Source organism: Petromyzon marinus, chromosome 12, assembly GCF_048934315.1.
Source record: "Petromyzon marinus isolate PM22_M1 ecotype Great Lakes invasive population chromosome 12, UKy_Petmar_22M1.pri1.0, whole genome shotgun sequence".
In the NCBI taxonomy this organism is placed as follows: Eukaryota; Metazoa; Chordata; class Hyperoartia; order Petromyzontiformes; family Petromyzontidae; genus Petromyzon; species Petromyzon marinus.
Genome location: NC_133678.1, coordinates 15,561,037 through 15,844,065, shown reverse-complemented (window position 1 = coordinate 15,844,065; position 283,029 = coordinate 15,561,037). Strand labels below are relative to the sequence as shown.

Sequence of the window (283,029 nt, the reverse complement as noted above, 5' to 3'; positions counted from 1 at the left end):
AACGAACGACGTCGGGGCACTTGAGGACAGCGTCAATGAAGGAGAACGAATGACGTCGAAGGGCGTTGAGGACAGCGTCAAGGAAGGAGAACGAATGACGTCGAAGGGCGTTGGGAACAGCGTCAAGGAAGGAGAACGAACAACATCCAGCAACAGTGGAAAAGTGCGCAGGGCGGCGTGGAGCGGTGCCCCCTTGGAATTCCGACCGCGACTGCTGAAACCGGGAAGGGTTTGGAGAACACGCCTGCTCCGTTTAGACATCGCACCGACCGTTAATAAACGTTACGTGGGCTTCGGCAGGACACGTGGCCGGAAGGGACGACGGCCAGCGGTCGAGACCAACAACGGTACGGCATCCAAAGGAGGAGAAACACGCACGCCGAGTTGGAGCGATGAATCGGTTTGCGTGCGGGCGCTAGACGGATTGTGACGTCGTGAGAGACGGCGGCGGCGGCTTGGGGAGGCCTTCATCCAGCAGTGGACCGAACATGTGTTTTTTGTTTTGCAAATATGACGCCTTTATGGGCACCCTACAGAATGTCCTCTAGATCTGAGAGATTGGCGGCCTCGTCACGAGGCACCTCCACCAGCACTCCGCCAAGCCCCTACATGTACCTTCAACGAGGTAGCCGTGCAGGTTTCCCAGCATACTCTCGGTGAGCGAATGCAGCTCGGTCCCAGTCAGAGTCTTCGCGAATATGTCGTGGATCTCCTCTATCGTGACGTTGTAGCGAGGGTCAAAGAAGTCGACGACGCCGAACACCTACTTGCCAAGGCCACGGCACAACGGAGGGCAAGGCTCACATCGACAAGTAAAAAAAAACGTACACAGGTGGTGTGTGGAGTTGTGTAGTACACAGGTGGTGTGTGGAGTTGTGTGTGGTACACAGGTGGTGTGTGGTGTTGTGTGTGGTACACAGGATGTGTGTGGAGTTGTGTGTGGTACACAGGTGGTGTGTGGAGTTGTGTGTGGTACACAGGATGTGTTTGCAGTTGTGTGTGGTACACAGGTGGTGTGTGGTGTTGTGTGTGGTACACAGGATGTGTGTGGAGTTGTGTGTGGTACACAGGAGGTGTGTGGAGTTATGTGTAGTATACAGGAGGTGTTTGGAGTTGTGTGTGGTACACAGGATGTGTGTGGAGTTGTGTGTGGTACACAGGTGGTGTGTGGAGTTGTGTGTGGTACACAGGTGGTGTGTGGAGTTGTGTGTAGTACACAGGATGTGTGTGGTGTTGTGTGTGGTACACAGGAGGTGTGTGGGGTTGTGTGTGGTACACAGGTGGTGTGTGGAGTTGTGTGTAGTACACAGGATGTGTGTGGAGTTGTGTGTGGTACACAGATGGTGTGTGGAGTTGTGTGTTGTACACAGGAGGTGTGTGGAGTTGTGTGTGGTACACAGGATGTGTGTGGAGTTGTGTGTGGTACACAGATGGTGTGTGGAGTTGTGTAGTACACAGGAGGTGTGTGGAGTTGTGTGTGGTACACAGGATGTGTGTGGAGTTGTGTGTGGTACACAGGTGGTGTGTGGTGTTGTGTGTGGTACACGGGTGGTGTGTGGAGTTGTGTGTGGTACACAGGATGTGTGTGGAGTTGTGTGTGGTACACAGGATGTGTGTGGAGTTGTGTGTGGTACACAGGATGTGTGTGGAGTTGTGTGTGGTACACAGGATGTGTGTGGAGTTGTGTGTGGTACACAGGATGTGTGTGGAGTTGTGTGTGGTACACAGGTGGTGTGTGGTGTTGTGTGTGGTACACAGGATGTGTGTGGAGTTGTGTGTGGTACACAGGAGGTGTGTGGAGTTATGTGTAGTACACAGGTGGTGTGTGGAGTTGTGTGTGGTACACCGGATGTGTGTGGAGTTGTGTGTGGTACACAGGATGTGTGTGGAGTTGTGTGTGGTACACAGGATGTGTGTGGAGTTGTGTGTGGTACACAGGATGTGTGTGGAGTTGTGTGTGGTACACAGGTGGTGTGTGGTGTTGTGTGTGGTATACAGGATGTGTGTGGAGTTGTGAGTGGTACACAGGAGGTGTGTGGAGTTATGTGTAGTACACAGGAGGTGTTTGGAGTTGTGTGTGGTACACAGGCGGTGTGTGGCGTTGTGTGTGGTACACAGGTGCTATGTGGAGTTGTGTGTGGTACACAGATGGTGTGTGGTGTTGTGTGTGGTACACAGGTGGTGTGTGGAGTTGTGTGTAGTACACAGGAGGTGTGTGGAGTTGTGTGTGGTACACAGGAGGTGTGTGGAGTTATGTGTAGTACACAGGAGGTGTTTGGAGTTGTGTGTGGTACACAGGCGGTGTGTGGCATTGTGTGTGGTACACAGGAGGTGTGTGGAGTTGTGTGTGGTACACAGATGGTGTGTGGTGTTGTGTGTGGTACACAGGCGGTGTGTAGAGTTGTGTGTGGTACATAGGAGGTGTGTGGAGTTGCGTGTGGTACACAGTGGCTAAACGGGGGCTCTGGACGGGTGCGAGGGGCTGGTAACCCCTCCACCTTCAACATTTTTACCACGAAACCACGAATAAAAAAATTAACTAATAAGCTTGTTCCGGAGGCCCTGGTGGGACAGGCGTCTATGACGTCTCCTGGCCAAACCCTAATTGGCTGAGCCAGAAGATTGAATTTCTACCCTCGGGGCTCCTCCAGAAACAACGAAAAGCCACTTCGTGTGGCCACGTGGAATGTTCGAACGCTCACTGCGGAGGAGAGGCTGCCACTCCTCTGTCGGGAGCTGGACCGGTACCGCCTGGATCTCTGTGACATTCAGGAGGCCCAGTAGACCGGTTCTGGCTCCTGCCACCATGAGGGGTGGACAGTCCTCTACTCGGGGCAGCAGACTGCCAAACAACAGGGTGTGGCTCTTCTTTTGAACAAAAGAATGAAGGGGGCGTGGGAGGGTGGCGGTGAGGTGTGGGAATCTGTAAGCCCCAGGCTACTTTGGGCTCATGTAGCCCGCATGCCCAGCCACCGCATGCCGAAACAGCTTTTGTTCGGCCGGATGGAGGGGGCTAAACGGGCGCGGCACGGGCTAAAGAAGAGATGGAGTGATGTGGTACAGGAGGACGTGGAGCTGAGTGGACCTGCCGATGACTGGTACCAGCGGTGTCAAGATCGGCCTCTGTGGAGGAGGCTCGTGAAGGACGCTACTGGACAGTTGGAGGTAGTCGCCCTCCAACAACAACGGAGAGCGGAGGAGCGACGCTCACAACAACGAGCGGAGCGCCGGGTGGCTAAAGCACAGCAGGTTGGCACAGTAGGGGGCACAGGTGGTGCACCAGCCAGTCATCTCAGTCAGTCGACCCGTGGCACTTGGGTCTGCCCCGTGACATCCTGCCAGCGGGCGTTCAACACTTCACGTGGCCTCAAGGTGCACATGGCCTGGCACAAGTGTCGTGGTGACGTCACCGCCACTTAGTGGCGAATGGAGGTTGTTGTTGTTGGTACACAGGTGGTGTGTGGAGTTGTGTGTTGTACACAGGAGGTGTGTGGTGTTGTGTGTGGTACACAGGCGGTGTGTGGTGTTGTGTGTGGTACACAAGAGGTGTGTGGAGTTGTGTGGTATGGAGGTGTTGGCCGTGAGCGGTAATCGAACTGGCGGAAGCCCGGTTCGTAATGCAACGTACTAACTGTTACACTACCCCTCCCCGCACACAACATACAGACACACGGACGTGCGGTGTAAAGTGCGCTCACAGTCCTGGCGATTTTTTGGCCAAACTTCTCGAAGTCCAAGGCGCGATCGTTGCGCAGGAGGGCGCCGTAGGAGAAGGGGTCGCAGATAAAGGTGGTGTAGGAGCCCGCGATGAGGCACGTGAACACCTCGCCGTACCGCGCCTGCTGCTCGCGCAGGAACGCCAGCGGCTGGGCTCCGTAGCGCAGAGCCGAGCCCAGGTACGGGACCCAGCTGCGCACGAGCGGGGCTTCATTCGCACGCCTGGGGACACAAACGCAAAAGCTCCATCCCGGGTAATATATTTGGTGGGGGAAGGGTGGGGGGCGGCTGTTTTGCGAGCACCCAAGGAGGAGGCCGGCACGGTGCACTCGGGTGACTTGGGGGTGAGTGGTGCGTTTAAACCCACTCCCGGCCGCCTTTGTCTCCACAGTGGAAATGTTTACACATCGCATTAAGTACTCTTTAAGGCCGAGTCGACCTCGGGGAGGCCCAGGGACCGCTTTGGATATTCGTCGCTGATGTTGGCCACGAGCGGGAATCAAATTCGGGATTCCTCTCCGGATTCGTAGGATCTTTGTGCACGTAGTGTCATCTCACTTATCTTTCCCTTGCCGTCTCTCTCTCTCGCGACCCATATGATTCCACGTTGATGTTTAAGTCAGATCGCGTGAGAAAAATGTCTCGTTAAAACCCTCCTCCACCTGGCACAGCCAATTCGCAAAGTTTTATGGAGGACATTTTCCGATTTCTGGCAGCTGCCTGATGAGGCTGGATGTTTTCCCCTTTTTTCTGGTAACAAAACAGCTGTGTTAAGATGTTAAAACACCAAACTGAAACCTTTTACAAGGAATCATATCTGCATTAACCACAATACTTGTGGGTCAGAATGCAAACCAAAAACATTCTGATAACATATGCATTGTCTTTGACACTGATTGGTCCACACCAGAGACAGCTTTTTTTTTAGCCTCGTCTCAAAACGGTGTTCGACCAGAGGACGCCAAAAGGGGTTTTGTTGCCAGAATAAAGGGGAAACCTATTCTCAAATTTTTGTTCTTTCTAATAAAAAAAAGAACGGAATCTTTAAATCACGTGGTTTACGATGGTTACGTTTTTAAATAGAAGATGTTGAATCAAGTCAACATTTTTTGTGTTTTTTGCGAAAAAATACAAATGTTTGGAGTCGTTGTCAGTGTCTGTAGATAAATATTGTAAAAAAAATCATCAATTTAATTATTATATTTATTTTAAACTTTTGCCTGGCGAAGACAGGCTTTATGAACTAATTTAAAAATAAACACATACACCAGTCAACTGCACTGTCAACAGAGAAAACACATCTCATTCATAACTGAGCCTTTACTAAATGCACGTCCTGGGAATTGTCAACCAGAAGTGAGTGAAGCTGAATGAACAAACCACACGTGAACCACACTTTGCAACCTCCGATTTTTTTTAAGTGAACCTTGCAAATGAAGGGGGCCTTTGTTGCAATGGCGAGTGCGTCCTCTCCCTACGTTCACACGGAGGAAATTATTTGCTGAATATGACGATTAGCACTTTCGTGCAGTAATTGGAAAATCGTGCATGACGCCTGGCGCTGATCTTGTCACGTAATGTCACTTCATCCTATGTAGGCGGGCATTTTCCTACTTTGTAAAATGTAAGCACATGCACCATGTTGCAATGGTGGCACAAAATAATGTCACTTGAGGCAATGCATGCATGTAGGCAGTTGCGTGGGTGTGTTTGTATGTATGTGCGTGTATTTTAGTAGTGGGGAGCGGTAGTGTAGTGGTTAGCGTGCTGAGCTATGAACCCGGCGGCACGGGTTCGATTCCCGCTCACGGCCAACATCGGTGACGATTATCTAAACCGGTCCCGGGCCTCCCCTAGGTCGACTCAGCCTAAAGTGAGTACCTGGTGCAGCAAATAAACATCGCCACTGGGAGAGACAAAGGCGGTCGGGCGTGGTGCTGGCCACCCACCCTCTCAGGTACCGTTCCGGCCTTCATAAGTGCTCGCTAACAGCACTTGCCCCTACATTCTGTTAAGGTTATATGGGGGATCTTTATCTTGTATTTTAGTAGCGCTGCGCTATGAACCTAGTGTCCCGAGTTCAATTCCCGCTCATGGCCAACACCAGTGACAATTATCTGAACCGGTATTGGGCCTCCCCTAGGTCGACTCAGCCTCAAATGAGTATCTGGTGCGATGTGTCAAAATCGCCACTGGGGAGGCAAAGGCGGCCGGTCATGTTTTTGGCCACCCACCCCCTCACGTGCCGTGCTGTACGGGGGATCTTTGTCTTTTCGTAGAAGTGACGTATGTAGAGACATAAATGATGTCACTACTGTGCTGAGACAGTAGCAGGTAATGACGGTTACTGCAGGTGGAGAGCGCCACGGCGTCACTGAGGTCGCGTCAGGCCGTGACACTCTCTGCATGAACCCGATATGGCACGTGACCGGACGAAGGGGGGCCGGGGAACCCAAATGGGGGCGCTGTGGTCACGTGGTAAGGGACCTGGACCTTCCCGAAGAAGGCGTGGCCGAGGGCGGAGCCGGCCACAGCCGTGATAAGCCTCATCGTGCGAGAGAGCGCGGGCTGTTTAACTCTGGGAGTGAAGATGCAATCTACGGTCATCAAGTCTCTGACCTCCGCTCGAGGAGCAGGCAGCCTGTTAACCTGTCCTGGTCCCTCCAAGTGTTAGTTAAATTAGGAACGGTGGTCACCACCTTATATAGTTGTTCGAGTTGTCTGTTGCGTTGTTTAATAAAGTGTTGCCTCCAAGTTTAAGTGTGCGCCTCAAGTGAATCCATTACACATACATTAGAGGTAATGGATGGGTGTGATGGTATGCATCTGCAGTGTACGGCACTCCCACCTTCATTGCCCGTTGTGCAATTTGCAGGAACGCAACCCCCGCGTTAAACCAGGACTTGCTGTATCTTAAAGAGAACTATACATACAGATGTACACGTATGTAAGTAAATATTCTAGATTTGAAGCTTTCGTGACTGCAAGGATCCATACTCTTTGGTTGTATTCGGTAAAGTCACGTAGGTAAAAAATAAAACAACAAAAATTACGACGTTTCGGCCACAACACAAGTGCTGTCCTCGTGACAGTACGGTCCCTTCACCTGATGAAGGCCACTTGTGTTGTGGCCGAAACGTCGTTATTTTTGTTTTATTTTTTACCTACGTGACTTTACCGAATAGAACCAAAGAGTAAGTAAATATGTTGAACTTATACAGGGTGCTTAAAAAACGTTAACACTGAAATTGGATTTTGATTTAAAGCTTTCGTGACTGCAGTAATTCATATTCTTAGTTCTTTCGGTAAAGTCACGTTGAAGGGAAAACAACAAAAGAATAAAATATATATAAAACAATAAAAATTCTCACGACGTTTCGACCATAACACAAACGGTCGTCTTCAGGTGTGTCGGTTTGCATAAATTTATATACAAGCACAGAGACAATTTCAACCGAGAAGATGGATTCTGGCTTAGCAATCATTGGAAAGATTTGATAAACCATTTCAGGTCTTAATTGATTGTTCACGCTTACAGTGGCTTTCAGACAGCATACATTAAAAAAAAATTCGTCTCCCCCCTCCTCTTTTCAGAACATAGATGGACTAGTCCGTCTAAATAAACTGCGAAATCGCTGCGCGTGGCGCTAACGTTTTTTTTATAAATAAATAAATACACCGTTTAAAAATAAATAAATTTATGCAAACCGACACACCTGAAGACGACCGTTTGTGTTATGGTCGAAACGTGAGAATTTTTATTGTTTTATATATTTTATTATTTTGTTGTTTTCCCTTCAACGTGACTTTACCGAAAGAACTAAGAATACTGAAATTGGACTATCGCTTTTAATGGAAAAATAACGGATAACACACTGTAACATGATTATAAATGTAATGTTAATAGCTTCAACAAGTCAAAAAGTCTCCACTTGTTCGCCATCATTGTCAACGCATCCTTGGAATCTTCTCACAAGTGGTCTCCAGAGCCCGGAGGCACATTTCTTCTGGTATTGTTGCAAATTCTCGGAAGTGTTTACCTCTTTTTAAGCACCCTGTACATATGCAGAGATCATGCACTGCCAGGAGGCCGTGAGGCTGATGGGATGTGTTGAGAGACAGGCGTATGAAGGAAGACAAACAGCTAGGCAATGGACGTTGCTCATCTGCTGCCCTCTGCTGCCCACCCCGTATGTTGAACTTCTTTCGCAACCGCACGTAGCCGACCCGAGTTAATGGAGGCGTGCGGCGTCCTAGCGCGGTTAGCCTCAGCCCTGGTGAGATTGCTCGCTGTGGCACAACAGAAGAATAAGTCCGCGAAATTTCGGGATTTGGGATGGCGTAAGCAAAAGAAAACCTGCGCTCCGAGACGTTTTTTTTACGGGCACAATTGTTACGCACTTCACTACGTTTTGATTCATACAATATTTATCATGTGGACACTGTCTTGAGATGGAACGTCCATGTTTCGCAAGGGTTGTGACCCCAGCCGGGGGGTTTGGTGACAGCCCGTCGAGAATGCCTTGTATACGATCACGAGATCAACCCAACAAGTTCCTGGTTCTGGCTTCAGATGAACGGGCAGGCAGTCGTCCTCCTTTGGGTTGTGGAAACTGTGCTCACGGCCTCTGGGTTTCCTCTGGCGCAGTGTGCATGGGGCCTGATAAGTCGCGCCGGCTGGCAGGAAGCACCACGACCACCACCCAACGTGCGGATAAAGATCTGCTGAGCTCTCAGGGCTACGGCGGTGGTTGCGTTTGCACTTTGAGGTCTGGGGCCACCGGGCACAGAGCCGTTTCAAGTATGAAAAATAAGAATCGGTGTTGTACCCTTTCTGGCAATAAAACAGGTGTTAAGATGCTCAAAACGCCAATCGATACCCATTGCAAGGATCAAGTCTGCATTGACCGCGCGTCCATGTGGCAAAAACATGCAGACAAAAATGCTCTGATATTATACATGGCATTGTCTTTGAAGATGATTCGCCTACACCAGAGACAGCAGCCTTATTTAAGGCCTAGATAAGTCTCACCACCAGTGTCAGAGCAGAGAACAACGTCAAAAGGTGAGCAGTAAAATGACTCATAGCTCGGGTTGAGCGGTTATATCTACGGGACCTTTTTTGGCAGTATCAAAGTATGAAAATAAGCTGTTTCAAGTTTGTTCTGTGTAACCGGGAGTAAAAAAAATCAAAGAGACCAGCACCGGCACAGAGTCTCATTGTGCAAGAATGAGTGAATGAGTGGGTGAGTGAGATTGTGGGGTGAGCGAATGAGATGTTGGGTGAGTGAGTGAATGAATGAGTGAGGTGGTGGGTGAGTGAATGATTGAGATGGTGGGTGAATGAGATGATGGGTGAGTGAATGAATGAATGAGATGGTGGGTGAGTGAATTAATAAGATGGTGGGTGAGTGAATACATGAGATGGTGGGTGAGTGAATTAATGAATGAGTCAGGTGACAACTTGCGTGAGTTAAAGTTTCGAGTGTTTTGTTTAACCGGGCGAGAGCTCGGGAGAGCAATGCTGAGGCGTTTTCAAGAGGAACCTGGGCAACCAACCTCACAAAAGCAAAAATAATATAATAATATAAACTACTGCAAGGCAATAAAGCAAAAATAGAATGTTTTATTTTACCAAGTAAGGCCCACTGAGCGAAATAGCAGTTATTTTTCATAAGCAACCTGGCCACAAACGATAGCTCAACGAAGTGGCTTATCACGTGGAAATGTATAGCAGCCAAATACTCTAAACGCGTGACGTTATTTCTGAATGTAGAGGGGGAAAACTGGAGGACCCAGAGAAAAATCCACGCGACCATGGGTGAGAGAGACACCGCAAACTCCAAATACACAGCAGCAGGCTTCAGGGTCGGGATCGAGCCCAACGACATCCTGCATACCAGGCGAGGTAGTTAACATATTATAGCCACCGCGGCAGGCTCATATACAGACTTGCTGTATCTTAAAGATAAACTATACATACAGATGTACACGTATGTAAGTATATATGCTGAACTTATACAGGGTGCTTAAAAAATGTTAACACTGAAATGGGACTTTCGTTTTTAATGTAAAAAGGGATAATACGCTGGAACATGATAACAAATGTAATGTTAATAGCTTCAAAAAGTCAAAGAGTCTCCACTTGTTCGCCATCGTTGTCAACACGTGGCCTGGAATCTTCTCCAGGTGGTCCCCAGAGCCCGGAGGCAGCAGCACATTGCTTGTGGTATTGTTGCAAATTCTCAGAAGTGTTATCATTTTTGTTGAAGCACCCTGTATTATATTATAGAGTACTGCTGAGCGATGGAGCAATTAGAAATGTGTTGGAAACAACCGCATTCCACGAGTAAATTGAAAACATTGCACGCAATCGTTAAGAATGTACGTCTCTTGGAATGAAAGTTCACGCGGACCAATTACTGTGAAAGCCGATGAGAGTAAAACACAAAAAGTGACGGCAAACTTGACATTGGGTTGAGTCAGTGCCGGATTATCCCAGTCGCTACACGGTGTAGTAGTAGCTACACGTGTAGTAGTAGCTACACGTGTAGCAGCTACTACTACACGTGTAGTAGTAACTACACGTGTAGTAGTAACTACACGTGTAGTAGTAACTACACGTGTAGTAGTAACTACACGTGTAGCAGCTACTACACGTGTAGTAGTAGCTACACGTGTAGGGGGCAGAGCTTTGTGACGTCATATTTGAGGAGGGGGGGGTTGACTTTTTGTGACGCCGTGTGACGAGGGGAGGGGGGTCAAAAATCGTCCAAAATCGCGTGACGTCATTTATGTACGGCTCCTTAAACTTTTATGAACGACTGGGTGTTTAAGGTTAGCGATTTGTCGTATTATCTGGCTGTATAGAAAATAAAGAAAATGAAATTATTTTACTGTGCAAGTAAAAAAAAATGTTTTAATATTTACGTGTTTTCTTTTTTTTATTTAGGGCCTCTTTATAACATCATTTGCTCCAGGCTCCGCACGAGCTTCAACTGGCACTGGGTTGACTGCGAGTGCTGCAGAAATGTAGAAGTGACAGAGAGTGTGGTGGCTAAAGGGGGTCCCGTGTGTTGTGACCATTGCCTCTCACGCTCAGTGTGAGGGTCTGGTGAGTGGGTCAGTGGTGAGTAGTGTCTGATGATTGGTGAGTAGTGAGTGATGTGTAGTGAGGGTCGGGTGAGGTGATGTCAGGTGAGTGGTGAGTGCCTGGTAAGTAGCATCTGATGAGTGGTGAGTGACTGGTGAGTATTGAGTGATGTGTAGTAAGGGTCTGGTGAGTGGGTGTCGGGTGAGTGGTGAGTAGTTTCTGATGATTGGTGAGTCGTGAGTGATGAGTAGTGAGGGTCTGGTGAGTGGGTGTCGGGTGAGTGGTGAGTGTCTGGTGAGTAGTGAGTGCCTGGTAAGTAGTATCTGTGAGTGGTGAGTGACTGGTGAGTATTGAGTGGTGAGTAATGAGGGTCTGGTGAGTGATGCCAGGTGAGTGGTGAATGTCTTGTGAGTGATCAGTGAGTGGTGAGTGCCTGGTGAGTAGTGAGTGGTGAGTAATGAGGGTCTGGTGAGTGATGCCAGGTGAGTGGTGAATGTCTTGTGAGTCATCAGTGAGTGGTGAGTGCCTGGTGAGTAGTGAGTGATGAATAGTAAAGTTCTGGTAAGTGGTGAGTAGTGAATTCCCGGTGAGTGGTGAGTGCCTAGTGAGCGGTAACTGGTAAGTGGTGACGAGTAAGTACCTGGTGAGTAGTGCTTGGTGAGTAGTAAGTGTCTGGTGAGTGTTATCAGGCGTGTGGTGAGTCGTGAGTTCCTGGTGTCTTGTAAGTGGTGAGTTTTTTGTTGAGCGGTATCTTGTGAATGGTGAATCTCTGGTGAGTGGTGTCTGGTGAGTGGTGTCTTGTGAGTGGTGAGTGTCTTCTGAATGGTGAATCTCTGGTGAGTGGTGTCTGGTGAGTGGTGTCTTGTGAGTGGTGAGTGTCTGGTGAGTGGTGTCTTGTGAGTGATGAGTGTCTGGTGAGTGGTGTCTGGTGAGTGTCTGGTGAGTGGTGAGTGGTGTCTTGTGAGTGGTGAGTGTCTGGTGAGTGGTGTCTGGTGAGTGGTGTCTGGTGAGTGTCTGGTGAGTGGTGTCTGGTGAGTGTCTGGTGAGTGTCTGGTGAGCGGTGTCCGGTGAGTGGTATCTTGTGAGTGGTGAGTGTCTGGTGAGTGGTGTCTGGTGAGTGGTGTCTGGTGAGTGTCTGGTGAGTGTCTGGTGAGTGGTGAGTGTCTGGTGAGTGCTGTCTGGTGAATGTCTGGTGAGTGGTGTCTTGTGAGTGGTGAGTGTCTGGTGAGTGTCTGGTGAGTGTCTGGTGAGTGGTGTCTGGTGAGTGTCTGGTGAGCGGTGTCCGGTGAATGGTGTCTTGTGAGTGGTGAGTGTCTGGTGAGTGGTGTCTGGTGAGTGTCTGGTGAGTGTCTGGTGAGCGGTGTCCGGTGAGTGGTGTCTTGTGAGTGGTGAGTGTCTGGTGAGTGGTGTCTTGTGAGTGGTGTCTTGTGAGTGGTGAGTGTCTGGTGAGTGGTGTCTGGTGAGTGTCTGGTGAGTGTCTGGTGAGCGGTGTCCGGTGAGTGGTGTCTTGTGAGTGGTGAGTGTCTGGTGAGTGGTGAGTGTCTGGTGAGTGGTGTCTGGTGAGTATGTGGTGAGTGGTGTCTTGTGAGTGGTGAGTGTCTGGTGAGTGGTGTCTTGTGAGTGGTGAGTGTCTGGTGAGTGGTGTCTTGTGAGTGGTGAGTGTCTGGTGAGTGGTGAGTGTCTGGTGAGTGGTGAGTGTCTGGTGAGTGGTGAGTGTCTGGTGAGTGGTGTCTGGTGAGTATGTGGTGAGTGGTGTCTGGTGAGTGGTGTCCGGTGAGTGGTCCCTGTCGCAATGGGGAAGCAGCGTTGACCCGTTGCGAAGTTAATGCCCGCCTGGTCACATCCTGCCACCGGAGCCCTCCCCGTGCCACAAACCGAGGCACGATCCCCCTCGGCAGCACGAACCCCCCTCCACACCCTCCCCTCTGGTTGGAGAACGAACCCGTAAAAGCGCACATCACAGAATTGCTGCTGAGAGCCATTGGAGAGGGACAGCTCCCCGCCCACACCCCTCCACGCCAGGTGGGCAGCACGGAGACGGTCAACCCGCTCGGATCAATTCGTCAGAGCTGGAAGCAAACGGTGATGTGGACGCGGGGGGGGGGGGCTTTAGCTAGTGGCGGTCACCAGCGGTGGACATCAACAACTCATCACTGCCAGTAGGGGGACCTCGAACCCAGGCTCCGGAATATTTCGTCAACGCCGCCGCCCGCCCGCAAAACCACAGCCCACAGCCAGTTCGCGCAGCGTGTTGCAAGTGGGCTCCGTGTATCTCGGGAACACTTCCCAAGATACGGTTTTATACGATTTAGATTAGAACCGCATTGTCACCTACATTTAGCGGATTTTAACACGCTCTTAATTCACTTTTTGTATTTAAAGCAAAGGTTGCCGAGGGGGGGGGGGTGCATCTGATAGTCCGGTAACCGTATGTGCGTCTCTGTGTCTGTGACCACCAGCCTCCTGTGGAAGGAGGCTCGTGAAGGACGCTGCTGCGACTGGGCAGTAGGAGGCAGCCGCCCTCCAACAACAACGGAGGGCAGAGGATCGACGCTCACAACAGCGAGCGGAGGGCTGGGTGCATAAAACAGAGAAAGTTGGCACAGTAGGGGGCACAGGTGGTGCATCGGCCACTTATCTCAGTCGACCCATGGCACCTGCTGGGTCTGCCCCGTGACCTCCTGCCAGTGGGTGTTCGACACTTCACGTGGCCTTAACGTGCACATAGCCTGGCACAAGCGCCGTGGGGACGTCACCGCCACTTAGTTGCGAATGGCGGTTGTTGCCCCATGTCACCTCATATAACATGGGGCACAAGGTGTATGTGTGAGTTGTATTTCTTAACACAGTTGCTCCTCAACACAAGAAACCGAAGATGCCCAAAAACGTGAAGCGGTCAGCAACAAACCAGCACTCTGTCACCGCCGTAGTGCATCGTAAAGAGCGCGACTTGAACCGAGTTGAAAGGGTTCACGCGAGAGGGCGGAGTGGGATTGGATTCGGCAGGGAGTGCCAAACAGAATGCCGTTGCATTCAAATACATTCTTATCATTTACGAGTTCATAAAATCTGTCTTCACCAGGCAAAAGTTAAAAAATATATAAACATGAACCTGATATGAATTTTTTTTCAATTTGTATCTTCAGACACTAGCAACTACTCCAAACATTTGCTATTTTTTCCGCAAAAACACAAATTGTTGAAACCGCTCAATTTAAAGATTCCGTTCTCTTTTTTTTATTAGAAATGAATGAACTTAATATTCTGAGGGGAATCTCTCGTTTGACATTCAAACTATTCACATTTGAACATCATAAAATGCGGATTTGCTTTCCTTAAAACCCGCTAGAATCCGAAATATCTCAAAAACAATTACAGATAGAACAATGGTTCTGGCTTTAATTTTACTTGCCGTTTAACGCTCTATCAAACGAAAAAACTCGCAATCTTATACTTTGAACGGTTTCTGAATTACTTCACGCACAAGCATGTTTATGGGGCACTTAAAATCGAGATTTGGGGACCTTATAATAAAATATCTCAGATTTTCTGATTTTCCCCGTTTGTTTTCTAAAAGCTACCCATGTACCAAATTTCAGCTTTCTACCTTGTCGAGAAGTACCCTAGAGGGTCTTTGAGACATACAGATTCAGGTCTTTACTAATCTAGATCATAATTATAATTAATTTTAAAATGTTGCCCTGGCCAGAGTGTTGGAGTGGGAACCGCTTCTTACCGGCGCCGACCTCCGAAAAGCCACGCGGTGAAGAGCAGAGTCAGAAAGAGGCTCCAGGCCACGAGCAGAGCCATGCTGGGGACAGCGACACGGCGAGCGCTGCAGTGAGGGCGAACGGCGAGAACGCCGTTGCCTTCACCGCTACTGACAACCCCGGGGGCCTCGCTCCGCCCCGGATGCACCCGGTCCCGCCTCCCGTTGGCGGGTGGCCGACTGCCACGCGCCGTGGAGCGCTTGGGTTTGGGTGATCGTTCTATGGACGGATCCGAGAGACGTTGGCAACCGACAAGAACTCGGCGGAGGGCGTTCATCAAGCAGCGGATTGATCACGTCCGGGATTGTTCATATCACCAGTAATACTCGTTGGTCAAATGTTCAAAAAGTTTCAATTTAATGCAGACGTAAAATGTCTCCCAGCAGTCCGCAATCACCCGCGCTTGTCTGTGGTTGGCGGAGACGCATTCCCTCGAGGGAGACGGAGCCGCTGCAGCCCCTCCTGACATCGCTGCGTGGCCGTGCCCCGGGCTAAATGGGGCCCTGTATGTACGTCCCGTATGTTGAACTTCTTGAGCACCGTACGTAAGGCAACCGTGCTCATCGGAGGTGTGGGGGGAAGGACAACAAAACAAAGAAAAGCAGCCCTGCTGAACGCGCATCTCACGGTCTCAGTTTAGAGCAGTGGTTCTTCACCTTTACCGCAACATTGCACCCCTTCGGTTCTCAAACGTAAAAAAGTGTAATCTTAATAAATACATAGGTTTAATGAAACAATTTAATTTGTGTTTTCGATTATTTACCTTCTAAAAAAATCTGGCCACGTCTCGCACCCCCACAAAGGGCATCTCGCACCCCTAGTGGGTGCGTGTACCCCAGGTTAAGGACCACTGCTTTAAGGTGTTATGTACCATTGGCGGACGGCTGCATGCATTCCTTGGACTGAGAGGCCTCGCGTGACGCTTCTTGTGTACAGGTTTGGAGTTGGGAGTTTGCGAGTCAAAGGGAAGCGTCCCTCGAAGAAGCCCGTGAAGGCTTCTTCAAGAAACGTGGGTCCATCACTGTGTGTGTGGCCAACACTCGGGTCCACCGGCGAACTTATCTTTAGAACAATGAAATGTGCATCCACCAATCTGAACGCAAGCTCTACGGTTGGGAAGTTGCCACACGTGGGAATAATATAGATCAGTGCTCGGCAAGCCGAATGCGGCTCTTTAAGGACTTCAGTGCAGCTCTTGAAATTCGAAAAAAATGTCTTTTCTTGTTATTTTGGTTTCCGACCCCTGACCAAGGAAGTCCAGTTCACTATGGTAAGTCCACTTTATAATAGAAGTCCAGTTCACTATGGAAGCCCAGTTTACCATGGAAGTCCAGTTCACAATGGAAGTCCAGTTTGCCATGGAAGTCCAGTTTACCATGGAAATCCAGTTAACTATGGAAGTCCAGTTTACCATGGAAGTCCAGTTTTCAATTGAAGTCCAGTTCACAATGGAAGTCCAGTTTGCCATGGAAGTCCAGTTTACCATGGAAATCCAGTTAACTATGGAAGTCCAGTTTACCATGGAAGTCCAGTTTTCAATTGAAGTCCAGTTAACTATGGAAGTCCAGTTTATCATGGAAGTCCAGCTCACAAGTCCAGTTCACATTGGAAGTCCAGTTCACAATGGAAGTCCAGTGTACCATGGAAGTCCAGTTAACTATGACAGCCCAGTTCACAATGGAAGTCCAGTTCACAATGGAAGTCCAGCTCACAATGGAAGTCCAGTTTACCATGGAAGTCCAGTTAACTATGGAAGTCCAGTTCACTATGGAAGTCCAGTTCACAATGGAAGTCCAGTTCACAATGGAAGTCCAGTTAACTATGGAAGTCCAGTTTACCATGGAAGTCCAGTTTACAATTGAAGTCCAGTTAACTATGGAAGTCCAGTTCACACCTCACTGTCATACTCCCATGCCCCTTCATTCTTTTGTTCAAAAGAAAAGCCACTCTCTGTTGTTTGCAGTTTCCTGCGCCGAGTAGAGGATTGTCCACCACTCATGGTGACTGAAGCCAGAACCAGTCCATGCCAGCTCCCGACAAAGGAGTGGCAGCCTCTCCTCCGCGGTGAGTATTTGGACATTCCACATGGCCACTCGCAGTGGTTTTTTGCCGTTTCTGGAGGAACCCCGAGGGTAAAGATTCAGTCTCATGGCATCGCCAAATGGGGTTTAGCCAGGAGACATCATAGACGCCTGTCCCCCAGGGCCTCCAGCACAAGCTTAATTTGATATCCAAAACATGGACTAGTGGTCATTTAGTTGAGGTTGGAGTGGTTACCAGCCCCTCGCACCCATCCAGAGCCCCCATTGGCCGCTGTAGTAGCTCCGAGCACCATGAGGGGAAAGCCGACTGGAATCAGCTGTTCCCGCCAGGGCATTGCTCATTCACCACAGTCGGGAATCGAACCCAAGAGACTTCTTGCCGTGAGGCTCTAGTGTTATCACTGCACCGCCCAATGACGACTGATAAGGGCAACCGATGTACGTTCAGCCCCCGTATGAGTTAACCTGACAGGCATTGTTCACTTGCCAGAACGTAAACAATGGGCGCCCGTGAGGAACGCGTCTCTGGGGTGCTCCGTCCCAAAAGCGGCAGTCGTTGTGTTCGGGGTCAAAGAACAGTCGGGGGAGCTGATAAATTGATCCCGGGTCGCTCTGAAAACATGACAGGGCGCTGGCGATATTGCTTGCGCGGCTTCATAAAGGAAGACGAATGCTCCTGGACGTTTTACCGCTCGCTCAAAACAATTATTGAATTTTGCAACCAGACTCGTGCCAATGAAGTGCGTGGCCACTTGCACGCATCAACGCAGGTCAGTCAATATTACCCATCTTTGAATGAAAACTGAAATCAACAAGAAATATATCTTTGTCGCATATGTATTCGATTTGCATAATAATGTGTAGTTTTCAGCTCCTTGTGAATCCACTGCTGGATGAGGGCCTACCCATGCCGTAAGGGTCGTGAGGCTTATTTGACCATATTTCACCGCGCTGGTCAGTGTGGGTTGAAGGGGCAGGATTAAGGTTCATGTAGGCCCCTATCCACTTATTTCGTAGGCCTTCAGTAACAACTTCAGTGATAACGCCTTGACTTCCCAAACACTACTCTCTATTGGTAATTAAATCGTGCGAAACATACCATTTGAAAGTGTTTTGGCTAATATTGCAATAAAAATATATCAAAAAGTTAATCTCCGGTGTTAATTTCTCTCATCATATGAAAAAACGATTGGCATGACTTTGCCTCTTTGCATATACACTGTGCTTATCTTTGCCACGTAAATGTACGTGTTTATTCATTACATTTTCTATCAAAATAAAACAATATGGTTAAACATTTGGTTTCGTAGGCCGCTTTAAGGTTTAGTAGGGGGCATCCAGGACCGGTTCAGATGTCACGCATCACTGATGTCAGCCGTGCCCGTCAATTAAACTTCGGTGGTCAGATTAACACATTGGGGGCTAAAGCACCCTTCCCGGTCGTTTTCCTGAAATAGCGTTTCTAGAATATTGTTTCGGGGCAGAAATCTGCGAAAGCGATTACGCCGCAACGATTATCCCGTGTAGCCCGAGAGCTTCAATCAACAGCCGCGAGCAGACGGCGCGATGCGAACGCCGAGCGGCAGCAAGGCAACACCGCCGCTCGTGTTTTCACTGCGCGGTGATGACAGCCGCACGTGACCGCGCGTGGCTTTGCTTAGCACGCGCGCGCTGTTTGCACTGCCCGGTGATTAACATTTTCCAGCCGCGGCCGAGTGAATTGCACCGATCGCTCTCTCTGTCATCTCTCGCTACGACGCTGCTCTTCCGGCACCGCGCGCGCTCAACGCTGCTCCACCAACGACGAGGATCGTCGCGCGCAAAAAGGCCGAGTAGCGGCCACGTGGCTCTGCCCACCAGCAGCCTCGCGTGCGCGCGTCGGTGAATGTCGAGTGGGGGGAGTGTGGGAGGGGAGAGTGGGGGGGGGGGACTCCACCCCGAACTGGGGGGTGCGGGGAGGGCAGGTGGGGGGGGGGGGTTCGAGAGGGGTGGCTCTGGGTACCATGCCCTCTATAAAGTAATCACAACCTCGCGGTGCGTAAGGCGGAAGCCGCGTGAAATGCTGCTTCTTCATCTTTCGCGTGGCGGATGTAGATTCGGAGCAACGGCTGCGATTTCACATTCAGGTGGTCAGCCAGAAAACCGCGTCAGGAGTAGCGGAGTCGTGTGTCATCATCGCTGTGATTTATCCCTTCGTATTTGTGGATCGGGGCATTGCGTCGTTACATGCTGTTGGGTCTGTTTTGGATGACCACAGTCACACACTGCTACTGGATAGATTTTAATTTCCCATCGACTGCTGCCATGGTTTGTGCAGCGGATGCGGTTTCGGGTGGACCACGAGCTTCGTGGAAGATCAAACCCCAGGGATCTTCTGCGTCGGGGTCTTTCACAAGGTGGTGTTTGTGAGTCCTTTAGAACTCCATTCAACTCTCCAGGCCTCATCTGGGGCTGAACTCGCATTGATTGAGCGTCAAAGCTCGTGGGGTCCAAAAGGAGCTTGCGCCGTGACTTCAAGCGATGCCGAGGGACGTGCAGTGCTGATCGAACGTCCCCCAAGAACGCTGCAAATCCAGAAACGTGTCCCAACTCCGCTGGCGACGTAGCGCCGTGAGTGTTTGTGTGGGAGGCGGCGCAGCAGAGATGATGGTGGTGGTGGTGGCCTCACAACTCGCCCGGCTCCCAGCGGCCCCGACCTCATCAGAGTCAAGTCCCTGCACTAGTAAACAGCCCCAGCTGCACCAGCTCACCGCGTGCCTCCCTCTCCGCTGTTCTCTCTCCTCTGTGCGTCTCTCTACACTCTGCGTATATCTCTGGTCTGTGTGTGTGTGTACATGTGGTGTATATGTGATGTACGTCAGTGCAGCGGTTAGCGCGCTGCGCTACGAACCCAGCGACCCGAGTTCAATTCCACTCACGGCAAATACCAGCGATGATTATAATCATCTGAACCTGGCCATGGGCCTCCCCTAAGTCGACTCAGCCTTTAAATGAGTACCTGGTATGGTGTGTAACCATCACCACTGGGGAGGCAAAGGCGGCCGGGGGTGGTGTTGGCCACCCACCCCCTCGTGTGCCGTGCCGGCCTTCATAGGGTGCTCGCGAACAGCACTTACTCCAATAGTATGTCCAGGCTATACGGGAGATTTTTGTCTTTGTGTTTGGAGTGTGAGTAGCGTGCATGTCTGTGGCTGACTCCGACTAATATTGGTCGGTGTCTCAGTGCCATTGCTGTGTGTCTCGCCTTTAGCTTGCTGTGTCTGCGTGTTTATCTATATCAATGTCTCTGAACACCTAGTGGTGTCTAACAATGGGTCTAAAAGTTGTTGTCTTCTGTATGTCAGCCTGCAAGTTGACCAGACAGTTAAATTATTCGTTGAACAAAAAAAGTTAACTTTTTATGCGTATGTCGCCACTTCATTCAACAATGTTCCAGGAAACTACAGCTGCTACTACCTCATTGTTTTAATTACCTGTGCAAACACCCATTGCGTGACTGAGGCCATCTTAACACATAGAGAGGACCGCAGAGCTTGGGAAATTGTCGGTAGCGCCGGCTCATCGGCTGGCCACTGCCTTTCCGCTTGTCTGTGGCTCCTCAGCGATTGCGAGATGCAGTTTTGCATGAACGCCGATGGCGATGCTCTTCATACAACCCAACATTATTACTTTCACTACATTTGCATGCCAACGACGAGTGTGATCAAAGACACCTTGCATAAATGACCAAGCCGTAACGATCGGGTGTGAACAGTGTCGTCTTCTCTTCTTCATCGCCAGATGCAGACGCTCGTGTCGGCACGTGGCCTCTCATGGCCGCCCTCAACATCTCCAACCTCGTTTCTCACGATGATTCGAACCTTATCACCATCACGGGACTTCTGAGAAACCCGCCGAGCACCAGGCCGCTGGTCTTCGCCGTCGTCCTCCTCATCTACATCGTGGTGCTGGGGGGCAACGTCCTCCTCTGTCTCGTCATTAGCCGCGAGAAGCGGCTCCACAGGCCCATGTACATCCTGCTCGCCGGCTTGGCCCTCAGCGACATCGCGGGCAGCACCGCCACGCTGCCCCGGATCATGACCGACCTCGCGGCGAGCAACCGCATCACGCTCGCCGAGTGCGTGGCGCAGATGCTGGCCGTCCACTTGTACCGCGCGCTCGACTGCTATATCTTGTCCGCCATGGCCCTCGATCGCTACGCCGCCATCTGCCACCCGCTGCGCTACCCGGCCCTGGTGACCAACGCCCGGACGGCCGCGGTCTTGGCGGCTGTGGCCACAGCATCGACCGCCATCGTGTCAGTCATTCTGGGCCTGATGCTCGCCCTCAAGTTCGACAGCTGCGCCAAGCCCAAGGTGCTGCCGGGGGCCTATTGCGACGTCATGTCGCTGGTGAACATCTCCTGCAGTGACGGCATCGCGAGCAACGCGTACGGCGTGGCCGTGGCGGTGGTCACCGTGGGCACGTCGTTGGCCGTCGTCGCGTTCTCGTATGCGCGCATCCTGTACGAGTGCGGCTTCAGGTCGGAGCGCCGGGACCTCCTGGCGAGCAGGGGGCACGTCAAGGCGAGGAGGACCTGCGTCTCGCACATCCTTGCGCTGGCCGTATTCTACGCACCGCTGCTCTTCGTCATCACGTACAACCGCATCGACAAGTATGTGGTGCTCCCAGACAACGTGCGCTCGGGGCTCAGCTGCCTCTTTTACGTGGCCCCCCCGGTTCTCAATCCCATCATTTATGGACTGCGCTCGGGCGAGATCAGAAGGACCGCCAAGCGCCTGTTTTCTCTGAAGCCCTTCTCCGCCTCCTCCGTGAGCCCCCTCCCCACCCTCCCGAACCCGCCTCCTCCTCCTCCTCGCTCTCTAACGCGCGAGCTATCGCGACCAATGTTGTGATTCCACGTTGATGTTTAGGTCATTGTGTGAGCGAAATGTGTGTCGTTAAACCCTCCTCCACCCGACACAGCCAATTCATTAAGTTTACTGGAAGACATTTTCCAATTTCGGGCAGCTGCCTGATGATGCTGGCTGTAGCTACCGGTGAGAGGTCCGCACTCAGTTGGTAAAAGTGCGCTGGGCGCTCTCCAACAACACGGGTGGTAGTGCTGCCGAAGCAGTAATCAATTGGCCATGTTTGTTCATCACGTGACAACTTTATTAATTGGCTGTGTCGGGTGCAGGAGGGCTTACGATGCAACATTTTACTTACACCACCTGACCCAAAAATCGCGTACGAATCGGAGATATTGATCGTCAAGACCCGGCACGAGTTGAATCGATTAACCTCTATGGGGGACTTTTCTCAAAACTGCAAATATTGGAGAGACTCTGCACTGAACATCTTTCCTTGGTGCTCCACAATAGATGCTGAGACTCAAAAGGTAATAACTAAACGGTTAACACATCGCATGATATCACATGGCGTGAAACAATACCACACGAAGCTCGTGAATTATTGTTAAAAGAGAGATGACAGCATCATAGTAGTGAATACAATAGAGTCAGTAGTATCTGTACATATGTAGTGGAGTAAACAATACGCATAGGAATTGGCCACATACAGTACATACAGACAGACAAGGAGAACGGGTCACATGAGGTCGAACAGGTGGTCGAGTCACAGGTGGCGTAAACAACCCGAAGTAATTAAGGGAGTCGTGGCACGAGGGCTGTGATTGGTCGAGAGGCTGTTAGTCTTAAGTGGTGGCGTCTCGATGTCTGATGGAGGGGACAGGTGCGAGCTGGCGGAAAACGGCCAGCGAGTCACGTGGCAATTAATTAAGGCTAATGCGAAAGGGGATAAAACGCGAGGTGATTTGAACGGAGAGAGAGTTGTTGCTGGGCAGTTGTTAGCGAGAGGTGGAGAGATACGAAGAGGACAGCTGGCAATGTTAGGGAAGAATAGATAGAGAGCCGAACCCCAAAGACAGTAAATAGCGATAGGGAGAGTTAGCGTTAGCGGAGATAGATAGAGTCACTGTGTGTGAATAGATAGATGGAGTCACTGTGTGTGAATAGATAGATGGAGTCACTGTGTGTGAATAGACAGACAGGATACTGTGTGTGAATAGATAGAAGAAGAACCACTCTGTGTGGAAGGGAAGTCACTGCGTGTGAAGAGATAGCGGCGATACTGTGTGTGAAGAGATAGAGGAAGAAACACTGTGTGTGGAAGGGGATGCACGGACGATGCTGAAGTAAATCGGAGTGTCCGAGTTGGCGGAGCGCGAAGAGAATTACTGTGTGTACGGAACGATGGAATAAAAGTGACGGCGGAAAAAGAGACGGTTGTCGTCTGAGTGAATTCACGGCACTACACCATACAATAGTCAGTAGTATCTGTTAGCATATATACCTACACACCCGAAATACAACATAATCTGAGGTATCTGTAGGCTTTGTAGGCATATATACCTACACACCCTCCATACAACATAATTTGTAGGCTTTGCAGGCATACAGTGAGGGAAAAAAGTATTTGATCCCCTGCTGATTTTGTACGTTTGCCCACTGACAAAGAAATGATCAGTCTATAATTTTAATGGTAGCTTTATTTGAACAGTGAGAGACAGAATAACAACAAAAAAATCCAGAAAAACGCATGTCAAAAATGTTATAAATTGATTTGCATTTTAATGAGGGAAATAAGTATTTGACCCCCTCTCAATCAGAAAGATTTCTGGCTCCCAGAGATTAGGAGCACACTCTTAAAGGGAGTGCTCCTAATCTCAGATTGTTACCTGTATAAAAGACACCTGTCCACAGAAGCAATCAATCAATCAGATTCCAAACTCTCCACCATGGCCAAGACCAAAGAGCTCTCCAAGGATGTCAGGGACAAGATTGTAGACCTACACCATGCTGGAATGGGCTACAAGAACATTGTCAAGCAGCTTGGTGAGAAGGTGACAACATATTCTAGCTCTTTCGGTAAAGTCACGTTGAAGGGAAACAATAAAATAATAAAATATATAAAACAATACAAATTCTCACGACGTTTCGACCATAACACAAACGGTCGTCATCAGGTGTGAAAAAAAAACAACGGCAAGAAACATTTCAAATAAGTGTCGGTTTGCATTAATTAATTTATTTTTAAACGGTGTATTTATTTATAAAAAACGTCAGCGCCACGCACAGCGATTTGGCAGTTTATTTGGAAGGACGAGTCCATCTATGTTCTGAAAAAAGGAGGGGGGAGACGAAAAATTAATGTATGCTGTCTGAAAGCCACCCTAAGCGTGAACAATCAATTAAGACCTGAAATGGTTTATCAAATCCTTCCAATGATTGCTAAGCCAGAATCCATCTTCTCGGTTGAAACTGTCTCTGTGCTTGTATATGTGGATAGCCTCATGAACGAATCTCTCATGGTAGCCAGATGGCTTACAAAGAACCTCTGTCTTAGAAAAGTCAATGTCATGTGAGCCTACTGAATTATAACAATGGTCTGCCACGGCCGAGGTGTTGGTCCTACCGTGTTTAAGGTCTGCTTTGTGTTCACGAATGCGGTCCGAGACATGGCGTTTGGTTTCTCCAATGTAACTACTACCACAGAGGCAACTTAGTCTGTAGACACCAGGGTACTGTATGTCCGGAATCACATCTTTTACAGACGGAACCAGATCACGGATTTTATGTAATGTGTTGAAACGGACCTGGATCTTGTGTTTATTCAAGATTTTGGAGATCTTTTTTGTGATCCCCGCAATGTAGGGTAAAGTGATGGTTTTGAAAGGCTCCTCAAGAGGGTCCTTCTTCATGGTCGAAACGTCGTGAGAATTTTTATTGTTTTATATATATTTTATTATTTTATTGTTTCCCTTCAACGTGACTTTACCGAACGAGCTAAGAATATGAATTACTGCAGTCATGAAAGCTTTAAATCAAAAGGTGACAACAGTTGGTGCGATTATTCGCAAATGGGAGAAACACAAAAGAACTGTCAATCTCCCTCGGCCTGGGGCTCCATGCAAGATCTTACCTCGTGGAGTTGCAATGATCATGAGAATGGTGAGGAATCAGCCCAGAACTACACGGGAGGATCTTGTCAATGATCTCAAGGCAGCTGGGACCATAGTCACCAAGAAAAGAATTGGTAACACACTAGGCCGTGAAGGACTGTAATCCTGCAGCGCCCGCAAGGTCCCCTTGCTCAAGAAAGCACATATACATGCCCGTCTGAAGTTTGCCAATGAACATCTGAATGATTCAGAGGACAACTGGGTGAAAGTGTTGTGGTCAGATGAGACCAAAATGGAGCTCTTTGGCATCAACTCAACTCGCCGTGTTTGGAGGAGGAGGATGAATGCTGCCTATGACCCCAAGAACACCATCCCCACCGTCAAACATGGAGGTGGAAACATTATGCGTTGGGGGTGTTTTTCTGCTAAGGGGACAGAACAACTTCACCGCATCAAAGGGGCGATGGACGGGACCATGTACCGTCAAATCTTGGGTGAAAACCTCCTTCCCTCAGCCAGGGCATTGAAAATGGGTCGTGGATGGGTATTCCAGCATGACAATGACCCAAAACACACGGCCAAGGCAACAAAGGAGTGGCTCAAGAAGAAGAAGCACATTAAGGTCCTGGAGTGGCCTAGCCAGTCTCCAGACCTTAATCCCATAGAAAATCTGTGGAGGGAGCTGAAGGTTCGAGTTGCCAAACGTCAGCCTCGAAACCTTAATGACTTGGAGAAGATCTGCGAAGAGGAGTAGGACAAAATCCCTCCTGAGATGTGTGCAAACCTGGTGGCCAACTACAAGAAACGTCTGACCTCTGTGATTGCCAACAAGGGTTTTGCCACCAAGTACTAAGTCATGTTTTGCAGAGGGGTCAAATACTTATTGCCCTTATTAAAATGCAAATCAATTTATAACATTTTTGACTTTCGTTTTTCTGGATTATGTTGTTGTTATTCTGTCTCTCACTGTTCAAATAAAGCTACCATTAAAATTATAGACTGATCATTTGAATGAGGGCACCTCCCTTGAATGTAAATGAGACCAGCCGACCCACCCAGTGGAACTCAAGACTACAGTGGCCGTTACCAAATCATCCATTCCCAAAGAACAGCTCGTGGCTCACCATCGAACAAAGATGGCCACCGCATCGCGCGGTGCTTTCAGATGTGTTCCTGCGGCCGTCTGGAATGCTCGTCATATATTAGAAAGCCCACTGGAGCTATGCACCTTTAAATCGCGCAGATTGGAAACTAGTTTCTTTCGAACTGCTTTTTGTTTAGTTTGTTGCCTTTCCCCCCACATCTTCAATTAGCGCGGCTGGCTACATACGGTGCAAAAGACACTCAACATTCACACGATATTTGACTGAAACCGAAGATACCAAAACCTCCAAGACGTTTGTAACGTCCGAGAAGCAGCATCGTCTCCCGGTGGCGAGTGATCTGCAGGTACGAAGCCCTGACCCCCCCCCCTCGCTTTGGCCACCACCGCGGGCACGAGCGCCTAGGTGGAGTAGCACGGACACTGCCCCCTGGTCCCCGAACGTCGCGAAGGCATTCTCCCCGGCTCCGTTGCAGCGACACCAAGCGCAGAACGTCGGCGGGCCGGTATTTTGTCCTCCGCCACAAAGAGATTGACGTGGAACGGCTCAAAACGATGTTGCCCTTGCTCCTCGAACAACCTCCGACTCCATTTGCGCGGCCCAATGGGATGCCTCCATGGCCGCTCACGCCTCCGTCGTGAGCGGGCGGAACCTGGGAGGTGCCTGGCGATTGATTCACCATCGCTGCCGCTGTCGCGATGGACAAGCGCTCCTGTCGAGAGTTTGGCTGCTGGAAGTGTCGCAGGCCCGAGATGGATCACGCGAAGCCAGTGGCGTCGTAGCGACATTACGAGCTCAGGGGATGCGGTGATCGGTCGAGTTGGGCCCCAACACTTGATTTGTCTCGCATGATCGCACCCAAGCTATTGTATATCGCAGGCTCCTCTTGGCTAATCGCATCGTCGTTACGCTCACGGTCTCTAACATTTAACGTTGTAGGGGCGCTCCTTCTTCGCAAAATGCAGCCACTACAGCCCAGCTTGTATGCCTTGTTACACTCTGACACAGAAACAAACACGCCATTTGCAGTTTGTGGAAGCCAACCATGACCGCTCTAATTTTATTTTAAACAAAACGTGTTCTTTTACGCTGTTGTTGAAAGCGAATTTCATGGTGGTTATCAAGGGGGGGGGGCCCAACTCGTAGCTTTGGCCACCAAAGGGAGGCCACGTCGCCTGTCCCACGCTCGTTACGCTGCTACTGCCCGAAGCTCTAGGGGGGCCCGCACGCCGCCACCCGCCCTGAAGCGCACCGCCGTGGAGGTGCGCGCTCCAGCCCCAGGCACCGGCGGCAGTCTGTAGGGCGAGGAACGGCGGCTCGTCTGATGTTAACTGCCTCGCCTGGTGTATAGGAGGGCATGGGTTCGATCCCGGCCCGAACGCCTGCTGTATATTCGGAGTTTGCGTGTCTCTCTCCCCATGGTCAAGTGCATTTTTCTCAGGGTCCTTCGGTTTTTACCTCCACTTTGGGAAACACGCGTTTTGAGTATTTGGTTCCGATACATTTCCACGTGATAAGCCACTTATTTGAGCTATAGTTTATAGACAGGTTGCTTCCGAAAAAGAGAGATACATATATAGCTCAGTGGTCCTTGCCTGGTAAAATAAAATAAAAAAAGCTTTAGTTTTTGTTTAATCAGGCATAACCCTCACGTGGGCTCCAACCTCTTCCAATCCCTGAGGAGGTCGTTCCAGTTCCCCATCTGGGCATTAAGGAGAGGACCTTCATCTAGTCTGCAGATCACCGAGTGCAATGTCCAACCGGGGAGGTCTTTGCTGCGCGGCGTTGTCCGCGTGCACAAGAGACGCGTTGCACTTTTAGTTTAGTTTATTTAGCAGCTTCCAGCAGAGAACTCGAGCGTTCTTTCTATGTAAAGTTAACACAGATATCCGTGTGTTTGTCTGTGACACCAATGCTTTGCAGCAGCAGCACACACAAATTAGTATTTGTGAAGCACAATTTTACACCACGCCAACACCGTCATCGCCGTACGCCATCCGTGCGCCATACTTAGCCAATACATTATCCACCTTTGTCAAACCATAGAAGTCTTAGACGTCCATCTAATTGCCTTTTAACTATCCCAAGGACGATACATGGAAGAAGTGAGACAATGCCTTTGCCTGAAAAAATAAGAATAGGTTAGGACCCTTTCTGGCAATAATACAGGAGCCGTTAAAATGTTCAAACACCAAATAGTATATTTTGAAAGTGTTGTATATGAGCCTTTTCCAAAATTGATATTAACAATAATATTTGCCGTTATATATATCATATTTTTTTACAAACGAAAAAAATAATTAATAAACCCCGTAAGCCAGGCACACGAAAAACCAGGTGTCGGTCATAAACAGGCCATTAATAAATAAAGAAATAATAAAACTCTCGAGGCGAGGATGTTAGCAGCTATCTGCGAAGATCTCCAGATGAACAAGAGTTTGATGTGCCCTAAGGGAGGTCACGCAGAGGGAAGCCCTCTGCAAGCCAGAAATGAGGACGCCCACGGGTTAAACTATTTTTTTTTAAAACAACGGTTCAAATTTAAAATGCAATAACAAGAATAAGCTAAAGTTAGCGGTCCTCGCGCTCACTCCAATTAAGAACAGGCCACCAGACACATCAGTGAATTATTATCCAATGATTAATTCGCTATCAAATGATTTTCACCTTTAATACTTTTACTGTTAAAACAAAGCTTGGAGCAGGAATACCGAGTCACATCAAAGGTTATCGAGAAGGAATGAGACAACGGGCAAACTTGCGAAAGAGTTTAAACAATATCCCAAGCAACCCCGACCACCTTTGTCTCTCTCACAGCGCGGAGAAGCAGGAATTACACCTTATCACAAGGGGCCATCTGGAAAAGCCAGCCGGATTTGATGAGGAGACACACCCCACCCCAAACACGGCAACCAGGCAAACAAGTTTTAAAGAAATTGCAATATAACATTAATAATAACATGTTAACCTTAACTGATATTCCATTATAGAACCTTACAGAACCAAGGGATATGGATTCCAACAATCAAGAAACGGACCTCTTAAACTCAGGATGATAATTATTTTTCTTTTTAATAATTCCATCATAACAATTCGAACCTCGGTAAAACCGAGAGGTGTCGGGAGGATGTAGTTACAAACACGAGTCTTGGCGAACATGGGACCAAATGGTATTTGAGAAATATAAGTCGAAAGTATAAAGAGGTGCTCCCGACCACCTTTGTCTCTCCCGAAGAGCGCGAGAGAGGAATTTCACGCCAGGGCAAACAGATCGTTATCGCGGGGACCATCTGCCACACACGGAACTTAGTAGTAGCCCCCACCCCACCCTGCACACGGGCAGCAAAAGAGCGAGCGAGCTTTAAGTTAAACTGTCACACATTTATAAACACACAAAGTGACGAAAATTAATAAACTAAGTAAGAGCCAAGGTAACGGGGTGGATTAGGCTGGTAGAATGTGGAGTCGAAATTATATTTGCAAAGTATAGAGAGATGGGAAGATCCCGGCCACCTTTGCCTTTCCCTGCAGCACGTGATAAAATGCATACGCTCGGAAGAGCATCTTCACTTGGAAATAAATCAAATACTATGAATCACAAGCAGGATTATAACTGTGTATGATAAGATACCAACTGTGATGTGAAATGTTAAACTTAAAAAAAATCTTAACCATTTCTTTGTGCGTCGGAACGCGTACGTAAAAGGGGGGGGGGGGAACCCGCCCCTCTCTCTGGGTGGATGGAGTAGACAACCAGACGCCACCAAGATGAATCGAGGTGTCTGTTGTCTTGATGTTTATGGCTTGAGGAAAGACCCGAACAGGACCGTGTCATAAATGACACACACACAAACATACACACTGACACACGAACCCCCCCCACCACCGACACACGAACTCCCCCCACCGACATACGATGAGATCAAAGATGGCTCCGCCTCGTGAGGGGGAGCCGAGAAGGAGAGAGATTTTTGGCATAAAAAGGAGCCGTTTCAACATTGAACTCAGCTCATCAGCCCTCGGGGCCAACTCATCAGCCCTCGGGGGCAGCTCAACAGAAGAAGACTCATCTCAACTCAGCTCAACAGAAGAAGACTCATCTCTACTCATCTCAGCAGAAGACCCGCTCAACTCATCTCAGCAGAAGAACAGTCATCACCGACGCCGGAGACGTCTCTACAACTCGCCGAATTGGCGAGTGTCGCCGATTGGCGACCCGCTGCCGCTGTTAGCGGCCAGCGCCACCACGAGCGAATCGTAAGCCTGCAATCTACAACCGCCGACGACGGAGCACCAGCGTGCCAGCTGCTCGCAGACGCACTGCGCGCATTACCTACCGAGTCCGCGTACAACCGCGCCGCTGTGGGCGTGCTTCTAACGCCGTCTACCAGACGGTCATCTCAGCTACAACAACGCATCTACTCGTTCACCAACGTCCGTCGAGTCCGAACCAACTACTGAAAGAAGAATCAACTGATACGTATGATACACTGCCCCCCACTACACGAAAAAAACAGACGTCTGCTTGACGCAAAGAATCGATTCCGAACATTGGCCTACTCTTTCACCACTCATACCATTCAACACACACACACACACGGGCCATTAACAAAGCCTAAAACCTCAAGCCATTGAACCATCCGTGATTGTGGAAACATCGCCACGACCGAGTGAATAATCCATCGTTTTTAAGAGTGTTCATAATTTTCCTCTGTAATATTGCGCTGGGGCTGTACTTCTAACCGCATAAATTACCAACTGACCCATTAACAAGGATTAATTCTTGACACCTCACCACGGAGCGCCGCTCGCGGGGATAGAGAGCGTGTTCAACCGGTTCCCTGTCAGGGGTCTGGCCACAATTAATTAAAAGATTGGCCCGAGATAAGGATCTCAAAAGGAAACATCGCCACCCATTGAGTCGCGTTAAGAAGTTGATTAGAAATACTTGAGTCGTTCGTTAATATTTGTCTTTCTGCATAATCTTGCCGGTATCCACGAATGAAATAACGAATTCAAACGCATATTTGTGCCTCCAAGAATAATACTGGTTGGAGTGCCCTGTCAACGAGTAGCGTTGCATAATAATCAGTCATCCTATTGTTAACAACGTGACAATAATTGCATTAAGGGCCGCGCATGATCAACGACCGAATGCTGTGTTGTGTGACAATTCAAGTAACGAAGCATTGTGGCCATCGAGTGGTGTTGATAAGGCAATTCGAAGTATTTCAGTCGAACGCTTTAAATTCATAATCGTTATGAATCAATGAACGAACATCAACGTGGTACTGTGCTGACGATTTCAAGCATAATAACTTCGCATATCAGAATGTATTAAGGATTGGATACGAATCAAAGACCAAGTGCCGTGTTGTGTAACAATTCAAGCATACGAGTTTGCATATTATAAAGTTAAGGTTTGATAGAATAGTTCGCATGTTTTTAATCTCTCTCTCAACAACCGATCGATTGCGTTACGCGTCGGGAATTAACCACAGGTGCCGCTATCGAGGTGAAACAACGCAATCGTGATGGTATCATGTTAACGCTGTGTTGAAATTCCAAAATCCCGAGATTGAGTTTTCATATTATCCAAAAATTAAAGTTAGCTAGAAATAAAATTGATTAAAGCAGAAGGTTTGTGTGTGATTCTTCCTGAAATTCTGCATAATATTGTTCTGCGTATGAGATCTGAATCCTGGGGACCTATCATAAGCACACTATCACCACACATAATCCATAACACGCATAATTCGTAATGTTCAATCGAGAGTAATCGTATCCTTATCGATAATACGGAATTAAAGAGCAGAGTCGAATCGACTCTCTCTCATTCACGATCACAACGCCTGCGTCACTGCATACGACTAATTGCGTCATTCCAATTCATAACACAATCCTAGTCACCGAGGCTCGACCTGATAATCCATAACGACCTGCATTATCCTAACCACGCCCACTCGCATAAATTAATACGATTATCTCTCGAATCAGCATAATTTATGCACATAATTACACTAATTAACATAATTTCGGATAAATTATGGAAATCTCAAATTTCATTTAATTTTCATTATTTTCATCAATTTTCATAACACCTATATATACAACAAAAGGCATCAAGTCTGCATTGCAAAAGGTTTCTGTTTGGTGTTTGAACATCTTAACACATTTTATTATCCAGAAAGGGTAAAACCGATTGCTATGTTTTCATACTTTGATACTTATAAAAAAAATATATCCCATTTTGTAGCTGCTCACCCCGAGCTATAAATCCTCTGAAAGTGGCGTTGCCTTTGCTCTGGCACTGGTGGCGAGACAAGGCCACACAGAAGGCTGCCTCTGGTTTCAAAGACAGTGCCACGTGTTTTTATCAGTGTTTTGTTTGCATGTTCACCACAAGTCGGGGACATCCATTGAGTAAGTACGCAAAAATCTTTCAAAACTTGACCCCTCCGCCCCTCCCTGTACGCACGCGGACTTCCCCCCCACCTACGTACGCTTGACGCCCCCCCCCCCCGAATCCTCTAGAACGGCTATTTAATCCACGCAGAAACGATCAATGATTAATAATATTAATGTGTTTAAGCAAACAGTACACCGCCGAATTATCTAACGAATTTGAAGGCCAATGTAGACAAATTATTATCGAGGCTTCACACCCCTCCCCCCCCCGTTCCCTATGCGAACATTGTCAGTAGACCCCCCCCCCCCATTTCCTATGCGAACATTGTCAGTAGACCCCCCCCCCCCATTTCCTATGCGAACATTGTCAGTAGACCCCCCCCCCCCGTTCCCTATGCGGACATTGTCAGTAGACCCCCCCCATTCCCTATGAGAACATTGTCAGTAGACCCCCCCCCCATTTCCTATGCGAACATTGTCAGTAGACCCCCCCCGTTCCCTATGCGTACATTGTCAGTAGACCCGCCCCCCGTTCCTTATGCGAACATTGTCAGTAGACCCCCCCCCCCATTTCCTATGCGAACATTGTCAGTAGACCCCCCCCCCTATTTCCTATGCGAACATTGTCAGTAGACCCCCCCCCCGTTCCCTATGCGTACATTGTCAGTAGACCCCCCCCCCCGTTCCCTATGAGAACATTGTCAGTAGACCCCCCCCCCCCATTTCCTATGCGAACATTGTCAGTAGACCCCCCCCCCGTTCCCTATGCGTACATTGTCAGTAGACCCGCCCCCCGTTCCTTATGCGAACATTGTCAGTAGACCCCCCCCCCCCCATTTCCTATGCGAACATTGTCAGTAGACCCCCCCCCATTTCCTATGCGAACATTGTCAGTAGACCCGCCCCCCCGTTCCTTATGCGAACATTGTCAGTAGACCCCCCTATACGCAAGCGTCCGCATTGGGGTTAGCCCCCCCTCCATGCGTACGTACTCAATGGATGGCCCCGTACCGTGTGTGGTCAATGCGAACTGGATTCCTTGCAAAAGCCGTTGCAGCACCAAAGCGTTGGATCAAACCTCGTTTCCTAGCTCAGCATAATAAACCTGGCTTCAAGTAAAATCCTCAAGCGGATGTTTAGTGCTGGATACAAGCGCATTTGCCAATTAGATTTGTAACGCTGATCCTTATCCGTGGATCGATATGGGAAGTCCTCGACTTACAAAGGGGTTCCGTTCCGGAGACCCCGTTAAACACAACAATGCATTGTATTTAAATGGCCATACGGTCACTGTTATACACGTGTTACGGTTAGAACAAAAATGGAAGTACAGTAACGTTAAACTCAAAATAAGAAATATTTTACATTTGTATGTAACACTGTATTAAATACTGTAGAGTGTAGTAAATAAAACACGACATAAGAGAAATACTACAAAAATCTGTTTTATTTTCGCCTTACTTCGAGCCCTCATGCTGGCTCGCCTGTCGGAAGGGGCGCAAAGAGTCGTCACAATTGCACGCGCACACGATGGGGGGCGGGGGAGCACACACGCAGTGGAACACGCACACGCTGGCACATACACACAGTGGGGCACACACACGCTGGCACACACACACAGTGGGGCACACACACACGCTGGCACACACACACACACGCTGGCACACACACACACGCTGGCACACACACACAGTGGGACACACACACACGCTGGCACACACACGCAGTGGGGCACACACACGCTGGCACACACACACAGTGGGGCACACCCACGCTGGCACACACACACGCAGTGGGGCACACACACACACGCTGGCACACACATAGTGGGGCACACAACAACAACCGCCATTCGCCACTAAGTGGCGGTGACGTCACCACGACGCTTGTGCCAGGACATGTGCACCTTGAGGCCACGTGGAGTGTCGAACGCCCGCTAGCAGGTCACGGGGCAGACCCAAGTGCCACGGGTCGACTGACTGAGATGACTGGCTGGTGCACCACATGTGCCCCCTACTGTGCCAACCTGCTGTGCTTTAGCCACCCGGCGCTTCGCTCGTTGTTGCGAGCGTCGCTCCTCTGCCCTCCGTTGTTGTTGGAGGGCGACTACCTCCAACTGCCCAGTAGCGTCCTTCACAAGCCTCCTCCACAGAGGCCGATCTTGACACCGCTGGTACCAGTCATCGGCAAGTCCACTCAGCTCCACGTCCTTCTGTACCACATCACTCCATCTCTTCTCGAGCCCATGCCGCGTCCGCTTAGCCCCCTCGATCCGGCCGAATAAAAGCTGTTTCGGCATGCGGTGGCTGGGCATGCGGGCTACATGACCCAGCCATCGCAGTCTTGCCCGCCGGAGGAGCTCACCGATGGGACCTTGCCCAGATCTTTCAAGGATTTGTGAGCTCCTCACACAATCCAGTCTGTTAAACCCAGGATGGATCGTAGGCAGGCCAGCCTAAATGTTTCTAACCGGCGAAGATGTTCCATTAGGGGGGTCCACGTTTCGCAAGCGTAGAGAAGGGAGGGAATGACCGTGGCCGAGAAGACCTGAAGCTTAGTGCGGAGCGACAGACCAGGTAGCTTCCACACAGCGTTACGCAACCGATGAAAAGATATTGCCTGAAAAGATATATGAGACCTCTATTGTTAAACTGGAGACGGTCATAAGCACACCTCCCAGGTATGGGAAACTCTCCACTCTCTCCACAAATGCCCCATCACCGATTGGGAGTTGTGGGGGTGGAGTGTCCGATGGTACAAAATACCCAGGGAGGTGCTTAGTTTTGGTGGAGCTGATGGTAAGGCCCCAGCAAAAACAACCCCCTACCTCCTCTCGGTGCCGGACGGGCAACTCTGTCGTGGACAGTGCAGTGGGGGGAGGGCCAATTCCGATTGGTTCCTCCCCTCATGGCGTCTGTGACCACCACAGGGGCTAAACGGGGGCTCTGGACGGGTGCGAGGGGCTGGTAACCCCTCCACCTTCAAAACATTACCACGAAACTACGACTTAAACATGTAACAAATAAGCTTGTGCCGGAGGCCCCGGGGGGACAGGCGTCTATGACGTCTCCTGGCCAAACCCCAATTGGCGGAGCCAGGAGATTGAATCTCAACCCTCGGGGCTCCTCCAGAAACAACGAAAAGCCATTACGGATGGCCACATGGAATGTTCGAACGCTCACTGCAGAGGAGAGGCTGCCACTCCTCTGTCGGGAAATGGACCGGTACCGCCTGGATCTCTGTGCCATTCAGGAGGTCCGGTGGACCAGTTCTGGCTCCTGCCACCATGAGGGGTGGACAGTCCTCTACTCGGGGCAGGAGACTGCCAAACAACAGGGTGTGGCTCTTCTTTTGAACAAAAGAATGAAGGGGACGTGGGAGCGTGGCGGTGAGGTGTGGGAAGCTGTAAGCTTCAGGATACTTTGGGCTCACCTTCCCATCAATCGGAGGCGAGAATTGGTGGTCGTGGTTACTTATGCCCCCACCGAAGACGAACATCCGTGGAGGGATGCAGGCAAAGCCGATGAGTCAGATGCCTTCTATGACCTCCTGTCACAGGTGCTGGCTAAAGTGTCCCCTCGGGATAGTCATCTTGTTGGGTGACTTCAATACCCGAGTTGGTCATGATGCTGGCGCCTGGCCTGGAGTGATTGGAGGGCATGGGCCGGATCAGCTTAATAACAACGGTAGGAGGCTGCTAGATTTTTGTGCAGCCCATGGACTTGTAATTACCAACACGCTGGTCTGGCATCGGCGCATCCACACAATATCATGGATGCATGCCGGGTCCAAGCAAGAACATCTGCCGGACTACACAGTGACGGACCAGCAAATGCGAGCCCATGTCCTTGACACCAGGACCTACCGTGGAGCTGATCTGCCCTCTGACCATCGACTTGTCATCTGTAAGATGCGCCGCCCATTCTTCCGCTCCGGTGGTGGGTGTACACCCAGGACCCCATTCCAACCAAAAGTGGCCTGGTCTCGGTTATCTGATGAAAGTTGCAAGTGAGAATTTAATCATCGCCTGCGGCTGGGGTTGGCATCGTCCCCCACTCCTCCTGATGTCGAGGGTAAATGGGCGAGGTTTAGAACTGTGACTCATGCGGCTGCAATGTCTGCTTTGGGTACGCGGTCAGGACCTCCCCAGAGACCCTGGCTGACAGAGGAGGTGTTCAGGATGGTTGAGAAAAAGCGACAGGCCCACTGTCATCAGCTACAGAATCCCACGTCAGAGAATGAGGAGGCTTACCGCAACCTTCGCTCGGAGGTTCGGAGAGCCGTGAGGCGCTGCAAGGATGGGTGTTGGTCGCGGGTTGCTGAGGAGATGGAGTCTGCCTCAGTGGCCCGCGATCACAAATCTCTATTTAACTCCATCAAAAAAGCAACCTGCAGCGCCACACCTATTACCATCATTAGGGGAACAGGTTTGCAGATTTGCTGAGCATTTCTGTGAGGTCCTGGGGGAGGGGAAATCCCTCAGCCAGGAAAACATTGTGGCACAAAGTGAGGATGACCCTGCTGAGGCTGCGGTGCCTCAAATATTGGAAGTCACCCCCTGTGAGTGGCTGGCTGAGGTGCCATCTGTTGAGGAAGTACTGAGGGCGATCCTGAGTCTGAGACCAGGAAAGGCAGCGGGCAGAGATGATCTCCCAAGCGAAATGCTGAGGGAGGGTGGAGTTTGTGCACAGACTGCCCTATATGATATCATAACAGTCTGGACCACTGGACAGGTTTCCGCAGGATTGGAAGGATTCCCTGGTCGTCCCCCTCTTTAAGAAGGGGGACCGCACAGACTGTAACAACTACAGGGGCATTTCACTCCTCAGTGTGCCGGGAAAGGTCCTGGCAAGGATTATTCAACATCGCCTTGCCAGGCACGCTGAGGAGAGGCTTGGCGAGCCCCAGTGCGGTTTCAGGAAAGGGCGGTCCTGCACAGGTGCCATATTTCTGTCCGTCTGCTACAGCAGAGGTGTAGGGAATTCCAGCAAGATCTACATCTCTGCTTTATTGACCTAGTCAAGGCCTATGATACCATCAATAGGCCTGGGGCTCTGAGTTGTTCTTCGTGCTTTTGGAGTACCTGACCCTCTGCTCACGATCATTAAGGACCTTCATGATGGTGAGCGGGCCCGGGTAAAACTACGTGGCCGGGAGTCCGAGCCTTTCCCTGTACACCTTTGGGGTGCGACAGGGATGTCCTCTGGCTCCCACATTATTTAACATCTATTTCGACCACGTAGTTCGTGAAGCCCTCAAGAGCTGTAACGGGGGAATCTCCATATGGTACAGATATACTGGGAGGCTGATCGATGCCCGGGTGCGGTCAAGGGATGGCTCCCTATTGCTCAACCACGTTATGTATGCTGATGATTTGGTAAGAGCTGCTCATTCCGTGGGGCACGCACACAGTGGGGCACACACACGCTGGCACACACAGTGGGGCACGCATACACACAATAGGGCACACACACATGCTGGCACACACACATGCTGGCACACACACATGCTGGCACACACACATGCTGGCACACACACATGCTGGCACACACACATGCTGGCACACACACACACAGTGGGGCACACACACATGCTGGCACACACACAGTGAAGCACACACACATGCTGGCACACACACACACACACGCTGGCACGCACACGCAGTGGGGCACACACACACAGTGGGGCACACACACACTGTGGGGCACACACACACACACAGTGAGGCACGCATACACGAGGGCACGCACACAGTGGGGCACACACACATGCTGGCACACACACACAGTGGGGCACACACACACAGTGGGGCACAAAAAGACAAAGATCCCCCGTATAGCCTTAACAGACTGTAGGGGCAAGTGCTGTTAGCGAGCACCTATGAAGGCCGGAACGGTACACGAGGGGGTGGGTGGCCAGCACCACGCCCGACCGCCTTTGTCTCCCTAGTGACGATGTTTATACACCGCACCAGGTACTCATTTGAGGCTGAGTCGACCTAGGGGAGGCCCGGGACCGGTTCAGAATAATCGTCACTGGTGTTGGCCGTGAGCGGGAATCGAACCCGGTCGCCAGGTTCATAGCGCAGCGCGCTAACCGCTACACTATCGCTCCCCACACACGCATGCTGACACACACACACAGTGGGGCACACACACATGCTGGCACACACACACACAGTGGGCACACACACACACAGTGGGGCACACACACACAGTGGGGCACACGCAGGCACGCGCACACACACACCAACAACAACGATCCCCGTGTAGCCTTTACGAACTTTCGGGGCAAGTGCTATAAGCGAGCAGCGCTTACGAAGGCCGGCACAGCACACGCCGGGGTGGGTGGCCAGCATCACACCCGACCGTCTTTGTCTCCCCAATGATGTTTACACACCGCACCAGGTACTCATTTGAGGCTGAGTCGACCTAGGGGAGTGCGCTAACCGTGGCACTACCGCTCCCCACACACATACACGCGGGGGCACTTGCGCACACACATCTTGCGGAAGTTGATTCGTAAGTGCGGTTGTTCGTAAGTCGGGTCGTCTTAAGTCTAGGACTGCCCGAAATTCAATTTTAATGTGCACTTTTATTGAGACTGTTGTGTTGTTGTTTTGCTGGGGCCTGAGACTGCTGTTTGCTGCCTTGCCCAAGCTGTTGGGGCCAGACTTGGTGAGCGCGCCGCGGCTTACGGTGACCCCCCCCCCCGCGCACACCGCCGTCGTGCGGCCTCGCGTAATCAACGCGCGGCAGCACCACGGGTGTAATATTGTTCGCGATTGTCGAATAAGTTTTCGTGTGTGTCGGCGTATATGTGTGTGTGTGTCGGCGTATATGTGTGTGTGTGTCGGCGTATGTGTGTGTGTATCGCCTACGCGATTGTTCAGCGGTTACATTTTAAAACGTGAATGGAAGTGAAGCCAGGCAACGGTGGTGAATGTTCGAGATGCGTGACCGCCAGCTGTGCACATCCACGGCCCCGTGGTAATGTGAAGTAGACGCGGTGGTGTTGCTCGAGTCTGCTGATTTCGTGACGTTGCACTTGGGGGACTTCCTGCAGGGCTTCCATCGCGTGTGTGTGAGCACGACCGCCCGGCTGAGCTGTTGTGCCGATTGCGGTAATTCTAATTCGCTCACCAGTGGTCAGTCACCTCCTTATTACTCTTATATCCCTACTACTACCTGGGTTACTGTTTCCGTGAACTCCACTCGGCGATTCCTCCAGCCATGTTAAGGGTTCATCCGCACTGCGTTCCAGCAGCACACTGCAGGTCTCAACATCTCAACCACCCACCCAACCACCCACCCAACCACCCACCAACACAACCACCCAACTCACTCACCGAACCACCCACCCACACAACCAACAACAAGCGCCATTCGCCACTAAGTGGCGGTGACGTCACCACGACGCTTGTGCCAGGCCATGTGCACCTTGAGGCCACGTGAAGTGTCGAACGCCCGCGGGCAAGAGGTCACGGGGCACACCCAAGTGCCACGGGTCGACTTACTAAGATGACTGAGATGACTGGCTGATGCACCACCTGTGCCCCCTACTGTGCCAACCTGCTGTGCTTTAGCCACCTGGCGCTCCGCTCGTTGTTGCGAGCGTCGCTCCTCCGCCCTCTGTTGTTGTTTGAGGGCGACTACCTCCAACTGCCCAGTAGCGTCCTTCACGAGCCTCCTCCACAGAGGCCGATCTTGACACCGCTGGTACCAGTCATCGGCAAGCACCACTCAGCTCCACGTCCTCCTGTACCACATCACTCCATCTCTTCTCTAGCCCGTGCCGCGCCCGTTTAGCCCTCTCGATCCGGCCGAACAAAAGCTGTTTCGGCATGCGGTGGCTGGGCATGCGGGCTACATGACCCAGCCAACGCAGCCTTGCCTGCCGGAGGAGCTCACCGATGGGACCTTGCCCAGATCTTTCAAAGATGTGAGCTCCTCACACAATCCAGCTCCTCACACAATCCCACACAACCACCCACCCACTCACCCACACAACCACCCAACCAACTCACTCACCCAACCACCCACACAACCACCCAACCACACAACCACCCACCCATACAACCCACCCACACAACCACCCACCCAGCTCACTCACCCACCCACCCACACAACCACCCACTCACTCACCCTACCACCCACCCACACAACCACCCACCCACTCGCCCAACTACCCCCTCACCACACTGCAGGTCAGTTCACTTATATTTATGCCTCTCTCATCGCACGGCTCTACTTTGTAATGCCCTCACCTCGTCTCCAACTTCCTACAACAAGGCGCCATGGTGGCGAGATGTTAACAACCTCGCTGGGTGTACAGGAGGTCGTGGGTTCGTTTACAACCCCCACACCTGTATATATTTGGAGTTTGCGTGTTCTCTCCGTGTTCGCGTGAATTTTACTTCAGGTTCTACGGTTTTTCCCTCCACATTCAGAATCAACATGCGTTTAAGAGTATTTGGCTGCTATAAATGTACACGTGATGAGCCACTTCTTTGAGCTATCATCTGTGTCCAGGTCACATCTGAAAAAGAGCTCGAAAGTTCAGTGGGCCTCACCTGGCCTTCATAAAAAGAGTTTATAATAACAACCTTACTCAAGAAATGTGTCGTCCACTACCGCTCACAACATCCGATAGTCATGCCGTTTCCTTGCTGGCCGCTCGACGAGCTGCGGTAAAAACAATGAACGTCGACCGCAGGCGAGGGCGACGGACGGACTCAACCGGTGACGCCGGGCTATCCCGGGGGTCGAGGGCACAGCCCTGGGCTCAACCACGCTGTGGAATCCTCCCCGCAGCAGCAACAGCAGGCGGAGCCCCCGGCCACAGAAGCTCACGTCGCCCGCCCGCAGCGGCACCCGCGGACCGAACGGGAGCCGCCCGGGCGGCGTGATGAGGAGCAGGAGGAGGAGGAGGAGGAGAACGGTGGTGGCGGTGGCGCGACTACCCCGTCGCGTTCTGGTGCGGGGCGGCGTCCGAGGCGCGCGGCTCCTCGGCGGGCGGCTTCGCAGCGCGGCCCTCGCGCACGAGCACCTCCTGCTCGTGCTGGAACGCGACGGGGACGAAGCCATCGCCATCGCAGCCCAGCACCAGCCACACCGTGTCTGCCGGCGACACGGGCGCAGAGGGATTAGTCGCGCGACTCTCAATAGCCCCTTGACTGTGGCCCTGCTGGGCCCCGAGCCATATTCAGATATCGTCTGGTGAGGCCAGCAGAGGACGATTTGATTCCTATGATGTTCATCATGGACGGAGATGAAACTCAGGTCTCCCTGGGTTAATAGAGTAGGGCACTAACCACCACCGCTCAATTCACACACACACAATGACAAATACAGATTCCACGCATTGCCTTATTTGGTCTGTTGGAGCAAGTGATGTTAGCGAGTGCCTACTAATGCTGGCCAAGAGCATGGTGTGGCCAGAACCATGCCCGGCTGCCTTTGTCTCTGCAGCGTTGATGTTTAATCACCATACTAGATATTCAAGCAATATCGAGTTGACCTGGGGGAGACCCAGGACCACCACTGATGCTTACCAAGAATCGAACAAAGGTCGCCGGGTTTTTAACAAAATGGGATAACCACGACCACCATCGCTCCCCCAGACCACACGCACACATCGTGTGTGCGTGTGGTGTGCGTAGGGAGCACTGGACAGGGGAGAGGTAGTGTAGTGGTTAGCGCGCTGCATTTCGAACCTGGCGACCCAAATTCGATTCTCTCCCATGGCCAACACCAGTGAGGATATCTGAACCGGTCCTGGGCCTCCCTGAGGTCGACTCAGCTTCAAATGAATACCTGGTGTGGCGTGTGTAAACATCGTCACTGGGGAGACAAAGGTGGCTGGGCATGGTGCTGGCCACCCACCCTCTTGTGTGCCGTGCCAACCTTCATAGGTGCAGCACTTGCCCCAACAAGTGAAAAGGCTGTTCCGTTATTTGCCTGTCGTAACCAAACAAAAGGACGTGAGAACTGCAGCCCGGCTATGGCTCTTACAACGGTACTGCCCCCTTGTGTGCTCCATGCCTCACCAATCTCCATGCCTCACCACTCTCCATGCCTCACCACTCTCCATGCCTCACCACTCTCCATGCCTCACCAATCTCCATGCCTCACCAATCTCCATGCCTCACCACTCTCCATGCCTCACCAATCTCCATGCCTCACCACTCTCCATACCTCACCACTCTCCATGCCTCACCAATCTCCATGCCTCACCACTCCCCATGCCTCACCACTCTCCATGCCTCACCAATCTCCATGCCTGACCAATCTCCATGCCTCACCACTCTCCATGCCTCACCACTCTCCATGCCTCACCACTCTTCATTCCTCACCACTCTCCATGCCTCACCACTCTCCATGCCTCACCACTCTCCATGCCTCACCACTCTCCATGCCTCACCACTCTCCATGCCTCACCAATCTCCATGCCTCACCACTCTCCATGCCTCACCACTCTCCATGCCTCACCACTCTCCATGCCTCACCAATCTCCATGCCTCACCACTCTCCATGCCTCACCAATCTCCATGCCTCACCAATCTCCATGCCTCACCAATCTCCATGCCTCACCACTCTCCATGCCTCACCAATCTCCATGCCTCACCACTCTCCATGCCTCACCAATCTCCATGCCTCACCAATCTCCATGCCTCACCACTCTCCATGCCTCACCAATCTCCATGCCTCACCACTCTCCATGCCTCACCACTCCCCATGCCTCACCACTCTCCATGCCTCACCAATCTCCATGCCTGACCAATCTCCATGCCTCACCACTCTCCATGCCTCACCACTCTCCATGCCTCACCATTCTTCATTCCTCACCACTCTCCATGCCTCACCACTCTCCATGCCTCACCACTCTCCATGCCTCACCACTCTCCATGCCTCACCACTCTCCATGCCTCACCACTCTCCATGCCTCACCACTCTCCATGCCTCACCATTTCTAAGTTTACTAGGTTTGTTTCTCTTTCATTTGTACCTGATCATGATTGCTTGCTTTGCAATCGAAACGTCGTATGATATTATGTAATTATTATTTTCTATTTCTACGTGACTTTACCTAAAGAACCAAAGAATAAACTAAAACTAAACAATTTTTATGTTACCAGGTAAGGCCCACTGAGCCGTACGAGGTGGCCTATCGCGTGGAAAAGTATAGCAGCCAAAAACTCTAAACGTGTGACGTCGATTCTAAATGTGGAGGGAAAAACCGGAGGAACCGGAGAAAAATCCACGCGACCACAGGGAGAGAGAGACACCGCAAACTCCAAATATACAGCAGGCGTCAGCGGTCGGGATCGATCCCTCGACCTCCTATGTACCCGGCGATGTAGTTAACATCTCACAACACGGCACCGGCCCGCGAGCGCCGCGTGGCGTCGCAACCGGGCAGGGGAGCGGCCGGCGATGAGGCCTGGCCGCCGACAGACGAGGAGGCCGGCGGAGGGCGGGGGCGGACGGCCTACCGAAGAGCATCTCGACGGCAGACAGCTGGAAGGCGCTCCGGAGGGCGTCGAGCCGCACGAGGCCCCCGCTGCTCAGCAGGAAGTTCCGCGTCTCCGCTTCCTGCACGGGTGCCGCGTTGCCGCCACCCTGCGGGGCGGAAACGCCACGGCGGCACAGTCAACGCGCCCACCTGGAACTCAACGATTTATTGTTGTTGTTGTTACTATCTTTGTCATTGCGCTTGTTTAACCGGGAATGCCGCAAGACTCTTGTTCAGGAGGGCGTCTGTGAAGTGGGGGGGGGGGGGGCGATGACGCAGGTGCTCCTGCTGTGCGATCCCAATCGATTGTGGCGCCACGGTGGCGAGATGTTAACTGCCTCGCCTGGTCTACGGGAGGACTTAGGTTCGATTCCCGACATCGTACATCTGCTGTATATTTGGAGTTTGTGTGTTTTCCCCGTGGTCGCGTGGATTTTTCCTGCGGGTCGTCCAGTTTTTCCCTCCACATTTAGAACCAACATCACGCGTTTAGAGTATTTGGCTGCGTGAAATTTCCATGCGATAAGCCACTTCGTTGACCCATCATTTGTGGCCAGGTTGCTTCTGAAGAAAAGCTGCATAGCTCAGTGGGCCCGACCCGGTAAAAAAATAAAATAGTTTCGTTTAGTTTAGACTGATTTTCAGGCAATTTCTCAGCATTGGGTAGGTTTTGGCCAAAAGCAGTTCCACTGTGCGTGTGGGTTTAGCTTTGGGAGAAAACCGGATAACACGCAGGGGAAGCCCGTGCCGAACACGGGGGGAGGAGAGCGAGAACATTCAGACTCCACACAGAGAGAGGCGCCCTTCGAGCCGCGGGCGTTACGACGACGTTGTTCATTATCCTGTGCAGGATATAGAACGTACTCACGAGCGTCACGGTGGAGAAGGCCAAGGAGCACATTAAATATAGACTCTGCTGATGAGAGACACTGGACGTCGGAACCGGTCCACAGCTTGGAAATTAAGCCCTCCCAGAAGGCCGTGGGGCCGAAGGGATGCGTAGACAATACTTTTTATTTTCATGTGGAGGGGCAGCTACGTGAAGGAGATGCACAGTAGATAATCGATTGATTATCCAACTTCCAACATTATCCGGCGCCGATCTGGTGAAACTGGCATGTAATCCGGCGATCGCTGGAAAACCGCTCCAAAGGCTGTACCAGTCCGGAGATCAGCTCTCCACATGCGTGTAAAAAAAAGCAGCTATGCTTTATTTCAGTGTCAAATAATATATACAGTACATTATACACGACATACAATTTAAACAATTAAAATGCTGCATATATACATATATACAGTGCTACCCCCCCTAATCACGATCACTCTGGTGTAGCGCCCCCCCCCCCAATCACGACCACTCTGGTGTAGTTCCCACACGCACTCCGTCCTAGCCCCACTCAGCACCGTCTGTGTTTGCTACGGAACCCATTATCCGTAGCCAAGAGAATGCAGAGCCCCCAGACGCGCAACTCAGGCCACCGATGCTGCCAGGGCTACCCCCAGCCATTCAGTGAAGAGAGTTTATAAATCAGCATGCACCAACACAAGCTGTGGTAGGTCTCCATCCAGCAGTGGATTGACCCATGTCCGACGATGATCGTGGCAATGACAAGTGGCTGCGTGAGACCGTGCGAGTGGAATGGGGCCCTTACCCGCGGCTGGCAGCGAACTCTCGCCCAGCGTGGAGGGCCCGATGCGGCCAGCACTCGCCGCTCCGGCCGCAACGCCAGCACGAGCTGCCGCACCTCGCCCACCTCGGCCTGCACGCGGTCCAGCCGCTCCCAAAGCCCCCGCAGCGCGCGGCTCGCGGCCGAGCCTTCGGCATCCCACGGGCCGGGGCTCGCCGCTCGGCCCACGGGCCCCCGCGCCGGGCCGTCCCGCTCGGCGTCGCGAGGGCTGGGTGCCCTCCGCGGCGCACCCCCGCCGGGCCGGCGAGGCTCCGGACTGCCCCGCGGCCTCGCGGCCCCGCCCGCCGGTTCGCGCTCGACGCTCTCGAGCGGCGGGGAGACGTCGCGAGCGAAGCGCCCTGCGGCCTCCCCGCTCGGGCGACGCGGCCGCCGGTCGTCCGCGGAGGCCCCCGAGGGCTCCTCCGTCAACCGGCGCGGCGAGGACGCCTGCCGGCGTGGCTCGTCGCCGGGCGGCCACAGCTCCCACAGCCCGCTCGCGGGGCCCGGGTTGGCGTCGCGGCCCTCGGGCGGCCGGGCGCCAGCCCGCGGGGACGAGCGGCCGGGCCCCTCCACCACCACGTCGCGCACGACCAGCCGCAGCGCGTAGCGGTCCGTGCTGGCGCAGGGCAGGAACGCCGGCTCCGACTGCTTCTGGCGGCCGACCAGCATCGCCAGGGAGTGCGACGGGGCCAGGAAGCACAGCCCCTTGGGCCGCTCGTCACGCCCCAGCGTGACGTGCTGCAGTGGCGAGATCCCGCGGCCGCTCAGGGAGTACACGAGCACCGAGGCGGACGTGTTGGAGGCGACGGCCACGGTGTCGGCGGTCGCGTCGTAGGCCAGCAGGTCCGGCACCAGCAGCCCCGGCAGGCGCACCTTCCTGGTGGTCGTCGCCTTCTGGTCCAGCGTGACCAGCAGGAGGTGCGAGCTGTCGTCGTCGCCGCCGCCGCCGCTCGATAGGTCCCTGCGCTTGAGCCGGATCAGCGGCCCGGGGTCGGACTTGCGGTGGTGGGCCAGCAGGTGCGTGAGGTCGACGACGGGCCCGCGGCCCGTGCCGTCGTCCGCCACGAACCCGCCGCGGGGCTCCGGCGAGCGCCCGCGGGGCCTCGTGGCGCCGTCCTCGGCGCCCTCGCGCGGGCGCAGCGTGTTCGGCGAGGAGCCCGGCGCGCCGTCGAACGCCACCCCGGGCAGCTCGAAGGGCGCGCCGGCCGCGTCGAGGCCGCAGACGCGGTCCAGGGGCAGCTCGGTGGCCACGAGCACGCGGGCGTCGCACGCGGCCTCCACGGCACAAACATAGCCGCCCACGTCGAGCACGTGGGAGAAGCCGCACGGCTGCAGCGAGCGGCTGGGCTCGTCCCACAGGTACGAGTGCAGCGCCGTGCCCACGGCCAGCACCAGGCGCGCGCCGTCCGTCGTCCATGCCGCGCAGCGCACCAGGCCGCTGCCGCGGATGTCGGCGCGGACGGAGCGGGCGTCGGAGCGCAGCGAGTAGAGCAGGCAGGCATCGCGCTTGGTCAGCAGTACCAGCGTCTCGGAGCGCGGGTGCCACACGCAGCCCTGCGGCAGGATGGCGAACGGCTCCTCGCGCTCGCAAAGCCGCGAGCACGCCGGACGAGCGTCGTTGCACCCGGCGGGCGTCACCTGGTGAGGGCGAGGGGAGGAGAGCGAGAAGGTCCCGCGCCACGGTGAGGCTTCCGCACGGACGCCGCAGGCCATACACCGTGCCCGCTGCCTGTACGGCCCCGTGTCACTCCACTGCTGGATGAAGGATGAGTGGGTTCATATTCTTAGCTCTTTCAGTAAAGTCACGTTGAAGGGAAACAATAAGAATATGAATTACTGCAGTCACGAAAGCTTTAAATCAAAATTTGATGAGTGGGTTGGTTTGAGTGGGTGGATGGGTGGGTGGATGGATGGGTTGAGTGGGGTGGGTTCGGTGGGTGAATGGACGAGTGAGTGAGTGGGTGTGTGGGTTACGCGAGTTTGGTGGGTGGGTTGTTCAGTTGGTGGATCTGGTGGGTGGTTCTGGTGGGTGGGTGGACCGGGTGCGTTGGTTTGATTGAGTGACTGGGTGGGTTGGTAGGTGAGTGGGTGGGTAAGAGGGTGGGTGGGTGAGTGGGTGGGTAAGAGGGTGGGTGGGCGAGTGGGTGCCACGAAAACGGGTTATTCATTCCACCGCTCCGCGTGCGCCCGCTGCCCTCGCCTGCCAGACGGTGACATGCTTCTTGTGCTGCACGGCGAGCAGCGCGGGCAGCGCGGGGTCGGCGGGGCCCCAGCTCACGCCGTAGACGTGCTCGAAGCTGCCCAGCGTCGCGGCGCCGCCCAGTCGCCCGACCACCGCCGCCTCCTCCGGCTCCTCCTCCTCCTCTCGGCCCGCGTGGAGGCCAGACAGCAGCAGCCGCTTGCCGTCGGTCCACGCGAGGCCCAGCGAGGGGTGCACGGCGCGTCGCAGGGCGTTGATGCCGCAGCGCGGCAGCTTCGCCTTGCCCAGCTCCATGCCGCCGCGTTGGCGGGCGCGGCGGTCCTGCGGGTGACGTCGAGGCCGCGGTGAGGTCGTCCCCCCACCCCCCCCGCCGTCCCCGCCGCCGAGACACGCGGCGGCCTCCAAGACCCGCCATGACGGTCGCCCGCCATCCGCCCTCGGGGCCTCCTCGGCCGCTGGGCCGGTGGAGACCGCCCCAGAGTTTGATTGCCGGCCACGGTTAGCATCAGCAACGGCCGAGATGAGAAACGGTCCCGGGCCCTCCCTTGAACAATCGGCGTGGTGAAGTATGGTCAATCAACTCCCATAACTGACAAGGAGAGGCCTAAATCCAGCAGTGGATTGACAAAGGGCTATTTTATTGTGATCTTATTACGATTAAGAGAGTATGGCGCTGCGTAATGGCTGACATACAAGCAGGCAGCAAAGGCCGCTCCTGATCAACTAGGATTCTAGGAGGAGGTCGACCCACCGTGACGGTCATGACGCACGCACAGCCACCATCGACCCCGCCCGCCGCTCGGGGCCGATCCTTCTGGCCGGGAAAACGCCCGCGACCAGCGCCGTTCGGCGACAGAAGGTGCCGACGCTGCGGCAGTGCAACGGGGCACGACGAATGAGTTGCTCGGCGTTGCACCGGCGCAGCGGCAGCAGCAGCAGTGCAGCAGAAGCAGCAGTGAAGCAGGAGCAGCAGCAGCACAGCAGCAGCACAGCAGCAGCACAGCAGCAGTGCAGCAGGAGCAGTAGCAGCACAGCAGCAGCACAGCAGCAGTGCAGCAGGAGCAGCAGCAGCGCAGCAGCATCGCAGCAGCAGTGCAGCAGGAGCAGCAGCAGCAGAAGTGCAGCAACAGTGCAGCAGCACAGCAGGAGCAGCAGCATGAGCAGCAGCAGCAGCAGTGCAGCAGTAGCAGCACAGCAGCAGTGCAGCAGTAGCAGCAGCAGTGCAGCATGAGCAGCAGCTCGCGCGCCTGCCGTGACCACGGGCGCAGCGGGCGACGCCCGGCACGATCTCACTTGGCAAGGAACGGGCGGCGATCCGTGGTCACGGGAGCCGGACGGTTGCTGCTGAGCGCGCCGCCCCATAGAAAGGGAATCAACGTTGGCTCATCGTGCATCGGGCACGCGGCACGGACATGGGGCGATTTGTAGCATGCTACACGGACACACGCACGCAGCTCACACACACGCAGCTCACACACACACACAGCTCACACACACACAGCTCACACACACACAGCTCACACACACACACAGCTCACACACACACACAGCTCACACACACACACAGCTCACACACACACAGCTCACACACACACAGCTCACACACACACAGCTCACACACACACAGCTCACACACACACCACACACACACAGCTCACACACACACACACCACACACACACAGCTAACACACACACACACCATACAGCTCACACGCACGCACGGGAGCAGCTGTCACTGGCCACGCCTCAGCCCGCCAACGGCAACCACCGCACACGCCGCCTTTACTGCTCACGAGCCTCACGCTCCGCCGGTTGCAGGCCGCTGTACACTCATTACCCCCACCGCCCCCACCGCCCTCACCGCCCTCACCGCCGGCACCGCCGCCGAGAGGTCAGGGTCAGGACTGGGCTCCCGTGCGCGGGGGGCGAGGTCGCGGTCACTGCCCCGTCCAGCGCCGGGCAGCGCTGCGGTCCCCGGGGACGCTGCCCAGGGGGCCAGACGGCCCCGCGGGCGGGCACCAGACAAGCGGCCGGCGGGCAGGGGCGGGCTCACGAGCGCGCGTGCGGAGATCAGGAGCCGATTAGCGATCGCTGCGTCGCCTAAGGAGGCACTGAGCGGCTCAAGCGGCGCCACTGCGCCGCGTGGCTGCGCTCCGATTGGTGGCCGCGCGCGGGGGAGGGGGGCCACGGTGGGCGGTCCCCCCCCGCCCCCCCAAACCACTTTTAGTTGATTGACCACGGCTGACACGACTGCGACGGTAGTTTATAGACGAGAGCGCCGATTGACCGATGGACAACTCGGATCTGTCCGTAATCCGACGAAAACTAGAAATACCGCAAACATTAATGTCAGCGAGTCTGCCCCGTCGCTCTCCGGAGAGACGCGACAACCCCAGTCAGAAACATCCCTTTGACAAAATGCCGGCTTCCTCGCCAGTGACAAAACGACTCTCTAGAAACAGACCGAGCTGTCAATGAAACTGAAAAGCGCCACTTTAAGTGGCATCGATCACATGATTTAGAAACCAATGGGGGGTGAGCTTTCACTGAAATGCATTTCACTCGATAGGAGCGCTGCTTTGTGGTCGTCAATCAGAGCGACATCGTCCCTCATCCTCCTCCATCTGGCGACACTCGCCTCTCTGGACTGCTCACAAACGCACCGCTCACAAACGCACCGCTCACAAACACACGCTCACAAACGCACCGCTCACAAACGCACCACTCACAAACACAACACTCACAAATACACTGCTCACAAACACACTGCTCACAAACACACTGCTCACAAACACACTGCTCACAAACACACTACTCACAAACACACCACTCACAAACACACCACTCACAAACACACGCTCACAAACACACCGCTCACAAACGCACTGCACTACTCACAAACGCACTGCTCACAAACACTGCTCACAAACACACCGCTCACAAACACTGCTCACAAACACACTACTCACAAACACACTACTCATAAACACGCTCACAAACACACTGCACTACTCACAAACGCACTGCTCACAAACACTGCTCACAAACACACCGCTCACAAACACACCACTCACAAACACACTACTCACAAACACACTACTCACAAACACATTGGTCACCGTTCATGGACGGATGGGTTCATGGACGGATGGGTTCATGGATGGATGGGTTCATGGACGGATGGGTGCATGGACGGATGGGTTCATGGACGGATGGGTTCATGGACGGATGGGTTCATGGATGGATGGGTTCATGGACGGATGGGTTCATGGACGGATGGGTTCATGGACAGATGGGTTTATGGACGGATGGGTTCATGGACGGATGGGTTCATGGACGGATGGGTTCATGGACGGATGGATTCATGGACGGATGGGTTCATGGACGGATGGGTCCATGGACGGATGGGTTCATGGACGGATGGGTTCATGGACGGATGGGTTCATGGACGGATGGGTTCATGGACGGATGGGTTCATGGATGGATGGGTTCATGGACGGATGGGTTCATGGACGGATGGGTTTTTGGACAGATGGGTTTATGAACAGATGGGTTTATGGACAGATGGGTTCATGGAAGGATGGGTTCATGAATGGATGAGTTCATGGACAGATGGGTTTATGGAAGGATGGGTTCCGGACAGATGGGTTTCTAATGGATGGGTTTATGTATGGATTTATGGACGGATGGGTTAATAGATAGATGGCTTTATGCAGATTCCCAAGGAGCATGGAGGCATATTGGGGGGCGCAGGGAAAAGCCTCCGTGCATTGTAAACAACCCATTAAACCCTGCGCAACGTAACACGGAGGCTCCAATAAATCCCCACAGCAAAGATAAATACCAATCAGCCTAAGCCGTATCACATGTATTGTGCCATGTACACAGCATACAGATGCACGCTGATCTCTGTGTACTTTTAAACAGAGTTGCTGAGGACAGGGCCCAATGGTCCATAACGTAATGTGGCCAGTAACAAACAGCACCATTAATGTTGTAATAGATCAGAGAGTGTAACACGTGTCTTGAATTCAGCGAGGCTGTTACGAGAGCTTGGAAAAAAACAACGACGGGGAGGGAATTCCAAAGTGGAGCAAAGAAAGAGAAACAGTTGTTGTGATGCCTGCAGTGTGGTGTGTGTTGTTGTGATGCCTCCAGAGTGGTGAGTGGGTGAGTGTGTTGTTGTGATGCCTGCAGTGTGGTTAGTGGGTGGGTGTGTTGTGACCTGCAGTGTGGTTAGTGGGTAAGTGACTGTTGTGACCTGCAGTGTGGTGAGTGGGTGAGTATGTTGTTGTGACACCTGCAGTGTGGTGAGTAGGTGAGTGTTTTGTTGTGATACCTGAAGTGTGGTGAGTGGGTGGGTGTGTTGTTGTGACCTGCAGTGTGATGAGTGAGTGTTGTTGTGATACCTGCAGTGTGGTGAGTGGGCGAGTGTTGTTGTGATGCCTGCAGAGTGGTGAGTGGGTGGGTGTGTTGTTGTGACCTGCAGTGTGGTGAGTGGGTGAGTGTGTTGTTGTGACCTGCAGTGTGGTGAGTGAGTGGGTGTGTTGTTGTGACCTGCAGTGTGGTGAGTGGGTGGGTGTGTTGTTGTGATACCTGCAGTATGGTGAGTGGGTGTGTTGTGATACCTGCAGTGTGGTGAGTGTGTGAGTGTGTTGTTGTGACCTGCAGTGTAGTGAGTGGGTGAGTGAGTGTTGTTGTGACCTGCAGTGTGGTGAGTGGGTGAGTGAGTGTTGTTGTGATGCCTGCAGTGTAGTTGGGAAGGTGGGGCAGTCTCCCCCCACCCCCCTCCCCGAGGCTGATACATGAGGTACCACTTTGTGTGACGTCAACAGCAGCCCTCCTACGGAGAGACCGACTCAAACCACGGCAACGTGGACTCTCCACTGCTGGCTCAAAGCTCCCACCAAGCAGGACTACAAACCCATGGGAACGCAATGAACGTCCTCCTTCAACCACGGAGACCCTGACGATGTTGACGACAGGCCCATCACGGACGTCCCCTCCTGTCAATCCGCTGCCGGATGGTGGCCTCCCCAAGATACCGCCGCTTCTCAAGGTCGTGAGATGCGACGATCCGCCCAGCACCTGAACCGCTTAATCGTGGGTGTGGTGGGTGTGGTGGATTGTAGGGAGGGTGTGGTGGGTTGTGGTGGGTTGGGGTGGGGTGGAGTGGGTGGAGTGGGTGGGTGGGTGGTGTGGGATGGGTGGGGTGGGTGGTGTGGGCTGGGTGTGGTGGGGTGGGTGTAGTGAATTGGGGTGGGGAGGAGTGGGTGGAGTGGGTGGGTTATTTGGGGTGGGTGGTGTGGGGGTGGGTGTGGTGGGGTGTAGTGGGTGGGTGGTGTGGGGTGGGTGGGGTGGTGGTGTGGGGGGGTCGTCGTGGATTGGGGTGGGGTGGGTGGAGTGGAGTGGGTGTGGAGGACTTGAGCGAGGGAGTGAGTGAGTGAGTGAAATTCAAGGGAACAGGAACCAATGTTATTAGCGACAGAAGAGTGAGCAGGGGGCGACTGACCACCGGCGAGAGGGCAGAGCGGTGGGTGCTGGATCAGCGGTCACTGTGCCTGCCGCTTCACGTCGAGGTCTGCCCGGCGCGGCAAGGTGGGAACCGGCTCGCGGTGGCCGCGGGATGGAGACGGGACGCGGCGACGTCCCACCTGCGGGCCGGCGCATTCATCCGGGGTATGAGAATTCAGGCGCTGCGGCTCATGGGTTGACGACGGGGGCGGGGGGCACGAGAGGACATCGGGCTCTCCTCCAAGAACGCGCCGCGTCACCCGGGGAGCTGCAACAACACAACACCACCGCCACATCAACACGACACCACAGCAACAACACATCGACAACAGCACACCACACCAACAACACCACAACATATGAACACCACAATAACAACACATCAACAACACAACACACCAACAACACCACAGCAACAACACAACACCACAACACATCAACAACACCACATCAATAACACCACAACAACAACAGAACAGATGGAGGAAATTCACCGCAGGGTATTTGTTGAAGGCATGCCGTACAGTCGTATGTCAAGTGCACTTGCTTAACCCGGCGAGGAGTCAAGAGGCCAGGATGATTGTCATTCGCCCAAGGAGGGACGTGAGTTAGCGTTATGCGGCAGATTTTGGTGAAATTCCAGGCGAAATAATCCAATCCAACCCTGGTTACTTACAGTAAAACCTTAGATTGCGAGCATAATTCGTTCCGGAAACATGTTTGTAATCCAAAGCACTCGTATATCAAAGCACTTGTATATCAGTTGTGATAACGTGACGCTCGGTAGACAGAGCGTATACGTACTGCTCATAATGCAACACCTCGCTCGTTTATCAAATTAATATTTATTTAAAATTTTTGCTCGTCTTGCAAAACACTCGCAGACCAAGTTACTCGCAATCCAAGGTTTTACTGTACTTATTAAGAGACAAAGATACCAGACAGAAGAAGTTACAGATGTTCATTAATGGAACCAAGCGACGAATACAACTACCACCATGAAAACTATCAGGGCACACAGTCAAAATCAGTTATCGTCATGGAGAAGCAGTCAGAAGACCGAATGCTCATTCGAGCGGGCTGAGCACGAAGCTTCACAGTCTGTTGCCGTATAGCCACACCCAGCCTGAAGACGATTGGTTGGCTCCAATGGCGGAGCCAGGATTTTCAGGTAGAGGGGCAACCCCTCCAGCAATGAAAAATGATAGGAGTTGTTTTATTCGACGCGTGTCCGGCGATAGCGCAGCCATCAATCGAGGGTCGAATTCGAACCGTGTTGTGTGATCGGCATCGCACTCACTGTAGGTGAATGCCTTCAGGGAAGTCGTGTCCTGTATACGCAACTGCGCAAAATTCTGAGTCACTTATAACTGCTTTGCCGTTACTTACTGCCAATTATGTACTCAGACTATTGTCCTATCATCTCATAGAGTCCCTGGAACGTAATCATATGCTACGCAGTGGCAGTGGGGGTTGGAAAATGCCGATTTATTAGGGATTTCGATCGGATCATTGGGGGGCACGTGCCACACCACCCCCCGTGATTTGACTCCTCGTGCCCGAGACTGGGCCGGGCGGTTCCTCGATTGAAAGGAACCCAATCAACAGTCAGAAGAAGAAACCTTCGACTCGCGTCAAACTTGGCGACGGGGTCAATTAAAGACCGATAAACAGACTTGCCGATTCAAATTTTGACTTCAATTATTTTTAGAATTTTATGAGAACCGGTGTGTTATGCTGCTCCGGTGTACCGCCAATACGTCCCAACGCTCACACTCCGGGAGTTGCACGTCGCGCGGGTCGTCGCGTCGCCGGCAGGACGGCCCGTCCCGGCCTTCACACCCCGCCCCCCCAACCAACTCGTCACCTCCCCTCCTTGTTCGCTCACCGCACCTCCCCAGTGTTTGGAGCCGCGGTGGGACGCGTGAAGCTCGTGTCGGAGCGGGAGTTTGATCGTCAAAACAAAAGTCTGGAAGCGGTTTCCTACTCGAATAGAGCGTAAAAGGCATTGCTCATCTGCTGCTTATAAGCCCTGAGCCAGTGGTGGAAATTCCACATTCCTATGGCAAGGATGAGGCTATCCTGCGTTACTCATATCCCCACAACGTGGTACTAGTTTGATCAAATACGGAGAGATGATGGGCTGAGAGGTGAGCACGTGTTTTTAGTGCTTGCACCGTAATTTGTGTGTGTGAGGTCTCTATGAGTGTCGATGAGTCTGTGTGTGTGAGGTCTCTATGAGTGTCTATGCGTCTGTGTGTGTGAGGTCACTATGAGTGTCTATGAGTCTGTGTGTGTGAAGTCTCTATGAGTGTCTATGAGTCTGTGTGTGTGTGAGGGCTCTATGAGTGTCTATGAGTCTGTGTGTGTGTGAGGTCTCTATGAGTGTCTATGAGTCTGTGTGTGAGGGCTCTATGAGTGTCGATGAGTCTGTGTGTGAGGTCTCTATGAGTGTCTATGAGTCTGTGTGTGTGTGAGGGCTCTATGAGTGTCTATGAGTCTGTGTGTGTGTGAGGTCTCTATGAGTGTCTATGAGTCTGTGTGTGTGTGAGGGCTCTATGAGTGTCTATGAGTCTGTGTGTGGGAGGGCTCTATGAGTGTCTATGCGTCTGTGTGTGTGAGGTCTCTATGAGTGTCTATGAGTCTGTGTGTGTGAGGTCTCTATGAGTGTCTATGAGTCTGTGTGTGTGAGGTCTCTATGAGCGTCTATGAGTCTGTGTGTGTGAGGTCTCTATGAGTGTCTATGAGTCTGTGTGTGAGGTCTCTATGAGTGTCTATGAGTCTGTGTGTGAGGTCTCTATGAGTGTCTATGAGTCTGTGTGTGTTTGAGGTCTCTATGAGTGTCTATGAGTCTGTGTGTGTATGAGGTCTCTATGAGTGTCGATGAGTCTGTGTGTGAGGTCTCTATGAGTGTCTATGAGTCTGTGTGTGTGTGAGGTCTCTATGAGTGTCTATGAGTCTGTGTGTGTGAGGTCTCTATGAGTGTCTATGAGTCTGTGTGTGTGTGTGTGTGAGGTCTCTATGAGTGTCTATGAGTCTGTGTGTGAGGTCTCTATGAGCGTATATGAGTCTGTGTGTGAGGTCTCTATGAGTGTCTATGAGTCTGTGTGTGTGTGTGAGGTCTCTATGAGTGTCTATGAGTCTGTGTGTGTGTGAGGTCTCTATGAGTGTCTATGAGTCTGTGTGTGTGAGGTCTCTATGAGTGTCTATGAGTCTGTGTGTGAGGTCTCTATGAGTGTCTATGAGTCTGTGTGTGAGGTCTCTATGAGTGTCTGTGAGTCTGTGTGTGTGTGAGGTCTCTATGAGTGTCTATGCGTCTGTGTGTGTGAGGTCTCTATGAGTGTCTATGAGTCTGTGTGTGTGAGGTCTCTATGAGTGTCTATGAGTCTGTGTGTGTGAGGTCTCTATGAGTGTCTGTGAGTCTGTGTGTGTGTGAGGTCTCTATGAGTGTCTATGCGTCTGTGTGTGTGAGGTCTCTATGAGTGTCTATGAGTCTGTGTGTGTGAGGTCTCTATGAGTGTCTATGAGTCTGTGTGTGTGTGAGGTCCGATGGTACAAAATACCCAGGCAGGTGCTTAGTTTTCGGTGATGGGGCAGTTGTGGAGAGAGTGGAGAGTTTCCCATACCTGGGCAGTGTGCTTATGACTGGCTCCAGTTTAACAGCAGAGGTCTCACTCCGAATCAGTCGAGCGGCAATATCTTTTCATCGGTTGCGTAACGCTGTGTGGAAGCTACCTGGTCTGTCGCTCCGCACTAAGCTTCAGGTCTTCTCGGCCACGGTCATTCCCTCCCTTCTCTATGCTTGCGAAACGTGGACCCCCCGAATGGAACATCTTCGCCGGTTAGAAACATTTAGGCTGGCCTGCCTACGATCCATCCTGGGTTTAACCAGACTGGATTGTGTGAGGAGCTCACAAATCCTTGAAAGATCTGGGCAGGGTCCCATCGGTGAGCTCCTCCGGCAGGCAAGGCTGCGATGGCTGGGTCATGTAGCCCGCATGCCCAGCCACCGCATGCCGAAACAGCTTTTGTTTGGCCGGATTGAGGGGGCTAAGCGGGCGCGGCACGGGCTAGAGAAGAGATGGAGTGATGTGGTACAGGAGGACGTGGAGCTGAGTGGACTTGCCGATGACTGGTACCAGCGGTGTCAAGATCGGCCTCTGTGGAGGAGGCTCGTGAAGGATGCTACTGGGCAGTTGGAGGCAGTCGCCCTCCAACAACAACGGAGGGCGGAGGAGCGACGCTCACAACAGCGAGCGGAGCGCCAGGTGGCTAAAGCACAGCAGGTTGGCACAGTAGGGGGCACAGGTGGTGCATCAGCCAGTCATCTCAGTCAGTCGACCCGTGGCACCTGGGTCTGCCCCGTGACCTCCTGCCAGCGGGCGTTCGACACTTCACGTGGCCTCAGGGTGCACATAGCCTGGCACAAGCGTCGTGGTGACGTCACCGCCACTTAGTGGCGAATGGCGGTTGTTGTTGTTGTTGTTGTGTGAGGTCTCTATGAGTGTCTATGAGTCTGTGTGTGTGAGGTCTCTATGAGTGTCTATGAGTCTGTGTGTGTGTGTGAGGTCTCTATGAGTGTCTATGAGTCTGTGTGTGTGAGGTCTCTATGAGTGTCTATGCGTCTCTGTGTGTGAGGTCTCTATGAGTGTCTATGAGTCTGTGTGTGTGAGGTCTCTATGAGTGTCTATGATTCTGTGTGTGTGAGGTCTCTATGAGCGTCTATGAGTCTGTGTGTGTGAGGTCTCTATGAGTGTCTATGAGTCTGTGTGTGAGGTCTCTATGAGTGTCTATGAGTCTGTGTGTGAGGTCTCTATGAGTGTCTATGAGTCTGTATGTGTTTGAGGTCTCTATGAGTGTCTATGCATCTGTGTGTGTGAGGTCTCTATGAGTGTCTATGAGTCTGTGTGTGTGTGAGGTCTCTATGAGTGTCTATGAGTCTGTGTGTGTGAGGTCTCTATGAGTGTATATGAGTCTGTGTGTGTGTGTGAGGTCTCTATGAGTGTCTATGAGTCTGTGTGTGAGGTCTCTATGAGCGTATATGAGTCTGTGTGTGTGAGGTCTCTATGAGTGTCTATGAGTCTGTGTGTGTGTGTGTGAGGTCTCTATGAGTGTCTATGAGTCTCTGTGTGTGTGAGGTCTCTATGAGTGTCTATGAGTCTGTGTGTGTGAGGTCTCTATGAGTGTCTATGAGTCTGTGTGTGTGTGAGGTCTCTATGAGTGTCTATGAGTCTGTGTGTGAGGTCTCTATGAGTGTCTATGCGTCTGTGTGTGTGTGAGGTCTCTATGAGTGTCTATGCGTCTGTGTGTGTGAGGTCTCTATGAGTGTCTATGAGTCTGTGTGTGTGAGGTCTCTGAGTGTCGATGAGTCTGTGTGTGAGGTCTCTATGAGTGTCTATGAGTCTGTGTGTGTGTGAGGTCTCTATGAGTGTCTATGAGTCTGTGTGTGTGTGAGGTCTCTATGAGTGTCTATGAGTCTGTGTGTGTGAGGTCTCTATGAGTGTCTATGAGTCTGTGTGTGTGTGTGAGGTCTCTATGAGTGTATATGAGTCTGTGTGTGTGTGAGGTCTCTATGAGTGTCTATGAGTCTGTGTGTGTGAGGTCTCTATGAGTGTCTATGAGTCTGTGTGTGTGAGGTCTCTATGAGTGTCTATGAGTCTGTGTGTGTGAGGTCTCTATGAGTGTCTATCAGTCTGTGTGTGTGAGGTCTCTATGAGTGTCTATGAGTCTGTGTGTGTGTGAGGTCTCTATGAGTGTCTATGAGTCTGTGTGTGTGGTCTCTATGAGTGTCTATGAGTCTGTGTATGTGAGGTCTCTATGAGTGTCTATGAGTCTGTGTGTGTGTGAGGTGTCTATGAGTGTCTATGAGTCTGTGTGTGTGAGGTCTCTATGAGTGTCTATGAGTCTGTGTATGTGAGGTCTCTATGAGTGTCTATGAGTCTGTGTGTGTGTGAGGTGTCTATGAGTGTCTATGAGTCTGTGTGTGTGTGGTCTCTATGAGTGTCTATGAGTCTGTATGTGTGTGTGAGGTCTCTATGAGTGTCTATGAGTCTGTGTGTGTGTGTGAGGTCTCTATGAGTGTCTATGAGTCTGTGTGTGTGTGAGGTCTCTATGAGCGTATATGAGTCTGTGTGTGTGTGAGGTCTCTATGAGTGTCTATGAGTCTGTGTGTGAGGTCTCTATGAGTGTCTATGAGTCTGTGTGTGAGGTCTCTATGAGTGTCTATGAGGCTGTGTGTGTGAGGTCTCTATGAGTGTCTATGAGTCTGTGTGTGGTCTCTATGAGTGTCTATGAGTCTGTGTGTGTATGAGGTCTCTATGAGTGTCGATGAGTCTGTGTGTGAGGTCTCTATGAGTGTCTATGAGTCTGTGTGTGTGAGGTCTCTATGAGTGTCTATGCGTCTGTGTGTGTGAGGTCTCTATGAGTGTCTATGCGTCTGTGTGTGTGAGGTCTCTATGAGTGTCTATGAGTCTGTGTGTGTGAGGTCTCTATGAGTGTCTATGAGTCTGTGTGTGTGTGTGCGGTCTCTATGAGTGTCTATGAGTCTGTGTGTGAGGTCTCTATGAGCGTATATGAGTCTGTGTGTGAGGTCTCTATGAGTGTCTATGAGTCTGTGTGTGTGTGTGAGGTCTCTATGAGTGTCTATGAGTCTCTGTGTGTGTGAGGTCTCTATGAGTGTCTATGAGTCTGTGTGTGAGGTCTCTATGAGTGTCTATGAGTCTGTGTGTAAGGTCTCTATGAGTGTCTATGAGTCTGTGTGTGTGTGAGGTCTCTATGAGGGTCTATGCGTCTGTGTGTGTGAGGTCTCTATGAGCGTCTATGAGTCGGTGTGTGTGAGGTCTCTATGAGTGTCGATGAGTCTGTGTGTGAGGTCTCTATGAGTGTCGATGAGTCTGTGTGTGAGGTCTCTATGAGTGTCTATGAGTCTGTGTGTGTGTGAGGTCTCTATGAGTGTCTATGAGTCTGTGTGTGTGTGAGGTCTCTATGAGTGTCTATGAGTCTGTGTGTGTGTGAGGTCTCTATGAGTGTCTATGAGTCTGTGTGTGTGAGGTCTCTATGAGTGTCTATGCGTCTGTGTGTGTGAGGTCTCTATGAGTGTCTATGCGTCTGTGTGTGTGAGGTCTCTATGAGTGTCTATGAGTCTGTGTGTGTGAGGTCTCTATGAGTGTCTATGAGTCTGTGTGTGTGAGGTCTCTATGAGCGTCTATGAGTCTGTGTGTGTGAGGTCTCTATGAGTGTCTATGAGTCTGTGTGTGAGGTCTCTATGAGTGTCTATGAGTCTGTGTGTGAGGTCTCTATGAGTGTCTATGAGTCTGTATGTGTTTGAGGTCTCTATGAGTGTCTATGAGTCTGTGTGTGTGTGAGGTCTCTATGAGTGTCTATGAGACTGTGTGTGTGGTCTCTATGAGTGTCTATGAGTCTGTGTATGTGAGGTCTCTATGAGTGTCTATGAGTCTGTGTGTGTGTGAGGTGTCTATGAGTGTCTATGAGTCTGTGTGTGTGAGGTCTCTATGAGTGTCTATGAGTCTGTGTATGTGAGGTCTCTATGAGTGTCTATGAGTCTGTGTGTGTGTGAGGTGTCTATGAGTGTCTATGAGTCTGTGTGTGTGTGGTCTCTATGAGTGTCTATGAGTCTGTATGTGTGTGTGAGGTCTCTATGAGTGTCTATGAGTCTGTGTGTGTGTGTGAGGTCTCTATGAGTGTCTATGAGTCTGTGTGTGTGTGAGGTCTCTATGAGCGTATATGAGTCTGTGTGTGTGTGAGGTCTCTATGAGTGTCTATGAGTCTGTGTGTGAGGTCTCTACGAGTGTCTATGAGTCTCTGTGTGCGTGAGGTCTCTATGAGTGTCTATGAGTCTGTGTGTGAGGTCTCTATGAGTGTCTATGAGGCTGTGTGTGTGAGGTCTCTATGAGTGTCTATGAGTCTGTGTGTGGTCTCTATGAGGGTCTATGAGTCTGTGTGTGTGTGAAGTCTCTATGAGTGTCTATGAGTCTGTGTGTGTATGAGGTCTCTATGAGTGTCGATGAGTCTGTGTGTGAGGTCTCTATGAGTGTCTATGAGTCTGTGTGTGTGTGAGGTCTCTATGAGTGTCTATGAGTCTGTGTGTGTGAGGTCTCTATGAGTGTCTATGAGTCTGTGTGTGTGTGTGCGGTCTCTATGAGTGTCTATGAGTCTGTGTGTGAGGTCTCTATGAGCATATATGAGTCTGTGTGTGAGGTCTCTATGAGTGTCTATGAGTCTGTGTGTGTGTGTGAGGTCTCTATGAGTGTCTATGAGTCTCTGTGTGTGTGAGGTCTCTATGAGTGTCTATGAGTCTGTGTGTGAGGTCTCTATGAGTGTCTATGAGTCTGTGTGTAAGGTCTCTATGAGTGTCTATGAGTCTGTGTGTGTGTGAGGTCTCTATGAGGGTCTATGCGTCTGTGTGTGTGAGGTCTCTATGAGCGTCTATGAGTCGGTGTGTGTGAGGTCTCTATGAGTGTCGATGAGTCTGTGTGTGAGGTCTCTATGAGTGTCGATGAGTCTGTGTGTGAGGTCTCTATGAGTGTCTATGAGTCTGTGTGTGTGTGAGGTCTCTATGAGTGTCTATGAGTCTGTGTGTGTGTGAGGTCTCTATGAGTGTCTATGAGTCTGTGTGTGTGTGAGGTCTCTATGAGTGTCTATGAGTCTGTGTGTGTGAGGTCTCTATGAGTGTCTATGCGTCTGTGTGTGTGAGGTCTCTATGAGTGTCTATGCGTCTGTGTGTGTGAGGTCTCTATGAGTGTCTATGAGTCTGTGTGTGTGAGGTCTCTATGAGTGTCTATGAGTCTGTGTGTGTGAGGTCTCTATGAGCGTCTATGAGTCTGTGTGTGTGAGGTCTCTATGAGTGTCTATGAGTCTGTGTGTGAGGTCTCTATGAGTGTCTATGAGTCTGTGTGTGAGGTCTCTATGAGTGTCTATGAGTCTGTATGTGTTTGAGGTCTCTATGAGTGCCTATGCGTCTGTGTGTGTGAGGTCTCTATGAGTGTCTATGAGTCTGTGTGTGTGTGAGGTCTCTATGAGTGTCTATGAGTCTGTGTGTGTGAGGTCTCTATGAGTGTATATGAGTCTGTGTGTGTGTGTGTGAGGTCTCTATGAGTGTCTATGAGTCTGTGTGTGTGAGGTCTCTATGAGTGTCTATGAGTCTGTGTGTGTGAGGTCTCTATGAGCGTCTATGAGTCTGTGTGTGTGAGGTCTCTATGAGTGTCTATGAGTCTGTGTGTGAGGTCTCTATGAGTGTCTATGAGTCTGTGTGTGAGGTCTCTATGAGTGTCTATGAGTCTGTATGTGTTTGAGGTCTCTATGAGTGTCTATGCGTCTGTGTGTGTGAGGTCTCTATGAGTGTCTATGAGTCTGTGTGTGTGAGGTCTCTATGAGTGTCTATGAGTCTGTGTGTGTGAGGTCTCTATGAGTGTATATGAGTCTGTGTGTGTGTGTGTGTGAGGTCTCTATGAGTGTCTATGAGTCTGTGTGTGAGGTCTCTATGAGCGTATATGAGTCTGTGTGTGTGAGGTCTCTATGAGTGTCTATGAGTCTGTGTGTGTGTGAGGTCTCTATGAGTGTCTATGAGTCTCTGTGTGTGTGAGGTCTCTATGAGTGTCTATGAGTCTGTGTGTGTGAGGTCTCTATGAGTGTCTATGAGTCTGTGTGTGTGTGAGGTCTCTATCAGTGTCTATGAGTCTGTGTGTGAGGTCTCTATGAGTGTCTATGAGTCTGTGTGTGTGTGAGGTCTCTATGAGTGTCTATGCGTCTGTGTGTGTGAGGTCTCTATGAGTGTCTATGAGTCTGTGTGTGTGAGGTCTCTATAAGTGTCGATGAGTCTGTGTGTGAGGTCTTTATGAGTGTCTATGAGTCTGTGTGTGTGTGAGGTCTCTATGAGTTTCTATGAGTCTGTGTGTGTGTGAGGTCTCTATGAGTGTCTATGAGTCTGTGTGTGTGAGGTCTCTATGAGTGTCTATGAGTCTGTGTGTGTGTGAGGTCTCTATGAGTGTCTATCAGTCTGTGTGTGTGAGGTCTCTATGAGTGTCTATGAGTCTGTGTGTGTGTGAGGTCTCTATGAGTGTCTATGCGTCTGTGTGTGTGAGGTCTCTATGAGTGTCTATGAGTCGGTGTGTGTGAGGTCTCTATGAGTGTCGATGAGTCTGTGTGTGAGGTCTCTATGAGTGTCTATGAGTCTGTGTGTGTGTGAGGTCTCTATGAGTGTCTATGAGTCTGTGTGTGTGTGAGGTCTCTATGAGTGTCTATGAGTCTGTGTGTGTGAGGTCTCTATGAGTGTCTATGCGTCTGTGTGTGTGAGGTCTCTATGAGTGTCTATGCGTCTGTGTGTGTGAGGTCTCTATGAGTGTCTATGAGTCTGTGTGTGTGAGGTCTCTATGAGTGTCTATGAGTCTGTGTGTGTGAGGTCTCTATGAGCGTCTATGAGTCTGTGTGTGTGAGGTCTCTATGAGTGTCTATGAGTCTGTGTGTGAGGTCTCTATGAGTGTCTATGAGTCTGTGTGTGAGGTCTCTATGAGTGTCTATGAGTCTGTATGTGTTTGAGGTCTCTATGAGTGCCTATGCGTCTGTGTGTGTGAGGTCTCTATGAGTGTCTATGAGTCTGTGTGTGTGTGAGGTCTCTATGAGTGTCTATGAGTCTGTGTGTGTGAGGTCTCTATGAGTGTATATGAGTCTGTGTGTGTGTGTGTGAGGTCTCTATGAGTGTCTATGAGTCTGTGTGTGTGAGGTCTCTATGAGTGTCTATGAGTCTGTGTGTGTGAGGTCTCTATGAGCGTCTATGAGTCTGTGTGTGTGAGGTCTCTATGAGTGTCTATGAGTCTGTGTGTGAGGTCTCTATGAGTGTCTATGAGTCTGTGTGTGAGGTCTCTATGAGTGTCTATGAGTCTGTATGTGTTTGAGGTCTCTATGAGTGTCTATGCGTCTGTGTGTGTGAGGTCTCTATGAGTGTCTATGAGTCTGTGTGTGTGAGGTCTCTATGAGTGTCTATGAGTCTGTGTGTGTGAGGTCTCTATGAGTGTATATGAGTCTGTGTGTGTGTGTGTGAGGTCTCTATGAGTGTCTATGAGTCTGTGTGTGAGGTCTCTATGAGCGTATATGAGTCTGTGTGTGTGAGGTCTCTATGAGTGTCTATGAGTCTGTGTGTGTGTGAGGTCTCTATGAGTGTCTATGAGTCTCTGTGTGTGTGAGGTCTCTATGAGTGTCTATGAGTCTGTGTGTGTGAGGTCTCTATGAGTGTCTATGAGTCTGTGTGTGTGTGAGGTCTCTATGAGTGTCTATGAGTCTGTGTGTGAGGTCTCTATGAGTGTCTATGAGTCTGTGTGTGTGTGAGGTCTCTATGAGTGTCTATGCGTCTGTGTGTGTGAGGTCTCTATGAGTGTCTATGAGTCTGTGTGTGTGAGGTCTCTATAAGTGTCGATGAGTCTGTGTGTGAGGTCTTTATGAGTGTCTATGAGTCTGTGTGTGTGTGAGGTCTCTATGAGTGTCTATGAGTCTGTGTGTGTGTGAGGTCTCTATGAGTGTCTATGAGTCTGTGTGTGTGAGGTCTCTATGAGTGTCTATGAGTCTGTGTGTGTGTGAGGTCTCTATGAGTGTCTATCAGTCTGTGTGTGTGAGGTCTCTATGAGTGTCTATGAGTCTGTGTGTGTGTGAGGTCTCTATGAGTGTCTATGCGTCTGTGTGTGTGAGGTCTCTATGAGTGTCTATGAGTCGGTGTGTGTGAGGTCTCTATGAGTGTCGATGAGTCTGTGTGTGAGGTCTCTATGAGTGTCTATGAGTCTGTGTGTGTGTGAGGTCTCTATGAGTGTCTATGAGTCTGTGTGTGTGTGAGGTCTCTATGAGTGTCTATGAGTCTGTGTGTGTGAGGTCTCTATGAGTGTCTATGAGTCTGTGTGTGTGTGAGGTCTCTATGAGTGTCTATGAGTCTGTGTGTGTGAGGTCTCTATGAGTGTCTATGCGTCTGTGTGTGTGAGGTCTCTATGAGTGTCTATGAGTCTGTGTGTGTGAGGTCTCTATGAGTGTCTATGAGTCTGTGTGTGTGAGGTCTCTATGAGCGTCTATGAGTCTGTGTGTGTGAGGTCTCTATGAGTGTCTATGAGTCTGTGTGTGAGGTCTCTATGAGTGTCTATGAGTCTGTGTGTGAGGTCTCTATGAGTGTCTATGAGTCTGTATGTGTTTGAGGTCTCTATGAGTGTCTATGCGTCTGTGTGTGTGAGGTCTCTATGAGTGTCTATGAGTCTGTGTGTGTGTGAGGTCTCTATGAGTGTCTATGAGTCTGTGTGTGTGAGGTCTCTATGAGTGTATATGAGTCTGTGTGTGTGTGTGTGTGAGGTCTCTATGAGTGTCTATGAGTCTGTGTGTGAGGTCTCTATGAGCGTATATGAGTCTGTGTGTGTGAGGTCTCTATGAGTGTCTATGAGTCTGTGTGTGTGTGAGGTCTCTATGAGTGTCTATGAGTCTCTGTGTGTGTGAGGTCTCTATGAGTGTCTATGAGTCTGTGTGTGTGAGGTCTCTATGAGTGTCTATGAGTCTGTGTGTGAGGTCTCTATGAGTGTCTATGAGTCTGTGTGTGTGTGAGGTCTCTATGAGTGTCTATGCGTCTGTGTGTGTGAGGTCTCTATGAGTGTCTATGAGTCTGTGTGTGTGAGGTCTCTATGAGTGTCGATGAGTCTGTGTGTGAGGTCTCTATGAGTGTCTATGAGTCTGTGTGTGTGTGAGGTCTCTATGAGTGTCTATGAGTCTGTGTGTGTGTGAGGTCTCTATGAGTGTCTATGAGTCTGTGTGTGTGAGGTCTCTATGAGCGTCTATGAGTCTGTGTGTGTGTGTGAGGTCTCTATGAGTGTCTATGAGTCTGTGTGTGTGTGAGGTCTCTATGAGTGTCTATGAGTCTGTGTGTGTGTGTGAGGTCTCTATGAGTGTCTATGAGTCTGTGTGTGTGAGGTCTCTGAGTGTCTATGAGTCTGTGTGTGTGTGAGGTCTCTATGAGTGTCTATCAGTCTGTGTGTGTGAGGTCTCTATGAGTGTCTATGAGTCTGTGTGTGTGTGAGGTCTCTATGAGTGTCTATGAGTCTGTGTGTGTGAGGTCTCTATGAGTGTCTATGAGTCTGTGTATGTGAGGTCTCTATGAGTGTCTATGAGTCTGTGTGTGTGTGAGGTGTCTATGAGTGTCTATGAGTCTGTGTGTGTGAGGTCTCTATGAGTGTCTATGAGTCTGTGTATGTGAGGTCTCTATGAGTGTCTATGAGTCTGTGTGTGTGTGAGGTGTCTATGAGTGTCTATGAGTCTGTGTGTGTGAGGTCTCTATGAGTGTCTATGAGTCTGTGTATGTGAGGTCTCTATGAGTGTCTATGAGTCTGTGTGTGTGTGAGGTGTCTATGAGTGTCTATGAGTCTGTGTGTGTGAGGTCTCTATGAGTGTCTATGAGTCTGTATGTGTGAGGTCTCTATGAGTGTCTATGAGTCTGTATGTGTGAGGTCTCTATGAGTGTCTATGAGTCTGTGTGTGTGTGTGAGGTCTCTATGAGTGTCTATGAGTCTGTGTGTGTGAGGTCTCTATGAGCGTATATGAGTCTGTGTGTGTGTGAGGTCTCTATGAGTGGCTATGAGTCTGTGTGTGAGGTCTCTATGAGTGTCTATGAGTCTCTGTGTGCGTGAGGTCTCTATGAGTGTCTATGAGTCTGTGTGTGAGGTCTCTATGAGTGTATATGAGGCTGTGTGTGTGTGAGGTCTCTATGAGTGTCTGAGTCTGTGTGTGGTCTCTATGAGTGTCTATGAGTCTGTGTGTGTGTGAAGTCTCTATGAGTGTCTATGAGTCTGTGTGTGTGAGGTCTCTATGAGTGTCTATGAGTCTGTGTGTGTGTGAGGTGTCTATTAGTGTCTATGTGTCTGTGTGTGTGAGGTCTCTATGAGTGTCTATGAGTCTGTGTGTGAAGTCTCTATGAGTGTCTATGAGTCTGTGTGTGTGTGAGGTCTCTATGAGTGTCTATGAGTCTGTGTGTGTGTGAGGTCTCTGAGTGTCTATGAGTCTGTGTGTGGTCTCTACGAGTGTCTATGAGTCTGTGTGTGTGTGAGGTCTCTATGAGTGTCTATGAGTCTGTGTGTGTGTGTGAGGTCTCTATGAGTGTCTATGAGTGTCTATGAGTCTGTGTGTGTGAGGTCTCTATGAGTGTCGATGAGGCTGTGTGAGGTCTCTATGGGTGTCGATGAGTCTGTGTGTGTGGTCTCTATGAGTGTCTATGAGTCTGTGTGTGCGTGAGGTCTCTGAGTGTCTATGAGTCTGTGTGTGAGGTCTCTATGGGTGTCGATGAGGCTCCACTCACCCGCACTCTGTCTGTGCTACCCCCGCCGCCCGCTCTCGAGCACCAAGAACCCTCAGGCCACGTGACTCAGCAACTGCAGCAGCGGCGGTGGCGGCAGCACAAGGACAAAGATCCCCCGAGTAGCCTTCACAAGCTGTCGGGGCAAGTGCTATTAGCGAGTCGCACCTACGAAGGCCGGCACTGGCACACGAAGGGGTGGGTGGCCAACACCACGCCCGGCCGCCTTTGTCTCCCGGGCGGCGATGTTTAGACACCCGCACCAGTTTTGAGGCTGAGTCGACCTAGGGAAGGACCCCAGCACCGGTCCAAGATAATCGCCACCGATGTTGGCCGTGAGCGGGAATTCGAATTCGTGCCTCCCAGATTCGTAGCGCAGCTCACTGCTCACCGCTCACCACTCACCGCTCCCAACGCTCACCGCTCACCGCCCACAGCTCACTGCTCACCGCTCACCACTCACCGAACCGCACCCACCGCTCCGCACCCACCACCCACCGCTCACCGCCCACCGCTCACCACTCCGCAACCACCGCTCACACCGCTCACCACCCACCGCTCCGCACCCACCACTCAGCACCCACCGCTCACCACCCACAGCTCCGCACCCACCACTCAGCACCCACCGCTCACCACCCACCGCTCCACACCCACCACTCAGCACCCACCGCTCACCACCCACCGCTCCGCACCCACCACTCCGCACCCACCGCTCACACCGCTCACCACCCACCGCTGCGCTCCCACCGCTCACCGCCCACCGCTCTGCACCCACCGCGCACCGCTCCACACCAACGCGCAGGCACAGACACGCGCGTGCGCGTGGGCAACGTGGAGCCGATTCCGGGTCGGAGGTTGAGGGGGGGGGGTCCCTGGGGGTCCCTCCCCCTCCCTTCCCCCTCCGGAGGCCGCGAGAGGCGCGCGCCACGAGGGGGCGCCCACGTGGACGGTGGCCGAGGAGCAGCGCGGAGGTGGTGGCGATGGCGGAAGCGTGGCTGATGGACCCCGCGGGCACGGAGCCGCGCTCCCCGTGCCGCCTGCGGCCGAACGTCCCCGTGCCGCCCGCCGCGCTGCTCCGCCTCGGCGTGAGGCACTGGAAGGTGGCCCCGCAGCGGCGATCGCCATCGCCCACTTGCTTGTTGTTGTTGATGGTTGCGTGCGAGCTGGTTGATGTTTACGGGTGCCTGGAGACAGTGCCGGATTAAGCTCGTGTGGGGCCTGGAGCGTGTAATGTTATAAAGGGGGCCCTCAATTAAAAAAAAACAAATGTTTCACTTGCATAGTAAAGTAATTGTATTTTTTTTACTTTTCTATACAGCCAGATAATACGACAAATCGCTAACCTTAAACACCCAGTCGTTCATAAAAGTTGAAGGCAGTATAGTACTATAGTAATAAAGCAAGTGCAGAATCACAGAACCGGAATTGATAGCTTGAAAGCATTTAGCGCCGGGCCCTTGAAAGTGCGGGGTCCGTAGCATTATGTAGCTACTACACGTGTGCAGCAGCTACCATCCGGCACTGGGTGGAGTTTGGTGGGTGGAGCGTTATGGGTGCCTGGATGTTGGTGGGTGGGCGTTATGGGTGCCTGGATGTTGGTGGGTGGGGCGTTATGGGTGCCTGGATGTTGGTGGGTGGAGCGTTGTGGGTGCCTGGATGTTGGTGGGTGGAGCGTTGTGGGTGCCTGGATGTTGGTGGGTGGGGCGTTGTGGGTGCCTGGATGTTGGTGGGTGGGGCGTTGTGGGTGCCTGGATGTTGGTGGGTGGAGCGTTGTGGGTGCCTGGATGTTGGTGGGTGGGGCGTTGTGGGTGCCTGGATGTTGGTGGGTGGGGCGTTGTGGGTGCCTGGATGTTGGTGGGTGGGGTGGTTCGCGCCCCGCCACGCTACTAACCTGGCGACCCCCGGGGTTCCATTCCCGCTCACGGCCACCCAAAAGCAGCGACGATTCTCTGAACCTGTAGCTGGAGCCTCGCCTGGGTCCACTCGGCCTCAAAATGGGTACCTGTTGCGGTGTGTAGGAAACGTCGCCGCCAGGGTGACAAAGGCGGTCGGGCGTGGGTGCTGGCCATCCATCCCCTCGTGTGGCGTGCCGGCCTTCATAGGTGCTCACGAACAGCACTTGCCCCAACAGTCTGTACGGGGAATCTTTGTCTTTGATGTCTGTTCCAAGTGGATTTGTTCTGTGGCCTTACGCTGGTGCTGACTTGGCCATGAAGAAGGCCCACTGTCTCTGGTATAGTCCAATGAGTTTCAAAGACAATGCGTATATTAACCGAACAGGTTCCTTTGCATGTTTTTCCACGTAATTGTGGTGGTCATGGGTGGGGGAGTGGTGGTGATGGGTGGGTGAAGTGGTGGTGATGGGTGTGAAAGTTGTCATGATGGGTAAAGGTGCAGATTTATTTCTCACGGAATATTTTTCGGATAGGATTGTCTTCTCACGTGTTTGTGTATTGTTTGTCGTTGTAATTTGCTGACCCCTGCGCCTACTGAACATCTGTGAAAAGAGCTTCATATCTCCTCGGATTCCTCCTGCAGGTGAAATGAACATTCTCATTCTGTGCTCTGGTGCTCAGCTGAAATTAAACTGAAATCAAGGGCTGGGTGGAAGGGGGAGGTGGTGGGTGGCATAGCGACGCGGAGACGGTGGAGGAAATGGGGGGAGATGATTCGCCCAAATTCAAATCCACATCTCCGGCGAATCGCGTTTAGCCATCCGGCAGAGGGGAGGATCAGTGGCGCGGCCGTGGAGTTTGGCGCGCGGTCCGACCGGTTGCGCCTCCTTTGCTCCTGCGCAGCTCAACGCCGACGATTACGAGAACGACCCGGAGCTCGGAGCGATCCGCAAGGAGCTCGGCTACTCCTACATGGACATCATCACCATCCGCAAGGACGCGATGCCCGACTACGAGCAGAAGGTGCGAGCCAGCGGAGGCGGTTTTTCGCGACGGCGGGCGGCGTTCACCGGGGACCGGGAGTGGCGGGCGCGCACGCACCCCGGTCGTCGTGAAGTGGCTTTGTGCGTGGACGTACGGCGGCGCCGATCCTCAACCCCACGGCGATTGCGAAAGTCGCGAATCTCTGCTTATCTCCAAAGGCATGCAAGAGAACTGCGCACAACGACAAAGATTCGCCCTCCCCCCCCCCCCCCCGTATAGCCTTAACAGACTGTTGGGGCGAGTGCTGTAAGCGAGTAGCACCTATGAAGGCCGGCACGGCACACGATAGGCGTCGGTGGCCAGCGCCACGCCTGGCCGCCTTTGTCTCCCTTCCGGCGATGTGTGCACATGACACCAGGTGCTTGTATGAGGCTGAACTGAGGAAAGACCCAGGACCAGTTCAGATAATCGTCACTGGTGTTGGCCTTGAATCGAACTCGGGACACTGAGTTTGTAGCGCAATGCGTCAACCGCCACGCCACCGCTCCTCGCACTCAGAAACGGAAGTCACTCGCACACACGCAGGCACCGCTGACACCCAGAGACATCAAAGACAAGGATCCCCCGTGTAGCCTGAACATATCATTGGGGCGAGGTGCCGTTAGCTCGCACATACATAGTCATACGTGACTCGGTGCGCATGGAGTGACCCCGTGACGACTCCATGACCTCTCCGTGACCCCCCCCCACCCACCTCCCCCAGCTCGCATCGTTCTACAAGGAGCACCTTCACCGCGACGACGAGATCCGCTACGTCCTCGACGGCGGCGGCTACTTCGACGTGCGCGACGAGGCCGAGCGCTGGGTGCGCGTGGCCGTGCGCCGCGGCGACATGATCACGTTGCCCGCCGGCATCTACCACCGCTTCACGCTGGACGACAACGTACGCACCGTCGCCACGCGCCCCCTCGGTCGTGCGGGGGGCCCCCCTCGTGCCCCCCACCCGTGCCGTCGGTCCGCGCCGACCCCCTCGCTCCGCTCTCGTCTCCTCCGCTCCCCCTCCGGCTGCGGTGTGGAGTCTGCAGACCGCGTGACGGGAAGCCCTCGTGGGTCGGTCTCGCGAACCCGATGACCCCGCCCATAGCAAACGGCGCCCTCTCCAATCCACGGACTCTTCTACTTACTCTCTATGGCGCCATTTTATTGCCTTGCGATCGGTGCCTATTTGGCGACTAAGCATTTTAACGCGTCCGGTATTATTGCCGGATAGGGTAAAGCATATTATTTTTTAATCTTCTACTTACTGTCGGTACATTGTCGCGCCTTAGTTTTCCTCTCACGGTAACGTTGGCTGTATGGTTCGTCTTCATCTCTCGTCTGTTTTCGCGCATAGTGATATGTTCAATCGCACGACTACCTCTATGTGCCTCTATGTGCCTCTATGTGCCTCTATGTGTCTCTATGGATGGCTATGGATGACTATGGATGGCTATGTATCTTTAGCTCTTCTTGCATATGGAAATAAGTTCAGGCGCTGAATGCCAATGTGGAGAATACGCTGCTGCTGCTGGCCACGACGAGAGGGCTTCAGGAGAGAGAGAGAGAGTTCGTGTCGTTTTGCCGCGCCTCCATTGAAGGAGCGCACACCGCAGCGGGTCACCGCCCGGTCCAGTCGTTCCGCTATCGCACCTTCGATCGTGCCATCTCTCCACGTGACTCGCACGACCCACCGTGACCCCGCTGGCCCTGTGAGGAGCGCTCTGCGCCAGCCGCAGCTCTCGCCCGGCTCGTAGACTCCGACTCTCCCCCACGCGGGCTCGCTCTGCGCCGGGCCGCATGCCGTCGCGCGGGGATCACTCCGCGTTCACTCCTCGCGCGCGTCCAAACCGTCGCCAACGTCGCCCGTCTCGAGTCGTCGCCAGCGGTGATCCTCGTGCTTCTCCGGCTCTTTCCTAACATCTCCCATTATTTTCTAACTTTTTTTTTTAGTCGCCGCTGTCCCAACTAAGGTTGAAAGAAAGCATTTAGGCGTTGGCTCCATCCATCCGTTCGTCCGTATCTGGAGGTCGCGATAACCCCCCTCCCGTTAAAGACGATCTGATACGAACACAACTTGAGGGTGAGGTTGCATCGCCGTTCGGAATTCTGCCCCTGAAGAAAACTGGCGGAAATTGTCAAAGGGCTTTTTCCTGAAAATGTGGCCAAAAAAAACCACTTAAAAGCATCAAACTTTAAACTATTTTTATTTTACCAGGTAAGGCCCACTGAGCTATAGAGCTCTTCTACAGAAGCGACCTGGCTACAAATGATAGCCCAACGAGATGGATTATCACGTGGTAATGTATAGCAGCCAAAATACTCCCATTTGACCACGGATAGAGAGAGACATGCAAACTCCAAATATACAGCAGGCGTTACTGTCGGGATCAAACCCACAACCTCTTGTGTACCAGGTAAGGTAGTTAACATCTCCACGGGGAGAGAGAGAGACACGCAAACTCCAAATATACAGCAGGCGTTGGGGCCGGAATCGAACCCATGACCTCCTGTATACTGGGCGAGGCAGTTAACAGCTCCATGGAGAGAGAGAGAGACACACAAACTCCAAATATACAGCAGGCGTCAGGGTCAGAATCGAATCCACGAACTCCTGTTTACCGGGTGAGGTAGTTAACATCTCACTACCGGAGACTTTTTGGTGGCCACGGTCATTGCCTCGCTGCGTCGCTTAGCCACGTGACATGAATATCGCCGATGAAAAACTTGCGAGGACACACGTGTGTTGGGCGGCATTGCAGAGTGCGAGCCCGTGATCGCTTTCTGGAGGTACGTCTCCGCTCTTGTTGAGAGACTCGGGTGCAAACGTGCATTTCACTTTCAACAAGTCCCTACGGTAATTGCGAAACAAATACGGGCAACTCCACGTTGAACTGAAAATCCAACAAATCTTAAGAATCCCCAACAACCTCGAGGAGGAAAAGTTGTTTGCCGAGGTAGCCCTCTACTTACGATGGAGATGCATTACGACGACCCCATCGTAAGTCAAAAATATCGTAAGTCAAAGATGGCCTAGCTTACCCAGGAGTCTTAAAGAATGGTCATAATTTAGCAAAACAGAGCAATTTACAGTACCGTACTGTATAAACTTTATACTGTCTGTATTTATTAATTACAATACTGTATTGCACAGTAAAATGTAAAGTTAAAAAAACAAGGTAAATTCTTAGCCTACCTATATGAACTGCAATTTAGTAGAAATTTTTTTCAGGAAACAAAAAAACAGAAAAAAATACACGCGCTAACACCGAGACAACTTAACTCCGTCGACCGCTGATGAGAGTGAGGCATCACACTAGGCGGGAGATGTGTACATCCCGGCAGCGTCCCAACGTACAGTATCGTACCTCGTACGCTGCTGTGTTTGCCTGCCGCGCGAAATTTAAAATATTTTACAATTTGTCGTATAGCTATCGCCATCGTAAGATTGAAATATCCTAAGTCGGACCATCGTAAGTCGGGGACTATTGTAAGTCGGGGACCATCTGTATCGCCAGTTGTGTTGCGTTCGCTGCTTGTGATAGCTGTGGAGTTTGGATCGGCAATGCTGCTGCTGCGGTAACAACGACGCCGTTTAGCTGTTGGCCATGGCCAGTGCCGGATTAAGCTAGTGCGGGGCATGTAGCATATGTTATAAAGAAACCCTAAATTTAAAAAACCCGCAAATATTAAAACACATAAATGTTTAACTTGCATAGCAAAGTAATTGTATTTTTTTATTTGCTGTACAGCCAAATAATACAACAAATCGTTAACCTTAAACACCCAGTCGTTCATAAAAGTTGAAGGCGGTATAGTACTATAGAAATAGAGCAAGTGCAGAATCACTGAACCGGAATTGATAGCTTGAAAGCATTTATCGCGAGGTCCTTGAAAGTGCGGGGCCCGTAGCTTTATGTAGCTACTTTTGTAACTGGGATAATCCGGCACTGGTCGTGGCGCGGCCGTCCCAGTTGCCGCTCAAATCCTCGGGGGGCGGCGCGGGGGGGGGGCTCACGGTGGCCACCACCGCCGGACGGTTCTCATGCATGCGTCGTGTACGTCTTTCGTACAGCACGTAGCCAGCCGTGCTAATCGGAGATCGTGGTCGTGGTGGTGGTCGCCGCGGTTGTCGCTCTCTGGGTGCGTGTCGACAGAACTACGTGAAGGTCATGCGGCTGTTTGCGGGCGATCCCGTGTGGACGCCGTACAACCGCCCGTCGGACGACTTGGAGGAGCGCAAGGAGTACGAGCACAAGTTTCTCGGCCGCAGCGGCTGAGCAGCGGGGAGGGGGCCCCCCGCTCGGCGCGCGTCCCCGAGAACGCCGACCGTCCCGGCGCCAGCGGTAGCGGCAGCAGCAGCAGCCACCGCGGGACACCGTGCTCGGCTTCCATAGTCGACGGGATATCTGTTAACCGTAGCTTACCACAGCCAATATGAGGAGTCGTGGGTTTTCCCTTTTTTTTGGGTTAGGCCACGCGTTGATCCGGTAAAAATTTGTGTCGTTGACCCTCCACCATACGGCATTGCCGAGTGAACGCGACACGCCGCTAGATTTGTCAGAAATGTCTCAAGTCACCGGCGGGCTGAAACGAATGTGGCGGAGGGCCCGGATCATCGCTGGGCCCGACCTGCGAATCTACGTTCGGTCGGGACTTCTGCCAAGAGGCATTAGAATGACACTGGCCATGAATCGTAAGGCCGCCGGTCATTTCTAGCTAATTTAATTACTTAAATTGCCGCGCATGCTCTCGCGCAACCTCAGTGATTTGCTTCAGTGCTCGCCCGGATCCCCGAGTTATTACAATCGGTGCTCCTCTGATTGAATCGTAGGGCCACGTCGTTTCGAGGCTGCGGCGGCTCGAGGTTCTAATAAAGCGAGAAAGACGAGTGTTTCCCCTTTGCTGCCTGAATCGTATTTCGCACGAACTCTCAACTATTAAACTAAACTATGTTTTATTTTACCAGGTAAGGCCCGCTGAGCCACGTAGTTCTTTTTTTAGAAGCGTAGAAGCGGCCTGGCCACAAATGATAGCCCAACGAAGTGGCTTAACGGGTGGAAATTTATAGCAGCCAAATTCTTTAAATGCTTCATGTTGATTCTAAATGCAGAGCGAAAAACCGGAGGACCCCGAGAAAAATCCACGCGACCGCTGGAGAATACTAAAATTCCAAATATACAGCAGGTGTCAATGTCAGGATCGAACCCACAACCTCCTTTATACCAGGCGAGGTAGTTAACATCTCACCACTGCGGCGCCGAGTGGAGGGGCTGTTCCAAGCGTGTGCCACAGCTGCAAGCTTGCACGTCAAGTAGCCAGCAACACTCAGCACCGAGAGAGGGCTAATAGACTATATAACGTGTCTTAGTTTGAGCAAGGTTATTGGTAAGTGCGTGAGGGGGTGTGTGAGTGAGTGGGTGGGTGGGTTAGTGAGTGAGTGGGTATGTGAGTGGGTGAGTGGGTGGGTGGGTGAGTGGGTGCATGAGTAGGTAGGTGGGTGGGTATGTGAGTGGGTGAGTCAGTGGGTATGTGAGTGGGTGACTGGGTGGGTGGGTGAGTGGATAACTGGGTAGGTGAGTGGGTGGTTAAGCAGGTAGGTGAATGGGTGGGTGGGTGAATGGGTGGGTGTATGGGTGGGTATGTGAGTGGGTAGGTAAGTGGGTAGGTGAGTACATAGGTGGGCTAGTGGATTGGTGGTTGGGTATGTGAGTGGGTGGTTGGTTGAGTGGGTGGGTGAGTGGGTAGGTGAGAGGGTGGGTGGGTAGGTGAGTGGATGGGTGATTAGGTGGGTGAGTGGGTAGGTGAGTAGGCCGGTGAGCGCGCACAGTGCGTGCGAGAGGGCAACGTTGAACCTTGACCGGTTTAGTTCCACAGCCCTCCTTAGAAACGGGACTCGTGCGACCCCAACGCTCGTCGTTTTTTTTTATTGCAGCAGCCGCGTTGGTTCAAAACAAGCAAGCGTCCGTAAAGTTAACGGTGCTAGTATCGGTGAGCATAGGGGGGATAGCCGCCGCACAAGACAACAACCCCTGCATCGCACAATTGGCCGTTTCCTGACCACGCGACCGAATCAAAGAATATTTTTCGGATAGGATTGTCTTCTCACGTGTTTGTGTATTGTTTGTCGTTGTAATTTGCTGACCCCTGCGCCTACTGAACATCTGTGAAAAGAGCTTCATATCTCCTCGGATTCCTCCTGCAGGTGAAATGAACATTCTCATTCTGTGCTCTGGTGCTCAGCTGAAATTAAACTGAAATCAAGGGCTGGGTGGAAGGGGGAGGTGGTGGGTGGCATAGCGACGCGGAGACGGTGGAGGAAATGGGGGGAGATGATTCGCCCAAATTCAAATCCACATCTCCGGCGAATCGCGTTTAGCCATCCGGCAGAGGGGAGGATCAGTGGCGCGGCCGTGGAGTTTGGCGCGCGGTCCGACCGGTTGCGCCTCCTTTGCTCCTGCGCAGCTCAACGCCGACGATTACGAGAACGACCCGGAGCTCGGAGCGATCCGCAAGGAGCTCGGCTACTCCTACATGGACATCATCACCATCCGCAAGGACGCGATGCCCGACTACGAGCAGAAGGTGCGAGCCAGCGGAGGCGGTTTTTCGCGACGGCGGGCGGCGTTCACCGGGGACCGGGAGTGGCGGGCGCGCACGCACCCCGGTCGTCGTGAAGTGGCTTTGTGCGTGGACGTACGGCGGCGCCGATCCTCAACCCCACGGCGATTGCGAAAGTCGCGAATCTCTGCTTATCTCCAAAGGCATGCAAGAGAACTGCGCACAACGACAAAGATTCGCCCTCCCCCCCCCCCCCCCGTATAGCCTTAACAGACTGTTGGGGCGAGTGCTGTAAGCGAGTAGCACCTATGAAGGCCGGCACGGCACACGATAGGCGTCGGTGGCCAGCGCCACGCCTGGCCGCCTTTGTCTCCCTTCCGGCGATGTGTGCACATGACACCAGGTGCTTGTATGAGGCTGAACTGAGGAAAGACCCAGGACCAGTTCAGATAATCGTCACTGGTGTTGGCCTTGAATCGAACTCGGGACACTGAGTTTGTAGCGCAATGCGTCAACCGCCACGCCACCGCTCCTCGCACTCAGAAACGGAAGTCACTCGCACACACGCAGGCACCGCTGACACCCAGAGACATCAAAGACAAGGATCCCCCGTGTAGCCTGAACATATCATTGGGGCGAGGTGCCGTTAGCTCGCACATACATAGTCATACGTGACTCGGTGCGCATGGAGTGACCCCGTGACGACTCCATGACCTCTCCGTGACCCCCCCCCACCCACCTCCCCCAGCTCGCATCGTTCTACAAGGAGCACCTTCACCGCGACGACGAGATCCGCTACGTCCTCGACGGCGGCGGCTACTTCGACGTGCGCGACGAGGCCGAGCGCTGGGTGCGCGTGGCCGTGCGCCGCGGCGACATGATCACGTTGCCCGCCGGCATCTACCACCGCTTCACGCTGGACGACAACGTACGCACCGTCGCCACGCGCCCCCTCGGTCGTGCGGGGGGCCCCCCTCGTGCCCCCCACCCGTGCCGTCGGTCCGCGCCGACCCCCTCGCTCCGCTCTCGTCTCCTCCGCTCCCCCTCCGGCTGCGGTGTGGAGTCTGCAGACCGCGTGACGGGAAGCCCTCGTGGGTCGGTCTCGCGAACCCGATGACCCCGCCCATAGCAAACGGCGCCCTCTCCAATCCACGGACTCTTCTACTTACTCTCTATGGCGCCATTTTATTGCCTTGCGATCGGTGCCTATTTGGCGACTAAGCATTTTAACGCGTCCGGTATTATTGCCGGATAGGGTAAAGCATATTATTTTTTAATCTTCTACTTACTGTCGGTACATTGTCGCGCCTTAGTTTTCCTCTCACGGTAACGTTGGCTGTAGCGTTCGTCTTCATCTCTCGTCTGTTTTCGCGCATAGTGATATGTTCAATCGCACGACTACCTCTATGTGCCTCTATGTGCCTCTATGTGCCTCTATGTGTCTCTATGGATGGCTATGGATGACTATGGATGGCTATGTATCTTTAGCTCTTCTTGCATATGGAAATAAGTTCAGGCGCTGAATGCCAATGTGGAGAATACGCTGCTGCTGCTGGCCACGACGAGAGGGCTTCAGGAGAGAGAGAGAGAGTTCGTGTCGTTTTGCCGCGCCTCCATTGAAGGAGCGCAGACCGCAGCGGGTCACCGCCCGGTCCAGTCGTTCCGCTATCGCACCTTCGATCGTGCCATCTCTCCACGTGACTCGCACGACCCACCGTGACCCCGCTGGCCCTGTGAGGAGCGCTCTGCGCCAGCCGCAGCTCTCGCCCGGCTCGTAGACTCCGACTCTCCCCCACGCGGGCTCGCTCTGCGCCGGGCCGCATGCCGTCGCGCGGGGATCACTCCGCGTTCACTCCTCGCGCGCGTCCAAACCGTCGCCAACGTCGCCCGTCTCGAGTCGTCGCCAGCGGTGATCCTCGTGCTTCTCCGGCTCTTTCCTAACATCTCCCATTATTTTCTAACTTTTTTTTTTAGTCGCCGCTGTCCCAACTAAGGTTGAAAGAAAGCATTTAGGCGTTGGCTCCATCCATCCGTTCGTCCGTATCTGGAGGTCGCGATAACCCCCCTCCCGTTAAAGACGATCTGATACGAACACAACTTGAGGGTGAGGTTGCATCGCCGTTCGGAATTCTGCCCCTGAAGAAAACTGGCGGAAATTGTCAAAGGGCTTTTTCCTGAAAATGTGGCCAAAAAAAACCACTTAAAAGCATCAAACTTTAAACTATTTTTATTTTACCAGGTAAGGCCCACTGAGCTATAGAGCTCTTCTACAGAAGCGACCTGGCTACAAATGATAGCCCAACGAGATGGATTATCACGTGGTAATGTATAGCAGCCAAAATACTCCCATTTGACCACGGATAGAGAGAGACATGCAAACTCCAAATATACAGCAGGCGTTACTGTCGGGATCAAACCCACAACCTCTTGTGTACCAGGTAAGGTAGTTAACATCTCCACGGGGAGAGAGAGAGACACGCAAACTCCAAATATACAGCAGGCGTTGGGGCCGGAATCGAACCCATGACCTCCTGTATACTGGGCGAGGCAGTTAACAGCTCCATGGAGAGAGAGAGAGACACACAAACTCCAAATATACAGCAGGCGTCAGGGTCAGAATCGAATCCACGAACTCCTGTTTACCGGGTGAGGTAGTTAACATCTCACTACCGGAGACTTTTTGGTGGCCACGGTCATTGCCTCGCTGCGTCGCTTAGCCACGTGACATGAATATCGCCGATGAAAAACTTGCGAGGACACACGTGTGTTGGGCGGCATTGCAGAGTGCGAGCCCGTGATCGCTTTCTGGAGGTACGTCTCCGCTCTTGTTGAGAGACTCGGGTGCAAACGTGCATTTCACTTTCAACAAGTCCCTACGGTAATTGCGAAACAAATACGGGCAACTCCACGTTGAACTGAAAATCCAACAAATCTTAAGAATCCCCAACAACCTCGAGGAGGAAAAGTTGTTTGCCGAGGTAGCCCTCTACTTACGATGGAGATGCATTACGACGACCCCATCGTAAGTCAAAAATATCGTAAGTCAAAGATGGCCTAGCTTACCCAGGAGTCTTAAAGAATGGTCATAATTTAGCAAAACAGAGCAATTTACAGTACCGTACTGTATAAACTTTATACTGTCTGTATTTATTAATTACAATACTGTATTGCACAGTAAAATGTAAAGTTAAAAAAACAAGGTAAATTCTTAGCCTACCTATATGAACTGCAATTTAGTAGAAATTTTTTTCAGGAAACAAAAAAACAGAAAAAAATACACGCGCTAACACCGAGACAACTTAACTCCGTCGACCGCTGATGAGAGTGAGGCATCACACTAGGCGGGAGATGTGTACATCCCGGCAGCGTCCCAACGTACAGTATCGTACCTCGTACGCTGCTGTGTTTGCCTGCCGCGCGAAATTTAAAATATTTTACAATTTGTCGTATAGCTATCGCCATCGTAAGATTGAAATATCCTAAGTCGGACCATCGTAAGTCGGGGACTATTGTAAGTCGGGGACCATCTGTATCGCCAGTTGTGTTGCGTTCGCTGCTTGTGATAGCTGTGGAGTTTGGATCGGCAATGCTGCTGCTGCGGTAACAACGACGCCGTTTAGCTGTTGGCCATGGCCAGTGCCGGATTAAGCTAGTGCGGGGCATGTAGCATATGTTATAAAGAAACCCTAAATTTAAAAAACCCGCAAATATTAAAACACATAAATGTTTAACTTGCATAGCAAAGTAATTGTATTTTTTTATTTGCTGTACAGCCAAATAATACAACAAATCGTTAACCTTAAACACCCAGTCGTTCATAAAAGTTGAAGGCGGTATAGTACTATAGAAATAGAGCAAGTGCAGAATCACTGAACCGGAATTGATAGCTTGAAAGCATTTATCGCGAGGTCCTTGAAAGTGCGGGGCCCGTAGCTTTATGTAGCTACTTTTGTAACTGGGATAATCCGGCACTGGTCGTGGCGCGGCCGTCCCAGTTGCCGCTCAAATCCTCGGGGGGCGGCGCGGGGGGGGGGCTCACGGTGGCCACCACCGCCGGACGGTTCTCATGCATGCGTCGTGTACGTCTTTCGTACAGCACGTAGCCAGCCGTGCTAATCGGAGATCGTGGTCGTGGTGGTGGTCGCCGCGGTTGTCGCTCTCTGGGTGCGTGTCGACAGAACTACGTGAAGGTCATGCGGCTGTTTGCGGGCGATCCCGTGTGGACGCCGTACAACCGCCCGTCGGACGACTTGGAGGAGCGCAAGGAGTACGAGCACAAGTTTCTCGGCCGCAGCGGCTGAGCAGCGGGGAGGGGGCCCCCCGCTCGGCGCGCGTCCCCGAGAACGCCGACCGTCCCGGCGCCAGCGGTAGCGGCAGCAGCAGCAGCCACCGCGGGACACCGTGCTCGGCTTCCATAGTCGACGGGATATCTGTTAACCGTAGCTTACCACAGCCAATATGAGGAGTCGTGGGTTTTCCCTTTTTTTTGGGTTAGGCCACGCGTTGATCCGGTAAAAATTTGTGTCGTTGACCCTCCACCATACGGCATTGCCGAGTGAACGCGACACGCCGCTAGATTTGTCAGAAATGTCTCAAGTCACCGGCGGGCTGAAACGAATGTGGCGGAGGGCCCGGATCATCGCTGGGCCCGACCTGCGAATCTACGTTCGGTCGGGACTTCTGCCAAGAGGCATTAGAATGACACTGGCCATGAATCGTAAGGCCGCCGGTCATTTCTAGCTAATTTAATTACTTAAATTGCCGCGCATGCTCTCGCGCAACCTCAGTGATTTGCTTCAGTGCTCGCCCGGATCCCCGAGTTATTACAATCGGTGCTCCTCTGATTGAATCGTAGGGCCACGTCGTTTCGAGGCTGCGGCGGCTCGAGGTTCTAATAAAGCGAGAAAGACGAGTGTTTCCCCTTTGCTGCCTGAATCGTATTTCGCACGAACTCTCAACTATTAAACTAAACTATGTTTTATTTTACCAGGTAAGGCCCGCTGAGCCACGTAGTTCTTTTTTTAGAAGCGTAGAAGCGGCCTGGCCACAAATGATAGCCCAACGAAGTGGCTTAACGGGTGGAAATTTATAGCAGCCAAATTCTTTAAATGCTTCATGTTGATTCTAAATGCAGAGCGAAAAACCGGAGGACCCCGAGAAAAATCCACGCGACCGCTGGAGAATACTAAAATTCCAAATATACAGCAGGTGTCAATGTCAGGATCGAACCCACAACCTCCTTTATACCAGGCGAGGTAGTTAACATCTCACCACTGCGGCGCCGAGTGGAGGGGCTGTTCCAAGCGTGTGCCACAGCTGCAAGCTTGCACGTCAAGTAGCCAGCAACACTCAGCACCGAGAGAGGGCTAATAGACTATATAACGTGTCTTAGTTTGAGCAAGGTTATTGGTAAGTGCGTGAGGGGGTGTGTGAGTGAGTGGGTGGGTGGGTTAGTGAGTGAGTGGGTATGTGAGTGGGTGAGTGGGTGGGTGGGTGAGTGGGTGCATGAGTAGGTAGGTGGGTGGGTATGTGAGTGGGTGAGTCAGTGGGTATGTGAGTGGGTGACTGGGTGGGTGGGTGAGTGGATAACTGGGTAGGTGAGTGGGTGGTTAAGCAGGTAGGTGAATGGGTGGGTGGGTGAATGGGTGGGTGTATGGGTGGGTATGTGAGTGGGTAGGTAAGTGGGTAGGTGAGTACATAGGTGGGCTAGTGGATTGGTGGTTGGGTATGTGAGTGGGTGGTTGGTTGAGTGGGTGGGTGAGTGGGTAGGTGAGAGGGTGGGTGGGTAGGTGAGTGGATGGGTGATTAGGTGGGTGAGTGGGTAGGTGAGTAGGCCGGTGAGCGCGCACAGTGCGTGCGAGAGGGCAACGTTGAACCTTGACCGGTTTAGTTCCACAGCCCTCCTTAGAAACGGGACTCGTGCGACCCCAACGCTCGTCGTTTTTTTTTATTGCAGCAGCCGCGTTGGTTCAAAACAAGCAAGCGTCCGTAAAGTTAACGGTGCTAGTATCGGTGAGCATAGGGGGGATAGCCGCCGCACAAGACAACAACCCCTGCATCGCACAATTGGCCGTTTCCTGACCACGCGACCGAATCAAAGGGAAAGAACCCCAGCAGGCGTTTCAACCCACCTCGTGTGTCGCATCAATGTTTACTGGCAAGATGCCCAACACATCAGTCCCGATAATACATGGAACACCGAGTGTGGACGACACCAGCACCGGGAGCCACAACCATTTTTCCCAATTTAATTTCAATATTTCAAAGACTCCCCCCCCACCCCACCAACATGTTTCATGCACTCGCCTTAACGAACCCCCTTGTTTAGGCAAAATATCAAATAACCAAATTTTTCCTTTTTAATAATTGTCGCTGCTGCCCCCCGTGTCTATCAGCAACTTGACAGCAACATCATTTAACAACCCCGAAATTGAAGGACGATCCCACCAATCCGCAGCCCTCATCCTACGCTCCGAAGCGTTTCCACCAGGGTTTTTTTTTTGGACATTGAACAACGCTGGCAAGCCAGGGCGGAGGTTCACGGTTCGAATCCAGTGGCCGTCCTGGTTGGTGATGCGGGTGTAGTAACCGTGGCGATACTCCACGCCGCCCGCTTCACAGCGGACGCTAAAGGATCCCCCGGCGTCGATTGTGAGGGTAGCCCGTCGTGTGGCAGTGTCGGTGACCATACGTTGCCAGATTTGCCAAATCTTGGCAGCCTCATGTCCCAGGCTACACTGCAGATAACGCCGCCTTGGTCTCCTGAGGTCGCAAGAGACCAAACGTTTATAGAGACGAGGGCCTTCTCTGTTCAATGTGGGTCCGAGATGTTAACTACATCCCCTGGTATACAGGAGGTTGTGGATTCAAACCCGACCCTAACGCCTGCTGTATATTTAAGTTCGCGTGTCTCTCTCCCTGTGGTAGTGTGGATTTTCTCCAGGTCGTCCGGTTTTTCCCTCCGCAGTTAGAATCAACATCACGCGTTCAGAGTATTTGGCTGCTCTAAATTTCCACGTGATGATGAGCCTCTTCGTTGAGCTATCATTTGTGGCCAGATCGCTTCTAAAAAAAAGAGCCGTACAGCTCAGTGGGCCTTACCTCGTAAAATAAAAATATATAAAGGCGACGTCGCGCTGTGCCTCCTCAGCCACTGCACAAACAGGAGGACACCAGGAGTGGTTTTGTTGCGATAGCGAAGTTTTTATTTGTTCATTCAGACTCGGGCTGCATTTCCCGTGCTGCAACGCCAGGTGCAAGCGGCACGCTCGCACGACGAGGATACGACGTGGATTCGCTCGCTACGATTGCTACGCTCTCTACGATCGCGACGACGATCCCGACGCTCGCGACGACGATCCCGACGCACGCCGAAGCCACCACCCCGCACCGCCCGAGCAGCTGAGCAACCCCCAGGGGCTTGGCACCCGTCGTCGCGTCGACGAAACTCGGCACCGAGATCGCGCCAGAAGAGGCGTTGCACCGTACTTCAAAGTCGCGTCGTCTATATATCTCTCTCCCTCGGCGTCCGTGACGACGGCATCAAATCACAGCGAGAGCCGACGGTGCGGCCGAGCAGACCCAACCAACTGTGGGCCCCGTGCGACGGGCGGCGGCGCGATTTGCACCGGTGTCGTCGGTGGCAGTTCGTGGCGTTTACCCGGCCCGGCGCCTGTGGCAGAGAGATTCCCATCACCGATCGCGCGGCGCCCGGCTTTGCAAAAGCCTCGGTTTTGCCGATCTCGGTCCCTAGTTCCGTCGTGGAGACGCGTTCACAGCGCACCCTCATCCGGCCTGCCGCTGTCAACACGAGCGAGTGAGCGAGCAAGAGGGTGAGCGAGAGAGCGAGCGAGTTGGTGAGCGAGAGAGCGAGCGAGAGGGTGAGCGAGAGGGCGAGCGAGAGGGTGAGCGAGTTGGTGAGCGAGCGAGCGAGAGGGTGAGCGAGCGAGCGAGAGGGTGAGCGAGCGAGAGGGCGAGCGAGTTGGTGAGCGAGAGAGCGAGCGAGTTGGTGAGCGAGAGAGAGAGCGAGCGAGTTGGTGAGCGAGAGAGAGAGCGAGCGAGTTGGTGAGCGAGAGAGAGAGCGAGCAAGAGGGTGAACGAGAGCGAGTGAGAGGGTGAGCGAGTTGGTGAGTGAGAGAGCGAGCGAGAGGGTGAGCGAATTGGTGAGCGAGAGGGTGAGCGAGCGAGAGGGGGAGCGAATTGGTGAGCGAGAGGGTGAACGAGCGAGAGGGGGAGCGAGTTGGTGAGTGAGAGGGCGAGCGAGAGGGTGAGCGAGTTGGTGAGCGAGCGAGAGGGTGAGCGAGTTGGTGAGTGAGAGAGCGAGCGAGAGGGTGAGCGAGCGAGAGGGTGAGCGAGAGAGCGAGCGAGTTGGTGAGCGAGAGAGAGAGCGAGCGAGTTGGTGAGCGAGAGAGAGAGCGAGCGAGTTGGTGAGCGAGAGAGAGAGCGAGCAAGAGGGTGAACGAGAGCGAGTGAGAGGGTGAGCGAGTTGGTGAGTGAGAGAGCGAGCGAGAGGGTGAGCGAATTGGTGAGCGAGAGGGTGAGCGAGCGAGAGGGGGAGCGAATTGGTGAGCGAGAGGGTGAACGAGCGAGAGGGGGAGCGAGTTGGTGAGTGAGAGGGCGAGCGAGAGGGTGAGCGAGTTGGTGAGCGAGCGAGAGGGTGAGCGAGTTGGTGAGTGAGAGAGCGAGCGAGAGGGTGAGCGAGCGAGAGGGTGAGCGAGAGAGCGAGCGAGAGGGTGAGTGAGAGAGCGAGCGAGTTGGTGAGCTCTGCGGGGGGGCGTGGAGGGGGGAGCGTGGAGGAGCCCTCGCCCAGGCCCAGGGCACACGCCTTTGGCCAATTTTGATTCGGGACAGAGAGCCAGGTCAAGTCTTGTTTCACAATTGGAGTTCACATCGTTCTGCGCCCGACGCGCGATGTTCAGCAGGGGAATTTCCGTTCAAACGTTCAGTGCTGGGCAAACATCTCAAATACGTCTTCATTGTTACGATTACTTCCGTAGAATGCCAGTAATGAATCATTGTTATTATTCGTATTGAGTCATGCCATTGCTTATTTCCATCACTGTAATATACAGATGTCGTTGTACGTGTAGGCTGCACACGTACACCGAGTTTGCTCGCTTTTCGATCTTCCTCCTCCCCCCCACCGGTTTTACCAACAAACCAAATGGGGTGGCGGCTGATTATCCCCATGTGACAACTCCATTGGTTCTGTCGGGCGGTGGAGGGCATGGCTGAACACTGGCGTCGTGAACTGCATGATGCTCTAGCCCCACGAGTATTTCGTTACGCGAACCAGAAGTCGCCGGATCGTTCGCTCGCCAATTGACGAACGAAGATTCTCGTAAATTTTTGGGTGCCTCCCCTCTCTAATTTGGGGGTCCTGGCACGGTTGTGGGTGTGGACGGGTGGAGGGACGGACCACCGGGCAGCGTACGAGCACCGCGAGCGACGTTGGCATTGAGCATGGGGGGGGGGGGGGTGGGAGGTATTTCGGGGTTCGGCGCGGCGAGGTCTCGACACGACAAGATCCGGGACGGAGCCGGACCGGCACGGCCAGAAACGCCAAACGCAAGCCCCGCCCGGTGCGGAGGGGGGAGGGTCGTGGGTAACCGAGGGGCCGGTACTCCCACGGACGCCAACGGTGACGCCGGCGGCTAGTTGCCCTTGCGCTTGGAGAAGACGAAGGACTCGAAGCTGTCGCCGCCCTCGTCGCCACGGAGAGGGAAGCCTCCGTAGAAGTCGTAGAGGCCCAGGTACTTGGAGGGCATCTGCATGGAGGTGCGCGCCGGGCGGGACTGCTGAAGGAAGCCGCCGCCGCCGCCGCTCACGAGCATCGCCGGCAACTTGGCGGTGACCAACCGGGACTCCTCGCCCTCCAGCAGTTTCCTGTGGAGAGACGCATGCAGGAATTAGATGCCGACTTCATAAAGATTTCTTTTTTTAACTCTCCGCTGCGGTTTTTGGGTCGCATCGCGCGTTGCTCGGTACCGGTGTCCGACGTTTCGCTCCGCACGCCGGGAACCTCCGGCGCGCAGGGCGAACCGCCGTGCCGGACGACGTGCCGAACGACCCGCGGCACGACCACGGAAACCTGCACTGGAGAAACCTTGCTCTCTCCATTGTTGGACCGTGCTGTGTGTACATCGATTTGTACCGGAAGATTCTGCTGCCAAATGTCTCGCCACGCCCGTCTTGGAAGCTCACCTCATCCTATCCCCCCTATCCCCCCACTGGCTCCCAATCAAACTTCAAGATCGCACTCCTCACCGCCTGCAAGATCCTCCCTGGAATCCTCCTGCCTCCCTCCCCCTCTCATCTCACTCTACTCCTCTCCAGGCACTCTCCTACCTCTCCCCTCTCACCTCACTCTACTCCCCTCCACTCACTTTCCTACCTCTCCCCTCTCACCTCACTCTACTCCCCTTCACTCACTCTCTGCCTCAGCAACCCAGGCATTCTGTGAGAGCCCCCACTCAAACCTTGGCTCAGATGGGAGGTCGCCCATTCTCCTCTGCTGCTCCCACAGTCTGGAACCCCCTTCCCCCAGTCACCCGTGCTGTCGACTCCCTGCCCCTGTGCAAGTCCAGGCTCGAGGCCTTCCCCTCCCCCTCTGCCTAGGCCCATGCCCCCTGTCCCTCTGCAACTTTGACTCCTGAGCGGAGTCACGGCCCAGGATCATGGAATGGCGGTGGCCCCTGGATGGCGACGGCCATGAGCCTGCACCGATAGGCCGCGATCTCGATGTCGAGCGCCATCTTGACATTGAGGAGGTCCTGATAGTCCCTCAGGTAGCGCGACATCTCGTTCTTGGCGGACTGCAGCTCTGTCTCCAGCTCGGCGATGCCCTCCTGCAGGCGGTGTGGGGGGGGGGGGGCGGAGAGAGGACACGGTCAGACACCTCGCTTCGTGGGGCCCGCACGATGCACCGCGAGGCCCTGTGCGGTGGGCGGGGGTGAAGATTCGCGATCCTCACCGCGGCGGCAGTCAAATGAGCATTGAAACATCGATGCTCATCTCCTGTTTACAACCTTGCACAGCCAGTAGGGGAAATTGAACATTACTACGGCGGGGGCGAGTCTATGCATAGGACACAACCACTGAAAAATAAGAATAGGTTTTATCCTTTGGCAATAAAGCAGGAGGTTTTCCAGATGTTCAAACACCAAATAGATTAACCTTTTGCAAGTAATTAAGTCTGCATTAACCACACACAGTACTTGTGGTGAACATGCAAACAGACCATAGCTATGATATCTAGATTTGAACTTTTCGTGACTGCAGGGATCCATACTCTTTGGTTCTTTCGGTAAAGTCACGTAGTAGGTATAAAATAAAATAAATTAAATCACGACGTTTCGGGCGCAACACAAGCGTTCGTCATCAGGTGGGACAGCCACAGCAATAAACAATGCATCAAGAAACAATTGCTGAAGTGGGCCAATTGTTTCTTGCCTTGGTTGTCCCACCTGATGACGGACACTTGTGTTGTGCCCGAAACGTCGTGATTTAATTTATTTTATTTTAAACCTACGTGACTTTACCGAAAGAACCAAAGAGTATAGCTCTGATAATTATACATACATTGGTCTTCACCAGAGAGACAGCCTTCTGAAACCTATTCTTATTTTTCATACTTTGATACTGGCAAAAAGGTCCCATGATATGACACAGCCACCGTTGACTTCCCCACAGCAGGGGTACTCTCGCTTTATCGCCCCCAGAGGAAGGGATGATGGGCCGAGTCAACCCCCCTCCCCCAACCCCCCGACCAGGATTTGACCTCACGACCTTCGCACTGGGAGGCGCTCGCTCCACCGCCGAGTCACGCGGCCGCTCATTGCCATTGTATTCTGCTGCACCTCTCGCAAAAAAAGAGATTTTGTGGAGTCTCAAGATACGTACGCAAGGGAGGGTTCTGCAGGGTATATTTGGCCGATTGCCGACTCGGCGCCGGTTAGAGACCCACTTTTCTGTGCACTGAAATAGTAACGGTGCAGAACTCTACCATTTCGCTGCACATCCTTTTCTCATAAGCCTCACTCGTCTTCCTCGTGAGGGACACCCTTGCTGCCCCGGCCATTGTCCGAGTGTCCGGCACACCACATCCAGTAAGCCTCTCGCTATGGCCGTGGCTAATACGAGTCACACGCAAAACCTACCCCCAGTCAATCAGCGACCTGGAAAATAGTGAGAGATGGAAGCTACTGGCTCTGTGACATCATCATCATCCTCGTCAGCCACGATCAATCCACTGCTGGATGAAGGCCTCCCCAGAGCCGACGCAGTCTCACGTGACCCTGCGACGATGCAATGGGCAACCGGCACGCGAGTCGGTTTCGCCGCTCCATCTCCGTATTGAACGTCCCCTCGGAGCCGTTCACCGATCCACCCCCCCTCCCCCGCGGCGTTTCACGACCCCGCGCTCACCTGCAGGGCCTCGATCTCCCCCTGGTGCCGCGCGTCGTGCTCCTGGATCTGCTTCTCCAGCGACTCGATGATGTCCTTGAGTGCCTCGGCCTCCAGCGTGCGGTGCTGCACGTGGCGACGGAACTCGGAGAGCTCCTCGCGTGTCACGTGCATGGCCTCCGTGTTGCGGCTCGCCGTGTCCGACAGCGCCGTGAACTTGTTCTTGAACCATTCCTCAGCCACCTGCATGTTCTTGGCGGCGAGCACCTCGTACTGCGAGCGGATCTCCCGCAATGCCGACGTGAGGTCCGGCTGCGACGTGCCCATCTCCACGGTGATGTGGGCGCTCTGGATCTGTGCCTGCAGCTCGGAGATCTCCTCGCGCTGCACGCGCTTCAGGAAGCCGATCTCGTCGAGCAGGGAGCCCAGCTTCTGCTCGAGGGCCGCGCGCCGCGCCGCCTCCTCGTCCGCCGCCTTCCTCGCCTCGTCCAGCGCCGCCTCCGACTCCTCGCGCCGCCGGCGCTCCTCCTCGTGCTTGGCACGTATCGCCGCCAGCACCGCCTCCGCCTGCTCGCGGGCACCCCCGGCGCCGGCGCACTCGCCGCGGCACTCCTCGGCAAGGGCGCGCAGCTCGGCGATCTCCTGCTCGTACAGTCGCTTGACGTTGGACGGCTTCTCCTCCTTCTGGCGCAGGATCATCAGCTCGGCCTCCAGAACCTTGTTCTGCTGCTCCAGCTCGTGCACACGCTCGATGAAGCCGGCGAAGCGGTCGTTGAGGCCCTGGAGCTGCTCCTTCTCGTGCCGCCGCACCTGCCGCAGCTCGCTGCCGACGCTCTCGGCCTGCGACAGGTCCACTGTGTCTATGGACGAAGAGGCGCCCAGGGAGTAGCCGGCGGAGAAGCGCGTGTGGCCGGCGCGGCGCGGCGGCGCGCCGTAGGTGGACGCGGCGGAGGCAGAGCGCGCCCCCCCATAGGCCGAGCTCGCGCGGTAGCCCGGCATCTCGTAGCTCGGCCGGTACTTGAGGGCCTCGCCGAAATGGCGGCGGTAGATGGAGGTGACAGCCGAGTCGGATGTGTAGGAGCTCATGGTGTCTGGGAGAGGCAGGAGAGACAGGGAGAGGAGAGGGGAGAGAGACGGACAGAGAGAAGGGAGAGGAGAGAGGGGGCAAAGAGGAGATTTTCATTCAGAAGAGATGGATACCTTAAGAATTGAAAGGTAGAATATGTGGGCCATCGGTTTGGCAATGTTTGTATGTTGAACTTCTTTCACATTGTATGTAGCCAACCGTGCCAATTGGAGGGGCGGGGGAAAGACAGCAAACTAAACACAAAACACTTTTTAAAGAAATGAGTTTTAAAACTAGATTTAAAAGTGCATACAGTGAGGGAAAAAAGTATTTTAACCCCTGCTGCTTTTGTACGTTTGTCCACTGACAAATAAATGATCAGTCTATAATTTTAATGGTAGGTTTATTTGAACAGTGAGAGACAGAATAACAACAAAAATCCACAAAAAACGCATGTGAAAAATGTTATAAATTGATTTGCATTTTAATGAGGGAAATAAGTATTTGACCCCCTCTCAATCAGAAAGATTTCTGGCTCCCAGGTGTCTTTTATACAGGTAACGAGCTGATATTAGGAGCACACTCTTAAAGGGAGTGCTCCTAATCTTAGCTTGTTACCTGTATAAAAGACACCTGTCCACATAAGCAATCAATCAATCAGATTCCAAACTCTCCACCATGGCCAAGACCAAAGAGCTCTCCAAGGATGTCAGGGACAAGATTGTAGACCTACACAAGGCTGGAATGGGCTACAAGACCATTGCCAAGCAGCTTGGTGAGAAGGTGACAACAGTTGGTGCGATTATTCGCAAATGGAAGAAACACAAAAGAACTGTCAATCTCCCTCGGCCTGGGGCTCCATGCAAGATCTCACCTCGTGGAGTTGCAATGATCATGATAACTGTGAGGAATCAGCCCGGAAATACACGGGAGGATCTTGTCAATGATCTCAAGGCAGCAGGGACCATAGTCACCAAGAAAACAATTGGTAACACACTACGCCGTGAAGGACTGAAATCCTGCAGCGCCCGCAAGGTCCCCCTGCTCAAGACAGCACATATACATGCCCGTCTGAAGTTTGCCAATGAACATCTGAATGATTCAGAGGACAACTGGGTGAAAGTGTTGTGGTCAGATGAGACCAAAATGGAGCTCTTTGGCATCAACTCAACTCGCCGTGTTTGGAGGAGGAATGCTGCCTATGACCCCAAGAACACCATCCCCACCGTAAAACATGGAGGTGGAAACATTATGCTTTTGGGGTGTTTTTCTGCTAAGGGGACAGGACAACTTCACCGCATCAAAGGGACGATGGACGGGGCCATGTACCGTCAAATCTTGGGTGAGAACCTCCTTCCCTCAGCCAGGGCATTGAAAATAGGTCGTGGATGGGTATTCCAGCATGACAATGACCCAAAACACACGGCCAAGGCAACAAAGGAGTGGCTCAAGAAGAAGAAGCACATTAAGGTCCTGGAGTGGCCTAGCCAGTCTCCAGACCTTAATCCCATAGAAAATCTGTGGAGGGAGCTGAAGGTTCGAGTTGCCAAACGTCAGCCTCGAAACCTTAATGACTTGGAGCAGATCTGCAAAGAGGAGTGGGACAAAATCTCTCCTGAGATGTGTGCAAACCTGGTGGCCAACTACAAGAAACGTCTGACCTCTGTGATTGCCAACAAGGGTTTTGCCACCAAGTCATGTTTGCAGAGGGGTAAAATACTTATTTCCCTCATTAAAATGCAAATCAATTCATAACATTTTTGACATGCGTTTTTCTGGATTTTGTTGTTGTTATTCTGTCTCTCACTGTTCAAATAAACCTACCATTAAAATTATAGACTGTACATTTCTTTGTTAGTGGGCAATCGTACAAAATCAGCAGGGGATCAAATACTTTTTTTCCCTCACTGTAGCTCCAGTGGCTTCCTAATACTGTGTCAGAAGAAAGAGCATTCCAGACAGCCGCAGAAGCACATCTGAAAGGGCATGATGCAGTGACCATCTTTGACGAGAGAGAAGATGGTGAGGAGGTGGTGGCTGTAGAGAAGATGGCCAGGTGGTGGAGGTGGTGTCTGTAGAGAAGATGGCCAGGAGGTGGTGGCTGTAGAGAAGATGGCCAGGAGATGGAGGTGGTGGCTGGAACTGCACTGAAGGATGTAGAGGCGCTGGGAAGCAAAGTGTTTCCCCAGTGAGAGACTGCTGCAGCCTGAGGGACACCCGAGTCTCCACACCTGAATGTCTACACCTGAGTCTCTACACATGAATGTCTACACCTGAGTCTCTACACCTGAATGTCTACACCTGAATGTCTACACCTGAGTCTCTACACCTGAATGTCTACACCTGAGTCTCTACACCTGAATGTCTGCACCTGAATGTCTACACCTGAGTCTCCTACACCTGAGTCTCCTACACCTGAATGTCTACACCTGAGTCTCTACACTTGAATGTCTACACCTGAATGTCTACACCTGAATGTCTACACCTGAGTCTCTACACCTGAATGTCTACATCTGAATGTCTACACCTGAGTCTCTACACCTGAATGTCTACACCTGAATGTCTACACCTGAGTTTATACACCTGAATGTCTACACCTGAGTCTCTACACCTGAATGTCTGCACCTGAATGTCTACACCTGAGTCTCTACACCTGAATGTCTACACCTGAGTCTCTACACCTGAATGTCTACACCTGAGTCTCCTACACCTGAATGTCTACACCTGAGTCTCTACACCTGAATGTCTACACCTAAATGTCTACACCTGAATGTCTACACCTGAGTCTCTACACCTGAATGTCTACATCTGAATGTCTACACCTGAGTCTCTACACCTGAATGTCTACACCTGAATGTCTACACCTGAGTTTATACACCTGAATGTCTACACCTGAGTCTCTACACCTGAATGTCTGCACCTGAATGTCTACACCTGAGTCTCTACACCTGAATGTCTACACCTGAATGTCTACACCTGAATGTCTACACCTGAATGTCTACACCTGAGTTTATACACCTGAATGTCTACACCTGAGTCTCTACACCTGAATGTCTGCACCTGAATGTCTACACCTGAGTCTCTACACCTGAATGTCTACACCTGAGTCTCTTCACCTGAATGTCTACACCTGAATGTCTACACCTGAGTTTATACACCTGAATGTCTTCTCCTGAGTCTCTACACCTGAATATCTACAAAACACTGGGCGGACCGGTGATGCCCTTCGGGGGCAGGGGGTCAAGGGGCGGGGTCGTCCGCCACGTGCTGCGGCCTCAGTGGTGATCGTGATCTCCCTATTCCGGTCCTCTGCTAGGTTGACTCAGCCTCAAACAATTACGACGCATGTCAATGCATCAGCACTGCAGAGGGCGAAGGGTGGCCAGGCATAGTGGTGCTGTCCACAGCTTGCGCTCGCGTGCTCAGACAGACAAAATCCATCCCCCGTACAGCCTGAACGGGGGGTGGGTGGCGTAAACCACACCCGATTGCCTTTGTCTCCCCAATGGTGGTGTTTACGCATCGCATCAGGTACTCATATGAGGCTGAGTCGACCATGCGGAGGCCCGGGACCGGTTCAGATTATCGCCACTGGTGTTGGCCGTGAGTGGGAATCAAAACTCGCGTCGCCGGTTTTGTATCACAGCGCAGCGCTAACCGCTACACGACTGCGCCCCGTACACAACAACAACCGCCATTCGCCACTAAGTGGCGGTGACGTCACCACGACGCTTGTGCCAGGCCATGTGCACCTTGAGGCCACGTGAAGTGTCAAACACCCGCTGGCAGGAGGTCACGGGGCAGACCCAAGTGCCACGGGTCGACTGACTGAGATGACTGAGATGACTGGCTGATGCACCACCTGTGCCCGCTACTGTGCCAACGTGTTGTGCTTTAGCCACCCGGCGCTCCGCTCGTTGTTGTGAGTGTCGCTCCTCCACCCTCCATTGTTGTTGGAGGGCGACTGCCTCCAACTGCCCAGTAGCGTCCTTCACGAGACTCCTCCACAGAGGCCGATCTTGACACCACTGGTACCAGTCATCGGCAAGTCCACTCAGCTCCACGTCCTCCTGTACCACATCACTCCATCTCTTCTCTAGCCCGTGCCGCGCCCGTTCAGCCTCCTCGATCCGGCCAAACGAAAGCTGTTAGGCATGCAGTGGCTGGGCATGCGGGCTACATGGCCCAGCCAACGCAGCCTTGCCTACCAGAGGTGCTCACCGATGGGACTTTGCCCAGATCTTTCGAGGATTTGTGAGCTCCTCGCACAATCCAGCCTGCTTAAACCCAGGATGGATCGTAGGCAGGCCAGCCTAAATGTTTCTAACCAGCGAAGATGTTCCATTAGGGGGGTCCACGTTTCGCAAACGTAAATAAGGGAGGAAATGACCGTGGCCGAGAAAACCTGAAGCTTCGTGTGGAGCGACGGACTAGGTAGCTTCCACACAGCGTTACGCAACCGATGAAAAGATAATGTCGCTCAACTGATTCGGAGTGAGACCTCTGCTGTTAAACCGGAGCCGGTCATGAGCACACTGGCCAGGTATGGGAAACTCTCCACCCTGTACACACACACACACAGGTACACGTGAAACGGTATATAAGAAGCATTCCCCAAATGTTGCTTAACAATACAGTGAGGGAAAAAAGTATTTGATCCCCTGCTGATTTTGTACGTTTGCCCACTGACGAAGAAATGATCAGTCTATCATTTTAATAGTAGGTTTATTTGAACAGTGAGAGACAGAATAACAAAAAAATGCAGAAAAATGCATGTCAAAATTTTTATAAATTGATTGGCATTTTAACGAGGGAAATAAGTATTTGACCCCTCTGCAAAACATGACTTAGTACTTGGTGGCAAAACCCTTATTGGCAATCACAGAGGTCAGACGTTTCTTATAGTTGGCCACCAGGTTTGCACACATCTCAGGAGGGATTTTGTCCCACTCCTCTTTGCAGATCTTCTCCAAGTCATTTAGGTTTCGAGGCTGACGTTTGACAACTCGAACCTTCAGCTCCCTCCACATATTTTCTATGGGATTAAGGTCTGGAGACTGGCTAGGCCACTCCAGGACCTTAATATGCTTCTTCTTGAGCCACTCCTTTGTTGCCTTGGCCATGTGTTTTGGGTCATTGTCATGCTGGAATACCCATCCACGACCATTTTCAATGCCCTGGCTGAGGGAAGGAGGTTCTCACCCAAGATTTGACGGTACATGGCCCCCGTCCATCGTCCCTTTGATGCGGTGAAGTTGTCCTGTCCCCTTAGCAGAAAAACACCCCCAAAGCATAATGTTTCCACCTCCATATTTGATGGTGGGGATGGTGTTCTTGGGGTCATAGGCAGCATTCCTCCTCCAAACACGGCGAGTTGAGTTGATGCCAAAGAGCTCCATTTTGGTCTCATCTGACCACAATACTTTCACCCAGTTGTTCCCTGAATCATTCAGATGTTCATTGGCAAACTTCAGACGGGCATGTATATGTGCTTTCTTGAACAGGGGGACCTTGCGGGCGCTGCAGGATTTCAGTCCTTCACGGCGTAGTGTGTTACCAATTGTTTTCTTGGTGACTATGGTCCCAGCTGCCTTGAGATCATTGACAAGATCCTCCCATGTAGTTCTGGGCTGATTCCTCACCGTTCTCATGATCATTGCAACTCCACGAGGTGAGATCTTGCATGGAGCCCCAGGCCGAGGGAGATTGACAGTTCTTTTGTGTTTCTTCCATTTGCGAATAATCGCACCAACTATTGTCACCTTCTCACCAAGCTGCTTGGCAATGGTCTTGTAGCCCATTCCAGCCTTGTGTAGGTCTACAATCTTGTCCCTGACATCCTTGGAGAGCTCTTTGGTCTTGGCCATGGTGGAGAGTTTGGAATCTGATTGATTGATTGCTTCTGTGGACAGGTGTCTTTTATACAGGTAACAAGCTGAGATTAGGAGCACTCCCTTTAAGAGTGTGCTCCTAATCTCAGCTCGTTACCTGTATAAAAGACACCTGGGAGCCAGACATCTTTCTGATTGAAAGGGGGTCAAATACTTATTTCCCTCATTAAAATGCAAATCAATTTATAACATTTTTGACATGCGTTTTTCTGTATTTTGTTGTTGTTATTCTGTCTCTCACTGTTCAAATAAACCTACCATTAAAATTATAGACTGATCATTTCTTTGTCAGTGGGCAAACGTACAAAATCAGCAGGGGATCAAATACTTTTTTCCCTCACTGTACATGGGGGGAGCGTGCGTCTCCTAGCCCGGAGGATTCGCCTGGGGCTTGAGGCGATTGTTGAATCAATTAATTAATTATTAAGTTAAACACGTAGGCTTTCGTGACCAATATTATTCATAATTAACGTTTTTGGGTTAGATCGCGTTATTTATAAATGTGTGGTAACCCTCCACCACCCGACACGGCCAAACAGTAAAAAAGTGTCACGTTGACAAAGACAAATAGTTCACTACTTTAGCCCATCGGTGTGTTGAAGAGTGAATCCACAACATTTACAATTTTTGAGTGCGACGTTTTGCTGGTAATTACATCCAACATCATCGGGCAATTCGCTAGAATAGTGATGCCCTCACATGCTCCCGGTCTTAAATAGAGCAGCAGGGTGACGTCATCATTTAACTCACACTTTTTTACTGATTAGCCGTGTCGGGTGGTGGAGGGTTACAACACGTCTATAAATAACGCGATCTAACCCAACAACGTTTATTATAATTAATTAATGATTGATTAATTAATGAGGCGGCCTTCATTGGGTGCTCACTGCCCGTCCGAGCGCCTGTCCCGTCAGTGTGGCTCGGGCCACGCGCAGGGACACTTTGTGTCGGTGCGCACGAGGACTGTGCCGTGGCAAGATGCGCGTCGCTCTGTTTGACCCCGGGGCCGCACCGACTCTCAATTCCCCCCCCCGTCCTCCCCCTGCGGAGCGCCGCGCTGTGACCGGGAAAGAGCCCGCTCGGCTCTGGGAGTAACCGCGGCGTTTAACCGCGGGGGTGCGCCGAGCGGCCCTGGCCGGGATAGGGGTTCCGTCGCCCCTGAGCTGCAGGGCGAGGGTGTTCTCCCCGCGGGGTCTTCTCAACGCGTGGGGCAAAGCTGTGAAAGGAGGACCGTTTTTTTTGTATTTCCGGAGCTCAGCCCCGGGACAAGCTCCGGCTGAAATGATTCGTGGCAGTGGGCGCGCTGCGTGCCTTTAAACTGCAGCATCAGAGACGAGGCCGAGCCAGGGAACCGCCCGCACTGCGACTCACATCCGTCGCGTGTGACGCCTCCTGCACTGCGGACCTCCGCGGCATCACCACCCAGCCACTGCATCACCACCCACCCAGCCACTGCATCACCACCCAGCCACTGCATCACCACCCACCCAGCCACTGCATCACCACCCAGCCACTGCATCACCACCCACCCAGCCAGCCACTGCATCGCTCACCCACCCACCCACTGCATCACTCACCCACCCACCCAGCCACTGCATCACTCACCCACCCAGCCAGCCACTGCATCACTCACCCACCCAGCCACTGTATCACCACCCAGCCAGCCACTGCATCGCTCACCCAGCCAGGCAGCCACTGCATCACTCACCCACCCAGCCACTGCATCACTCACCCACCCAGCCACTGCATCACCACCCAGCCAGCCACTGCATCGCTCACCCAGCCAGGCAGCCACTGCATCACTCACCCAGCCAGCCACTGCATCACTCACCCATCCAGCCACTGCATCGCTCACCCACCCAGCCACTGCATCACTCACCCACCCAGCCAGCCACTGCATCACTCACCCAGCCAGCCACTGCATCACTCACCCACCCAGCCACTGCATCACTCACCCAGACAGCCACTGCACCACTCACCCACCCACTGCACCACTCACCCACCCGCTGCACCACTCACCCACCCGCTGCACCACTCACCCACCCGCTGCACCACTCACCCACCCGCTGCACCACTCACCCACCCGCTGCACCACTCACCCACCCGCTGCACCAATCGCTGCATTGTCACTGCCGCACTGCGTCGCTCCCTTCACAGCGGTCACAGCGCCATTCCTCTCGATGTCACGAACTTGAACGCGACGATCAGTGACCCGCCTGTGTTTGACAGCTTCGCCAAAGTAGACGGGGGCCGATGCCGTCACTACGTTCTGTCCCACTTCGAGCGCGTGGCGATGGCAACAGTAGCGGTAGCTGCCGCACTGCGACTCCGAGTCGCATAAAGTCAGCCGCCACACACACACACGTGTTACCACACGCACACACGTGTCACCACACACACACGTGTCACCACACACACACACACGTGTCACCACACACACACACACACGTGTCACCACACACACACACACGTGTTACCACACGCACACACGTGTCACCACACACACACGTGTCACCACACACACACACACGTGTCACCACACACACACACACACGTGTCACCACACACACACACACGTGTCACCACACACACACACGCGTGTCACCACACACACACGCGTGTGTGTGTGTGTGACCACACACACACACGCGTGTGTCAACAAAGACAAAGATGCCGCGTGTAGCCTTAACATACTTTCGTGCCAAGTGCTGTTAGAGAGCACACGATGGGGTGGGTGGCCAGCACCACGCCTGACTGCCCTTGTCATCCTCACTGCTGATGTTTAACCGCTGGGCATGCGCCCTCACTGAGGAGACCTGGGATCTCACATTGAGGAGACCTGGGGTCTCTCACTCACACAGGAGACCTGGGATCTCACACTCACACAGGAGACCTGGGATCTCACACAGGAGACCTGGGGACTCTCACACTCACACAGGAGACCTAGGATCTCGGAGACCTGGGATCTCACACTCACACAGGAGACCTGGGTTCTCACACAGGAGACCTGGGGACTCTCACACTCACACAGGAGACCTGGGATCTCACACTCACACAGGAGACCTGGGGTATCTCACTCACACAGGAGACCTGGGTTCTCACACTCACACAGGAGACCTGGGATCTCTCACTCACACAGGAGACTTGGGATCTCACACTCACACGGGAGACCTGGGGTCTCACACTCACACAGGAGACCTGGGGTCTCTCGCTCACACAGGAGACCTGGGATCTCTCACACAGGAGACCTGGGGTCGCTCACTCACACAGGGGACTTGGGATCTCACACTCACACAGGAGACCTGGGGTCTCTCACTCACACAGGAGACCTGGGATCTCTCACTCACACAGGATACCTGGGATCTCACACTCACACAGGAGACCTGGAGACTCTCACTCACACAGGAGACCTGGAGACTCACACAGGAGACCTGGGATCTCTCACTCGCACAGGAGACCTGGGATCTCTCACTCACACAGGAGACCTGGGATCTCACACTCACACAGGAGACCTGGGATCTCACACTCACACAGGAGACCTGGGATCTCTCACTCACACAGGAGACCTGGGTTCTCTCACTCACACAGGAGACCTGGGATCTCACACTCATACAGGAGACCTGGGATCTCACACTCATACAGGAGACCTGGAGACTCACACTCACACAGGAGACCTGGGATCTCACACTCACACAGGAGACCTGGGGTCTCACACTCACACAGGAGACCTGGAGACTCACACTCACACAGGAGATCTGGGGCCTCTCACACAGGAGACCTAGGAACTCTCACTCACACAGGAGACCTGGGATCTCTCACTCACACAGGAGACCTGGAGACTCACATTCACACATGAGACCTGGGATCTCTCACTCACACAGGAGACCTGGGATCTCTCACTCACACAGGAGACCTGGGATCTCTCACTCACACAGGAGACCTGGGATATTTCTCGCACTCACCGGACGCTGGCAGCTGAAGTCGTTGCGCCCTCGCGGTTCGGAGAGAAATGGGAGCTCCGTGCCGTCCCGCGGCTCTTGTACCGCGATGCCCCCCCCTTGCATCCCCTCCCTGCATCCCCTCCCTGCATCCCCCACTGCACCAGCAGAAGCGTCACGTTCACGACTGCTGCTGCAGGCTTGGCTGAGCACGCACAACCCGCATCGCCTAATTAATGACGATCAATTACGCCGCTCGTCAGAGATTGATCTCGGATGGAAATGACTCGGAAATGTTGGCACGACGCATCCAGCGAGCCTCTCGTCGTACTCGCGAGACTGCGGTTGGGGCATGTTTTAGTGTAGTGGTGTGTGTGTCTGTGTGTAGTAGTGTGTGTGTGTAGTGATGTGTGTGTCTGTGTGTAGTGGTGTGTGTGTGTGTAGTGGTGTGTGTGTCTGTGTGTAGTGGTGTGTGTGTGTAGTGGTGTGTGTGTAGTGGTGTGTGTGTTTGTGTGTAGTGGTGTGTGTGTGTGTAGTGATGTGTGTGTCTGTGTGTAGTGGTGTGTGTGTCTGTGTGTAGTGGTGTGTGTGTGTAGTGGTGTGTGTGTAGTGGTGTGTGTCTGTGTGTAGTGGTGTGTGTGTAGTGGTGTGTGTGTGTAGTGGTGTGTGTGTAGTGGTGTGTGTGTAGGGGTGTGTGTGTAGTGGTGTGTGTCTGTGTGTAGTGGTGTGTGTGTGTAGTGGTGTGTGTAGTGGTGTGTGTGTAGTGGTGTGTGTAGTGGTGTGTGTGTCTGTGTGTAGTGGTGTGTGTGTAGTGGTGTGTGTGTGTCTGTGTGTAGAGGTGTGTGTGTAGTGGTGTGTGTGTAGTGGTGTGTGTGTGACGGACCAGCGAATGCGAGCCCATGTTCTTGACACCAGGACCTACCGTGGAGCTGATCTGCCCTCTGACCATCGACTAGTCATCTGTAAGATGCGCCTGCCATTCTTCCACTCCGGTGGTGGGTGTACACCCAGGACCCCATTCCGACCTAAAGTGGCCTGGTCTCAGTTATCTGATGAAAGTTGCAAGCGAGAATTTCATCATCGCTTGCGGCTGGGATTGGCATCGTCCCCGACTCCTCCTGATGTCGAGGGTAAATGGGCGAGGTTTAGGACTGTGACTCATGCAGCTGCAATGGCTGCTTTAGGTACGCGGTCCAGACCTTCCCAGAGACCCTGGCTGACAGAGGAGGTGTTCAGGATGGTTGAGAAAAAGCGACAGGCCCACTGTCATCGGCTACAGAATCCCACGTCAGAGAATGAGGAGGCTTACCGCAGCCATCGCTTGGAGGTTCGGAGAGCCGTGAGGCGCTGCAAGGATGGGTGGTGGTCGCGGGTTGCTGAGGAGATGGAGTCTGCCTCAGTGGCCCGTGATCAGAAATCTCTATTTAACTCCATCAAAAAAGTAACCTGCAGCGCCACACCTATTACCATCATTAGGGGAAAAAACAGTGATCCAATCTCCGACCCCCAAGAACAGGTTTTCAGATTTGCTGAGCATTTCTGTGAGGTCCTGGGGGAGGGAAAATCCCTCAGCCAGGAAAACATCGTGGCACAAAGTGAGGATGACCCTGCTGAGGCTGCGGTGCCTCAAATATTGGAAGAAGTCACCCCCTGTGAGTGGCTGGCTGAGGTGCCATCTGCTGAGGAAGTACTGAAGGCGATCCGGAGTCTGAGACCAGGAAAGGCAGCGGGCAGAGATGATCTCCCAAGCGAAATGCTGAGGGAGGGTGGCGTTTGTGCACAGACTGCCCTATATGACATCATAACAACAGTCTGGACCACTGGACGGGTTCCGCAGGATTGGAAGGATGCCCTGGTGGTCCCCCTTTTTAAGAAGGGGGACCGCATAGACTGTAACAACTACAGGGGCATCTCACTCCTCAGTGTGCCGGGAAAGGTCCTGGCAAGGATTATTCAGCATCGCCTTGCCAGGCACGCTGAGGAGAGGCTTGCGGAGCCCCAATGCGGTTTCAGGAAAGGGCGGTCCTGCACAGATGCCATATTTTCTGTCCGTCTGCTACAGCAGAGGTGTAGGGAATTCCAACAAGACCTACATCTCTGCTTTATTGACCTGGTCAAGGCCTATGGTACCATCAGTAGGCCTGGGCTCTGGGTCGTTCTTCGTGCTTTTGGAGTACCTGACTCTCTGCTCACGATCATTAAGGACCTTCATGATGGTGAGCGGGCCCGGGTAAAACTACGTGGCCGGGAGTCAGAGCACTTTCCCTGTACACCTTGGGGTGCGACAGGGATGTCCTCTGGCTCCCACATTATTTAACATCTATTTTGACCACGTAGTTCGTGAAGCCTTCAATAGCTGTACCGGGGGAATCTCCATATGGTACAGATATAATGGGAGGCTGATCGATGCCCGGGTGCGGTCAAGGGATGGCTCCCTATTGCTCAACCACGTTATGTATGCTGATGATTTGGTAATAGCTGCTCAGTCAGAGGAGGAGTTGGAGACGCTGCTGCTGAGACTGGAGCGTGCCACTAAGAGGTGGGGCCTTACCATCAGCCCCACCAAAACTAAGCACCTGCCTGGGTATTTTGTACCATCGGACAATCCACCCCCACAACTCCCAATCGGTGATGGGGCAGTTGTGGAGAGAGTGGTGAGTTTCCCATACCTGGGCAGTGTGCTTATGACTGGCTCCAGTTTAACAACAGAGGTCTCACTCCGAATCAGTCGAGTGGCAATATCTTTTCATCGGTTGCGTAATGCTGTGTGGAAGCTACCTGGTCTGTCGCTCCGCACTAAGCTTCAGGTCTTCTCGGCCACGGTCATTCCCTCCCTTCTCTACGCTTGCGAAACGTGGACCCCCCTAATGGAACATCTTCGCCGGTTAGAAACATTTAGGCTGGCCTGCCTACGATCCATCCTGGGTTTAACCAGACTGGATTGTGTGAGGAGCTCACAAATCCTTGAAAGATCTGGGCAAGGTCCCATCGGTGAGCTCCTCCGGCGGGCAAGGCTGCGATGGCTGGGTCATGTAGCCCGCATGCCCAGCCACCACATGCCGAAACAGCTTTTGTTCGGCCGGATTGAGGGGGCTAAGCGGGCGCGGCACGGGCTAGAGAAGAGATGGAGTGATGTGGTACAGGAGGACGTGGAGCTGAGTGGACTTGCCGATGACTGGTACCAGCGGTGTCAAGATCGGCCTCTGTGGAGGAAGCTCGTGAAGGATGCTACTGGGCAGTTGGACGTAGTCGCCGTCCAACAACAACGGAGGGCGGAGGAGCGACGCTCAGAACAACGAGCGGAGCGCCGGGTGGCTAAAGCACAGCAGGCTGGCACAGTAGGGGGCTCAGGTGGTGCATCAGCCAGTCATCTCAGTCAGTCGACCCGTGGCACCTGGGTCTGCCCCGTGACCTCCTGCCAGCGGGCGTTCGACACTTCACGTGGCCTCAGGGTGCACATAGCCTGGCACAAGCGTCGTGGTGACGTCACCGCCACTTAGTGGCGAATGGCGGTTGTTGTTGTGTGTCTGTGTGTAGTGGTGTGTGTGTAGTGGTGTGTGTGTAGTGGTGTGTGTGTGTCTGTGTGTAGTGGTGTGTGTGTAGTGGTGTGTGTGTAGTGGTGTGTGTGTCTGTGTGTAGTGGTGTGTGTGTAGTGGTGTGTGTGTGTAGTGGTGTGTGAGTAGTGGTGTGTGTGTCTGTGTGTAGTGGTGTGTGTGGTGGTGTGTGTGTGTAGTGGTGTGTGTAGTGGTGAGGAGATGGAGTCTGCCTCAGTGGCCCGCGATCACAAATCTCTATTTAACGCCATCAAAAAAGTAACCTGCAGCGCCACATCTATTACCATCATTAGGGGAAAAAACGGTGATCCAATCTCCGACCCCCAAGAACAGGTTTGCAGATTTGCTGAGCATTTCTGTGAGGTCCTGGGGGAAGGGAAATCCCTCAGCCATGAAAACATCGTGGCACAAAGTGGGGATGACCATGCTGAGGCTGCAGTGCCTCAAATATTGGAAGAAGTTACCCCCTGTGAGTGGCTGGCTGAGGTGCCATCTGTTGAGGAAGTACTGAAGGCGATCCAAAGTCTGAGACCAGGAAAGGCACCGGGAAGAGATGATCTCCCAATCGAAATGCCGAGGGAGGGTGGCGTTTGTGCACAGACTGCCCTATATGACATCATAACAACAGTGTGGACCACTGGACGGGTTCCGCAAGATTGGAAGGATGCCCTGGTGGTCCCCCTCTTTAAGAAGGGGGACTCTTTAAGAAGGGGGACCGCACAGACTGTAACAACTAAAGGGGCATCTCACTCCCCAGTGTGCCGGGAAAGGTCCTGGCAAGGATTATCATCATCGCCTTACTAGGCACGCTGAGGAGAGGCTTGCGGAGCCCCAATGCGGTTTCAGGAAAGGGCGGTCCTGCACAGATGCCATATTTTCTGTCCGTCTGCTACAGCAGAGGGGTAGGGAATTCCAGCAAGACCTACATCTCTACTTAATTGACCAGGTCAAGGCCGATGATACCATCAGTAGGCCTGGGCTCTGGGTTGTTCTTCGTGCTTTCGGAGTCCCTGACCCGCTGCTCACGATCATTGAGGACCTTCATGATGGTGAGCGGGCCCGAGTAAAACTACGTGGCCGGGAGTCAGAGCCATTCCCTGTACACCTTGGGGTGCGACAGGGATGTCCTCTGGCTCCCACATTATTTAACATTTATTTTGACCACGTAGTTCATGAAACCTTCTATAGCTCTACCGGGAGAATCGCCATTTGGTACAGATATAATGGGAGGCTGATCGATGCCCGGGTGCGGTCAAGGGATGGCTCCCTATTGCTCAACCACGTTATGTTTGCGGATGATTTGGTAATAGCTGCTCATTCAGAGGAGGAGTTGGAGATGCTGCTGCTGAGACTGGAGCGTGCCACTAAGAGATGGGGCCTTACCATCAGCCCCACCAAAACTAAGCACCTGCCTGGGTATTTTGTACCATCGGACACTCCACCCCCACAACTCCCAATCGGTGATGGGGCAGTTGTGGAGAGAGTGGACAGTTTCCCATACCTGAGCAGTGTGCTTATGACCGGCTCCAGTTTAACAGCAGAGGTCTCACTCCGAATCAGTCGAGCGGCAATATCTTTTCATCGGTTGCGTAACGCTGTGTGGAAGCTACCTGGTCTGTCGCTCCGCACTAAGCTTCAGGTCTTCTCAGCCACAGTCATTCCCTCCCTTCTCTACGCTTGCGAAACATGGACCCCCTTAATAGAACACTTCGCCGGTTAGAAAAATTTAGGCTAGCCTGCCTATGATCCATCCTGGGTTTAACCAGGCTGGATTGTGTGAGTAGCTCACAAATCCTTGAAAGATCTGGGCAAGGTCCCATCGGTGAGCTCCTCAGGCAGGCAAGGCTGCACTGGCTAGGTCATGTAGCCCGCATGCTCCGCCACCGCATGCCGAAACAGCTTTTGTTCGGCCGGATCGAGGGGGCTAAACGGGTGCGGCACGGGCAAGAGAAGAGATGGAGTGATGTGGTACAGGAGGACGTGGAGCTGAGTGGACTTGCCGATGACTGGTACCAGCAGTGTCAAGATCGGCCTCTGTGGAGGAGGCTCGTGAAGGACGCTACTGGGCAGTTGGAGGCAGTCGCCCTCCAACAACGGAGGGCGGAGGAGCGACACTCACAACAACGAGCGGAGCGCCGTGTGGCTAAAGCACAGCAGGTTGGCACAGTAGGCGGCACAGGTGGTGCATCAGCCAGTCATCTCAGTTATCTCAGTCAGTCGACCCGTGGCACCTGGGTCTGCCCCGTGACCTCCTGCCAGTGGGCGTTCGACACTTCACGTGGCCTCAAGGTGCACATGGCCTGGCACAAGCGTCGTGGTGACGTCACTGCCACTTAGTGGCCAATGGCGGTTGTTGTTGTGTGTGTAGTGGTGTGTGTGTGGGGAGTGGTAGTGCAGTGGTTAGCGCTACGCTGCACTACAAACCTGGCGGCCCGGGTTCGATTCTCTCTCACGGCCAACACCAGTGGCGATTTTCTGAACCGATCCTGGGCCTCCCCTAGGTCGACTCAGCCTCAAATGAGTACCTCGTGCGATGTGTAAATATCACCACTAGGGAGACAAAGGCGGCCGTGCGTAGTTCTGGCTACTCACCCCTCGTGTGCCGTGCCTGCCTTTATAGGTGCTCACTAGCAGCACTTGCCCAACAGTCTGTTCAGGCTATAAGGGGGATCTTCGTCTTTTTTGGGTGTGTAGTGGCATGTGTGTTCAGGTGTGCGTGTATTTGTAGTGGTGTGTGTGTGTCGTGCAGTGTGTGTAGTGTGGTGTGTGTGTAGTGGTGTATGTGTAATTAAAAAGCTTGTGTGGGAGTCCCCGGGGGGGACAGGCGTCTATGACTTCTCCTGGCCAAACCCCATTTAGCGAAACCAGGAGATTGAATCTTTACCCTCGGGCCTCCTCCAGAAACAACAAAAAGCCACGACGGATGGCCACGTGGAATGTTCGAATGCTCACTACAGAGGAGAGGCTGCCACTCCTCTGTCTGGAGCTGGACCGGTGCCGCCTGGATCTCTGTGGTGTTCAGGAGGTCCGGTGGACCGGCTCTGGCTCCTGCCACCACAAGGGGTGGACAGTCCTCTACTCGAGGCAGATTACCAAACAACAAGGAGTGGCTCTTCTTCTGAACATAATAATTAAGGGGGCATGAGAGCGTGGCGGTGAGGGGTGGGAAGCAGTAAGCCCCAAATAACTTTGGGCTCGCCTTCCCATCAACCGGAGGCAAGGAGTGGTGGTCATGGTTACTTATGCCCCGAAAGAAGACGAACATCCGTGGAGGGATTCAGGCAAGGCCGATGAGTCAGATGGCTTCTATGACCTCCTGTCACAGGTGCTAGCTAAAGTAGCCCCTCGGGATCGAGTCATCCTATTGGGTGACTTCAATGCACGAGTTGGTCAAAATGCTGGCACCTAGTCTAGAGTGATTGGAAGGCATGGGCCAGATCAGCGCAATAACAAGGGTAGGAGGCTGCTAGATTTTTGTGCAGCCCTGGTGGTCCCCCTCCTTAAGAAGGGGGACCGCACAGGCTGTAACAACTACAGGGGCATCTCGCTCCGTAATGTGCCAGGAAAGGGCCCTATTCAGCAGAATCCTTATAGATTTAGCCCGAGGTAAAAAGAAAGTTTGAAATTGCCGGTAGAGGAAATGTTGGCGGCAGACATTATTTCCCCCTCCACCAGTCCTTGGGGTGCTCCCGTGGTGTTCGTGAAAAAGGCCGATGGCATGCTGCGGTTCTGTGTCGACTTACACAAGTTAAATAAAGTTTCAGTCATGGATGCGCACCCACTACCCCGATTGTATGGCTCCCTGGACGCGCTGTCGGGTGCTCGATTGTTCTCCACCTTGGACCTTTTGTTGGGATATTGGCAACTTCCCCTGGATGAGTCGTCCAAACCGAAGATGGCATTCAGAATGCCCAAAGAGTTCTATCATTTTAACTGCCTTCCCATGGGCTTACATTCTGCCCCAGCCACCTTTCAGAGATTGATGTAATTAGCCGTAGTGGGGTTGCAATGGAACTCTTGTCTTATTTACCTCGATGATATTATTGTTTGGCTGCACCTTTAAGGAGCACTTGCAATGGTTGAGTTCCATGTTGTCGAGGGTACGGTCGGCCAATCTTAAGTTGAAACCGGCGAAGTCCCACCTGTTGCAATCCTCTGTGCGGTATTTGGGCCACTTCGTGAGCGATTCCGGGATAGCGACGGACCCTGACAAAATGGGCTGTGTGTGCGACGGGCCAACTCCTCAGTCGGTGGGGGAGGTACGCAGTTTTGTCGGTTTCGCATCCTATTACCGAAGGTTTGTTCCCTAGTTTCCGACGATTGCTAAGCCTCTCCATGCTTTGACAGCTAAAGGCCAGAAGTTTAGGTGGGGAGAGGGGGAGGAGGCCGCCTTTGTTGCACTGTGCAGAGAGCCTTGCCAACGCGCCTCCCCTGGAGTATCCAGATTTTTCCCTACCGTTCATCTTAGACACAGATACCAGTGACACGGGCAAGGGGCTGTCCTGTCGCAGGTCAAGAACGGCATTAAAAGGGTGGTAGTGTACGGGAGTCGCGTCCTGTCAACCGCGGAACAGCAATACTGTGTAACCAGGAGAGAACTCTTGGCCATGGTGCACTTTGTGCAACACTACAGACCCTACCTGCATGGTAGGGACTTCATGGTCCGCATGGACCATGCGGCCTTCCAATACTCCTTGCGAGTGGATCACCCCTCAGGCCAACTTTCACGTTGGTTAGAAATATTGCAGGAATACTCGTTTCAGATGGTTTACCGGAAAGGGTTACGGCACAGTAATGCGGACGCACTTTCATGACTGCCGAGGGGGGAACGTTGCGCTTGTTCAACGGGCGCAGGGCAATGTAGGCCACAGGACGCGAAGCCACCCGAGGTGGTGGCATTGGTGGAGAGCACAGCACCGGTTGGTGACATCGTGCCAGAAGATTGAACGTTGGGCGTCACGCTTGCCGATTGGGGTAGGTTATAAATGGAGAACACGTCCTTGTTACGATTTCGGTGGCATGTGGAGCAAGAACGGACGAACCCTAGCCCGGCGAAGGTCTCGAAAATCATCCTGCGGGAAGGGCTGCTCATGAGATGGGACGAAGGGCTGCAATGTTATGGCATGGTGGTTCCCACAGTTTTGCGGGGTGCATTGACTCGGGTGGTGCATGAAACCAAATTGTTACACCTTAGGGTTCATAAAACGTTGCTAACGCTGCAAAGGGATTTTTTTTCTGGCCGGGTATGTCATAAGATGTGTACCACCTCGTTAAGGGCTGCACCGCTTGTGCGCACCGGAAACCACCAGCCAGAAAGTGTCAACCCTCCTTGCAGTCCATCACCATGTCCCGAGTTAATGAGCTGTTTGCGCTTGACATTTTGGGGCCCTTCCCCTGTACGCAGGGGAAGGGGTAGAGTACTTCTCCCGATGGCCGGTGGCTTGGCCCTTCCCCGACCAGACGGCGGCATCTATAGCCGACACCTTTTTGCACGGGTATGTGTTGGATAAGGGGGCTCCCGAGCAGCTCCTTACAGACCAGGGCAATAACTTTTCATCGAAGTTGTTACGCGAGGTGTGTGACGTACTAGGCACAAAGAAAGATTCGGACGTCGCCTTACTATCCTCAGATGGACGGCATGGTGGAATGCCTTCACAAAACACTAACGTGGATGATTTGCCAAGCAGTCGACGAGGCGCAGATGAATTGGGACCTACACATCCCTGGGGTCCCGGCAGAGTCGTCTAATTACCCAAGTGTATATAGTCACTCGTGTTTATTCGTTGAGTTGTCAGTGGACTTTATTCATAATAAATATACATAAAGACAAGACGGTGTCTCTGAGAGTTACATTACAGATATAATAGGAGGCTGATCGATGCCTTGGTGGCTCCCTATTGGCCAACGATATTACGTACGCGGACGATCTGGTGATTATTGCCCACTCTTAGAAGGAGTTGGAGGTGCTGCTAATCAACCTGGAGTATTCTACTAAGAGATGGGACCTTACCATCAGCCCCACAAAAATAAAGCACCTGTGTGGGTATTAAATGTCATCGAATGATCCCCTCACTCAACTCCCCGTGAGTGATGGGGCAGTTGTGGAGAGAGTGGAGAAGCCTTACTCTGAGTCAGTCGAGCGGCATGATCTTTTCATCAGCTGCGTAACGCTGTGTGGAAGCTAGCTGACCTTGTCGCCTCATACAAAGCTCCGGGTCTTCTCAGCCACAATTATGATCTCCCTTCTCTCTCTGCTGGCGAAACGTGGAGCCCTCTAAAGGAACATCTGCACCAGTTTAAACTATTCAGGCAAGCCTGCCGATGATCCTTCTTGGGTCTAACCAGACTGGATTGTGTGATCCTTGAAAGGTCTGGACTCAATCCCATCAGTGAGCTCCTCCGGCAAGTGAGGCTGCGTTGCCCAGCCGCCGCATCCCCAAGCACCTTCTGTTCGGCTGCAAAAATGGAGTTAAACGGGCACGACATGGGCTAGAGAAGATATGGAGTGATGTGATACAGAAGTATGTGGAGCTGGGTGGACTTGCCGATGACTCCGCCAGCAGTGTCAAGATCGACTCCTATGGAGGAGGTTCGTGAAGGATGCTGCTGGGGAGTTGAAGGCAGTCGCCTTCCAGCAACAGCGAAGGGCAGAGGAGCAACGCTCACAACAACGAGCGGAGCGCCGGGCGGCTAAAAACGCAGAGTTGGCATAGTGAGGAGCACAGGTGGTGCATCTACCGGTCATCCCAGTCAGTCAACCCATAGCACCTGGGTCTGTTCCGTGACCTCCTGTCAGTGAGCCTTCGACACTTCACGTGGCCTCAAGGTGCACCTAGCCTGGCACAAGCGCCATGGGGAACGTCACCGCCGCTTTAGTGGCGTATAACGGCCGCTGTGCCGGCGGTGGTGTGTACGTGTGTAACGGTGTTATTGGGCTAAGATGCGCCGTTCCCATGCAGTTGCCGGCAGTACCGGCCACATGCCGATAGGGGGCAACAGAGGGTCTGAGCCCTGTGCTGAGAGACTATGGGCCATCGGGCCCAACGGCTACCCTCTGGAACGGTATGTTAAAGGGACAGACCCCAGACCCCAGGAGGGGGGCTGGGGGATGACATCACCCCCAGATCCTTCTCGAAGGTTCGGGAAGGAAGGCGTGGCTGGGGCGGGGCGAGCCACGGCCCTGCATAAAAGTCGGACCCCTGAACGGTCCGAGTCAGTCATCGTCCAGCTGAACACTAGAAACCTCCTGAAGAAAAGAGCCCCGAGGGCAGAGCCGTACCCCTGGCAAAGGTCGGCTCTAAGCTATACCAGTGAAGATTGAAGAGCCCCAAGATAGAGCCGTACCCCTGGCTATGGTCGGCTCTAAGCTATACCAGTGAAGACTGAAGAGCCCCAAGGTAGAGCCGCACCCCTGGCTAGGGTCGGCTCCAGCTTGTATACCAGTGAAGACTGAAGAGCCCCGAGGGCAGAGCCGTACCCCTGGCAAGGGTCGGCTCCAGCTTGTATACCAGTGAAGACTGAAGAGCCCCGAGGGCAGAGCCGTACCCCTGGCAAGGGTCGGCTCTAAGCTATACCAGTGAAGACTGAAGAGCCCCAAGGTAGAGCCGCACCCCTGGCTAGGGTCGGCTCCAGCTTGTATACCAGTGAAGACTGAAGAGCCCCGAGGGCAGAGCCGTACCCCTGGCTATGGTCGGCTCTAAGCTATACCAGTGAAGACTGAAGAGCCCCAAGGTAGAGCCGCACCCCTGGCTAGGGTCGGCTCCAGCTTGTATACCAGTGAAGACTGAAGAGCCCCGAGGGCAGAGCCGCACCCCTGGCTAGGGTCGGCTCCAGCTTGTATACCAGTGCAGACTGAAGCTTCACTCAAGCAAGACTCGTAGATTAGCCAGTGAGAGGCCTATTAGTCTGGAGGGGCACCCTCCATAGAGTATCGGGTGTGAGGGGCCTTACCCCTCTGTGTTAAGTGTATCGTCTAGTTAATCAAACCACTACACGTGTGTAACGCACCACACACACACATTACAGTGATTCATACTTTCGAATAATTGCGGAGGCGACACTCTCGCCCAGGCGCCTGCGACCTGCTGGCTTCTAGAGCCGCACGCGCCTCGAAAAGGACTGCTTCGTGACGTCATTCACATGCGATTGCGGCTCGAGAAATATTGAGAGGGGCTTTTGTATATTTTACAGAATTCCCAAGAAAGTAACAACCTCTCTCTTCTTGTTATGTTTGGTTGCCGACCCCTAACCTAGAACCACCAGGGTTCAATTCCCAGCCACGGTTGACTTCAATGGGGAGCGTTACCGCAACTGAACGTGGTGAAGTATGGTCAAACAACCTGGACAGCGCGAGAGGCCTTCATCCAGCGGCGGAGCGACAGAGGGCCGTGTGTCGATCTTGTTATTATTAGAGAATGGAGGTCGGTGCCCTCCACGCGAAGGAAGCGCTGGGAGTGGCACACGTGTACAGTGTACGTGGTTGAAATTTCACGTTTTGTGGGCGGGAGCACGGACGTCCGTGGTACAGCCTCGATCGGCTTCCTCAACCAGCAACACCTCACCGGGGAGTACTCTCACTTTACCGACGACGGAGGGACCAAGATGATGATGCTGTATGGTGAGAGCCAGCTTCTAGCTCCGATCCAATCCCCAGTGAATCGAACCGTACATGTTGTGTATTTGGCTTCATGTGGCTCATCGTGCCCTAGTCGCTTTTAAAATGTGCAGTTACAAACCAACCTTGCTTCAATCGATGCCCGTGGTTTAACTGCCTCTGCTGATGAGACACAGAATGTCGAAACCGGCCCAGAGTTGTGCTTTTGTTGAACCAAATGCCGCTGTAATTACGCACTCCCAGAAAGGATGTGGAAAATCAAACCGCTGCTGCTGTTGTTGTTGACGTAGACTGCAGGGGCGGGAAACCTTTTTTCTGCCAAAGGCCATTTGGATATTTATGACATCATTCGCGGGCCATACAAAATTATCAACTTAAAAATGTGCCTGTTATATTTAGTCAAACATTTAATTAACTCACTCCTTAATGCGATGGCTGGAACTGCTTCTCTTTGGCGAGGCCTGTGATGATGTTAGCTGGTGTTGAAGATGTTGCTACTCGCAACTGCTTTTCCACGTTTGCTCCTAGATTTATTGAATTTCGAGTCCCGCCTGCGGTTGCCTTGGCAGGGCCAGAGACCAAATGATGTCGCGGGCCTTACACGGCGTTCCCCACCCCTGACTTAGAGGGACGACTCATCGATTGCGTTTGTTTCACCGGGGGAGTTCACCTGCGAGTGCCCAGTGCTTCGTGGCGTCAGACAAAGAACCACGGGCTCCCTCAACACGGGCTCCCCCTCCTCCACGTGGCACCCCCAGTAACCCCCTTCCCCCTCCCACCCTCCTTGTCCTCCACGTGGCTCCAGGCAGGAGCCGCAGTGACTTCACAGACTGCGCAAATTTTTTTGACGCAGAGGCCGGGACTGAGGGAGGAGGCCCCGTGGCCTGAATCCTCCCCCCGTCTCCCCTCTATCCTCCCACCCCCACGGCCCGCGAACGGAGGCGGTGATGCGTGCCGCGCATGAGTAATGAGCACCTGGATCCGCAGTGCTGAAGGAGGAGGGGACTCGGCGGGCGGGCGTGGTGCTGCCTCCCCCCCCACCCCCTCGTGTGCCGTGCCGCCCTTCAAAGGTGCTCGCTCGCTAACAGCACTTGTCCCCAGCAGTCAGTGAAGGCTACACGGTGGGGGGGGGGGCTTTGTCTTTGTGAGCTCCGTCCCCCGCTCTGCTCCCATCACCCCACCCACCCGCGTGTCTGCACAGCAGGGGCGCTGAACGCCCGCAACGCGGACAGCGCCCCCTGTCAATCCACTGCTGGATGATGCCACACCGCCACCAACCCACCACGTCGTGCGAGCCGTGAGGGTTACTGAACCATACTTCACCACGCCCGCTGCGGGGTGGTGAAGGCGAGCGAGCGTAGTTTATCACAACAATGGATTTCGATTTAAAGCTTTCGTGACTGCAGGGATTCATATTCTTGGTTCTTTCGGTAAAGTCACGTAGAAGGGAAATAATAAAATTCTAAAAATAAAACAATAAATTTATCACGACGTTTCGATTGCAACACAATCAATCATCATCAGGTGTGAAAACCACAGCAAGAAAATTATTTTGGTGTGAAAACCACAGCAATTATTTTCTTGCTGTGGTGATTGCTTGTGTTGCAATCGAAACGTCGTGAGAATTTAATAGTTTTATTTGTATTATTTTATTATTTCCCTTCTGCGTGACTTCACCGAAAGAACCAAGAATACAACAATGGATGTTGCTGCCCGTGGTGCTAACGTTTTTTTTAAAAATACAAACCGCCACTTCTTTCAAATGTTTCTTGCCGTTGGTTTTCACACCTGATGATGATTGATTGTGTTATGGTCGAAACGTCGTGAGAATTTTTATTGTTTTATATATTTGTATTATTTTATTGTTTCCCTTCCACGTGACTTCACCGAAAGAACCCAGAATACAACAATGGATGTTGCTGTCGCGCGGAGTCGCCCACAGCAGCAGGCGGCTGTGACGCTGGTGGCGGAGCGGTGGTGCAGCGGTTAGCGCCGCGCCGCGCAACAAACCTGGCGACCCGAGTTCTATTTTCGCTCACGGCCCAACAGCGGTGACGATTATCTGAACCGGTCCTGAGCCTCCCCTAGGTCGACTCAGCCTCAAATGAGTACCTGGTACGGTGCGTAAAAAACATCGCCAACGAGGGCGCCAGAGGCGGCCGGGGGTGGTTGCGAGCCGACCCACCCCCTTGCGTGCCGTGCCGGCCTTCATAGGTGGTGCTCGCTGACAGCACTTGCCCCGACAGTCTGTGAAGGCTTCCCCGGGGGGGAGGGGGATCTTTGTCGTTCGTCTTTGTGGCGTTCACCAAATCCCACGCGCAATCCGGGCTCTGACCATGCTTGACTTCCCCCACCCGGCGAGATGGGACGCAATGAATGAACGGCGGGGTAGAGACCATCGCTGGCGAGAGGGGCGCTGGACAGAGAGGAGGCGAGGCTCATTACGCTGCGCCCCTGGGGTTCGAATCCCGGGCAGCCGCTCGTGACGTGGACAGCGTCGCCGAGCGGTGCAGCCCAAGCGAGTCGACGCCCTCGGCGCCTTTTCGCTGAAGCGCTCGCGGTCGTCGACGCGACTACCGCCCAGTGCCGGATGATGCCAGTAGCACAAGTAGCTACACGTGTAGTAGCTACTACACACATGTAGTAGCTACTACATGTGGTAGCTACCACATGTAGTAATGCTACGGACCCCGCATTTTTAAGGGCCCTGCGCTAAACGCTGTCAAGCTATCAATTCCGGTTCAGTGATTCTGCACTTGCTCTATTACTATAGTACTATACCACCTTCAACTTTTATGAACGACTGGGTGTTTAAGGTTAGCGATTTGTCGTATTATCTGGCTGTATAGCAAATGAAAAAATACGATTACTTTACTATGCAAGTAAAACATGTATGTGTTTTAATGATTACGTTTTTTCTTATTTAGGGCCCCTTTATAACACCAAATGCTCCAGGCCCCGCACGAGCTTAATCCCGGCACTGTCTCCCGGTGGTCCGGGACACCCCACGTGACCTGGGGACGGTGGCTTTTTGCCAACCGAGTTGTGCCGAGTGGCATCGCTGTGGTGGAGAAAGGTCCCCAACGACGGGGCTCAGTCACAGTGGAAGCCAGTGGGAGGTGGCATTGTTGAAACGAGAACTTGGAGAAGCGTGTTCGGAAGAAGAAAACAACAACTCAACAATCCCCGTAGGTCGATGCTTCAAATGTCATTTAATTTTGGCGATAGAACCGACCCCCCCCCCCCCCCCCCGATCGGCTCAGGATCGTGTTCATACTTGACGTGCAATGAGGGTAGGCGGCAGCCAAATCTGCAGCGGGGCTCAGGGGGAAGGGAGCGGGAAGGGAGCGGGGACCCCCGTTGGGAAGGGAGCGGCGTGCGAGCGATCCCGGCTACGGCCGTCTGCGTCGGCTGCGCGTAAGGTGTTGTGTCGTGTTTGTGTGTGTTTTTACATCGTAGTTTAGTGGTAGTTACTTGAAGGTGGAGGGGTTACCAGACTCTCGCACCCGTCCAGAGCCCCCATTTGGCTGCTGTGGTGGTTACAAACGCCATGAAGGGAAAGGACAATCTGAATATTGGAAGAGGAAGTCACCCCCTGTGAGTGGCTGGCTGAGGTGCCATCTGTTGAGGAATTACTGAAGGCGATCCAGAGCCTGAGACCAGGAAATGCAGCGGACAGAGATTATCTCCCAAGCGAAAGGCTGAGGGAGGGTGGCGTTTGTGCACAGACTGCCCTACATGACATCATAACAACAGTCTGGACCACTGGACGGGTTCCGCAGGATTGGAAGGATGCCCCGGTGGTCCCCCTCTTTAAGAAGGGGGATCACACAGACTGTAACAACTACAGGGGCATCTCACTCCTCAGTGGGCCGGGAAAGGTCCTGGCAAGGATTATTCAACATCGCCTTGCCAGACACACTGAGGAGAGGCTTTGCGGAGCCCCAATGTAGTTTCAGGAAAGGGCGGTCCTGCACAGATGCCATATTTTCTGTCCATCTGCTACAGCAGAGGTGTAGGGAATTCCAACAAGACCTACATCTCTGCTTTATTGATCTGGTCAAGGCCTATGACACCATCAGTAAGCCTGGGCTCTGGGTTGTTCTTCGTGCTTTCGGAGTCCCTGACCCGCTGCTCACGATCATTAAGGACCTTCATGATGGTGAGCGGGCCTGGGTAAAACTACGTGGCCGGGAGTTAGAGCCATTCCCTGTTCACTTTGGGGTGACAGGGATGTCCTCTAGCTCCCACATTATTTAACATCTATATCGACCACGTAGTTCATGAAGCCTTCAATAGCTGTACCGGAGGAATTTCCATCTGGTACAGATACAATGGGAGGCTGATCGATGCCCGGGTGCGGTCAAGGGATGACTCCCTATTGCTCAACCATCTTATGTATGCCGGTGATCTGGTAATTGCTGCTCACTCAGAGGAGTTGGATGTGCTGCTGCTGAACCTGGAGCTTGCCACACAGAGGTGGGGACTTACCATCAGCCCCACCAAAACTAAGCACCTGCCTGGGTATTTTGTACCATCGGACACTCTACCCCCACAACTCCCAATTGGTGATAGGGCAGTTTTGGAGAGAGTGGAGAGCTTCCCATACCTGGGCCGTGTGCTCATGACCGGCTCCGGTTTGACAGCAGAGGTCTCACTCTGAATCAGTCGAGCGGCATTATCTTTTCATCGGTTGCGTAACGCTGTGTGGAAGTTACCTGGTCTGTCGCTCCGCACGAAGCTTCAGGTCTTCTCGGCCACAGTCATTCCCTCCCTTCTCTATGCTTGCGAAATGTGGACCCCCCTAATGAAACGTCTTCGTCGGTTAGAAACATTTAGGCTGGCCTGCTTACAATACATCTTGGGTTTAACCAGGCTGGATTGCGTGAGGAGCTCACATATCCTTGAAAGATCTGGACAAAGTCCCATCGGTGAGCTCCTCCGACAGGCAAGGCTGCGTTGGCTGGGTCATGTAGCCCGCATGCCCACCCACCGCATGCCTAAACAGCTTTTGTTCGGCCGGATCGAGGGGGCTAAACGGGCGCGGCACGGGCTAGAGAAGAGATGGAGTGATGTGGTACAGGAGGACGTGGAGCTGCGTGGACTTGCCAATGACTGGTACCAGCGGTGTCAAGATCGGCCTCTGTGGAGGAGGCTCATGAAGGATGCTACTGGGCAGTTGGAGGCAGTCGCCCTCCAACAACAATGAAGGGCGGAGGAGGGACACTCTCAACAATGAGCAGAGCGCCGGGTGGCTAAAGCACAGCAAGTTGGCACAGTAGGGGGCACAGGTGGTGCATCAGCCAGTCATCTTAGTCAGTCGACCCGTGGCACCGGAATTACACGTGGGGCAAGAGAAAATGACTTTGTTGAGTATTGTTCGTCATAACTTTGACCCTGTGCCCCTACTGCACATCTGTGTGAAAAAAAGAGCTTCATAGCTCATCGGATTTCTGCAAGATAAGTAAAAATTCTGCTTCTGAAAAATCCAATCCTTTAGTTTCTTTCCTCAACGGCGACGGCCGCGACCTGCTGTGCGTCCGCTGAACTTCGTCCGCACCGTTACGAAGCCAAGCGCGCGGATGGATGGACCTGGGGCAGAAGAGAGAATGGCAGGAATGCGAATGAACGACGCCACCACCGGGATCTCACGGACAGCAGAAGAGTTTATTGGGCAGGGTTGCATCACAGAACCACGAACACCGACTGCACGAACCGATGGCAGCGCCTGTGCCTCCACCACGCCGCCGCTGGCCACCAACCACCGACCCCGATGCCCCGGCACGCTCACCGCACGCCACCTTCAACCAACGCTTCTACGTTCTCTAGTCACAAAATATTCCACGCGACGAGTACAAACGCAACCACGAGAGCCCAATCCGCCGCTCATCCAGTGTTTTTCAACGTTACAAAAAAAAGCTCAACGATTCACCATTTTTGTTTTGTTTAAATCTATAGAAACCTCCGGTCAGTTTTCTGTTCTGTGGAATGTGCGGCTGCTGCTGCTGCTTTAACACCAGCAATTCAAGTACTGACATCGGAGCCTCGGCCTTTTTCTTCAAGTGAGCTGCAGCTCCGTCGAGTTGCTTCGCAGAGCGCGCGCTCGGCAACACGACGGACACGCTCAACGCGGCTCAACGTCGTCCGCATTGCGACCCAAGTGCGCCGTCCCCAGGTCGGGGTTGCGTGCCCAGCAGTGCCGGATGATCCTAGAAGCAGAAGTCGCTACATATGCTACGGGCCCCGCGCTAAATGCTTTTAAGCTATCAATTCCGGTTCAGTGATTCTGCACTTGCTCTATTACTATAGTACTATAACGACTGGGTGTTTAAGGTTAGCGATTTGTCGTATTATCTGGCTGTATAGCAAATGAAAAAATACAATTACTTTACTGTGCAAGTTAAACATTTGTTTTAATATTTACGTGTTTTAAAAAACAATTTTAGGGCCCCTTTATAACATATGCGACAGGCCCCGCACTAGCTTCATCCGGCACTGGTGCCGAGCCACGCTACCTCCCACTGGGGCTTGCGCCACGCGGCGAGTGACCGCGGGGGGCATATCCCCAGCACCCTCCAGGACGCCCGCAGTCGTCGTGCGTGGCGAATGCCTTGAGACGGGGAAGCGACGCAAACAGCCCGACCTGGGAAACCGCATTTCAGAGGACGCGCGACGAGCGCACACTCGCACAAAGACAAAGATCCCCCGTGCAGCATAGAGGTAGTGTGGGGGCAAGTGCTGTTCACAAGCACCTGTGAAGGCCAACATGGCACACGAGGGGGTGGTGTGGCCAGGACCACACCCGGCCGCCTTTGTCTCCCCAGTGGCGATGTTTACACACCGCAACATTCGAATCCTGCTCACGACCTATTACGGTCTCACGAATATCTGCACTGATCCTGGGCCTTCCCTCGGTCGACCCAACCTGAAAATGGTGCGGCGTGTATACATCAATATTGGGGAGACAAATGCGGCTGGGTGTGGTGCGGGTCAAACACCTCACGTGACGTTCTGGCCTTCATAGGTGCTTGCTATCAAAGCACTCGCCCCAACAATCCGTTAAGGCCATAAAGGGAATCTTTATCTCGAATTTACACACCAAAGCACAGGTGTGCGCGCATGCAAGATGCGCACATGCACACACACACGTTCACAAGCACACATACACACGCGCGCGTGCACACGCACACACGCGCGTGCACACGCACACACACACAGTGCACAAGCACACACACACGTTCACAAGCACACATACACACACACACCACTCTGAGAAGCACAGCGACGGGCAGCCGAGCAACAGGCAGCAGCGTGGGGCAGCCCGGCAGAGGGGATCCGCTGCCCTCGGCTCGTTCACGAGCAGCAGCAGCAGCCGAGGCATCACCACCACCGCCGTCTCCCCGACACTCATCGCGCTCGCCGCTTTGCTTCATCGCCGATGCTTTACAGAGGCTCACGTCACTCCTGGATGCACGCTAAAGTTTCCCCCTAAACCCGTTGGCAACGCGTACCCATGGGTAGCACACACATACAACACACACAACACCTCCCACGCGGCCGATGCAGACGACCTAGCCGGGATCGCCGGCATGCCGCGCCAGACCCCGGTGGGGGTAACGGGGATCCCCTCTCCCTTCCCAGCGACGCCCCCCCCCCGCCCCCGCTCCATATTTGGCTGCGCCTACCCTCATTGCACGTCAAGTATGAACACGATCGCGAGCTGATCAGGGGGGGTTGGTTTTATCGCCAAAATCAAATGACATTTAAAACATCGAACTATGGATTCTTCTTCTTCCGAACACGCTTCTCCAAGTTTTCGTTTAAACAATGCCACCTTCCACTGGCTTCCACTGAACCCCTCGCGTCATTGGCAAAAAGCCACCGCCCTGAGCCACGTGGGGGTCCCGACCACCGGTGTCGCGTCGAGGACCGCGGCGCTTGAGCGCTCGTCAGTCCGTGATGTGACAGGCGACGGCCGGGAAACAAAGACGACGACGACGACTTTACGACGTCTTAGATTGAAATCGGTGTTGTAATCATGCTGTTATGATTAACGTCACAGGCCGTCGTCCGAACGTAAAACCCCATTCGTCAAGAACACTGGCCCTAAACATGAATGGCCGTCCTCCGCAACAGAGACATGAGGGAGGAACCACCGGTGGGGCGCCCCTGCTGGGCCATTCCTCTGAAGAAAGAGCCACTGCCCAGAACGTCGCATGTTGTTTTTTTTACTTTTGCTTTCAGGCCAGCGTGTTATCGGTGCGCAGTGTCGAGTTTCTGTTATTTGTTCTTGCGCACCTGCCACCCAAGGCGGCAGCAGCAGCAGCAGCAACGACGACAAGTTACATTTTGAAAAGCACGCGTGCGTCTCTTAACCCGCGTGTGCGTCGCTCGGACGCGGGAGCCACCCCGCTCGCGCATCCCACCTCGGGGCCGCTCGCACCAGAAGATCGCCGGCCAGAGTAGACCCCCCCCCCCCCCGAGTCGGCCTGGCCTCGAGCTGATGAACGACTCGAACAAAAAAAAAGCTTTGGCGTTCCCACGATTTTCCAAGTCGTCGTGCGGATCTTTCCAAATGACACGAGTTCAGACTTCCCCCAGAGATGCTTTTGCGGGTGGAAGGTCAGGAGTATGGTGTCCAGCACGGGGCAGCGTCCAGCACGGGGCAGCCTCTGGCACCGGGCAGCGTCCGGCACGGCACGGTGCGGGGCTGGACCCACGGTGGCCCCACGGCATTTATCGGTAAAGGCGCCGCTCCGCGTCCTCCCATACGACGACCGCTCTTGCTACTCGGCCAATCCGGTGCAACACAACATGTGGATTCGTTCTTAAGACGGCCGTCCTGGTCGTCGCGTTGCTAACTGTGGCCGGGTTTTATCATCGATGCAGCGGTGGTGTACTTTGGGTTAAATAATAATGCACGGAACCTTGACTATTGTACACGAATGGCAGAGCCAGAAACACGAAGGGTCAACCGAATAAAGGTTAAGCAGCGTAGTAGTAGTGGTAATAATATTTGTTACTAAACTCACGGACGAGTTGAAAAATCGACGCTCACAACTAGCAGCCATGAGGTATGCGGCGTTTCGCTCGAGACGACGTCAATCATCATCAGGACAAGAACCGCAAAGTCAGAGTAACAATCACCATAATAATAACGACGATGCTGCGATGAAAACTGAACGAGACATCGCTGGGATCGTTAAAACTGCTGGGGTGGAAACACATTGCAGAGCAGTCCGGGTGCAGCCAACAACAAAGACAAATATCCCCCGCGTAGCCTAACAGACTGTTTGGGCAAGTGCTTTTAGCGAGCACCCTCTGAAGGCCGGAACGGTACACGGTGGGGGTGGGTGGCAAGCACCACGCCCAGCCGCCTTTGTCTCCCCAGTGGCGATGTATGCACACCGCACCAGTTACTCATTTTAGGCCGAGTCAACAGAGGGGAGGCCCAGGACCGGTTGCTCAAATGATCGTCACCGGTGTTTTGGCCACGAGCGGAAATCGAACTCGGATCGCCGGGTTCGTAGCGAAAAGCGCTAACCACTACACCGCCACTGACGCCACCGATTTCTTAGACACGGCGCAGGGAGGGGCGGACGCCTCCCTTCACCAACAAATAACACCGCGTGCACGCGACGAATAGAGCCCACAACACTGCACGGGTAAACAATTAAGTTTCCGTTCTATCCAGTTGAAGCCTGGTTGATTGAGAGCGGACTCGTTTGCTATGGAGGGCACCTGACAAGACGCCCCGGCGGGGCGCGTTCGTTGCCAGGCTCCACAATCCTGCGCTCGGCTTGGTTTCTGTATTCAACGACATCACCGGCGGAGTTGTTTTTTGGCGTGGCGTTATTCGCGATCTGCGGTCGTGACTTCTGTAATTATCACGAGATAATTGACGGAGCTTTGTCGATCCACTACTGAACGAAGGCATCCCCCCAGGGCCGTCGGTCACGGGAGGTTCTTTGACCATACTTCACCACGCTGGTCAGTGCGGGTTGGTGAAGCATTTTTGTCATAATGGAAAAGACAGCGTCTCTCCGTGCGCTCCCGCAGAGTTGTACGGAAGCCCAGGGAGCGGCGAGAACGGACGGTGTGGCCAGACGCCGCCACACACGCCGTGACCAGGCCCGACGCCCTGGCGCGAGCGAGCCGCGAGTAACGGGGCGCCACGGTCCCCTTCATGGCACTCGGCCACGGCATGCGGGCGCGGCCCCTCAACTCACGCCCGGGCCCGCCTAAGCGGGGACGCGCGGCCCATTCTCCCCTCTGCGTCACGACGCCACCACATACGCGCATGCGACGAGGCGGCGCGTGAGCGAGACGGGAAGGGGTGGCAACCCCCTCGGCGGAGAGGGGCCTTGCGGAAGCGCGCTCGTTCGATGGACGGACCGCTGACTGCGACGCGACGGCAACATTATAGGTTCTGTGTTTAAAACGTGCAGGCCTGGTGGCAGAGCCAAGAGGAAACGTAACGAGTGTGGTGCAATAGATGGCCGCGGGGGACGACGCTTGGAGGAAAAGACAGAGCGGGGGTTTGACGCCGAGCTCAGCGCCGAATAAGAACTGGGTTCAATATCGGCTGGGTGTGTGTGTCCGGGTCGGAAATATTTCTACACCCGGCACACCGCATCCAGCATACCTCTCGCTATGGCTGTGGATTTCTGTGACTACGGAAAATATATATATTTTTTAACTGGTATTGGCTAACCATCCCAATGCTGAAAGAAATTACCTGCAAATTACTCAAATGGGATTGCACACAGCTGCAACATCGCCCCCCCCTTACAGCAAAAACCTGACAGGACCCTCCTGAAAGAGTCATTAGGCTCCAATGAGGCTCACTTGGGCATATAAGCACGACAGTAATAATTATCTGCCACGCCAGCGACCCGCAAGATGTTTCCGCACGCGGCACACCACATCCAGTATATTCTGTGTGAGAGATCAAGCTCTGGATGAGGCAGCCATGAGACGGGACCCCAGGGGAGCACCAGGCCTCGTGCGTGCCGCTGTGGAAGCGCTCGTGTGGCGAGCGTCGCAATCGGGACGCCACGGGGTCCCCTCCACGGAACTACGGCACCGCGTTTACAAAAGTGCAAGAAGAGACTCACAGCGTCAAGTGCAAACAATGTATACACAAGCCCGATTAACAAGTGGCATTTACGTGCATTTGTCTCCGCGCGTATGGCGATTATGCCTTGTTCCTTTGTGATATTTTATAAGGATGGCAATGAATTAATATCTATGCACATGGCTTAATTTCAGCCGGGTTGGTGACACGGAAAATATATCTGCCCACCCCCGCCCCGGCACACCATGTCCAGAATACTTCTCGTTATGGCTGCAGGAATTGCTGGTTCTTTGCCACCTACTGCATTCTGCCGGCGACTCAGAAAATATCCCGTGGCAAATGAATCCAAGGCTCCGCACATTAACACAAGCTGACATCCAGCCCACATGGCCGCAACTTCCAACCATGCTCCGAATCGCTGGTCGCCCCCTAGGAGCAGCGGCGCGGTGGTGACTTCCTTTACCAGCCAGGGCTAACGTCAATGGCGAGCGACATCTGAAGCGGTCATTGTTACCCCCTCCCCCACTCCCCCTTCCTTCGCCAACCCGCACTGACCAGCGTGGTAAAGTACAAAAACTATAAACTATTTTTATTTTGCCAGGTAAGGCCCACTGAGCTATATAGTAGTTATTTTTCACAAGCCACAAATGATAGCTCAAATTAGTGGCTTATCACGTGGACATTTTAAGCAGCCAAATACTCGAAATACGTGATGTTGATTCTAAATGTGGAGGGAAAAACCGGAGGACTAGGAGAAAAATCCACATGACCACGGGGAGAACACGCAAACTCCAAATATACAGCAGGCATCGGGGTCGGGATTGAACCCACGACCTCCTGTATACCAGGCGAGGTAGTTAACATCTCGCCACCGACCTACCAGCCCCTCATCCAGAAGTGGATCGACAAAGGGCCGTACATTGCACGAAACAACCAGGCCACCTCTGTGGCAAAAATCCAGCAGCGTTGCTTTTGAATGCTGCGATGCGAGCAAGTGTGGTTGCGGGCACCCTGCCCTGTCACCTGCCACGCTGCAGAACCAATCCCTGGTACCTTCAGCTCAATCGCGAATCTCCTTGTGCACGTGTCCGTGCGTCACGGGCATTCACACGTAGGGGACTGTGAAAGAAGTTCAACATAAACACACGTACATACGAATGGGCGCGAACAGCACTGCGTTCGCTGAATTTGAGCTTTTCCTGGGTAGGACAGGATGGATATTATAAAATAAACGATGTCAGCGGACACTAAATATGTATGACAAGTTCATTAGTCGTTAAATAATTAGCTTGTCGTTAATTAAGAACGATTAAGCGCTGGGTGTGCACCAACGAACGGCTTCGTGGTTGTGCTGCTGCTGCTTCGTAGTTCTCTGCCCGCGTCGTACCGCATGTCCCTCCGGCCTCACGTTCGACGTTCTGCTCCACGCGGAATCGAAGCTCTCGGCAGCATGCGGAGCGGAACGTCGTACATCGTGCCGAGCAAAAAACGCGGCGCGACCCCGAAACCACCTCGGCGAGACGGGGCGTGGCCTCAGATCGTCGTGCCCTCGCACGCCCAACTCGGCCCTCGCACTCCAGTGCCACCAACGCCGCCAACGCCGCCAACGCCGGCATGGTTACCGGGGGTCGCGCAGCCCCTCCTCGTTCCCGCTTGGTTGGGCTCTGCTGCAGCATGCGCTGTTTAGTAACTTCAGTGCAGCGACGTGGCCGAGTGGGTAGCGGTTCGAGCCTCGCGGCCGCCCCGGTTAATACCGCGGGGGGGGGGGGGTGTTGACGGCGAATGTGACGCGGCTGTCTGCTCCACAGTGGACACGGAAAGATTCCACGATTCGATTTTAAAAAGCATTGTGGGCCACGTTGTGCCAGTGTCACAGTGACGCTCGTTTTCCAAATTGCGAATGGGATTACACGAGGCGACGACTGCCGCATCCTGCGAACCTACCTCAGGCTGCACCCGTCCGCGACACATAGTGCGTCTGCCTGCATGACAGCCTCGCGCTGTGAGAACGGCGCGCAAACACCAAATGTACCGACGCAATGGTAAATTTAAAAAAGTTTCATTAACAAGCCAACGTGGGTCCTCTTTGCTCCGGACATCTTCAGAGGGAAAGGGAGCAACGCGGATTCTCGTCGTGCGACCACACAGGTTCAGCAGCGCCACCGCGCGGTGCACGGCTACGGAGAGGGTACAGCGACCCCTCACGATCTACACGCACTGACTGGAGGCCCGGCCACCACACAAACAGCAGCGTCAACCCACCACACACACACAGCATCGCCGGGCACCACACACACCCACACTGCAGCTCCAGCCACCACACAGATAGCAGTGATAACTACCACACACACACAGCAGCGCCAGGTACCACACACACACAGCAGTCACGGAAACCACACACACACAGTTGCGCCAGCCACCTAAGACAAAGATACCCCGTATATACTTAACAGACTGTTGGAGCAAGTGCTGTTAGCGATTCGCACCTATGAAGGCTAGCATGGCACACGAGGGGGTGGGTGGCAAGCACCATGCTCGGCCGCCTTTGTCTCTTTTCATGCACACACAGCAGTACCAGCCACCACACAGCAGCGTTGGCCACCACAGAGACACGGCGCGGCCACCACAGAGACACGGCGCAGCCACCGCACAGCAATGCCAGCCACGGCACAAAGGACCAGTCTGGCGCAAAGGTGAACTGTGCGGGAAGCAGGGATCACCTTTGCCCCAGACTGGTCGGCGCAGTGGACGAGGCTTTATGGGGTTATGTCCAAAAGGTCAGGTCTCAGGAGCAGGGCGCGGGGACACACCACGCACTCTCTGCGACGCACATCACGTACAAAATCCTCTCGAGCACAACGTGAAATGTCTTCGCGACCGTCTCTTAACGACGCAAGCGTTCGCCACGAATCGCTAGAAAGACGACTCGGGGATAGTAAGGGGGATCACGTTGTGGGGGGGGGGGGGCTTTGCCAGGAGGGACCCCCTAGGGGTTGGCCTAGGAGGGTGGACATTGCAACTCACTCGGCTCGTCGTACACTCTGTGACTGCACACCTCAATTTATGAACAATGCGAGGCACGAGCAGCAGCGACTTCACGGGGTGTCAACGCCCATCAGGCAAGCGGTCGCTACCCCACGCTGCTTCGCCCCACGGGTCAAGAGGTCATAAAGTTCCCTCTCCAATCGAGCGGCTTTAACTGCAGCGCCACCGGGCGCACACCCGACCGCTTGGCGCGACGAGGCTGCGACACTGACCCAGGCCGCGCTCCCCATCTCTGGCTGCCGCCGCCGTGTCCCTCTGTGCGCAACTCAAAGTCGGCGAGCCAGCGAACACGCTCGCCACGGCCACGTTGCTCACACCGGGGCGAGCGCGGACGCGAGACTACGGGGGCTGCGGCGCTACCAGCTGTCGGGCTTGTGGAGTCGAAATCAGCAGTGGTGGCAGCCTGAGAGACGTCTCTGCACTTGGGGAACGTGTTGCTGCGATTCACAGGAAGTTATCACTATTACTTACTTCTTCATTACGAGAGCAGAAGGTGGCTTTCACATACTTCTCTTGCATCGAATTACTTTAAGGATAACCTTCATTGTGGAGGACACTGGCTGGTACATTAATTTAGATCATTCCTTTAGGCAACGTAATTTGTTGTTTCAACGAGATGCACTCCAAGCACGACCGATAAACAAGCCTACTGCACATGAGCGGATTCGTTTGGCAACAGATGGGCGCCGTGCCGGCATGTGGCACACGCAGTTCTTGCCGGTGCACGGGCGCTGTCTGCCATCGTGAAGCGCAGAGGAGGGTAGCGGCTCGGCGGTGGAGCGAGCGGCTCGCGGTCGCGAGGTCGCGAGAGTTCCAATCCCAGTTTTGGGTTGACTCGGCGCTTCGCCCCTCTGTCCGTCGACTCAAGTCGGTTCCCGAACCGTCGCGGTCGTACCTATGGCCTCGTTATTGCAATTTGATGTATCAATCGTAAATACCCCTTGTCGGTCGGTAACACAGCTGGCTGCGAGGCGGGCACGGAACAGAAATCCGTGGGCATCAAAGCGCAAAGTTTCAACGAGCGCTGGCGATTTCTCTTGTCTACGCCGAGGGGGCGACTTTCGCTCCGCACAGCGAATTCCGAATCGGCGCCGACTGCACCCACAGCTCGCCCTCTCCTCCCCACGCCACCTCAAGGGAGCACGGTGTGGTCACGACGGTTCGCGGCGATTCCCGCATCAGCTGCACACGACGACGGCGTGCGGCGTGCCCTGCACAGCCGTCGACTCTGAGGAGCGCGACCCTTGCCGCGAGTCACCGCTGCAAGCAGCGCGTCCTCGCGGTTCGGGTTGCCCCACTCACTACACCCGGTGCCTTCCATGGGGATTCAGATCAGCCCATTCACAGCTTCTGTTACTTCTATTGCTTTTTTTTATTAACATCAATATAAAACACGTTAAAAGCAATGTCAAACACAATAATTAAAATAACACCACTAACCGTGACCAATGAATATCGCAAACCAATTTTGGATCGCTCAAAGCAGTGCCGCCGTAGTTGCCGCCGTAGAGCGGGGGGGGAGGGTCTAATCGGGGCGGGCGCCGCGTGGAGATGCGGCTCACAGCAGCGTCACTCCGCACTTCGGGACAGCCCCACTTTCAATCGTTTTTCTCTCTGATGATTAGGAGTCGTCCACCACCCCCCCCCCCCGACTCCCGCGTTACGTGCGGTACAGGGTAAATGCGGCCACGTGGTCCGAGGATACACCATACACCGCGCCGGTGTCTCAAGTGATTCGCGGGGTCAGCATCAGCAGCAAACCCAAGTGCAGCAGCAGTGGCGGCGGCGTTGTATTGCTGCAACATGACGCAAGACCCGGCGGGCCCCGTGAATCTCTCCCCGACGGTTGCTCGCACCCTCTCCGCCGAGTCGCCCCACATGCCTCATGTTGCCAGCTACCGCAGCACACTGTCCGTCTCCTGCGCAGCCGGCGCCGGGCGATGAGCTACAGCTCCACACCCCAGGCCTCCAACTCGGAAGGACGCGGGCCGAGCTTTGTTTCGGCAGAATAAAAAGCTACCATTATTGTTGTTGTTGCAAAATATCGTCACAAATTATATTCTTCTCCTCGACAAAAATAAGTTAGAGGACACTACGCGGGTACGGTTTTTAGCTTTACAATTTAGATGCACGGTATCCCTGTAAAACATAAACTTTGCTCGTGTTGATATGTAAAGGCTATCCGTTTGTGTCGGTGGAGAACACGAGTCGTGAAAAAACACCGCCTCGTATCCACACAATGACAGCGCCCTCTCTCGGCAGCGCCGCTCTCGCCGCTGTTCGCCCACCCCCCCACCCCTCCTGCTCGCTCAACCGTGCCGGCAACTGCCAGGGCAGGAACGCCGGCACAGCATCCTTGGCTTGCGATCAGAAAGGGAGGCGTTGAGCACCACGGGGAAGTCCACGGCGAATTGTTTCTACGGAAGATACCGGTCACCACCGTAGCAATGTGGAATTCCCACCGGCGGCCCTTTAACCGCCAACAGGCACGAGCGTCATTCGAGCGGCGGACGTATCAAGCTCAGTCGCCTCCGCTCGACTCGCTCCACTTAAAATCAGTCGGTCAGGATCCGAGCGGCTGCGCAACGGCAAACGCTTCCTGGTGCGTGCCAGCAGCTGGGCCCAAGCGAGCGAGAAGCGCTGCACGGCAGGCACCCCCCCGACGCGCGACGCCGGCGACGAGGCCGGATCACGATGGACGAACCGGTGCGGCTCCTTGGCGCGCCCCTTCGCAGTCCACACGCACTCATCACACTCAGCCCAGTACTGGCAATGCGTGCGGGGCCGGCACACGCGCACGTGGGGGCAGGGAAGGGGGCGCCGTGACCACGGTGCTAGTGAAGAGCGGGATCTCAACATTCTCGAAACAAACCTCGACCTCCCCTGGGAGCGGAGATCCCCCTCTGACGGAATTTTTATCTAATTAAATAAACGCTGAGTTCGAATTTGTTTTGGGTTGTTGCTTAAATTCAGACCAGCCAGGAGGGCGAACGGTGCAGGGCTGAGTCCGTGAGCCGGCTCGTGGTGCCGGACCCAGCAGAGCCAGGCCCCCGGGCTGCACCGGACGAGACCAACGGCAAGAGCATCGCTCCGTAACGTCAACACGCTGAGAACATACCCTCAGTCGCCTTGGCCTCGTGAAATACTTTAAATCATTAAAACTCAACCCATGGTGTGCAGCAGCGGCATAGCATGGTCGGCATGGGCTATGCCGCAGGGAATTAAATTAGCCTCCACCCCCTGGGCGCCCCCCTCCGGCCAGCGGTCTCCGGGACAGTTGCGCCACCTGTACACACCCGAAAGCTGCTCCGGCGAGGAGCGCACCTCGTCATCTCACGCGGTGACGCGCCTCAGCCATAGTTGCACCCCCCACCCCCACAGGTCACAGGGAGAGCCATGCACCTGAGCTACAAGCAATGACAAACGCACGCGGCTGATATCCCCTGCACGTAGGCGCTTGTACCTGGGCATGGAGCCAACAACAACGACGACGACGACTCCCTTAGCTGTGCGGCGAGCCTGCCGAGTGGCGGCGCATTCGCACGGCTCTCTCGTCCCCTCCCTCGGCTCGCTCGCGAGATTTCTTTCCGCATGCTGGAGGCTTCCACGCGAGCAGGCGGGAGGGGGTGGCTGGACTGTCGGCGTCCACCGGGGGCCCGTCGGGGGACGGTCGGCGACCTACACGACACTGGCCTTCTGGTGCAGCACCGCCTGCCTGCAGCTGTAGAGCCATTTGATGACGCGGGCATTGCGCTCCACCACGGAGACGGCGCAGGCAGCTCGCTGCCGCTCCTCCGCCTCCACCTGGCTGCTTCGGTGCGACGGCGCCGAGCTGAGGCTCTGGACGCTGGCGCTCTGCAGGTTGAGCGAGAGGATGTCGGAGCCCGCGCGCGCCAGCCCCTCCAAGCCATCGCCCTCCAGCAGCGCGGGGTCCAGGCCGCAGTAGTTGAAGAAGCGCTCGATGTCGGCGCCGGTGCGCGCCAGGCGCGAGCTCAGGTCCGACTTGGAGCGCTGCAGCGCCGGGCGCCAGCCGCTCCCGCTGCTACCCGCCTCGGAGGCCTTGCGCGGAGAGCTGTGGGTGCTCATCTCCAACTCGCCCTGAACGACGGTGCGCACACGCACGGCAGTAATGCACGCAGGTACAGAAACGAACAATTAGGAACGATGACAACAGTGGCAGCGGCCGGCCATTTGCCAAGAAGTGGCGGTGATATCACCGCAGTGCTGTCGTGCCAGGCTAGGCACACCTCAAGGCCTTCACGTGAAGTGTGGAAGGCTCGTTACTGGCAGGTCACGAAACAGACCCAAGATTGACCGACAGATGCACCACCGACACGCTCAGTGTAAGGTACAGATTAACTCCACCATATGAACAACCAGCCTCAGGGTATGTAAAGATCGACAACCCGAGTCACAAACAGCTATCTCACCAATCCAGGTAATTTTGACCGTTTTTTATTCTCCCGATTGAGGGTGCCAAGGTGGCGTGATGTGAACTACCTCACCTGGTGTAAAGGAGGTCATGGGTTCGAGATCGACCCCGACGCCTTGATATATGGAGTCTATAGGTTCTCCCCATGGTCACGTGGATTTTTCTCGAGGTCCCCTGGTTTTTCCCCCCACATTTAGAATCAGCGTGCGTTTAGCGTATTTGGCGAGTTTAAATTTCGTTGAGCTATCATTTGTAGTCAGGTCGCTTCTAAAAAACAGCTACGGAGCTCAGTGCGGCCTTACCTGGTAAAATTAAATTGTGCTTCACATTGTGGTGCTCTCTGACCCTAGGGCACATATGCCCTGCCCACTTCATTGCACCGCAGGAGCTTTTGGTTTTGTGCCACGCCCATTTTTGAAACCTTTATAAACGGTTGCCTTAGGTGACCATCTCCCTCTTTCCTCCTGAAGACGGTCGCTTGTGTTGTGATCGAAACGTCGTAGTTTTTTTTTACCTTATTATTTTACCTTTATTATTTTTATTTTATTTTTCATTCCTGAAAGAACCAAGAATAAGTCTACATTATAGACTGCCAGTATGCTCACTCAGGTTAAAAACCAGGCTACAGTCTACATTATAGACTGCCAGTACACTCACCGAGGTTAATAACCAGGCTGCATATTCTTGGTTCTTTCGGTAAAGTCACGTAGAAGGGAAACAAGAATATTATAAAAATATAAAAAATACAATTCTCACGACGTTTCGACTGCAACACAAGCAATCATCATTAGGTGTGAAAACCTGAAAACCTGATGATGATTGCTTGTGTTGCAGTCGAAACATCGTGAGAATTTTATTGTTTTGTATTTTTATTATTTTATTGTTTCCCTTCTACGTGACTTTACCGAAAGAACCAAGAATATGAATCCCTGCAGTCACGAAAGCTTTAAATCAAATTTAACCAGGCTGCAGTCTATATTATAGACGGCCAGTACACTTACTCCAATTAAGAACCAGGCTACAGTCGACATTAATGTTTTTTGATTCACTTTAGTATTTTATTATTTTTATATCTACGTGACTTTACCGAAAGAACCAAATAATATGAATTCCTGCAGTCATGAAAGTTTTAAGTCAAAAAATACAATTAAATAGTTTAGTTTAAATAGTTGAGAAACAAGGGTCTAATGTCTGCTGGGGAGGTTTCCGCGGGTCGTGGCGCACAGCTCTGCGACGTGCGCGCGGGTCGTGCCGCCACGCGTCGGTTGGCACCACGATAACCGACGTTTGGTTCTGCGCCCCGTACCTGCGTGGAGTCGGGCGACAGGAGGCCTTCGAGGGACGCGCCGGGCGGCGCCGCCTCGCAGCGCGGCTCCCCGTTTGAAAAGCGCGCCATGCTGGCCGCCGCAGACATCTGCTGCTCCGTGGTCTCCAGCATCTGACGTGGGGGGACGCGGGGAGCACGTCACAGACGGGGCAAGCGCGCCCTCACGGCGGTTCGGCAATCGCGCGACGACGTGGCAACGGCAGCAGAGCACAGTCGGTGGGGATTGGACGAGCAAGGCATTGGTGATTTTACTTATTTACCCGAAAAATATTTTTCAGGAGGATCCTGCTCCAATGGGATGCTTGGCCAACACAGTTGCATTGCATTTTTTTGTTTTATCTATGCGAGAAAAGCAGGAAACCCGGAGGAAACTCACGGGGAAAAAGGGAGAGAACACCCAAACGGAGAACCGCCCGGGTCAGGAATCAAATCCAGGCCCACTGAGCAATATAGCACTTTTTCAGAAACGACCTGCCCACAAATGATTGCTCAATGAATACTCTAAACGCGTGGAGGGAAAACCGGAGGACTTGGAGAAAAATCCACGCAACCGTGGGGAGAGAGACATTCAAACTCCAAATATACAGCAGGCGTCAGGGTCGGGTTCAAACCTACGACCTCCTGCATACTAGGCGAGGTAGTTAACATCTCCTAGCCACCGTGACCCTCTGTGGGTCTCCATGCGAGTCTACGAACCTCAGTGTGGCGGAGGCTCTCACCTGGAAGAGACGCCGCACCACGTTGTTGCCGCCCCCCAGGGGGCTGCCGCCACCGCCGCGCTGCTCCCCGTTGGGGTGTGAGCGCACCGACTCGGCGCACCAGCGGCGATAGGCCTCTAGCGCCCCGGCGCGCGCCCAAAGCTTCGCGCCGAGCGCTCCGTCGTCTCTCTCCGTGGCGCCGCCTTGATTCACCGGGCCTGGCGCCGCGAGCTCTGGCGCCGGCGCGAGACCGAACTGCGACGCCGGCGCGGCGTAGCCGTGGGGCGCGTGGCATGGGGAGGCGTAGGTGGGGAACGCGGGCGGGTGTGGGGGCGGCGCCCCGTGGCCGGGGTAACCGGCGTGGGTGGCCTGCGGCTGGTGCCCCGCGTGCGTGGGAGGAGGCGGCCGCTGCGCGAGGCCGGTGCCGTGCGACTGGGACGACCTCGCCTGGGTGGCGCGACACTGCGACGGGGCGACCGCCGCAGCCTGCGAACAGCCGACCTGCGCGCCGACGGCGCCGGCTTGCGTCGCCGGCCCACACTTGTCCTTGGCATCCTGCTGCCCGCCGCCGTAGAGCACGCGCGGCCACTCCATGTGGCCCACGAAGGCCGTCTCGCTCAGTGGCCTGGCGACAGCGCTGTCGCGGTGATGGCCCGCGCCGGGCTGTGACCGCGGCCCGAGCTCCGTCGCCCGCGAGCCGATCGACGCGTCCCACCTCACCCCGTCGCCGGCGCCGGAGCACGCCGCCGCCGCGCTGAACACGTCGATCATGCTGGCGGCCGCCCCCCCTCGCGGCGACGAGGATGACCCGGCGAAGCCTGGCCCGGCCCGCGATGCGTCCGCCAGGTCGCACATGCTGTAGTGGAACGACGCCGGCGCTCCAGCCGGGTCCCTGGCACGGTGCTCCGCGGCATCGCGCGAGCCGGCCCCGTCCACGCCGTCGGCGTGGTGCAGCAGCAGCGCGGCGTTGAGCGCATTGTTGAGGGCCTCGAGGGCGCTAGGGCCGCCGCCGCCGCACGCAGTCGCCGTCGACGGTCCCTGCCCGCCGCCGGCGCGGGCCGGCGAATGGGTGCGGCGCACGGCTGTGCAGAGCGGTGGGCGCACCAGCGCGCACGGCTTGATGGGCTGCTGTTTGGTGCTCACCACCTCCTTGCTCTTCACGTACTTGGCCTTGTCGGCCTCCAGCCGCTCCACGGCGCTCACGCGCGCTTTGCTCGGCTCGTCGGCCGGACGCCGGAAGTAGTCGGGCCCCTTGTTAAGAATGCGCAATGGCAGCGCGGGGTCCATGGCGCCTGGGAGCTTGCGCGAGTTTTTCTCCGGCTCCGCGTCGATGAGGGGCCGGCTGAGCAACCGGGAGGGCGGCGCTAATTCCGCACCACTCCCCGTGCTGCCATCACGGCCATGGGCGGCTGCTCCTCCGCGAGCGGTGGTGGCGATTAGCGAGCAGCTTCTAGCACCTGCGCACAACAGAGACACCAATGAGTCACACAAACAGTCCCCAGCGAGTCACACAAACAGACCCCAGCGCGACGCACCAACAGAGACCCCAGCAAGTCACACAAACAGAGACCCCAGCGCGTCACACCAACAGAGTCCCCAGCGAGTCACACAAACAGAGACCCCAGCGCGTCACACCAAGAGACCCCAGCGAGTCACACAAACAGACCCCAGCAAGTCACACAGAGACCCCAGCGCGTCGCACCAACAGAGTCCCCAGCAAGTCACACAAACAGAGACCCCAGCGCGTCGCACCAACAGAGACCCCAGCGAGCCACACAAACAGAGTCCCCAGCAAGTCACACAAACAGAGACCCCAGCGCGTCGCACCAACAGAGACCCCAGCGAGTCAAACAAACAGACCCCAGCAAGTCACACCAACAGAGACCCCAGCGCGTCGCACCAACAGAGACCCCAGCGAGTCAAACAAACAGACCCCAGCAAGTCACACCAACAGAGACCCCAGCGCGTCACACAGAGACCCCAGCAAGTCACACAAACAGAGACCCCAGCAAGTCACACAAATAGAGACCCCAGCGCGTCGCACCAACAGAGACCCCAGCGCGTCGCACCAACAGAGACCCCAGCAAATCACACAGAGACCCCAGTGTGTCGCACCAACAGAGACCCCAGCAAGTCACACAAACAGAGACCCCAGTGCGTCGCACCAACAGAGATCCCATCAAGTCACACAAACAGAGACCCCATCAAATCACACAAACAGAGACCCCAGCGCGTCACACAAACAGAGACCTCAGCGCGTCACACAAACAGAGACCCCAGCGCGTCACACAAACAGAGACCCCAGCGCGTCACACAAACAGACCCAAGCGACGGTGCTGTGGCGTTTGTATATCAATGTTAACAAACGATAGTTGTCCAACGGATGAACTTGCCCCCCCCACATGAATGTGGAATTTCCATCACCGATTCAGGGCTGTAATCAGGACAGGAGCACCGCATCGTTACTCATTTGAGCAGAAAATCACTTTGACCTTTGACTTGCTGACTGTTGCTCATGTGAACGTGTTATTAAAACCTCAAGAGAATTTGCCCATAATGAATCAACGCTGCTTACATTATGCACTCCCAGAAAGCCGTGGGGACGGCGGGGGTGGACTGCTGTGTAAGATATCCCTTCCTGTTTATGTGGAGAGATGTAGAGAAGATAGGAGACATTGTCTGCTTATCGATTTCTCTCTTGAACAGAGTACGCAGCCCATTCTGTCACTAACAAAGATCCCCAATATAGCCTTAACAGACTGTTGGGGCAAGTGCTGTTAGCGAGCACCTATGAAGGCCGGTAAGGCGCACGAGGGCGTGGGTGGCTAACACGACGCCCGGCCGCCTTTGTCTCCCTAGTGGCAACGTTTACACACCCCACCAGATATTCATTTGAGGCTGAGTCGACCTAGTGGAGGCCCTAGATATTCATCACCGGTGTTAGCCATGAGCGGGAATCGAATTCGGGTCGCTGGGTTCATAGTGCGCTGAAATAACCACTGCGCCTCCTAGAGGAGGCCCAGAACTGGTTCAGATAATCGTCACTTGAGTTGGTGGCCGTGAGTGGGAATTGGAACTCGGGCAGTTGGGTTTGCAGAGCGGCAAGCTAACTGCGACACCACCGCTCCCCACAAACACTCATAGTCACACAGACACATAGATAAAGACAAATATCCCCCGTATAGCCTTAACAGACTTGGGGTAAGTGCTGTTAAGCGATCACTTATGAAGTTCGGCACGGCACACGAGGGCGTGGGTGGCCAGCACCACGCCCGGCCGTCTTTGTCTCCCTAATGGCAATGTTTACACACTGCACCAGGTACTCATTTTAGGCTGAGTCGACCTAGGGAAGGCCCAAGACCGGTTCAGATAATCGTCAGCGGTGTTGGCCGTGAGCTGGAATCGAACTCGGGTCGCCGGGTACGTAGCACAGTGCACTAACCGCTACTTCTGCTCCCACATACCAATACCCGCAGTTTGCCACGAAGTGATGGTGACGTCACCATGGCGCCTGTGCCAGGCCAGGTGCACTTTAAGGCCATGCGAAGTGTGGAAGGCTCGCTGATAGGAGGTCTCGGGACTGACTGAGATGGCTGGTAGATGCACCAGCTGTACCCCCTACTGTGCCAACTTGCTGTATTTTAGCCGCCTGGCATTCCGATCGTTGTTGTGAGCGTCGCTGCTCTGCCCTCTGTTGTTGCTGGAGGGCGACTGCCTGCAACTACCCAGTAGCGTTCTTCACGAGCCTCCTCCATAGACGCCGATCTTGACACCGCAGGTAACCAGTCGTCGGCAAGTCCACTCAGCCCCATATCAGTGCATCTCTCCTCCAGCCCAGGTAGTGCCCGTTTAGCAGCTGCTTGGGCATACGGTGGCTTGGCATGCGGGCTACATGACCCAGCAAGCGCAGCCTTGCCTGCCGGAGAAGCTCACTGACCAGATTGTAGCCAGATATTTCAAGGATTTGTGAGCTCACAATTCAGCCTGGTTAAACCCAGGATGGATCGTAGGCATGCCAGGATGAATGTTTCTAACCGGCGCAAATGTTCCATTCGAGGGGTCCATGTTTCACAAGAATAGAGAAGGGAGGGCATGACTGTGGCACAGAAGACCCGAAGCTTCATGCAGAGCGACAGGCCATGTAGCTTCCACACAGCGTTACGCAGCCGATGAAAAGACAATGCCGTCCGACTGATTCGGAGTGAGATGTCTGCTGTCAAACCGGAGCCGGTCATAAGCACACTATCCAGGTATAGGAAACTCTCCACTCTCTCCACAACTGCTCCATCACTAATGGGGAGCTGAGGGGGACAAAATACCCAAGCAGGTGCTTAGTTTTGGTGGGGCTGATGGTAAGGCCCCACCTCTTCGTGGCACACTCGAGGTTCAACAGCAGTGCCTACAAGTCCTTCTGAGTGAGCAGCAATCACCAGATCATCAGCATACAGAACATGGTTGACTAATCGGGAGCCATCCCTCGACCAGACCAGGGCATCGATCAGCCTCCCATTGTATCTGTGCCTGATGTAAATTCTTCAAGTACAGTACTGTCCTGGAAGGCTTCCCGAACTACATCATACCTGTCAACCTCTTATCAGTGCCCTACTTTATTACAGACCAATTCAAACCTTATTGGTCACCCCGTGCCCTTAGATATCTCAACGTTCATCCTACAAAGTCCCTCCTCTGAGTGAGCAGCATTCACCACATCACCCACATAGACACACACACACAGACGCAAGAGGTTCACTACAACCATAGGGCACTTGTGTACAACAAAGAAGGTGTCTGTAGCCAGGGTAATTTAAATATTTGCTGTGCCGTTAATAATCGACAGAAGTGTAAACACACACCGGGCAGCACACTCAATTATTTCATCAGGAACCAGGTAAAAGCTGGGGCATTCCACAACACGCAGTCAAATACAGCAAACGTAAGCACACAGGCCTTTTGCCGGTCCAATGCCGAGTTGACCCAGGGGAGGCCCAGGACCGGTGCAGATATCATTCATCACCGATGTTAGCCGCGAGCGAAAACGGAGCTCGGGTCGCCGGGTTCACGGCACAGGAGCAGCAATCACATCCTCCTGCTGCCCCTTCTGCTCCCCCCTGCTCCGGCTGCTCCCTGCTGACACTGCTCTTCCTGCTGCCCCTGCTGCTCCCTGCCGACACTGTTGCTCCCTGCCGACACTGTTGCTCCTGCTATCCCTGCTGCTCCCTGCTCCTCCTGCTGCCCATGCTGCCGCCGCTGCTGCTCCCGCTGCCCTCTGCCGCTCCTGCTGTCCTTACCACTCCCTGCTGCCCCCTACTGCTCCTGCTGCCCCTCCTGCTGTCCTTACCACTCCCTGCTGCCCCCTACTGCTCCTGCTGCCCCCTACTGCTCCTGCTGCCCCTCCTGCTGTCCTTACCACTCCCTGCTGCTCCCTGCTGCCCCCTACTGCTCCTGCTGCCCCTACCACTCCCTGCTGCCCCCTACTGCTCCTGCTGCCCCCTACTGCTCCTGCTGCCCCTCCTGCTGTCCTTACCACTCCCTGCTGCTCCCTGCTGCTCGTGCTGCCCCCTACTGCTCCTGCTGCCCCTCCTGCCGCTCCTGTGCTGTGAGCTGCTCGCGTCCCTCTGCGTTCTCACCTCTGCCTCCTCTGCCTTTCGCGGCCTCAGCTCAAAGCGATGCCATGGGGTTCAAGGCGCCACTGAGGCCGGAGTGGCCTGGACAGAACCACGGAGAAGCCGTTGCAGAGCGGACGCCGGCCAGGCGCCTCGGAAGAGGTGGAAGGAGCACCCACACTTTACCCCCACCACACGTGGTCTGCCAAGCAACTCCCCATTTACACTGCTGGGTGGAGGTGAGGCGCGGGGGAAATTTGTGTACGTTGAACTTCTTTCGCACCGTAACGTAGCCAACCATGCTAATCGGAGGGGCACTATTTGCTTTAACTGCCGCCCCCAGGAGATGGAACCAGCGACCTCGGCATTGCAGGGACCGGTGCGACCACCGTTCTACCGTGGCGCTGGCGTCTCGGGTACTACAACTGCGAGCGCGACGTGGTCCAGGCCGATCCAAGGGGCAAGCCCCCCCCACCTCGCGTCATCCCCGTGAACCAGACACCTGACTCAGGGCTAACGTGCGGGGAAGAAACCGGATCCCACCTCCCGAGATGAGGCCATTGTGCAGCCCCCCTGCCCTCGACAGGGACGGGAGGCCAAGGCCACTGCCAAGCCGCTTCCTCCCCTGGTTTTCCATGGCACCTTCTGCTTATCGAACGTGTCAACGTTTTCTGTTACTAAACATTCAAGTTCAGTTTTTTAGAGGATTAATTCTCTATTTTACGACTAACGATGGAGAGCAAGGCCTAAAAAAGGGAGAAGAGAACGCGCCCGAGACGGCACCCCGCTCGCGGAGATGGAGCGATAAAATTAGCAAATGTGCAGGAGCCAAGTGGACTGCTGCATCGCACAGCTGTAAGAGATGGTGGCTGCTTGGAAACGTCTCCTTCCAGCAGTGGCTTGCTCATGGCTTGTTGATTTCATGTTTGAAATCCACCTCCATTAACACGATGAATCTTCAATCAGGAGCAGTCTCATTCTGGCTTAACCAGGCAATGCTCAACGCCTGACCCCTTAACCCTGGGAGCGGATCCCACACTGTAAATAATCCAACCACTTTCCCTCTCCACTGCCATGGAAATCTGCATCACAACAGCTCACGCCTCCATTTCAGACAAAATACACTCACGAAATCGCCCATCATTCTACTCACCCACTTGCTCGCTCACTCTCACTAACCCACTCATTCATGTGCTCCCCTCCCACCCACCCACCACCACCGCCGCCGCCACCGCCACGACAACAACCTCTCTCTCTCGCCAGTCTCCTGTGACACCTGCGGGAGGCTGCCGTCGCACCCACCATTTTACAGCCAGGCCTCGCTGTTCCGCCGGCACCGACGCCCGCCGCTGACACCGCCTGTGCTGCGAGCGCGCGGAGCAGAGGAGCGAGACGGCGCGCGGTGTGCCGCCGTGCGCCTGTGCCCGGCAGTGTATTTATAGCCGTACGGGGCGGGCGGCGCGCGCTATAATAAGACGCGGCCTCCTGCGAGCGCTCCGGTGCAACACAAAAGCAAATGCGGAGATTTTTTTTTCCTGTAAAAAAACAACAAAAAACCCGGCACGGTTTCCCGGTGGCGAGCGCAGCCACAAACCAAGCTCATGGAGTGCGGAGGGGGGGGGGGTGCTCCGTGATCGCCTCCCGCGTCCCCACGCATTCTCTAAATCCCCACGCACTTCTCCGTACGACGAAGGCAATAACCTCGCTCAATGGGGAGCGGCGACAGGACGCGAAGGCCTTTGTGTCTCGGCGGGACGCCTCGACAAGAAACGAATCAATGGGCAGCGGCGGCCGCGCGCTCCCGGGCCGGCGTTTGCCCTCCTGGCCGAGCCGGGGCCGCTCCGCTCGGACCCCCACCGGGCGGCGGAGCCCGACGTGGAGGACGCAGCACGCATAGTACCGGCAGGGCCGGACGAGGGACCGCAACGCAGTAGCGGTTGGGCTCGCACTGCGAGGAGGAGGAGGCAGCCTCTCCGCGCAGACGGTGTTAAGCAGCTGACGGCGCCCCTCACCGTGCGCCCCTCACCGTGCGCAGTACGGTCGGTTCGCACGTCGCCACCACCTCCTCCTCCTCCGCCGCCACCGCCTTATCTCTCCAACGGCTCCAACCGTCGTTTATTGAGCGGTTCGGCGTCGCCGCCTCCCATTGGCCAAGGGATTGGGCGCGCGTCGAACGGCAGATGGGATTAACAAAAAGCTGTCACTTTCACCCTCGGTGGCGGCAGCAGCAGCAGCAGCAGCGCACCGAGAGACCAACCCACGCTCGTCGAATCGCTCGCGGAGGGCTGGCGCATCGTGAGAACGTAGCGTCACGCGACGAGCGCCGCTCGCGCCGCGGAGAACGAGCGGCCGAATGAACAGGTGTCACCCCGGGCTCACGGCCGGTCCTTGGCCCCCATGAAGCACTGCCCGAGCACCATCGCGGCGCGGGCGAGAATGGCGTGGCCCGCTCAGCGACGCGCAGCTGAGCGAGCGTCCGCAGCCAGGGACCCCTCAACTACGGCGCTGGCTACGAGCCGGTCACTCGTTTGCTCAGCTCGCTCACGCCGCGGGCAACAGCGTAGCTTGACGGCGCTGCTGCCTATGCGTTGCCGCGCGGTGCCGTCGCCCCTGTCCGTGTGTCCGTGCGCACTGTTATTTGCTCCGCGTTCAACCGACCTCAGCTGCTTCAGTGTCATTTTAACGCAGCGGTTGTCAACGTTCGAGTCATGCACCCCCCCGCCCCATCCCCCAGGGTCTCTTCGTGGGTGGGGGAGCGCAGGCTGCGGCGTGCATACTGCGCAGGGAAAATGTTGAAAGTGCGCAGGGAACGTCGGTGCCACGTTGCGGCGAGAAAGCAATAAACACAACATGAAACAGGTGCCTTACACGTGGACATGTGAGCGGCGTGGACATGTGACCTCTCTCTGTGGTGTGTCCTTGGTAACCTGGTGGGGGCGGCTGGGTCGAGTGTTCCGCGACCATCGGTCTTGATTGGGGCACTGGTATAACAAACAAGGTTTCAAAGCTGCAACGCAGCCCTGCCACGATTGAACAACTGTGTGCGACTTCCCATAATTAAAGAAATTAAGCAATGAATGCTATAATGACCGTTGTTGAACTAAGAGAACGAATCGGTGAGGAAACGGCGGCTCTCCTTCTCCGCCTGGCGCGAGAGCTCACGTCCGACACCTCCCCTGCCGTGGCCACGCGGAGACGCGAGGGGGGTCCACGGCGTGGAGCGAACAGTGCGCGTGCGTCGCGGCCCAGATATCAAACGCTCAACGGACCCGAAAATAAACCGCCCAACAAATAATGGCACGCCACGCGACTGCTGACTCGGGAGGCTGGACATCTCGGGATCTGAAATGTGCTCAGAAATACTGTGCAACTATGTCATTAGAAAAACCGCCAGCGCACACCGACACCTTCAAGCAACCTACAAACCCCCCCCCCCCTCACCCCCATAGCCACGGCCATATTGAGTGGTATGATTGATGCAATGTGCTGGACGCGGTAATATCTTCCGGGTAAAATTGAGTGGGTGGCAGGCGACTAACAACCACAGCAGCAGCGACGAAAGGTATCCTGGACGTGGTGTGCTGGGTGCCGAAATATGTTCCGGGTCACTGAACCCGAGGGAATTGAAGCCCTGGCCGAGCCCGTTGCCACGGCGACACAAGGGGGAAATTTACATCGCGTAGTCATGGAAACCCACTCGGCAGGGCACCGTGATCTGTGTGGGTGAGTCTGTCCGTGTGTCTTTCTGTGCGGGGAACGGAGGCGCAGTGGTTATCGCAGCGCACTACAAACCCAGAAACCCGAGTTCGATTCTCGTTCATGGCCAACATCAGTGATGAATATCTGGGGCCTCCGCTAGTTCGACTCAGCCTTAAATCAGCACCAGATGCGGTGTGTAAACATCAGCAATGGAGAGACAAAGGTGTGGTCAGGCGTGGTGTTGGCCACATCACCCCCCTCTCCACCCTTCATAGGCGCTACTCGCTAACAGCACTCGCCCTAACAGCCTGTGTGGCTATATGGGGGGGGGTGTTTGTCTTTTGCGTGACTGCAGCTGCTCCTCGCGCCTTCCCCCCCCCCCAACGCTGAAGCAAAAAAAGACAAAATCGCACATCCAACATGGCTCCCACGGGGTCGAGCCTTTTCTTGGGAGTCAACACCGGCTGTCAACTGTTCGTGAAGGTCAAGGCACGGCCATCGGTGATCGACCCCTGCCTACAGCCCTGAGCTCTTTGCGTAAATTACACATTCCTATGGTAGGGGGCGAGTCTCTCCGTAGGACAACCACTGTTGAATTCCCACCCACGAAGTGGTACTAATTGTACCGACCCTGGAGGGACAATCGGCCAAAGTTAACCACCAACGAGGATTTGAACTCGCAACCTTAAAACTGCGAGGTGCTCACTCTACAGCCGAGGAGCCTGGCCGGGGTGAATGAAGTCAGAGATGAAGAGGTGAGGAAGGGGGAAGGGAGAAGGGAGGGGGGAGGGCTGGGGGGGGGAGCCGCTCTCCGCTCGTCACGATTTGTATTCCCGGTAGCGGCCACGCAAGCCCAGATCTGGAGGCGGCCTTGTGGTGGAAAAATGCACCGAGCTAGAACCTGTTTGCTTTTCGCAAGCCCGACCCCAGCCGGGAATTGAGCGTTTATTCAGAATCAGAATATTTAGTCATGCTGGAGGAATCCGATGAGCTATCAGGGGCCATCCATAAATGACATCACGCGATTTTGTACGATTTTTTATCTCCCCCCCCGTCGTCACACGGCGTCAGAATAAGTCAAACCCCTCCCTCAAATATGACGTCACAAAGCTCTGCCCCCACCTCCCCCCAAAAACAATAAAACATGCTCCAAATCGCTTTAAACTATTGTCATTGTAGTGCGTATTTAATGTGGCGCTGCACTCTGATGTTGTATGAGAAAACATTTATTAAAAAGTATATTTCATTTAGTAGAACGTGTTGTCTGTATCTATTTAAAGTTGTGCATTTTGATGTGATGTCACATTTCTCAACCCCCCCCCCTCGTCACACATCGTCACAAATGTCTGACCCCCCCCCCCGCCGCCCAGGTGCGTGACGTTATTTATGGACGGCCCCTCATGCTCTTTGACACAAATGTCCAGTAAGGGTACGGGGTAAGAACGTTACAACAACAAACAGAACAAAAACACGATAGGAGTGCAAAGTACAAGTAAGGTAAACAAATCACCCAAACAAATACAACACTAAACCCTCCCCATCCTACCAGGATAAGCCCACTGAGGTATTCACTTATTTTTAGGGGGCGAGGGGGAGGACGAGTTGTGGACTCCTCTGGGAGTGGCGCCTGCCCAAAAACCCGAACCCGACCCCGCGCCAACGCCGTGGCGTGTCTTGCGGCATGGCTGCCTGGCGCCCGCTCGGATATCTGCGGCTGTTTTCAGGTGCCGAGAGACATCCGCGATAATCCTGTCCCCGATTCCTCACGTCCGTTTTCATCCTCAATACAAGTCGGGGAAGGGGGGAACGTCCGCGGCATTCCTGGTTGTGCGCTGCAGCTCAGTGCTAAGGCCACCGTCATCGTCATCACCACCACCATCGTCGTCGTCATCATCATCATCAACACCATCGTCACCATTATCATCACAGTCCCCATTAATTTCGTCACCATCGTCGTCATTATCATCAATATCATCACCAACATCGTAATTTCCATTGTCATACTGAGCATCATCGTCGTCACCGTTATCATCACCATCGTCATCAACATCAGCATCATGGAGGCTCGATTTACAGTGAGGGAAAAAAAAATTTGATCCCCTGCTGATTTTTTACGTTTGCCCAATGACAAAGAAATGATCAGTCTATAATTTTAATGGTAGCTTTATTTGAACAGTGAGAGACAGAATAACAACAAAATTCAGAAAAACGCATGTCAAAAATGTTATAATTGATTTGAATTTTAATGAGGGAAATAAGTATTTGACCCCTCTGCAAAACATGACTTAGTACTTGGTGGCAAAACCTTTGTTGGCAATCACAGAGGTCAGACGTTTCTTGTAGTTGGCCACCAGGTTTGTACACATCTCAGGAGGGATTTTGTTCCACACCTCTTTGTAGACCTTCTCCAAGTCATTTAGGTTTCGAGGCTGACGTTTGGTAACTTGAACCTTCATCTCCCTCCACAGATTATCTATGGGATTAAGGTCTGGAGACTGGCTAGGCCACTCCAGGACCATAATGTGCTTCTTCTTCTTGAGCCACTCCTTTGTTGCCTTAGCCGTGTGTTTTGGGTTATTGTCATGCTGGAATACCCATCCACGACACATTTTCAATGCCCTGGCTGAGGGAAGGAGGTTCTCACCCAAGATTTGACGGTACATGGCCCCGTCCATCGTTCCTTTGATGCAGTGAAGTTGTCCTGTCCCCTTAGCAGAAAAACACCCCCAAAGCATGTTTCCACCTCCATGTTTGACGGTGGGGATGGTGTTCTTGGGGTCATAGGCAGCATTCCTCCTCCTCCAAACACGGCAAGTTGAGTTGATGCCAAAGAGCTCCATTTTCACCCAGTTGTCCTCTGAATCATTCAGATGTTCATTGGCAAACTTCAGACGGGCATGTATATGTGCTTTCTTGAGCAGGGGGACCTTGCGGGCGCTGCAGGATTTCAGTCCTTCATGGCGTACTGTGTTACCAATTGTTTTCTTGGTGACTATGGCCCCAGCTGCCTTGAGATCATTGACAAGATCCTCCCGTGTAGTTCTGGGCTGACTCCTCACCGTTCTCATGATCATTGCAACTCCACGAGGTGAGATCTTGCATGGAGCCCCAGGCCGAGGGAGATTGATAGTTCTTTTGTGTTTCTTCCATTTGCGAATAATCGCACCAACTGTTGTCACCTTCTCACCAAGCTGCTTGGCAATGGTCTTGTAGCCCATTCCAGCCTTGTGTAGGTCTACAATCTTGTCCCTGACATCCTTGGAGAGCTCTTTGGTCTTGGCCATGGTGGAGAGTTTGGAATCTGATTGATTGATTGCTTCTGTGGACAGGTGTCTTTTATACAGGTAACAAGCTGAGATTAGGAGCACTCCCTTTAAGTGTGCTCCTAATCTCAGCTCGTTACCTGTATAAAAGACACCTGGGAGCCAGACATCTTTCTGATTGAGAGGGGTCAAATACTTATTTCCCTCATTAAAATTCAAATCAATTTATAACATTTTTGACATGCGTTTTTGTGGATTTTTGTTGTTATTCTGTCTCTCACTGTTCAAATAAACCTACCATTAAGATTATAGACTGATCATTTCTTTATCAGTGGGCAAACGTACAAAATCAGCAGGAGATCAAATACTGTTTTCCCTCACTGTAGGAGCAAGCGGGAGGACTGCACGCTCCCCGGGCAGTGAGGCGTGGATGCAGCAGCAGCACACAGACTTGCGTCTTGACTTTTAATTAACCTGATGGAAGAATGATGGGCTGAGCTCGCATCCTCCGATTGCGAGCCCCTCGCCCTCTACCGCTGCGCCAGCCGGTTTGTTCGTGCGCCCTTGAACTGGTCCACGGAGTACCACGAAAGAGATTCCCCCGCGTTCAGTAAACGTGTGGCAACGTGTTGCTGATGCAGACTCTCAATTGCACGTGATGGATTCAAGTCTGAACCTGTTATACCGCGGCAGGAGTGGGGCATTCGGGGCCCTGATGGATGGATTTGCCCGTGCATTAACAACCGATGCCAACCCCCTGCTGGACGAAGGCCTCCCCCCCTCCACCCACGCCTCCCAGCTGTTGTTGATCGTACTTCACTGCGCCGGTCTGTGCAGGCTGATGCAGCAGAACAGGGGGGCGAGGTCAAGGATCAGCAAGGGAGAATATCGCTCGCCACTCATGTCACCCGTGAGCGGGGATCGAACCCAGGTAAATGGCGCACTCGGCCACCGATTCATCCCCACCCGCCCTTCACTTAACAGGACGAAAATCGACATGGCATGTTTGTTAAATGTATTACAATGTTTGTATTTCTGTGCACTTCATGAGATCACAAAGTGCAAAGACTCCCTCTACAGCACATACCCACGGCCTCCGATTCACACTCACTCTGCAGCACAGACCTACGGCCTCCGATTCACCCTCCCTCTAGAGCACAGACCCACAGCAGCATGCTTGGCAAGGGCCCCAAGGCAAGGAATGAAATGGGGTCCACTGTGGAATCTGCCCTCCCTTGTCGTAGCTGGGCCCCATGGCTCCTCAGAGCTGTGGGCCCCAGCGCAGTCGCACCGACTGCTCCACAGGCCACGGAGCTCAATAGCTCAACCTACCCCACATGGTACCCAATCACAGCTCCCAATCCACCACCACCACCACCACCTCGCGCGATCCCACGATGGAAGAATTTACCTTGCGCCGGCAGGTGAATCGATTTCAAAGCTCCTCGGTGGACGTCGTTAATGTTGCGATATCAGCGGAGCTCTGGCACGTGACCCATGCTTATATCTGCCCTCCGGTCTCATCCTCTCCTTTTTGTCTCTCTCGTGAAATGGGCGTTTTGCACTCTGTCTTGCTCACCGACTTTTGCTCGGATTTCTTTGTCTCTGGCAATCGCTTCATTCATTCGATTCCTGCCCTCATTGTTTCTGCTTTCAATGGATCTGCCTCCTCCTTCGCCTGCGATCTCGCTCCTCTCATTCTCGCCCTGCTCCTTCTCGGAGCCGTGCCTTTGTTCTCGCCTTGAGCCAAGCTTTGCTTTCCATCTCCCATCATCTGGCCTCTCTCAGCACTTGAGCTATCCGCTCTGTTTGCACAATAATTAATTAACAATAATAATCAACAGCCCTTTTGCCAATTAAACTGCTGGAAGACAGCCTCCCCGAAGCCGTGTTGGTCACAGATATGGGTTGTTTGATCATACTAACGTACATCTTATCAGCAGCACTGGGTTCAACTCAAGCAGACTGTGGACCCGTTTCAACATGCGGTGCCTCATCAGCAGAGTTAGACTTGCTTTAAAAAGAAATACCACTCCTGGAATGCCGTGTTACCGCAGGGATGTAAAAAAATACTACTCTGAGAATTGTATTTTGAGAGACAGACACGGGAAGGCAGAGGATTCTCGGCTTATTTATTTTGTTACTAACATTCTCCCACAAGGCGCGCCAACGATTATTTAGCATTGTGTTTATCATTAGCGATAATTATTACTGCTCTCGTGCATCAAGGGATATCCACGGGAGGTACGTCCAGTTCTGGAGACGTTCACATCCGTGGTTTCCCCCTGGGAGCCAACAGAGCAGCGGGCGCCGCGAAAACGGCACGGCGCCGGACACGACACGGACAGGAGCACCGGGGACGGTAGCGTGCGGCCAAGTCAACAACAGCAGTAGCCTCATCGTGAGCATCAGTCAGGGTCCATCCATCACTCCCGACACCGTGCCCCACACTGCTCAACGTCACCCTCACCGACCCCCTCACCGCTCTCCTCACCGTCCCTCTCACCACCCTCCTCTAAACTAAAATATATTTTTTATTTTACCATGAAAGGCCCACTGAGCGAGATAGCTATTTTTCAGAAGTGAGCTGGCCACAAATGATAGCTCAAAAAAGTGAGTTATCGCGTGGAAATGTATAGCACCAAAATACTCCAAACGCGTGATGTTGATTCTAAATGTGGAAAATAAAACCGGAGGAACCGGAGAAAAATCCACGCGACCAAGGGGATAGCACGCAAACTCCAAAAATACCACAGACGTCAGGTTCAGCATCAAACCCACGACCTTCTGCATACCAGGCGAGGTAGTTAACATCTAACCACCCACTCCCTCGCCACCCTCCTCACCACCCCCTTCACCATTCCCCTGATCGTTCCTCTCACCGCGCTGTTGGTGCGGGTGTTTGCGACGTGAAGACGATGACCACGCCACTCGGGGGGGGTGACGCTGCCAAGGTCACGCGGAAACTGAACCGCGTCTGTGAGTGGTGCGCGCACGCATTACAGGGCGCCACGAAGAGCCCTTGCCCTTTCACGGCCGCGCCAAGCATCCGCCAGCTCGTTTGCTCTACGGCATTTAACGAGCAGCGCAAGTCCAGGCGCGTCTGTTTATCGGCATTAATTACGTGCCGCGGTTAATGCGCCACAGAGGATTCATCAAAGTCACTGAACGATCCGTGGCATCAGCGGCAGCAGCACGCGCGGCACGGGGGCCCTGAAGCACGTCGGGCTTTTTTTATAACCAAACGTTAAAATCGACTCTCGCGGTCTCCGGCGGGCTCAAACGAGCGCCGAGGAGTTGGCGCTCCTCTCTCGTTCACAGCCCTAACCCAGCGGTTAAATTTCCAAGTTCCCGTGGCGGGAGCGAGCCTACCTATAGGACGACCACCGGTGGAACGCGTGCGCATGGCGCGGCCGACCTCTCCACCGGCAGCGCTCGTGGAGAAAAACTGAACAAAGACTCAAGAGCACCATTTTCTCTCCACGCGCGCTCGTGTCATGAGGAGGCACAGCGTGAGCAAGGAACCCACCTACGGGCGACGAGGTGCCGGCAAGGTTTCCATCGTGATAACCTCGTGGTGGTTCAGGCTCCCTGGTCTCCCTGGAGACGCAGAGTCAATAGACTTAGCTTACAACCCAAGTATCGCCCTCCTCACATTAACCGGCGTGGCTTTCTTCCCGAGCGGGTAAAACGTTGCATTGCCGTGTTCCAACTGGAAATGTACATCGTGTCGATCTGCTGCTGGATGAGGGCAGCGGTGTGACGGCACACACATGCTTGTAATCCTAGTGTCTTAAGAGGCTGGGTTGGTGGATCACGCACAGATCACCGTGCTCTTAAACAACCCTGGATTTCTCATTTAATATTTTACGGGTCGCTGGTCGACCGCGAGATCGCAATTAACTTGCACCGTCTAGGCACAGCCAAATCGCGAAGTTTACAGGATGTGGTGTGCCGGGTGTGGAAATACTTTCTGGAAAGAGCCGGCTGGAAATTACACTCTGGCCGTGAGACTCCAAACCCAGTGGGAGGCGAGGCACCAGGAGACGGTCAAACAGGAGCTGGACTCATCCTTCTGTGTCCACTCACAGCAACACCGCCCCGCATCAATTCACTCAAACAAACAGGACAAACACCAAAGCGCAGGACTCTCTCGTAAAAAAGAGTCAAGAGACTCTTGGGACATGAACGGGCCCAGCACACCGGTATAAGTCCCACATCGTTTAAGAACCGTCTTAATTACAAACCAGTCCTTTAAACTGCGGAGCAATGCAGTGTTGGCGACCGCGAGTTATTTTCTCGTTGGATTCCGCCCACGATCAACGGGACGAACATCAAGAGCTGAGAATTTCCGTTTGCTTGGCAGCACCAAACCGAGCGCGGCGTAAATGCCATGAATACCTCTCTGTGCGTGCACTCACAACTATGGTTGGCTATGTACGGTGTGAAATAAGTTGAACAACAACCGAGGGAACGGGCTGCCGGGTCGCCATGGCACAGGCGACGCAGCCGTTGCCCTGAGTTCCCGCTTCCGACAACTCTTCTCCTCCACGTCTGCACCGCGATGAACTCGATGGCCAAGCTTTGCCAATGCTACCGATTTCAGCAGCCCGCCTTGCCAAACTCTGCTGATGAGACACTAAGTGCCGAAACTGGCCCACAGTTTTGTTATAACCAATGCCTGCTGTAGATATGTGCACTCACAGAAAGAACGCTGTGTGGCCAATGGGATATGTAAACAAATATTGTTACATATCAAATTCATTGTGCTACAGTTTTAAAAAACTTTCACCGCAATGCCGATCCCCACTTGACAACCCATATATATTTTTTACCACTTTGTATTTGACCCAATTTTTTTCTTATAAACGATTGGATGCCGGTTCAAGGTTCCGCACGCTTTCCCACTGGGGGGCTCTCACTCGCGAGGATGCTCCCGTGCCGAGGCCCTGCGCTCACCTTGGCCAAGAACCACAACAGCTGCTGCTACAGCTGTTGCTGATACAGCTGTTGCTGCTGTTACAGATGCTGTTGCTGTTACAGATTCTGCTGCTGCTACAGATTCTGCTGCTGCTACGGATTCTGCGGGTGCTACGGATTCTGCGGGTGCTACAGATGCTGCTGCTGCTACAGTTACAGCTGCTGCTACAGCTGCCCCTACGGTTACTGCAGCTGCCATAGCTACCGCTACTGCTACAGCTGCTGCAACAGCTGCTGCAACAGCTGCTGCTACAGCTGCTGCAACAGCTGCTGCAACAGCTGCTGCTACAGCTGCAGTAACAGCAGCAGTAACAGCAGCAGTAGAAGCGGGTAAAACGTGTCTGGCCGGATTTTCTCGCGCCGTCTCGTCCGCCAGGCCAATTACCTGTCCCGTCCAGCGCGCATGGAGCTCGCTGTGTGCGCTTCTCCAGCCACTCACCACCGGCCAGAAAGACCAAGCTGGAGCCCACAATGCGGAATAGACCGCACGTCTCGCCCCCGCTTAGCAATGTCGCGGTGATGTCATCACGGTGCTTGTGCCAGGCTAGGTGTACCCTTGAGCCTGCGCGAAGCGTCAAAGGCTCGATGGCAGGTCACGAGATAGACCCCACGTGTTTCGGGGGTTGACTGAGATGACTGACAGATGCACAACCTGTGCCCCCCACCCCCCCCCCGTGCCAACTCGCAGTGCCTGGCGCTCCACTCGTTGCGAGCATCGCTCCTCTGTTGTTGGAGGGCGACTGCCTCCAACTGCCCAAGTAGCAGCGTCCTTCACGAGCCTCCTTTATAGAGGCCGATCTTGACACCCCTGGTACCAGTCATCGGCAAGTCCAATCAGCTCCACATCCTCCGGTACCGCATCATAGCCCGTGCCGCGCCAATTCAGCCCCCTCTATCACGCCAAACAGAAGCTGCATTGGCATGCGGTGGCTGGGCATGTGGGCTACGTGACCCTGCCAACGCAGCCTCGCTTGCTGGAGGAGCTCACCGATGGGACTGTGTCCAGAACTTTTAAGGATATCCGAGCTCTTCACACATTCCAGCCTAATTAAGCCCAGAAGGGATCATTGGGCAGGCCATTCTGAATGTTTCAAAACGGAGCAAATGTTCCTTCAGAGGGGGGGGGGGGTCCACGTTTCCCAAGCGTAGAGGGAGGGCATCAACTTTGGCCGAGAAGACCCGCGGCTTCGTATTGTAGTGACATGCCGGGTAGCTTCCACATAGCGTTACGCAGCTGACAAACAGAAAACGCCGCTCGACTGATTTGGGAGACTGCTGCCAAACCAGAGTTGGTCAGGTATGGAAACTACTCCACTCTCTCAACACCAATCCATCACTCACGGGGAGTTGAGGTGTTTAAGTATTTGATGACGTAAAATATCCCGGCAGGTGCCCATTTGTGGTGGGGCTGATGGTCAGGCACCCAGCTCCAGGTTCAGCAGCAGAGCCTCCAATTCTTCACAACGAGCAGCAATTACCACATCATCAGCATCCATAACACGGTTGAGCAGTAAGGAGCCATCGCTTGGGAGGCTCTATCAGCCTCCCATTGTACCTGCTGTACCAGAGAGACATTGACCACACCACGGATAATCACACACACACACAGAAGGTATCACACACACCACACAACGATCCCCTGGACAGCCGCACACAACCACACACACAGCAATACAGGTCACACCACAGTACACACACACACACAACCACTACCCTACAACCAGACACAAACACACTACAATCCCTACCCTACAACCAGAGACACACCGCACACAACCACTACCCTACAACCAGAGACACACCACACTACAACCACACAACACACATAACCACACGACACACAGCAATACACGTCACACCACAGTACATACACACACACAACCACTACCCTACAACCAGACACAAACACACTATAATCACGACCCTACAACCATACACACACCACACTACAACCACACTCACAACCACTACCCTACAACCAGACACACACCACACGACAACCACTACCCTACAACCAGACACACACCACACTACAACCACACTCACCACACACACACAACCACTACCCTACAACCAGACACACACCACACGACAAGCACACAACACACGACACACAGCAATACACCCCACACCACAGTACACACGCACACACACAACCACTTACCTACAACCACACACGCACACTACAATACCAACACCCGCCATTCGCCACTAAGTAACGGTGATGTCACCACGGTGCCTGTGCCAGGCCAGGTGCACTTCTAGGCCACGCCAAGTGTCGAAGGCTCACTGCTTACAGGAAGGTCTCGGGACTGACCCAGCAGGTGCATTGGGTTGGATGACTGAGATGACCGGTAGATGCACACTAGCTGGACCCCACTACTTTGTCAACTTGCTCAATTTTATCCGCCCGGCGGACCGCTCGTTGTTGTGAGCGTCGCTCCTCTGCGTTCCGTTGTTGCCTCCAACTGCCCAGTAGCAAAGTCCTCCACGAGCCCCCTCCATACTGCAACCACAATACAACCACTCACTCACAATACAATCACTCACAATACAACCACTCACTCACAATACAACCACTCACTCACAATACAAACACTCACTCACAATACAACCACTCACTCACAATACAACCACTCACTCACAATACAACCACTCACTTACAATACAACCACTCACCCACAATACGACCACTCACCCACAATACAACCACACACCCACAATATAACCACTCACCCACAATACAACCACTCACTCACAATACAACTACTCACCCACAATACAACCACTCACAATACAACCACTCACCCACAATACAACCACACACCCACAATATAACCAGTCACCCACAATACAACCACTCACTCACAATACAACCACTCACCCACAATATAACCACTCACAATACAACCACTCACCCACAATACAACCACACACCCACAATATAACCACTCACCCACAATACAACCACTCACTCACAATACAACCACTCACCCACAATACAACCACTCACAATACAACCACTCACCCACAATACAACCACTCACCCACAATACAACCACTCACCCACAATACAACAACTCACTCACAATACAACCACTCACTCACAATACAACCACTCACCCACAATACAACCACTCACCCACAATACAACCACTCACCCACAATACAACCACACACCCACAATACAACCACTCACAATACAACCACTCACCTACAATACAACCACTCACCCACAATATAACCACTCACCCACAATACAACCACTCACTCACAATACAACCACTCACTCACAATACAACCACTCACCCACAATACAACCACTCACCCACAATACAACCACACACCCACAATACAACCACTCACCCACAATACAACCACTCACCCACAATATAACCACTCACTCACAATACAACCACACACCCACAATACAACCACTCACTCACAATACAACCACTCACCCACAATACAACCACTCACCCACAATATAACCACTCACCTACAATACAACCACTCACTCACAATACAACCACACACCCACAATACAACCACTCACCCACAATACAACCACTCACTCACAATACAACCACTCACCCACAATACAACCACTCATCCACAATACAACCACTCACCCACAATACAACCACTCACTCACAATACAACCACACACCCACAATACAACCACTCACTCACAATACAACCACACACCCACAATACAATCACTCACCCACAATACAACCACTCACCCACAATACAACCACTCACCCACAATACAACCACACACCCACAATACAACCACTCACTCACAATACAACCACTCACCCACAATACAACCACTCACCCACAATACAACCACTCACCCACACACAAGCGCGCTTCCTCACCACCACCACCGCACAGCCACGCTGTGGATGTACTCACCGCTCGGCGCGGGGTCTTCCCTCACCAGGGTCTCCCCTCGCCTCTCACGCGGGGGGGGGGGTCCCCTTGCCGGGGTCTCCTCTCATGCAGGGGGTCTCACCGGGGTCTCCCCTCGCCTCTCACGCGGGGGGGGGCCTCTCAATCCCCCTTGCCTCTCAAAGCTTCGAGCCCCGCGTCCGCCGCGACCGCGCATGCGCGAGAGTGGAGGGGCGGGACCTGAGAGCGGGAGGGGGGGCTCAGAGCGGTGGGCGGGGCCTGCGTGCCCTGTCACGTGACTCGTTAATTATTCGATTCCATCGTGTCAATTACTTTTTCACGATGTCAAGGAACTGTGCACTTCGTTTATTCACGCATTCATTCACATCGGGAACGCATTAACACCACGGTGGAGAGATGTGAACTACCTCGCCCCGTATACACAAGATCGCGGGTTTGACCCCGACCATTACGCCTGTGGAAAGGGACTCCTCTATTTACGAACGAGTTAGGTTCCAGAGGTCTGTTCGTAAGTCGATTTGTTCGTAAGTCCAACTTAACTCCTGTCGATTCCAAACGTGTTGTACGGCACGAACAATAAACACGGGGAATGGCTTTAAAAGTTGTATAACCTCCAGTAGATGTAGATGCCACTGGTTCTTTGTATTATGTAGATGAAATTTGCCACTGGTTCAACACATTCTGCAGATTTAGATGCCACCACCGCCATCGATTGCGCAACTCTCGGTCCGAACACGCAGCCGGAAATACGGACCAAATTTGTTCGTATCTCTGAAAGTTCGTAAATCGAATGTTCGTATATTGAGGAGTCCTTATATTTGGAGTTTGCGTGTTCTCACCGTGGTCGCGTGGATTTTTCTCGGGGTGCTCCGGTTTTCCCCTCCCACAGTTAGAAACAGTCGTTGAGAGTATTTGGCTGCTATAAATTCCCACCACACGATAAGTCACTTCGTTGAGCTATCATTACGTGGAGCCAGGTCGCTTCTGAAAAAATGAGCTGCTTAGCTTCGTGAACCTTACCTGGTAAAGTAAAACATAGTTTAGTTTATATAATATATTTTTATTATTTTATTGTTTCCCTTCTACGTGACTTTACCGAAAGAACCAAGAATATTAATCCCTGCAGTCACGAAAGCTTTAAATCAAATATAGTTTAGTTTATTAACTTGTGTCAAAAACTCATTTGTTCCAGCCAAATGAGCATTCATGTCAGGAACTCACCCGCTCATTCCAGCCAATAACTAATTCTTTCGAGATAATCACGCATTCGTGCATTAGGGCAAATAATAACGCGATCATATCATATCAAGCCTGGCGCTTCTAAAGGCCGAAAGCGAGAAGACAAATAGTCCTATTCATATTCTTAGCTCTTTCGGTAAAGTCACGTTGAAGGGAAACAATAAAATAATAATATATATAAAACAATAAAAATTATCACGACGTTTCGACCATAACACAAACGGTCGTCATCAGGTGTGTCGGTCCGCATTAATTTATTTATTTTAACGGTGTATTTATTTATTTTAAAAAAAACGTCAGCGCCACGCGCAGCGATTTGGCAGTTTATTTAGAAGGACTAGTCCATCTATGTTCTGAAAAGAGGAGGGGGGAGACGAAAAATTAATGTATGCTGTCTGAAAGCCACTGTAAGCGTGAACAATCAATTAAGACCTGAAATGGTTAATCAAATCTTTCCAATGATTGCTAAGCCAGAATCCATCTTCTCGGTTGAAATTGTCTCTGTGCTTGTATATGTGGATAGCCTCATGAACGAATCTCTCATGGTAGCCAGATGGCTTACAAAGAACCTCTCTCTTGGAAAAGTCAATGTCATGTGAGCCTACTGAATTATAACAATGATCTGCACATTACACACACATTACATAAAATCCGTGATCTGGTTCCGTCTGTAAAATATGTGATTCCGGACATACAGTACCCTGGTGTCTACAAACTAAGTTGCCTCTGTGGTAGTAGTTACATTGGAGAAACCAAACGCCATGTCTCAGACCGCATTCGTGAACACAAAGCAGACCTTAAACACGGTAGGACCAACACCTCGGCCGTGGCAGATCATTGTTATAATTCAGTAGGCTCACATGACATTGACTTTTCCAAGACAGAGGTTCTTTGTAAGCCATCTGGCTACCAGGAGAGATTCGTTCATGAGGCTATCCACATATACAAGCACAGAGACAATTTCAACCGAGAAGATGGATTCTGGCTTAGCAATCATTGGAAAGATTTGATTAACCATTTCAGGTCTTAATTGATTGTTAACGCTTACAGTGGCTTTCAGACAGCATACATTAATTTTTCGTCTCCCCCCTCCACCTTTTCAGAACATAGATGACCTAGTCCTTCTAAATAAACTGCCAAATCGCTGCGCGTGGCGCTGACGTTTTTTTAAAATAAATAAATACACCGTAAAATATAAATTAATTAATGCGAACCGACACACCTGATGACGACCGTTTGTGTTATGGTCGAAACGTCGTGATAATTTTTATTGTTTTATATATATTTTATTACTTAATTGTTTCCCTTCAACGTGACTTTACCGAAAGAGCTAAGAATATGAATTACTGCAGTCACGAAAGCTTTAAATCAAAATTTACAAATAGTCCTCTCACGCCATGTGGAATATGCCCAGCCTATGCTAAGCAATAGCGGTGTTGGCCACGTGACTGTTGCAGTTCAGCGCTGTGGAGGCAGCAGCGAGTGTTAGTGGATCACAGCAATGTCGTGAAACCCCCTGCGATGTGTGAGCGTCGAGGAGGCAGCCATACTCTGGCTTGCCAGGAGAAGCCGGCTGAGCACAAATTGTGGACGAATACCTGTACTATCCATTTGTATGGGATAGAATGTAGCTCCCTCTCACATGTAGGTTCTCTCATTACTCGTTAATTACCGTTCCCTTGGAATCACTCGTTGATTCCATCAGCCGTGTTGAGTACTTGGTCTACCCACTTGTGATGCCGCCGCCACGGAGCCGATCGGCGGGTGGCCCACCTGCGATCTCGCCGCCCCCGAGCGGCGAGGCCGACATTGCTCCACCTCACCACCCCCCCACCCCCCCCCCCCACCGAAATACACACGCACGCACTCCCCCCACCATTAGAGCGCGTGGGGAGACACCCTGGCCGACAGGTTTTCACCCAGAAGCCCTCGTAAAGGGATAATCTTCACGGTTTCCTGCGGCCAGGGAATTGGACGGTCTCCTCCGACGCTAACACACACCGTGGCGCCGTGACTTGAGTAGAAATGACATGTTCACGGCGGGGCTGCCCCGCCACCGCGGTTAGTACGCACCTCATGCACACGGGTCGGCAGGGCAGGTAGGGGGGAGGGCGGAGCCACGAGCGGCGGGAAAGCAGGGTCGCCCTCTGGTTGGATGGCCGCTGAGCAGGTAAATTTAGATGCGGACGTCGCTGAAAGCAACGGCCCGGGGGATGCTGGGATACAGATGGGCCTACCGATTGGCGGGTGATCCCAGCGAGCTGATTGGCCCGCGAGTCGGCACCAGTTAGCCCCTTTGATGTAGAAAGAATAAAGCGGGTCAGGGCGAAGGGAAAAAGGTCTCTGGCTACTCGAGTCAACCCCAGGCCCGTCAACTCCCGAGTCCAGCCGCGCGAACGTCCGTGGGACGTATCGACGCGCCGTGAGGACCAGCCGACAGTGACGACGAACCGTGAGTAAGAGAGGGAGAGAAAGAGGGAGTTGGGGCTTAAAAAGAAAACCTGAGAGGGTTAAGGGGAGAAGGACAGGTAGAGTATAGTGCCGACTATCGAGAGATAGATTGGTCCTGCCCCGCTGATCCCGACTGACTCGGTTAAATAAGGGCTCGCCGACCCGGTGGAATAAATCGTCGGCGATTAAATAACGGACTGGTGTGGTTTTTGCGAGGGTTTGGAAAGAGAGTGGAAGCGTGGGTGCGTTTGCTGTTCGCGGTGGTCGCCGCATGTGTGGAGCGGCGCCGCGTGTGGTGTGTGCGCTACAAACCATCGGCTGCGGACTCCCACGTTGCGAGCGGATACCCATCTCGCACGCATGCCCATCGCATAGTCCTTTAAACCCATTTAATCCAATCCCCCCAATCGCCGGAGTGGGTACGAACGACGTCGCTTACCCTCCGACCTCTAACCCCCTGTTACCCGCGTGTGATTGGTGCGTGGGACTGCGCGGGCGGGGAGCGTCGCGTTCGGGTGCCGGCGAAGCGCTAGCGGGTCCCAGGGCGGTCGAGGGTGATGCCTCACCGGCAGGAAACCCGGACTCGGGGGGGGACAGCACAGGGGCCGGAACAGGAGCGCGGCGACCTTTCCCCGCCCGGTGAGGAGTGCAGCGGCGGCAGCTCCCACACTAGTGGAGAGTCTGGGGGCGTCGGTACTTCGTGGACAGGGTCGCAGGCAGGAGAGATCCCGGGGGCCGACGACCCCAACATAATGGTGTCAGAGGTGGTACGATCCCCCGCACCCCCAAGGGAGAGAGGCGCCCCACCCCAGGCTAAGATAAAATGCACGTTCACGGGCAAGGGGATTCCGTCATGGAAATCGTTTGCCCGCAGCATCAGAGGTGCGAAGAATTTAATGGCTGGACGGACGCGGAGGCGTTGCAGCAGCTGGAGATGCACTTGGATGTGCGGGCAGCCGACTTTGTAGAGGCTTTGCCCGCAAGCGCACAAACCCAGTGGGGGGAATTAATGCGCCGGCTTGAACTACGCTTCGGCACGCATGATGAGGAGGAGGCGCAGGCGGCCTTAGAGGCGCGCCGCCGCCAACCCGGTGAGGATTTGCGAGATTATGCCGAGGATGTGCGCGCACTAACCCGGATCGCGCACCTGGAGTATGAGGCGAAAATAATTGATGACCTCGCCACCGGGAAGGTACAGCGATATTTGATGCTTACCCCGTGGTGGCAACAAATGTAGACGGGGCGCGCCTCCCCTTCGACACCCTTGTCGAGCGCGCGCGTAAATGTGAGAAGCTCTCCGGTGAGCGCACGCAGCCCCGAGGGTGGGGACGGGAGTGCGCCGTGGCGAGCTTAATCTCCGGCGAGGAGGAAGAGGAGCTCGCCATCGTGACAAGGGGACAGGCAAGGGAGCCCCCGAGACCCCGGGAGGCAGTACCCGGATGGGTAGCCGGGATACAGACCAGCATCGGGGGGATGGAGGACAAAATGGACCGAAGTATGACCAAGCTGCAGTCCTCCGTCGGGACCATCCAGTCCGAGATGGGGGAGATGCGCTCCACGGTGGGGGGGCTAGCTGGGAGGGTAGCCCGACTAGAAGCAGAGTCTGGGCAGCGGCGCACTGGGGGGAGAGGGAGCGGGCAGGGTGCCCACTACGGAGCCGCCACCCCCCCCCGGGCGTGTTATATGTGCGGCCGTCAGGGGCATCTCGTTAGAGACTGCCCACAGATCGCCCGTGCTAGATATACCGAAGGGTTAAACGCCAACGCCCCCTAGAGAATGGACCACCTAGGGGTGCAATCGACGCGGTCCCGACACATATCCACGACAATGGGAATAATGGCGAGCGAGTGATCTTCACACAGGTTCCAGCGACAATGCCCGTGGACGCGGTGACTCCTGGCGACTGGCTACGGGAGCTGGTGGCAGGAATCACGGGGGCCACGTCGCTGGTAAAAGGGCAGGTTAACGGAATGCGTACCCGGATCCTGCTGGATACGGGGGCGGTGGCCTCGCTTTTGAGCGCGGTGCACTGCAGCGCGGTCGGGGTCGACGTGAGCCACCTGCAGGCCCCGGACCACGCACTGCACACGGCGAGCGGAGCCGGAATGGGGCTCCTGGGGAGGGCCACCCTGGAGGTCCGCATAGGCCACCAGGTGTGCACCCAGGAGTTCTACGTCTCGAGTGTGCTGTGCCACGAGTGTATCGCAGGTACCGACCTCCTGGAAAAGCTGGGGCTCAACGTGCAGCCCCGACAGCGGTGCGCCACCGTGGAAGGCAGCGGGGAACGGATTCCATTCCTGGGACGGGAGCCGAATCACCCCCGCTTCACACCCGTGGCCGCTACCCTGACGACGGCCATCACCATCGGGCCGCTCGCCGAGATGCTGGTGCCTGTGGCGACACCCTCCACCGACCCCGCGCACCGACCATCGGGGGAGGTAATGCTAACTCCTCACCCGGAGTTGGCAAAACGATACGGGGTTGTGGGGTCAGCCACGTTGGTAAACGCCGATGGGGGCCGATTGTTTATGCGTGTGTTTAACCCCCACGGCACCCCAGCAATACTACGACGGCGCACCACAGTAGCCACCGTGCACCCCCTACACGCGCGCCACTCCAGCGACTCGGTATTCGCACTCTGGGCGGAGGACCCCGGTCACCCCGAGGACCACCAGGACCTGGCCTGGCGAGTCGGCCCGACTCCCCACGCCGAGGTCGTCCCCCTTCTTGACGCGGTACACGTACCTTGGGCAGATTTACCCAAGGGAGAGGCCGATCAGCTACGCGGGTTACTGCGGGAGTACGCCGACGTGTTCAGCGAACACGATTCGGACGTGGGTCGCACAGATCTCGTTAAGCACCAAATCGACACCGGGGCCGCCCGACCCATAAAACTCCCCGCGTACCGCGTGGGCGCACCCGAACACGCCCAGATCAAAGAGGCGGTCAGGGACATGCTCCACGATAACATAATTCAGCTCTCGGCGAGCCCCTGGTCTGCCCCGGTGTTACTAGTAACGAAAAAGGACGGGTCAACCCGGTTTTGCGTCGATTACCGCAAACTAAACGCAGTCACCCTCGGCGACGCCTTTCCCATACCGCGCATCGACGACACCTTTGACAGCCTCGCTGGAGCGCGGTATTTTTCCACCCTCGATCTCGCGTCCGGGTACTGGCAGGTGGAGATGATGGAGGAGGATCGGCCAAAAACCGCATTCACCACCCCGATGGGACTATTCGAGTTTCGAGTACTCCCGTTCGGGCTCACCAACGCGCCCGCGACGTTCCAGCGGCTGATGGAGTTGGTGATGCGGGGCTTGCAGTGGGAGCAATGCCTGATTTACCTGGATGATGTGATCGTGTTCAGTAGATCTCTGTCTGAGCACTGGTCCAGGTTACGGGAGGTGTTCCAGCGACTGCGAGCGGCTCATCTCAAGCTCAAGCCGCGTAAGTGTTACATCGCACAGCGCAAGGTGGGGTACCTTGGACATCGCGTCAGCGAGGCAGGGGTGCGCACCGATCTGGACAAGGTACGCGCCGTAGTGGATTGGCCACAGCCAAGGAACCTGACGGAGATAAGATCATTTTTGGGGCTCGCCACCTATTATCGTCGATTTGTAAAGGGATTCAGCGAGATTGCACGCCCCCTCACCCGAACTCACTTCCCCCAAGAACCCCTATCAGTGGACGGAGGCCTGCCAGATGGCTTTCACCACCCTCAAAGACCACCTCACCCACACCCCCACCCTGGGCTGGGTGCGGTGTTGTCGCAGGTGCAGGAAGGGATGGAACGGGTTATTGCATACGCCAGCTGGACCCTGAGCGGGGCCGAGCTGAACTACTGTGTGACCCGTCAGGAATTGTACGCTGTGATCTTCGCGTGTAAACAGTTTCGGCCGTATTTGTACGGCAGGGAATGTCGGGTGCGCACGGACCATTATGCTCTGCAGTTCCTCCTCACCTTCAAGGAACCGCGGGGGCAGATGGCCCGATGGCTGGCGCAGCTGCAGGAGTACAACCTGCAAATCGAATACCGGGCGGGACGGACGCATGCAAACGCGGACGCCTTATCACGGCGACCCGCGGTGTGTGCCGAGACGAGGGCGGAGGAGGCCTGCCCGTGCTTCACGGGGGGACGTTGCCGACAGGCAACGGACCCCCGGGAACCCGCTGAACCTAACCCCCCCCCGGCGAGAGAGAGTGCGGTATGCGCCACAGAGACCCCCACAGGTGGAGGCGCGGACCCAGTTGACCGCCCGGCAAGCGCAGGGCCCACGACTCGGGACCCAGCGGACCACCCCGCCCCAATCGGACGGATCCAGGAGGACGTCGGCTGCGCCTTCCCGGGCCTGAACGACGAGCAGCTGAGGCAGACCCAGCAGCGGGATCCGGATCTGGCGGCGGTGGAAGCGGCCCTGCGGGAGGAGAAAAGCACCCTACCAGGGCCCTGGAGCAGTTTGTATGCCCGGTTGTGTGTGCAGAACGGGGTGGTACGGGAGTTAACCGAGGCCGGCCAGCCGGGGTGCATCTGTGTTCCCGCCCAGGTGCGACCCCAGCTGCTACGGCTGGTACACGACCACCCGCTCGGGGGCCATGACGGGGAACGGCGCACTCGGGAGACTCTGCATCAAGATGTGGCCGCCTGGGTACAGGGTTGCCGCACTTGTCAGCAGTGCGGACCGAAACCAGCACGATACCAGGTACCCCTAAGGCCGTTCCGCGTCAGTCGGACGAACCAGCTGGTCGGCATCGATCTCCAGGGGCCGTTCCCATGATCCCACCGGGGCAACCGCTATATCCTCGTAGCGGTGGAATACTTCACCCGCTACCCCGTGGCGGTGGCCATCCCGATAAAACAGCCCTGGTAGTGGCCCGGGCGTTCGTGGAGCACTATGTACTTAAGCACGGGATCCCGGAGCGAGTCCTTACCGACCAGGGTAGCGAGTTCGAGGCCGAGTTGTTTCAGGCGCTGTGCCGGGAGTTCGGAATCCAGAAAGACCGAACCACGGCGTACCACCCCCAGGCGAACGGTATGGTTGAGCGAATGAATCAGACTCTGGCCGGAAAGCTCAAGCGTATGGCGGCCGCAAACCAACGGGATTGGGACGAACACCTCCCCTACGCCCTGTTCGCCTACGCCACCACGGTGCACACATCGACGGGACAAACCCCGTTCCTAATGATGTATGGTCGTGAGTCTCGTCTACCCGCAGACTTGCTGTTCGGCATTCCTCCACCCCAAACGGAGGAAGGGAGTCGCCCCGTGGAGCACCTGATGGAGACCCTACGAGGGGTCTGGGACCGGGGCTACCCGCAAGGGGAGGCCGCGCATCGGCGACAGGAGCAGAGCACCTGACCCCGCGTGGAGCCCCCCCTCTTCTTGACAGGCACCTAGGTGTGGCTACACACCCCTCGCGTCGGGGCCGGACAGGTGGGGAAGCTGACCACCTACTGGCGGGGACCCTGGACCGTGGTACGGCAGATCTCTCCCTGGACGGTATTAATCCAGGGTGGAGAGAGGGGCCGAGAAACGGTGGTTAACGTCCGCCGCTTAAAACCATGGAGGGCAGCCCCGGCGGGGGAGAACCTCGCCGCCCGAGTACCGCGAAATCCCGGTGCCCCTGCGCCACCCGTGCTCGGGGGCCTCGCGCACTACATGGGCCACGCCGGGCCCCCAGCCCCGAGGCGTCCCGGCCCCGCCAGAGGACGGCGGGGACGCCGCCCCTTAAACCCCGCTGCCGCGGAGTTTGTTCCCCAGCCCCCAGGTGCCGAGGGACAGGAGGAGCCACTGGAGTGGAGAAGGAGACCGCCGCAGGAAACCCCGAGGACGGAGCCACCTCCCCCGAGGCCAGCCACGAGATCCGGGCGGATCCCCCGGACCCCGCAGCGCTACCTCGTGGGCGCGGCCCAGGCGAGGTGCTCCAGTCAACCCGGGACGGGGACTGGCACCTCGGGGGGGTGATGCCGCCGCCACGGAGCCGATCGGCGGGTGGCCCACCTGCGATCTCGCCGCCCCCGAGCGGCGAGGCCGACATTGCTCCACCTCACCACCCTCCCACCCCCCCCCCCCCCCACCGAAACACACACGCACGCACTCCCCCCACCATTAGAGCGCGTGGGGAGACACCCTGGCCGACAGGTTTTCACCCAGAAGCCCTCGTAAAGGGATAATCTTCACGGTTTCCTGCGGCCAGGGAATTGGACGGTCTCCTCCGACGCTAACACACACCGTGGCGCCGTGACTTGAGTAGAAATGACATGTTCACGGCGGGGCTGCCCCGCCACCGCGGTTAGTACGCACCTCACGCACACGGGTCAGCAGGGCAGGTAGGGGGGAGGGCGGAGCCACGAGCGGCGGGAAAGCAGGGTCGCCCTCTGGTTGGATGGCCGCTGAGCAGGTAAATTTAGATGCGGACGTCGCTGAAAGCAACGGCCCGGGGAATGCTGGGATACAGATGGGCCTACCGATTGGCGGGTGATCCCAGCGAGCTGATTGGCCCGCGAGTCGGCACCAGGTAGCCCCTTTGATGTAGAAAGAATAAAGCGGGTCAGGGCGAAGGGAAAAAGGTCTCTGGCTACTCGAGTCAACCCCAGGCCCGTCAACTCCCGAGTCCAGCCGCGCGAACGTCCGTGGGACGTATCGACGCGCCGCGAGGACCAGCCGACAGTGACGACGAACCGTGAGTAAGAGAGGGAGAGAAAGAGGGAGTTGGGGCTTAAAAAGAAAACCTGAGAGGGTTAAGGGGAGAAGGACAGGTAGAGTATAGTGCCGACTATCGAGAGATAGATTGGTCCTGCCCCGCTGATCCCGACTGACTCGGTTAAATAAGGGCTCGCCGACCCGGTGGAATAAATCGTCAGCGATTAAATAACGGACTGGTGTGGTTTTTGCGAGGGTGTGGAAAGAGAGTGGAAGCGTGGGTGCGCTTGCTGTTCACGGTGGTCGCCGCGTGTGTGGAGCGGCGCCGCGTGGGGTGTGTGCGCTACAAACCGTCGGCTGCGGACTCCCACGTTGCGAGCGGATACCCATCTCGCACGCATGCCCATCGCATAGCCCTTTAAACCCATTTAATCCAATCCCCCCAATCGCCGGAGTGGGTACGAACGACGTCGCTTACCCTCCGACCTCTAACCCCCTGTTACCCGCGTGTGATTGGTGCGTGGGACTGCGCGGGCGGGGAGCGTCGCGTTCGGGTGCCGGCGAAGCGCTAGCGGGTCCCAGGGCGGTCGAGGGTGATGCCTCACCGGCAGGAAACCCGGACTCGGGGGGGGACAGCACAGGGGGGGGAACAGGAGCGCGGCGACCTTTCCCCGCCCGGTGAGGAGTGCAGCGGCGGCAGCTCCCACACTAGTGGAGAGTCTGGGGGTGTCGGTACTTCGCGGACAGGGTCGCAGGCAGGAGAGATCCCGGGGGCCGACGACCCCAACACACTCATTCACCACTCTGCAGGTCACAATAACACTCGCTCACCGACTCACCACGATTCCGTTCACAACAAGACTCATTCACCCACTCACCAAACTGCAGGTCACAACACACCCTCTCACTCACCACACTGCAGGTCACAACAACACTCACCCACCCACTCACCACATTGCAAGGTCACAACAACACTCACCCACCCACTCACCACATTGCAAGGTCACAACAACACCCACTCACCCACCCACTCACCACACTGCAGGTCACAACAACACTCACCCACCCACTCACCACACTGCAGGTCACAACAACACTCACCCACCCACTCACCACACTGCAGATCAAAACGACACTCACCCACCCACTCATCACACTGCAGGTCACAACAACACTCACCCACTCACTCACCACACTGCAGGTCACAACAACACTCACCCACTCATCACACTGCAGGTCACAACAACACTCACCCACCCACTCACCACGCTGCAGGTCACAAAAATACTCACCTCCCACTCACCACTCTGCAGGTCACAACAACACTCACCCACCCACTCACCACATTGCAAGGTCACAACGACACTCACTTACCGCACTGCAGGTCACAACAACACTCACCCGCCCACTCACCACACTGCAGGTCACAACAACACTCACCCACCCACTCACCACACTGCAGGTCACAACAACACTCACTCACCCACTCACCACATTGCAAGGTCACAACAACACTCACTCACCCACCCACTCATCACACTGCAGGTCACAACAACACTCACCCACTCACTCACCACACTGCAGGTCACAACAACACTCACCCACTCATCACACTGCATGTCACAACAACACTCACCCACCCACTCACCACACTGCAGGTCACAACAACACTCACTCACCCACTCACCACACTGCAGGTCACAACAACACTCACCCACCCACTCACCACACTGCAGGTCACAACAACACTCACTCACCCACTCACCACACTGCAGGTCACAACAATACTCTCACCCACTCACCACACTGCAGGTCACAACAACACTCTCCCACTCATCACACTGCATATCACAACAACACTCACCCACCCACTCACCACACTGCAGATCACAACAACACTCACCCACCCACTCACCACACTACAGGTCACAACAACACTCACCCACCCACTCACCACACTGCAGATCACAACAACACTCACCCACCCACTCACCACACTACAGGTCACAACAACACTCACCCACCCACTCACCACACTGCAGGTCACAACAACACTCACCCGACCACTCACCACACTGCAGATCACAACAACACTTACCCACCCACTCATCACACTGCAGGTCACAACAACACTCACCCAACCACTCACCACATTGCAGATCACAACAACACTCACCAACCCACTCATCACTCTGCAGGTCACAACAACACTCACCCACCCACTCACCACACTGCAGATCACAACAACACTCACCCACCCACTCACCACACTGCAGATCACATCAACACTCACCCACCCACTCATCACACTGCAGGTCACAACAACACTCACCCACCCACTCACCACACTGCAGATCACAACATCACTCACCCACCCACTCATCACACTGCAGGTCACAATAACAATTACTCACCCACTCATCAGACTGCAGGTCATAACAACACTTACCCACCCACTCACCACACTGCAGGTCACAACAACACTCACCCACCCACTCACCACTCTGCAGGTCACAACAACACTCACCCACCCACTCCCCACATTGCAAGGTCACAACAACACTCACTCACCCACCCACTCATCACACTGCAGGTCACAACAACACTCACCCACCCACTCACCACACTGCAGGTCACAACAACACTCACCCACCCACTCACCACACTGCAGATCAAAACGACACTCACCCACCCACTCATCACACTGCAGGTCACAACAACACTCACCCACCCACTCATCACACTGCAGGTCACAACAACACTCACTCACCCACTCACCACATTGCAAGGTCACAACAACACTCACTCACCCACCCACTCATCACACTGCAGGTCACAAGAACACCCACCCACTCATCACAATGCAGGTCACAATACTCACCCAACCACTCACCACACTGCAGGTCACAACAACACTCACCCACCCACTCACCACATTGCAAGGTCACAACAACACTCACCCACCCACTCCCCACATTGCAAGGTCACAACAACACTCACTCACCCACCCACTCATCACATTGCAGGTCACAACAACACTCACCCACCCACTCACCACACTGCAGGTCACAACAACACTCACCCACCCACTCACCACACTGCAGATCAAAACGACACTCACCCACCCACTCATCACACTGCAGGTCACAACAACACTCACCCACCCACTCATCACACTGCAGGTCACAACAACACTCACTCACCCACTCACCGCATTGCAAGGTCACAACAACACTCACTCACCCACCCACTCATCACACTGCAGGTCACAAGAACACCCACCCACTCATCACAATGCAGGTCACAATACTCACCCACCCACTCACTACACTGCAGATCACAACAACACTCACCCAATCACTCACCACACTGCAGATCACAACCAGACTCACTCACCCACTCATCACACTGCAGGTCACAACAACACTCACCCACCCACTCACCACACTGCAGGTCACAACAACACTCACCCACCCACTCACCACACTGCAGATCACAACAACACTCACCCACCCACTCACCACACTGCAGATCACAACAACACTCACTCACCCACTCACCACACTGCAGATCACAACAACACTCACTCACCCACTCATCACACTGCAGGTCACAACAACACTCACCCACCCACTCACCACACTGCAGATCACAACAACACTCACCCACCCACTCACCACTCTGCAAGTCACAACAACACTCACCCACCCACTCACAACACTGCAGGTCACAACAACACACACCCACCCACTCACCACACTGCAGATCACAACAACACTCACCCACCCACTCACCACACTGCAGGTCACAACAACACTCACCCACCCACTCACCACTCTGCAGGTCACAACAACACTCACCCACCCACTCACCAAACTGCAGGTCACAACAACACTCACCCATCCACTCACCACACTGCAGGTCACAACAACACTCACCCACCCACTCACCACACTGCAGGTCACAACAACACTCACCCACCTACTCACCACACTGCAGGTCACAACAACACTCACTCACCCACTCACCACACTGCAGGTCACAACAACACACTCACCCATTCACCCACTCACCACACTGCAGGTCACAACAACACTCACTCACCCACTCACCACATTGCAAGGTCACAACAACACTCACCCACTCACCACACTGCAGGTCACATCAACACTCACCCACTCATCACACTGCAGGTCACAACAACACTCACCCACCCACTCACTACACTGCAGGTCACAACAACACTCACCCACCCACTCACCACTCTGCAGGTCACAACAACACTCACCCATCCACTCACCACACTGCAGGTCACAACAACACTCACCCACCCACTCACCACACTGCAGGTCACAACAACACTCACCCACCCACTTACCACACTGCAGGTCACAACAACACTCACCCACCCACTCACCACACTGCAGGTCACAACCACACTCACTCACCCACCCACTCATCACAATGCAGGTCACAACAACACTCACCCACTCGCTCACCACACTGCAGGTCACAACAACACTCATCCACCCACTCACCACACTGCAGGTCACAACAACACTCACTCACCCACTCACCACACTGCAGGTCACAACCACACTCACTCACCCACCCACTCATCACAATGCAGGTCACAACACTCACCCACTCACTCACCACGCTGCAGGTCACAACACTCACCCACCCACTCACCACACTGCAGGTCACAATAACACTCACTCACCCACTCATCACACTGCAAGTCACAACAACACTCACTCACCCACCCACTCACCACACTGCAGGTCACAACAACACTCACCCACCCACTCACCACACTGCAGGTCACAACAACACTCCCCTCCCACTCACCACTCTGCAGGTCACAACAACACTCAAATTTGCAACAAAACCAGGAGAAATGTGCCTCCGGGCTCTGGAGACCACATGGAGAAGATTCCAGCTATGCGTTTACAATGATGGCGAACAAGTGGAGACTCTGACTTTTTTAAGGTATTAACATACATATATTATCATGTTACAGTGCATCATCCGTTCTTTCATCCATCTGTAGTGACATCAGCGATGTCATTGTATGGTGCCGGCCCGAGAGGGCTGTGGCGCGCGATGCACCGTCATCGTGTACACCCCGTAGGCGGATATAGTACCAGCCGTAGCGGGGCTTGGTGTGCGCTGGGATAGCGCGGGCACCACGCATCGCGTGTGGTGCTGGCTCCCACAATGGGGAGTGGGAGAGTGTCAGCCCAGGGCCAGTGTTGCCCCGGGCCATGGAACTCTGGTTGACCCCGTAGACACGTGATCCGGAGTGTCCACAGAGAGCCCCCCCGGTGGGGGGACTAGGGCGTGATCACGTGTCCGGGGAGAGCTACCGAAGGATCGAGAGAGAGCTGGAACGCTCGAGAAGGTGGGCGGGACCAAGGGCGGAGCAGCCCCGACCCAGGGGGATATAAGGTGGGTCCCTGAGAGGGACCGGGGTCGCTGCATTCTACCAGCTGAAGCTCTACAGGCATCAACACGTGGTCGGGACCCGAGTGAGGGTCCGACCCTTCGTAGCTGTAACTCCTCCGTATAGGGTAGTTAGCTGGGTGGCCACCACCCGAGGCTGTATCTGGTGAAGGGGCAGTTACCCCTTTGTGTTACGTGTTGATGTTACAAACACGTGTTGCCTCTAAACAACGTCTGCGACTTAGTTGGACTCACGACACAACCAAAACGATAGTCCCATGTAAGTGTTAACGTTTTTGTGAAGCACCCTGTATTTTGCATGCGTCTCAAATGTAAAACTAAACTGATTTTTGTATGTAACGAAACGGCAGCTCCCCCTTCTTATCGTGCGGCGCGAGTGGATTCCTGCCATGCGAATGCACCTCTGAGGGACTTTCCCTTCGCGGGCTGCGGCGTCTCATTTGAATAAATTCCTATTATTATTAATTACTTAGTCGACATCCATAACTGAACACACACATGGGATGTAAGCGCATACGCACATCACTGTCAATCCACTGCTGGATGATAAGGGCCCTCCTTAAGCCGTGCCGGTTGAGGGTTGTTTGACCATACTTCACCACGCTGGTCAGTACATTGTTGGAAAAGTTGGGGAGCATGGACCAAGGGGGCATAGTGCAGTACCACAATGAAACTTGCTGAACTCTCCGCAGCGTAGCCACCAGCACAGCCTATAGCGCCTGTGGTGCCGGATAGTCGCCCATTGCAGCACTATCCAGGCTCAGTCTGGAGGTCGACTGCCATTGAATATAACTTACTCATCATCACTGTGTATATAGTAAGTGATTTTAAAATAAGTATTCTTGTCTTCATTAGTCTTAAGGAGCGAAACATTAACGTTTATCAAATCTCGCCCAAGATTGCATTAACAGCTGTTGCCTAGTGAATCAAAACAATCACTTAACACGTGACTTGTTAATGTTTTATTTTTTTAGCGTTGGCATTCACGAGGCAATATTAATACCGTTTCATAATTTCAACTCGTAACAAAGAGAGGACGACTCAGAAACGCGATTTATTTCAACGCGTAACAAAGAGAGAACGACTCAGAGATGCGAGGAGAAAACGCAGGCGAGCGGGAGGGCAGCAATTTCCCGGCAAAGCTCTGCGGTCCTCCATATATTAAGGTGAAATCAAGAAAACCACCCATGCGAGGAAGCAACACTGTATCCCAATTTGGGATTAGTTCACATTGATCTGTAACCTCTTGCTGGAAGGCCAAGGTACTACGGAAGCTCCTCGACACCCACGTGTAGCGATTATTCACAGTCGTTGCGTGATCCACCCAGTGCCGGATGATCCTAGTAGCACAAGTAGCTACATGATGCTACGGGCCCCACACTTTCAAGGGCCCCGTGCTAAATGCTTTCAAGCTATCAATTCCGGTTCAGTGATTCTGCACTTGCTCTATTATAGTACTATTCCACCTTCAACTTTAATGAACGACTGGGTGTTTAAGGTTAGCGATTTGTCGTATTATCTGGCTGTATAGCAAATAAAAAAATACGATTACTTTACTATGCAAGTTAAAAACGTATGTGTTTTAATATTTCCGTGTGTTTTTTTAATTTAGGGCCCCTTTATAACATATGATACAGGCCCCGCACTAGCTTAATCCGCACTGGATCCACCAACCCTCGGATTACAGGCGTGTGCCACCACCGCCGGCAAATTGTGGTTGTGAGCTCAGTCAAGATATGGCCATTGCGAACTTGTTGACACCCAGACTCACGACTTGAAACTCAGCCCTTGATCAGTGAAGGCTCGGCATCCGACGTGGCCATTATATATCTACCGTATTAAGACACCCCAGGGCCAGGGTTTGAACCCAACACTTGTGTTGGATTTTGTTTTGACAGGGTCATTCTGAGCAACTTAAGTCACCGAGAATTAGGGATAGAATCCAGCACTTAATCATTGCTGACCCAGTGACACAGCCATTATGACTCTGATCACCCAGACTCGGGGAAGATATTACAGCAAGAATGGCCTGGGTTTGATTTGCAAATTGAGCACCTTCCTGTGTGGAGTTTGTATGTTCTTCCCCATGTTTTGCATGGATCTTCTCTGGGTTCTCTGGTCTTGGCCACACTCAATGCAAAAATAAATGCCTGCAAATGACTCAATTGGAATTGCGTGGAACAATCGTCAGCCCTAGTTACTGCTACAACAAATAATTCAGGTTTAACTGCACCGACGATTAGCAAGGTTAGCGACGTACGGTGCGAAGTTCAACATACATATGTCTAAGCATTAAAAACATCCGTTTGACTTGCATGTGATGAATACTACTGTCAGTGGCAGAGGGAGTGGGAAAGTGCTGCCCCCTATTACGTGGACCAGTGGTCACGTGAAGGGGTCTCAGTGTTCGTTCCATGATATCCGATTCTGTGGGCCGTTTCTCTAACACAAAGGGGTTGCACTGCTTTGCGATGTCTCTGCATTGATTCTCCACCTAATGTTACATCTCAAGATACGTCTCATTATACAGCAACATTCTAGGAAAAAAAAGACAGGAATAAAAAGACCGACCAATGGCACAATTCAGGACTACATTTCACGGGTACGAGGGGCCCGACTAGAAATTTCACCGACAAACCAACTCTTTATCCAAAAAGTACAACATCATTTAAAACACTCCGGCCGTTCGAGTCCTTACGGCACCCGGAGCCGTAGCGCCACGCGCTGAGCCAGTGGCTGCGGGCTCTCTGTAAAGGAGACGTCCGAGCCGTCGCTGATCACGATCACCTTCTCCGCTTCTACTACCCTCTCCCGGGCTGCCCGCCGCTCCTGGGACCCTACCCTCGGGTCCTCTCTCACCTCCCCACGCCTCGTCTGCGTCGCCCCCCTCTGTGAGGCCATGGAGCTAACACGGTCTCCTATTCTTCCCTGCACCGCTGCCACCGCTGCCGCCTCGCCCCGGGTCTGTCCCCTCATGTTGATACCTCTCACTGGCTTTCTGTCTGGGCCCAGACACTTTACTGGAGCCTGCTTGGGTTTCACATCGGCATACCGGGCTCCCAACACAAGTGTACGGGGGGCACCGATTTCTGAGGCTGATTTCGAACCAAGACGGCCTCTTTTGGAGGTGTCAGTCTTGCGTTTACATAAATTAATCTCTTTAGGGTCGTTCGCGATCAAATCGGTGTTCTCTATACATGATGACGAGTTATCAAGGACCATATCAGGGTCCACAGGCACAAGGGATCCAGAGCTGTACGTGTTCCACTGTTGGCCATGAGCTCGTCGCAGATACCCATTTTCATCTGAACTGTCTGTGGAAATTGTATTATCAGTTACATCGATAAAAACACCGTTCGGGTTTCCCTCTGGCCGGAGGCTCCCCGCTTTGCCACCGCCATCGCTCAGGGCACAGGAAAGTCCCTCATCGTCATCATTGTCTCCTGTCGCTGGGTGGAGAATGCCTCCAGCTTCAGTAGGTGATGTCCATGGAGAGATGTCACAGGGTGGATGATTGGGGCCGGGACTCGTTGTTGCTGGCACCCGTGCCGGGTGGGCTCCGGACTCACCAGACGCAACGGTTTTCTGCTTGCGCTGCTCGGCAATAGGTGATGCAGGCATCGCCATATTACCGAGTCCGGCAGATGGATGACTGATGTCATGAGCGATCCCGATTCCTCCACGACTCGCAGGAAAACTTACGTGCGTTGCGGATTGTGCCATGCTTCTAAAACTCGTGTTACGCACGGGACGGCCCATGGGTTTTTTCTGCGAATCGCTCGGCAGACGTTGGCTTTTCGACTTGGCGACACCGTAACCTCTCATTTCTACCATTTCTTCCAAATCACTGACCTCGTCCGAGGAGGACAAACACTGGAATACCCTCCGAGCCCGTTCCCTGGCTCGTGCTGTCACACACTCAGAGTCCACGGCACCACTGTCGCTGGCATGGCGAGCTGCGCTCACGCCGCATGGTTTCCGAGAAGCGTTCGTTCGATGATGCTTGACCTCCGAGTCGGAGTGAGAACGCATTTTCCCAGTGAGCGATTTAATCTTCTCAGCAACCAGCAGATCCAGCTCACTGTCGCTTAGGTCAACCGGCACCTCCGCAGCATGTCTCGCTCCCTTGCCGATCAGAGCAGCACCAGCCCCGACTCCTGGCTTCGCGTCATGCTCAGAATGTGTTTCAACTGATTTGCGTAGTGTGTCAGGAGGTGTTTGTGTATTCTCGCGCCTGATGCCAATACTTTTAACAGTGCCTAACTCGTTTGCAGAAGCAGAAGCCGACTTATTCTGGCCTGAAAATGGGGGGTGGGAAGCCTGGAGTTGTGAACCGTTGGGAGATTTACATTTCAGGGAATACATAAACTCAACAGAGCTCTGGGAAGGCTTGGGAGATGTGCCCGACCTCACCAATTGATTCTTCTCCATGAAGATTTTGAGCAAGACTCTGTCCCGTAGTGACAGCTGGGTGGGACTGGGTGTATAAGCCTTAACGTCAACTTTGGAGGCTCGACTTTCATCCACGCGACATTTAGAACGAACCTCGCTGGCTACGCTAATATGGGGAATTCCACTACTGCATGATGCACCTGGCACAACACGCTGCTCACTCCCAACTCTGTCAGGATCACTGCTTCTATCACCGCCACGTTGTTGTGCGGAGTAGCTTGCAGTACTCGTCGTGACTTGAGGAGTGCTGCTGCCGCAGCACCAAGGAGCCACTCCCAGCCGCACTGTCGCAGCTCCCGTTGGATTTTCTGGGCTGCGCCGGTTTTCCCACTGCTCCTCTGTTTTAACGCGAGGGCCCTCCTCGTCAAGGCCTTGGTCGAGGGCCCCGCGGGGTAGCGGGGGGCCCTCGTTCCGCACCGCGGGCAGCGTCGCCGGTGGGGTGGGGCACATAGAACTGCTGCTCCACTCGACGTCGCTCAGGTGCAGCTCCTCGAGCAGGGAGTGTAGCCTCGCGATGCCGCACGTGGCCCCGCCAACGCCACCGCTGCCAAAGCCACCACCGTCGCTCGTCCGCATTGGAGTGTCCAGACTCTGGGTGGCGCCATTCCTCCTGCAGCCGTCGTGTCTTTGAGTGCTGCACTCTGATGTCTCCAACTGCTGCTGCTGTCCATATCCCCCATCCACGCATTTCACCGTGGGCAAAAGAACGTCCGCGTTGAGGGAATTGTGAGCACCGACGACGTTTCTTCTTGCCGCGCCGAGTTCTTCGACCGACGCCGGAGTGCCGGGCCTTGCGCTGGCCGCTCCTGAGAAGTCGCCACCTTCTGCAGGACGATGGTGCATTGTGGGGCCCGTGGACGGCGTTGGGCGGTGAGGATGGCAAGGATTGTGATGATGCGCCAGCGCGGCCAGCGGCTCCCCAGCACCGTGAGGAGTGCTGTCGTCGCCCGGCGGTCCAGCCTGCAGCGCCGGCAAAGGCGCGGACTTCACTCCGCCACGCTTCCTCACTTCAGGACACAATGCCCACCAAAAACAAAGATCCAGCGTATAGCCTTTAACAGACTGTTGGGGAAAGTTATGTTAGCGAGCACCTATTAAGGTCGGCATGGCACACGAGGGGGTGGGTGGTTAACACCATACCCGCTGCCGCCGTCTCCCCAGTGCTCATGTTTTACACACCGCACCAGATTCTGTACTCATTTAAGGCTGAGTTGACCTAGGTGAGGCCCAGGACCGGTTCAGATATTCTCCACTGTTATTGGTCGTGAGTGGGAATTGAACTCGTAGCACAGTGTACTAAGCACTGCACTACCACCCCTGAACGATGCACAACACAGACACACGTTACACGGGCCGTGCCCTACTCATTAACGTATGGCACTGTCACTGCGCTATAAGGTATATAACCGTGGCTTAATATCTCACAGAATATATTCCAGGTCGCTGGTAGACTGGAGTAGGCACCTGAATAGTAGCCACAGACATTGTGGACGTGGTGTGTTGGGTAGATAAATATTTCATGGGTCACTGACCCAGACAGACCTAGTTGATATTAAGCCAGGGCATTGCAATCTACCTACACAAATCCAGCGGCTGTATTATTTGATATGCCATATGCACATTCAGCCCTTCGGTCAATCCACTGTTGGATTAGGGTCTCCCACGGCACAGGTCGCGGGGGTTATTTGACCATACTTCACCACGATGGTCCGTGCGGGCGAAGACGAGGAGCACAGACACGGGTGCGTAGCGCGGTACAATGGGATTTCCTGCACTGCCCTCTGCATCCCATCAAGCGCCGCGTAGCGTGCGCATGAAACCTGACGATATCCCGCGTCCCACAATATACGCCGCAGCCCTATTGGCCGTCGAGGTGAAATCAATGACGCCATGGGGCGCGTCGTGGCGGTGCCGCGCGTGAGTCGCACCGTTAGCTTTTGCTCTCCGCTTCTCGTCCTGGGCTCGGTCGAGCTTCTCCTGGAACTCGGCGACGAGCGGAGGGAGAGCGGCGAGCACGAGGTCGCGCCGCTCCACCGTCACCAGAGGCTCGGCCGTCTTGCCCGCCTCACTCACAAACCCATCTGCTCATGCCAACAGAGACAAAGACCCCCCCGTGTAGTTTTGTATGTATGTGGAACTTCTTTCATACCGTACATAACTAATCGTGCTGTTTGGGCAAGGCTGTTAGCGAGCATCACCCATGAAGGCCGGAGCGGCACACAGGTGTATAGTGTGGCTAGAATCACGCACATCTACTTTTGTCTCCCTAGTGGAGATCTTTACAAATCGCACCAGGTAATTTCAGGCCGAGTCCACCTAGGGAAGCCCACAACCGATTCAGATAGTCATCATTGGTGTTGGTTGTGAGCAAGAGTCGAACTTGGATTGCCGAGTTCGTAGCACAGTGCGCTAACTGCTACACTGCCGCTCATGCCAACACACGCATGCACAAATGTGTCGGCTCTGCTCCCAACACAAGTATTTCTCATATTAAATACGTGCACGTGTGCTAAAATGCACATTACAAAATCCCTATTATTATTGTTCTTCTTTGGTTCTTTTGGTAAAGTCACGTAGAATGAGAATAAAATAATAAATTGATAAAATCAAATAACACAATAATATTCTCACGACGTTTCGGCCACAACACAAGCGGCAGTCATCAGGTGAAGGGACGAGACTGTCTGGAGGACAGCGCTGGAGACAGTCTCGTCCCTTCACCTGATGAAGGCCGCTTGTGTTGTGGCCGAAACGTCGTGAGAATATTATTGTATTATTTTATTTTATCAATTTATTATTTTATTCTCATTCTACGTGACTTTACCGAAAGAAGCAAAGAAGATGAATCCTTGCAGTCACGAAAGCTTTAAATCGAAAAATTATTATTGTTTATCGGCGTGTGTGTTCCGCCAAGCCAGGCAACGGCTTCATCATTTGCAGAATGCAGCGTCGTCCTGAAGATCACAGCTTGGTTGGCGGCCGGTCTTCGACCATGTGCAGCATCATCGTCTGTCCTGCACCACGGCTACAGTTCGCGTCGCTGCGTTAGCAGAGTTTGGTGCACACAGGTCTTGCTGTGTGCGGTAAAGTACGAACATCATACATACAAGGATCGAGTCTTGCTGAACTGGAGACAGATTGACGGAAATAAATAAACTGTTGGCCTTAGGTGAGATGGAAAGTGTAGAACTCCATCACTCTAAAAAGTGGCTGCCTTTCCGATAATAGTGGCAGGGCAAGCAGTTATAATGGAGAGGGACGATTGGCATTTGTTAAAGAGCCCTTCGGATGGAGTGTTCCAGCTGACATGGCTTTAAAACCATTACATGTCAAAGCTAAATCAAATACTTGCTTTAACAAAAAGACGTCCTGGGAGAGAAAATGCTGTGGCAGACTTGGACACTTGGTGCCAACGTGGGTCTCCACGAGCCGGGTGTGTGTGATGTGCCGCTATCATTGCCAGCCTTCCCAGGAGGCCAACCCATGGCACCTGCGTCTGTCCCTTGACCTCCTGCCAGCGGGCCTTCGACACTTCATGTGGCCTCAAGGTGCACCTCGTCTGGCACAAGCGCCGTGGTGACGTCAGCGCCACTTAGCGGTGAACGCCGGTTGTTGTTGCCCTCAGCGAGTGCCGCCCTCAGCGAGAGCTCACCTGGCTTCTCCCACTCCACCTCGAAGCAGGGAGCCCCTGCGCGCACGCACGTCTTCACGATCCTACAACAGAAAAGAAATGCGGCTTTACACATCGTCTCGATTATTGAAACTCATTACTCCACGGGACGTCTGCGTGTACAAAGTTCTTTGGCACGTGTCGTGATGGGTACTGCAAAGATACGACCATGTCCGTCCAGTGCTCACTGAGCTACATTGGCTTTCAGTTGTTGAATGAATACATTATAAGGTCGCACTCATTACACACGAAGTGCTTGCCACGAAAGAACCACAATACCTTGCCGATCTCGTCAAGGAGCATAAACCATCGCACAAACTCCGGTCATCCTCGCAGCAGCTTTTGGCTGGCCGTCAAACAAAGACGGTCAGCTGCATTGCGCTCTTTCAGATGTGCTTCTGCAGTTGTCTGGAACGCTCTTCAGATATTAGGAAGCCACTGGGCCTATGTACTTTTTGTGTTTAGTTTGTTGTTTTTCCTCCGCACCTTCGATTAGCGCGGTTGGCTATGTACAGTGCGAAAAAAGTTCAACATACATACATATACGTCTCATGCAATACAAGATGTGGACCTCCCTGGAGTACCCCACACTTTTGTAGTGACGGTATATCCGCCACTAGGGGGATAGAGCGCTGAACAGGGTGAAGGAGAAGCGCGGAGATGATCGAGGGTCGACTGAGTGGGTGACGTTCAGTGAGTCGGGTCATGTCGTCGGGTCGTGGAGCTTCAATAGCCTCGTGTGTAGGGGGTTACGTAGTGACAAAGACGTCTACACCAATTATAGAACCAGCTCCGTAAAGGTCCTGATTTCATATTCTCTCTCTATTTAAGGCCTCGACACAGAGACGTTGTGTGCGTGTCTTTCTCTGTTTGTCTCTGTGTGTGTCTCTCTCTGCTTGTGTGTCTGTCTGTGTCTCTCCGTGTCTGTGTTTTGTCTCTTTCACAAATTGAGCAATCTTTGGAAGAATGTAATCAACCAGGTGGGGTGTTGACTGTTGTGTTGGCCGACTCTCTGTGTTGTATTGCATTATATTTCCAAGTTTACTATGTCTGTTTTCTCATTCATTTGTACCTGATGGTTGCTTGTGTTGCAATCGAAATGTCGTATTATATTATTATTTTATTTCTTTCTACGTGACTTTACCGAAAGAACCAAAGAATAATTCCTGCAGTCACGAAAGATTTGAATCTAGTTTGAAGTGTTAATAAACGGATTAACAGCACCACACATTACCCAACCCCTGCCGATCAACAACTTGTGCTGTACCAATGTCTACGGCTGGGTGGAAAGAGACAGTGTGCGGGACTGAACAAACTTTGTCATATCATGAGTGGTAAGCGGGCTAAATCTGGTCTCCTTTTGAAATGACGCCGTTTTGTTAAGAAATCTGTTACATCAGGGCATGACACCCCGGAACTAGCCCTGTGTTGTGAGGATGCCACTTTAGGGCTATGGCATGGCCCAACTGTAGAGGTTCAAAAACCCGGAGTCCACCCTGGTTAATGCTGCCGTGTGTATTAACTGTACTATACATGTTGTCTGATTCACAGTGAATGTAACAGACCGTGTGATGACATCTGAACAAGTGGTAGATGCCACAGAGTGGCAGAATCACGATACAAATTCGAATAATTATTAGCAAATTACTAGATTGGGAAAGGCATATCAATTGTCATCCCAACTGTGAAAACGTAGCAGGACACTCCTGAAAAAGGGTCTTGTGAGGCTTTCCTGGGTAAACGAGTGCAATTATAAAATAATAATCAATAAATAAGGAAGTGGGACAGGGCCCGACGTGATGACGAGTGCCCGTGACCCCCCCCCCGTACCGCACGGGCTGGAGGTGCCACGTGGAGCGGTGTCCGGCGGCGCACTCCTGCAGATCGTAGGTCGCGAGCAGCAGCAGCAGCTTATGGCAGGTGTAGTGCGGTGGCCACTCCAGTTTCCTCTCCACCACGTCCTGCCACACCGTTCACGGGCGGCGGTGGGGGGACACACTCGGATTAATTTGCCTTCACGAACCTCTGAACCAAAGTTGAATCAGCACCGATGCCGCATTGCTCCGACGCCCCAGGATTAGGGTCGCCGGGATTCACGGTGTAGTGCATTAAACACTCCGCCACCACTCCCTCCCTCCAGTGCACACTCAAGTCAAGAGTGCCTTCTCGCTCAATGAGCATTGAGGCTGTGTTCATCTCCCATTTACATCCCTAGAGCAGTGGTGTTAATTCCACATTCTCAGTGTGGTCAAGTCTTTCCATAGGACAACCACTGTGAACCTATTAAACAAAGCGTGTACTCATTTTAATGACCCTGGAGTTTCGAGAAAACCTGCAACCGTCATTAAAATGTGCAACCTTCTACCAGCGCAACAGTGGCAAGAGGTTAACTACCTTGCTGGGTATGCAGGAGGCCGTCGAATCGATCCCGACCTTGATGCCTGTATATTTGAGTTTGCATGTTCTCCTCGTGGTCGCGTGGATTTTCTCTAGGTCCTCCGGTTTTTCGCTCCACATTTCCAAACGTACGTTTAGAGTATTTGGTTGCATTACATTTCTACATGGTAAGCTACTTCGTTGAGCTATCATGTGTGGCCAAGTCACTTCTGAAAAAGTGCTACGTTTCTCAGTGGGCCTTATCTGGTAAAAAAAGAAAGACGCTTTAGTTTAAGAGTTATATGACTAAGCCACCAAACCACAGGCCACCTTCGAGAGGAAACTTGGAGAATCCATAAATTTCCTCCGTTTATACGCATGTGTGTGTGCGCACACGTGTATGTGTCAGCTGTGTCACTGCAAAGAAGCACCTTAAACATTTGACGGCTGCTGGCTGGGAATCACGACTTATTCCCAAGGTCCAGCCGTGTAGGCAAACCGTGTTCGATTCCCGGCCACAGGTAACATCAGTGGCAAGCGATATCTAAACTGGAGCTGGGCCACTCGCCTCTTCACCAACCCGCACTGACCAGCATGGTGAGGTACACGGTCAACCAACTCCTATGACCGACACTGCGTGGGGAGGGCTTCATCCAGAAGTATTCGGACACTGGGCTGTAGAATCATCACTCTGATATCACTGCAACCTCCATCACACTCTAAAAGAGTGGTTCCCATGCTGTGGTCCGTGGTTGCTGGTCGTCCACAATGTCGTGGAACGTGGTGCTGGTGATGTCTGTACTGCACGGTGGTTCCATAACAAGAGACAAACGTTCATAGGAAACAATCGCCGTACTCACCATCACTTTCTGCAGGTTGGGCCGACTCCATTGCAGCTGCAATGGCAGCTTATCCTTGTGGCTCCGGAACTCAGCGATCACCTGCAACAGGCACACACAAACACACGCGCTCATGAACTTCTCAAGGTTGGTTCACGACAACGAAGAGCAGCGACGGGGTCACAGGTCAGGGCTACAACTTCATCCACAACTGGAGGTGGTATAATTTTCTAATCATCAGCCATAATCAATCCACTGGTGGATAAAGGTCTTCCCAAACCATCTCTATCCTTGAAAGTCTCACGATTCCATAATCTACCCATCGCCTCCAAATGAGCCGATGTGATCGTTCCATTTCCCCAGCTGGACGTACTCTTGGATATATACACGTACACATGTTGAATTTATTTAGCACCGTACAGCCAACCGTGCTAATCGGAGGTGCAGGGGAAGAACAACAAACTAAACACAAAAAGAAGTTCGAAATAAATTAGTTTTAAATCTAGATTTAAAAGTGCACAACTCCAGTGGCTTCCTAATATCGGAAGGAAGAGTGTTCCAGACGGCCACAGAAGCGCATCTGAAAGCGCGCGAAGCAGTGACCATTGGCTGCTATTACGTTGTCATGCTCACCCAAAGCCCACTGACTTTTCTCAACAATGGATAGGATGCTTCTAACCCATGCACGTTCATGCACTATATCACGTCTTTATGTTTCCCAATGTAATCTCAAGCATGCATATCACCGTGCCTCTTTGCACACTTTTCAGCTTTTGTTCCAACATCTTTGTCAGTGAACATGTTCTGATCCATGTCCTAGCAGGTAGTATGCACTGATTAAACACGTTATTCTTTGAACAAATTTGTACGCTTCTCTGATTATAATTATCAAGCTCAGATTTCCAACAGCACTCCAACCCGCTGTTATCCATCTCTCAATTTCATCAGAGGTAATTTCATCATTCCCATTCATAGATTCCGTTTATTATAACGTTAATAAATCTTTAAAGCCATTACTGTGCATTTGTAATCAGACTAAATCAACTCAACGATCGCGTGATTTGGTGCACTGTTTTGTAGCTCATAATTTCAATGAATCCCTCGTAATGCAAAACCATAAAATGTCACATCATGAATGATCACATGTTCATAGCTCAAAAGTAACCATCACAAGACCCGTGTAATTTCACCAGAGGCCTCCAATGCTAAACAAGGCAGCAGTTCAGATTGGCGCAAGACGTGTTCCCTATTACAGTAGTCCCTTGGTTAAGTGACATTGTATTCTTAGATCTTTCGGTAAAGTCACGCTGAAGGGAAACAATAAAATAATAAAATATATATAAAACAATAAAAATTCTCACGACCTGATGATGACCGTTTGTTATGGTCAAAACGTGAGAATTTTATTGTTTTATATATTTTATTATTTTATTGTTTCCCTTCAACGTGACTTGACCGAAAGAGCTAAGAATATGAATTACTGCAGTCACGAAAGCTTTAAATCAAAATTTAAGTGACATTGGTTAACGTTTTTTTCGGTGAACATTTTCGCCTCCCTTAGGGACCCATGGTTTCGACTAATGTTAACATTTTGATTAACGGTATGTTTACGTTATGCACGCTGGTGCCAATGGCGACCAATCCAAACGCTCGTAAGTGGGCTGAGCATGCCTGAGCCAATCGGCGGTGCCCATTTATGACCGTTTAGACCTCGACTGGGTTTGTTCATATTATGTTTTCTGTTTTTGTAGTGGAAACAGCTCTCTCTTTGATTAAGTTATTTCGGTTAACAGTAGTTTTTGTGGAACGGATTAAAAACGTTTTGCGAGGAACTACTGTACTTATACATTGTCTGAGTTTGGCTCTCTGATTCTAGGGAAATTGCATTGAATCTTGGCAGTCTGGTATGTGACTTGGTTTGGCTTAGGCACCTCATGTCGAACCATGGCTCCTGAAACTCAGCAAAGGAATTTCCTGCTCATACGAGCATCGACTTCTCCACAAAGTGGTCCTAATTTTTATCAATCCTGGAAGGATGACGAGTCCACCGACAACCAGGACGCAAATTTGGAACCTTCCGATAGCGAGCCGCCCGCTCTACCGCAACACGGCGGTGGGAAAGACATTTCCGTATTGCTCCGCCACACGGCTTCGTGAACTGGCGTTGCATCGCGCTGTGACACGCGCACTGCACCACCACGAGGGCACCCTGCGCTCATGTGTTCTTCAACGTCACGATCTTTTTCCAATTTTTTTGTAAACAATGTTCAAGAGATGATCTTCATCAGTTCTTCGTGCAATGCCATTGATGCTAACCCTTATTGAATGTTCACTGGTTCTTATTAGACTGTCTCTTGGTTAATCAGCCCAGTGCTGCTACCGTCCATCTCACCGATCTCAATCGCTCCAATGTGCACGACGCCTATAGCATGCCCATGAATTAGAGCTTAACAGCTCATTGGGCCCTGTCCGCTGATATCCGTGAAAAAAAAAGCTTCACAGCTGATCAGATTCATCCAGTCTAAAAAAAAAGATAAATATCGATACAAATAAATAACATAAATCTCCACCGTGGTCGTCCTCTTGGGGCTATAAGCCGCTTAGAGCACAGCCAATGGGAGACGTGGAGGCATGGGGAGTGCTGGTGCTGACGCAGTCGCCCCCCTCCAGTGCATCCTCGTTGTAAGCACACACAGCTTCCACTGGCACGATCTGCTCGGCCGTCGTTACTCACATCCTCGTGCGGGAAGCCGGGGCACTCCAGGGCCTTCCTGCAACACAGCATCCACCGGGATTGTCATCTTTATATGTCTTTATATCTGTATACCTTCTAATAATACTTTTCCTGCACCTCCGTTCAGCACGGTTGGCTACGTATGGTGCAAAAGAAGTTCAACATACATAATAGGACACCGACATCCGCAGTGGTTGATCTTCACACACCGTAGTGGACGCCCGCGCAATGGGGGTGGTTCCACCTCCAGACTTTGTGAAACTATTTACTTGTGTAGTGACATATGACGTCACTGCTGAGTTGGGTCTGTATGCACATGGCGTCACTGGTGTGTTGGGTCTGTATACACATGACGTCACGACTTTGTTGGGTCTGTACACACATGACGTTACTGCTAGTTTGGGTCTGTACACATGACGTCACCGCTGTTGGGTCTGTACACACATGACGTCACTATGTTGGGTCTGTACACACATGACGTCACTGCTGAGTTGGGTCTGTATGCACATGGCGTCACTGGTGTTGGGTCTGTATACACATGACGTCACCACTTTGTTGGGTCTGTACACACGTCACTGCTAGTTTGGGTCTGTACACACATGACATCACTGCTGTTGGATCTGTACACACATGACGTCACTATGTTGGGTCTGTACACACATGACGTCACTGCTATGTTGGGTCTGTGCACGTGACGTCACTGCCTGTTCGGTATGGAGGCTGTTGATGGGTGCCACGGGGGTTGTGTCAGGCCATGGCACTCCAAGTGACCCCGGCTGGGCACGTGACCGGATCCAGGAGGGGGCCAGGGGCCCTGGGGGCCACGTGGTCGGAAAGTGGAGCCTTCTCGTGGATTCGAGAAGGGGGGCGTGGCCAGGGTGTGGCCGGCCAAGCCAGAGAGGCTTTTTAGCGGGCTCAGCGCAGAGAGCTCGTCTGTTGGTGCCTGGGGTGAAGCCGTCTCATGAAGACTCTGAAGAAAGAAGCCTCCAGTCATCGTGGCCAAGCAAAAGCCCTCCTGGCTTGGCCACGCCAAGTAGTACCCGAGTGTTCGCCAGAGTAGGACTGTGGTCATCACCTTATGTGTAGGGTGTGTTGCAGTTGTGTTAAATAAATAGTGTTGCCTCCACACGAGTGTGAGCACCTCTATCGAACCATTACACTTATATAATAGATGCCCTTCGATATCGGTGTTGTCGCGCGGTCGCTTTACGTCGCCCGGCGCTAAGGGAGACGGGGCCCGCTTGGTCGCGGCCGACGTGCGGTACCTCCTGACGGCCGACTCGGCAGCGGCGGCCTCCTGCGTGCAGTGCCGCTGTTGCCGGTGACCCTCGCCGTCTTCCGAGCGGTGCGCTCCGCTCGAGGGACACTTCTTCCAAGCGCGAAACCTGGCGGGTGTGACAGCACAGAGGCACTTAGCAGCGGCAGAGGATGTCGCTTTATGTGCCAGGGTACCAGTGGAACCTTGTCCTCGCGAAGAGACCAATGAGAATTTCAATACCTCGAGGGGGTGCAACAACACATTTACGTGCCTCAGTCACTTCTGTCACTGCAAGAGGCCAATGCAGGGTAAGGCGATTAACTTCATTTATTCAATTTTCGAGTCACTGGGAGGCCGTTTTTAAGAGTGAGTTTGAGCATCACCCTGGGCCGGATTAAACGTGTCCAGGAGCCGTAGTTTGAAGAGCTTTTACCTACATCGTTTCTGACCTCTGTGAATTTGCATGTGAAATGGGGCATGTTTGACAACTAGCATGCATTTACACACACACATATATACATTATGGAGATCTCCCATATAGCCTCAACAGACTGTTGGGGAAAGTGCTGTTAGCGAGCACACATACAGTTGCGTACAAGTGGGGGGCAACTCTGTCAATTTGCAACTGTGGGGCAACAATTTATCTTGCGAAGTCCCTGAGCTTTACGAGTGTGAATTCCTGGCCATATATGTGCCGAGCACACACGGATTCACCCAGCCAATGTTGTCTAATTGTGAGACAAAACGATTTTTAACGAGGGAAGACGCAGAGTTAGAGGCAGTGTGGTGAGAGTGGTGAGTGTGTGAGCGGGTGTGTTGTTATGACCTGCAGTGGTCTTTGAACAGAGTATGGTGGATGAGATGACACAGTCTGGTAGACCAAGTCCTCAACATGGGTGGAGCAACCAATGAGCAAGAATAATGGGAACAGTAAACGTGATAGTAGCAATAGAAGAGCGATAAGGAGACGACAGTATTTCAAACTCCGATCATCACAACGTACCGCAGGGTGTGATTCAATGTGTTACCGCGCCTCCCCGGCTAAATCAATAAAACAACCGTGAACACATGTGCGCGCGCATGCCCTCAGCGTGTCCGTCTCACGCTCACACTCGGTGCTCGACCTGTTCAGAAGACTCTCGCCTTGCAGCGAGTGGATGAGCTTGAGAGCCAGCTCCTTGCCAATGCCCTTCACGCCCTGGCAAAGACAAAGATCGTCCGTATAGCCTTAACAAACTTGGGGCAAGTGGCATGAGTGGACAGCACCTCTGAAGGCTGGAGCCACACACGAGGGAGTGGGTGGCCAGCACCACACTCGGCCTTCTTTGTCTCTTAGTGGTTTACACACCCCACCAGGTACTCGTTTCAGGCTGAGCCAACCTAGGGGAGGCTCAGGACAAAGTTTAGATAATCGTCACTGGTGTTGGCCAAGAACGAGAAGCGAACTCGGGCTGCAACGTTCGTAGCGCAGCGCACTAACTACACTACCGCTCCCCACTACCGTCTCTCTATGCACACACAAGTACACAACAACAATAACAACACCTGCATGTCTATTGCACGTACAGTGCGAAATAAGTTCAACATATTTACATATTGCAGTGTTTTTAGCCTAGGGGACTTCTTAATGACGGGCAGGGCCTATCGACCAAGGTTGACGACATCGACCAAGGTTGACAACATCAGGGCAGACTGTTCGAGATCAACAAAGTGGAAACCATCGGGACTGACTGTTCGAGAACCAACTTGATGGAAACCATCGGGGCTGGAGATAGCGGTAGTAATTATGAGTGTGGCGGTTGTTACACTAGGAATTGTAAATATGTGAAGTTAAAAATAAAGCTCTACTTCTACAAAATTGATGTCTCCAAGGAGCTTCTTCACACCTTGTACCAGGGCTCATGACAAGCCACGCTACACCTTTGGTACGCACGCGTGCTTAAAAACAGGCACGTGCAGGCACGTGCCCACACGCGCACACGGGCACCTTGGGCAGGTAGTCACAGCCGAGAAGCACAGCGAGACCGATCAGAGCATCGCGATCCAGACCGAGCTCCCTCCGTATCCTGTCCACGCAGTAGCGCTCCACGTGGGGGTCCTGATACGGCACAACGAAGCGACAGTCACCAGTTACCCGAAGAAATAAAACACACGCGATACCACATCACACACTGTGCAAACAATACGCCCACGTCATGCGCCCACACACACACACACGACAATAAATCCACCCTATTACTCCATGACATAAAACACAAGCACCGTGTAGAAGTTGTTTCATTACAGGAGCACATTTAGACCTCTACGTTGCTGTGGATGGATGAATGTTGTCTTGCAAATCAAGTTAAATAGCACCCACATGTTATGCAATTGTGTCTCTTGGCAGGGATGCCATTGAGGGTGTTATGGGTGGTTGATGGTGGTTTTGGTGGTGTTGGTGGTGGCAGTGTTGGTGGTGGCAGTGGCGGTTTTAGTGGTGAAGGTGTCGTGGTGACGGTGTCGTGGTGGCGGTGGTGTTGGTGATGTTGGTGAAGTTGGTGATGTCGCGGTGGTGTTGGTGGCGGTGTTTGTGGTGGTGGTATTGGTGGTGATGGTGTTGATGTGTCGTGATGGTGGTGTCGTGGTGGTGGTGTTGGTGGTGATGGTGTTTGTGGTGGTGGTGATGGTGTTGGTGGTGGCGGTGTCGTGCTGGTGGCGGTGTCGTGCTGGTGGCGGTGTTGGTGGTGATGGTGGCGGTGTTGATGGTGTTTGTGGTGGTGTTGGTGGCGGTGTTTGTGGTGGTGTTCATGGTGATGGTGATGGTGTTGGTGGTGGCGGTGTTGATGGTGGTGTAGGAGGGTACCTGGTCGCTCGCGGCGAGGCCACGGTAGACGGTGCGGGCGCCATACAAGAAGGCGTCGCCGTCATCAGTGAAGCAACCGTGCACCAGCCCGGCCGCATCGAGCGCCGCACACAGAGCCTCGCCCTCTCCCGCGGCTTGCAGGCACGGCAGGCCCAGCGAGGACAGCAGCTCACAGCACTGGTCACCACAAACACAAAGATCCCCCGTATAGCTTTAACACACTTTCAGGGAAAGTGCTGTTGGCGAGTACCTATGAAGGCCGGAACGGCACACGAGGGGGTGGGTGGCCAGCACCACGCCGGGCTGCTTTTGTCTCCCCAGTGCCAATGTTTACACATCGGGTACTAATTTAAGGCTGAGGCGACCTAGGGGAGACAAAGGATCGGTTCAGACGTCGTCACTGGTGTTGGCTGCAAGCGGGAAGCCAACTCATGTAGCCGGGTTCGTAGGGGAGCGTGCTAACCGTTGCACTACCACTAACCTCTGCACTATCACTAACCGCTGCACTGGGACCCACACACACAGTTACACAACAAAAGCAACAGCTGCCGTTTGCCAATAAGTGGCGGTGGTATCACCACAGTGGCTGTACCAAGTTAGGTGCATTTTGAGGCCACATGAAGTGTCAAAGGCTCGCTGACAGGTCACGGGAGACCCAGGTGCCATGGGTTGGCTCCCCACTGTGTCGGCTGCTGCATCTTAGCCGTCCACGCTCCGCTCGCTATTAAGAGGCAATGGAAATCTCCTCCATAAATTGGTGAATTAAGGTGTCGGCAAATTGCGACTGTGGTGAAGTGCACGCCATCACTCACGTCACCGATCACTGCCCAATCGCACGCGCTTTTGCAGGAGTCACAAACAGAATCCAATGTTCGACCCCAGACGTCATCGAATGGCTTCTCAAAACTCAACATACAAAGTTAAAAACTCCATCTGTTGCTTTTGAAATGCCATTTGTGCCGTCTGATTCACAGTGCATGTTAAATATCCTGGTGACTTTATTAGAAAAAGGGTAGGCCAAGTATGTCGATATCACGGTCAAATTGGAAAAACTACCCTCAAATCAATTAACTGGGTAAAGCCAAATTTTGATTTAAAGCTTTCGTGACTGCAGGGATTCATATTCTTGATTCTTTCAGTAAAGTCACGTAGAAGGGAAACAATAAAATAATATATAAACAATAAAATAAAAGAATATGGGTAAAGCCAAGTAACAACATTGCTCCTGACTGTGAAACTACTGTCACCAAGGCATCTGTTAAACACAGCGCGAAACGTGACAGCCTTGCGCTATAAGAATGGCGTGAGTACCAAATGTAAAATAATTTCATTTGAACTCGAAGGAACCCTTTTTGAATCCGGCTACCACCTCCTTGAGAGTCGCCCTGAGCTGTGCGCGGTTTGTTCTGCCGCGGCGGACCCTGGCGCTGGGCCCGAAGCGGGCCTCGTTGCGCTGGGCCATCATGCCGGCCTTGAGCGCGGGCGCGTCTCCCTCCACCACGAACACAAGACGCAGGCCAAGGCGACACAGCAGCGACACGCGGAAAAACAGGTTCCTGCGCGACACAGGCAGGAATCACCTCGTTACGGTATCATGGATTCATCATTCATGAGCACCTCACAGATGCTGGCAAAATATCGTGAAACCATACAAGGGAACGTACATTCACATTTGAATTTTTATAGCGTCTGAATGCGATATCTCATGATGCTTTATTGACACAGTTGGGATATTTATTTTATAGAGAGAGGCAGTGAGTCATAGGCAGAGGAAAGAAAGAAGCTCTTGCGTCAGGACTTAAAGATGGGTGGGGATTCATCTTCTTGGTTCTTTCGGTAAAGTCACGTAGAATGGAAAGAAAATAATAAAAATAAAACATAATAAAATAAGATTCTCACGACGTTTCGGCCACAAAACAAGTAGCCTTCTTCAGGTGAATAAACAGGACTGTCCAGAAGACAGCGCTCGAGTGAACATTGCCAAGCCTGGACCGCGTCTTTTTAAGCTGTGTGGGCGGAATTAACATATGAATTAGCATGTTACCCAGCACCACCACCAGATCAGGGGAGGGTGGCGGCGGGTACACAGAAAAAAGGAAAGAAAAAAGGAATAGGATAGGTGCGCTACTCTGTCCTGTATTGCGTTAATAACTATGCTATAAACTGGACTACTATACAATGTAATATTATACCTTCAAATCTAAACTACATGGTATAATATCATATCCATAGACAAAAAAATCCACCTTTGAATTATACAATGCGTTACTCTACACTGCCCTATACTTTAGACTATAAAATATTAGACTTGTAACTTTACACTGTCTTATTTTATTAACCCCACAATATGCCACACTGCTGTATATTCACTTACAATTACGATACTATATATTGCCATATGAATTGTGTTAAACATTACGATGTTATACTATTTATTATTATACCCCATGCTATAAACTATACCTTTGACCGTCGTGTGAAAGGTATTAAGAGGCAGTGCCAGCGAATGGACTTCGGTCTGAAGGTTACCGTAAAATACAAACAATTAAGACCCGAAATGGTTTATAACATCTTTCCAATGGTTACTAAGCCAGAATCCATCTTCTCGGTTGAAATTGTCTCTGTGTTTGTATATGTGGATGGCCTCATGAACAAATCTCTCATGGTAGCCGGATGGCTTGCAGAGAACCTCCGTCTTGGAGAAGTCAATGTCATGTGAGCCCACTGAATTATAAGTGATCTGCCACGGCTGAGGAGTTCGTCCTACCGTGTTTCAAGTCTGCTTTATGTTCACGGATGCGGTCCGAGATATGTCGTTTGGTTTCTCCAATGTAGCTGCTACCACAGAGGCAACTTAGTTTGTAAACGCCCGGGTACTGTATGTCTGGGACCACATCTTTTACAGACGGAACCAGATCACGGATTTTATGTATTGTGTTGAATCGGACCTGGATCTTGTGTTTATTCAGGATTTTGGAGATCTTTTTTGCGACCCCCGCAATGTAGGGTAAGATGATGGTTTTGAATGGCTCCTCAAGAGGGTCCTTCTTCGTGACTGGAGTGATGGCTTTGCGGATTGTGTAGTCGGAGTAACCATTAGCCTTGAGAGCTTGGTGTAGGTGCTTGAGTTCACTGGCAATGTTTTCCTGGTCGGAAATGCATTGGGCTCTATGGTATAGAGTCTTGATGAGGGAGTTCTTCTGGGATGGATGGTGGTGCAAATCCGGTTTTAAGTAAGCATCCGTATGGGTAGCTTTCCTGTAGACAGAGTGGCTCATTTAAGCATCAGGTCTCCTTTTAATTAAGACATCCAAAAAGGGTAACTTGCCATCTTTTTCGACCTCCATGGTAAATCTGATGGCTGGGTGTGTGGAATTGATGTGGTCGAGGAATTGGTCCAGAGCAGGTCGGCCATGTGGCCAGATGACAAAAGTGTCATCCACGTACCTCTTCCATACGCCCGACCTTATGGAGAAATTTGAGACTGACGCCATCCAGACTGCCACTCTGCGCCCAACCTTATGGAAGAGGTACGTGGATGACACTTTTGTCATCTGGCCACATGGCCGGCCTGCTCTAGACAAATTCTTCGACCACATCAATTCCATACACCCAGCCATCAGATTTACCATGGAAGTCGAAATAGATGGCAAGATACCTTTTTTGGATGTCCTAATTAAAAAGAGACCTGATGGTTCAATGAGCCACTCTGTCTACAGGAAAGCTACCCATACGGATGCTTATCTGAAACCGGATTCCCACCACCATCCATCACAGAAGAATTCTCTCATCAAGACTCTGTATCATAGAGCCCAATGCATATCCGACCAGGAACACATAAGCAGTGAACTCAAGCACGTACACCAAGCTCTTAGGGCTAATGGTTACTCCGACTATACAATCCGCAAAGCTATCACTCAAACCATGAAGAAGAACCCTCTTGAGGAGCCTTTCAAAACCATCACTTTACCCTACATTGCTGGGATCACAAAAAAGATCTCCAAAATCTTGAATAAACACAAGATCCAGGTCCGTTTCAACACATTACACAAAATCCGTGATCTGGTTCCGTCTGTAAAAGATGTGATTCCGGACATACAATACCCTGGTGTCTACAAACTAAGTTGCCTCTGTGGTAGTAGTTACATTGGAGAAACCAAACGCCATATCTCGGACCGCATTCGTGAACATAAAGCAGACCTTAAACACGGTAGGACCAACACCTCGGCCGTAGCAGATCATTGTTCTAATTCAGTAGGCTCACATGCCATTGACTTTTCCAAGACGGAGGTTCTTTGTAAGCCATCTGGCTTCCATGAGAGATTCGTTCATGAGGCTATCCACATATACAAACACAGAGACAATTTCAACCGAGAAGATGGATTCTATCTTAGCAATCATTGGAAAGATTTGATAAATCATTTCAGTTCTTGATTGATTGTTCACGCTTACAGTGCCTTTCAGACAGCATACATAAAAACAAATTTCGTCTCCCCCCTCCTCTTTTCAAAAAATAGATGGACTAGTCCTGGCAAACTGCCATCGTTGCGCGTGACGCAAACGTTATTTTTATATATATAAATAAATATGCCGTTTTCAAAATAAATTTATGCAAACCGACACACCTGATGATGACCGTTTGAGTTATGGTCGAAACGTCGTGAGAATTTTTTATTGTTTTATATATATTTTGTTATTTTGTTGTTTCTCTTCAACGTGACTTTACCGAAAAAACTAAGAATATCCAGTTATTGCTAAGAAAGCCCTGGATTTTTTTATACCATTTGTTACAACATATCTTTGTGAGCAATCCTTTTCGAGGATGCTGGACATAAAAACGAAGAAAAGGAACAGACTTTGCTGTGAAAATGACATGAGAGTGGCACTTGCCAAGGTGAAGCCACGCATATCTGAACTGATCTCTCAAAGGCAACAGCAGAAGTCACATTGATTTCCAGGTATGTAATTTGTTGTGAGTTTATGCATTGTGTTGGTTTTATTCTTTGAACAAGGTAATGTTCATGCACGGCTCATTTTGTGTACCAGTAAAAAACATATCTATGTCTTGAATTTGAAAAAAATCACATTTTATTTTTCACTAAAGAGGGGTTCGGTGAATGCGCATATGAAACTGGTGGGGTTCTGTACCTCCAACAAGGTTAAGAACCACTGTTATAAACCATTTCGGTTCTTAATTGATTGTATTTTACGGTGACCTTCAGACCGAAGTCCATTCACTGGCACTGCCTCTTAATACCTTTCACACGACGGTCAATGGTATAGTTTATAGCATGTGGTATAATAATAAATAGTATAACATCATAATGTTTAACATAATTCATATGGCAATATATAGTATCGTAATTGTATAGTGAATATACAGCAGTGTGGCATATAGTGGGGTTAATAAAATAAGACATAGTATAAAGTTACAAGTCTAATATTTTATAGTCTAAAGTATAGGGCAGTGTAGAGTAACGCATTGCATAATTCAAAGGTGGATTTTTTCTCTATGGATATATTATACCATGTAGTTTAGATTGGAAGGTATAATATTATATTGTATAGTACAGTTTATAGCATAGTTATTAACGCAATACAGGACAGAGTAGCGCACCTATCCTATTTCTTTTTTCTTTCCTTTTTTCTGTGTACCCGCCGCCACCCTCCACCGATCCGGTGGTGGTGCTGGGTAACATGTTAATTCATATGTTAATTCCGCCCACACAGCTTAAAAAGACGTGGTCCAGGCTTGGCAATGTTCACTCGAACGCTGTCTTCTGGACAGTCCTGTTTATTCACCTGAAGAAGGCTACTTGTTTTGTGGCCGAAACTTCGTGAGAATCTTATTTTATTATGTTTTATTTTCATTATTTTCTTTCCATTCTACGTGACTTTACCGAAAGAACCAAGAAGATGAATCCCTGCAGTCACGAAAGCTTTAAATCAAAATTTGATGGGTGGGGAGTTGACAGCACGGATGGCTGGAGGAAGCGGCAATGAAAAACTGAGCTACCTTCCCCTGTGTGAAGGTTGACGAAGGGCTTCAACACAAAGTGTGGTGGGATTCAGTGAGGCGGAGAGGAGAGTGAAACACGGATGAATGAGATGGGGACGAGTGAGACATGAGCGAGTGTGGGGCTGGAGTGAATGTGGTGGGGGTGACCGGGATGGGGGTGAGCGAGGTTTGAGTCTGTGAGCAGTGATTTGCACTTGGGCGCCACGGTGGTGAGATGTTAAATACTTCTCGTGGTTTACAGGAGGTTGTGGGTTCAATCCCGACCCTTACGCCTTTATATTTGGAGTTTGCATGTTTTCCCCATGGTCGCGTTGATTTTTCTCCGCATCCTCCTGTTTTCCCCTTCAGATTTAGAATCAACATCACGCATTTAAAGTATTTGGCTGCTATAAATTTCCACTTGATGATAAGCCACTTCGTTGAGCTATCATTTGTGGCCGGGTAGCTTCTGAAAAAGAGCTACATAGCTCAGTGAGCCTTACCTGGTGAATCTAAAAAGTAAAAAAAAAATGTTTAGATTCGGTGAGGCTGGGTGGGTATCAAACACTGGGCCTCTCACCGCAGGTGTGGCCGCTTGACGCTGTTGGCCATGCCCTTGACAGACTGGGCCTCGCACACCCACACGGCGAGGTCCACAGCGATTGTGAGCCCCGCCAGCGTGCTCAGCGGTACGCGCTCCCGCACGGGGGACAGCACCGTCCACAGGTCCGTGACGCCCATCGCTCACACCGACTACAACCTGCACGGCCACAACAACCACACTGCTGGAGCCCAGCACCAACAACAACAATGAACCCTCGGGACAGCCAGGGCAGCACCAATGATTCCTTGAGCATCTCACCAGGGAGCCGCGTGTGGCTCTTTAAGGACTACATTGCGGCTCTTGATATAGTTTTTTTTTTTAAACCAAATTCGAAGAAAAATGCTCTTCTTGTTATTTTGGTTGGCGAACCCTGGCCATGGAACTCCAGTTCACCTTGGGCAGGAGTCAGCAATCTGCGGTTCCGGAACCGCATGCGGCTCTTTAAGGACTGCTTCGTGATGCAATTGACATGCATTGCGGCTCTTGAAATATTTAGTTTCTTTTACCGAATTGTAAAAAATGGCTTTTCCTGTCATTGCTTTGGTTGCCGACCCCCAAGCTTCACTGTAACGTCACCATCATTAGCACCACCATCAACACAGGGCAAGAGACAAAACCGTGGCAGCCAAGCAACATGGACGATGCTCAAAAGGAGAATTACCAATTGATTTACTCGGAATGCGTCTGATCTCATCACATCCCATTGTCAATGCGCCGCTGGATGAAGGCCTCCACACGCTGTCGGTCATGGGGTGTGTAATTCCGCTCGTTACAAGCTTGTGAAAAGGAGTCCCAGGATTGGTTCAGATATCACTTGCCACTGATGAGCCGTGGTCAGGTGCACGAGTGCAGTGCGCTCATCAGATCAGATCTAGGAAGCTGGGCAGGGTTTAAACCTGGACGGTGCTTGGATGGAACTACGCAGCGGGCAGTGCAGACAAATCTATTGTACTCCACTTTCTGCCGGGTCTACGCTTCCCGTCTTCACCAACTCGCGCTGACCAGCGTGGTGAAGTATGGCACAATCCCCACGATCTTGTACGGCGTGGGGTAGGGAAGGCCCTCAATCAGCAGTGTGTTGAACAAAAACTCGCGGGTCAAGCACGTCACTAATTCACGTCGCAGACGCTGAGCGTTGAGAGTAACCAAAACATTGTCTCTAGAGTAGATTTTTATTTGAGAATGGGAGGGGAAAGGCAGGAGCACAGAGCCCGTGTTTTTAAAAACATACATTGAATTGTAGCTTTCGCTTGCTTTTGTTTCATCGCAATTGCTGACCACAGGCCCGAAACGTTAAGCGGTCAGCAACAAACAGCACGATTAAAGTTGTAATACGTGCATTGGAGTGTAACGCGTGTCGAAGTGAGGGAGGGTTTAAAAACTTGGGGAAATGAGACACTCGGAGTGAGGGTTAACAAGGTGGAGCGGTGCGAGGAAAGAAGCAGAAAGAGAAGCGGGGTGACCTGCAGCGTGGCGAGTGGGTGGGTGAGTTGGTGTGAACTGCAATGGTGAGTGGGTGAGTTGATGTGTTCTACAGTGTGGTGAGTTGTGACCTGCAGCGTGGCGAGTGGGTGGGTGAGTTGGTGTGAACTGCAATGGTGAGTGGGTGAGTTGATGTGTTCTACAGTGTGGTGAGTTGTTGTGACCTGCAGCGTGGCGAGTGGGTGGGTGAGTTGGTGTGAACTGCAGTGGTGAGTGGGTGAGTTGGTGTGAACTGCAGTGGTGAGTGGGTGAGTTGATGTGTTCTACAGTGTGGTGAGTTGTTGTGACCTGCAGCGTGGCGAGTGGGTGGGTGAGTTGGTGTGAACTGCAGTGGTGAGTGGGTGAGTTGGTGTGAACTGCAGTGTGGCGAGTGCGTGAGTGAGTTGGTGTGAACTGCAGTGGGGAGTGGGTGAGTTGGTGTAAACTGCAGTGTGGTGAATGGGTGGGTGAGTAGGAGTGAACAGCAGTGGTGAGTTGGTGTGAATTGCAGCGTGGTGAGTTATTGTGAACTGCAGTGCAGTGAGTTGTGAACTGTAATGAGTTCTTGTGAGCTGCAGTGTGTTGTGATGGTTAAACACGATATGCATGAGACGGAACGGTCAGTGTCTGGTAGACCGAGCAGTCAACACGGCCGGATGAATCAATAAGCGAAGTTCGGAATCATAATATTTATTTAGACTGGAGGAATCCGATGAGCTATGAAGCTCTTTTTCACAGATGTCCAGCAGTAGTAGTAGCGATAGCATAGTGACGAGGAGGCGACTGACGGCGTGCGGGACGAAATGATGAACGGAGCAAAGTGCCGACTACACACAGCATCTTCTTGTTTCCTCTGATCGTAAAATAAAAGAAAAAAAGACGGCGTGCGGGCGAGTGAGGAGAGAGAAGCGGTGGGTGCTGCACGGCCAACAAAGGCGGCAAGAGGTGCAACTTTTTAATCATCTCCATTGAAAATTCATTTCATAACTGCTTTTTGTGTTTCGTTTGTCCCTCCCCCGCACCTCCGATTTGCACGGTTGGCTACGTACGGTGCGAAAGAAGTTCAACATACATATAGTACATACAGCAAGAACTCCCAACATCAATCAAGTCTCACGAACGTATTGCGTGTACAAATCCCCTTTACGAAGAAGTTTTTCAGACCAAAACAAGCCGCGAACGGACCGCGGGTTCCACCGCGGCTCCAGGCGGAACGCCGCTTTGTGTACCCCATGGGAAAGGCTCACGGAGTCCAAAGGCTCTCCTTTCAGGAGGGTCCTGCCGAGTTATCATCGCAGTAGGTGACGGAGGGCGATGCTGCTGTTGCTACTGCTGCTGTGATTCCCAGCCAGTCCAACATAGTACATACATACAAGAGATTGACAGACGCCCAAACCCACAGAGACCCAGAGAGACACCCATAGACACCTAGAGACCCAGAGACCTCGAGACCCACAGAGACACCCTTAGACACACAGAGACACCCAGACACCTAGAGACCCCACAGAGAGACCCTTAGACCCACAGAGACACCTAGAGACCCCACAGAGACACCCTTAGACCCAGAGACACCTAGAGATCCCACAGAGACACCCTTGGACCCACAGAGACACCAAGACACCTAGAGACCCCACAGAAAGCTCGAGACCCATAGACACTCATAGACACCTAGAGACCCAGAGAGACAACCATAGACGCCTAGAGACCTCGAGACCCACATATATCCACAGAGACACCCATAGTCAACCTCGAAACCTAGACACCTAGAGATCCAGACACCCTTAGACCCACAGAGACACCCAGACACCTAGAGACCCACAGAGACACCCAGACACCTAGAGACCCCACAGAGACACCCTTAGACCCAGAGAGACACCCAGACACCTAGAGACCCCACAGAAAGCTCGAGACCCATAGACAGTCATAGACACCTAGAGACCCACAGAGACCCAGAGAGACACCCATAGACGCCTAGAGACCTCGAGACCCACATATATCCACAGAGACACCCATAGACAACCTCAAAACCTAGACACCTAGAGATCCAGACACCCCTAGACCCACAGAGACACCCAGACACCTAGAGACCCACAGACACACCCAAACACCTAGAGACCCACAAAGACATCCAGACACTTAGAGACCCACAGAGACATCCAGGCACTTAGAGACCCACAGAGACACCCAGACACTTAGAGACCCCACAGAGACACCCTTAGAGCCACAGAGACACCCAGACACCTAGAGACCCACAGAGACACCCTTAGACCCACAGAGACAGCCAGACACCTAGAGACCCACAAAGACACCCTTAGACCCACAGAGACACCCAGACACCTAGAGACCCCACAGAGACACCCTTAGACCCACAGAGACACCCTTAGACCCACAGAGACACCCAGACACCTAGAGACCCACAGAGACACCCTTAGACCCACAGAGACAGCCAGACACCTAGAGACCCACAAAGACACCCTTAGACCCACAGAGACACCCAGACACCTAGAGACCCCACAGAGACACCCTTAGACCCACAGAGACACCCTTAGACCCACAGAGACACCCAGACACCTACAGACCCCACAGAGACGCCCTTGGACCCACAGAGACACACAGACACCTAGAGACCCCACAGAAAGCTCGAGACCCATAGACACCCAGAGACACTTATAGACACCGAGAGACCCACAAAGACCCAGAGACCCACAGAGACACCCATCGACCCGTAGAGACCCACAGACCAGCACTGTTGGCTACGCGTGGTGCGAAACGAGTGCAGAAGAGAGAGCCGCCTCGCCTCACCCGGGTGGCGGTCGCGTCCCGCGCCGTTTGAACGGGCTCAGCCGACGGAAGTAACGTCACAGCCACACCGAAAACGGCCCCCCCACCACCGTGCCCTAACAAAGATGGCCGCCGAGAGCCGAGAAAGCTTACCGACACAACTACCGAGTGTTTGTGATCGGCGTCGCGGGGTTTTTCGCCGGTCATAACGATGGCAGCCCACGTTCGCCAGGGGGCGTGCTGTGTTTTTTTATCAGTTCAAGCGAAGACGGCGTAAGCGAAATAATGTTGACCTAATCAAGATGGCCGCCGAGTTCCGACTCGTTGGGGGGGAGGGTCGCCATTTTTTCCCTTGCCCGCTCGTTTTTTTGTTGTCTACGTCACGTCCCGCTCTGCGCATGCGCGCTGCGGGTTCGCGCCAAATTCCAAAGTGCGAGCCTCTCTCTCCAGAGGGAGAGACCCTCACCCGCCACAAGAGCCACCACAGCACACAGCACAACACCACAACACACGTCGGGGACGGGGGATTCAAACACAGGCGGACGGGACTCAAGAGGCAGAGCAGAGAGACTCGCGCCCAAAGTCTCGAAGGGGACGCGCGGTGACTCGCCGTGATGAAGCTGCAATCGGACCTCCGCGATGAGCCGGTGCGTGAGGCAAAACAGGAGTTTGGTGGCGGGCCTGGTGGCTGTTTGATTGTCAATTACAATGGGGTTGTGTCTTTGGTGAGTGCTGGTGGTGAGGGGGTGAGCTGCTGGGAGACTGGGTGGTGAGTGTGATGCGTGGTCGAGATTGGGTGGTGATTTGCGAGTTCGTACAATTGTATTGTTGCCATTGGAAATTAATGCTATCGCGATGTAACTGTAACTTCGGTCACAAATCAGTTGTAATAGCAAATACATTTTACCCCAGGTCTGCTGGGTGGTGAATGCGTGACTGAAAGGTTGCGTTGTGAGTTTGGTGGTGAGTGGTAATAATGGAGGTGAGTGCTGGTGGCGATTCAAGGTTATTTTGGTGAACCAGGGTGAGAAACTCACCGAGGCCGAGTCTTATTTGCAAGAGTGACCCGAGTCACCAAAATAGCAAGCGGTCGCCGAAAACGAGCACAGTAGAGCAAAGAAGCAAATAGAAATCTGAGCGAAAACAATCGTGTGGCTTCGTGTTGGTGATGAGCGGTGGTTGTGACGGGTGTTGACGGTGCGAGTTACTGTGGTTTGGCGAGCAGAGTGATTGTTAGTGGCGATCACGCCTCTCTTTCCCCTAGAGCTCGTCCTGTTTGCCCCTGGGCCTGGTGACCGCGAACAAACAGACGGTTCGACTCCCCTTACGGCTGCTCTCTTCGTTGCAAGGCCACCGCGTCGTGCTGCTGTCAAACCCAACAGTGGTGTCAAATGATGTGGCGGCCCTCACACTGGTGATGTCTTATCGGCGAAAGTGGCCCCCCTCTGAAAATGTCGTGGAGATCGCTGCCCTAAAGCCTCTCTGTGCCTTCAAATAATGTGCGGCGTCCTTAAACACTACTGCCACTTAAAGATGTCTGACTACAGTTTCTCTACAGTGTATTATGAATATTGACATCACCTCAACACAAATGGTTCCACCACACGTGTGCCCATCATCACTCGTCAGTGTCGGACAATTACCAGCACTCGCGTGATGCAAGTCACCGCCACTGACTATGTGACCCGCACGTTGGGACCTCTCGCGATAAGGAGTAGATAGATGGTACATTCCATGAGCTCTGTCCTGACCATATCGCCACGGTAGTGAGATATTAAATATCTCGCCTGGTATATAAGAGGTCGTGGGTTCGATTACGACCCTGACGCCTACTGTATATGTGGGGTTTGCATTTTCTCTTTCTCTACCCCGTGGTCGCGTGGATTTTTCTGCAGTTCCTCCGGTTTTCCTCCCCCCACATTTAGAATCAACATGCGTTTAAAGTATTTGTCTGCTATAGATGTCTGCGTGACAAGTGACTTGGTTGAGCTGTCATTTGTGGCTAGGTCGCTTCTGAAAAAGAGCTGCATAGCTCAGTGGCCTTACCTGGTAAAAACAATAACTAAATGAAAGTCCTGACAGTGGTGTATGGTGGTGATGGTGGCAGTCTATTTTTTGGGCTGATAGTGGTGATGTTATTTATGGGCTGTTTATGGTGGGGGTGGTATTGCAGATGTTGTTGTTATCTGTGTTGCATCTTAGACCGACCCCGAGACCTCGGTGGAGATGGATTCCGAGTCCGGCGGGGTCATGTTGGACGCTCAGTGTCATGAGGGCTCTCGCGTCCCGCTCACCGCATCTCTCGTGCCGTCTCCTGGTTTGACTCAACGTGTCCACGTCCTCGCTAGTGCTGCAGGTATGAACCAGCACCGCTGCTGTCAGAAATACTCCCTCATTGGAGGTCTCTGGTGCATGAGTGCAGTGTGTCTTCAAAATAACTTGGGCAGATATACCATGCCCTGCAAATAATTAGGTTTAATTTGGGGACCTGGAAATAAAAATGTAATTTATTCCTGAAACTAAAAACTTGAACAGCACGCAAAGCAATGCTGACTTTGTTTGCTGCATCTCCATACGGCGTGGAAATGTGACTCGCCAGGCAGTCCCAGTTTAATATTGTACTGCACAGTACCACCTGTAGCATTGGATTATACATTCCAGAATTGGCTTACAATTTCTGGTAGTTTCAGTAGTTTATTTATCGTTTCATATAAAATTTGATTGATTTTGATATTTTTAGAATAATCACAGGTGGCGTAAACCTGTACTCGAAACCAGTCTCAACGGTGCAAGTGCAGCGCTCTGTGAGTCATTTCGGCCACCTCATGAGAGCGTGTGTTAATACTCGGGGCCGCTCGCGAGTGTAGGTCTCCTGTGAGGGAGCTGTGGCATCGCGGTGCCATCGTGGATGTTTGGACGTGTCTTGTGCAGGTGGTGACTCTGGAGATGAGGACGAGGAGGGTGTGAGGCCGCGGAAGCCTCGGGGTTGCCGTGCCATCCTGCAGGAGAGCGATAGTGACGGCGAGGAGGCACCGAGCGCCGATTACCCCGACGCTGATGTAGCGTCGGGCAGCGATGAAGGTCAGACATGGCTTCATCGATTACGAACTCCACCATCTACGCCACTCACCACCGCCGCGGCACCACTTGTCAACGTACTGTGCTATGGCAGATATGGTAAACATTGGTTAACTATTTAGAGAAATTCTATGTTTCATGTACCCTGGGATGTCTACATTTTTTAAAATCCACAACCATGTCGCCATACGTCACCTCCACGCTCCTCTCCACACCCACGTGCCTGCGTTCAGACACTCGGGGCGAGGAGAGCGATCGACAAAGGCCGCGCCGGATCCGTGTGGCCCTGGACAGCGCTGATGAGAGCAGCGCAGAAGAGAACGGAGCGGAGGGGGGGTTCGCCCTACGCTCCCCTGGCGCTCCCAGTGGGGTCGGGGAGGAGGAACGTCAAGAGCTCTCGTCTCCCGAATCGCTCACTAACGACGGCACGAGGGAGAAACCCAAAGGGAGGAAACCGAGTCTGGACCCAGCCGCATCTGATCGCGGACGAGAGAGGGAGAGAAGGCAGCTCCCAGTGAGTGACGTAGATCTGGGATGATGCTGCCATGTGCGTGTTTTCTTCTCTCGATCGTTTTCTAATTTTAAAAAATAAATTTCCCGATTATTATCTCTCCTGCTGTAGGAGTCGTGCCTGATATGAAGAATCCATTAGGCTCTCTTGCAGAGCAATACAAGTAACTTTAAAGTCATTCTGTATTGCCATCTTTTATTCCCTGACATTGTAATGTTTCATTGTTTGCTGTGAGAGTTCCTAATGGAGATTTAATTATCTCATCAGATACCACAAAATAAAATGAATGCATCTGAATGGCTTCTGTGATGCTGTCCAATGTGCACTTGTCCTCGGAAGTATTTAATTAAAATAACGTTCCCTTCGAGCCACAGAACCGAATAACATCTCGTTGCTTGTGACATAATCGGCTTCGCCTGCAAGGCTTATCTATTTAGCACTGATTTTATTACCAAGGTTTGGGAAACCTTTTAATCAATTTGGCCGACTTTATACTCGGTAACTCTTAAATTGCATAATGACGTTAAAATTTAAATTACATTTGTGGTGAGGCAGGCGGTAGAGCTAATACATTAAGGCGTTTAGCCTTCATTGAAGAGCATTTACAAAAATGAAATAAACTGAGGGCCGAAAACTGTTGTTCCTTCATTGGCGTGGCAGAGCGAAGGGGAGGACAGCGATGAGGACGACCTCTTCACGCACAAATTCGGCATGGGCGGAGACCTGGGGGAGTTGGGGAGCGATGAGGAGGAGGAGTCATTGGAGGCCATCAAGAGCTCCATGAAGAAGAAGGCTCAAAAGGTGGGTGTCGGCGCCAACGTGAGACCTACCGATGACAGGACAGGTGCAGAGGAAAAATGAGGGATTTGTGGGCCATGAGGAGCATGGGCGCAAAAGTGAATTACAGTAGAAACTCTGTTATCTGGCACTTTACCGTCCGGTATGCTATATTAACCGGCATCTTTCATAGATTGCGATACAAATCTTCCTTCCCGTATCCAGAAAAATTCCGTGAGCCATCCAGCATCTTGCCGTGCGCTTCTCATAGACCTGTTTCAGGACGCTGCCGAGTAATGTCGCTAGCGAGTCTACATTGTAAACATCTGCCATTGTGATCACGTTGCACTTGTGTAATGTAGCTCTCAGAGACACCGTCTTGTCTTTATGTGTATTTATTATGAATAAAGTCCGCTGACAACTCAACGAGTAACCACGAGTGACTATATACACTTGGGTAGTTAGATGACTCTATTCTGAGACAACATAGCTCTAGCCTCAAGACAATTTGAAGACGATAGAGACGACCCGTTCCAAGGCGGTGATGACTGAGATTCCCCACACCAACAGCCCCCAGGTCCAGTTTGCGCCGGCTCTCATCCCTCACGCGACCCGGCCACGCCCCTATTCCAGAACTCTCGCTCACCGCACCTGGCTCTGTCAATCTCCGCCCTTATTACACTTTGTCGCAGTTGGGTCCCGTGCTTCCCCTCACGTGACCCTGTCAACGCTTGTCCCATCAATCATCATTAGCATGACCATTAGTAACCATGGTCCCGGGGAACCATACTGTCCCTCTATCGCTGCGTACTGTCGTTACACTTGTACTGTATCGGGACTTTGTCTACTGTACTCTGAACTGCCCCGCTGCTTGTCTCAAATCAACTTTAAATGATCCAGAACTGACTGTTGAGCACCTCTGTGAAAGAGTATATTATTTGTTATATCATAGTTAAAATGTCGGCTTAGTTTCTTTCTTCAAACGTTTTACGTGAACCATAAGTATAACTCGGATAACCGGAATAATTGATTAACCGGCACTCTCCATTCCCCATGGATGCCGTATTATTCATTCAGCAATTTTTTGTAAAAGTTGTTTAAAACAAAATCATAACTTATCACTGAAAAAGTTATCACATTTAAACCTTTTTTTAGATGGATGCTTTCCAGAGGCATATGCCTCATACACCACACCAGGTACTCGGCACTGGAGAGAAAAAGGCGGCTGGTTGTGATGCTGGCCGCCCACCCCCTCTTGTGCCGTGTTGGCCTTCATAGGTGGTCGCTAACAGCACTTGACCCAAAATTCGGTTGAGGCAATACGAGGGATCTTTGTCTTGTATGTGATGTAGCCGGAATCACGTCCGGCCACCTTGATACCACCCTGGTGGCCAGAGCAGCTGCTCGCTCACGGTACTTGCCCCAACATTCTGTGTGGGCTACACGGGGCATTCTTCAACTTTGTGCATGTCTGTGTATGCATCAGAGCCGGGCGGTCTCTGGGGCTCATCAGGACGATGATGATGAAGAAGAAGCCTTCCTCAAGAAGAGCAAACAGGTGAAGGGGTTTCTTTCAGTTTGATTTAGTTTTTTCCCACAATTCTATCTTGATTGTGCTCTCCGCATCACGTCACGAGATGAAGAATCCGTTCAGATCTCGCAGAGCAACACAACCCTTCATCTTAGAGAACAGCCCACGGAAGCGGATATTACAGAGCTACCTCAGATGTGACCTCTGGTACACATACAGCAGAGGGCAGCACTTTCCATTCACTCTGCAAATGAGAGTGATGTTTGTCGCACGACAGTCAAACCGATATTTTATTTCTCAGTGCGGGATATTGGCCAAATTAAGCGCATGCAAAACCAAATTTTAACGTGGGTTTTTGTGTGGTAGTCAATGGTGACCAGGCTGGGACCATCAATTCACCACTGTAGGTGAAGTGGTTTGGTGGAGCAAATTTGGGGAGGCACAGGGGCTGAAATTTTATGGGGAGCTCGGTGCGCGCAGCCAGGAGGCTCCAGGGCTCGGCCACTTATCGGAGCACCTGGCTGAGCAAGGATTGTTGATTTCGTGCTGCTCTACTATAGAGTGAAGGTAAAAGTCCGCATAACATAGTGGTAGTCATCACCCTCAAGTGCAGGCTATATATGTATGTTGAACTTCTTTCGCACCGTACGCAGCCAAACGTGCTCATCATGCACCAGCGGCAGAGCCCAAATGAAAATGTGTGAAAGTTCTTGTCGTCGTCGTTGTGACGATGCTTCTGCAGAACAAGGGCCGCGTGGAGCGGAAGGCAGCGAAGGCGGGGCGAGTAGCGATACAGCAGCTGCACAGCGAGAGCCAGCGCATCATCCGCGGTGAGTGGGAATAGGGCGCGGGAAAACGGCACGAGCGGAAAGGCCGCACATGGCAAGAGGGGCAGGGATTTAGTGTTAGGCAGAATAGCACACTGGCCAACGAGAACCTCCCATAACCCTAGCCAACAAGATCCATCCCTAACCATAACCCTAGCCGACCAGATCCAACTCTAACCATACCTCTAGTCAACCAGATCCAATCCTAACCCTAGCCCTAGCGAACCAGATCCAACCCTAACCATAACATGTACATGTACAGGTCTTTTTGTCAATGCCCTGCTGGATGAAGGCCTCCCTATGCTGTGTGGGTCATTGAGGTAATTTGCCCGTACTTCCCTATGTTGGTCAGTGAGGTTTGGTGAAGCATAAATGTGGGATCAAAGTATAGTCCTAAATATTTTCTGCACGACCCTCTGCTGCCCACCACGTAGCCCCACAGTCTAACAAGCCATGTTGTGCTTGGTGTGGTGGTCGCCCATTCAAGCACAATCCAGACTCAAATATGCTTATCTTTTGATCTGTGATGAAATTGGTAGTTGGCAGGACATGTTGGGTGTTGTGGAATTCCCCCATAGCCCCTTGCATACTATTACATTTACACTAATCATTATGTGTGTATGTATGCTGAATGTCTTTTGCACCGTACATAGCCAACTGTTAATTGGAGGTGTAGGACACCCAAGTCGGAAATTTTCTGTAAAGCTTACAAGGCATAAACACTTTTCATCATAACGTCGCGCGATAATACTTGCGCAAATACGAAATGTACTTACTATGGTTCTCTGCGAATATGGGTCTCTGCGAGTCTGTGGGTCTCGATGTAAGTCTGTGGGTCTCGATGTCAGTCTATAGGATTCTGTGAGGACGCAAGTTAGAAATGTTGTGTAAAGCTCACGCCGACATTACCAAAGTGCCTTCGTAACAGCCCTTGTGTCATAAGCATGGTGCGAATACCAAGTGTGTGGACTCATTGTGTGTGGTGCGTGGCGGTGCGGTCTGCAGAGTCGAACATGTCGCTGCCGTACCACCTCCCCGAGCCGAGATCCGTCCACGACTTCTTCAAGCGTCGCCCGCTTCCCGCAGGAGATGCCATGAGCCTGCTCAAGTACGATCACAACGACAACAGCAACAGCTACTCACATTTATGATGCACCTAAACATCAAACGTCTCAGATCACCACCGGCTTGAGTTCGATTCCCGACTTGGGCGCTTGTGTGTTCTCCCCCGCTTCTGCGTCGGTTACCTCCAGGTGCTCTGGTTACCTCTCATAGCTAAATACGCACAATGTGGACTGGTATTGGACAAACACCCCAATGCTGCAATATTACCCACAAATTACCCGGCACCTCTTGGCTCTGGGCGCAGCCCCAGCCTCTTAACGAGCGGAGGAGGTGTTAACATTAACATTGAGTGTGCATGATATTCACAGGTCCACCAAGTACCAGGCGGATATGCTGAGCGGCCAGGGCGTCCCCCAATCGTCCGTTACCCAGCAGAGTGCCCTTGCGCCTGAGGATGCATGTGACCCGCAAGCTGGGAGTTCTGCTGCGGCGCAGGGAGGAGAAGTCGGAGAGGCCGGGGTGGCCGACGCTGCTGTTACCTGCCGAAGACTCTCGAGCGAGGGCGACGGGGCGGAGATGACACGCGAATCTGAGAGGACCGCCGGAAGAAGCGGCGATGGAGACGATGATGGGAGGGAGAGCACAGCACCGCCAGCCCCAGGGTCAGAGGAACATCCTGATGAGGAGGGGGGGCTTCTCGACGGAGCGGAGAAGGCAAGTGGAACGTTGGGTCCTGAAGGAAGAACGGAGGCACCGGACGGGAAAGATCGGCCTCTTCCTGAACCGGCGCAACCCTGCGAGGATCGGGAGACGTCGATTCTCGAGTCGTCGGTGTTTCACGAGGCGACCGCCATGGATGCCCCGAAGGTTTCGGCAGCGCCAGAGCTCGCCAACGCACCAAGGAGCCCACAGGTCAGTCCCTTAAACCTGCCCTTTAATTGAATTGCCGATGGGATGAGTCGAGCTGTGGCAATCGTTAGACTCGTTTTTGATGGCTTGTAAAATAAAAAAAATGGGGTCTCCCTTATATTATCCAAAAACCTCAGCTGGCATTGGCAAAGTTTTAAGGAAAAGGTTGGCGTTGCAACCAGACAACAATGATCACTATCCCAGAAACCCCACCCAACCACCATCGCCAAACCAACAACCATCATCCGATGCCACCCCTCCGCTAAAGCTTTGGGAGGGCCCTGTAATAAACTCCCAACCACAATTCAGTAAGGTCAGGGCCCCCACCTGTGCAGTTTTAATGGCAAGACCCGAGGTAAATCCCCGTGCTCATTTTGTCACTTTTCTCAGTTTGCGCCCACGTTAATTTTGTCTGAGCGTTATGGATGTGTTATCCAGCCAGGTGGCTCGGCAATAGAGCGGCTTACTTGCAATCGGAAGGTTGCGAGTTTAGACGGTTGCTATTGGCAGGTTAACTCAATTCATCGTCCCTCCAGGGTCAATTAAAATAGTATCACTTTGAGGGGGATTCAACAGTCATTGTCATGTATATCGACACGTCCCTGCCATAGGAATGTGGAATTTCAACCACTGGATTAAGGCTGCAAGTGGTAGATGAGCACTGCCTCAATGCTCATTTGAGCCAGAAATCACTTTCTTCACTTTGTTGTGCTCAAGTGTAACTTGCAGTAGATATGTTGCTATGTGTGTGTAACGTGCCCCGTGCTGTGTTGTGTTTCACGTCTCCGCGTGCCGATTCTCTCCGTGCGTTTCTCCTGCTGCTGCTTGCGCCGTGCTCAGAGCCGCGTGCGCGCTAGGCTGCTGCGGCTGCAGGGCCTGGGTGTCGATCTGTCCGTGCGGCCCACGCTTCTCCGTGCCGCCGCAGGCACCTTCATCGACCTGGAGGAGCCCACGCCCAACCAGGGTGAGTGCCAACGCCCAACATTTTTGTGTGTTATCCATTGAGTCGAGCAATTGAACCGATAATCGAGTGATCGATTACTTGAGTTATTGGAGAGCCCGGTTCACCGTGTTGCGTATTTACGTGACGTGACGTAGAGCAGCGAGTGGTGTGAGCTACCCACGGCATGTGCAGGGCTTGGTGGAGTGTGTATGTGGTCGTGTTTGCGGTACAGCGATACCTGGAATTTCGTCCACTTGACTTTCGTCGCTTCGCTCTTTCGTCCGATTTCATCCAACTTTCCACGACGTTCGTGCCACGCGGCATGTTTTTCGTTCAGTCTTTGAATAGAAGTCGTTCAGTGAGCATCTCTTATATTTGTGTTTATTCATATATTATTAATACTGTACTTATTTCTGTGATTATACTGTGAACAATTCATAGTTATTTTTGCGATAACAGTGTTTACTTACGCAAGAATAAAAATATTTCAGGGTATCACTTTGTTTATTTATTACTTTTCTTTATTCTTATGTTTATTTTTCTTTTAGTTCTGTTTATTTAGGTTTCGCACGCATGTGTTATATAGTTACTGTAGTTATTTGCATGTTCGTTTTTCGCCCGAAAAAATAAATTTGCAAGCTAAATAAAGGCTCTGCTTTGACATTCGTCTATTTTTTACATTCGTCCGTGCTCTGGTCCCTAACCAGACGAACGTGCAAGGTATTCCTGTAGTTTGTTGGGTAGCGGTGGTGTAGTGGTTAGCGTACTGCACTCCGACCCGGCGACCGAGTTTGATTTACGCTCAGAACAAATAGAAGTGGTGAATATCTGAACCGGTTCTGGGCCTCCCCTAGGTTTACTCAACCTTAAATGAGTACCTGCTACAGTGTAGCGTGATGTTATCTTCCTTAGCCTGGTGGTATGCAGGAGGTCGGAGGGTTTCGATCGCATGGATTTTTTATCCGAATCCTCCAGTTTTTCCCTCCATATTTAGAAACATGCGCTTTAGACTATTTACATTATTTGGCTGCTGTAAATGTCCACATGATAAGCCACTTCGTTGGGCTATCATTTGTGGCCAAGACGCTTCTGAAAAAAAATCTAATAGCTCAGTGGGCCTTACCTGGTAAAATATATTTGTTGTGATTTGATTACCTTTCCTAAATTTTGCACTCCTGTTGTGTTTTTGTATTGTTATGGTAACTTTCTGACCCGCCCCCCGACTGGACATCTGTGAAAAAGAGCTTTACAGCTCATCGGATTTCTCCAATCTAAATAGAGATTCTGATTCTGTGTGAACATCAGCACTGGAGAGACACAGGCAAGCGGGCATGGTACTGGCCCCTGGTGTGCCGTGTTGGAGTTGACATATTCTCGTTAACAGCACTTGCTCCAACAGTCTGTTAAGACTACACAAGGGTCCTTTTGTGTTTACACAATTTCATGTGCATATATAATTGTTTGTGTTTTTGATTGAATGTGTCTGTGTGTCTTTGTCTGTGCGAGTTTGCAGGCTTGAACGATCTGAAGGAGCGCTTCCTGAAACACGCGACGAGGAAGTCCCCCATGAGACCACGCGGCCCCGTGGAGATCCGCGTCACGCGCAAGGAGACGGGTGCCGACGGCAAGCAGCAGCTCCTGCAGGAGGTCCTCACCGTCACTGTCGGGGATGCCCTCGAGAAACCTGGTGCGCTCCTCGCGTGGCCCGCCACGGGGAGCGTCCCCCTCGTGCGATAGCGCCGCTCCCCTTGCGGCTACGGGATTCTATGTGTGCTCGTGCGTATTGGTGGGGGGAGGTGGGAAGTAGTGCCCTAGATCAAGTAAGGAATCTAAACCCACGGGCTGTATACGGCCCTTTTGTACGGCCATAGGCCACGTGAGGCCCGTCTCTTTGGAATGGTAGGCCTCGTGGCCATTTGAAATGGCTGTGTAGATGCCACCGGTGCGGAACAGAAGGAGTAGAGGGAGACCGAGGGTGAGATGGGAGAAAGCAGTGGAAATTAGATATGAGATGACTGATGTGACACTTGGTACGGAAGAAGCTCGTGTAGAGAGAAAATTCCAGCACCTGACCCTATGCGATAACATTTTTGCTTAGAAGAAGTTATAAGTCCGTGGATTTCTACATAAATCTCTGCAAGTGTAAGGATCTCAGTAAATGTATGGCTCTGTATATAAGTGTACAGAAAATAAGTGTGTGTAAGAATGGGTCTCTATCTATGGCTCATGTAAGTGTATGGATCCTGTAAATGTATGCGAGTCTGTGACTGTTTATGTAAGTCTATGGCTCTCTATTTAAGTCTACGGATCATGTAAGTGTATGTGTGTCTATGGGTCTCCATGTACGGGTAGTGGATGTGACTGGAGATGAAAGCACAGTGTGAGTCCATGGAGAAATTAAATCTGAGCAGCCGACCCCATGCAAATAATGTCTTAAAAGACAACTCGGGCGTGACCTCTTCCCTTGCGCCGCTACGCACCCACTCTGCCGTCGCTGAGCGTACCCTCGCCTCTCGCCGTCCGGGCTGCGCAGGCGCCAAGCTGCTGTCGCTTAAGGCTCACCTGCAGGAGGCGATGAGGCTGCGCCGCTTGGAGGAGCGGCAGAAGCGCATGGAGGCATACGAGCTGGACAACGAGGAGGGCTTCCAGGAGGAGGAGGAGGACGGCGACGAGGAGCTGACGGACGAGGAATCGGACGCGGAGAGCGGAGGTCCTGACGATGAGGGCCCAGACGAGGTAGGGAACGCGGGGACCACCGGAGATGTTGGTCAGTGGGGCCAGAGGTCACGTACCACTCTGTGATTTGTAAAGACTCGGAGATGGGCAAAATACATTAAAATTACTGGAGTAATGTGATCTGCATTCAAATTGCCAATTATTAGCCGTGCCTCGTGTCTCATTTAGATACAGATTACTGATTACTTTGAGATGTGTAATTCAGATGCCGGTTAGAAATTTAAGATTATTATTAATTTGCATATTTGAATTGCAAGTAATTTATATCACGTGAGAACCGTTACGGGACAGGAGACCTCAGCCCAAATGGAAACCAAGTGATCGAAGAGGATATTTCAGAATTGTGATTGCTTTGAGTACAAGGAACTTACTTGTCATATTTAAAGTTTGTTGACTGACTTGATGCATTTGCATCAATATTTTTGTTTACCGATAAAGTTCCGATCTCATTCGCTGGCTGTTTGCCTTCCTCTGATAATTTTTCATCCACTGATGCCGCATTGTACGCGTACAATCTTGCTCACAGACAGACATTTCACCAACTCATGCTATCAAGATCGTGCACAGATGCTTAATCCCTCGTTTGTTCCCCCGCTGCTTTGGAGGAGGATGATGATGAGGAGGACGAGACTTCCCTTGCGAAGTGTAAAGGTACGTCGTCGCAGCCGCCGCTCGCTGTTGTTCCTTGTTGTGCATGTAGTCTGTTCTCCTGTAACGCGGTGGTTGTTGCGTTCCTGAAGAACGCTTTATTGTGGAAAAATCCTGCTATAATAAATAATATAATATAGGTTAAAGCACAGTCCGCGACAATACGTGAGATGCGTACGCAGGTTGATCAAAGACTGAGGTGTGTGTAGCATCTAGAAGCATCCAGCAGCATCCCGCCTTGCGCGATGCTACCCTGCGGCAGCCGTACAACTCCTTATTCCTACTCGCGTGACGTAGTTCCGTTCACTTAATCGCATTATATCCAATTCGCATCCGCATTATAAAATTGTGTTTCCTAATACATTCATCATGTTATATCCAATTCGCGTTATAAAAACGACAAGCAGCGTTATAGAACAGAATGTTGAACTTCTTTCGCACTGGAGGTGCGTTGTGGTGGTGTTGTTGCCAACTCCCAAGTGGTGGCTGTGTTTGTGTCTCACCAGCTGCTCATCTGGGCGTGTCGGAGGCCACCATGGTGCTCTTCGACCACTCGACGGACACGCGGCCAGAGTGAGTGTCGCTTTCTGCACTGCCGACGTTGTGAGCCCACGTGGAATGAGATGAGACCGTAGTTTCATCACATGGTCTCCACACAGAGAACTTGCACACAACAATCTTCCCGGATTGAGCTCTGACGACAATTCACTTACACCTTATCTCTTATGGCACGACAAACCACGCCTTCTGTATGCATACTTCGCCTCTGAGCAGGTGTTGGACTGATGTTTTTTCGGGTTTGCATTGCGTGTTGTTCGGCTTGATGTCCGACGTTTCACTCCACTGGTGCAGAGAAATAACGGACATCGTGCCGACCAATGCATGGTTCAACCCAAAACCATCTGTAGAGAGCTACTGTAAAACCCTGGAAGTCGGACTAATAGGGGGGGAGCCCTGGTTGACCCAGGTGGATTCCTGTCTGGCTGGGTGCCACGCTTCCAAGTGCACGTGCACATCTGCATGATGATGCCACCCGCAACCTACAGCGTTGAGCCAGGTTCCTGCGTCGTGCTGACGTCGCCTCCGCACCTATCGTCCACCCCAGATTTGTATCCTGCACAAATGTGCGGGATGCCATATCATACTCTCATATCATTATTTTCACGCTATCGTACACAAACTACAGTACTATATTAGAACAAAGGAGGGAGGTCAAGGGAGGGGAGAGATAGAGGAGGGAGGTGAGAGTGGGAGATAGAGGAGGGAGGAAGCGACAGACGAGAGGTTGCCGGGAGAGAGTGAAAGGGCATGAACTGGATAGGAAACTAAAATGGAAAGTGGACGGTGAGGAAATGTGAAAAGCAGTGGGAGAAAGGATTGGGGAGAGGCAAGAGAGATTGAGATGGGAAAGGGATGGGGGGGGATAAGGAGAACGAGGATGAGAGGTGAGAGAGAGAAACATGGAGAGATATGGGGGGAGGGAAGTGGGTGAGATACAGTGGAGAGAGGGGACAGTAATTCAGAAACTGATAGAAACAAATAGATACCTTGCTATACATTTGGATGGACAGCATAGAGAAGGCAAGAGAAAGGTGCAGAGACAGGGGCATACCTAAGAATAACATTTTTGCTGGCTGGCTGGGAGGGGCGAATTAGTGGGTTGCTAGTCTACGTAAAAAAAAATACACGTGTACATATGTTACATTTACAAATACAAATGTACTCTACAGGATGTTAATATATTTAATATACGTGTGTGTGTGCATTAGAGCGGTTGTGTAGTGGTTTGATTCCCGCTCAAAGCCAACACCAGCGACGATTTTGTAAACGAGTGCTGTGCCTCCCCTAGATCGACTCAGCCTTAAATGAGTATCTGGTTTGATGTGTCAATATTGATACTGGGCAGACAAAGGCGGTCGGGCGTGGTGCTTGCCACCCACCAACCTCGTGTGCCGTGATGGCCTTCAAAGGTGCTCGCTAACAGCACTTGCCTCAAAAATTTGTTAAGACTATACGAGGGATATTACTTACGGTGTATTGTACAGTACTTGGATTATTATGCCTGCGGTTCCATCAACAGGCTGGGCCACCACCGCGTCTACTGATGAATCCAGGCCCAAGCCCAGTTACTCTTCTTGATGTTGGCACATTGGGTAACGTGCTCGCTTCTTCCTGGCACCCCCCTCTCCTGCACTCTGCCCCCCACACCCGCGTCCTCAGGCGGTCCGTGGGGAGGGCGTGCACACCCGTGCAGCTCAAGCATGACTCGGATGTCGAGCTCTGTGAGTCTCCCATTGAACGCGGCGTGAATCTGTTAACACAGCGACTCCTTTGTGCGGCCGCGGACTCGTGTTGTGCCCTGTGTATGTGCGTGCATCTGTATGCTTGCTAACAGCACATACCCCAACAGTCTGTTAAGGCTGTATGGAAGATCTTTGTCTTTGTTGTTTTTGTGCATCTGTATGTGTGGTCTGGGGTTTTTTTGTCATGGTTGTTGAACATAAGCACAAAGGTCCAAAACATTCAGCGGTCAACAACAGACATTACTCTTAGAGTTACAATATATAGAGTTAACATACTTACTGAATTTAACATGGTTATAAGAGCTTGTGGAAGGAGATGTTGGAGGTGAATTCCAAAGTGGAGCAGTGCGATGGAAGAGGCATGACCTGCAGTGTACGTGCGTACACCTGCGTGTGCACATACATTTGTTCTTTGCGTGTACCTGTGCACTGCGTTATGGACGCAGCATTAAAATGCAGAGAGTGGCTCTTCTCTCAAGAAAACAAATGAAGGTGCTTTGGGAGCATAGCAGTGGGGTATATGAAGCCATGAGTCTCAGACTGTTATGGGCCCACCTTCCTATCACCAGAGGCGAGGAATGGTGGTCACAGTTGCCTGCCTTACGCTCCTACCGACAGCATCCAAGGGCGCAGCCAAGTCTGATGAGTCAGATGCCATGACCTCCTGTCCCAGGTGTTCGCTAAATTGGCCCCCTCGGGGATAATGACTTTGATTCATCGACTTTCATTTCCAAGTGAATCATGACATTAGATCATCTCAAAATTAAGCGGTAGGAAGCTGCTAGATTTCCGTGCAGCCCATGAACTTGTAATTATTAATGTGCCATTCCATCATCGGTACTTTGTTGAGCTATCATTTAGCCCGGTCGCTTCTGCAAAAGAGCTATTTAGCTCAGTTTAGTTTGGGTACAGGATGGAGAAGTTCGTCTGTCCCAACTTGTGACGAGTCAGGTCCTTTCATTTAATTTCCTACAAAACTAATTTCTTCAGAACAGTATTTAGTTTGTTGTCCTTCCCCCGCACCTCCAATTAGCATGGTTGGCTACGTACCGTGCGAAAGAAGTTCAACATTCATATTTCGACATACAAGGGTGTAAGTGTGCCTCTGCTTGAGGACGCGCGTGTTCATGCGCCGCCTCGCTCCGCGTGCAGGTGCGGACGAGGGCTCGAGCTCCCGCCCGTCTCTGCACAAGGACGAGAGCCACAACAGCAGCTTCGAGCTGATGGCGTCGTCCATTCCGCCGTACCAACCCCCGCCGCGCCGCAGCCGCACGCCGAGCGCGCCGGCTCAGCGCACGCCCTCGCCGTTCTCGCCCATGAGCCAGTTCGCCCCGGCACATTTCTCCGGCTACTCCGCCCTCGTGAGTGCCACCATGCCTCCGCTTGCTCCACCGTGGTTTCACCGTCGCGTCGCCTCCGATCTCGCCGATTCTGTGCACGCCCACGCGTCTCTTGTGCTGTGTCCCTGCTCTCTCCCGCCCCACACATCTGCTGTGCTGTGTCTCCACATCTTTGTGCGTCTCCGTGCCGTGTTTGACTCTACCTGTCTCCACAGTGCATCTCCCGCTCAGTTTACACATCTCCTACCTCTTTCTCCATAAATCTTATACCTATCACTGCACGCATCGTGGTGTGTCTGTCGTTAATAAGCATCAGGCCACGTGGAGCAGGAGATGTTTTAAGTGACGGGCACAGAGAGAGATATGACAAGGAGATGCATGGAATAAAATAATTAGAGAGACACGTCTTCTGTGCCAAAGTGGATAAAAGTTATATCAGATTACCGTCGCTCTCTTGAACTTGGGGCTGGGTCACTGTAGAATTTAAGTTACATTCTGTTTGCAACTTACTTGACACACGTTTACATAAAGCTGCAGTGGCTAAAACAGTTAGGCGACATCCGGAGAGACGGCGAACTCTGCCGCAACGGTTCAGCATCACCTGGACAAGGCCACCGTCGCCAAGCGAGTGTCTCACGCAGGGCTGCGTTCTCCGTCGCGCACTCGCGCCGTGCCGCCCCAGCAGAGCACCGGCAAGCTGTCCGAGACATCCCTGCGCATGGAGGACTCGGAGGACCTGTACCAGCCTTCCCCCGAGCGCCCGGGCAGCCCCACATCGCTCCCCACGGACTCCGAGTTCCGCTTCTCGCTGGGAGATGAGAGCCAGAGCCAGCTGCTGGATGCCGACGGGTCGGTGACGACGCGTACTCCGCCGTTGATCGCAACGCGTACTCCCCGTCGGTGACAACGCGTACTCCCCTATGGTGACAACGCGTACTCCCCTATGGTGACGACGCGTACTCACCGTCGGTGACAACGCGTACTCCTCTATGGTGACGACGGGGAGTACGCGTCGGTGACAACGCGTACTCCCCTATGGTGACGACGTGTACTCCCCGTCGGTGACGACGTGTACTCCCCGTCGGAGTGCACATTTGAGGAGTACGCGTTACCACCGCTTGTTGCGTCACAAATTGCACGACGAGATACACGCGTGTACTGCACGTCGCGCAGAGCAACACGCAAGACGAAGACTCCCTTATGGCCATACATACTGTTGGGAAAAGTCGAGATAACGAGCACCTATGACAGCCTCGCTGCACCACCCACAAGAGACGCACACGCAACACGCAACACGGAACTCGAGTTAAACACATACGCACGCTGGAACAAACACAAAACAACGTGCGACAGCACAAACACACAGCACCAGTAACGTGTAGTCGCGTTAACGTGCAGCGTTACTTTCGGCTGCGCTGTGTTAACAGCGTCCGTGCTGTTCCCATGTGCCCCAGGTACCTTAACGTGGGGCGCAACAAAGCGCACAAGATTGTGTCGTCCAAACGGAAGCTCAACCTGCTGAGCCTGGAGGAGAACGCGATGCACTCGGACATGGACGAGCTCGTTGGCATGTGCTCGGGCAAGTTTGAGCTTAAAAATACAACTCCAAGGAAGAGAAACAGCTCTGAAATGGATGAGCTGGTTGGTCTGTGCTCTGGCAAGTTTGAGTCTCAGGACCCAAGACCAAGAAAGAACTCGGACATGGATGAGCTGGTTGGACTCTGCTCTGGCAAGTTTGAGTCTCAGGACCCAAAGCCAAGAAAGAACTCGGACATGGATGAGCTAGTAGGGCTCTGCTCTGGCAAGTTTGAGTCCCAGGACCCAAGACCAAGAAAGAACTCGGACATGGATGAGCTAGTAGGGCTCTGCTCTGGCAAGTTTGAGTCTCAGGACCCAAGACCAAGAAAGAACTCGGACATGGATGAGCTAGTAGGGCTCTGCTCTGGCAAGTTTGAGTCTCAGGACCCAAGACCAAGAAAGAACTCGGACATGGATGAGCTAGTAGGGCTCTGCTCTGGCAAGTTTGAGTCCCAGGTCCCAACGCCAAAAGCCAGAATTAACTCCGATATGGGCGAGCTCCTAGGGCTGTGCTCTGGGAATTTTGAATCTCAAGACCCAATCGCGAGAGCAGAGTCACAAGACAGGAGGGGAAACCGCGCAATGGCTCAGCGCATGGGCGATCGCTCGGCCCAGGCCCGGCCGGACCACATTGGGTCAGTATCTCACAGCACCCGTGAATGCACCCAGCACGTCTTGCTACAGGCAATGTTGTAACCAGGGCTTAAAGTCTCACTGAATATTTTCGTGATCGTTGGTAGACCACCGGAGTAGGTGGAATTGACTAGCAACCACAGCCATAGCTAGAGGGGTATGTATACAGGATATTGTGCCACTGGTACGAAAATGTTTTACAGGTGTCTGACCTGCGTGAGGTTCAGCGCTAATTAACCAATTGCGATGCCGGTAACCGAATGCAAAAAAACCTGGTGAACACCCAGTTTCTAGTTTGCCACTCATATACAAATGTCCAGAGTAATAAACTCAACATGTTGACCTTCCTGCTGAGACTCGAAAGTGATCTACTGTGGTGAAATCATCGTTATCTCACTGGACTTGCAATCCAGAAGTCGTGGTCCGATTCAGTCTCCTGACGTGGCAGTTAAAACATCTTGCATACCACCTTCTATGTAAAGCCTGGGTACGTGCACATGTGAATATATTAATGTTGAACTTCTTTGCACCCTACATAGCCAACCGCGCTAAACTCTTAAAAACACGTCTTATCAGTGTGGAAGAATATAGCAGACACCTTCCAGAGCTCACTCGCCACCAATGCCGTGAGCGGGATATTGCAACGCTGCACCATTACACTTGTACCCTGTACCCATGAAAAATGAACTCGCCACACGGAGACTTAATTAGGCTGGCCGTTGGCCACACATTTGCACGCACCATGCCGTTCGTACATATACCAATCGGTATATTCATTCCTCACTTTCCATAGAAAATGGTTGCCGGTTTCTAACTCTTGGAACCAGTAACCGAAAATACAAGCGGTTAGTGGTTGCCGTTTAACAACCCTGATACAAGCTGTCACCATAGAGCAACGTAATTATTCAATTGCTCCTGTCTGTACAACCACCTGTACAAAAATATTGGTAGCACCTCGCTACTCTTCTCATGTGCATCTTTGATCACATGATATGTTTGCCAAAATCTGGCAATACCATAATCATGTCCCCTTGAGCCGTCCCTTGGGTATAGCAAATCGGGGCGGGCGACCACCCTGGGCCCCGTACCCTGCGCTTCAACATCACGGTGTCAGATGTGGTACTTCGTGTTTTAGTTTGAATGTGTTGGGAGGGCCTACGCAGTGTGAATTGCACCAGGCCCTGCACCCCGCTGTGGAAGGCCCTGCATGTTCCATTCACTGCGATATTTTTTAAAATAAAAATCACGCTGTAGAATTAGGAAAAGTCCTCCTGAAACACCGCGGTGTTAAGTCCATTTTCTAAAGCGTTTCTATTTTCTTCATTCTGCCCTATGATCCCCCTCCTCCCATCATGCAGCGAAGATGAAGACAAAGGAGTCTTTGATGTTCTGACAGACGACGAGGCCCTTAGTGAGGAGGTGGGTGGCCAAACTCGCGAGTGTCCCGCAAGGTGGAGACGGCGGGGGTGCCCTCGGCTACCTGGCGGTTTACGTGACGCCAGGTTCAGAGCACTGGGCTGGCCCTGCCGACATCCTGTCTCCAACTCTTACGTTTATTAGTCAACCGTTTTTTAACTAAGTGCTAAAGTGTAGTGGATTTGGTGGTCTAGGCCCAGTCACCATGAACTACACGAATAGAGTATCATATACAGTTGGCTCTCAATTATCCGTGGGGAAGATTAACCGTGCTCATTTGCACCGTGTCCACGAATGCTGGTTTAATTATAATTATCAGCTGCTCCTCACTCGTTTGGGGTCAGCGGCCCGGTGACCCCGTGAGGGCAAACACGTTCGCAAGGAAACCGATGAGTTTAGAAAACAATGAAGCCGAAACAACTTACACGTTTTCACCAATATTTCACTTTTAATACACAATTAATACGGGTTTTATACCCGAATTTGTTTCGTTCTCTCCCTGTTTTTGATCTACGTTAACAACCAGAAAGTTGACTACCTCGGGTTTCTTTTATCGCGCGAGCAGCAGCTCCATGAGCCCAGCTCCCAGGGGTTTAACCACCAGGTGCCCCTGAGCTGAACCCCTCCTCTACCGCAGGGGGGACACGAACCAGAGAGACAGGTGACACGGGAGTGGTTTTGTGGTACCGTTTTAATGATCCATTCCCCGATGCGCACCGATAACGTACTTCTTCTGCCCGTCAAAGTCAGAAACCCCAACACATTCGTCAATAACACAGTGGCCTTAAATGCAAATACTTGCTATGGGAATGTGCCTTTTTACGTGCTCCGAAGAAGGGCCATTGCCAGAAATGTCATCTTTTCACATTTATCTCAAGGCCACATTGTTATTAACACAATGTGTTGGGGTTGTTTTGGACTACTCGCAGAGGAACTTTGCCACTCGTGAGAGAGGGTGAGGTTTGCCTGTGAATTTAGTGTTATGGGAGGTGCTGCATGGCTGGGATGGAGCGCTCCGCTTTGCCGCACGCGACCCGACAACCGGCGCATGTAGCGGTTGCTTTGACCTGGCTCGCTGTGCTGTGATTCATGCTTTGTGGCAGGAAAACAAAGACGAACAAGACAGCAGTGATGCGGGGTCTGACGACGAGGAGGAGGAGGAAGAAGTCAAGGAAGAGGGGGAAGACGAGGGAGATGATGTGACGAGTGTGGCTGCCAAGTATAAAGATGGCCATGGACCAATGAGGAAGAGAGCGTGAGTGCGGGTGTCACACTGCACTGGATGATGGTGCTGTGGAGGTGACGCGCAAAGCCTGCTCACAGCACAAGCTGTGGAGTTTGCCGTCTGCCGGGGGCAGCGTCGGGCAAGTAGCGTTCGCTCCAAATCGGGGCAAGTTTACCACGGTAATGTCAACTGTCCTGGCCTCCCAAATGTTAGCACGTGCTTGAGGATAAAGCGGCTCATGACGTCTTTGGCACGCTGCTCTTTGGTGGGGGGTCTCTGGTGAATAGACTGACGGACCGGTCCGTGCCCCATGCGTCCCCTCACCTCTGTGTCCTCCACAGGAGGAGCCACTTCGTCGAGGAGGAGGCCGAGTTGTCGGGGAGCGAGGCTGGGAGCGACGAGGACTTCAGCGGCAACGAGGAGGACAATGAGTACGAGGAGGAGGACATCCAGGAAGAGCTGCCCAGTGACGACGAGCTTCAGGACCAAGTGAAGCGCCTCCACATGTGAGAGCCGTGCCCTTGCGTTTCCCGCTCCCTGCGCTCGACCGCGCGGCCGTATTCACGGGGTTCTCGCGGCCATGTTCGTGGGGTACGCGCGAGCCCGCTGTTGCGCAGTGCTCGCCCCGGAGCTCGCCCCGAGCTCGCGCCTCTGTGCTCGTGTAGTGATCGGACACGCTCGACGCACACGGCGAAATGTAACAGCTGTCAGCTGGTGTCTTCCTGCAGCATCGCAGCGACTGCTCGGTTTGCGTTGTAACAATGGAATCATAATTGGAATCTTTATTTAGACTGGGAGAATCCGATGAGCTATGAAGCTCTTACAACAAACAAAACAACAGATAGTGCAAATGATAGGAAAGCTAAGCAAGTCACTAAATATACTAATAACATTGACTGAGCGTAACAGTAGCTGATTTGTAGGGGAACAATAAATTAGCGTTATCTTTCCGTCACTTTGTGCTGTGAGAACGAATAACCAATATTTAGCAGTTACGGAGTGTTTGTTAAACAGTATTCAAATGACAAGATAATAATCGGAGTGCAATGGTGGTGAGATGTTAATTACCTTGCCTGGTATACAGGAGGTCGTGGGTTCGATCCTCACCCTGACGCCTGCTGTATATTTGAAGTTTGCATGTCTCTCTCCTCCCGTGGTTGCGTGGATTTTTATCTGAGTCCACCGATTTTTCCCTCCACATTTATAATCAACATCACGTGTTTTGAGTATTTGGCTGCTATACATTTCCACAATGTAAGCCGCTTCATTGAGCCATCATTTGTGATGGCCAGGTCGCTTCTGAATGAGAGCTACGTAGCTCGGTGGACCTTACCTGGTAAAATAAAACAATATTTTAGTTGATATCTTGGCACTGTATCGTGCGGCCACGTGCCGGTTACCGTTACACGACGAGACGGCTGCCGCCATGTGGCTCGTTCACGTGCGATGAAACACGACGAGAGCGCTTGCCACGCTGACGGGAGCCGTTGGGTAATGAGTGCCGTGGTGTCCCGCTGCTACAGGAAGGCGCTGCTCGACGAAGACAAGCGCCAGCTGCGTCTCTACCAGGAGGTTCTGCTGCCAGATGGCGACCTGCACTCGGATGGGCCGGGCCGCCGGAGAACCTTTCGCTGGAAAAACCTGGGTAGGATGGTCGCGAGTTCGATCTCTACCCCAAACGCCTTTTGTATGTTTGGAGTTTGCGGTGTCTCCCTCTCCGTGCTCGTGTGGATTATTTCTCCGGGTCCTCCGGTTTTTCCCTCCACATTTAGAAAACATGGATTGAGATTATTTTGATTATTTGGCTGCTATAAATGTCCAAATGATAATCCACTTTGTTGAGCTATCATTTGTGGTAGCCAGGTCGCTTTTGAAAAAGAGCTACGTAGCTCAGTGGGCCTTACCTTGTAATAAAAAAATAGAAACAGTTTAAAATAGAGCAGTGCTCATTTTGTCGACCGTTTGGAGGGATGATGGGCCGAGTCAATCACCCCGGCCGGGGTTTGAACTTTCAGTTGCCGCTCGCTCTACTACCACCGAGCCACATGGTCGGCTTTATACAACAAAAGAGTGACACAACGTCTGTGCAAAAGCTTGTTGTTGTGGGTGAGCCTAGCTTCCTCCGAGGGTGGTGGTTAAGACGATAACAGGCGTCAAAATCTCCAGCCCCTCTCCTGCACACGGCGAACGATGATGTGCGCCGGGGTCTAGGTGAACGAGTGGTCTCCCGTAGACGGCCGCGGGAGCCAGGCCGGGTACGCGGTTGCAGCTCGGTGGGTGACAGACGGTGGATGGTCTCTCTGTGGTGGTGGTGGTGGTGGTGATGGTGGTGGATGCCGTGGTGTGGGCGCGTAGATGACTCGTCCCAGGTGGACCTGTTCCCACGTGACGAGGGCGACGCGGAGGGGGGCGAGCACGAGCTGGAGGAGCACGAGGGGGAGGACCAGGAGGTTCAGCGCAGGAAAGAACGCTTCGAGAGGGAGAAGTGGATACGCGAAAAGGTGTGCGGTCTGTGTCTATGGTGTGACTGTCAAGCTCCTATTGTGTGTGGCTAGTTGTCTGCGTGCAGCTGTGTGTCAGAGGACAGTGCAGCAAACTCCATTGTTGTATTGTACTATGATCCAACACCTATGCTCCCTGCCTTCGTCAACCAAAATTGACCAGCGTGCCTTGAGACGAATGTGGCCGGGTGCGTTGCTGGTGCCATGACGGTCTTACGAGGAGCTCGCCAAAACAGCCTCTTGCAACTGCGGGTCTGGTAAAAGCTACGCGGGCGGCGGGGGGGAACTTTGTCTTTGTGTGAACACAGGGGAGGGAGAATGCTGACGAGGACGACGTTGGGGAGGACAGCCAGTTTCTGAAACTCGCCAAGAAGATCACCGCCAAGTCTCTACAGAAACGGAGTGGGCCGCTCCCTTTGGCCAGGACTGCCGGTCGGTGTTCGAGCGGGCGGCCCGCGTGACGGATCAGCCGCTCTCGTCGGCACTCTGCCATACACACAGGGCCCATACACACAGGGCCCCATACACACAGGGTTTACAGTCAACTACCAAGTAGTGTCTGGGTACTCGCACCGCGACGGTCAGCTCCGATGCACCGAACACGGGTATTACGCAAAATATATATTTTGGCACCAAGGTGGCGCGATGTTAATTACCCCGCCTGGTATAAAGGCCGGAGGTTCGATCCCAACCCTGACTCCCGTATATTTGGAGTTTGCGTGTTCTCCCCGTGACAGCTTAGATTTTTCTCTGGGTTTTCCGGTTTTTCCCTCCAAATTTAGAATCAACATTCACGCATTTAGAGTTTTTGGCTGATATACATTTTCGCATTTGTGATAGCCAGGTGGCTTCTAAAAAAGAGCTATGCAGCTCAGTGGGCCTTATCTAGTAACATTAAAAAGTTCTGTATAAAATCGTCTCTAAAATGTTACCTACATACAAATGTGGTGAATACAGAGATGTGGTGTCTATTTTTCTTTTTTCATGAAGTCTATCTACCTGTCTGCCTGCCTTGCCTGTCTGACCCGGTTGGTGATATCATCCTGGCAGAAGGATCCGTGGCCGAGAAAGAGATGCCGCTGCAATCAAAGCCCGGTAGAGTGCCTGTGCGATTGGGCCCTCACTTTGGCCTCGCACAGGTGAGAGCCTTCAATGGTCCCCTTTTCAAATGTGTTATAAAAGCAACTGTGTCATTTTATCTTCACCAACATGATCAGTATTGCATCATCACTCATTAACATTATGTTTATCATCACCACTATCTCGGTCATCACCACTTTCATCACCATCGTAATAACCTTTACAATCATCAATACCGCTATCGCCTCCAATACCACCATCTCGATCATCATCATCACCACCACCACACACCATCACCTTCTGTGAAATCAACGCTCCCACCATAGTCACGTGGAACTTCCCCCGCAAGCTTGGATCACCAGCGAAACGACGCGGGGGCCCACTGCGCATGTGTGTGTCGCAAGACACACGTGTGTGTGTACACCGCAATCTGCACAAGATCTGGAAAAAGTCCCATTGATGAGCTCCAGCAGGCAAGGCTGCTTTGACTGGGTCATGTAGCCCGCATGCCCAGCCACCGCATGCCTAAACAGCTTTTGTTTGCCCGGATAGAGGGGGCTAGGGAAGAGATGGAGTGATGTTGTTCAAGAGGATATGGAGCTGAGTGACTGTAGGATGCTACTGGGCAGTTGGAGGCAGTCGTCCTGCAGCAACAACGGAGGACAGGAGCGACGCTCACAACAACGATTGGAGCGCCACAGTAGTGGGGTACAGCTGGTGCATTTACCGGTCATCTCAGTCAGCCAACCCACGGCACCTGGGTCTGTCTCGAGACCTCCTGCCAGCCGGGCGTTCGACAGTTCACGTGGCCTTATCGTGCACATCGCCTGGCACAAGCGCCGTGGTGACGTCACCGCCACTTATTGGCGAATGGCGGTTGTTGTGCGCCGCGAGACACGCGCGTGTGTTGTATGTGTGCACGCGCTTGTGTACGCTGTGCGTGCGTACGCTGTGCGTGCGTACGCTGTGCGTGCTGCAGGTGAAGAGCGGCTCCTTCCTCAACAAGCCCCGTGAGCTGTTGGAGAAGTTAGCCTCCATGTCGGACCCCAACCCGAGCGCCGTGCGCGGGGCCTCGCGCAACTTCGTCTTCCACGCCTTGTCCCCCGGCGCCGGCCGGGGCTCGGCACCCAAGCCCCAGGAGCGCAAACCGCAGGTGAGGAGTGAGGTGTAAGGAGGAGTGAGGAGGTGTAAGGAGGAGTGAGGACGTGTAAGGAGGAGGAATGTGTTGTAGACGAAGGAGTGAGGTGTAAGGAGGAGTGAGGTGTAACGAGGAGGAATGTGTTGTAGACATAGGAGGAGGTGTAAGGAGGAGTGAGGTGTAAGGAGGAGGAATGTGTTGTAGGCAGAGGAGGGAGGAGTGGTGGCCAGCGAACGTTTTGGTTTTCCCGAGCGACGACGACGTTTTGTCAAAGCGACAAACCCGGCAACTGTCTGAGATGCGTGCGTGATGCTGGTGTAGGAGCGATTGCGGGTTTGTGTTTAGGATCCTGCGTCCGTTTTCCGTGTGCGTTACTCGGTACATTGTCCGGTGACGTGATTCCAGGGATGAAGTTTAAATAAATATTCTGATTCCGAGAAGTTTTGCGACCTGCAGAGTGGTGGTTTGACAGTGTGGAGGAGTTGATGCAGTCCTCGGCACGAGTGGAGGAATCAACGTGTGAATTTCACAGAAACAGTAAACCATGGTGTGGTAGCTATTGGAGAGCGATGAGGAAGCAACTGACCACCGGTTGAACGAGTAACCGGAGTGAACCGGTGGGTGGTGGACCATCGATCACCCCGACCGCTCGTTATCACCAAGTGCGGCGAGGTAGGTGCTGGGGTGCTCCACCACCCCAGCCATGACAGCAGCAGGATTCCAAACTTGGGCCGTCTCTGCGCCGTCGCCGATGCCGCGTTCGTGTTTGGACGGCGATGCTCACCGCCGCCCCTCCCCCAGGTGCGGCGATCCCTGATGGACCCTGGCTCGCAGCCGTCCCCAAAGCGCGCTCGCACGGCCTCCAAGCAGCCGGGCCCCAAGCAGCCCCCGCGCAGCGTCTTCCGCTACCTCAATGACTAGCGGGCGACTCTCCAGGGACGCAACCTCGTCGCTCCAAGTTCCGGCGTTCCACCGCTCTCATCCGCCTCTCTGCGAAAAACCTCAAATTGCTTCGGCGGTCTGCTTAGCGGGAGCGATGCCCGAAGGTCGGGACGCTGTGGTTGTCTGACACCGAAATATCTCATCCACTCACTATAACCCCACGACGAAGCGACAAACTCCTCTCCATTGTCAGGGGCAATGGGGGATGGTGCCCGTGCTCTGCAAGTTACGCTCTGGACACAATTCATTGTTTCCATGCGTATCACCGAGGTGAGAGTCGTGGGATTCTTCTTTTTAAAATTGCAGTCACGCGGGAACCGAGGCGGTTGACCTCCGAGCGAAGAGCAGCCGAGGGTGAAACTAGCGCAGCGCCTGTGTGCAGTGTGCACAGAGAAGTGCCACTAATCTCGCTTTACTGTACCCACCAAACCCGAAACTGGTGTCACAATCGCGCAGCCTGGCCCTCACAAAGCCATGGCACTGGGCTGGCCACGATGCCGCGGACAGGAACAGCCAAGATTTGAACGGCAGCTTGAAATGCGATGAAAGGAATTCCCCCCGTTTAGTTGTTTGTGAATCTTTCTGTTTCTTAATTCCCCAAGGTGCAACGAAAATTTTAATTGTGGGATCGCTTCACACGCTACAGGCAGAATAAGTGTTTACATTCGTACGTGTTTCTTATATCTTGTGTTCGGTATCAATGCATGTAACGTAATAGGTTTGTGTATGTCAAGAGTATATTATATTATTTCAATGTTTGGGATGTGTATTTTAATGTACGTCAGATTAAATCTTTATTTGAAGCTTTCGTGACTGCAGGAATCCATACTCTTTGGTTCTTTCGGTAAAGTCACGTAGGTAGAAAATTAATAGATCACGACGTTTCGATCGCAACACAAGCAACCGTCATGAGGTGAGACAAGTTCTCCTGCTGTGTTTGTCTCAACTGATGACAGTTGCTTGTGTTTGTGATCGGAACGTCGTGATCTATTAATTTTCTATCTACGTGACTTTACCGAAAGAACCAAAGAGTACGTCAGATTAAGTTTTACAATTTTTTTATAATGAAAATGTTATCTTAAAAATGTTCTCTTTATTTTACATTGCTATGTCACGGTTGAAAATGTAAATAGTGTATGATCATGCTTTGTTTCTGTTCTGCGAATAAAGTTGTTTTTTTCTCATCATTTGGAGAGCGTGAGCTGTGGATTCTACTCTGTTCTTAGGAAGAAGCAGTGGCGAGGGAAGGAGCCAGTAACCCTTTCGATTTGCCAGACATTGGATGTCACTCAAAGGGCAAAATCAGCCAGCAGCTTGGGTCAACGTGGAAAAGACCACATCAGCCAATGTACATGGATCACAAGACGAGGTCTGGAATCCATAAAACGTGAATTCTGATAACTCAACTGCAAGTGGCTGAGGTGGAACGCAATGGCTATGTCATAGCGTTGAGCCAGCAGTGGCAGTTAAACGAGGTTCTCACGTGAGGCGAGTTTAATGGTCTGGGTATTCTCATCAAATCTAAAAATCTATATAGTCACTCCATCTAGCCCGGCGCAGCTGTGGGCCATATTCAATATACCCAGAGTCCGTGGGATGTTGACAAATGGCAGGCAACACCTCGTTCCCCGACGTCGGAGTTTGTCTCAACAGCTGATCGTGATGACCACTGATGTGGGAACGTGACGGAGTATTTGGCACGAGACTTGTGACCAGGGGCGGAGCCAGGGGGGTGACAGGGGAGACAATTGTCACCCCCGAAAGAAAATAAAAAATCGAAAATCTGAAACATTCTGCGTATAAGTGTACGGCACTCGGTCTAGCGGACTCCGTGCAACTGCATTGTCAGAGCGTGTCGCCAACCGATGGCGTCTAGTTCAACAGCCTGACTCTCTAATCATTCTTGAAATTAAAATTTGTTGAATGTCACCCCGGGCTGAAAATCCTGGCTCCGCCCCTGCTTGTGACCGAAGGGAGCTGTCCCACTGGAGGTAAAACCAATGGTTATTGTCCGTGCAGGATGAAGCGAGTGCGGGGCCTGTGGCATATTTTATGAAGGGGCCCTAAAAAACACATTAAAACGCAATTTTTAACTGGCATCGTAAAGTAATCGTATTTTTTCATTTGCTATACAGCCAGACAATCGACAAATCGCTAACCTTAAACACCCAGTCGTTCATAAAAGTTGAAGGTGGTATAGTACTATAGTAATAGAGCAAGTGCAGAATCACTGAACCGGAATTGATGGCTTGAAAGCATTTCGCGCAGGACCCTTGAAAATGCGGGGCCCGTAGCATATGCTACTTTTGCTACGAGGATAATCCGGCACTGGTTTTTGTTTTTAACACTTATAATTACAACTGCTGAGCAAAGGCTCAACAGATATCAGTGTTGAAGTTGTGAAATAGCGTTACAGGTCTCAAATTGCACAAGGTTCTTATAAGAGCTTGGGAAAAGAAACGATTGGAGAGAATTCGAAAGTGGAGCTGTGCAAGGTAAGAATCGGAAAGAAGTTGTGACTTGCAGTGTGGTGAGCGGTGCGAGTGGGTAGGTGCGTGAGCGAGTGTGTTATGTGACCTGCAGTGTGGTGAGTGGCTGAGTGAGCGACCGTGTTACGTGACCTGCAGTGTGGCGAGTGAAGTGGGTGGGTGAGTGTTACGTGACCTGCAGTGTGGCGAGTGAAGTGGGTGGGTGAGCGAGTGTGTTACGTGACCTGCAGTGTGGCGAGTGATGTGTGGGTGGGTGAGTGTTACGTGACCTGCAGTGTGGCGAGTGATGTGTGGGTGGGTGAGTGTTACGTGACCTGCAGTGTGGCGAGTGATGTGTGGGTGGGTGAGTGTTACGTGACCTGCAGTGTGGCGAGTGATGTGTGGGTGGGTGAGTGTTACGTGACCTGCAGTGTGGCGAGTGATGTGTGGGTGGGTGAGCGAGTGTGTTACGTGACCTGCAGTTCGATGGTGACAACAACCAGTCCGCTTGACCGACCGATCAGATGAGGTTGGTGTGCCAAGCGTACGAATGATTTTACGAGGCTAACAAAAACTGGTTTAAACAACAAGACATCAGCACATTCGAATTTGTGACGAAGTAAAATGCAACAGCTTTATCGTGAGCAGAGGGAGGATTACATTTGTTCCCAGAGGCGGCCTCCACAAAGCGACGTCCAAAAGCTGGACCGCATCCTGGCTTGATCCCAAGTGACCGCGCGTCATACACGCGTCAGAAAAACCAGACTTCTCACGCCCCGACATCGCCACGCTCACCCTTCCCCGCTGAACTCTGCAAGATTCCCTCGTTATTCGCTAGGGACACGTTCCGCAGATGCTCGTGTATAGCAAATTTCGCGGATAATGGGTATTGTCCTGCAGATATCGTAGATATTTCTAAAGCTTAAGAGAAGTTCTATCTCTCATCTCTTGATCTCATCGCTTTCTCTCATAACATTGTCGCTCATCACTTTCTCTCGTAACATTGTCGCTCATCGCTTCCTCTCATAACACTGTCGCTCATCACTTCCTCTAACATTGTCGCTCATCACTTCCTCTCATAACACTGTCGCTCATCACTTCCTCTAACATTGTCGCTCATCACTTCCTCTCATAACACTGTCGCTCATCGCTTTCTCTCGTAACATTGTCGTTCATCGCTTTCTCTCATAACATTGTCGCTCATCGCTTTCTCTCATAACATTGTCGCTCATCGCTTTCTCTCATAACATTGTCGCTCATCGCTTTCTCTCATAACATGGTCGCTCATCACTTTCTCTCATAACATGGTCGCTCATCGCTTTCTCTCGTAACATTGTCGCTCATCACTTTCTCTCATAACATTGTCGCTCATCGCTTTCTCTCGTAACATTGTCGCTCATCACTTTCTCTCATAACATTGTCGCTCATTGCTTTCTCTCGTAACATTGTCGCTCATCACTTTCTCTCATAACATTGTCGCTCATCACTTTCTCTCATAACATTGTCGCTCATCGCTTTCTCTCATAACATTGTCGCTCATCGCTTTCTCTCATAACATGGTCGCTCATCGCTTTCTCTCATAACATTGTCGCTCATCACTTTCTCTCATAACATGGTCGCTCATCGCTTTCTCTCATAACATTGTCGCTCATCGCTTTCTCTCGTAACATTGTCGCTCATCGCTTTCTCTCATAACATTGTCGTTCATCGCTTTCTCTCGTAACATTGTCGCTCATCGCTTTCTCTCGTAACATTGTCGCTCATCACTTTCTCTCATAACATTGTCGCTCATCACTTTCTCTCATAACATTGTCGCTCATCGCTTTCTCTCGTAACATTGTCGCTCATCACTTTCTCTCATAACATTGTCGCTCATCGCTTTCTCTCGTAACATTGTCGCTCATCACTTTCTCTCATAACATTGTCACTCATCGCTTTCTCTCGTAACATTGTCGCTCATCACTTTCTCTCGTAACATTGTCGCTCATCGCTTTCTCTCATAACATTGTCGCTCATCGCTTTCTCTCGTAACATTGTCGCTCATCACTTTCTCTCGATGCAGAGTTCCAGATGCGATTCGCAGATTGCCAAAATCGCTGAGAGCAAGTTTTGTGAATAACGAGGGAAAGCTGTACCCCACTCTTCAGCGGCGCTTTGCTCGGTGGCCCACCTCGACCCCCCTTGGCAGGAAACCAGATCCACCTCTGCCGTTGCTATGGAATGATTTTCAACGCGTACTGCATGGTCCAGAACCCAATTCATCCCACAACACCAGTGACCTCCCCGATTTGTTTTATAAAAACATCCTCGGGACTTTGTTTTGCATTTGCTTGGAAATTCGCAAAGAGTGAAACCTGTCAGGCAGTCGGATCTTAAACCACACGGCAGTGCTGTGACCCCGCGCGGCACGCCGACACCCAGGCAATCAGGCTCCATCTCTGGTCAACAATTGCCCACCAATTGAAGGACACGAAGCCAAAGGCATCGCGGGGGTATCGCCATCCTGCTGTGTGTTGGCTCGCCTACCGTCTCTGAACAAGCCATTTCAAAGGCCACGCGTTAAATCGAAGGCCCCGCCAGTCCATTTGGTACTCGAGCCATTCTTACAGCAGAAGGCCATCGACCATGTCGCCATGTCTCGCAGAGGGGTTTAGTCTACAGTAGTTTGACGGAAAGGGCACGACATTGTCACGTGGCTTTACCCCGTGGCTTTAACCCGATTCGCTAATTTGTGGTGTCGTTTCCAAATTTGAACCGCAAACGCTGGCGCGCACACACATAGCCTCCTGCTATCTTTGAAATAACACCACGGGAGCTTTTTCAACATCGACCACTAAACAGACAGTGCAACGTATTTCTGGTTAATACACGCGCGCAGCATCAACCGGGCCCGGCCAACCGGCCGGCCGTCTTTAAAACCGCGAGCCTCTCCAGCAAGCGGTGAACGCGCTTGCCGCTCGGCCACGCCGCCTGCCACGCCGTTACGAGGATCAGGCGGCCGCGGACTTGGACGTGGGCAGAGAGTGCGAGCGACGCCGTCGGTTCCTCCCCACAGCCCTGCGAAGGCCTGGCGGCGTAGACCACTCCCACTGGCAGCGTAAAGGACATGCACGCTTCCCTTACCGCCGAGTCAACAAATTCACGGTAGGCCCACCACGCGCATTGACAGATTGCACTCGTTTGTACCTGATATCAACACTTGGCGCCCATTTTACGTAACGTGGTTGTAAAGTCACAGGCAGCATATTATACATTCATTCATATCACCGCATTTCTACACTTTGATTTTTTTTTACAATTATAAGCGATTGAGGTTTGTTTAGCCAGGTGACTGCCCACCCAGTGTGATTCTCTTACAAACGAGACCTGGGATTTCAGAATTGCACAGACAAAAATTAGAGTATTTGGTCATACTGCATTTTGGGAAATGGTATCCGAGGCACACAATGACGAGGTCATTAAACATCGACCTCGCAACGCAGGGCGAGCTTTAAAACTCTCACACGGACACCAGTGAGCAGCTGCAGTGGGAAATCAAACCACGACGTCGATACGCACCGGCTCGGCGGCAAGCGCCACGACGCACGTGGGACACGCGACCTCCCCAACGTGACGCGGCTCCTCGCAGCTGTCCCGCAATGTTCACCGCCGCCGCCACTCGTTCGGTGACGCCAAAAGACACCGCACGTCGAAAATCTCTCTGCGGAATTGCGCCGACGTCTTGACGCCAACCGTGCACACGGAGCCTGCGTGTACTGTGCCGGCACGCGTAACACGCACTCCAAAATCACCGTTGCGGTCGGATCTGGGCTGCGACGAACCTGATATGTACGTTTGCGGAATGTGTTGTACTGTGCTATGTGTCAAAAATATACAATTCTCACGGACAAGAGGCGCGTCATGAAAGGCACCACTTATACTTAAATGACCGTGTTCTGTGCGGACTAAGGCTGTTAAAATGTTTCACGATAAAAAAAGGTGAACGGATCGCCGCACACAGAGAGATGTCGAAAGCAATAAACACAACGCGTTTAGCTTTCTGAGAAACAGAGGGAGAGGCCACAGCGGTGGTGTCAAGGTCATCTCCCCGGGTTTTCAATCCACAGGTCACCGGTTCGACTCCATCTCCCGGGCACGGCAGTTGAACCAATGGTGAAAGATTAAATCAGCGCGTCCGTAACTAAAAATCCCACTGGAATCGGTTACCGATTCCCGACCTTCTGAACCGATAACCGATCCTGATAACAGTTGCCGGTTCATGGACGGTCACGAGTTTAGCGATTGCCATTTAAGAACCTGAGCATGAATTCACCACGACAGCCACGTGATGGAGGTCAGAGACAAAGGCATGGAGCGATGGAAAAACCCAGCAGTGGTCACTGTGCCTGAAGCGGCAATGGTCCCTTTGCGAAGAGTAACTCCTATGCTTAATGGGCTCATCGTCGTCATCAGCCATGGTCGATCCACTGCCGGATTAAAGCCTTCCCAAGCCGCCGCCACCTCTCAATCCAGCAATGCATCGATCCACCCGGCAACTGCATACGAGCCGATTTCGTGGCTCCATCTCCACAGCGGGTGACATTTCTCCTTCTATGCATTTCCACTGCTTGCACAGACATTGCACAACTCATTCCCGTCAATTCCAAGAGCACTCTCCCCCCAACCTGGATGCAGCAAACGCGAGGGTGTGGGTGCTGTCCTGTGCCTGGGTAAGGTGCCGACCCAGCACTTCTCTCTCCCCCTCCTCTGGAGTCGAATCGTAAGTAACCAGAGATAAAGGCACCACCGCCCTCATGAGTCGTGTTCCTCTCGCACGCCGTTCGGAAAAGGTCAATGCGGTGACCCGTGACTGCACTGACGAAGCTTCGGAAGTGTTCTGTACGCAAATACTGGGACACAAGCAACCGGGGCGCATTTTCCGGGTCGTCGACCCAGAAAGTACAACCGCACCCAGCCCACCGCCACGTCCGGTGTACCTCTCCACGAGCTGTGGTCGACCAGTCCCGTGCCGCTCGCCGCAGCATACCGGCCACCCGCAAAGTATTCAGCGAGGGCCGAAGCCCACGGAGTGTCTCGTGGACGCTCGCAGGGCTCCAGAGAGGTCGCGAGTCTCGAGGCGTTTCGCACGATTACCAAGGCGCCCGTGTGGATTCACGCGGCCTCGTAGCAGCCGGGATGAGGACCCACAGCTCTGGTGCCCCCCCACCCCCCTTCACAGTCGCATGGCCACCGGTCTCGCCTTGCTTGCGATCATCAGCACAGCGCAGCGTGCGGGGATTTCCTCTCCGCCAGTGTGCACAAGGGCACCTGCGTTCATCCCGGGTGGCCTCTATATTTTTTTTCTATTTATATTTTACCAGGTTTAAGGCCCACTGAGCTATGTAGCTCTTTTTCAGAAGCTACCTAGCCACAAATGACAGCTCAACACAGTGGCTTATCACGTGGACATTTAGAGCAGCTGAATGCTCTAAATGCGTGATGTTGATTCTAAATGCGGGGAGAGAGACACGCAAACTCCAAATATACAGCAGGCGTCATGCTTGGGATCGAGCCCACGACCTCCTGCATACCAGGTGAAGGAGTTAATATCTCACCACCGTGGTGCCCCATACACAGGAACCCCCCCACAGACAGTGGCAGAACTGTCAGAAAGTGCAGCGTGCCAGTGAACCACGACACCGTACCGAACGTCTGACGCAGGCCTGGAGCGCAATTTACGATGTGCGCTCTACGCGACACGGCGCATAAAATGTTCCCACGACGCTGGCGATACACAAAGACGTTTGACCCGATGAGTCCGTTCGAGGAGTCGCGATCGACTCGCGAGCCCCTGAGATCCAGCGAGGGCCGGTTACGGAACGTCCCGCGGCGACCTGCGCCACGAGCCGGGCGTCCTCGTGGCAGCACGGGGCCTGGCGGCCTCCACGAGCTCGCGCTTTGGGACGACGAGGAGGTCGAGGCTGAGGTCGAGGCTGAGGTCGAGGCTGAGGTCGAGGCTGAGGTCGAGGCTGAGGTCGAGGCTGAGGTCGCCCCGGTGGGTGTCATCCGCCGTAGTCGCCACGCCAGCGTCACTCCTCTTCCTTGGTGCGGCGGCTCAGGCGGTCGAGCAGAGCGCGGAAGATGTTCCCCGGGATCGTCTGGTGCTCGTTTATCAGCCTCTGCAGGGCTTGCCTGGTCTGCCAAAACAAATGGAACCACAAGTTACGCGCTGGCCAGAAGCGGTAACCACGGTCACAATGCAGGCGGGCGGGCGGGCGGGCACCTTCTCGGTGAGCTCCGGGGCGGTTGTGCCGGCCTCGTAGGGGATCGGATCTCCCAGGTAGGTGCGGAACTTCACGGGGAAGCCGCCGTAAATGGGCACCAAGGGCAGGCGGCATCGCTCGTACAGGCAGCGCAACGCTCCTGCAAAAGCAGAGACTCAACGAGCTTTTCCTAGATAAATAAAGCAACGCTTATTATTACTATGCACTTATTACAGTTTAACTTTGTGTTGCACGGCCCTGTAAGCGTCCACCGAGCGTATACAACCACAAATACTGGTAGTCCCCGACTTACGATGGTCCCCGACTTACGAGAGTCCCCGACTTACGATGGCGATATGACAAAATGTTAAAATATTTTTTTTTTCGCGCGGCAGGCAAACGCAGCAGCGTACCACGAGGTACGATACTGTAACTTTATCATCGCCATCCTCCTCTTCCGACAACTAAGTTAATGTAGCCATCAACAACCTAACATCGTTCAAGTATGCAGACGATGGACAGAATCTTGGTGAGTACAGTAGAATATGATACGTTACGTTCAATGCAAGTATGATACATAGCTTTAGCGATTTCATTTTAGGGTTACCACGATACGTACGTTCAATGCATGTTAAAAGTTTTTCATAGCAGATAGGATTGTTTCCTGAAAAAACGTTCTATGAAATTGCAGTTCATATAGGTAGGCTAAGAATTTACCTTGTTTTTTACTTTAAATTTAACTGTGCAATACAGTATTGTAATTAATAAATACATACAGTATATAGTTTATACAGTACGGTACTGTAAATTGCTCTGTTCTGCTAAATTATCACCATTCTTTAAGACTCCTGGGTAGGCTAAGGCCATCTTCGACTTACGATATTTTCGACTTACGATGGGGTCGTCGTAACGCATCTCCATCGTAAGTCGGGGACTACCTGTATCTCATTTACTAAGTTTGCCAGGACCCGTTAACAAATAGCGGCTGATGCCGCGTAGGTTGAGCTTCGAAGCGTCCACGCGAGGTCTGTCGTACGCAACGGTGCTCGGCAAACCGAGCCAGCCTTGACAGGCGCTCCTGAACACCGCTGCTCCCAAGGGTCCAAGGGCGTGAACAGAGGGACCTTTGTTCTGCTCGCCTGTGCAGGGGGACCGTGCAGGGGGACCGTGCAGGGGGACCGTGCAGGGGGACCGTGCAGGGGGACCGTGCAGGGGGACCGTGCAGGGGGACCGTGCGAATCCGATTGTCTGCGCGTAACGTTTACGCATTGAAGCGGCATCCTGCGGCAGCGCGGGGGCTATACTACGCAGAAATGTTTCCAGAAACGTCGTATTCAAATTGTAAATATTGTGTATTTTACTCTCCAACACACCGGTGGGCTGAAGTCATAACTGATTGGTGCGTTTTGTTTACGTGACAAACCTTCCTGGCTCTGTCGGGTGGTGGAGGGTTATGACACATTTATATTCACGCGATCTAACCCAAAAGCCTTTATTATGAATACAATTATATTCTATTCATGCGTGTGATGGCAGTAATATGTTCAAAAGCTCAATGCCAATGTCGAGGTCTGCTGGCCAGAGGGCTTTAGGAGAGAGAGTTAATGTCCTTTCGCTTTTCCAACTTCTGCTGAACTGACTGAAGGAACACAGGCTACGGTGGGTTTAGTTTGCATGGCCACAATGGCACTGCTGTGGCTTGTTCTGGAATTTTCCACTTATAAAGGAGGCACGGTGCAGCATCGGCGTGGTGAGGTTCTGATGCAGATGATGGCTCCACCGCAAGTGTCTTCGACGGGGGAATGTAAAAGCTAGGAGGTACGATATTTTGGGGTCTCGAGTGAGCAGGTGTTTATTTTGGACGTCTGCGTTGTTCCACTTCGCTCGCCAGCAGCGTTCTTCCGAATGTGGCTGAGATTCTATAATGGTGGCAGCAGCGGCAACATCAGCAGCGGTGCGATCCCATGAAAGGGCTGATTGGGACTCGAGTCGGTAGCGGCGGCGGCGAGGCAAATGGTGGAGACTACCCAGGGCTACTTGGTGAGCGGTGGAGACTACTCAGGGCCACTTGGTGAGGTAAGCGGTGGAGACTACCCAGGGCTACGTGGTGAGGCAAGCGGTGGAGACTACCCAGGGCCACTTGGTGAGGCAAGCGGTGGAGACTACCCAGGGCTACTTGGTGAGGCAAGCGGTGGAGACGCCCAAGGGCTACTTGGTGAGGCAAGCGGTAGAGACTACTCAGGGCCACTTGGTGAGGTGAGCGGTGGAGACTACCCAGGGCTACTTGGTGAGGCGAGCGTTGGAGACTACTCAGGGCTACTTGGTGAGGTGAGCGGTGGAGACTACCCAGGGCTACGTGGTGAGGCAAGCGGTGGAGACTACTCAGGGCTACTTGGTGAGGTGAGCGGTGGAGACTACCCAGGGCTACTTGGTGAGGCAAGCGGTGGAGACTACTCAGGGCTACTTGGTGAGGCAAGCGGTGGAGACTACCCAGGGCCACTTGGTGAGGCAAGCGGTGGAGACTACCCAGGGCTACTTGGTGAGCGGTGGAGACTACTCAGGGCTACTTGGTGAGGCAAGCGGTGGAGACTACTCAGGACTACTTGGTGAGGCAAGCGGTGGAGACTACCCAGGGCTACTTGGTGAGGCAAGCGGTGGAGACTAACCAGGGCTACTTGGTGAGCGGTGGAGACTACTCAGGGCTACTTGGTGAGCGGTGGAGACTACCCAGGGCTACTTGGTGAGCGGTGGAGACTACCCAGGGCTACTTGGTGAGGCAAGCGGTGGAGACTACCCAGGGCTACTTGGTGAGCGGTGGAGACTACCCAGGGCTACTTGGTGAGGCAAGCGGTGGAGACTACTCAGGGCTACTTGGTGAGCGGTGGAGACTACTCAGGGCTACTTGGTGAGGCGAGCGGTGGAGACTACCCAGGGCTACTTGGTGAGGCAAGCGGTGGAGACTACCCAGGGCTACTTGGTGAGGTGAGCGGTGGAGACTACTCAGGGCTACGTGGTGAGCGGTGGAGACTACTCAGGGCTACGTGGTGAGCGGTGGAGATGCCCAAGGACTACTTGGCGTTTGGCAGGGGCACTCACTCAGTCCTCCGAGCGTGCGGAAGCCCTCCCGAATGTTCTGGGTAAACATGGGGATGATCGGCTGCGCACGGAGAAAAACACAGACCACGCAAAGTTACGAACGAGCTAAATAAAACGCATAGACGAAGACACACACACACACGCGGCGCACTGACGCAAGCTAACAGAGGAGACGCTGCCACAACGCATTATCTGCTTCTAGAACGGACCCATTCACCATCGTGCAGTAGATGCAGCGTTATGCAGTAGTGTGCCCAATTCAATATCAACTCACACGAGATGATGATCATGATGATGGCTGTGACGATGGTGTCCTTGAGAATGATTACAGCCATCATAATGACACTCATGATGATGACACTCATTAGTGATGATGATATGATGCTTCTTTTGATGATGTTGATAATGCATATTACATGTCTGTCATTGAAGATTGTAATGATACCAACATCACCATGATGCTGTTGTTCCTGATGATGATACTGTGCTCCTAAACATTCTGGCTATAAAAATTAAGCTGCTGTTGCTGCTGCTGCGGATGATGTCGATGATGACGTTTGTACTGATATTGACAATAATCACGATCGCGATGTTCGTGTGATGGAGACGACAATGACAGCACTCAAGACGACGTTGATGACAGCAGCGTTCAAGACGTCGACGAGGCCGATGTCAAGGGTTCGCACGAACAACGCCGCCGCCGCTCGCGACGAGGGAGAAGGCGCCGTCGCCGACGAGCCGGCCGCTCACCACTCGGGCGTCGATGGCGACCTGGGCGAAGCCGGTGCGGCCGCCCCACTCGATGCGGTAGGCATTGTCGCCGAAGAGCGCCTCGCGCACGCCGCCCGGCGAGATGGCGAGGAGGTGGCCGGCGCGCAGCGCACGCACGCACTCCTCCCTGGGGCCGTGCGTCACGAAGAAGACCTCGAGCAGCAGCCGGAAGCCTGCACGCAACAAACGTCGCTCGATGCACGGTTCAACAGCCCGACCGGCCGTGCTTGCACGGTCGCGCGGAGGCTGGTGAGCGAATCGATAAGCGAGCCGGTGAGAGAGCAGGTGAGGGAGCAGGTGAGAGACAGGTGAGAGAGCAGGTGAGAGAGCAGGTGAGAGACAGGTGAGAGTGCAGGTGAGAGAGCAGGTGAGGGAGCAGGTGAGAGTGCCGGTGAGAGAGCAGGTGAGAGAGCAGGTGAGAGTGCCAGTGAGAGAGCAGGTGAGAGAGCAGGTGAGCGAATCGATGAGCGAGCCGGTGAGAGAGCAGGTGAGAGAGCAGGTGAGAGAGCAGGTGAGAGACCAGGTGAGAGAGCAGGTGAGAGGCAGGTGAGAGCTCTAGGCAAGGGTGGCTGTGGCGTGGGTCTGGGGTGGCCTTGGCCTGGGTCTGGGTCTGGGGTGGCCCGCTGAGCCGCTCACCGGGGATCTTGAAGAGGAAGTGATCGGCGACCGAGTGGCAGGTCCGGCCTTTCTGCAGGATGAGCCTGGACACCAGGTAGTAGTAGTCGATGGGGATGGCGCCGTGGTAGTAGATGATCAGGGCCGGGCCCTCGTCTGGGATCTTGTCCATCCCGTGCACCTCGTAGCCTGTAAAGTCCACACACACACAACGAGACAGAGATCCCCGTGTAGTCTTAACAGACTGGTGGAGTAAGTGCTGTTAGAGAGCGCCTATGAAGATTGGCACGGCACACGAGGGGGTTGGTGGCCAGGACCACGCCCGGCCGCCTTTTTCTCCCCAGTGGCGATGTTTACACACCATACCAGGTACTCAATTGAAGCTGAGTTGACCTAGGGGAGCCCCCATGACTGGTTCAGATAATTGTCACTGGTGTTGGCCGCGAGCGGAAATCGAACTTGGATCGCCAGGTTCAGAGCGCAAAATCACCACCACCCTCACAACCACCACAACCACCTCAACCACTTCTACCACCCTCGGCACCGCCGCTACATTACCACCATCAGCACCGCCACCACCACAGCTGCCGCATGTGGAGGCACCCTGGTGGCAAGATGTTAACTGCCTCGCCTGGTATAAAGGAGGTCATGGGTTCATTCTCGACCCTGACGCTTGCTGTAATATTTGGAGTTTGCGTGTCTCTCCCTCCCCGTGGTCGTGTGGATTTTTCTCCGGTTCCTCCGGTTTTTCCTTTCGCATTTGGAATCAACATCACGCATTTAAGAATATTTGGCCACGATAACTTTCCACGCGATCAGCCACTTCATTGAGCCATCATTCGTGGTGACCAGATTGCTTCTGAAAACGAGCTACGTCGTAGCCCAGTGGGGCCTTGCCTGTGAAAATAAAAAATAGTTCTCATTTAACAGTTTGGGTGCCGCAGGGGCGGCTCACCGTGCCAGATGGTGGCGTGGCCGTCCCAGAGCGCGGCGAGCGTCTTGCGCGCCCCGTCCCAGAAGCTGTGTGAGTAGGCCGTGCGCAGCACGCTCTTGCTGCCGTAGACGTGCAGGAAGAGGATGGAGAGGTAGAGGAAGAGGAGGATGAAGAGCGGCAGGATGAAGACGACGAGCAGCGGCGTGAAGACCCAGAGCAGGTGGGCCGCGTACTCCAGGCAGACGTCGAGGCCCTCCAGGCCCGTCCACGCTGTCCACGTCTCCAGCAGCCAGCCCAGCACCTCGGGGCGCTCCAGCCCGGAGGCCGGGCAGCTCTCCGAGGAGTTGAGCATCGCGCCCTGGGGGGAGGGTGGCAGCACACGCACGGCGTCCTCCTCAGGGTTTCACGGTCGCTCGGAGGCGATAGCGGATTACGAGTGACGACTTCGTGGTGACTGGTGGCTCAGCGGCAGAGCGAGTGGCTCATGAGTTCATAGCTTGGTTGGGGTTGGCTCGGCTCTAGGCTCCAGGGTGGATAAAATTGGTACCACTTTGTGGGGAAGTCAATCGTGGCTGTCCCGCACCTCCAATTAGCACGGTTTGCTACGTACGGTGCAAATTAAGTTCAAAATACTTACTTTGGATACATTTCCACCACTGGCTCAGGACTGTAAACAGAAGACCACGGCCTAAATGTTCATTTTAGCAGAAGATCGCTCTGATGACTTTACAACTTCATTATTTGCAAGATGCCAGACATCGTCCATAACCGGAGAAGCTCTTTCTCGTCGTGTTCGTCCGACTCGGACGGCAACGCACTCTACGAACTGGCGTGCCCAGTGTCACGGGTATGGTTGTGTTCTCACGCAAGATTGTAGGTTACGTTGAATGAGTGAGCATTTTTCACCTAACCGTATCCACTTCTCACCTTTGCTCACAGCGGTTGCCTTATGTATAGACTTGGCCTGTCCATATGGACGTGGAATTCCCACCACGGGCTCATGGCCCATCAACAAAGCAAGTACTGCTCCACACTCATTTGGGCAGATGGATTCTAATTTTGACGCGATAGAGGTACTTTATAAAGAAGGGAGCATTTATATCACGATTTACGGCATTAGGATAAGAGGTGTACAGCATGAATCACGTGCCTTACTAACACACTAATATACAGCATGAATCACGTGCCTTACTAACACACTAATATACAGCATGAATCACGTGCCTTACTAACACACTAATATACAGCATGAAACACGTGCCTTACTAACACACTAATATACAGCATGAAACACGTGCCTTACTAACACACTAATATACAGCATGAAACACGTACCTTACTAACACACTAATATACAGCATGAAACACGTACCTTACTAACACAGCACACTAATATACAGCATGACACACGTACCTTACTAACACAGCACACTAATATACTGCATGAAACACGTGCCTTACTAACACAGCACACTAATATACAGCATGAAACACGTGCCTTACTAACACACTAATATACAGCATGAAACACGTGCCTTACTAACACACTAATATACAGCATGAAACACGTGCCTTACTAACACACTAATATACTGCATGAAACACGTGCCTTACTAACACACTAATATACAGCATGAAACACGTGCCTTACTAACACACTAATATACAGCATGACACACGTGCCTTACTAACACACTAATATACAGCATGAAACACGTACCTTACTAACACAGCACACTAATATACAGCATGACACACGTACCTTACTAACACAGCACACTAATATACAGCATGACACACGTACCAAAGGTGGGAAACCGCCTTACAAGCCACGCCCAGCGTGACGCAGCCCGTGATGCCCATGACGTCGTCAAGCCCCGTGCCATCACCTCCCGTCCAGCGGCACACGCAGGAGCAGAGGTGAAACTTTGCCCCCCCCCCACAACGATCCGATGAGTTGCACACCTGTCAACTCCTTATCAGTGCCCTACCTCATTACAGACCAATTCAGACCTTATTGGTCAGCCCGTGCCCCTTACAAATCTCAACGTTCATCTTACAAAGTCCCATCACAAGGGAGAAACACAAACAAATACAGTAAAACCTTGGATTGCGAGCATAATTCGTTCCAGAAACGTGTTTGTAATCCAAAGCGCTCGTATATCAGTTGTGATCACGTGACGCTAGGCAGACAAAGCGTATACGTACACTACTCGTATTGCAACACCTCGCTCGTTTATCAAATTAATATTTATTTAAAATTGTTGCTCGTCTTGCAAAACACTCGCAGACCAAGTTACTCGCAATCCAAGGTTTTACTGTAGACATGTTTTGTTATTGCCCGTATTGAAACGGTTCTACGCCGTATGGATCTGAAAACTAAATGTTTCTGTACAAGAATACTGGGTAAACCGTATGGGTTCTGGTAATTGTGGGAGTGGTGGTGGAGATTGGGATGTTTAAAACGTAATTGGACAATGCAACAGGTACGTAGTAGTAACGCAGGTGAAGGATGTGTTTCTTGTTCAGCTAAGAACAGAACACACACGGGTGTTAAAGAGCGTCTCGGAGGGGTGAGGTGTCGGTGACGTCTCACTTTGCCCTTCAGTCTTTCTCGAAGCGTCGTTAGGGGCCGTCCATAAATGACGTCACGCGATTTTGGTCGTTTTTTACCCCCCCCATCCCCCCCATCGTCACACGGCGTCACAAAAAGTCAGACCCCCCTGAAATATGATGTCACAAAGCTCTGCCCCCCCCCCCAAAACCATATTTACATGTTGAAAATAAAACATGCTTCAAATCACTTTAAACTATTGTCATTTTAGCGCGTATTTAATGTGGTGCTGCACTCTGATGTTCTAGGAGAAAACATTTATTAAAAAGGCGTTGGAAAGCTTTCTTTTGAGCCCCGTCTCAAACGGTGTTAGACGACGCCAAAAGGTCCCATGACATAAAAAAATACTTGAAACTTTGTAGAAGAACGAAGCAAAATGGAGAGTACAATTATAACAATCATATATCAATTCCACAGAATAAAAAAGCCCTGTTGGATTTATTGGAATAAAAATGTTTAATAACAATAATTCAAAAAATTTACAAAATGTATGCATATCCATTCTACCATGGAGAAGCAAAATACTCCTTCATGGAATAAATAGGGAGAGCATAGATCTCTTCATCCTGTGGAATGGATGTTCCATTCAGATCAAACTCCTCTTCGTAGATCCAATCTGCACCCTCTCCACTTTCTTTGTTCACGATTACAACCGTTAGTTCACGTTGCCGACATGCAGTGACTCTCTGTGGCCTGATGCGTTTGGGCGGAATTATAATTGATTCCTGCTTGCGTGATACAGAGTGGATGCGCAGCATGACTCACGACGTGAAGTATGCGAGACATTTCTTGAAAATTCTAGCGCTAAACACTGATTGTATTGACGGACAGTACAAGTCAAATGGAATCGACCGATAAGGATTTGAAGAGCAAGGAAGAATGTCATCCAATTTCAAACTTTGTGCTGTAAACAGAGATGGGGAACACGGCAGAACCAATACCTCTGCCGTGGCTGACCATTGTTATTACGCTGTGGGCTCGCATGATATTGTTTTTTTCCGAGACCAAGGTACTCTGCACACCTTCGGGCAACTACCAAAGGTTTGTTCATGAAGCCATCCAGATATATAAACATAGACATAACTTCAACCGAGAAGATGGATACAAATTGAAAAATCACTGGATGTTATTAACCAGGTAAAGCCTTAACTGGTTGTGGTTGTTTCCATCATACCCGCCGGGTACTAGTCGATTTTTCCGAGTTACTTTCCCCCCCGCGTCCCACACTCAGCTTCCCACTTCTAGCCCCGCCCACTCCCCCCCCCAGCCTCACTGCTTCTCCCCTAGCACTCACGCAGCTCCCCTTCCCCTGCTCCACACCCCCCCTCTCTCTCTCCCCCCTTGCTCCTCCCCCCTTTCTTACCTATAAAACCTCTTGTCACGGCAGCACTCTCGCCTACTTCAGCATCGTTTCTTGCTGTGGTTGTTCCACCTGATGAGGATTGCTTGTGTTGTGATCGAAACGTTGTGATTTGTTTTTTTTATTTCTACCTACGTGACTTTACGGAAAGAACCAAAGAGTAGAGATGGGAATTTGAGAGCTGCTCCGTCTGTTGTCCGTTCTGGAATTTTAATACAGGGCCTTTTTTTAATTTAAACGGCTTCCGATGGGGCTCCACTCTGCGCTGGCTACGTTCCAATGATTGATGGAGTTTGTCCTAGCTGTACTGCAGTGGGACTCATGCTTGATATACCTCAACGATGTTATCGTCTTCAGCCGTACGTTCGAAGAACATCTTGATCGGTTACATGCTGTCCTTCTCAAAATGCGTGCGGCAAATCTCAAATTTAAGCCCCAAAAATGTCACATCCTGCAAAAATCCGCGCGGTATCTCGGTCACATTGTCAGTAAATTGCAACGGACCCCGAGAAAACAGCGTGTGTTCGGACGTGGCCGACCCCCATGTCGGTAGGGGAGTTGCGAAGTTTGATAGGATTCGTGTCTTATTTTCGCCGTTTTGTCGCCGGGTTTGCTACCATCGCGAAACTCCTCCACGCCTTGACGGCTAAGGGTCAGAAGTTTCATTGCGCACAATTTATTATTTTTTGCGCGTAAAATACTAAATCGTGCACACGATATACTGAATCATAAGGGAATTCTGGAATTAAATCAAAGATCCTAAATGGTTAAATTCAGTCACTCATGGTTCATAGTCGGACAATGGCGTAAAGAAGCATGACGCCATTTTCTTGGTACAAAGAACTAAAATTTAATGAAGGAATAATTAATCATGGGGGACGCGTTGGCTATTGTAAGCTTGCCGAATGACGTCTATTTAGGAGGTACTCCATGATTAATTATCCCTCCATGCTCAAAAATGGCTGTTTGATATCTTTGTCCCCAAAAACTTTTCCCTCTATATTATTATAAATGTTATCGTGCCATAATAATAGTATACAAATGTTACACTGATACTCTTTGGTTCTTTTGGTAAAGTCACGTTCTACCCACGTGACTTTACCGAAAGAACCAAAGAGTATGGATTCCTGCAGTCACGAAAGCTTCAAATCAATGCAATACTGATATTTAAAATTAATATTTAATAAACAAATGTGTGTGATTAAAAATTCTGTCGATTGATATGACAGGAATAATAGTACTTACGCTTTAAAAATTAATATTCGAAACTATCAAGCGTTTTTAATATAACGACTTCATTACAATTGTATTTGCACTTCCTCTTCCTGACGAAGTATTATCTCCATATATATCAAAGGCAAAGTTGTGATTGTGCGTCTGTTCAAAATGTTTAGCATACTTCCCGACATGCGACAAACTTGAAATATGCCATGTGGGTACTTTCCAGACTGTACACCATGCAAAAATTATAAAAATACACTTTTTTTGTGGGGGGGGGGGGAGCTCAATAATGAATTTATTTTTTGTACGGCAAGTGAGCTGTGACGTCAAATCTGTCATGTGACCTACGCATGTGGAAGCGTAACGCATTGTAGTGTAGTGGTTAGCGCGCCGCGCTACGAACCCGGCGACCCGAGTTCGATTCCCGCTCACGGCCACCACGATTATTTGAACCGGTCCTGGGCCTCCCCTAGGTCGACTCAGCCTCAAACGAGTAACTGGTGTGGTGTGTGAACATCGCCACTGGGGAGACAAAGGCGGCCGGGCGTCGTGAATCGGAGTCCCGGGCGAAGTCGGGTGGTAAAGCTAGTTCTCTATAATAGTGTGACGTAGTTTGACTTCCGGTTCTTATGTTTAATATGATAATATAATCCGCAACTCACATCCTCTCTCCACCCACGGGCAGTCACGATTACAACTCTACTATATATATCTAGGCTATCCCAACACGCCTGGTCTGAGCAAGCAATTGAACGGCAGCACCATGACCTTTATACAGTGTATGTGTGTGTGATGGTCGTCCCGGCTGATGTATAGTCAGCTTCTTTACCCTCTTGTCAACCTGTAAGGGTGTTCAAGTTGTAGAGGGAACGGTGGGACACGTGGCGAGGCTTTGAGATAAAATGTTGCTTTTCTGGAGCAGTGCGGCTTGCAAACTTGTTAATCCCACGGCGCTCACTTCGGAGTGTGATAAATCTTCACGTCTAACTCAACCAAAACACTCACTGTGGGCCTCACTGGGCACCACGGTGGCTAGATGTTAACTACCTCGCCTGGTATGCAGGAGGTCGTGGGTTCGATCCCGACCCTGACGCCTGCTGCTGTATATTTGGAGTTTGCGTGTCTCTCTCTCATCATCATTACGGTGGCTAGGAGATGTTAACTACCTCGCTTGGTCTACAGGAGGTCGTGGGTTCGAACCCGACCCTGACGCCTGCTGCTGTATATTTGGAGTTTGCGTGTCTCTCTCTCTCTCTGTGGTCGCGTGGATTTTTTCCCCGGGGTTTCCCCCATCCGCATTTAGCGTCAACATCACGGTTTAAAGTATTTTTGGGCTGCTGTAAATGTCCACACGATGGCGATGATAAGCCCACTTTGTGGAGCTATAATTTGTGGATGGCCAGGTCGCTTCTGAAAATGAGCTACGTAGCTCAGTTGTCATTTGTCTTGTCAAATAAAATAAAATAGTTGCCCATAGGACTCATTGCTGCTGCCATCACCCCAAGCGAGAACGGAACAGACGAAGCACCGGAGGTGGACCGAGATCGAACTGACGAAATCTCCACTCGGTCCGTTCTGCATGCAGAACGGAGTGTTCAATCGGTCCGTGTTGCCAGGTACGACGGTGCGGCTCACAGCCACGGGCAGGAGGGTAGTGGAGGAAGAGAGAGAGAGACGCGTGACACGGAGACAGGAAGCGGAAAATATTCCCCGTGTCGCCTTGACAAGTGCTGTGAGCGAGCAGCAGCGCCTATGGCACACGGCGGGGTGGGTGGCCAGCAACCACGCCCGGCCGCCTTTGTCTCCCCCCAGTGGCGACGTTTGCCGCACACCGCGCCAGGCACTCGCTTGAGGCTGAGTCGACCCAGGATCGGCTCGGATAGTCGTCACCGGTGGGTAGCCGACGTGAGCGGGAATCGAACTTCGGGTTGGTAGCGCAGCGTAGCGCTAACCGCTGCCCACCGCTGTCCACCGCCACTACCACCACCAACTACCACCACCACTACCACCACAAACTTACCACTACCACCACCAACTACCACCACCACTACCACCACCACCACTAACTACCACCACCACCAACTTACCACTACCACCACCACCACCAACTTGCCGCCACCACCACCACCAACTTGCCGCCACCACCACTACCACCAGCGTGGTCGTCGTCGCATTGACGTTGAGAGTCGCCACCATCACGACCACCACGAGTGGTGATGATGGGTCGACACAACAGCAGTGTACGGCGTCCCCGCCGTCTTTGTCTCTCTCGTCACGTGTCCTCGCCGTCTGTCTCTCTCGTCACGTGTCCCCGCAGTCTTTGTCTCTCTCGTCACGTGTCCCGGACGTCTTTGTCTCTCTCGTCACGTGTCCCAATAGTTTTTGTCTCTCTCACCTGGTGTCTCGGCCGTCTTTGTCTCTCTTGTCACGTGTCCCGGCCGTCTTTGTCTCTCTTGTCACGTGTCCTGGCCGTCTTTGTCTCCCTTCCCGCGGAGCCCAGCGTTAGCGGCCGGGCTCCGCCACTCAGCGCGACCAAGCCAAGGGGCCGCGGTAAAGTTTGGCGCGCGCCGTACACCGCCCCGCAGCGCTGCACGTAGGGACCGCGGCGATTTGTAATTTTCGTCGCGTCAAGACGCGTTTAGTTCATTTTGCTGTTGCAGATGCTCACATTTGATATCAGCCACTTGGATGAGCTATCGTGTGTGGCGAGTGGGTGGCGGATGAGGTGAGTGGATGACAGAGTGGATTAGGCAGGTGAGTGGGTGACTGAGTGGGTGATTGGGCAGGTGGGTGGATGACTGAGTGGATGATTTATCAGGTGGGTGGGTGACTTAGTGGGTGACGGATCAGGTGATTGGGCAGGTGAGTGGGTGATTGGGCAGGTGAGTGGGTGGCTGAGTGGGTGATTGGGCAGGTGAGTGGGTGGCTGAGTGGGTGATTGGGCAGGTGAGTGGGTGACTGAGTGGGTGATTAAGCAGGTGGGTGGGTGACGGATCAGGTGAGTGGGTGATTGAGTGGGTGATTGGGCAGGTGAGTGGGTGGCTGAGTGGATGATTGGGCAGGTGGGTGGGTGACTGAGTGGGTGATTGAGCAGGTGGGTGGGTGACTGAGTGACGGATCAGGTGAGTGGATGACTGAGTGGGTTATTGGGAAGGTGAGTGTGTGACTGAGTGGGTTATTGGGCAGGTGGGTGGATGACTGAGTGGGTGATTGGGCAGGTGAGTGGGTGGCTGAGTCGGTGATTGGGCAGGTGGGTGGGTGACTGAGTGACATTTCAGGTGAGTGGATGACTGAGTGGGCTATTGGGAAGGTGAGTGGGTGACTGAGTGGGTTATTGGGCAGGTGGGTGGATGACTGAGTGGGTGATTGGGCAGGTGAGTGGGTGGCTGAGTGGGTGGTTGGGCAGGTGAGTGGGTGACTGAGTGGGTGATTGAGCAGGTGGGTGGGTGACGGATCAGGTGAGTGGGTGATTGAGTGGGTTATTGGGCAGGTGGGTGGGTGACTGAGTGGGTGATTGAGCAGGTGGGTGGGTGACTGAGTGACGAATCAGGTGAGTGGATGACTGAGTGGGTTATTGGGAAGGTGAGTGGGTGATTGGGCAGGTGGGTGGATGACTGAGTGGGTGATTTATCAGGTGAGTGGGTGACTGAGTGGGTGACGGATCAGGTGAGTGGATGATTGATCAGGTGAGTGGGTGACTGGGTGGATGATTGGGCAGGTGGGTGGATGACTGAGTGGGTGATTTATCAGGTGAGTGGGTGACTGAGTAGGTGATTTATCAGGTGAGTGGATGACTGAGTGGGTGATTGAGCAGGTCAATGGGTGACTGGGTGGATGATTTATCAGGCGAGTGGGTGACTGAGTGAGTGACTGAGCAGATGAAATGGTGAGACTGTAAATTATCTCAACTTATGGATCTATTCTATTTTTGTACGACATGGAGTCGGCTTTAACCCCACGATCAAAATAACATTATTGTTTTGACAGCAAACAGTTTTTGGAGGCCGGAAGGCGTTAGATCCCCTCCATGTGATGAAGCTGCCGTGAAAACCCAATGTGCGAGTGAGTTCTTACAGAGCTGGAGATCAGCTGTCTTTAGTTTTAGATGTGAAGCTTTCGTGACTGCAAAGATTCATACTCTTTGTTTTTTTTGTAAAGTCACGTAGGTAAAATAAAATAAATGAAAACTAAAATAAATCACAACGTTTCGGAGGCAATACAAGCTTCCGTCTTCAGGTGGAAGAGTCACAGCAAAATAGCTGCATCAAGTGAAGAGCTCTGAGACACCCGGGCTTATATACAGGTTAAGGCGGGGGAGGAGCCAGGAAGGGACGTGGGTGGGGAGGGGAGGGCTAAGTTAAGGCGGGAGAGGATCCAGGAAGGGACGTGGGTGGGAAGGGGAGGGCTAAGTTAAGGGGGGGGGAGGAGCCAGGAAGGGACGTGGGTGGGGAGGGGAGGGCTAAGTTAAGGGGGGGGAGGAGCCAGGAAGGGACGTGGGTGGGGAGGGCTAAGTTAAGGGAGGGGGAGGAGCCAGGAAGGGACGTAGGTGGGGAGGGCTAAGTTAAAGGGGGGAGGAGCCAGGAAGGGACGTGGGTGCGGAGGGGAGGGCTAAGTTAAGGGGGGGAGGAGCCAGGAAGGGACGTGGGTGGGGAGGGGCTAAGTTAAGCCGCCTTGTGTTATGCTGCAGGGGGTTCGGGGTAGCGGTGGTGCACTGCACGAGAGCGAGTACATACAACCACTGGCAGAAATGGCAATAGCTGTACAATTATAAGGCAGCTAAAGTTTGACTTGGTTGATGACATCTTTACAATGGTTGCTCAATTTAACAGGACCCTGCAGGGTGGGCTGGTAGGACAAGTCTCTGCGCTGTCTATTGCTGATTTTACACCCAACAGCACGAGATTTCACTTCGTTAATTGAAAGGGGACGGACGGACGGACACATTAATCTATTGCAGGCTGGTACACTCAGCTTACAACTTCGTTCCTACCAGTAAAACCATCCTCTCGGTTGAAGTTGTGTCTATGTTTGTATATCTGGATGGCTTCATGGACAAATCTTTGGTAATAACCGGGAGGTCTGCATAGTACTTTGGTATCGGAGAAAACAATGTCATGAGAACCCGCTGTGTTGAAACAATGATCAGCCACGGCCAAAGAATTCGTTCTGCCGTGTTTCAAATCTGATTTGTGCTCGCGAATTCGGTCAGAAATGTCGTTTCGTCTGCCCGATATAGCAGTCACCACAGGCACAACTCAATTTGTAAACACTGACTTACAGTACCCCGGTGTTTACAAATTGAGTTATATATAGCCTTAAGTATTTGATTCATATTCTGAGACCACAAATCATAACCTTAGATTAATGTTGTTTATGGACTGTATACAGTTCGTTTTTATCACGCAAATATTGAATTGTTAATGCTGTATTAAACCCGATATAACACATTCTCAGACGGAACAGTTTGTAAGAACGTTGTTTTATGTAATGGACTCATAGGAAACCTTATAAATTGGCCATCATCCCAAGACTGTGGTCACTTGTGGCAGCTGGCGGTCAATAACACCGCTGATGGGAGAGACCATTCACGCTGGGTGGTGGGGGGGGGGTTTCCAACCCTGTCACACTTGGGACAAACCACAGCGTTCGAGGGGGTAGGCGGTTGTCAGTTCCTAATTTCACTTTCGACGTTGCACGGTAAGTTTGCGCTCCTGCACACAAGTCGTAGCTTTGTTCCCTTTTGACTACTCTCTCATATTTAATTCGTGTTTCTACTGCATTCGCGTTTGTCAAAAACGTACAGACGGTGAAACGAAGCATGGCTAGGGAGCAGTGCCGGATGAAGCTAGTGCGAGGCCTGTAGCATTTGTTATGAAGGGGCCCTAAATATAAAAAAACACGTAAATATTAAAACACAAATGTTTAACTTGCATAGTAAAGTAATTGTATTTTCTAATTTGCTGTACAGCCAGATAATACGACAAATCGCTAACCTTAAACACCCAGTCGTTCGTAAAGTATTCAAGCTTTCGTGACTGCATAAAATTACTCATTGTTTTTTTCGGTAAAGTCACGTATGTAAAAATACAATAAAATTATATTAAAACAAAAAAACAATCACGACGTTTCGATCACAACGCAAGCGATCTTCTACATGTGTAGCTCTTGACACCTGATGAAGATCGCTTGCGTTGTGACTTTACCGAAAAAACCAATGAGTACCCGGTCGTTAATAAAAGTTGAAGGCGGTATAGTACTATAGTAATAGAGCAAGTGCAGAATCACAGAACCGGAATTGATAGCTTGAAAGCATTTAGTGCGGGGCCCTTGAAAGTGCGGGGCCCGTAGCTACTACACGTGTAGCTACTATACATGTAGCTATTGTGTAGCTATTACATGTGTAGCTACTACATGTGTGGTAGCTACACATGAAGTAGCTACACTAAATGTGTAGCTACTACATGTGTGGTAGCTACACTACCCTACATGTGTAGCTACTACTGTACATGTGTAGCTACTTGTGTTACTAGGATCATCCGACGCTGCAAGGATGCGCTGTGTCACTACTTTGCAAGTGCCGATATGCGGAAGGGCGTTGTCACCCGGCTCAAAACCCAGCAGACCAATATTATCCATCATAAATGTTTTTTTTCTTGAGTTGGATCGCGTAAAGATTAATGCGTCGTTAAACCCACAACACCACCCGACACGGCCAATTAGGGTTTGTTACGTAAACAAAACGTGCAAATTCGTTGTTACTGTAGCACACCGGTGTGTTGGAGAGTTAATAAGGGTGAAGGGATTCATACATTGGTTTTATCTTGGGTCAGGCCTGTCGTCCAATTCATTATTCGGCACCTTACTAATTTGCTTAGCGAAAGATGATCGATAGTATTCAGGATGGGTCCGGTAACAAACTCTTTAATCATTATAATTAATTTGCTTTACTACCCGGCTTCGCCCGGGACTTGGATTCACCACGCCCGGCCGCCTTTGTCCTCCCAGTGGCGATGTTCACACACCACACCATTAACTCGTTTGAGGCTGAGTCGATCTAGGGGAGGCCCAGGTGCGGTTCAAATAATCGTCACCGGCGGTGGCCGTGAACGGGAATCGAACTCGGGTCGCGGGTTCGTAGCGCGGCGCGCTAACCACTACACAACAATGCGTTACGCTTCCACACACATACACACAGACACACACAGACACATACACAGACACACACACAGACACATACACAGCGCGCTAACCACTACACAACAATGCGTTACGCTTCCACACACATACACACAGACACACACATACACACATACACACACACAGACACATACACAGCGCGCTAACCACTACACTACAATGCGTTACGCTTCCACACACATACACAAACAGACACATACACACACACACAGACACATACACAGCGCGCTAACCACTATACTACAATGCGTTACGCTTCCACACATACACACACACAGACACATACACACAGACACATACACAGCGCGCTAACCACTACACTACAAAGCGTTACGCTTCCACACACATACACACAGACACACACACACATACACACACAGACACATACACAGCGCGCTAACCACTACACTACAATGCGTTACGCTTCCACACACATACACACAGACACAAAGATCCCCCATATAGCCTTAACAGACTGTAGGGGCAAGTGCTGTTAGCGAGCACCTATGAAGGCCGGAACGATACACGAGGGGGTGGGTGGCCAGCACCACACCCGACCGCCTTTGTCTCCCAAGTGGCAATGTTTACACACCGCACCAGGTACTCATTTGAGGCTGAGTCGACCTGAGTCCACCCCGATAGCCACTACACTACAATGCGTTACGCTTCCACACACATACAACAACAACCGCCATTCGCCACTAAGTGGTGGTGACGTCACCACGACGCTTGTGCCAGGCCATGTGCACCCTGAGGCCACGTGAAGTGTCGAACGCCCGCCAGCAGGTCACGGGGCAGACCCAGGTGCCACGGGTCGACTGACTGAGATGACTGGCTGATGCACCACCTGTGCCCCCTACTGTGCCAACCTGCTGTGCTTTAGCAACCCGGTGCTCCGCTCGTTGTTGTGAGCGTCGCTCCTCCGCCCTCCGTTGTTGTTGGAGGGCGACTACCTCCAACTGCCCAGTAGCATCCTTCACGAGCCTCCTCCACAGAGGTCGATCTTGACACTGCTGGTACCAGTCATCGGCAAGTCCACTCAGCTCCACGTTCTCCTGTACCACATCACTCCATCTCTTCTCTAGCCCGTGCCGCGCCCGCTTTGCCCCCTCAATCCGGCCGAACAAAAGCTGTTTCGGCATGCGTTGGCTGGGCATGCGGGCTACATGACCCAGCCATCGCAGCCTTGCCTGCCGGAGGAGCTCACCGATGGGACCTTGCCCAGATCTTTCAAGGATTTGTGAGCTCCTCACACAATCCAGTCTGGTTAAACCCAGGATGGATTGTAGGCAGGCCAGCCTAAATGTTTCTAACCGGCGAAGATGTTCCATTAGGGGGGTCCACGTTTCGCAAGCGTAGAGAAGGGAGGGAATGACCGTGGCCGAGAAGACCTGAAGCTTAGTACGGAGCGACAGACCAGGTAGCTTCCACACAGCGTTACGCAACCGATGAAAAGATATTGCCGCTCGACTGATTCGGAGTGAGACCTCTGCTGTTAAACTGGAGCCAGTCATAAGCACACTACCCAGGTATGGGAAACTCTCCACTCTCTCCACAACTGCCCCATCACCGATTGGGAGTTGTGGGGGTGGAGTGTCCGATGGTACAAAATACCCAGGCAGGTGCTTAGTTTTGGTGGGGCTGATGGTAAGGCCCCACCTCTTAGTGGCACGCTCCAGTCTCAGCAGCAGCGTCTCCAACTCCTCCTCTGACTGAGCAGCTATTACCAAATCATCAGCATACATAACGTGGTTGACCAATAGGGAGCCATCCCTTGACTGCACCCGGGCATCGATCAGCCTCCCATTATATCTGTACCATATGGAGATTCCCCCGGTACAGCTATTGAAGGCTTCACGAATTACGTGGTCAAAATAGATGTTAAATAATGTGGGAGCCAGAGGACATCCCTGTCGCACCCCAAGGTGTACAGGGAATGGCTGTGACTCCCGGCCACGTAGTTTTACCCGGGCCCGCTCACCATCATGAAGGTCCTTAATGATCGTGAGCAGAGGGTCAGGTACTCCAAAAGCACGAAGAACGACCCAGAGCCCAGGCCTACTGATGGTATCATAGGCCTTGACCAGGTCAATAAAGCAGAGATGTAGGTCTTGTTGGAATTCCCTACACCTCTGCTGTAGCAGACGGACAGAAAATATGGCATCTGTGCAGGACCGCCCTTTCCTGAAACCGCATTGGGGCTCCGCAAGCCTCTCCTCAGCGTGCCTGGCAAGGCGATGCTGAATAATCCTTGCCAGGACCTTTCCCGACACACTGAGGAGTGAGATGCCCCTGTAGTTGTTACAGTCTGTGCGGTCCCCCTTCTTAAAGAGGGGGACCACCAGGGCATCCTTCCAATCCTGCGGAACCCGTCCAGCAGCCCAGACCGTTGTTATGATGTCATATAGGGCAGTCTGTGCACAAACGCCACCCTCCCTCAGCATTTCGCTTGGGAGATCATCTCTGCCCGCTGCCTTTCCTGGTCTCAGACTCCGGATCGCCTTCAGTACTTCCTCAACAGATGGCACCTCAGCCAGCCACTCACAGGGGGTGACTTCTTCCAATATTTGAGGCACCGCAGCCTCAGCAGGGTCATCCTCACTTTGTGCCACGATGTTTTCCTGGCTGAGGGATTTTCCCTCCCCCAGGACCTCACAGAAATGCTCAGCAAATCTGCAAACCTGTTCCTGGGGGTCAGAGATTTGATCACCGTTTTTTCCCTAATGATGGTAATAGGTGTGGCACTGCAGGTTACTTTTTTGATGGAGTTAAATAGAGATTTGTGATCACGGACAACTGAGGCAGACTCCATCTCCTCAGCAACCCGCGACCACCACCCATCCTTGCAGTGCCTCACGGCTCTCCGAACCTCCGAGCGAAGGCTGCGGTAAGCCTCCTCATTCTCTGACGTGGGATTCTGTAGCCGATGACAGTGGGCCTGTCGCTTTTTCTCAACCATCCTGAACACCTCCTCTGTCAGCCAGGGTCTCTGGGGAGGTCTGGACCGCGTACCCAAAGCAGCCATTGCAGCTGCATGAGTCACAGTCCTAAACCTCGCCCATTTACCCTCGACATCAGGAGGAGTCGGGGACGATGCCAATCCCAGCCGCAAGCGATGATGAAATTCTCGCTTGCAACTTTCATCAGATAACTGAGACCAGGCCACTTTAGGTCGGAATGGGGTCCTGGGTGTACACCCACCACCGGAGTGGAAGAATGGCAGGCACATCTTACAGATGACTAGTCGATGGTCAGAGGGGAGATCAGCTCCACGGTAGGTCCTGGTGTCAAGGACATAGGCTCGCATCCGCTGGTCCGTCACTATGTAGTCCAGCAGATGTTCTTGCTTGGACCCGGCATGCATCCATGATGTTGTGTGGATGCGCCGATGCCGGAACAGCGTGTTGGTAATTACAAGCCCATGGGCTGCACAAAAATCTAGCAGCCTCCTACCGTTGTTATTGAGCTGATCTGGCCCATGCCCTCCAATCACTCCAGACCAGGTGCCAGTATCATGACCAACTCGGGTATTAAAGTCACCCAACATGATGACTCTATCCCGAGGGGCCACTTTAGCCAGCACCTGTGACAGGAGGTCATAGAAGGGATCTGACTCATCGGCTTTGCCTGCGTCCCTCCACGGATGTTCATCTTCGGTGGGGGCATAAGTAACCACGACCACCATTCCTCGCCTCCGGTTGATGGGAAGGCGAGCCCAAAGTAGCCTGGGGCTAACAGCTTCCCACACCTCACCGCCACGCTCCCACGCCCCCTTCATTCTTTTGTTCAAAAGAAGAGCCACACCCTGTTGTTTGGCAGTCTGCTGCCCCGAGTAGAGGACATACACACAGACATACACACACATACACACAGACACATACACAGCGCGCTAACCACTACACTACAATGCGTTACGCTTCCACACACAGACACACACACACAGACACATACACAGCGCGCTAACCACTACACTACAATGCGTTACGCTTCCACACACATACACACACACAGACACATACACAGCGCGCTAACCACTACACTGCAATGCGTTAAGCTTCCACACACATACACACACAGAGACACACACAGACACATGCACAGCGCGCTAACCACTACACTACAATGCGTTACGCTTCCACATGCGCGGGTCACGTGACAGACTTGACGTCACAGCTCATTTGCCGTGCAAAAAAATAAATGCATTATTGAGCATTTGAGCTCCCCTCCCCCCCAAAAAAGTGTCTTTTTATCATTTTTGCATGGTGTACAGTCTAGAAAGTACCCACATGGCAAATTTCAAGTTTGTTGCATGTCGGGAAGTACGCTAAACATTTTGAACAGACACACACAATCACAACTTTGCCTTTTATATATATGGAGATAACAGTAATGAGAAACGGGAACCACCGCAATAAAAGCACGGCTCACTCCAACCCACACCAGGAGATCCGCTGTCGCCGTCCTAATCGCGGGAATAAAACGTCCCCGTCCCTTTCCCCGTGCACTGGTGTACACGTACCGCCAAATAGGTTAAAATGTAACTTGTTTACAGGTCGTGTAAAAATGTGTTCGTAAACCCTCCTCCACCTGACGCAGCCAACTATGAAAAGCGTCACGTGACTCAAACGTTTCAAATGTCCGCCCGCACTACCGGTGCTAAATTGGTAACCGACGTTTCGTTGCAAATTGCATCCAGCATCATCAGGTTAACAGCTCGGATCTGGAGTGAAAGCACTTCCTGATCCGGGTCCTTGAGTCTTGAGCTATGACGTGATCGGCACAGTCATACACGTGATCTATTATTAGTCGTCATGCACGTGTACTAACAATTGGACAATTGTAAGGACAACCTCCCCGTAGAGGTGCATTAATCTAACATCTTTCCCTGTGTTGTCTTCTCTGTGTATGTATCTCTACTTGATGTAACTTTGCTTCGTTTTCGTTTACCGTGGTTGGTGTCACCGTTTTCGTTTATTTCCCATGTGCATTCTCCGTTTTCGTTTTCCCATGTGTTTCCCCCGATTTGTTGCCTGCATTGGTATTTGCATGTCCATGCACGGTTACCCATCCCTTCCCCCACCTCTACAGCCTATACCCCTCTGTGCATCTTTCTGTGTGTGCCTCTCCATGTGTGTATGTCTCTTGGTGTGGTGTTACTCGTTGTGTCCCTCTGTACTGCCCAAAACACCTTTCCCTGTGTATGTATCTCTGCTACCTTGTACCTCGTGTCTGTTCACGAGTCCTTATCCTCTGTTTACATTGGTGTGTTCAACCTATAAGATGAACACAAGATTTAGCAGTCTTTTGAAATACGTGGTCAACCAGGTTTAGTGTCTAACCATGTTGTTGGCCGACTGGGTTGCATCGCATTAAGTTTCTAAGGTTTGCTGAGTTCGCGTCTCCCATCTTATTGCTGTATTTTCTTCCGTGCAGTTTGCCGTTCTCTGTGTGCTCTGTGTGTGATGTCCCTCTGTGTGCGATGTCCCTCTGTGTGCGATGTCCCTCTGTTTGCGATGTCCCTCTGTGTGCGATGTCCCTCTCTGTGCGATGTCCCTCTCTGTGCGATGTCCCTCTGTGTGCGATGTCCCTAAGTGTGATGTCCCTCTGTGTGTGATGTCCCTCTGTGTGCGACGCCCCTCTGTGTGTGATGTCCCTCTGTGTGTGATGTCCCTCTGTGTGTGATGTCCCTCTGTGTGTGGTGTCCCTCTGTGTGTGATGTCTCTCTGTGTGTCATTTTATTTTATTTCTACATACGTGACTTTACCGAAAGAACCAATGAGTATAGTAATTCCTGCAGTCACGAAAGCTTCAATCCTAGTATAAGTAGTTGGTTGCTTCATTGGTGCTGCCCTCTCTCCCTTTCTCTCTCCCCCCTCTATCTTTCTTCTCTCCCTCTTCCCCTCTCTCCCCGCCCCCGAGTCTCCCTGACAACCGTCCACTCCATCCACATCGTTAGCATACAGAACAAAATAAAAATAAACATTTACATTAATTACAAAAATCAACACACGGTAGGCGCTTCAACATTCGAAGGTATACCATCAAGGGCAACACTTTATACAGGACACAAAGAAGACCGAAATAAGCAATAAAAAAAATATCGAGTTGGGCAGAGCATGCTAAACTCACGTGCAGATAAATGGGTACTGTGCAAGCCTTTTAAATTGAGTGCAAGGGAGTCCAAGCGAGTGGCCCTGGGAAGGGAACTTCATTGCCTCGGTAACACTTACACATAGGTGCTCGCTTACGGGCCTTGCTCCAACAGTCTGTGTTGGGCTGCACGGGGGATTGTTTTTACTTTGTACATGTCTGTGTGTGCATCAGAGCTGGGCGGACACTGGGGCTCATCAGCACTCTGATAATCATGAAGAGGACGATTTCCTCAATGAAACGAAATAGGTTTGCTTATTTTCGATTTTATTTCCCCCCCCCCCTCAATTCTATCCCAATTTTGCTCTCGCTGTCATGCCACGAGACGAATAATCCATTCGGGTCTCGCAGAGCAACAAAACGTTTAATGACAGAGATCGGCCTGTGAAAGTCGACATCACAGGGTTACCTCTGAGATGCCTTCACGTGTTCTCTGATACACACGTGAAAGGGGCAGCACTTTCCCACTTGTCACGTTCACAGCTTCTACCTTCTGCTGGAAGAAAGCCATGTTGACAGCTGTGCGTTGGTGTGTGTGATCTGCAGGTACCTCCAAGAATCCTCGGCAATGGCCCTGTCCCCAAAGCTCTCGTCTGCACAACAGCAGAAGCTGCTCCGAGCCCTGAACCTTGCCAACAAGTCCCTACGCCTCCTTTACAAGGGCAGCACAGACGGCTTCAATACAACGGCGTTCCACACGAAATGTAACAACAAAGGCCCTACCATCACCGTTGCGTACAACGCCCAGGGGTACATTTTCGGGGGCTACGTTTCAGAGACCCTAACGTCTCGGGGAGGCTACATTGCAGACAACGACTCGTTCGTGTTTCGCTTGGAGGCACCAGGAAACCCATCCCCCTCTGTGATTAAACCTACCAATACATCACACTCCTTCTATGATGCTTCAAACTACGGTCCTACTTTTGGAGGTGGGCACGACCTCATGTTTCTCCCCAACAACGGTTCCAATGGCTGCAGTTTCACGGGCAGTCTGGGCCACACGTACAGTGCAACAAACGCCGACATCTTCGGAAACGACTTGGCTCTGCAGGAGCTGGAGGTGTACACCCTTGACGGTACTGAGTAATTTCACAGTTGCACAAATGGCCCGGCATTTGTAAAGTGACGCAGCACCTACACATGTGCACCATTTGATTTCACACACGTTTGAAATTACATCGGGATGCAGTTGTTCAACATGTCTCGCAGCCAGTGGTGTAGCGTGGTGGGTATTGAGCCCTGGTGCAAGGAATGAAATGAGGCCACCTGTCCAGTTTCCAAGGTGGAGGCCTTAATCCAACGGTGACCCATCATGGCTGATAATGAAGCTTTTAATGTCGCGTCATGTGTTTCCTCTTGTCATAGAGAAACTGCTGGCCGAAAAGCCATGGAGAAATGTTTCATGGACTGAAGAGTAAGTGAACACTGCCTTGTCACGCAGCAACCTATCGCCTGGGATTTTGGGGAATGGCCCTAATGCATGACAGCCCCATGAGAGACACCAGCAATAGCTGTGAAGCAGGACCCTCCCTTGCCGTTGGCAAAGATACAGCACTTGCGTGTCGACAAGTGACCACAGCAATAAGAGCGGCCAGAACATCATCTGTGATACATCACAGGTTCACGTTCTGCAACCAATCTGTTTAACTGAATCACTCGATAACGCCGTGGGCTTCATTACATTGAGGAGGCTGGTAGATGCCTTGGAGGGAGATTTATAGCCCATACCTTTAGTAAGGTAGGGCTAACAATGTGTAAAATTTTTTTTTTACCAAAGTAAAAAAATATTTTGATACAATACTTTATTAAATATATGCGGCCACCGGTTTTTAGTGCACGCTCGCACACTCACACAGTGGGCGGCTGCACAGTTTCCGTGGCGCGTAGCCCCCTTCTGCCGTAGCCCTGTCTCGCTCGCTTTCTCCATCCTTGTCTCTCTTCTACTTTTTTATGCTTCTCGCTGGAATTAATTATTATTCTTCCTCTTGCTTTCTCTCTCCGTTTTTGTTATATATGTTTCTCCGTCCTAGCGTCGGCTGAGTGGGCGGTCGATTTCCGGGACGCTTGACTGTCGAGATCGCGCGTGTCGACGTCGTTGGAAACGACCTTGACCAATGTCGCGCGGCTCTCCTGCCGATCGGACGTGGTGGCCGCTCTGTGCCCCTCCGCGATTATCCCATCGCTTTGCGAGCACTGTCCTGTTTTGTACGTACGCACGTACGTTGAACTGCTTTGTCCGCCGCACGTAGCCAACCGCGCTGATCGAAGGTTCGCCGGTTTGTTTCCACCGGATGTCAGGAAGCGAGAGCAGCTCATGCGGGACGTGTGCAGCCACACCACACAGGACGCGCGTGTGAAGGCCCCGCGCGTTCTGCTGCTGGGCCAGGTTGGCGCGGGAAAGTCGAGCTTCTTCAACTCCCTCGATACTGTCTTCGCGGGCCACGTGACCACGCGCGCAGCAGCGGGCAGCAGCGGATCCAGCCTCACCTCCCGGGTAACCCTCGCGGTCACGGAGCGAAGGATTCGAGGCCGGGAAGCTGCGGGGCCAAGGACGAGTCGTGGCCGGGAGCCTTTTAGGACGAGGCCAGCATCAAGACCAGATCCTCGATGTGGCTGTAGTGAGAAAAGCTCGTGTTGCAGTGCGAGAAACTGTCAAACACTGTGAAACAAAAACTGATTGCTACCTAATTATGATTCTCACGATTCAATTCTGTGTAATCATGTGTTTTCATGAACATTCAGTGATTATTTAGATGTTTTTATTACGCAATTCATTATGAGAAACACAGTTTTAAACACCCAAGTCTGTGATGTCCTTGGACCAAGGATGAGAGCTGAGAAAGTGTCCCCTTAGCCGGCCTCTGCTTCTGGAGCTCGATTTTTACTGATATTGGAAATGCCGGCCCAATTCTCAAATCTAAATCAAATGTACATACAGGCATACCTCTCATAGCGCTCAGGATGCAGTCTTGGTAAATGGAGCGCTGGACGAAACAGTGCTACGGGAGGTCATAACACAATTCCAAAGTAGATGCATTACCGACAGTGTTATTCTTTTTACCTATGAGCGATATATGAGGCTTCATTGGGGTATCCGTAATACATCTTAATAAGGATACTGTACACATGATAAATGTATTAAAGCACTTTATAAATAAAAATAACTTTTAATGATGAAATAAAATAATAGGATAAGTTATATACTCACCAGCGCTCTGCGGGAAGTTTTATGAACCAAGGGGATTACTCGATCCATTGATCGCTTGCCAATTAATCTATGCAGTGAATAACCCTCGATGAATCGATACTCTAACGTGGCTGTCGGATCGACCATGAGCAGAATCGACATAGTAGACACCTCGTCAGGTTCCACAAGGACTATACGTGGACAAAGATGCATCCCTACGGGAAACGCCACGCTTACTTCCTGCCACATGTGGGCGGATCCGCGCAGGATATTTGCTCCAGGAAAAAGAGCGTTATGAGAGGCAGCGCTATAAGAGGTATGCCTAGATTTGAGTTCGGTTTCATTTCATTTGGATTGGATTTGAGTATTGACTTTTCGTTTACTTTTGGAGAGCACCCTGGGATTCACTGCTCGAAGAGCGCGATGTGAGATTATTCTACTGCACTTGTGTTCAGCACAGGGTGGTCGAGTGGTTCATAATGGCCATGTCAGATGACTGAGCCAGCACTTGGGTTCAAACCTGGGCAGTCGCTCATAAAGAAGCCAGAAATAAGCCCGGGTTGTTGTTCCAGATGAGGCTCCCTTTGTAAAATGTGGTGTTGGTGAATGTTTCCCCCATGCGTATATGCAACCAAGAAGGGAGATATTCGTTTTGCTATGCCCACGTATTTTTTATTTGTGCATGTAATCATGTGCAGGTGTGCCGTGTGTGTGGGTGTTCAGTTCCGCACATATCAGCTGTTTGCCGGGAGAGGAGGCAAGCCAGTGCCTGTGCAGCTATGCGACACCATGGGGATGGAGGAGGGCCCGGGCACCGGCATAGACCCGGAGGACGTGGTCAGCGTGCTGCAGGGACACGTGCCCGACCGCTACCAGGTGATCAAGCCTCAGCTTGTTACACACAACAGCCTCATTGAGGAATGTACATCACGAAATGGCCAGGTGGCTCGGAGGTTCAGAGCACCGAGCTGGCTTCGCAGACATCCTGGTGTGACATGGAGCATGCTCATGCATATTCAGATAGGTGTGGTGTGACACGTTATGCACATTCATGCGAGGTGAGCTCATGCATTTTCATAGACATAGCATATAAGGTGTCACTTCCTGCATGGACCGAGAGCAATGGCGTCACTTAAGCTTTGGCGTGTGCACTAAGCACTGGACTGAGAACTCCGTAAAGTCTGTAAAGTTACCAGACGGACACAATGTGTGTGTTTACGTTACACAAGGCATAATGTTACACCTGGGTTACAATCTAGTTAAGTCGCCTGTGGTTACACCGGGTTCTCAAGTGTAGTGAGTTGATGATCTCAACCCGGTTACCGGTGACTCCAGTGTTCACGTGATGAACATTATTGTCAGTGGCAGTGTGGGTGGGAAATTGCTGCTCCCTCCTGCGTGGACCAGAGGTCACTTGAAAGGGATCTTGGAGGTAGCTCTGCGATATTCGCTTCTAGGGCCGCTCTCAAACATCAAGGGTTGCACTACTCTGTGAGGGATGTGTTGTCGGACCAAAGGCGTACATCACCACCATATCTGATAATAGATATGCAAGTCAAATAATAATTACTTTTGACACTTGATACACATGTAGAAATGCTGTCCCAGTGTCTCAAAGTTTTGCGTAAATCGGGATTTTGTCCCCGATTGAACATTTTATGGCATCTTGCTTGATTGACAATTGTACAAAGGGCGGAGCTACCCGACTAGTGGGAAGGACCAATGCAGAGCCAGGAGGCCACTCCCTGTGTGGGTGGTGCTGGTGACTGAGTGGGCGTGGCTATACAAAAGTAGGTGGGGCTGATGGAGAGAGGGGCTGCCAGTTTTAACACGACGCGTCCCGGTTGAGCCTCCCAGAAGAACAGGAAGTGGTGTGTTGTCCACGTTCGTGACGGTGTCTCCAAATGCTGCGTACGTTCGTAGTTCAACCCCGTGGCATCAATCGAGCGCAGCTACCCGGGCTACATACAGGAGCCCGAGCTAGCGCAGCGCGTGCACTGCCTGGTGTTCGTAATCGACGCGGGCAAGGTGGCCGTCATGTCGGAGCGCATGCAGGCCAAGCTGCAGCTCATTCGCAGCAAGGCCAACAAGATGGGTGAGGCGGCCTCGCACTCACACCACGACTTGTCCACCATGCATTGCCGGCCGGGCGTGAGAGGCCGGTGGAGCCCCACCAGAGAAATAAAGGAAAATGGAATTGCTAAACAAACTTGCATCCACACTGTAGAGTTTAAAATGTATTTAATTTTATATTTTACACAAGAAAATTTACAAACAGGTGCTTGCTAACAGCACTCACCCCAAGTGTTTAAGACAATACTGGGAATCTGTGTGTATTGAGTGGTGGTGCAGTGGTTCATTACTACGCTTTGAATATGGCCACCTGAATTGAGTCCTGGTGAGGGTTGACAGTGGTGAATCGTATCCGAACTTGTCCTGGGTCTTGCCTAGGCTGACTCAGTCTTAATCGAGCACCTGGTGTGATGTAAACATAAGCATTGGTGAGACCAAAGCCAGCTGGGCATGATGCTGGCAATATCCTTTCATATGCCATGACAGCTCAATAATAGCACTCGCTCCAACAATACAGGTTAAATGGGGGATCTGGCTCCTGTGTATTTGTGTGTTCATGGTTTGTGATTTTTCCCTGGCCAGGTATCCCGCAACTCATCCTGTTGACCAAAGTGGACGAGGCATGTCCTCTGGTCGAAGAGGACATTCAGAACATCTATCGTAGCCAATATATCAAGGAGAAGGTAACGTCAGTTTAATTCACGACCTTTATACAGCAGTTCTAATAAATGAGGCATTGTTGCATCTGCATGGTAGTTGAGGTCATCATCATTCTAATAGCTGGGCTCTGGTGGTTATGCACACGTGTAATCGAGACCTGTGGAGCCAAGGATTGGTGGATTACACAAAATTACTGGGTCGTGTTTTCTTGTCAACCTGAGCCTCATAGCAAGTAGCTGGTGGGATGTGTAAACATCGCCACTAGGGAGACAAAGGCAGTCGGGCGTGGTGCTGGCCACCCACCCTCTCGTGTGCCGTGCTGGCCTTCATAGGCACTGCTCGCTAACACCACTTGCCCCAACAGTCTGTTAAGGCTATGTGGGGGATCTTTGGCTTTGTGTGCACACGTGTGTACGGTTACTCGTGTGCCTGACCCCCGCCGGCAGGTGGTGGAGGTGGCGTCGCACCTGGGAATGCCCGTGTCCTCCGTGCTGCCCATCAAGAACTACGCCGTGCAGCTGGAGCCCGACACCAGCAGCGACATTCTGCTGCTCATGGCTCTGCTGCAGATGCTGCGCTATGTGGACGACTTCCTCATGGAGCTCGTGGAAGCCTGAAAGTGGCTTGGAGAGCCACTCGCATACATGGCCTAAATTTAGTGACCAGGGCGAGATCGGTTAGTGTTGCCAACTCCTCAAAGTGGAAAGTTTCCAAATGAAACTCAAACTATCACCAGATGTCGCTAAATCAAACCTCTAAAGTTTTCAAAATATTACTAGATAATTTACCAAGTATGGAACAAAGTAAATTGATATAGAGTCCTATATACCCGGGATGTCACTAAATATGAATATCCTCATTCAAGAAAGTCATAAGATGTCACTTTGACGATATTTTTCACAAGGGAAATGTAAACATTCACTAAATATAGAAACAAAACTGCTGAGCTGGCAAACCGAGATCGGTCCTTGTCCCCAAAATCTGCATGACCTCATCCCCCTCTGTACCTAATCCTCTGCTTTGGGTCCCCTTATTTACGTGTTATTTGTGGTCTAGGGAATTAAGCGGGAATCACGTTGCTTTGTTGGGTAGCAGTACAGGACAAGACAATGTCTTAGTTAAGTTCGTTCGTTTTGAGACCTACAATAATAGGGTTTTTCCCCTTTTTTCTGGCAACAAAACTGAAACCTTTTTACAAGGAATCATGTCTGCATTAACCACAATACTTGCGGTCAAAATGCAAACAAAAAACACACTGATAATATATGCATTGTCCTTGAAACTGATTGGTCCACACCAGAGATGGATTTTTTTTAGCCTCATCTCAATTGATGCTCGACCAGAAGACACCAAAAGGCGTACAGCTCAAAGACAATGCACTATCAAAGTAATGAGGGCTCGGAGTAAGCATCTACATCATTAGACCTTTGCCAGTACCAAAATATCCTTGTAAAAAGGTTTCAGTTTTGTTGCCAGGAAAAAGGGGAAAAACCCTATATTTTGGTACTGGCAAAGGAGGTCTAATGATATAGATGCTCACCTCGAGCCCTCATTACTTTGATGGTACATTGTCTTTGAGCTGTACGCCTTTTGGCGTCATCTGGTCGCGCACCAATTGGGTCGAGGCTCAAAAGAAAGCCGTCCCTTGGTGTGGACCAATCAGTTTCAAAGACAATGCATATATTATCATAGTGTGTTTTGTTTGCATTTTGACTGCAGGTATTGTGGTTAATGCAGAAATGAATCCTTGTAAAAAAGTTTCAGTTTTGTTGCCAGAAAAAAGGAGAAAAATCCTATTATTATAACCCATGTTTTGTCAGGATGACTTTTAATATTTTACTGTAGTTGCCCACTATTTGGAACTGTCCATGAAATGAATGTCATATCTTTCAACGACTATTTACAGATAATTAAATAGCACCATCTAGCGTTGAGTGACTCTAAAGTTACGACCTTCGGTAATCGATTCTTGACACGAGACGCGTCTTCAGGAAGCACGGAACGCGACAGTGGAAGTGGACATTTACAATTATACCTTAAAACCCTGAAAGAGGAGCAGGCCCCAGAACAGCTGGTTTGGTCATCCCAACCCATAACCTCCAACAGATGCCACTGCCATCGCAGGGAACCTGATAACAAACTTTCATGATGCAGACACGAGCAAAATATGATACAGGTACTCCAATGCATACAATAATTTGTCTTAAGTTGACGAATGCTTGTCCCTTTGTAACAATACATTACAAAAATTGGTTGCATATTTGAAGCACCCAATGTTATAATTGCAGTTTATCTTTGAGGACATGCGTTTGCCAAAATACTGTCCTGGAGATTAGATTGTAAATGCTTTGGTCCTTAATAAATTGATACAATAATATAATCAGACGTTGGATATACAGTATTATTTTTTAGTGTTTATTTATTGGTGATGTGTTGACGGATAGCACGGTTGGCTACGCACGGTGCGAAAGCAGTTCAACATACGCTAGACTTAAATTAAGTAAAACGGAGTGCCCATAGACTATAAGGGATGTCGTAAAAGTCTATAGGCATTCATTCTTCTGTCATTCGTTGCAGTCCGTCCCGTCTCTATTGTTTATACTCCCCATTACACGACATGACACTTATACACAGTGCTTTGCTTGGCCTCACGTAGCTGAACTTTCATTACGTTAACGATGAAAAATGCTGGTTCTGAACACTTTGGAACAGTAGGTAATTCACTTAAAAGGCATTAGTCATGTTGCAGGATATATTATATTGTATTAGCTTGACTACCCGGCTTCGCCCGGGGCTTGGATTCACCACGCCCGGCCGCCTTTAGCTCCCCAGTAGCGATGTTCACACACCACACGAGTTACTCGTTTGAGGCTGAGTCCACCTAGGGGAGGCCCAGGACCGGTTAAAATAATGGTCACCGGTGGTGGCCGTGAGCGGGAATTGAACTCGGATAATCGGGTTCGTAGTGCAGCGCGCTAACCACTACACTACAATGCGTTACGCTTCCACATGCGAGGGTCACGTGACAAATTTGACGTCAGCTCACTTGCCGTGCAAAAAATATGCATTGAGCCCCCCCCCGCCAAAAAACTAAAGTGTATTTTAATAATTTTTGCATGGTGGTGTACAGTCTGGAAAGTACCCACATGGCATATTTCCAGTTTGTTGCATGTCGGGAAGTACGCTAAACATTTTGAACAGACACATAATCACAACTTTGCCTTTGATATATATGGAGATTTCGGCAGGAAAGGACCCCCCCCCCGCCATATTGAGTTGTTGGGCTCTTATTTGAGCGTCCAAAATTGAGTAAACGAGCCCGGGGCCGTGAACGGATGAGGCGGAGCAGTGACATGAGCTCGTGTTCAGGTGACTCATTACAATCAGGAGGCCGCGAGCGACGGCAACGGCACGGGGAGGCCCTCATCCAGCAGTGGGTAGATCGTGGCTGGCGATGACGAGCGCGACTCGGGCCTACCCCGCCCTCTGCTAGGTTTCCCTACGTGAGGCGTGGGCACGCGTGTAGGGCCACCAGGCAAGAAAGGAGGGTGGGGTGGGCCTGATCAGCAGGGGCCCACTAGGCCTCAATGTTTAAAACGAAACGCACTCATTGCTGATCGAGCAGATGGGACGTGGGTTGAGGGGGGGGACACGCGTGACGAGGCGGCGCCCCCCCCCCCAGCGACGAGGAGGCGGCGGCTCCACGCCGGGGGGGGGAGGGGAGCGCCTCGTTACCTCCTCCTCCATCGTCATCATCATCAAGCGGCCGCGTCAGGTTTGCAGCGCGAGGGAGACTACTTCCGGTATCAGGGTTACGTTTCCGGGTCAAGAGTCAACGGGGCGGGTCGCCACTTCCGTCGTCGAGCGCATGCGCGCCCGCTCCGCGGCATTCGGGGCCCGTGGCCCGAAACGTCGCCCGCTGCCAGCCGTCGCCTCGCTCCTCGCGTTCGGCTGTTGACGACGACCGTCCCGAGCTTGTGGTTTGTTCGCGAGAGTTGGCGGCCGGCAGAGATCCGCGTGGCGAGGAGAGCGAGGTTGGGGAGCGAGATGTCGGAGAGCTGAGGGGTCGAGTGAGGAGGGTAGAAGAGGTGAGAGGGGGGGTTGAGGTGGGGGGGTTGAGGTGGGGGGGTTGAGGTGGGGGGGTTGAGGTGGGGGGGTTGAGGTGGGGGGGTTGAGGTGAGGGGGGTTGAGGTGAGGGGGTTGAGGTGAGGGGGTTGAGGTGGGGGGGTTGAGGTGGGGGGGTTGAGGTGAGGGGGTTGAGGTGGGGGATTGAGGTGAGGGGGTTGAGGTGAGGGGGTTGAGGTGGGGGGTTGAGGTGAGGAGGTTGAGGTGGGGGGTTGAGGTGGGGGGTTGAGGGTTGAGGTGAGGGGGTTGAGGTGAGGGGGTTGAGGTGAGGGGGTTGAGGTGGGGGGGTTGAGGTGAGGGGGTTGAGGTGGGGGGTTGAGGGTTGAGGTGAGGGGGTTGAGGTGAGGGGGTTGAGGTGAGGGGGTTGAGGTGAGGGGGTTGAGGTGAGGGGGTTGAGGTGGGGGGGTTGAGGTGGGGGGGTTGAGGTGGGGGGGTTGAGGTGGGGGGGTTGAGGGTTGAAGTGAGGGGGTTGAGGTGGGGGGGTTCAGGGTAGAGGTGAGGGGGTCCTCATGGCGGGCTCGTCGTCAGGTAGCGCGGACCTCGACCTCGCCGCCCCCGGCGCGGACCTCGCGCTGCCTCCGCTCTTCGGGGGTCACATCCTGGAGGCTGAGGTGAGACTCACACAGCCATAGTACTGACCCCACAGCCATAGTACTGACCCCACAGCCATAGTACTGACCCCACAGCCATACCACTGACCCCACAGCCATACCACTGACCCCACAGCCATAGTACTGACCCCACGGCCATACCACTGACCCCACAGCCATACCACTGACCCCACATCCATAGTACTGACCCCACAGCCATACTACTGACCCCACAGCCATAGCACTGACCCCACATCCATAGTACTGACCCCACAGCCATAGTGCTGACCCCACAGCCATACCACTGACCCCACAGCCATAGTACTGACCCCACAGCCATAGTACTGACCCCACAGCCATAGTACTGACCCCACGTCCATAGTACTGACCCCACGTCCATAGTACTGACCCCACAGCCATAGTAGTACTGACCCCATAGCCATACCACTGACCCCACAGCTATAGCACTGACCCCACATCCATAGTACTGACCCCACATCCATAGTACTGACCCCCCAGCCATACCACTGACCCCACAGCCATAGTACTGACCCCACAGCCATAGCACGAAACTCAGTCTTAGTACCAACCCCTTAGCCATAGCACTAACCCCATATCACAAACATTGTCTTCGCGAAAAACACAGCACTAGACAGCACTCATACAGGACTAATCCCATTGAACGGATATAGCTATATACCCATCGCGAGCTTATTAGCACTGCCATAGCACTTATCCCATAGCGCTACACTATACAGTGCCAACACTGACAGTAAACTATCTCTGACACTGCCCCAGCATTCGTGCCATAGACTCCGCCGGCGCTGATGTCGTCCGTTGCGGTGACCACCGCTCTCTGAACGCAGGTGGAGTTTGCGTCGAGTCCGGAGCGAGCGGCCGAGGCGAGCGAGTCTCTGCTGCCCCTGAGACGTCGCCACCTGTACGAGAGCAAATACCTCGCACTCAGGAAGCGCTGCGCCGAGATTGAGGGGGTGAGCCTGAATGCAGCGGTGGTGTGATGTTAACTACCTCACCTGGTATGCAGGAGGCCGAGGGTTCGGTCCTGACCCTGATGATGCCTGTATATTTGGAGTTTGCATGTCTCATTCCCCGTGGTCACGTGATTTTTTTCCGAGTCCTCCGGTTATTCCCTCCACGTTTAGAATGAACGTGCATTTAGCGTGTTTGACTGCTATACATTTCCACGTTGAGCTAACATTTGTGGCCAGGTCGCTTCTGAAAAAGAGCATTATAGCTCAGTGGGCCTTACCTGGTAAAATAAAAATAGAATAGAATAGTGAGTTGATGGTCTCTAGAGCCTCAGAGTCTTCTGAGAATGTATCCATGATGCTATCATGGGTAAGAATTTTACATTTAAAAATAGGTACGCATTAAGATGTTCCATTAAAACAGTTCCTGCATTGTTATAATGTGTTCATTATTATTAACTGTGTCCACAGATCAATGGAAAGATCCTCAACAGACTTTACCACGTGCGCAGAATCACGCGCCGTGTGAAGAAAGAGAGGTGGTAAGAGAAGTTGGCACCATCATATCCTCATCTTTTCGGCGTCATCATCACCACCAACCACCTCTCCCTCGATCAGCATACGCTAAGCATGTTTGTGTGTGTCTGTGTCCATGTCCGTGTGTGTAGAATGGTATTGTGTTGGTTAGTGCACTGCATTACAGACCTAGTGACCCGAGTTCGGATTCCGCTCACATCAAATGAACTAGAAGATATTTGAATCGGTCACGGGCCTCCCCTAGGTTGAGTCGGCCTCAACTGAGTACCTGGTGTCGTGTGTAAACATCAGTCAGGCGTGGTGTTGGCAACCCACCCCTTGTGTGCCATACCGGCCTTCATAGGTTCTACTTGCCAAGAGCACTTTCTCCAGTTGTCTGTTATGTCTATATGGGGGATCTTTGCCTTTGATGTTTGTATGTGTATGGCTTCTTTTGTGTTTGAATGTGCGTGTTGATGCACGTGCACACGTTTCTTGTGTCTTCGTACGCACGTGCCCATCGTTGCTTTTAGTGTGTGTGTATGTGTACTTGCACGTGTATTGCACATGAGGGGTGCTGTGGAGGCTAGGAGATGTTAACTACCTCGCCAGGTATACAGGAGGTCGTGGGTTCGATACCGACCCTGACGCCTGCTGTATATTTGAAGTTTGCGGTGTCTCACATCATCATCACGGTGGCTAGGATATGTTAACTACCTCGCCTAGTATATCATTTGTGATAGCCAGGTCGCTTCTGAAAATAAATGTATAGCTTGGTGGGCCTTACCTGGTAAAATAAAAAAAAACATGTTTAGAATAGTTAAGTTTAGTATGTGTGCGCGTGTGCTGTGTGTGCGCACACCTGAAGCCTCAGCCAAGGTGCTGGGTGCACCGCGTGACGTTTTACGGTCACGTGGAGAGAAACGCGACCGCCCGCTCCGTGTTCCCCTGTGCAGGTTTTTGATGAAGAGGCTGGACGACTTCAAGGACAACTACAGGGAGGTGCAGCTGCCCATCCTGTTTGAGGTAGGAGCTGTGGACTGGTGGTCACATACCAAAGACGAAGATCCCCAGTATAGCCTTAATCGACTGTTGGGGCAAGTGTTGTTCGCGAGCAACTATGAAGGCCGGCACGGCACACAAGGGGGTGGGTGGCCAGCACCACCCCAGGCCGCCTTTGCCTCCCCAGTGGTGATGTTTACACACCATACCAGGTACTCATTTGAGGCTGAGTCGAGCTAGGGGAGGCCCAGGACCGGTTCAGATAATCGTCACTGGTGTTGGCTGTGAGCAGGAATCGAACTCGGGTCACCGGGTTCATAGCGCAATGCGCTAACTGCAACACTACCACTCGCCATCGGCGACCTAGGGGAGGCACAGGACCGGTTAAGATATTCATCACATCCTAATTAGGTACTCACAAACAAGGCGTAGGTCTTCCTTAGACTGCCTTACTGACTGCTCGTGTGAGTGCCGTGAGTACCCACGGAGGCTGGCACGGTGCACGGAGGGGCGGTGTAACCAGTATCATGCTCCTTTGCCTCCGTCTCCCCTGCGCTGGTGTTTATACCCTGCACCGGTCGTTTAAAGCTGAGTCGAATTAGGCGAGGCCCCGGACCGGTTCAGATATCACTCATCACTGATGTTTACCATGGCTGGTTATCAAACTTGGGCCACTGGGTTTGTAACACAGTGCGTTACGTGCTGTGTCACTGCTCCCCATGATAGTCATAGTGACGTGCACGTACACATATGGATACAACCAACGATTCTCGTTTTGCCGTGATGTAGCGGTGGCGTCACCACAGCCCATTGTGCCAGGCTAGGTGCAACTTCAGGCCAATGTGTGCCGAGCCTCCAATGGGGTTTTCATTTCCTCGATCTTGCATTGCGGTTCCTCAATATCGCTCTAGTAGGCTACTGCCCGTGATTTACCAGTGATCAACTACCTCACATCTATTCCTCTAAGGAACGAAACAGGAGGATTTCTCCACAAATCTGGCTGTGCGCCTGATGATGCTCTTTGTAATTACTAGTACTCAGATTGCAAATGTTGTTTGCTGTACTAGTAACAAATTGGAATGTTCTGTTTATGTGAAAAACCTTACAAATTGGCAGTTAATTTTTTCTTCGTCACGGGTGCTGAGCACAGGCCCAAATGGCGAAAATGGCAAGCAACCAACAAAAATGAGCATTTCAATCTGAGTTTATACGTTTCTTGACTTCAGCACGCTTTTGAGAGCTTGGAAAGAGAAGACGATTGGAGGCATCTGAACGAAACAGGAAGAAAAATAAAACACGTCCAAACGCTGCCGCTTCTCAAAACCGTTGTCCTGTCTCCTCGTGTGACTCTCAACAGGACGACTCGGCTCTCACGCCGACCAATCGGAGTGCAACGCTGGGGGCGGACGACTCGGAGGCGACCCCCGACCCCGGGGCCACAGGTCGTCCGCAGGAGCCCGCGGTGGGCGGCACCGAGAGCCCCTGTGAGGTCACGCTGAGGTCGGGTGCCAAGAAGCAGCAGCAGCTCCAGATAAAGGAGGAGAGAGACTTCTAATGGCGATTGATCGTGCATCGTTGTGATGCGTGATGCACGATTCACAACGGTGTCCTCCGTGACAAAAACCTACAAAACACAATTGTGCATATTCAATGGCGGTCCCCCCCTCCCTTGACGGCCACCACTCAAATGCGGCTAACGGCCAGCCATCACCCCCCGTGTGTACAAGCGATGGGGCTAATGGACAACGTCAGGCGGCCTACGTCAAAGCACCCATCGGTGGCCGGCAACTCTTTAATAAAAAAAACATGTTCCGTTCTCGAAGAAGTTCCCAGTACTTGGTGCGAAACGTCAGACATCGTGGCGAGCAGCATGCGGGCGCGACTCGAATACGAATGCGAACGTTCTAGCGGTCAACCCATCGCAGGCCGACCCGAGATATTGACGCGGATCGCAGCGGTGGATTGAGCCGTTTTCAACAATGAATTGTCATCGCCATCATCAGTTGTGGTCAATCCACTGCTGGATGAAGGCCTTCCCGAGCCACTACCACCTCCTGCGATCCTGTAATGCACTATTCCACCCAGAATCTGATAAATTTGGGTACCAAATAAAAGTGTCTCTGCATGTTTAAGTCACTTCTTGATGAAGAGAACAGCGAATGCAATATGAGTTTTAAAGTTGTAAACATATGTAAGTAGGTTGATTATTTCAATTGGAGTCTTGATTAAACACTTTGTTTATAAATGTATCGCGAAGGTGGCTGGGCGGCAAAAGAGGGGTTCAATGGACATATCCCAGCACTGAGCTGGCACTAGAACCTGGGTTTGAATCAAGATTTCTGCCACCAGTGATTTAAACCAGCGTTTTCAAGTGTAAACAGTCCAGTGCTCTTAGCGCGGGCAATTTTGGCTGCACGGAATAAAACCCCATGTATATATTCGGTATGGCCCAGCCTGGCTTTTGAGGCCTCGTGTAGAACGTTGGGTTAACAATCACTCTTGTAACGTGACAATGAATTAAACTGCAACGTGTGTTTGTATTTGTATGTACGTTGAACTTCTTTTGCATCGTACGTAGCCAACCGTGCTCATTGGAGGTGTGGCATATGTGACGTGCAAAGTCGTCTCGCCGATTTTATGGCTCGTCATTGATCGCAGTAGCGTGTTATAATTTCAACTTTGAGCACGCCGCACAGCATTCGCCTCGCTCTCGTAGACGGAGAACGACTCGGCACGCAAGGAACCGCAGTCGAGTGGGAGGGGTAGCAGTCACGCGATGAACCGTGCGATATGTGGCGTGCTGCGTCTAATCGGATCGCTTGACCCGCACTCGGGAGCGTGGCGGTTCACGTCCCGGTAATTGGGTCAACCCAACCCATGAACCTTAAGTACGGTCAATCATTCCCCGTGCCTGACACAGCATGGGATGGCTTTCATCCAGCAGTGCACTGACAGGGTGGCTACACGTAATCATTTGGTAGAGTCCATGTGCTCCAGTGTTGATGCATAAACTGTTGACAAACTCATTCTTCATTGCTGTGAAGCATTATGGGTAAAGTTAAATATAAGTTGAACTCTGTTCTACACCTCCACATAAATAAACACGTTCGTCTATTGACTTCCATTAGCCTATTGGCTTCCAAACACGGTATTATCCAGCAGCATTTGCTTCGGCAAGCAAACCAAACGAGAGTCAGGTTTGTCATATGACTGCTGCTTGGTGGATCAGAATGCTGCTTGGTAGATCAGATGTATGTTGAACTTCATTCGCACCGATTTAAAGCTTTCGTGACTGCAATGATTCATCTTCTTTGGTTCTTTCGGTAAAGTCACGTAGAATGAGAATAAAATAATAAATTGATAAAATAAAATAACAATAATATTCTCACGACGTTTCGGCCACAACACAAGCGGCCCTCATCAGGTGAAGGGGCGAGACTGTCTGGTAGGACAGCGCTGGAGTGGAAGAGCCACGTGGCTCGCCCCTTCACCTGATGAAGGCCGCTTGTGTTGTGGCCGAAACGTCGTGAGAATATTATTGTGTTATTTTATTTTATCAATTTATTATTTTATTCTCATTCTACGTGACTTTACCGAAAGAACCAAAGAAGATTCATTCGCACCGTACGTGGCCATTCCTGAACACAAAACTTAACTTTTTTTTTACCAGAAAAGGCCCACTGAGCTATGTAGTGCTTTTCAGAAGCGACCTGGTCACATGATAGCCCAACGAAGTCGCTTTTCACGTGTAAATGTATTGCAGCCAACTACTTTAAACGCGTGATGTCGATTCTAAATGTGGAGGGAATAACCGTCGGACGAGGAGAACATGCAAACTCCAAATATACAGCAGGCGTCAAGGTCTGGATGTAACCCACGACCTCCTGCATCCCAGGCGAGGTAGTTAACATCTCGCCATCGCGGCGCCCGAAATGTTATTGGCAAGAGCAATCTAACGAACTATGGGTCCCCCCCCGCCCCCAGTTAAACTCGAAAACAATGTCTCGTGCGTCAAGCTTGAGCATTGTTCGGTATCGGCAGTGGCTGTCTCGTCGTAGAAAGCACGCGTGTTTTCAGTCCATCAGCCTCCTTGGTTTTGTGGATTTGGAAAGCCACTCCGGTGGTGGACTGAAGCAATTGAATTGTCAGGTGAGCTGAATGGAATTGAGTGCGTTTGCATTTCGAGCTGAGCGGAAGTTGAGAGCATCTTGCGGTCACTGTCATCATCATCGTCCAGCAGCAGGTGGCGGTAGAGCTTCATAGCCCCGTGACCTCACGTCCCGAGTCCGTGACTGGCACTGCACCGTGATCCCGCGTCCCGAGTCCGTGACTGGCACAGCCCCGTGACCCCGCGTCCCGAGTCCGTGACTGGCACAGTCCCGTGACCACGCGTCCCGAGTCCGTGACTGGCACAGCCCCGTGACCCCGCGTCCCGAGCCCGTGACTGGCACAGCCCCGTGACCCCGCGTCCCGAGCCCGTGACTGGCACAGCCCCGTGACCCCACGTCCCGAGTCCGTGACTGGCACAGCCCCGTGACCCCACGTCCCGAGTCCGTGACTGGCACAGCCCCGTGACCCCACGTCCCGAGTCCGTGACTGGCACAGCCCCGTGACCCCACGTCCCGAGTCCGTGACTGGCACAGCCCCGTGACCCCACGTCCCGAGTCCGTGACTGGCACAGCCCCGTGACCCCACGTCCCGAGTCCGTGACTGGCACAGCCCCGTGACCCCATGTCCCGAGTCCGTGACTGGCACAGCCCCGTGACCCCACGTCCCGAGTCCGTGACTGGCACAGCCCCGTGACCCCACGTCCCGAGTCCGTGACTGGCACTGCATCCCAAACAATTTATTAGTAGAGGCCACCCATCCACGGGGACCTCAATTTCCAATCGGATTTGGCGACATTCGATGTGCGCAGGACTTAATATCTCACATTATTTGGCGATGCTGCTGCTGCTGCGTTGGCAGCGGTGCACAAGCACAATGAACAAAGCAACACGAACCCTGAACACATTCGTCAACAAACACTGTGGCCTTAAGAGACAAAGGTAGTGTTGTTTTAAAGTATTCGCGGAATCGTTTTCAAGTTCGCTGGAAGACCAGAGGAGGTGACACGGTGAAGCATTGAAAGCCACGGCTAGAGCCAGATGCATGGTCAATGTGGTGTGCCGGGCGCGGAAAATATTTCCCCGGCCACAATCGAGGGGAGAGAAGTTAAAACCGAGCGTGACGGCAGAAGTCGTCAAACGTGCAAATCGGGGGGGAGGGGTGGGGGGTCCATCGCTTAGTGGCGCTGTAGTTGCCATCGAGTCGGCGCGCCAACGAATGAAGCCGCGCTTCTCTGTGTCCCCGCGTCGACGCAGGGGTCAAACGATGCCACCAGTCCGTGCAGCGTGGTCGCGTGGCTTTTTTCCCTCTCTCAAGGTTCTCTGAGTTTCCCCATCCACATTTAGAAACCAGCGTTTTGGAGTGTTTGTGCTGCTAGAAAATGTCCACACGATTGGGCCACTTTGTTGAACTATCATTTGTGGCCAGGTCGCTTCTGAAAAATAAGTTAATCCCTCAGTGGACTTTGCCTGCTCGGATGGTGATGGTTTAATTTGTGTTTGTGTTTGGGTGAGCTGTTTACCTTTATTGTACTTTGCACTACTGTCGTGTTTGTGTACTGTTTGTTGTGACGTTCTTAACCGCCCCTACTGGACATCTGTGAATGAAAGCTTTAGAGCTCATAGGATTCCTCCTACCATCCTACCCACGTTCAGCGTGACTGGAACCCAACTACCCATGGCGATCCTACCATCCTACCCACGCTCAGCGTGACTGGAACCCAACTACCCATGGCGATCCTACCATCCTAGCCACGCTCAGCGTGACTGGAACCCAACTACCCATGGCGATCCTACCATCCTACCCACGCTCAGCGTGACTGGAACCCAACTACCCATGGCGATCCTACCATCCTACCCACGCTCAGCGTGACTGGAACCCAACTACCCATGGCGATCCTACCATCCTAGCCACGCTCAGCGTGACTGGAACCCAACTACCCATGGCGATCCTACCATCCTACCCACGCTCAGCGTGACTGGAACCCAACTACCCATGGCGATCCTACCATCCTAGCCACGCTCAGCGTGACTGGAACCCAACTACCCATGGCGATCCTACCCACGTTCAGCGTGACTGGAACCCAACTACCCATGGCGATCCTACCATCCTACCCACGCTCAGCGTGACTGGAACCCAACTACCCATGGCGATCCTACCATCCTAGCCACGCTCAGCGTGACTGGTTCCACAGAGAAGCGCGGTGAATGCACGGCGCCATTGACTCCATCGAGATGCGACTCACGATCTGCTGCTGCTGCTTCTGTGTTGGCAGTGGTGCACACAACAAAAACGACTCAACGCCTCCGTCACTAAGACTGGCGAACAAAAGGCAAACGATAGGCGACGTTTCGGGCAATGTCCACACCACCCTCCTCCGCGTGCTGTTCGTGCCTTCACTCAGGTGTCGCTCGCTAGCGCCGCTAGCCCCCAACAGTTCGCGCAAGGCTGTCGTGGTGGTGGTGGTGGGGGGGGGGGAGCGGGGGGTCTTTGGTGTTTGCCGGCAGGAGGGTGGCGTGCCACAGAGTGCACTTACAGCAGCGGTAAGAGCCCACGTCAGTCATGCCGGCCACGGAGCATCGGCCCTAAATCGCTTCGTCTCCTGGCAGACGGACGTGAGAGGTCCCTTGCCACCGTCGGCTCCGAGTCTGTGACGACAGCGCTCTCGTTACCTCGACTCCGCTTTGTTTATACCCAGCAAGGCCCCACCGAGACTCTCAACAGTGTTTCAGGAGGGTCCTGTCGTGTTCATTTAAACGGGGGGGGAGATTTGTGTGTTTCCCAATTAAGTGCATTTTCAAATGTTGCATAATTTCGACCGTGACACCCGGCACACAAATGGCGTAACCCAGGGGTCGGCAGCCTGCGGTTCTGGATCAGCATGCGACTCTTTAAGGACTTCTTCGTGACGTTAATCACATGGCATTGCGGCTCTTGAAATATAAATATTGTTTTACCGCATTTGGGTTGCCGATCCCTGACCTGACCATTCTTCGAATGGCGTCACGGGGTCTATGACGTCTACGGTGAATGAAGCAGACGGCGAGAAGTGTTTCATGGTTAATATACTGTCATAGATAACAGACTGTTGGGGCAAGTGCTGTTTGCGAGCAGCACCTATGAAGGCCGGCATGGCACACGAGGGGGTGGGTGGCCAGCACCACGCCCGGCCGTCTTTGCCTCCCCAGTGGCGATCTTTACACATCGCACCGGGTTCTCATTAGAGGCTGAGTCGACCTAGGAGAGGCCCAGGACCGGGTCAGATAATCCTCATTGGTGTTGGCCGTGAGCGGGAAACGAACCCGGGTCGCCGGGTTCGTAGCACAGCGCGATAACCGCCACTAAATCCTATATATTGTACACGCACACAGAGACACACCTCCGCATTAACGAGGGCGGCCTGCCGAATTCGAACCGCGGCAAGCGGCTTCCGCCATGTTAGGCCGCGTCACCCGCCACAGGCAGAACGGGTTCCCCAACCTCGTGCAGGTCATGCAAAATAATAATATAGGCGTTACCCTTTCTGGCAATAAAACCGGTGTCAAGATGTTCAAACACCGAGAGACAGCCTTCTTCTAAACAAGGCTGTCTGTGGTGAAGGCAAATGTCTATTATCAGAGCATGTTTGTTTCCACGTTCACCAAAAGTACGCCTGGTTAATGTAGACTTTGATTCCTTGCAAAGAGGTATCTGATTTTTGTGTTTGAACATCTTAACACCTGTTTTATTTCCAGAAAGGGTCCAACCGATTCCTATTTTTCATACTTTGATTCTGGCACAAAGGTCCCATGAAATCGTGCAGAGCAGTTCATGGTCTCAGTTCCATTCCCTAAACCGAAACGTGGGTTATAACAGCCAATGCGTGCTCTGTTTAAAGGTGCCATTTGCACTGGGTGGGGGAGGGGCAACTCTTCGGAGACCGTGGAGTGCCCCGGGGGGCCCTTGCGTCCCGTGAGAGGAGGTGGCCCTGAAGCGGCGGTGTCGTCAGCGGCCCCCGTCCCCCGGTCTCACGCTGACGCTCCGAGTTCCTGACGGACAACTCCTTCCCGCTCGTGACGCCACCTCGATGAGCTCAACCCCCACCCCCCCCTACCCCAAGCAGTAGCTCCCCCCTGCCCTTCACTCGCCCTAGAGTTTGCCACCCGTCGTCCGGGTTCGATCCGGACAGGTGGCAACCCTCGGTGAGTTTGACCCAGGCAGTCTGGAACGTGGCATCTGTTTTTTGGGGGTCCGGGCGCGAGTGGCAGGGATTGGTGCGTGCTGAGGTCTGGCAAGGGTGTTGCCCGTGTTCAACTTTATCGCAGGTCAACTGCAAACTACTCATAAGAGGGACCTCGTGCTCACTGAGAAATCTACGGTGGAAAAGGTGGTGATCCTACACACATTCGCCATACCTAGTCAACCCCTTAATCAGCGCCCTACCTTATTACAGACCAATTCAGACCTTATTGGTCATCCTGTGCCCCTTATACATCTCACCGTTCATCCTACAAAGTCCCATCACAAGTGCGAAACACAAATAGACAATGTTTTTTTTTCCTGCATTGAAACGGCTGTACGCCGTATGGACCTGAAAACTCAATTTCCCTGTACAAGAATACGGGGTAAACCGTCTGGGTTGACAGATATGACTTTATCGCAGGTCAACTCCACACTACTCATAAGGGGGCGTCCATAAATGACGCCACGCGATTTTGGACGATTTTTTACCCTCCCCTCCCCATCGTCACACGGCGTCACAAAAAGTCAGACCCCCCTCAAATATGACGTAAGAAAGCTCTGCCCCCCCCCAAAAATATATATATAAAACATGCTTCAAATCGATTTAAACTATTGTCATTGTAGTGCGTATTAAATGTGCCGCTGCACTCTGATGTTGTAGGAGAAAATATTTATTAAAAAGTCTATTTAATTAAGTAGAACGTATTCTTGGTTCTTTTGGTAAAGTCACCGAGAAGGGAAATAATAAAATAATACTAAACAATATTTATTATTTCTCTTCTACGTGACTTTACCGAAAGAACCAAGAATATGAATCCCTGTCGTCACAAAAGCTTTAAATCGAAATTGAAGTAGAACGTGTTATCTCTCTTTATTTAATGTTGCGCATTTTGATGTGACGTCACATTTCTCACCCCCCCCCTCCTCGTCACAAAGCGTCACGAATGTCTGACCCCCCCCCCCCAGGTGCGTGACGTCATTAATGGACGGCCCCTAAGAGAGACCTCGTGCCGACTGAGAAAATCTGTCCCGAGTTTGGTCTCCAGTGAACGAGGTGGTGATCCGACAAACATCCCCCCCCCGTCACCCACAGACACACACACGCACGCAGCCCCCTGAGTGCAAGTGTGTGTCAACGTCCTCCACCACTTGCAGGTTGCGTTCGCCTCTACCGCAAGTCACCGGTTGCAACAAGTGCTGGCAAATTCGCACAACTCGTCTCGACTCGGGCGTGGACCCGGCTGAAGGTGAGGTTGGGGTGTTTTTGAAGAGTGGAAGATGTTTCGCTCGGAGTCGAGGCGAGTTGAGATGTGAATCTGACGGCGAGTTGACGAATCGCTTCCCCGCAAAGGTGGAAGCGGAAATCTGCGTCAAGTCGTGCGGGCCCGAGAGCCACGACGCTCACATCAAACTAATAAACATTTTTTGTTTGCTATTTAGGGCCCGCTGAGCTATGTTAAGCTGAGCCGTGTGAGCCAAGGTGGCTTTTAAGAAGCCACATTGGCTCATAAACATCGTGGCGGCCCAGGTGAAGGGGGCCGAGAGAGGGGGTGGGACGTGCTCCGCCCCATGAACTCCGTGCCAAAGGCACGGAGTTCACGGTCCATCGTGCGCTCAGGGCCTTTTGCAACTCGTGTTCTCCCAAGTCAGGAACCACAAGGGCTCAGGATTGGAACTCTGTGGACTGGAGCGGTAGCAGTTGTGGGAAATGGTTCCATTAACCTCTTGCACCTTGACATTCAAAATTCTGACTTCCCGACTCACACTGGGCAAATATAATTGCGGGGCGTTATTTTGTGTGTTGGTGGGGAGCGGTCGGTGCTGCAGTTGTTATCGTGCTGCGCTATGAACCCGGCGACCCGAGTTCGATTCCCGCTCATGGCCAACACCAGTGACGATTATCTGAACCGGTTCTGGACCTCCCCTAGATCGACTCGGCCTCAAATGAGTACCTGGTGCTGTGTGTAAACATCGCCACTGGGGAGACAAAGGCGTGGTGCTGGCCACCCCCCTCCCCCTTTCATAGGTGATCGTTAACAGCACTTGGTGTTTTTGTTTTTGTAGTCTAGCTTGGTCTCCGTATTTCGTCCGGGGTGAACGCCGGTAATACCGCAGCGAAGGTTTATGGTGCGGAATAGAAGGGGTGAGGGGGGGGGGGCTGGGGGGCTCGCACACCTCACCACTTCCACCACAGAGTTTCCCAAGAAAGGCGGAAAGAAGACTCCCGCACACCCCCCCCCGGGTGCACGACACGACACAATGTACAAAAGGTCACGGCTCATAGGCCCCACGTTCCCCTCCCTCGTCGTCTGCTGCCGGACCTCGCTGTTACAGGCGTCAAGTTTGTCTCACCGCCCAGCGCCTGTGCCGGACCCCGCTGTTACAGGCGTCAGGTTTGTCTCACCGCCCAGCACTTCCCACCGCAGCAGTGAAAAGGTGCGAACGCCGCGGCACCGCGCTCCACTCAGACCAGGCTAACAAAAATAATCCAAAGAGTTTATTTTATTTTCTCCTGTGGAATAATAACCTTGAGGTATCTCCTCACCATCCCCCCATGACCCCCCCCCCATCACCCCCACCCCTCTCTCTGTCTCATTG

General features: G+C 52.5%; 12 protein-coding genes and 4 long non-coding RNA genes across 39 annotated transcripts in view; 10 read left to right on the top strand and 6 right to left on the bottom strand.

Moving 5' to 3' along the window:
* LOC116941481 (cytochrome P450 7A1-like) overlaps positions 1 to 14,690 on the bottom strand; it is a 20,088-nt gene extending 5,398 nt beyond the window's left edge. The window contains exons 1-3 of the mRNA XM_032952592.2: positions 14,547 to 14,690; positions 3,699 to 3,939; positions 616 to 763 (exon numbers count right to left, since the gene is read on the bottom strand). Coding sequence (XP_032808483.2) covers positions 616 to 763; positions 3,699 to 3,939; positions 14,547 to 14,620 — 463 coding nt within the window. The 5' untranslated portion in view covers positions 14,621 to 14,690. The remainder of the gene's footprint in view (positions 1 to 615; positions 764 to 3,698; positions 3,940 to 14,546) is intronic.
* A 5,457-nt stretch (positions 14,691 to 20,147) lies between these two features.
* LOC116941762 (olfactory receptor 51I2-like) lies at positions 20,148 to 21,517 on the top strand. The gene has a single exon (XM_032953135.2). It carries the CDS (start codon positions 20,435 to 20,437, stop codon positions 21,515 to 21,517), a length of 1,083 nt encoding a protein of 360 aa, XP_032809026.2. The 5' UTR covers positions 20,148 to 20,434.
* Positions 21,518 to 33,525: 12,008 nt separating this feature from the next.
* WDCP (WD repeat and coiled coil containing) lies at positions 33,526 to 68,183 on the bottom strand. Of its 5 annotated transcripts, none has more exons than XM_032952593.2 (6): positions 68,049 to 68,183; positions 52,991 to 53,260; positions 47,478 to 47,798; positions 45,263 to 46,915; positions 43,591 to 43,717; positions 33,526 to 41,215 (listed from the first exon to the last, which is right to left on the bottom strand). In XM_032952593.2, exons 3-6 carry the CDS (start codon positions 47,769 to 47,771, stop codon positions 41,055 to 41,057), a joined length of 2,235 nt encoding a protein of 744 aa, XP_032808484.2. In that variant the 5' UTR covers positions 47,772 to 47,798; positions 52,991 to 53,260; positions 68,049 to 68,183; the 3' UTR covers positions 33,526 to 41,054. The 5 variants fall into 5 exon arrangements, with proteins under 5 accessions (XP_032808484.2, XP_032808486.2, XP_032808485.2 ...); XM_032952595.2 differs by having other exon boundaries at positions 68,098 to 68,183; XM_032952594.2 differs by lacking the exon at positions 68,049 to 68,183 and adding an exon at positions 67,319 to 67,804.
* On the top strand, positions 58,443 to 60,193 carry LOC142924351 (uncharacterized). Of its 2 annotated transcripts, XR_012941597.1 has the most exons (4): positions 58,443 to 58,521; positions 58,559 to 59,060; positions 59,442 to 59,620; positions 60,113 to 60,193. It is a non-coding gene; the product is annotated as an uncharacterized LOC142924351 (long non-coding RNA). The 2 variants fall into 2 exon arrangements; XR_012941596.1 differs by lacking the exon at positions 60,113 to 60,193 and having other exon boundaries at positions 59,442 to 59,835.
* On the top strand, positions 61,716 to 62,623 carry LOC142924353 (uncharacterized). Its single transcript, XR_012941599.1, has 3 exons — positions 61,716 to 61,775; positions 61,984 to 62,374; positions 62,521 to 62,623. It is a non-coding gene; the product is annotated as an uncharacterized LOC142924353 (long non-coding RNA).
* LOC142924352 (uncharacterized) lies at positions 63,315 to 64,453 on the top strand. Its single transcript, XR_012941598.1, has 4 exons — positions 63,315 to 63,374; positions 63,583 to 63,973; positions 64,118 to 64,226; positions 64,264 to 64,453. It is a non-coding gene; the product is annotated as an uncharacterized LOC142924352 (long non-coding RNA).
* A 28-nt stretch (positions 68,184 to 68,211) lies between the features above and the next one.
* Positions 68,212 to 75,126, top strand: LOC116941484 (acireductone dioxygenase). The gene is made up of 4 exons (XM_032952596.2): positions 68,212 to 68,415; positions 70,114 to 70,233; positions 70,958 to 71,137; positions 74,388 to 75,126. Exons 1-4 carry the CDS (start codon positions 68,296 to 68,298, stop codon positions 74,508 to 74,510), a joined length of 543 nt encoding a protein of 180 aa, XP_032808487.2. The 5' UTR covers positions 68,212 to 68,295; the 3' UTR covers positions 74,511 to 75,126.
* A 1,171-nt stretch (positions 75,127 to 76,297) lies between these two features.
* Positions 76,298 to 81,708, top strand: LOC142924350 (acireductone dioxygenase-like). Its single transcript, XM_076066683.1, has 4 exons — positions 76,298 to 76,435; positions 76,696 to 76,815; positions 77,540 to 77,719; positions 80,970 to 81,708. The coding sequence occupies exons 2-4, from the start codon at positions 76,765 to 76,767 to the stop codon at positions 81,090 to 81,092; spliced, it is 354 nt and encodes a 117-aa protein (XP_075922798.1). The 5' UTR covers positions 76,298 to 76,435; positions 76,696 to 76,764; the 3' UTR covers positions 81,093 to 81,708.
* Positions 81,709 to 83,970: 2,262 nt separating this feature from the next.
* LOC116941492 (neurofilament light polypeptide-like) lies at positions 83,971 to 100,258 on the bottom strand. Of its 4 annotated transcripts, XM_076066682.1 has the most exons (5): positions 100,116 to 100,258; positions 94,748 to 94,824; positions 89,218 to 90,287; positions 87,514 to 87,638; positions 83,971 to 86,676 (listed from the first exon to the last, which is right to left on the bottom strand). In XM_076066682.1, exons 1-5 carry the CDS (start codon positions 100,241 to 100,243, stop codon positions 86,445 to 86,447), a joined length of 1,632 nt encoding a protein of 543 aa, XP_075922797.1. In that variant the 5' UTR covers positions 100,244 to 100,258; the 3' UTR covers positions 83,971 to 86,444. The 4 variants fall into 4 exon arrangements, with proteins under 4 accessions (XP_075922797.1, XP_032808506.2, XP_032808505.2 ...); XM_032952615.2 differs by lacking the exon at positions 94,748 to 94,824 and having other exon boundaries at positions 100,116 to 100,245; XM_032952614.2 differs by lacking the exons at positions 94,748 to 94,824; positions 100,116 to 100,258 and adding an exon at positions 98,253 to 98,515.
* A 17,649-nt stretch (positions 100,259 to 117,907) lies between these two features.
* LOC116941489 (protein FAM110B-like) lies at positions 117,908 to 154,485 on the bottom strand. Of its 4 annotated transcripts, none has more exons than XM_032952604.2 (4): positions 154,305 to 154,485; positions 132,860 to 134,295; positions 132,120 to 132,251; positions 117,908 to 130,479 (listed from the first exon to the last, which is right to left on the bottom strand). In XM_032952604.2, exons 2-4 carry the CDS (start codon positions 134,123 to 134,125, stop codon positions 130,060 to 130,062), a joined length of 1,818 nt encoding a protein of 605 aa, XP_032808495.2. In that variant the 5' UTR covers positions 134,126 to 134,295; positions 154,305 to 154,485; the 3' UTR covers positions 117,908 to 130,059. The 4 variants fall into 4 exon arrangements, with proteins under 4 accessions (XP_032808495.2, XP_075922794.1, XP_075922793.1 ...); XM_076066679.1 differs by lacking the exon at positions 154,305 to 154,485 and adding an exon at positions 140,454 to 140,797; XM_076066678.1 differs by lacking the exon at positions 154,305 to 154,485 and adding an exon at positions 140,468 to 140,797.
* A 16,559-nt stretch (positions 154,486 to 171,044) lies between these two features.
* GEN1 (GEN1 Holliday junction 5' flap endonuclease) lies at positions 171,045 to 199,229 on the bottom strand. 3 transcript variants are annotated; one of them, XM_032952600.2, is made up of 13 exons: positions 199,134 to 199,229; positions 194,847 to 195,051; positions 189,638 to 189,824; positions 188,269 to 188,445; positions 187,414 to 187,524; positions 186,551 to 186,624; positions 185,434 to 185,553; positions 184,169 to 184,205; positions 181,456 to 181,536; positions 180,050 to 180,180; positions 178,202 to 178,263; positions 176,478 to 176,630; positions 171,045 to 175,556 (listed from the first exon to the last, which is right to left on the bottom strand). In XM_032952600.2, exons 2-13 carry the CDS (start codon positions 195,005 to 195,007, stop codon positions 172,792 to 172,794), a joined length of 4,059 nt encoding a protein of 1,352 aa, XP_032808491.1. In that variant the 5' UTR covers positions 195,008 to 195,051; positions 199,134 to 199,229; the 3' UTR covers positions 171,045 to 172,791. The 3 variants fall into 3 exon arrangements, with proteins under 3 accessions (XP_032808491.1, XP_032808492.1, XP_032808493.1); XM_032952601.2 differs by having other exon boundaries at positions 194,847 to 195,048; positions 199,134 to 199,226; XM_032952602.2 differs by having other exon boundaries at positions 194,847 to 195,026; positions 199,134 to 199,206.
* A 192-nt stretch (positions 199,230 to 199,421) lies between these two features.
* CLSPN (claspin) lies at positions 199,422 to 227,480 on the top strand. 2 transcript variants are annotated; one of them, XM_032952599.2, is made up of 27 exons: positions 199,422 to 199,759; positions 201,315 to 201,468; positions 202,044 to 202,193; positions 202,424 to 202,704; positions 203,362 to 203,502; positions 204,965 to 205,036; positions 205,752 to 205,839; positions 206,842 to 206,944; positions 207,270 to 207,813; positions 208,651 to 208,774; positions 210,267 to 210,440; positions 211,287 to 211,489; positions 212,098 to 212,140; positions 212,644 to 212,710; positions 214,358 to 214,419; positions 215,593 to 215,801; positions 216,466 to 216,629; positions 217,235 to 217,993; positions 219,350 to 219,410; positions 220,511 to 220,662; positions 220,974 to 221,138; positions 222,156 to 222,277; positions 222,988 to 223,133; positions 223,442 to 223,565; positions 224,184 to 224,272; positions 225,193 to 225,366; positions 226,153 to 227,480. In XM_032952599.2, the coding sequence occupies exons 1-27, from the start codon at positions 199,727 to 199,729 to the stop codon at positions 226,270 to 226,272; spliced, it is 4,524 nt and encodes a 1,507-aa protein (XP_032808490.2). In that variant the 5' UTR covers positions 199,422 to 199,726; the 3' UTR covers positions 226,273 to 227,480. The 2 variants fall into 2 exon arrangements, with proteins under 2 accessions (XP_032808490.2, XP_032808489.2); XM_032952598.2 differs by having other exon boundaries at positions 212,095 to 212,140.
* Positions 227,481 to 229,369: 1,889 nt separating this feature from the next.
* LOC116941493 (DGAT1/2-independent enzyme synthesizing storage lipids-like) lies at positions 229,370 to 248,179 on the bottom strand. Of its 2 annotated transcripts, none has more exons than XM_076066677.1 (7): positions 248,010 to 248,179; positions 240,441 to 240,777; positions 239,507 to 239,674; positions 238,850 to 239,043; positions 238,100 to 238,160; positions 235,024 to 235,163; positions 229,370 to 234,932 (listed from the first exon to the last, which is right to left on the bottom strand). In XM_076066677.1, the coding sequence occupies exons 2-7, from the start codon at positions 240,769 to 240,771 to the stop codon at positions 234,249 to 234,251; spliced, it is 1,578 nt and encodes a 525-aa protein (XP_075922792.1). In that variant the 5' UTR covers positions 240,772 to 240,777; positions 248,010 to 248,179; the 3' UTR covers positions 229,370 to 234,248. The 2 variants fall into 2 exon arrangements, with proteins under 2 accessions (XP_075922792.1, XP_032808508.2); XM_032952617.2 differs by having other exon boundaries at positions 234,469 to 234,937; positions 248,010 to 248,173.
* LOC142924349 (uncharacterized) lies at positions 237,026 to 237,475 on the top strand. The gene is made up of 3 exons (XR_012941595.1): positions 237,026 to 237,182; positions 237,260 to 237,331; positions 237,373 to 237,475. It is a non-coding gene; the product is annotated as an uncharacterized LOC142924349 (long non-coding RNA).
* LOC116941490 (interferon-induced protein 44-like) lies at positions 247,017 to 267,264 on the top strand. Of its 9 annotated transcripts, none has more exons than XM_032952613.2 (9): positions 247,091 to 247,230; positions 259,136 to 259,210; positions 259,508 to 260,037; positions 260,327 to 260,375; positions 261,260 to 261,455; positions 262,872 to 263,024; positions 264,072 to 264,243; positions 264,804 to 264,904; positions 265,328 to 267,264. In XM_032952613.2, exons 2-9 carry the CDS (start codon positions 259,176 to 259,178, stop codon positions 265,496 to 265,498), a joined length of 1,407 nt encoding a protein of 468 aa, XP_032808504.1. In that variant the 5' UTR covers positions 247,091 to 247,230; positions 259,136 to 259,175; the 3' UTR covers positions 265,499 to 267,264. The 9 variants fall into 9 exon arrangements, with proteins under 9 accessions (XP_075922791.1, XP_032808504.1, XP_032808496.1 ...); XM_032952605.2 differs by lacking the exon at positions 247,091 to 247,230 and adding an exon at positions 247,352 to 247,506; XM_032952606.2 differs by lacking the exon at positions 247,091 to 247,230 and adding an exon at positions 248,230 to 248,339.
* A 2,210-nt stretch (positions 267,265 to 269,474) lies between these two features.
* Positions 269,475 to 274,643, top strand: TFPT (TCF3 fusion partner). Its single transcript, XM_032952618.2, has 5 exons — positions 269,475 to 269,617; positions 270,463 to 270,588; positions 271,057 to 271,127; positions 272,058 to 272,127; positions 273,461 to 274,643. The coding sequence occupies exons 1-5, from the start codon at positions 269,516 to 269,518 to the stop codon at positions 273,656 to 273,658; spliced, it is 567 nt and encodes a 188-aa protein (XP_032808509.1). The 5' UTR covers positions 269,475 to 269,515; the 3' UTR covers positions 273,659 to 274,643.
* Positions 274,644 to 283,029: the final 8,386 nt, after the last annotated feature.

Bases quoted from the DNA above. Each gene is read 5' to 3' on its own strand.
- LOC116941493 (XM_076066677.1), bottom strand. From the start codon at position 240,771: ATGCTCAACTCCTCGGAGAGCTGCCCGGCCTCCGGGCTGGAGCGCCCC. The intron at 239,675-240,440 runs GTGAGCCGCCCC...TGGACTTTACAG, and splicing joins CCACGCCACCATCTGGCACG to GCTACGAGGTGCACGGGATG. The intron at 235,164-238,099 runs GTGAGTGCCCCT...CTGCTTTTGCAG, and splicing joins CCGCACGCTCGGAGGACTGA to GAGCGTTGCGCTGCCTGTAC.
- LOC116941490 (XM_032952605.2), top strand. From the start codon at position 247,367: ATGGCACACGGCGGGGTGGGTGGCCAGCAACCACGCCCGGCCGCCTTT. The intron at 247,507-259,135 runs GTGGGTAGCCGA...TGTGTGCATCAG, and splicing joins GGCTCGGATAGTCGTCACCG to AGCTGGGCGGACACTGGGGC. The intron at 264,905-265,327 runs GTAACGTCAGTT...CCCCGCCGGCAG, and splicing joins GCCAATATATCAAGGAGAAG to GTGGTGGAGGTGGCGTCGCA.
- WDCP (XM_032952593.2), bottom strand. From the start codon at position 47,771: ATGGAGCTGGGCAAGGCGAAGCTGCCGCGCTGCGGCATCAACGCCCTG. The intron at 43,718-45,262 runs GTAAGGGCCCCA...TCCGCCCCGCAG, and splicing joins GAGTTCGCTGCCAGCCGCGG to GGTGGCGGCAACGCGGCACC. The intron at 41,216-43,590 runs GTAGGCCGTCCG...TGTCGCCGGCAG, and splicing joins TGCCGTCGAGATGCTCTTCG to ACACGGTGTGGCTGGTGCTG.
- LOC116941489 (XM_032952604.2), bottom strand. From the start codon at position 134,125: ATGGACCCCGCGCTGCCATTGCGCATTCTTAACAAGGGGCCCGACTAC. The intron at 132,252-132,859 runs GTGAGAGCCTCC...CCCCCACGTCAG, and splicing joins TGGTGCGGCGTCTCTTCCAG to ATGCTGGAGACCACGGAGCA. The intron at 130,480-132,119 runs GTACGGGGCGCA...ACCGTCGTTCAG, and splicing joins TGTCGCCCGACTCCACGCAG to GGCGAGTTGGAGATGAGCAC.
- TFPT (XM_032952618.2), top strand. From the start codon at position 269,516: ATGGCGGGCTCGTCGTCAGGTAGCGCGGACCTCGACCTCGCCGCCCCC. The intron at 271,128-272,057 runs GTAAGAGAAGTT...TCCCCTGTGCAG, and splicing joins CGTGTGAAGAAAGAGAGGTG to GTTTTTGATGAAGAGGCTGG. The intron at 272,128-273,460 runs GTAGGAGCTGTG...GACTCTCAACAG, and splicing joins AGCTGCCCATCCTGTTTGAG to GACGACTCGGCTCTCACGCC.
- LOC116941492 (XM_076066682.1), bottom strand. From the start codon at position 100,243: ATGCAGGGAGGGGATGCAGGGAGGGGATGCAAGGGGGGGGCATCGCGG. The intron at 94,825-100,115 runs GTGAGTGCGAGA...GTGTGTGTACAG, and splicing joins ACTTCAGCTGCCAGCGTCCG to GGTGGAGAGTTTCCCATACC. The intron at 86,677-87,513 runs GTGCAGGCTCAT...GTCTCTCCACAG, and splicing joins ATCGAGATCGCGGCCTATCG to GAAACTGCTGGAGGGCGAGG.
- CLSPN (XM_032952598.2), top strand. From the start codon at position 199,727: ATGAAGCTGCAATCGGACCTCCGCGATGAGCCG. The intron at 208,775-210,266 runs GTGAGTGCCAAC...GCGAGTTTGCAG, and splicing joins GGAGCCCACGCCCAACCAGG to GCTTGAACGATCTGAAGGAG. The intron at 212,141-212,643 runs GTACGTCGTCGC...GTGTCTCACCAG, and splicing joins TTCCCTTGCGAAGTGTAAAG to CTGCTCATCTGGGCGTGTCG.
- GEN1 (XM_032952600.2), bottom strand. From the start codon at position 195,007: ATGGGCGTCACGGACCTGTGGACGGTGCTGTCCCCCGTGCGGGAGCGC. The intron at 189,825-194,846 runs GTGAGAGGCCCA...TGTGTCGCGCAG, and splicing joins GTCAAGCGGCCACACCTGCG to GAACCTGTTTTTCCGCGTGT. The intron at 184,206-185,433 runs GTACCGCACGTC...GCTGTGTTGCAG, and splicing joins GCCGAGTCGGCCGTCAGGAG to GAAGGCCCTGGAGTGCCCCG.
- LOC116941484 (XM_032952596.2), top strand. From the start codon at position 68,296: ATGGCGGAAGCGTGGCTGATGGACCCCGCGGGCACGGAGCCGCGCTCC. The intron at 70,234-70,957 runs GTGCGAGCCAGC...CACCTCCCCCAG, and splicing joins TGCCCGACTACGAGCAGAAG to CTCGCATCGTTCTACAAGGA. The intron at 71,138-74,387 runs GTACGCACCGTC...GCGTGTCGACAG, and splicing joins GCTTCACGCTGGACGACAAC to AACTACGTGAAGGTCATGCG.
- LOC116941762 (XM_032953135.2), top strand. From the start codon at position 20,435: ATGGCCGCCCTCAACATCTCCAACCTCGTTTCTCACGATGATTCGAAC.
- LOC142924350 (XM_076066683.1), top strand. From the start codon at position 76,765: ATGGACATCATCACCATCCGCAAGGACGCGATGCCCGACTACGAGCAG. The intron at 76,816-77,539 runs GTGCGAGCCAGC...CACCTCCCCCAG, and splicing joins TGCCCGACTACGAGCAGAAG to CTCGCATCGTTCTACAAGGA. The intron at 77,720-80,969 runs GTACGCACCGTC...GCGTGTCGACAG, and splicing joins GCTTCACGCTGGACGACAAC to AACTACGTGAAGGTCATGCG.